General features: G+C 43.5%; 2 protein-coding genes across 8 annotated transcripts; one reads left to right on the forward strand and one right to left on the reverse strand.

Annotated features, from left to right (window-relative positions):
- The first annotated feature begins 8,573 nt into the window (after nt 1–8,573).
- C1H4orf51 (chromosome 1 C4orf51 homolog) lies at nt 8,574–35,805 on the forward strand. 2 transcript variants are annotated; one of them, XM_066360914.1, is made up of 6 exons: nt 8,574–8,902; nt 14,596–14,672; nt 23,566–23,624; nt 24,554–24,611; nt 25,011–25,084; nt 35,499–35,805. In XM_066360914.1, the coding sequence occupies exons 1-6, from the start codon at nt 8,670–8,672 to the stop codon at nt 35,634–35,636; spliced, it is 639 nt and encodes a 212-aa protein (XP_066217011.1). In that variant the 5' UTR covers nt 8,574–8,669; the 3' UTR covers nt 35,637–35,805. The 2 variants fall into 2 exon arrangements, with proteins under 2 accessions (XP_066217011.1, XP_066217012.1); XM_066360915.1 differs by lacking the exon at nt 35,499–35,805 and adding an exon at nt 27,421–27,751.
- Nucleotides 35,806–47,341: 11,536 nt separating this feature from the next.
- ZNF827 (zinc finger protein 827) lies at nt 47,342–214,644 on the reverse strand. Of its 6 annotated transcripts, none has more exons than XM_066386086.1 (15): nt 214,041–214,644; nt 181,574–182,617; nt 171,802–171,974; nt 165,776–166,256; nt 149,643–149,876; nt 129,131–129,370; nt 126,639–126,696; nt 100,449–100,552; nt 61,762–61,899; nt 58,700–58,871; nt 57,458–57,624; nt 52,179–52,370; nt 51,697–51,874; nt 49,658–49,690; nt 48,089–48,216 (listed from the first exon to the last, which is right to left on the reverse strand). In XM_066386086.1, exons 1-14 carry the CDS (start codon nt 214,081–214,083, stop codon nt 49,675–49,677), a joined length of 3,240 nt encoding a protein of 1,079 aa, XP_066242183.1. In that variant the 5' UTR covers nt 214,084–214,644; the 3' UTR covers nt 48,089–48,216; nt 49,658–49,674. The 6 variants fall into 6 exon arrangements, with proteins under 6 accessions (XP_066242169.1, XP_066242161.1, XP_066242152.1 ...); XM_066386082.1 differs by lacking the exon at nt 49,658–49,690 and adding an exon at nt 49,989–50,055 and having other exon boundaries at nt 48,107–48,216; XM_066386072.1 differs by lacking the exon at nt 49,658–49,690 and having other exon boundaries at nt 47,342–48,216; nt 171,802–171,968.
- Between the last annotated feature and the right edge of the window lie 12,927 nt (nt 214,645–227,571).

The following is a 227,571-nucleotide window of genomic DNA, read 5'->3' on the forward strand; positions in this document are numbered from 1 at the left end:
AGGAAGTTTCTGCCCTCACAGAAGACAGCCTGCCCTGGCTCATCTGTGGTGTTAGAAATTGAAATAGTGGTCACCCCTGTGTGTGCGTGCACACACTGTTGTGACTGAAAATGGATAAGAGGGATATATCTGGGTAGTAGACTCATGGATGTACACACATGTAAATATACTTGTGTACCTTGCTATTTGATGTACTGCTTAATCCGCCCCTCTGCCAGGCTGTCAGTGGTTAAGGCTGGATATCCAGTGTAGATCTAGTAAATTCCAAAGACGACAGACCAGCTATTGTCTTTGCTGTAGAGACCTCTAGACTTTTCAGTTCCTGGACTGTTCCATAGAACAGCAATGCCCCGAGATGCTCCTCATCCCACCAAAGGAGTCTGCGGTCAGCTAAATTTAGGAAATGCTGTGCTATCCAGGTGCCTTTGAAAGATTTATAGTGCACAATGAAATATTAAAGGCTCTGAGTCCTACATCAGAGAAACTTAGTCATCCCAACTTGTCTACAACTTAAACCCCAAACTCTTTTTTTCTTTTATTTTTTATTACATTTTAAAATTTATTATGTTAACATGGATTCAAGTGTCCCACTCAATATAACACCCTCACCCCTCAACCACGTGACCTCCATTTCACCCCTTTTGCCCCACTCCCCCTAACTCCTTCCCCCCTTCCCTCTGGGATTTGCTGTCCTGTTATCTGTATCTATGTGTTATGTATCTATAATTTCATTAATCCCTTCACTTTCTCTCTTCCTGTCCCCTCATCCCTCTTTCCTCTGATAGCTGTCCCTCTGCTCCCTATGACCCCGCATCTGCTTCTATTCCATTCCTCAGTTCACCGTGTTCACATTTAAATGCGATCACATATTTGTCTTTCTCTGCCTGGATATTTCACTTAGCATAATAATCTCCAGGTCCATCCATGCTATTGCAAAAGGTAAGATTTCCTTCTTTTTCATGGCCATGTAATATTCCATTGTGTATATGTACTAAACCTTTTTTATCCATTCCATTCATTCACTGATGGACACTTGGGCTTTTTCCAGATCTTGGCTATTGTAAACAATGCTGCCATAAACATGGGGGTGCATATCTTCTTTTGATCAGTGTTTTGGGATCCTTACGATATATTCCTAAAAATGGGATAGCTGGGTCAGAAGGCAGTTCCATTTTTAATTTTTTGAGGAAATGCTATACTGTCTTCCATGGTGGCAACAAAAGTCTGCATCCCACCAGCAGTGCAGAAGGGTTCCCTTTTCTCCACACCCTCGCCAGCACTTATTATGTGTTGTTTTGTTAATGAGTGCCATTCTGACAGTTGTGAGGTGCTATCTCATTGTGGTTTTAATTTGCATTTCCCTGATGATTAGTGATGTTGAACTTTTCATATGCCTTTTGGTCATCTGTATGTCCTCTTTGGAGAAGTGTCTATTCAGGTGCTTTGTCCATTTTTTGATTGGATTGTTTACCTTCCTGGTGTTGAGTTTTAGAAGTTCTTTATAAATTTTTGTTTTTAACCCCATATCAGATGTCTCTGCAAATATGTTCTTCCATTGTGTGGATTGTCTTTTTATTTTGTTAATGGTATCTTTGCTGTGCAAAAGCTAACTTTTAGTTTGATATAGTCTCATTTGTTTATTTTGTCCTCTATTTCACTTGCCTGTGAAGATATATGGGCAAAAATATCGCTATGAGAAATAACAGAGAGTTTACTGCCTATGTTTTCTTCCAAGATTTTTATGATTTCACGACTTACATTTAAGTCTTTTATCCATTTTGAGTTTATTTCTATCAATGGTGTAAGTTGGTGGTCTAGCTTCATTTTTTTGCATGTACCTGTCTAATTTTCCCAACACCATTTATTAAAGAGACTGTCTTTACTCCATTGTATACTCTTGCCTACTTTGTCAAATATCAAATGATCATAAAGGCATGGGTTTATTTCTGGGTTCTCTGTTCTGTTTTATCAATCTGTATGCCTGTTCTTATGCCACTACCAAGCTGGGTTTTTTTTTGTTTGTTTGTTTTTTTGTATTTTTCTGAAGCTGGAAACGGGGAGAATCAGTCAGACAGACTCCCGCATGCGCCCGACCGGGATCCACCTGGCACGCCCACCAGAGGCAGCACTCTGCCCACCAGGGGGCGATGCTCTGCCCCTCAGGGGCGTCGCTCTGCTGCGACCAGAGCCATTCTAGAGCCTGGGGCAGAGGCCAAGGAGCCATCCCCAGCGCCCGGGCCATCTTTGCTCCAATGGAGCCTTGGCTGCGGGAGGGGAAGAGAGAGACAGAGAGGAAGGAGGGGGTGGGGGTGGAGAAGCAAATGGGCGCTTCTCCTGTGTGCCCTGGCCGGGAATCGAACCTGGGTCCCCTGCACGCCAGGCCGACGCTCTACCGCTGAGCCAACCAGCCAGGGCTACCAAGCTATTTTGACTACAATGGCCTTGTAGTATAACTTGATATCAGGAATTGTGATACCTCCCACTTTGTTCTTCATTTTCAAGATTGCCAAGGCTATTCAGATTCTTTTTTAGTTCCATATAAATTATTGGAATATTTGTTCTATTGATAGATCTGTGAAGTATGCCATTGGTATTTTAATAGGAATTGCATAGAATCTATAGATTACTTTGGGTAGTATAGACATTTTAATGATGTTTATTCTTCCTATCCATGAACGTGGTATATGCTTCCACTTGTTTGTATCTTCCTTGATTTCCTTTTGCAATGTCTTATAATTTTCCAAGTACAAGTAAGTCTTTTACCTCCTTGGTTAAATTTACTCCTAGGTACTTTATTTTTTGTTGTTGCAATAGTGAAGGAGATTGTTTTCCTGATTTCTATTTCTGACAGTTTATTGTTGGTGTATAAAATGCAATTAATTTCTGAATATTAATTTTATATCCTGCCACTTTGCCGAATTCATTTATTAGGTCTAGTAGTTTTTTGACTGAGACATTAGGGTTCTATGTACAGTATCATGTCATCAGCAAATAATGACAGTTTTACTTCTTTTCCAATTTGGATGCCTTTTATTTCTTCTTGTTCTCTGATTGCTTTGGCCAGGACTTCCAGAACTGTGTCTGTGTATTAGGTAGCACTGTCTGACTTTGAAATTTGTTGTGGTGTCTTTATGAGGAAGAGAGGTTCAGTGGTACTGACCTCCAGGCCACCTGAATTCCTTGCTCTAGGAATGCTTCTTGAGGGTGGTATTCACCCTCCTGTGTATGTGAGTACTGAATACAGTTGGTCCTTTCGTGGGTGCAGTTATACCTTCAGGCTCGCTGGCTCTAAGGGTCAACCTTAATCATGTGTATTAGACACTGTGCAGTGTCTGTCCTGTTGGGTGTATTTATTCTCCACAGTTTCTGGTGCCTGCTGGACTCCTTCTTTGACATGCTGCTCACGTAGTTAACTGAGTCTAGGGTTGGTGCTGTCTGCCCTCCATTACTGGTTGTTGGTTTTGAGTCTCCTTGGGTTGGCGTCAGCAGTTGTTTGTAACCTGCTGTTATCTACCTGTCTGGAGCTACTGCTTTGTTTGCTATTTGTGTCTACATTTTCTGCACCTGGGTAGTGTGGGAGGGGCCAACCTGTGTATAAGGATCAGCTTCTTCCTGCTTATAGATGACTGTAGTTCTGTAAAAGCCCCAAGCTCTGTAAGATTTGCCTCCACTTTTCAGCTGTTCCACCTCCTCTTGCAGCTGCCTGGTCTTCTGACAGAGTCTCCTGTAGAAAGACTGTAGTGTGGGCTCAGACTGGCCTCACACACCAACCCCTCTACAGGTTGCAAGCTTGGTGGGTTAGGGCAGTTGAGGTTGGGAATACAATGTTACTGGGACCCCCTACTTCAGGGGTCTCTTGGTCAGGAGCTCAGTATGGAGAAAATGGTCCCTACTCCAGAGCCTAATCCCTCAGACACTGCTGGAGACTCCAATTCTATTTCTTCCAGTGAAGTGAGCAGCAGGTTCAGATTGGGTGGGGCCAACAGTCCCCTCTGCAGAAGTTCTCCCAGCTGGTGAGCACCTGGTCTCAGGGAGGAAGACAGAGAGACTCCTCCCCAGAAAGTGGCTAAGCTTCTTGACCAGACCCAACAATAGGCTCATGGGGACCCACATTTTAAATGTCCATGCTCCAAGCTTCTCTCCCATCCCCCTGTGGAACCTAGCCCAGCAGGGTACAATATCCAGGACCTGGGCCAGCTGACTGTGAAGCTTGACCTCGTCCAATGCACACGAGCTGCTGTGCCGGTGCTGATCACAGAAAGCAGGCCTCGCCTCAGCTGGGCCAGGTGTGAGGAGCTCTCCTTTAGGACACGCCACCAGCAAGGGTTTTTAGGTCCTGAACTGTTACTCTCTACAACTGGCTGCTAGATGTACCAGCCCTGGGCCTCCCTGCAGAAACCCGGCGCAGAGCATTGGGAGACACTGCCCATGACTGGCCCTCAGCAACCTTCTTGAAACTATAAGCAATGCGGAGTTTTGGGCTGCCTCTGCTGGGCCCATGTGCACATGGAAATACTCAGCCACACTCCTAGGCTGGCTTTTACCCACTCTGGGCCTGGAGGAAGTTTTGCAAAAGGCCGAGGTTCCCTGAGCTCTGCCTCCTGCAGCCTCTGTCTGCTGGCTGTTTGTTGGGCTCAGCTACTGAAATAAAACCTCTTGGTAGAATCTAGAGCCTGGGGCAATTCAGGAATTAGGAAGGGTGGTGGGTGTGGCTTGGCCTGAGGTGTTGGTCTGTCCAGACTTTTTTCACAGGTGTGGCCCCAGGAGTCTGGTGGGTGTGTCCTCTGAGACCCAGAGGTGTGGTCTGCCCACAGTCTGTACAGTTTCTACTGAGTCTCCCATGAGGCAGAAGCACCAGTCTTGGGAGCATGGGGGGGAAACCTCAGGCCTCATCGCCAGAAAACTGAGTCACTGATGTGCCCCCTGCTTCCTGGCTGACTTCTAGGATGGCCCAGTCTCCGTAGAGTGGGGCAGGAAAGACTCTCGATGTCAGAGCAGTTGCTTTTCCCCAGGCTGATGCCGCTCAGAGGGGACTGCTTCGCTCAAGAAAGATGGCAACTGCACTGTTGGAGAATGACTCAGCACAGGGGTGCCAGTGGCCATCCCCCATGATGTCTCTCCCTGGGTCACCAACTTTATACTCTTCTCCCGAAACCCTAGTCCTCTCAGTTCTCCCTCATCAATGCCTGGGTAAGTGGCTTTGAATGAGATTTTCTGTGTGGCTCCTTTAAGACGGAGTCTGCATCTCCAAGAGCTCCATCTCTTTTTTGTAGACAGAAACCCGGCTCTTTTCACTGCCAAATGCTATGTGAGCCCCTCTTCTAGGTTTGGGACTCTAGGCTGGTGCACTGGCTTGGAGCTGAGCACCTACACCTCTCAGGGCGACCCTCCCCACAGTGAAAGTCCCTCCGGACCCTCGGCTGTCACTCACTCCTAGGAGTGGGGCAGCCCTTTCTGTGTCTCTGCCCTTCCTATCAGTCTCGGTGTGACTTCTTCGGTGATCCTTGGTTATAGATTCCTCTTAGTTTAGTCCAAAGTTGGTTTTTCAAGATGATTGTTCTTAAATTAAGTTGTAATCCAATTTGGTCCTGGGAGGTGGCAGTTAGAACATCTGCCTATTCTGTCGCCATCTTTAATTTAATGATCTGAAACTCTTTTAATTCATTCCTATTAACACTTTATTAGAATAATTGGCTTGTGTTTAGACAGAAGCCCTGTCAAGGCATGCCCCCTCCTCCCAATCAGGTGATATGTATGCCACCTGCTGGTGTTATTGGGTAAGAGGTAACTCAGGAAGCTCCTATTTTCATTAAAGTGTACTCACAGTCCAGAGTTCATTCTCAAGATGCTTAGTGTTTTGTTTTGTTTTTTTCACATTTAACATACAAGGGACCGAACAACATAACCTGCCATAATTCCATTACAAAAGGAAGTAGTGCAGACTCAACCTGGAAGTCAGATCATACAAATTGGCACTGAATACCAGCGTCCAAGACAAGTGAAGCATCTGATAAAATGAGAACAAAGAGTGAACGCAAAGGCCTTTAGAACTGTAGGACTTTATAGATTAAATACTTACGACTATAAATTTAATTAGGCCACTCTACTTATTATCTAGTTTGAAGTCCAACTTACTTTAACAGACTTGTTCAATATTTAATAGATTGATGAACTAAGCTATAATTCTATCTAAACTCAATGTTAGGCATTTTCATTTAAATTGTTAAGTTTTATGATTCTTGATGTTATAGTTGTTAAAAGTAATAAAATTAATTTTGGGAGAAGAAATAAGAATAATATAAAGGCCCAGAAATGTGGTAAGTTATGGTAAAGTACAGTTATACCGTACTTTATTTTTTAAAGAGCTTATTTTATTACATATTTCTATAGACTACCTCATTATATAAGAAGAAAATTTTAAAATATTTTCTACAGTCTGACCAGGTGGTGGCGCAGTGGATAGAGCATTGGCCTGGGACACAAAAGACCCAGGTTCAAAACCCCAAGGTCCCTGGCTTGAGCCCAAGGTCACTGGCTTGAGCAAGGGGTCACTCGGTTTGCTGGAGCATCCAGTCAAGGCACATGTGAGAAAGCAATCAATGAACAACTCAGGTGCCGCAATGAAGAACTGATGCTTCTCAGCTCTCTCCCTTCCTGTCTGTCTGTCCCTCTCTCTGTCTCTCAAAAAAAGAAGAAAAGAAATTTTCTAGAGATACTCTTTCACAATATGTTCTACTTATTTTACTGTCTCAAAACAATATATATCGCTAGCAGAGATTTCTTTAAAACCACCGTTTTTGCCAGAATGGCTAAAGGGTTAAGCACAGAAGTAGTTGCCACTTGGAACTGGGTGGTCAATAAGAGCTGGGTGGTCCGGTGTTTGTTCCCCTGTTTCACTCTTTATCTTCTCGTCATGTCTAGATTTCTCCAAGGGATCTCTGGAGAGATCTCTGCCTTCAACTCCATGAGAAAAAGCAGCCAGGTCTGCAAACGTCTGCCTACTCTTCCAGGTGAAGCTGCTGTGGTCCAAATGTCAAATTTTTAAGGAAAGAAACTCCTCTAATTTTAAATACTGACAATTATTTGCAAATAATGTTATTCTCAAAGAAACACACCCTGCGGTGTGTCTGTTTAGAGTCAGCTCCTGGAGTGGTACTCCCGGTGTTCAAGAGATCAATTGCATCTGAATCACATAACAATACAAACATACTGATTTCTGGGCTTTTTCTCAGACCTATAGTTTGTGAAGGTCGGGCTCAGTCCTCTGCACATTTCCCATGCCCCATCGGCACTGATCCGATCACTGACAGAGTGGGTTTTTTTTTTTTCTTTTTTAATGCTGGTGATGGATCCACTCGCCAACTGGCAGACCCAGGTGAGCCATAACATCGGTGTTTATAAAGAATTCCACAGGTTATGCGGATAAGCACAAGAGTTGAGAACTACAGCTCCCCAAGAGCTGATTAAGAAAGGAGGAATTTACAGCAAAATGGTGGGATCTTGATAACATGATACGAAGTGAAATAAGTAAATCAGAAAAAACCAGGAACTGCATTATTCCATACGTAGGTGGGACATAAAAGTGAAACTAAGAGACATTGATAAGAGTGTGGTGGTTACGGGGAGGGGGGGGGCAGGGAAGGGGGGAAAGGGAGAGGGGGAGGGGGAGGGGCACAAAGAAAACAAGATAGAAGGTGACAGAGGACAATCTGACTTTGGGTGATGGTTATGCAACATAATTAACGACAAGATAACCTGGACTTGTTATCTTTGAATATATGTATCCTGATTTATTGATGTCACCCCATTAAAAAAATAAAATTATTTAAAAAAAAAAAGGAGGAATGTTGAAAGATCTCTTTCTATTTGCCAGGGGATTGTTTGTGAATGTGGAGAAAGATAGGCAAAACATATTAACCAGATTTGGAGTAATTATTAGTGAAGGATGTGGCAAATCATGTGAATGAAAGGTTGAATGCTATGACTTCTCAACCTAAAAAGGGTTCACAGTGACATTTCAGTGACCTTATTTCTTAACTCTAGCTGCTCATTTAGAAACCTCCAGGAGTGAGTTTTTTAAAAATACCAGTGCCTGGGCCCTGCTCTTGACCAATTAGATCAGAATCTTTGGGGGCGGGGCAGAGGTGGGGGTTGGTGACGCCGAGTTGCTGCTGACTTGAACAGCTCCTGGACCAACATCATGTGCAGCCAGCTTAAGCACCATTGCTCTATGTCATAAAACAGTTTGAGTCACCTGCTATTGTTGACATCACAAGCAGTTTGTGTTTGTGGCCAGTTCGTGTTGGAGGCCAGTCTTCACAGGAAATGAATGCTTGGCACTGTTCTGTTATCTCTTGCTTCCTACCCCTTAAACCACCATCATTAGGATTCACTATTTTATTTATAAAAGCGGCTGCCACCTGCTTTCTTGCCATAATTTTTAGCAGTAAGGTTGCTTAGAACAAAGGCCAGAAAGTTATGTCGCTTATAAATTTGCTAGTTAAAATTAGGGGGCATTGAGGGCAGTAGTCTTTGTGGAATTTTGTGATCTGTTTGTTGCTCGGCAACTTTTGAGGAGCCTGGTCAATTACTTCTTGCTCCTAAAAGGAAATTAATTCTTCATTATGCAGAGGGCTTGAGAAGTCACCCGGAGCAGGCCGTCCAGAGCCATGTCATATTTCTTCTACTTGGCTCCACAAATTCTTCTGCCCTTTAGCCCTCTTACTTCTCAGGAGTTCGAGCTGATCAGGCTCAAGGCTGGAGCATCTTGGCAGAACGAAACGAGATGGTCTGATTCTTCTCTAACAACGTACATGGGCAGTTACCGGGAAAAAGACCCGGATGTCTTCCCCCGCAGCCGGTTCTCTCTGGAAGCAGGACAGCACTGGCCTGAGTGTCACCAGTAAGATTTCTTTGTACTTTGCACCTGGATATGTCACTATAAATAGACAGGAATGCCATTAGAGAAAGAGGGTGTTGTAAACCCGGAGAGACTTCCTAGACTTAACTCTGCATATTTTCTTGTGATAAATGTCAGTAGGAAGAAGAGCTAAATGTCAGTTGTCAGCTGAAATTATGATCGTCGTCTATTTGGTGCTGGTCAGATTATAACTGCGTACTCTGAAGAGCAAATAAATAGGAGTATTTGGTTAAACTGTGGGTATTTTGTGTCCTCTGCTCAGCAAAGAGGGGCTCCTGGGCCTTCCATACTGCTTCTTGTTTTGTTTTTCCACTTTGAGCTGAAAAACTCCCCCAGAGCAGGAAGAAAGGCGGCCAAAACCTCCTCTGCTCTCCACTGCGAGATGTCTACCAATGAATGCAGCGTTGAGGGCCCGGTGACATTTTCTGAATGTTCACTGTAAGTCAAGCCCTATGTTAGGCCCACAGAAAAACTAACTTCAGTTTAATATGGTAACTGAAACCACAGAAGTAAGTAATCAGCACAAGGGAGGGAGACGCTGTCCGTGTATGCGGTGGGGGAAGGGGTGTGGTGAGGAAGGTCTCAGGACAGCAGGTGCCCTCAGAGCAGGCTTAGGGGTGGGGGACCCTCCAGGAGGAGGAGGGAGGGGCACAGAGGGACACGGCAGTTACTCAGTCCCCAGTACTATCAGAGAACTGCGGGAAGCGTGCGCAGAGATGTGGGGAAATAGGAGGACTCATGATGAAATACGTCTCTTGGACACAGTGGCACAGAGGCTGCAGTAGAACAATTAGGTAAATGGATGGTGGATGGTGGGGGGGGGGAAGATAAACAAGGGGGAAAGACTAGGGTGAGCCATGTGGTAATGGGTTAGAATTGGACACATCAGGATGACCTCATGGTTAGCCTAGTATGGGTACATATAGAAATATTTATAGATTTGTGTGTGTGTGTATATATATATATATATATATATATATATATATATATATACACACACACACACACACACACACACGTTAGTATGCACACACGCTTTTTCTTGCTCTTTGGAGGAAAGTCCCTATATACAGCCCATATCAGTGTGGACCATGAGCTAAGGGCTTAGGAGCAACACCTTGTAAAAGCAACAACCACCCCCAGGACCCAGGTTTTGGTTTTTAATACCGATCTTCAATACTTCAATAAAGGAGCCAGGGTTTCTTGGAGAAAGGGCAATTTCTTCAAGAGATGGGGTGGAGGGGATATACGAGACAAGCCTGGAGCATCTTGTAGTGTGGGAAAGTATCAAAATGTCAAACAAACAAGACGAGGCAAGGCACGACAAAACTAAAACTACAAAACAATGATGGATCCAATGGAAAGAGCTTCCAATTGCCAAAGCTAGACAAAACTGAGCAACAAATAGAGTAGTACTGGATTATAGACCAAAGTATAAAGTAAATATCCATGAGCTCATATTGTCAAAATGAAACGATTGAATAAATGCATTCATGAGCTAGAAAGGACTCACCTCCCATGCAGAACAATTCTAAATAAGTTAGGTAGTTTGTATTGAAGGAAGAGGGGCATAACTCACTACTCCTTGCATGTGAGTTGTGTGTGTAACTTTCTTCCAATGAATATAGTAAAGGAAGAAAGAATGACTTGTTCCAAGGGGGTCGCCTGACAAACACCACTTCAAGCCAGCTAATCAGGGTTAGTATCATCAGTGATAAGCCACACTGAGAGTCTTTATCCTTGGTATGATGTGTGAGGCTGGCACTTTTCCTCTGTGGTCTTCCTCCTCAGAATGCATTACCCTCATGACAACTCCCAATTCAAGGACAGTCTACAAAATTCCTGAATAGTAATCCTGAACATTACCAAGGTTATTAAAACAAGGGAAGTCTGAGAAATGGTTATTGCTGTGAGGATCCTTGATGAGTAACTATATCCTACACGGGACCCTGGATAACCAGATAAAAGACATTAGGGAAAAACAGGAAAGCTGAATAAAGTATGGATGCTAGTTAATAAAGTGTCAGAATCGGTTCATTAATTATTACAAATACACCAAACAAATGTAAGCTGTTAATAATAGGGATAGCTGGGGGTAGAGTATATGGGAACTCTCTGTACTATCTTCACAATAATTCTGTTACTCTAAAAGTGTTCTCAAGTTACAGCTTTATTTAAAAAGATGGGGGGAGGAGGAGGTGGAGAGAAGAACTACTGTACATGGATGATGAGAAGGTGAGAAGTATTATTAGCATTGAGGAGGGATATTTTATAATGATCGACCAAATAGGAAGATGTAACACTCTTAAATTTATCAACATCTAATAACAACAGTCTCTCTGAGCTTACTAGGTAATACCAAAGGAGATAAAGGGAAAAAAAAATAAGCAAATCCACAATCATAACTGAACATTTTAACACTCCTCTCACAGCAACTGGTAGGACAGGAAATAATCAGGTAGGACACAGCAAATATGCAACATACAATTAAGACACTTCTCCTAATTGACATAATCTAGAGTATTAAACCCACTGACCACGGAATATGCATTCTTTTTGAGAGCATGCGGAACATTTTCAGAAATGTGGCTGGGCCATTAAAAATTATCAGCTTTCAAAGGATTCAAAGCATACAGAATATGACCTCTGTTAAATGTTCCTAAGATAGGAATCAGTAAAAAAAAGAGAACTAGATAATGTCTGAAGACTTAGAAATTAAACAATACATGTCTATATAACCCAATGGGTTGAAGTGAGATCACAGTGAAAGAAAATATTTTGAATAGAAGGATAAATATCACATGTAAAAAAGATGTGAAGGCAGTAGTCAAAAGGTGAAAACAACCCAAATGTCCATCGACACATGAATGAATGAATAAAAGGTGCTATGTACATTCAGTAGAGTATCATTCAACCTTGAAAAGGAATGAAAGTAAATAAGTGAATGAATAAATGAATGAAATGCTGGGAATGCTACAACATAGGTGAACCTTGAAAACATTATGCTCATTGAAAGAAACCAGACACAAGAGATGAATAAATAGTGTATGATTCTATTTGTATGAGGGGCTCAGAATAGGCAGATTCATAGGGACAGAAAGTGGAATAGAAGTTACTTGAGATTGGGGGGAGGTAGGGAATGCGAAGTTATTGTTCAAGAAGCACAGAGTTTCTGTTTGGGATGATGGAAAAGTTCTGGAGATGGGAGGTGGGTAGTAGTGATGTGCAACACTGCGAATGTGCTAATAGCACTACATTGTACATAGAAACATGGCTAAAGTGGCAATTTTGTGTTATGTACATTTTATAATAATAACAACTTTTGAAGGACAGGACTTCTAGAATACTGAGGGAGTGTCTAAATATATCCACTCCTGCATAAAAGCAGAAAAACTGTCAAAATCAACTTTTCAAAACTCTAGATATTAACCAAAGGTGTGCAACAATCTGAATGTTTTCAAGGAAAACTGCAGAACTTTGGTAAGAACGGCAGGGTTTGTGGTCTTGAAATTTGACTACTCTCATCCCTTTGATAGTTCTTGAGAATAATGGTTCCTATACTTGTTGGATTATGAGAAGGGTTTGTTTCGTTGAAAATAAAGATTCTCAAGCCACTCCCCTTAGAAATTCTGAATATAAGGCACTAGTGAATCCATTTGTTTAACAAATGTTCCACATGTTTCTTATGATTAGAAAACAATGGGAAATACCATTTAGCAAGAGCTTGAAAAATCTGTTCTGGCAACATGGCCACCTGATACCAAACTTGAGTTGAATGATTTCAGTTCCAGATGGATTAACTCTAGATGAATTAAAGAGCTAAGTGTGAAAGGCAAAACAACAACTGTTGCATGAAAATATGGAGAATAAGTTGATGATCTTGAGGTTGGCAGAGATTTCTTATATAGAACACACAAAGCACTATCTACAAATAAAATTTAGATAAATTGGACTACCTTAATATTAAATAATTCAGTTTGATGAAATTTTCGTTAAAGGTATGAAAAAGCAAGCCCCAAAAGTCAATTGAGTGACTGACAAAGGGCTCATAGCTACAGAATGTATAAAGAACTCCTATAATTTAGTATGGAAAAGGCAGCCCACTAGAAAAATGGGAGAGATTTTAAAAAATGAAATTTATAAACCAACATAGCCAAGTGACCATTAAACTTATCAAAAGATACTTAACTACATCAGTAATCCAGAAATGCTTAATTAACCACAACTAGCTTACATATAGATAACCCTCCAGAAAGACTAAAATCACAAAGACCATCAATGAGGATGAGGATGTAGAACAATAGGGTCTCTCATATGCAGCTGGTGGGAATGTGCATTAATATAACTCTTTAGAAAAACAATTTGGTCTCATCTCATGTTGATGCTATGGATACCCTCAGACTTAGCAATTCTACTTCTAAGTATATACCCAGCTGAAATGCATTTTCACACATGCACCAAGAGACACATACATGTATTAGCAGCATTTTTCATAATAGCCAGAAAACTGAAAACAAGCCAAACATGGAGTAAATACTATTCAACTAGAGCAGAATGTCTGAATGTGAACTAACTACAATTCTATCCAGTAATGTCGGAAACATAATGCTGAGCATTTTGAGCCAGATGAAATACATATTATATACTTCCATTTACATAAAATGTCATTAAAAAAAGCCCAGCCCAAAACAAATATAGTGTTCAGGTATGTCTGCTTAGTTGATGCAAAATATAAAGAGAAGCCATAGATGTCAGGAAACTGCTGTACCTACTACCGATATCAGACTACCTGCCCCGAACCTATCAAAAAATAATTCCTGGGGTCAGGCTCAGAAATCTGCAGTTTCAACTTAATACCCTCAGGTATTAATACCTCAGGTGATTCGATTGCAGCTCTAGGTGAGGAGAAGAAAGAAGCAGGGTGGGCCACCAGCCCCTGTCTCAAGGATGATGAAGGCTCATGTGTTGGCTGAAGACATGTACAGGAGCATTTGGGGACTCTTGAGGCTGACATTATTGCAGTCCACCCTTACCTCACACCCTCAGCTCCAGGTCCTGGAGTGTGGGGACCATCCTCTGCCCAGTCAGAGGTCCCAGGAAAAATGGCTATGGTGGGTTGCACTCTAGAAATTGATGACTCTGTCTATTTCTGAGAAAATAACCTGCACTCTCCACCAAGCCTGGGTTTGCCTAAAAAGAATGTCAGATCTGGATTCAGGGAAACTGAAATATAGATGTCTTTTGAAGGACAGACACACCTCCATGTGTCCCCAACTTACTCTGCCGCTATTAAGTTCTAAGTTTAACTGGGAAACCAATGTAATTGCTGTAATATTTCCTATCCCATTCATAGCCCTCATTTAGAAAACAGCTCCCGTGAGAAAGACTCATACATCCTCTTAAAACAATTATGAACTTAATGTTGGAGCTTTTCATGTACAAAAGTTAAACATGTTACCCTTTTATAACTAATCAGGGAACAAACAAATTGCTCAAGTCCAAGTTGGGTTGATTTCATGGGAGTGCAGGATTATGGCTGGGAGCGTGGAAGGGGGAAGAGAGGAAGCGAATGTTTATGAAATTAAATGAAATGAGGAGTGAAAAAGCCCTCTAAGTCCATAGGCTGTGACTTAGAAACCCATAAACTTATAACTTATTCTATTTGCTTTCTTCAGGATGTCATTGCCAAACGGCTCTGCTGACAACCCTATGCTCTGCCGGTCTGGTCTCCAAGATACTGCAGGTGTTACCAGTAAGTGCAGCAGGATCCGTCGTGAGCTTATAACCCTTCTGGCAAGCTTGCCCTCATCGTAAGGTCCAGGTTCTTGGTTTAAGTTCATACAATTTCAAAGTTACCTTCTACAGGCAAGGTGTCTTTAGCAAGAAAGCGAACATATGCTACTCAGGGTCTGTCGCTCTTAAAAATGACAAATACTTTCAGGCAAACCTTTTTCCTCCAATTAGTCCCAAAAATGTAACTCAGCCAGAGCTCGGAGCTCTCAGTAGTGTAATCTGAGCTTTCCTGGGTACATCAAAGAACTAAGAAGAAAAACCAGAGCTATAAGCTACAAGCTAGTAAACGATGTTTGCTCATCTATAACCACCCCCTACCTTGTTTTAGTTAAAGTAGGACAATGCTGGCCACTTTCTAGTACCAACTACACGCACTGGGAAGAAATTGAGGACCATCCTGCCCCACACACTCCAGTTCTGAGGAAGAAACAATAGGCTTTTCCCATATAATTTCCACCTCTCAGGGTTAAATCTTTGAAGGTTTAATAAAACTAATGTCATTTCAGATTAGGATTGTTTAGCACTTTTTTATGACACTTCCTGGTAATATTTTTTTTTCTCTTATATTTAAAGGTTTAAGAAGTATACATTTGTTGGGAGAGGGTGGAAGGTGCAAAGAGCTATTCGGCAGCCCTTTGGGCTTTTCTTAAATAATGGAAATAAAGGTTATTAGCAGCTGCCTGGGACAGTCACCATTCTGCTGCTTCCTAATCAAACTGGACTTCATGGGCGTCGTATGTCTGAGATGGGTTTTATGCATTCTTCTATGGTTTGTTGAGACAAAGGACAGAGAGCTAACCCCTTGTACAGTTGTTAAAATCAGGAAAGACTATCTCCCCTTTGCAGTAACGAACATAAAATTGAAACACACTTAGATCATTGGGAGACATGACTGAGCTGGATATAGGCAATTAAACAACCTGGTCACATCATTCAGTGTAAGCTAAGGTGGCAGTGCATCTGATCTGAGCAGCACCAAGTACAGTCTTGTGCCATTTATATTCTATTTGTGCTCTTCAGAAGTCTGATTAACCCGCCAATCACCCCTGGCCGGGGAGCTGAGAGCTGGGTGGTCCCACAGGCAGAAGGGTGGGGGGAGTACTTCAAGAGTGGTGACAGGAGCAGCGAAAGCAATAATTGTCCACTCTCTGACAGGTATGACTTTGGTTTCCTAGCCTCTCTTGTTTTTATGGTGAAGAATTGGTAGGAGAAAATGACAAAGTGGATATATTCATAGTGATGACTTCTCAATAGATTGCGCCCACATCGCTTTTTTCACTCTGCTCAAATGGTCATTTTAATTTAACTGATAGCTACTGTAGGTCCTGTAACATCGTTTTGGTCAATGTCGTTTCCTTATAAGGTTCATGAGCTACTGTAGGAGTTGAACTCTTGTTTTTATGAATCAGCCTGCAGCAAAATTGGTTTCATTATACTGTATGCCATTTCACTGAAAGTCGAAGAACCTATATCCACAGAGTTAAGTGAGGACTTACTGCGCTCACTCCATTAAGAGGTGACAGTGCAGCAAGGCAGAGTTATGTCATTTGGCCAAATGGTAACTTCTCCTTTGTGCCTCTTTTCAATTTCCATGTTTAATCTTTGGATGGTCAACTTTGTAATTATTATGCTAGAAGCTCCTAATGAAGGGAGTTAAAACATGAAGCCATGGTCAAAAATCATCAATACAAGACAACTGTATAAATTTGCTTACCACCAGCAGACCCTGGTCTGTTGATTGTCTCTTTGTAGAACTATAGCCATTCATATAAATATGCAAATCAGATGGGCAGGGCTTAAGTGTGGTTCACATTCATCATAGCAAAAAAGTTCTCAAATTCCTTCTCACAACTGCCTTTCTTTTTCCGAAGCTGGAAACGGGGAGAGACAGTCAGACAGACTCCCGCATGCGCCCCGACCGGGATCCACCCGGCACGCCCACCAGGGGCGACGCTCTGCCCACCAGGGGGCGATGCTCTGCCCATCTGGGGCGTCGCTCTGTTGCGACCAGAGCCACTCTAGCGCCTGGGGCAGAGGCCAAGGAGCCATCCCCAGCGCCCGGGCCATCTTTGCTCCAATGGAGCCTCAGCTGCGGGAGGGGAAGAGAGAGACAGAGAGGAAGAAGAGGGGGAGGGGTGGAGAAGCAGATGGGCACTTTCCTGTGTGCCCTGGCCAGGAATCGAACCCGGGACTTCTGCACGTCAGGCCGACGCTCTACCACTGAGCCAACTGGCCAGGGCCACAACTGCCTTTCAAAGAGTTCATCTGTATTTGCTCTGCCTACATGAAGGTGGTTTTCCTTTGACATTATTACCAATTTCTTTCCAATTGTTTGATTTGGTTGTGGCTTTCCCCTCTGATGGCACCATCATATGCTCATCTCTTATACTCAAAGAAGAACGAAGCGATAGCTGATAAAAATAAATATCAAATGTCCTGTTAGTACAACAAACAGGAATTGACGAACAATTCCACTTTCTGTTTACACTCTGGTAAGACAGGTCCTAGCAAGTTTGCTCGCTTCCGCAGCTTGTCTCCAGCAGAAGCACATTATGAAGAGTGTGGTGGGATGCAGATGTGGCAGCGCTCGGTTAGCCCTCACTGGGCATTCTGTCCTTCCTCTTGTTCTCAGTGCTACACCTGTGCCCTCACCTGCACCCCTCCCAGATGAGCCCAGGCTACCGTTGCAAAAGGAGACACTGACCTCTTTTATTCTCACTGTTCCAGGAGATGGAATAGGTACCAGGGAAGAGGTTTTAAAATAGTATGACCACATGAAAGCCCAGATGTGACAGCATGTGTAAGATCTCTTTGGGAGAGTCCCTAACCACAGGGAACAAATTCCAAGTGTCTGAAGCAGCTACCTGGAACTGTCTTTCATGGAATTCACCATTTTATAAGAATGAGAGTATCTAGGAGAATACTGACAAGAACCAAATAATATTCTAGGAGGGCAACATCAGTATGGTTTGTCGTGTTACTTCAAGAGTTGTTTATGTCCATTTTTAACATCCCTTTTCTTCTATTTTTTATTCCCACTTTTATTTCTCTGTGAAGCCTCCTCCATACCTCGAAAGACTTCTGAAAGCAAAAAGAACTCACCAGACTATCCCATACATTATATCTTCGCACAGGATAATCTTAAAGCATAAACAAGTTGATATCACTTCTGTTTCCTGTTATACTTGCAATGAAATCCTAATTCCTCAGCAAGTCTCCGTTTAGGTCTTACGTGAACACGACCATGCCTATCTTTCCGGTCTCATTTCGTGCCTTTTCTTTCTTTTGTTCACTCTGTTCCAGTTACAACAACTTCTTTTAATAACTTTAAAATGTTAAGTCTGCCGCAGGACCTTTGCACATGTGTTCTCTTTGCTGGAATGCAATTATCCTGGCTCTGCTGATTTTAAATGTCTTCTCTAAAAGAGAGGTTATGCCTGGCCACCATATTTAAAACAAGTTTTTCACACTCTTCCCCCCTTTAGTGTCTATCTTTGTGTCTAGTTTGAATTTATGTATTATTGCACTTATTTACTTGTTTATTATCTCTTTCTCCTTCTGGAACATAAACTTCCCAAGAGCAGGAGCTTGTGTCTATGTTGTTTGGCTTTGTATCTCCAGCACGTGGGACAGGGCTCAACTCAAACCAGAGGCCCTACCATTGCTGCACAATGCTTATTACAGACCTTTCATTGTTGACTGTTTCTTCCTCACAACAGGCTTCCTTACAGAGGCAGTTTCTTCTTAATAATTTGTCTTCCAAAAGAAAATGTATAAAATACTCTCCTGTTAAAAATTAGAGTATAGGTTTTTTTTTTTTTTTTTTTTTTTATGGAAGCAACCTTTCAAAACTTGTATTTGCAATGTAGCAGCACATAAAATCGTAATGCTTTAAAATTTGAAAGGATAAATGGGTAGGGTGTGTTGGCATATTACCATATTTCCCCATGTATAAGACATACATTTTTCCAAAAAATTTGGGGTCTAAAAACTGAGTGTGTCTTACACAGTGATTGTAGATTTTTTTACTTGCATTTCCCGCTTTTTCGCACTTGTTTTTGTGCTCATTGTTGAAGGCTGTGATTTGTTACCAGACACAGATGAGGACAAGGTAATGGATGGGAGTTTTGACTGTGATGAAGAGTTGTATGAATTTTATGATGAATAAAACTTGAGTCCAATAATTTTATGTAATACATTTTTTCAAATTTCAGGCCCCCAAATTAAGGTGCGTCTTATACATGGGAGCATCTTATACATGGTACATGGTTTCAATGCACGCCGCCTCCCTCCCCCACCCAGGTTCTGTGATGGGTGGAAGGAGGTGAAGCCAGGCAACGCCCATGTCCGAAACATACACACGCATAGTGGGAACAGATGATGGCGAGCAAGACTTGGGGTGAGAGGCAGGGAGGAAGGAACAGGAGAGTACTGATGCCTGCTTGCCCAGAGCAGAGACGTACCTTCCAGTTTTTAGCAATGTGGGTGCCTTGTGGCTCCCAAGCGTCCTTAACCTTGCTGCCATGACATCTCAGTGGTGTGTGGCCTCGTGCCGTTTTGGGATCGTCTCCAGAGCTGCTTGCTCCGAAAGGCTGGGGCTCAGGATGAAGGTGGATTAGGGGGGCTCTCCCCATAGCTTTTCTAGTCTGCGTGGGAAGGGGACAGTAGGCGGGCCCTGGGCTGGAATAGTAGAGGGGTACATGGCAGCCAAACCAGGCACCATTCCCCGGCTTTCCTGGAGAGTCTCACAGCTCCCTACTGGGGCTCCTTGGGGCCTTCCCCTCTCCTGGGCACCCTCCGTTCTGCAGTCCAGAAGTGGGGCCACCAGGAAAGACTCTCACCTCCCCTTCAACGACCAGAAGAAACCCGGGAATGAAAGCTCCCCACCCACAAACAGAAACCTATCTCTCTCTCTCTCTCTTTTTTTTTTTAAAGAGACAGGGAAAGTCAGAGAGAGGGATAGATAGGGACAGACAGACAGGAATGGAGAGAGATGAGAAGCATCAATCATCAATTTTTCCTTGTGACACCTTAGTTCAGTGGTAGTCAACCTGGTCCCTACTGCCCACTAGTGGGCGTTCCAGCTTTCATGGTGGGTGGTAGTGGAGCAACCAAAGTATAAATAAAAAGATAGATTTAACTATAGTAAGTTGTTTTATAAAGATTTATTCTGCCAAACTTAGTGAAAATCTGATATAAAGTACTTGGTAAGTAATTATTATTATATGCTTTAACTTGCTGTAACTCTGCTTTATAAATTTTATAAAGAGTAAAGTTACTTCCCTACTTTATAAATCACCATTATTGTGGAACAGGTGGGTGGTTAGAAAATTTTACTACTAACAGATACAAAAGTGGGCGGTAGGTATAAAAAGGTTGACTACCCCTGCCTTAGTTGTTCATTGATTGCTTTCTCATATGTGCCTTGACCGCGGGCCTTTAGCAGACCGAGTAACCCCTTGCTCGAGCCAGCGACCTTGGGCTCAAGCTGGTGAGCTTTGCTCAAACCAGATGAGCCCGCGCTCAAGCTGGTGACCTCAGGGTCTCAAACCTGGGTCCTCCTCATCCCAATCCGACGCTCTATCCACTGCACCACTGCCTGGTCAGGCTAAACCTCTTTTTGTGTGTGACAGCCGAGTTGTGTCTACCCTGAGGTTCCTTACTTTCTGCTCCCACCATGTGTCCTTTCTCTGCCATCTCCCCCCTCCTGCTGCCTGATGGGGACTGAGTTTCCTCTTGCCTCCTGGTCCGGGCCCTTCCAGCCCATTCTGGTGAAGGGACAAGGGACTGCTCGGGCTTTGGCACGCATGTCTTCATTGTCTCTTCCCAGGGCCATGATGGTTTGTCTTCCACTGTTCACAAAGGGAAGCTGCCCTCCCCTCAACCGCTGGGCTCCTCCTCCGCTCTCCCCCTCTGCCTCCCCTCCACTGCCCGGAGTGTGCAGCAAAGAGGGCAAGGTGACTTAGAGCAAGCTGCCCTCACCACGGGGTTCCCACATTCGCCCCTGGAGTGGGCGGTCACAGCAGAGGGAGCTTCAAATGCTGGCTTTCAAGTTTGCTTCCTGGCTAATGTGTGTATGCCTTGCTTTGGAAAGTGCATACATTTCCTTTAAATGACATTAAGAAAAAAAGCCACCAGTAAATCTAGAAAGCCCGGTAAGCAGTTAGCCCGGGACTGAGGTCCCCACCCCATTAAAAATGACAGATAGACTGGGTGAGTGCCAGCACACCCCAGAGAATTCCAGAATGGCTTTCCGACTCAGACATACCAAGCCTCCCTTCCAGGTGTTGGGAGTTTTGTTTTGCAATCTCTATTTCAAATCAGGAAACAGTCTAATAAATGGTTAAATGTGTTTGCCAGAACATATTCAAGTAGAAGGCAACAATTTCCAAATTCCCTGCATAGATTGGACACAAGGGAACATTGGCAGCCAAGCGTGTTATTAAGAAGGTCACAAGATGCCATCTGTTACCGTATGCACTTTACTGTTCAAGCATAACATCCACTAGGAGGTGGCTGCATTTGCTTTTGCCCGTGAACCTAAAAGGCAGCACTGTAGTGGGCACTAGGGTGACTTCAGCGGGCTCAGGTGAACACACCACTGTCTGCCTGCGGGCTGGGCTGGGCTGGGTGGGGCTGGGTGGGGAGATAAAGAGAGGCAAGGCATTGTTTACAGGGCTGTCCTTGGGGGTGGCTCAGAGGTAATCTGTTGCTGCTGGCTGGCTTTCCTAACCTTTTCCTGCCATGTTTCAGTCATCTATAAAATATGATAATAACATTCCTTCTTTACCTATAATTGTGCAAGTAAGGCAGGTGAATGAATACCTTCTTTTATCCCCACCCTAAATAAAATTCTTTTTTGATCCTTAGAAAAGTAGAGGGACTAGTACAATCCCTATTCACGCACTCTCACCTAGATTCATCAGTTGTGAGCTCTTTGCCATGTTGGCTAATGTGTAGTTGTATCTCAGTCTCTCTCTGTAGATACTTGTCTAGATTTCTTTGCTGAACGATTGAGAATAAATTACAGACATCATAACAGTATGTCCTTACATACTTCAGCCTGTGCCTCCGGAGAATAGGAATGTTCTCTTACAGAATGATAATACTATTATCATGCTTAAGAAACTCAATATCGATAGCATAACATTTTTTTAAACCTATTATACAGATCATTAAATGCCTTATTCTTAAAAATCTGTCACCTACCGCAGTGGTTAGTAGCTCTCTCTTTAAGACACTTCCTATTTTTGAGGCAGTTTTAAAAAGTCTGATAAATGCTCTGGGCCTTTATCTTCAGAAAAATATCCATAAAGACACTTCTGCAAGCCAACAATGCACTCATCTGGGATCCCTCCGGGAGTCCGTGGACTCTAGGTTAAGTGTTGTTCATCTTTGATCTAAATTCTCCTCTTTTGTGTACACACAATTTAAGGCTGCGCTACCCAGAAAGGTTAAGAATGGTTTGTCTTTGCTTTCCAATGTTAGGGGTTCAGACATGGGTAGGCAGGAGATCATATTAATCCCCAATCTATGAAAAGGAAACTGAATCTCAAATACAGCTAAGAGTCGTCTGTGACTGGCACCTGGTAGGTGGACTAAATGATTAGAGGACCTAGAAGAATACTTCCACACTTAACCTTCTCTGAGTTTGGAAGAGCTGGTGCTCACCAACCCACACATGCTTTCTTGATAACTTAGTTTTAAAAACCAAATACCTCTAGCATTCCATCAGGGTTGGCATGACATTTAAGGACTGTAAAGCCAGTAGCCACGACCACCATCACAGCCACGTGGCCAATGCAGGTTCGCATTATATTCAGACAGATGGTAATGAAACAATGAAGCCAAGAACTGGTGGGCCATTTGCTTTAATCCTAGCTTGCACCTGGTGGGCAAGTAAAAACACACACTGGGCTCCAAAACCCACTCATTCAGTGCTCACAAAGCTACTGACTTATCCGAGTTTTCTAGAATCAAAGTTTTCTAGCTCACTAGCCTTATTCACCTCTGTTCCCCATCTCCTTCTCCCTGCACAAACTCTGCACAAACCGGCTTCTCCTTTAGCATTCTGCCATTTTGGCTGCCTCTTCTGGCCTCCTCCATGTGGCCTCTCTCTGCTCTTCTCTCTAACGCTAATCTCAGGAACCGAGAGAGAGCAAGCTCCCTGGTCTGCCCCATTTTTTAGTGTAGAAATCAAAACCTTTAATCCAATATACAAATAAGGAAGTCTCTGATACAAAGTCACTTATCTGAGGCATAATGGGATTCCTCATGAGAGTGCACCACCCCACATCATGCAATCAGTCAAGGGTGTGGGGAAAAGCTTAATTTTAAAACTAAGCCTTAGGCTATAATGACCCAGCCTGCTTACAGCCTGTCCCCCACACCCAATACAAACTATAAGCAAGCAAACATATATATCATATTTTAAAAGTTATTTGACCAACAAGGACCCAATACCTAAAGGTAAAGTGTGCTGGTAGTTACTAGCGTTGTTATTCCCATCAACAAAATTTCCCAGTTTGGTTACAGTTTTGGGAGTAGGAAGTGGAAGCAGGGAGGTGGATACATACTAGCAAACTTAAATAACATTAACTGTCCTTAATTGAAAGGTCAGCTGAAACTGCCAAGGTCAAGCAACACCATGGCTCTATTTCATCAACTGTGAACTCGCAAGGGGAAAAAAAAATCATTAGCTAACCATACATCAACATATGTGTTTTGTTAGTCAGATTCTCAAGGAAAATGAGTGATGAGTGTACAATTTGTTGGTTGCCTAATTGGGGGCATAAGAAATTTTATTGTGACACTGGGTTTTAGCCTGGTTTTTCCTCTTTGTTTGCATGCAGGGCAATTCCCTCATATAACCAGTTCCCTTAAAACGTCACTTGATGTCAAGCACAGAGTGGTAAGTCCAACAATTTTCAATGATCATTTACTTGTAGAGAGCTTAAATGATCCCACACCACTGTTCCTAGGGGAAATGTAGGTCCAGGTTGCCTTGAACCTCTGCTCACAACATTTTCATTAACTGATCAACACATAAATTTGCTTTATATGTATTTCTGTTTAAAGACACCTCATTTAATATATAGTTGATTCATTAACATTGAACTGATAGCCCATTGAACAGCACTATAACTCACACCTGAATGAAGATTATCTAACATGTATTTTCTCTGTAAGGCGCGTCACAGTCTTTTTGTGCTGAGAAACGTTGGACAGCACTCAGAAACACAGGGGAGGGGCATTTTAAACAATGAAGCCCCTAAGAAAAAGCATAAAAATGCAGGAAGTAGGGCACTAAATATATCACGAAAAGGACACTTGTTTACATTATGAGAGCCAGAACAAGAAGGGAAAGCATGTCCACTTGTTTGCCCTTGACTGAGAAGGTGCACACCTTCAGGTGACTCAAATTGTTCGCTACTCTGTGCAGATCCTTGAAAGACCTCAAGAGTGCTGGGAGTATCGACCTGGGGTTACAAATAAATTGTAATGTGTAGGCAAACTCACAAATATGAAACCCATGAATAATAAGCATTAACAGTATTCATTTCCTTTGCCCATTTTCCCATTAAGGGTGTTTAGCTTTTCTCATTGATTTGTATGAGATATTTGCATTTTAGAATAGTGCTCTTCTGCCTATCCTATTCTATAAATAATATTCCCAAGTTTGTCTTTCCATTTTACTGTTAGTATCTATTACTGCAGCAGCTTTTGGCAGCAGTATCAAAGTGCCTTTTGAATGGGGAGGACAACCCTAGAAAAGGAATATTGTTAAGTTTTATTGTTGTGAAGTGGTTGCTATTTATTTTTCTCTCCTCTTCTTCACAGGCACACCAAATTCTGTCTGGTGATTTTTCTCCAGCCCCTCCAAACCACGGAAACCCACGTAAGTCCTACCCTAGGCTCTGCCTTTCATTAGTATCTTCATCTGATCTTTTCATCCCTCTCCGAGTCAGAGGCCACCGAAGGTCTTTTGCATTTCTGCCTCCTTGACCTGTCATCACCTTGCGACTTCATTGTCCCTGCCCTAACAGTGGGACTGGAGGAGGCAGAAATACAAGGAGGGAAGACTCCCCCAGAGATGCTTGCCAGCGGCAGCTCTGAGGTAGAGCGACCATGTGAGAGCTGTGGTGGGTGGCAGGGGTGGGGGACAGTGTGTATATGAGGGTTTGGGACTAGTGATTAAAATGGCTTAGGAATGTCAGTCGATTTCATTTGTTCACACTACTGTGGATTCTGTGTGCCACCAGCACTCACACCCTGGCTGGTTGTCTCTTCATGCTAGATGTGAGAACTAGAAAGCCAGCATCTGAGGACCTGGTGAAGTACAGTCGGCGAAGGACAGGCATCCTGAGGCTCGTAAGAACCTTTCCACTTGTCGCCCAACAGAGAGTCCCCAGGGGTGGCGCCAGGGGGTGTGCCTGTCAGCGTGGCTGTCAGAGTGTTGGTGTGTGAATGCTGAGGGTTGGTGGGAAGGTAATTCCTACTTTACAATCAAGGGAGAAATATGGAGGCGTGTCGACTGTTCTGAGAGGCAGTCTTGTTCCCAAAGCACTGTGGACATTGCCTGTTTGGAGTCTTCCAGTTAGTTGTTCTGGAAAGAAGGGGACTGGGATTTCTCTTGTACTGTCTGCATTTTCATCAATGATATCTGTGATTTGCTAGATTTTGCCTCTTGTAAAAAAGTCATTAAGTTCTCAGATGTCTTCCCTTCTGGGGACCCACCCTAGGTGCCTACATCCTGGGTACCCTCTCTTTATGTGGCTTTTCTGACCCCCACACCTACTGTTCCCACTCCCCTGACATGACCCTCCAGAGCTGGTGCTCTGTCTCGCCTGACTGGACTTGCTCAAAACCCAGGATTTTTTAGCAGTGTGTTAAATGAGATTCTCTCTCTGTCTTAGAATTCTGGCAGAGATGCCTTGAGAGCAAATTGAAAGAACATAAATGGGTCTCACCTCATTTAATACAAACATTACAACTACTTTTGTTATCCTTTTGCTTTTCTTTATTAAGATTTATCCAAACTGACTTAAAACAAAAACAACTCAACCTTATCTAAGTAATTATACAGGGTCAAGCAAAAGTAGGTTTACAGTTGTTCATATGGAAAATAATACAATAATTAGTCAATAATACAAAAATAAATCCTGTGGTTTGTGTCCTCACAACTGTAAACCTACTTCTGCCCCACCCTGTATTTGCAGCACCATGGGGTTGGTATGCTAGCTATGTGTATTAGAAAAAATAAAACCTGACCATTAGAATAAAAAATGTTACTCATGTGCCAGCTAACATTATTAGAGGAACCACCAGTTATATATAGATATCATTACAGAAAATGCTAGTCTAGGAGCACCAACTAGCTAATCTGATAAATTTAGTAAATAGAAGAGGGGTTGGACAGCCCACCTTAGCTCCCAGGTTTATTTAGTGGTGGCCTAACAGAAATAGTGCATTTTGCTTGATTTTTCTACTGTAGGGCCTGGTAACTTTCCTATGGAGCACGTGAGGCAGGGGAAGGCCGTGAGGTGGCAGGCTGTGGAGGGAGTTATCTGGGGGCATTGGAAAGCTGAGCCGGGCACTGAAAATTTCAGTGTCCGGGCAGCCAGGGACCTCCCTTCACTGTAGGGTTGGTCTATGCTTCCAGGAAGGGTAGACAAGTTCCTGAAAGTATATTTACTGCTAGCCGGCCTCCTGGGAGTTGCTTGGGAGAATCATTAACTATTATTAAAGAAATAAATCCCTCTTGCTGCATGAAGTTGTGCTAGGGCCAAGCAATCCCACTGCAGCGCCCGCAGCATGTGGGCTTTCTCTTTGTCATGCTTCCCTGACCCCCGCCCCCAAAGTGAATTCTCTGTATCACAGGAGCCTCCTTTAAGTCAACAATTCTTGACAAATTAGTGACATTCCATCCTCCTCTTATTGTTTTTATGGTGTGACAGCAAACTAAAAGTGCATGCACGCACACACACACACGCACTGGCACACACCACAGTTCCTGTGGGGCACTTGCATGGGAAACATTGGTACTGCAGTTTTGACCAAAAAATAAATCACAACTTTTTTATTTACTAGATAAGGCAAAACTCTTAATTTTTAAAAATAGATGCTATGTTTTGGGGGAGGAAAGCAAGCACTGAGATGTAAAATGTACAAATTCTTGTGTCAGCAACAGGTGGGGATTGAATGAAATTTTTATCATTAAGAATATTCTCAACTTAAAAAAACAAGTATTCGCTTGGTGTCTTAATGCCTTTGGTAGCCAGCTTCTAAATATTTATAAATATATTTCTGGGCCTAATCTTCAAGAAGTTCGTGATGTAAAATTGAAAGCTGAGAAATTCATCACACACAGCAATGTCCGGAAGAAAGGAACGGTAGGGAAGACAGGGAAAGGATCTTGTTGCTAAGAGATGGTTAAGGGGCCGTAGAGAAGAAGCGGGGCAGTTCGTTTAGTGACTCCAGGAGTTCTTGCCTCTTTTTCTCTCCTCTTTTCCTCTTATTGATCTGGCTGGCCTTCCTGACAGGGACAGGATAGATGAACTAGGAAGGTTCAAGGAACCGGAAGAAAAAGCAGAAACAACCCCAACTCCTGCTCATGAATGATGCCTGGCAACTTCATTCCCAGTTCTGTGCAAAAGGTAGCCTTTGCAGTCGGGCGAGTGCTGACAAGCAGGCCATTTTTTCTCCAGCCTCGGGGACCACGGTCTTCTGCAAGCAAGGCTGGCTCATCTGAAGACTCAGATGCTTATCAATACTACGTTTACAGCCTGGGAGGACCGTTATAGTTATTTAGCGGAGGAGTCGGAGAGTGCAGCGTGGGGCTACAGCCCAGAGATTGCCCAGTTAATCACTTGGAGGTATGAGAGGGCCTCGGATTACATGGACCTTGGCAACCTGGCTTTCTCGGACCCTTCCCTGGGCTTTAAACACCTTCATCCCTCAATTCCCCCCCCCCTTTATTGGAAGAGGGGACAAACGTTATTGTCACCAACATTAAATTTCTCTTTATAATAAATACTTGGCAGCCCACGACTGCAGATGCCACAGAAATGATGTTGGGGCCCCAAGAGCTGGGATGCAGCATCAAAAAGCCCGTCCCTTCATCTGAGAGCCCGGGGGAAGGAGGGCGGGAAGGGTGAGAACAGTGCGTGTGTGTGCAGAGCAGTGGCCCGGAAGCCCGCAGCTGTGCGTGTCCAGGTAGGTTGTCCTCCGCTCGACGCACCACGGCCAGAAGCAAACCGGATCCGACAGTCTAGTGGGTGAGGGAGACCCGATTCCTGGTGGGAGCTGCAGCCTGGGGTCCGGGAGAGTCATGGCCTTTCACGCCTGCCCGGTTTCTCTCTGGAGGGGCCTGGCATCCCCGAAGCCCAGCCCACGGCCCACCCATCACCGCTCCGCCCCCCCCCCCCTGTCTTCTCCTCCTCCCCTCCGTCCGCCTCCCGCTTCCCTGTTGCTCCTATTCCTCCCTCCACGACCCTCCTCCCCCGCATCCACCACCGCCTGCTCTCTCTCCTCCTTGCTCAACGACCCTTTTCCCCTCCATGCCCCCCCCAGATCCGCCCGCCCCTGCGCAGCGCTGCGGGGAGGGCCCTGGCGCCGAGACCCTGCGGAACCGCCGCTCTCGGGCAGCGTGGGGCCCCAGCAGCTTCGGCTCCAGGAGGGGAGGGGGCCGCGTGTAATCCGAAATTGGCCGCCTCCTGCCCCTTCTTCCTCCCCACGCCCGCTGCCCTCTGCCCCCTGCTCCATTTACTCCGGTTTACCCAGACCGGCTCTCTCCTTTATGATTTGTGTTGAATTCGAAAGGTAATTAAAAGTCTCACCATCAAACCCCTCCCCCCAGAAAAACCCCTCAAAAATTAAAAGCAAAAAAGACCCTACTAGGTGGTTAACTCTTGTTCTTTAGCCAGGTTAGGCAAAATACATTCCTGGCCAGCCATCTGGTCACATTCCCGGGGTCCCTTCGTATGGTTTCCACTGAGTTCGCCAAGCCATGCATTGAGAATGCAGCCTTGGAGCCCCCCAGGAGCCTCAGGACTTGCACCCCGGCCGGCTGGGGTCAGTCGGAGAGTCTCAGGCCTCTGTTTAAGTTCTGAGTCCCGTCCCAAATGGTCCTGGTTTTTCGCTGTAGCTAATATTCTTCACTACTCCAGGAAAGCCAGTTCTCCGTGTTAATGGTTATTATTCATTCGGTCAGGATTTTTTTTTTTTAACTATGCAAGGCATAGTTTATTAGAATTCTGTTTTAATTCTAAAAAAATTATGTTAACAGCTCTACAGGTGATTTTACAGAATAATCTGGCCACAGAAATGCGTTTTGACCAGCAACGTTGGTATGGCTGGGTCTGCGCCTTCGTCCCCGCTCTACCCCATTTCCTCACCGCCCCACAGACAACAGAACAAATGTTAGTTCATGGAACATTATTCCTTTACACTGGGTTGGGGTTTGTGGTCCAAGAAAAAAGGGAACAGGCAGATTCATAGAATCAGAAGGCTGTAACTGGAAAGTTCCTTAAGACTGACCAAAAACGAGTCTGTCTGTTCATTGAGGAGGCTTAGGGAAGGAAGGTCACATGGCTTATGAGTAAAGAACTGAGAACTGTGGCCTAATTTGGGAAGGAGACTAGACATCAGTGATTCATATGCAGCAAAAAGGACTTTGGTCACACTCGATTCAGCTGTAGCACATCCTCTCTCTGTCCTTTACCCTGTGATCCCCCCATCCTGCTCTCCACCTGCCTCTTTGCAGAGTTACAGCCCTTTCTTCCTTCCCCGCACCTCCACTTCACTCCCTTCTCTCGCTTTTTCTTTCCTTCCTATCCCCACCTACTCGAGCCCTGACCGTGAGATTTTATTTGGGTTTTTAAAATGAAACCAGGTGCTGCATAAAACAAAAGCGGAGTAATAACAAGGAAAGACTATCCAACACCTAAGGAATGTGCTGAGTTTTATGACTCAGGCTGTCCTGGCGAAGAACTCGGACTTACATGGAGAGGTGGTTGGCACAGAGCACAGACCATACATGGTAGCCTGGTCTTCCCAGATAGGTTGGTCAGGGCAGCCTGTGACTCATTCTGCAAAACCAGAGACTCTGTTCCTCGTGGAACAAGACTTCCTGGAGGCCAGAGCCAAAGGATCATCAGCGTTCCCGACGGGGCCAGTCCAGCCTGACGTAGCAGGGGCCACCCTGAGGTTTGGAGGGGAAGGGAGCCTGGGCAGAAGGCCATCCCTGGGAAGGAAACAGGCTTGATGGACTTGGGCAAGGGTTTTGGGTACATTTAAGAGATGAATAATATGTAAGCTCCAAAAGGGACACAAAAATTAGTGTGTATTGTGGAAACAATGGCTGGCAAGCCCCAGGTGGCCGGGTTGTTCAGTGCCTTAGAAGAGGGGAGCGTGGCAGTGCTGCTGAGGTCCCCAAGGCGTTTGCTCTCTGCAGGGGTGCATCATGAAGAGTGCAAGAAAAGCAGGCAGGACTCTGGCAGGGTTTCGGGGTGCCATCGCTAATGCAATCAGGAGGGGCAACTAATCGCTGGCGTGGCGGACTGTACACAAACACCCAGAGAGAGCTGGGCACACATCCTCATGTTCTGAGAATTCTTTTCACATGAGCATAGTGATGGGGTAAGGTGTGCATTTCTTTTTCTGTTACTAAGAGACAGGCTGAGAGAGCTGGGGGCACTAAGGAGAAAGTCTCTCCCCACAGAGGAGATGGGAGGGGTCTGCACTGGGGTGACAGGGACCTGTGTGCTCTTCATTACACAGGCCTGGGCTGCCGGAGCTCAGGTCCTGCTACCCCAGGAAGGCTGTCACTTTCTGAATGAGAATGAACCTTGATTGGTATAAATGAGATCTCTAGGCAGCAGCCTTAAGTTTCTCCTTTTCTTCTTTCTTTCTTTTCCTTTCCATGGACTACCTACTGAAAAGCTTGGGGGACTATTCTGTAATTGCAGGAAGAGCTCTGCTTAGCTTTTTCATTAAAGTCTACTTATGGAAAAATAAAATCTTTTAAGGACCATGACTTCATAAATATTTATAGTGCAAACAGGCGTCATTCTGGTTCTGCAGGAGAATGGGCTCATTCAGTTTTATTTATGATGTGACACTCGGGTGAGTGACATCCGTCATCTGGGTTGGCCCTACATGCTGTTCCACTGAAGCATGTTTATGGAGTGATTATGCCTGCAAATAGTTGCTATATTTAGTCTGTCTCCTTCCCTAACTCCCTCTTAGCCCTTTTAACTCCTCAAACCAGCAGCAAAAAGCCAAGCTTATGGTCTAGGGAAGATATGAACCCTAATGACAAGGCACAGGGGCTTGAACGAGTGCTGCAGGAGTGGTTGACGAGTTTGGGGGCAATTAGACCGGGAATAGCATTTAGACTGGTATAGCATTTATACACTGAGGTGGGTTGTTGGGCCTGCGTGGAACAGGTGAGGGCTCTCAGCTGGCCATGAGAGGTTTTGACAGGTGATGGGCACTGCCCTGAGTGATGAATGCACATGGATATTTATGAAACTCTCCTTCCCAGGGAGCTTTCTCTGGACAGGACCTCAGATCTGTCACCACGCAGCCCAGGGCTCTGGGGCAGAGGCTGCTGGGAGCTGTGTTACTGCAGCTGGGTCAAGGTTTCTGGTGTAGCCCACGGCTGTCTCCTCTCAGCCACACCTGGCCCCTGGCTGGGGGACAGCCACTGCCCTCCATCAGCTGTGAGGAGGGAGGGCCACCCCTGGCTTCTAGCATCACAGCTGCACATGCGCTGACCTGGGCACTGCAGGCTGGACCTAGGCCTTCATCAGGGTTCAGTGTTGCCTCTGACCAGCTTGGCCACCTATTGTTTATGGGCCAGGTCTTGGCACAGGGGCATCCTGAAGGGTTGCCAGCATTTTATTTTTAGAGACAGGAAAGAGTTTGCTTTTTGGCAGCTGCTGGTTTTTTTTTTTTTTTTTTTTGACACACATGGAGATGGTGTCAAGAAGTTCAAGCGAGAGATTCCAAGCCCTAAATTCATGGCGAATGACATGGGCAATAGTACCACGAAGCTCTCAACAGAAGCCTTGGTGGAGCCTCGGCACTTTCATTAGCAGGCCTGCGCGGGGGTCCCTCCCGTTGCACACCCCTGCAGCAAGGCCTCCAGTCCACAGACCTCACAGCCTGGACATCTACTGTGTCCCTTTTCAGCAAGTCAGCTGGCCTGAAGTTCTATGGTTCTTACCTCCATTCATCTCCTTCTCCATAATCTAGTCCCACTCGGTAAGCGGAGTGGGAACCATGATTAGTCTGCAAATCAGAAGATCATCATCCCGACCTACCGGCACCATTATCATGATGACCAGAGCAAGGCTCCAGTTCCCATGGCAGGAAGTGCATTTCTACCTGCAGAGAATGCATTTCCAAGTTTTATGAAAATGATTATTTGTTCCCTATATGGTCCCCCTTAAGACATATTTTTGTAGGTCCTGTGATTTTGGCTACTGGCAATTTTACCTGAAAGCATTTTGTAAACTGGAATGATGTTATGCAAAGGTAAAAGGAAATGGGAATAAAAGTAAAGAATTAAATTGTTTCCCTTTCTCCCCAACCTTTTCTAAAATTACTTTTTAATTATAAAAAGAAAACACAAATACTGTCTCCTTTGCCTCTTGATTACATTTTGGATTCATTTTTCCTCTTGCTGGAGTACATCCTGCGGTAGGTTTTTTTTTGTTCTTTCTCCTATCTCTTCCAGAGAGTGCCTGTGGATTATACATTTTTCTGAGGGCTTCTGTGTCTGAGAATTTACTTAGCTCTCTCTCTCTCTCTTGTGTGTTCATTTAGCTTGTTGTAGAACTTGAAGTTTGAATTTAATTTCCCTGAGCATTTCTAAGCTATTGTTTCATGATTTTCTTGCAGCTGCTGTGGTTGATATGACTCTCACTCCTTTGTAGGTAATCTCTCTGCAGCCAGTTGTCCCTCTTAGGACTGTCCTTGTCACCTTGATGTTCTGGAGTTTTATTATGCGATCTCTACGTGTGAGTTTATTTTTAAAGTTTTTCCTGCTTGACACTGATAGGCTCCTGCAGTCTCCAGCCCAGGTCTTTCTTTAGTTCTAGGATGTGGCAAGGAAAAAACATCAGAGAGGTTAAACTGATCTATATAATGAAGTGCTAAGGAGGAGAAAAAGGGGCTGTGTGGCCTGAGTGTTGGGAGGAATTTTAAGAGTTCTAACGAGAGGGAGAAGAGGGAGGGTTGGGGGAATTCTTTGCTGGAAAGGTAAGGAAAATGCCCTCGGAAGATTTTTAAGCTCTTTGAATGTACATCAAGATTGTGCTCCGTCTTTGGTGTTTTGTGGAGAGGCTAAGACTTGAATTAGTGTTAATTACATTTTTTTCTATGGGACTGTTTTTTTCTGTGATTTGATGCTGAGACAAATACAAGACTGCCTGAGGTTAATATGTGTTATAGAAACAATTATAAAAAAATTTTTCTATTGATTTGAGAGAGAGAAGTAGAGAGGAAGGGAGGGAAACAGAGAGAAACGTAATTTGTTCTTTCTCTTGGTTGTTCCACTTAGTTGTGCACTCATTGGTTGCTTGTCATATGTGCCCTGACCAGGGATCAAACCTGTGACTTTGGTGCACCGTGATGATACTCTATCTACTGAGCCACCCGGCCAGGGCAGAAACAATTATTATTTTTAATTATTAAGCAAATATCTTTCTTTCACGCTGTCTGTGTCTCCTCTCTTACCTTCCCTCGCCCTGCCCAAGCCTTTGTTTCTTCTTTTATGTGACTGAGGAAATATAACTGGATGCTCTAAAACCTGCTATTTCTCTTTACCTCTCATTCTCCTTCTCTTACTCATCTTTCATCGACCTACCTAAATCTTCTTTCCTTATGGCTCACAGCGTATAAGAAGTAGACAAATAGTTTGTCCCCTCCCTTCTGTAATTGGTCACCATATGAGCTGTCATGAATAGATTACAGATTAGGACAGAGAAGAAGGCACAGTGACCGCGCTTGCAGCAGGCCAGGATTCAGCTTCTGGAGTGGTGTGGCATATGGCGCTCTGCCAGCCCCTCAGGAGCTCACTGCCGAGACTGAGACATCCGTTCATTGGTTCCGCCCACCCAGTGGAGCGGAGGTGTGGCCCAGAGAAGACGGATTTGGAAGAGCTCAGTCCACAGCAGTGTTTCTGAGCAAGTGGAACCAGGCACTGCAAACAAAAGTGATCTGTGTTGAAACATAATCATTGAATCCATTTTTATTTTATCACATGCACATATTTATTACCTTCTTAAAAGTACATAGAATAATTACTAAACTTTCAAAAGTATGAAGAATGTGGGAGTAGTCACTGAGGGTCCGACTTCTCCTAGGAGGTTTGGATTGCTGCAGTACTGGCTATTTCTTCCAGTTCTAATATACACAATCAAACATTTGATATGGAGAGACGGTAAACAGATGCAGCCCCTATAATCTGAACCACTCTCCTAATTAAACGATAATTATGGCTTGAGTAGCTGCAGCCCCAAAGGCCCTGACAAACACCGAGCTCCTAGTTCATAGTTGCTGCTATTCTCAGTAGAATTTGAGACCTGCCTGACAAGGAGTGTGTTGCATTAATATCATTTTTAATGTGTAGCGTGGCCTTTTTTGGGTGACTCCAGGCATGAGGATTGAGTCTCGGATAGGACCAAGCTGGAAATGAGCTCTCAAGCACCTGAAAGTCTGTCAAGGTCAAGCTCTGCTGACCTCCCCTTGTCTGGACTGAGGAATTTGTTCCAGAGATTCTCTGCATCCACCCATTGGCATTGACACGGGACACAGAGGAGAGAGATTTGTGAAAGGCTCAAATGCAGAACTGATATTCAGCCCACAGAGGCAGGAGATACAAACAAAACTAAGTCCAGGCATCCCCTGGAAATTTAGAGCAGCCAGGTGAGCATGGTCCCCCTGGACCCTCAGGGAAACTGGGCATTTTTTTGTGTGTGTGTGTTTTTCTGAAACTGGAAACGGGGAGAGACAGACAGACTCCCGCATGCGCCCGACTGAGATCCACCCGGCACGCCCACCAGGGGGCGATGCTCTGCTCCTCCGGGGCGTCGCCCTGCCGCGACCAGAGCCACTGCAGCGCCTGGGGCAGAGGCCAAGGAGCCATCCCCAGCGCCCGGGCCATCTTTGTTCCAATGGAGCCTTGGCTGCGGGAGGGGAAGAGAGAGACAGAGAGGAAGGAGGGGGGGGGGTGGAGAAGCAAATGGGCGCTTCTCCTATGTGCCCTGGCCAAGAATCGAACCCGGGTCCCCCGCACGCCAGGCCTACACTCTACCGCTGAACCAACCGGCCAGGGACTGGGCATTTCTTCAGGTCATGTCGGCATCTCTTCTTTTCAGGATTGTGTGGTTTCCTCCACTATGTGTGAGCAGTGTTCTGTGTCTCTAGAGAGGGCCCTGTGCTTCCCAAATTCTGTGTCTATATCCTTGCCTTTCTGCAAATAAAATGTGATGGAGTGTGGTTTTTAAAAGTGCATTTAATATTAAAAAAAAAAAAAAAAGAACCATGCATTTACTTTATAATTTCATGATGCTCTATTTTCCATTTCGGGTTAATCTAGAATTAGTGTGGCTCCTAATTCTTTAGATTTCCTGCATTCTCCTTCCACTTCCCTCCAATTTTTACATTAAACTCTGTCAGTGTGTCTGCACATGCCCCACTGGAATTTACTGCCCAAGGAAAGAAACCATCTTTAAGGGGAGAGATTCTGAAATAGTAACCACCTCTTGTTTTGAAGTTTTCAGCTTTAACAGCATTTGGAAAAGCAGGCCCACCGCTAGAGAAACACGTGAGGAGTACCTCGCAGATGTCATTCCTGCCAAGCACTCCCCTCAAAGCCCTTTCGTTTTCACCTCCTCTGGACTTGCCGCTTTAATGGAAGGGCCCGGCCTGGTGACAAGCACACTCTGCTTCTCCAAGTGTGGTCTGCCCGGCTCTGCCAGATGGCCTCCTTCAGAATAAATGCTTTCAATATGGCAATATTTACATTTGTGTTTCTGGCATGAATTAATCACTTTCTCATGGTATTTAATAATAAAAATAAATAAAACCCAACTGATTATTTCATTTCTCTCTCATAAAACCCAGTACCTTTCTTTCCATTCTGTCTGATGTCATTTTTTCTCCCTGTCGGGTGGCAGCAAGCGGTCAGGACATCTGAGCTGTAGCTCTTTCTTCTGGCTGACTGTGCTGTGCCCCCCAGAGGTTTGAGAGCCATTGGCCTGCACCAAGCTTGGGTTTGCAATCAATGCATCAGAAAGGGACAGTCCGGGTGGTGTGGGACCAGTCCTCCAACATAAACAACCTCTCTTAAGCTTCCCGATTTACCCCTGAGGTTTAATACTCAGAAATTTGGTGGCTGAGGCACTATTGAATCATGTCCGTGCAGCCTGTTTCTCGTGGCTGTCTTTGTCTAAGAAACTGGTCCAGGCAGACAGCAGTAGCAGGCTGGTGCAGAGTCAGCTGGAGGCACTTCAGAGGATGAGGGGCACCAGAAGGAATAGGGGACACTGGTCTGGAGAGTGGCTGGGGGCTGTCATGTCTGCAGCTCTGGCTTCTCCTCTTCGAGAGCGTGTGAAGTGGGAACGGGAAAGGTGGCTTGCCTGAGAGGGGAGGGATGATGTGGCACCTTTTGGCTTATGCTAGATAGATCAGTATGATTGTTTTTTCACACACTACCAAACTTAATACAAGAGTTGACTTTTCTCCTTGTCCCCAGCTCCTCGCCATCAATCCATCCTTTCATCTGTTGGAATTTTGTTTCCACCCCTAACCTGTCTGAAACTGGGATCCTTAAAGATCACCAAGGACCATGAAATTGGTAAAAAGGGTCTAGATGCAACCTCATCCATTCACCTCTCTGTATAGTGTCAGGTCAAGATCTCTGTAACCTTGGCTTCTCCTAACGACACTGTGCCTGTCTACAGCTCCCCTGATTATTGACTGCTTCTCGGTCTCCTGCATGGCCTCCACCCCTTCTCCATTTAAATTGGCATCTGCTAAGGTGCTGCCTGTGGTGCCTTTCTGGTTGTCATTATTGCTATTGTTACCTTGGTGTTATCACCCTCTCTTCTGGCTCCAAATACCATCTTTGTGTCTACGGGTCTGATTGTAAACTTTCTTCTGAGCTCAGGAATGAATTTTCCAGTCTTTTCTATACAAGAGTGTCCTACTCATACAGGAAACTATTACGAGACATCTGGCAAGGATGCCAAGGACCTGCACCAGGGTGTGATGGCTCTACCTTGATTCATAAAATACGTGCAGGTAAAATAAACAGGACTCGGACGGATTAGCTGTCCAAGGAAAGGGAGGAAGAGAAAGGAGAAGGGAAACAGAAGGGGGCAAAGTTGAGGTTTGTAGCTTGGGGAAGTTGGGCCATGGCTGTGCCTTTATTGGGCTAAGGAAAACAAGGTTAAGAGGCAGATCAGAGGAAGACAATGGGTTCAGCTTAGGACATTTTATTTTTAAAGATTTTATTTATTTATTTGAGAGAGGAGAGAGACAAAGAGAGAGAGAGAGAGAGAGAGAGAGAGAGCACGAGAGAGAGAAGGGAGACACAAGGTGGGAGGAGCAGGAAGCATCAACTCCCGTATGTGCCTTGACTGGGTAAGCCCAGGGTTTTGAACCAGCAACCTCAGCTTTCCAGGTCGACGCTTTATCCACTGCACCACCACAGGTCAGGCTAGTTTAGGACATTTTGAACATGCCACATCACTGCCTTTTTTTTTTCCTTCGGAGTTTTCCTCTGTAGTGCTGCTAGAATTCTCTTCCTAAAATGCAGGCCAGTCATGCCATGCTCCTCTACAATTTTTTTTCTGCACTCTTAGGAACTGCAGAGTAGTTTATGTGTTCAATCTCCTTAACAAGGGAGCTGGAGCCCCACACAAGAGGGCTTTGTCTGGTTTCATTATGATTGTCTAGCACAATAGAACCCCTGTCCTGCAATTTCTCACCTTCCCAGCCTTTTCTCAAGCTGTTCTCTCAACCTGGAATGCCCTCTCCACTTTTCCTGCCTGTGAGAAGCCCACTCGTCCTTTCAATTGGCATGCTACCCCACTATGAAGTCTCCTTGCACCTTGTTGGAATTAGTAGCTCTTTATTCAATATTTCCACAGCGATTTCTGTATATTTCTCCTGGTATAATAATGCATTTATTCAAACATGCATTTCTTCTGTTGGTGGATGAACTCCTTAAACTTAGGAAATGTATCTTATCTCCATTTCACATCAGCTGCTAGCACATGACTTACCACACTGCTCATTAAATAATAAATGGAAAGCAGAGGGAGAAATTGGTCAAGGTTAGAGTGGACGGGGAGTCCAGGGAGAGGAAGTGATCGGTAGATAGAGTGCCTTCACCTGCTTCTCGTCGGCTTGGACTTGCTTTAGAACACGGCCAAGTGACATGGAAACTACAGGTTGTGAAGAATAGGTGTAGAGAATAATAATGGGGCAGTGGATTATGGGTAGTGTAAGGGACTCATATTTAAAGACAGGATCCTGAGACATAGAATCATGCATGTGCACAATTTAGCCTTATTCACAGGCAGATAAACCAAATCACAAAGTCCTTCACCAGCAGGAAATTTAATTATCCTGCTCCTTTGCAAAGATACATGGCCTCTTTGTGTAATCAAGGCTCCTGCATATTTAGTTATTGCTGCTGGTATGTTTATTGTCTGACACCGTAAAGACATGGGACCCTGACAGTATTGTGATGACCTATGACTGTGTGCATTTATTTAACTGTAAAAAGGATGGGCAGGGGGATATTGATTAATGAGATTTCTTCGACCCTTAATTATTCTTTTCTCAGGTTACTTCTTTATCAACCTGTATTTATTTTCATCAGTGCAAAGGAAAAATAAAAAATATTATCTTTAAATAGTGTGACTCTCAGAATAATAAAATTCATGGCCTTTCTTCTGGATGTCCTCACCCAGATACATACCTATTATGTTTATATCTGTATTATGCATGTCCTGTGCATGTTCTTTATATGTATGTTTGATGTATCTATGGAACCATCCATCAGTCCATGCATAGCCCAGTCCTCCATTAGTACAATAAAAAGGCTACTAGTTGTGTGTTGGAGAGTAAAAGAAATAGATAACCTATATCTTGATTATTTCAATTTTATTATTTCAAATTTCAATTTTATTTCTCGATTTCCATAGGACAGACACCTCCTTGTTTAGCCCTGTGTTTCTGAGGGACATATATGTACAAAGAAAATGCTAGGCAAATGAAGCCATTTTATTCCTAGCTGAGGTCTGGCTGCCAACCCCTGTGTTGGACTCGCATTCAGGTTGGGACCCATGAGAGCCACCAGGTGTCCTAGAAGAGCTCAATCCCATCAGAGAAATCAAAAGGCAAACCCCAAGAAAGGGAGGACTCTCAAGTGACTTTCACAGAGATGAGAGAGCTTTTGCCTGCTTCTTGTGTACCACCTCTTCCACTCTTTAGCATCATGACCCAGTGCTGCCCTTGCAGGGAAGAAGAGCTTGCGCTAACCCAAAAGGTTCCATGTGTAGCTAACACTGGTGTAGAGGCCCAAGTGATGGCCACAGTCTTGCCCGATGACGACTGTACTGGGAACCGCATTTTGTTCTTCATCTTACAAACTCACCTTCTCAGCCCAGGCTTTGCTGTGACAATGAACACCAGGCGAACGAACAGTGCCTCCCCTCAGCTTCCCCAAGCCATCCTTGCCTTCCACAGCGAAGACGTCTTTGCCACCTCTGCGCCTGCCCGTGGGAAATGACGTGACCCCTCCAAAGGGTGGGCCGGCCTGTGAGAGCAAAGGCGTTAACTTTCTCTCTGGGGCCTCTCTAGCCTCTCCTCTCTTCTGTCCCCGCACCGTGGATTCTGAGATGCACTTACACAGCTCCTTGTGAGGGTGCCCAGCGGGATGCACCCCAGTGGCTCCCAGCCATGACTGGCTTGCTAGTGCACCCTGGGACTGGCTTTCCCTTCTCACTTGCCTCACTCTTTCTTGGTCCCCACTTTTGTTTTTAGAAATTGCTTTCAATAAGAAATCTCAGGGTTCTGCTTATTAGAGGAAACCAGAAAATAAATAGATAGACTGAGACCACAAATGCTGGTCAAATCTATGGCATGGAGAATGTTCTAACAGATATTCTACTTGAATTGGGGCTTCAGGGGAGAGGCCCCTCTCCTCAGGGGAAAGGCCTTAGGGTCTGTTATAATACACTGTGAAAAGTCTGTGGACTATTAAATAGAAATTGCAGTTAAAATAAAATGAAGAGAATGCTGAAGCCAAGTGAGGGCCTCTCCTATCTGGAAGTGTTTAGCATTGGAAAGACAGCATGCTGGGACGGTATGGATGGAGCCCTGCATTCGGGCTGGAGGAGGGAGATGCCATGCTGGGACGGTCAGGATGGAACCCTGCATTCAGGCTGGAGGAGGGAGATGCCGTGCTGGGACGGTATGGATGGAGCCCTGCGTTCGGGCTGGAGGAGGGAGATGCCATGCTGGGACGGTATGGATGGAGCCCTGCGTTCGGGCTGGAGGAGGGAGATGCCATGCTGGGACGGTCTGGATGGAACCCTGCGTTCGGGCTGGAGGAGGGAGATGCCATGCTGGGTGGTCTGGATGGAGCCATGCTGGGACGGTCTGGATGGAGCCCTGCATTCGGGCTGGAGGCGGGCTAGGTACATTTCCCTGCTCCTTGCCCAGCGTGTCCTCTCTCAGCTTCACTCAGCTGCTGATGGGGACTGATCAGTCATTTCTCTGGGTTTCCGTAAACATGTGGGGTCTTTCCATCCGCCATTTAGCTAGGAGCTTTCATGGGCTGAGAGTCTTTTTAAACAAGTGGCAGAATAAGAATATTTAGCATTTTCTTTTATTATATTAAAACTAACATGTCTTTCATTACCTGTTAAAAGAAACTGCTTTTCTCCGGAAAATACTGGAATCGTAGTGGGCAGAGCCCTCAGTACTCAAAATTGCACTAGCGCATTGCCTGGAGGAGGTTGGACCCAGTCAGGCGGTAGGAGAAGGAGGAGCCAGTAAAAGAGGTGGAGGTGGGCGGGGCAAACCCTTGCCCTCCCCACCCGGCTACCCTTAACTCATCTCACCAGATTAACTACCCGCCATTTGGGAAATATGTGTGAACCACCCTCACGATGACTGCAGGCAATCCTAGTGTGATGAGTTAGTGTTTAACCAGAAAAGAAAAATTTTAGACCTCCCAAACTCTGAAGTGGGCAGAAAAATATTTATAGCCTTATTTTTTTTCTTCCTCCGGCCTGTTGTGGCTTGAACACCTCGAGCATCATTCTTGCTATAAGTGCCTTGAAAAGATTCTGCTTTGTGACCACTTTTGCTTCAAAAGGCAGACTTTTGCTTGTTTAGGAAGTCATAGAATCGTAGCACAGCAGGTCATTATTTTTTTATATTTTTTTATTTTTTTTTATTTTTAAAGATTTTTTTTTTAATTTATTCATTATAGGGAGGGGAGAGAGGGGGGGAGGAGCAGGAAGCATCAACTCCCATATGTGCCTTGACCAGGTAAGCCCAGGGTTTTGAACTGGCAACCTCAGTGTTTCCAGGTTGACGCTTTATCCACTGCGCCACCACAGGTCAGGCAACACAGCAGGTCATTAAATAAGACCGTTTCGTTCATTGTTGTGTTTTTTTTGTTTTGTTTTGTTATAATGTTGATGAGATGCTGTGGGAATTTAACTCTTGTTTCAGTTACCCTGTGGTAAAATTGTTTCTGTATGGGTCCCTTTGCTTAATGTTGCAAAACCTACCGACCATGTTAAGCGGGGACTGACTTTATTTTATGTTATCTGTTAAGTCAGTGGTTCTCAACCTGTGGGTCGCGACCCCGGCGGGGGTCAAACGACCAAAACACAGGTTGAGAACCGCTGTGTTAAGTGGATAAGGGTTGTCCAAGCCAGGCTCCAAACTCAGGTGATCTGACTCCATGGCAATGTCTCCTATAGTTGGAAAGACTTGCCTGTAATCCAGACCCACTCACTCAATAGGGTAAGAACCCATCTGCGAAGCTGCTATAAGGGGAAGTAATTTGGAAGTATAAGTTGAGGTAGATTCTCTGCTCTAGGTCTATAATTGTTAATTAATTAATTAAAGCGTCAGTGCTCTATCAGAAAGGAATCCCAGGGAGATAGAGCAGTGGATTTCCTTTTCCCTCTGCAGCTCCTTCCAACAGGAGGCTTTGCAGTCTCCTACTTTACAGATCCAGCCGTCCAGAAAGAATTATGAGTGGGAGGCCTGCTACCCGCTACAGAAGAGGTCTCAGTTGCTAACCTGAGACCATTCAGACCCTGGACAGCTAGAATGAGCCCCCCCAACCCCCACAGTTGCCTCACTTGACTTATCTCAAGGTCTGTTTTATGGGAATTTGCTTTAATTGTTATTTGCAAAATTATCCTCATTTTTGTGAGACTGTTTCGTTTTGAGAGATGTTGGCTGGGGGCTCTGAAATATTTGTGGTTGATGACTCCTGAGAATGGAGTCCCAGTCCCCTTGTTCATCCTATGATTTTGCTCACAGCTTCTAAGGCCATGTTGGGAAGAAATCCAGTTTTCCCTTCCCGGTCCTCTGGAAGCACGGATGAAATGGATGAAATCTCTCAGTTGCTCTCTATCCCTTTCCCCTCCAACCCCCAGCCATTTGCATGCACTGAGCTCCTACTGGTTCTCCTTCCACACAGATTGAAAGTCACTCAAGTTGCTCTGCAACTAATGAGATTGCCTTCCCCTTCCCATTGTTACAAGCTCCCCATGCCCTTTGGCAGGCAAGAGGCCTAACATGATGGTTCCTCCTGGGGCCAGAACTGTGGCTGTTAAATGGCCATGGGCAGTTTTTGGTGGCCCCCAAATGGAGCCAATCAGACACAGACACTTTATAGAAAATGTGGCCTTGAGTCTCAAAATATATACTGCTCACAAAAATTAGGGGATATTTCAAAATGAATATGAAGTGATAAAAAAAGAAACACTTGATTTTTTTTTATTAAACAAGAACATCAGAAAAGCAAATGACAAGTCATAAAAAGTTGTTCAATTATGCAAATGAGATGCAAAACTAACTTTTATTTCATTGGTGAAAATGCACCCTACAAAAGGCTGAAAGTACTGGAGTATCTGCACGTTCCCTGATCCCCTAATTTTTGTGAGCAGTGTAGTTAACAACAACAAGAGGAAAGTTCTAAGGATGATCTTCTTAGATTAAATTCAAACGGGGTCCACAGGACTGGCTTGAGGTGCGCAGGCTCCCCTGCCGTGCTCTCCAGGTAAGCAGGTGGAGGGGTCGGGGGTTGGAGGGGGGGAGAGAAGGGGATGGGAGTGGATGTGGCCTGGCCTGCTCTGTGGTAGGTGGCTCCGATCCCAGCCATTCCTCAGAGCCACCGGAAGCCCATCGCAGCAGAAACAATTAACTAACTGATGAATATTTTCTTTACGTTGCTGGTTGGCTTCTCAACCACAGGGAACATGTGATGTCAAGGTGTGTGGAAGCTAAGGGAAAAAAAGTACGTATGCAAAAAAGCCACTCCAGCTTGTAGTGTGAGTGAAAAGCAAAGGAGTTCGACTTTCTTTAACATTTTCAATAAATACCAGCCACCCCAAAACAGAACTGGAATTTGAATCAAGTGAGAAATTTGATTCAATCACCTCAAAATAACTAATGGATGGAAAAAATGAAGGGGAACATATTGTCTGATTAGTGACTAGTCATTTTCAAAGTGGCATCTCCTAAATTATCTCATTTTATAAAAAGTACGTTTGGTCACTTTGAATGTTAGAGGGAAGCGATTCATAATTTCTTCTCATGAGTAGAGGACTTTGTATTTATAAGCCTGCAAGTTGTAAACCAAGCAAAACATTCTCTTTTGCTGCTTTACTGTTTTGTTTTGTTTTTAAATCAACCATCACTGAATCATGGGAAGGTCTCTAATTATAGAACTTCAAAGCGGATTTTGAAATGTTGTTTTAACTTAATGATATATATATATATATCATTGGCCTGTTTCTTTCTTTGATATTGTCCTTTGAATGAACTATTACTTGCATTTGGATAGATTATTATTTAACTTTAAAAACACTACCATTTCCCCCCTCCTAAAAATCTCATAGTTGCTAAACTTCATTAAGATAAATGGGATTATTCATCTGTCCCCCCCCCCTTTGGCATGATGCTAAGCAGGAGAGGGTAAGGTTGGTGAACATTTTTAGATGTCACTATATAACATCAGGAGGAAGCTAGCCTGCAACTGTACTGAGTGATGGATATGCTCTCAACCTAATGGCTACTAATGACTGACATAATAGCAGTTTGCCTCATAAGCATGGCTGTTCAAAACTTGCATTTTGCCATAGTTATAACTAGCAGTGGATACTTCCTAAACTTATCTAAAATACACTGAAAAGTAAAAAATCAGAACAACACAAGACAAACCGAACCCTGGGACTAACAAGTAGTCAAGGATGGCAACCAAGGAAGAAAAAGAAACAAGAGTATAGCCAACCTTTTTTTTTTAATCAGAGTATATTATACTTCCAAACTGGATACACTAGAAATTGGCAATGCAACATAAGATGCAAAGGAATATACCAGTTACTGTCAAAATGACCCTGTACAGCCTTGTAATGCAAAAAGCTTTATACAATACAAATTTTCAGTAATGTACACAAACCTTGATAGTATGGTCATCTGAACATAATATGAGGGGTTAAAAAAGGATAGAAGGAGGAAAGTGCTGAGAACACTAACTGCATTACTATATGGAAAAATAAGCGAGCCTTCATTGAAGAATGCATAGTGAAAACAATTGAAGTTAGTTGGCAGGTGAATTTCTCAAAGACGTTAGTGTTTTATACGGAAAGGATATCTATGGAATACATCCTTCCCTGAGTATCAAACTGCAAACCAGATTCAGGGGTACATATTATCTCAGTGGAGTCTGAAAATGCTGTAGATTTTTTTCTTTATTAATAACAATAATAATAATATAAAAAGTCAAACAAACTCCAAACACACTTTTTCTCACTCAGAAAACTTTTATAATTTACCAGAAAGATTGATGACTCTTTCCAAAGTGCTAAAAAAGTTGCCCAATTACATTAAGCATAACGAAGTCATTCAAATACAAGTTCAGTGGCAAGCAGTGAAATGCATGGCATTTGAACAGTAAATGTCTCCTTCCAACACCCCTCTCGATCTTGAAAGTTGCAGCCTAGGACCTCATATTGCACAAGGGGCATGCTGTAAAATCTGTAGTCCTTTCAGGTTTGTAACCTGCTAGTGCTTATGTGTGATTCACCTTTGCTGCCAGTCTCTGTGGGGTCACCGTGGACCTCTTTCCTGTCATCACTGAACTTGCAATTTTGAAAGCACATTATTAGCCAAGTGGCACACTCTCCATTATATGGGGATAAAGACATAACTTAAAAAACAAAACAAAAACCAACCCACCCATTAGCCCGGTATTCTTGGAGTGTATTATAATTGTCTGTAGTGTCTTTTATGGAGACATTGACATGGCGAGGTTGATCGGCGTTTCAAACATGGCCAAGAACAGATGTCTGCAGGAGAGTGACCGGAGGAGTAGAAGCTTCCTGCCCTAGTTGGCTCCGCCTCCCTGCCCCTCAGGGACTTCTCCTTAGTGTAAACAGGTTTGCCAGGGCCAGGTGACTGGCAAAGGGAAGTGCGGCCGGCCTGCTAGGTCTGGGGGAAGAAGGGTGGGGGTGTGTATGTGAGGGGAACCCCGGCATGGACAGGCAGTACAGTCTTCTGGCTCTCTGTATGACTGTACCAATTTCAAGGAGCTCTCGGAGAAGCAAACTGACTACAGGAAGAAAATGAGGGATGCTTTCATCTTCCCCTGGTGAAACAGATGAAAAAAATATCCCAACTCTAGGAGAACACCTGATAGAAAACAGCAACGCAGTAGAAGCATTCCTCCTTCACCCAGTTCTTCAATAGATAAATAATAGAGAAACTTTTTATCCCAAACGCCCAAAGCACATGTCTTCCTGTTCTTTCAGCCTGTTTCACCCAGGAAATTCTGTTGTCTTAAAAATGCAAGCCATTTACCTATTCGCCCAAAGATTGTTTTTTCCTTTCCCTCTTTTTAACACCCATTACTTTTTTACAGATTTGCAAAGGGCCGCACAACCAATCACAACTGCTTCTTGCTGCCGTAAAGTGCTGTACATAAGTTGGCATTTTAACCACCACAAAGTAAGAGCTTTAAATAAGTATAAAGTTAGCCTTCTAGCAGGTTATATCTACCAGGCGTTAACAACATGGACTACAGATTTATCAAGAACATGGAGAAGACCGCTCGAGCCAGACGGCCTGCAAACATAGTGGATGCTTCTCAGGGGCATAAACGGAACCAGAGGACTAAACAGCACCTTGTCGTTGGGTGGTTACATGTCAACGAGGTTGTGACAAAATGTTCAAACATACAGTCTACTCATTCCATAGAAAAGGTACATTTTCTTCCTTTCATTTTACTTTTTAAAAACTTTTTTTTTGCAGATGAGAAACAAAAACTAGTGCAAGACCAAAGCACTGTGCAAAACTGCCGTTTCTTTTTTTTTTTCTTTTTCTTTTTTTTTTAGTCTGAGCATTTATACCCAGAATTGATCCAAACCTTTTTTAATCTCCTTGGCTGGATTTATCAACCATAACATTTTTCACTCACACTATTTTCTTTTTCCTGCAAACAAATGGTAACCACTGAATTAATACATCATATATATATATATAATCTGCCCTTAAAAAAATGATGCACTGCGTGTGTCCCACACACGTGTACGTGTGGACACACACACACAACACACCTAAGCTTTGTGATGCTGGCCGCGGTGCTGTGGGTGTTTCCTCCAGAGCAGACTCGGGCTGCCGTGCGCCCTGGGGACCGGAGGAGACCCGCGAAGAGGCCCTCGGCGCGGTGTCCAGGATCTCCAGCAGCACCGCGGGCGTCTTCCGTTCCCTCTTCGTCCACCCAGCACCAGGCCCCACCGCTCTGCAGCGGAAACGGGGGAAGGTGTTGAAGGAGCTCGGGGAGAGACCACAGTGGATGAACCCCCCGGGAGGCCAGGAGACTGTTCATCGCCGTTACAGAAGCCAGGAAAGGGATGTGCAATAGAAAGAAACCTCATGGCACACTGACACGCACGGCTTTCTCTGTCGCATTCCGCAGACGCCCACACACCCCATTCACCCAACAGAAAAACAAAACGCACCAGTAGATAAGCGTACAAGTGCTGATTGCTATTTAAGGACACTCTCTTTAGGGTTAAACAAGACAAAATTCCTTTTCAGATAAAAGTACGGAGCAGGGCTGAGAGTGGGCATGGGCGGCTGGGGGAGGCATGCCTCTGAAGGTAGATGCACGCAGTAGGTCACCTCTCTGAAGATTGGATAAAGCAGCTTTCAGGTCAATGCAATAGGTATACACACAGAGCCAATCCGCTATTCCTTACTAAAGATATACAGTACATGTGGTTCAGACCCCCAGGGGTCTGTAGGTTTTGCAGCAACATACACCTGCTGGGGTTGTGTTTAAGTTTTGTGGGTTTTTTTGTTTTTGTCTCTGTCACTTTGTTTTTGGTACAGAACACGGCTGCCCTCAGACAGTCTCCGCTCTTTCTCTTAGTCCGAGATAGGCGAGGAAGGAGTGTTTGGGTGACGGGATGCTGGGCGGCGCAGTCTGAGGTCGGGGAGGGTGGAATGTGAGATCCAAGTGGTTCTTGGGGTACAACATGGTCAAGGGAATGAGGTGGGCAAAGTCCGAGTTCCGGTACTTGTCAAAGCGCAAAGGGGAGCCGTTGAAGGCCAAAGCTTTGAGTGCCAGGTTGGGCTCGGAGCTGCTGCCGTGGACAGCCGACAAGGCCACGGTCTGCAGAGCCTGGGAGGCGGACATGACCGACAGGGGAGACAGGAGATTGCGGGAGCTCCCGACGACAAGGAGCGGGGCCCCTGGGCCGGCTGGCTTCTTGGGGGCGGGGCACAGGCCCTTCTTGTCCTCCTCGGGACAGTCCCCACTCTGGTGCTTCTTGACGTGGCGGCTGAAGACGAAGGGGTGTGTGGTCTTGAACAGGCACTCTTCGCAGCTGAAGGTCTGGCGTGGGGCGTGCTTCAGCTTCTTGTGCAGGTTGAGATTGTCCTTGCGTTTGCAGCTGTAGCTGCACTGGTCACAGTGGAAGGGCCGCTCCCCGGTGTGGACGCGCACGTGCTCGATGAGCTTATTGGCGGTCTTGGACAGGTAGCCGCACTGGTCGCACTTGTAGTGGTTGCCGAGGCGATGCTCCCGTGTGTGCGTCTCCAGCTCCAGCTGGTTGGCCTTCACCGTCTGGCAGATCCGGCACTTGTACTCCATCTTGTAGTGGGTCTTAAGGTGGCACTCCATGGCGGCGGGGCGGTTGGTGGAATAAATGCAGAATGGGCACCTGGGGGGGGGGGAAGCAATGGGAGGGGAGGGTCAGCCAGGCAGGTTCTGCTGTGGCCCTGCTTCTACCCTCCTCCCCAGCCACCCTGCCAACCCTGAGGCCTGGCTGCCCCTGCCCAGCCCAGCCCCGCTTCCTCTCGGGGGTGAAGGTGACCCTCTTGGGCCCTCTCTGCTGACAGAGCCGTCCCCACTGAGGAGCTCTGTCGAGGTGCAGCTGTGCTCAGCCTGCTCTGGGTCTCCTGGGGGCAGCAGCGAACACCAACCCTCAGGAGGGGGGAGCAGAGAATGGGTGGGAACTACATTAGCTGTGGCTCCCCCCCCTCCCCGCCCAGCCCCTCGGAACCCTCCCCACCCCCCACCAGACACAGCAGAGGTCTAAACCTCACCACGTCCCCTCTAGATGGGAGCAACACAGAGAATCGACGTTTCATGCACCACACCAAGCACACGCAGAAAGGCTAAGAGTTTTAAAGAACAGCTTACAGGGGGAAAGCTACCTCCAGCAAACAGAAAAGTCATAGGGTCAGAATTGTGCTTATGAGAGGTGGTTAGGATGAGAAAGCCTGGGTGTATGTTGTGTGTGTGAGTGAGTGTGTGTGTGTGAGTGAGTGTGCACGTAGATCTGTCTCCTACAGCTGTTTCTCCACCAGGAAAGGAAGGTGAGGACCTGGACAGGGGCCTGGGAGAAGGATGCCCACCCACCAGCCCACCTACTAGTGAGGGACAAGGAGGGAGGGTGACATCTGCTGTCTGGAGGTGTCTGAAGACATTATTCATAATTACATCATGGAAATAATAATCCAAGTGGATCATAAATTCTCAGCGGGCAGGACCATATCGTACATTTCTTCTGCATTTTGTACAGTGCTTGGTAAGTACTCAGCACAAGGTAGGCACTGCGTTATTATTGGACTGGTACGCATAATTGAGGCAGATTCTGGTCCCAGCTCCATCACCGTGGGCTCTAGCTGGATGTGCCCTGGGCCAAAGCCTGGGCCTCTCAGTGGCGGTTTCTCCATCCTAGGCAAGGAGGCTGTGCTCCCTCCCAATCCTCCTGGCTGTCCAGAGGGGCTAGGCGGAGTGGTGAGGGAGGGCATGTCGACAAATTCTGCTCTTTGAGAAGCTGCCAGGCTCAAGTCAGTGGCTGATATGATAGCTGTAGCGTGTTTGCTCTCTTTACAAACAGAATGCAGGTGCAAAAGTGGCTGCCTCAACTCTTCCAGGTGCCTGCAAGGCAGGGCCCAGGAGTGAGTTGTCCTCTGAGGGTTTGGAGAGGTGTTCAGCAGAGCCCAACACAACCCAGTGCACCGTGCTCCGCTCCTCAGCGCCAAGCTCGCCGCCAGCCTCTGACCCTCAGCTCACAGAAGAGTGCACACGAGAGAAATAAAAGCCCAATCCCAGGTCAGGTGCACACACAACCCCTACGCCAAGCTGGGCCTTACCTAGAGGAGTCTGAAACTCACCACTGTCCTGAGCTACGGCAAAAGAAAAATAATAGTATAATCTTATTTGATCTGCATTATGAACAGGATATAGATAGAGTACAAGCAGTTCCATCACAGAAAAGCAAGTTAGACATCGGCAGTCCGTTTGGTATTAAGGACATTTCTGTGACCCACAGCTCAATCTTTCTGTCGCTGCTCAGGGAAAGTGCTACGGGTGTGTCAGGGTCCCGGGATTTATCTTCAGGGAAATTAATTCTCTCAGGCAAATTAATTCTCTTGATACGGCAAAGGGAAAACCAAACAAAACAAAACAAAAAACCAGACTCACTGTATAGCCAGAAGGCATTATCAATTTTTTCAAAGTATTCTTCTACTTGGTCATCCTAGAACATAAACTATCACACAGGGGACCGTTAGCAGCGCACCGGCAGTGGCGAAAGTGTCCGCGGTCACTGGGCACCCTCCCCCACGTTCGCGGAGAAAGGCACCCGCGGGCGGAGCCGCAGGGTTAACTGCTGTGACTGCGCGGCTGGCCAGCAGGGGCAGTGGGCACTCGTCCAACCACAGGAATACGTGGCTTTTTTTTTTTTAAAGAAGAGTGCACAAATATTTAGAAAGGGACAGTGGGAACAAGCCAATCAAAGCCCCGTTTACGAGTTGTCTTGAATTATAACGGCCCCTCCCCCAGCCCCTGGGGCCACCCCTCCGCCTCCCACCTAAGCATCCCCAAGACTGAAACAAAGTGGAATTTCACAGGAGGGGCTGCCCCCCCAACTCCGCTGTTTGAGCAGGTGGTTGAGGAGGCCCTCCCCCCCGGACCAGGCAGAAGCCAGGGGAGAGACACCCCCGTGTGTCCCCAACACTGGACTCCCAGGGTCCTGGGTCTGTCCTTCCAGGCACCCTCAGGAGAGTCATGACACCCCTCTGGCAAGTTCTAAGTTACAAATATCAAAATGTTTTAAAACAAAGACTTTCCCCCCATTTGTATTAAGTAAAATGCAATTTTTAATTCTTTTAAATTACATGATCATTTCAGCTAAACACGAACAATTCTGCCTTGAAACTTGTGTGTCTTTCTGTGTCTAACAGCACATGCTTCTTTCTCTTTCCTAGACCGTGGTGCCTTGTGAACAGGGACCCTGATTTCAGAATCACTGGAAGATTAAATTCCGGCCATGGTAGGATACAACCTCCTGAGGGTACAAACCGGGTTTTATTCCTTCTTCACCCTCTAGCACCTGTTATCAAGCCAGATGTGCAGTGTGTTTGATAATAACTGACAGTCACTGCAGACCAGAGGGCTTCTAGCAAATATTGGTTAATGATGGTGCTAACCAGCTAGGTCTTTGGTGGGGGGTGGGGGACGATCTGTGAATAATGTGACTGCAACGGGCAGCTCTCAGGCTGGGAGATCCAATTCCAGTTCCCCAGAAGGCATAAGGCGTGTCTGCAGGAGCACAGGGGGCACACGGCCCTTGCGTGACAAATGCTGCCTCCTGCCTGTTCAAAGTGGCAAGGTTCCAGTATTTGGGGTGGGTGTGGATAGAGTGGTTGTAATGCTTATATAAAAGGTATATGGCAAATCACTAAAAAAGAACAAAACCAAAAACAAACAACCCCCCCCCCCCAAAAAAAAAAAAAAAAAAAAACAGATGGTGAACTGCAGTGACAGTATAATGATTTACACTTGGGGACACTAACCCAAGTCCATTAATATCAAGTCTGAACAAAACCCGAGCAGTGTAGGATGAGTCTGCCCCTGCGCTGCATGCTGAGATGCTCCCAACGGGCCTTGTTGCTGGCTCGGGATTCCGGGCTATTTGTGTAATGGAATCTCCTGCTGATGTCTGCTGACCCCCTCGGGGACAGGGCTAATTCATATCCAGCTAAAGGCAGCCGAGGTGCCAGCTGAACTCCCCTCATGCCACACTCTCCCTCTCATGACCCCAAAACCCTTCAGGGAGGGGACAGGGTGAGGATGGGGAAAGGGTGTGTAATATCAACACAGTAAAAGGTTCTGTACTTGCTTTCCTTACTTGAGCCCACCGGTGGGGACAGTGTGGCATTTCTTATGTTCCAGTAGCTGTTCGGGGGTCTTCATGAACTTGTGGCACACGTCACACTCAAACATCCGGGTGATGAGGTGGATCTGCAGATGACGCTCAAACATGTTCTTCGTCTTGCAGACAAAGTTGCAAAAAACGCATTCGAACCCTGGAAGGACCGAAGCTGGGTGTACAGGTGCAGGAGGGCAGGAGCAGGGCCGACATCCCCTTTCTTCACACCTCCCCTGAGTTCATACCCTTCCAGACACTGTTCCCTGCATCTCTGTGCTAAAGGAAGTTATAGCTTTGGAGTCAATGTCACACTCCCCAGCCTTCCACCCCATACTGAGTGCAAATGGAGCCAAAAAACAAAATGTTCCTGGGCCTGATATCTGTTCCCGACATCACTCCTGACAAGGAGTCATCCATCCTGAGTGGGGAGGGTTAAGCAGGCCACCCCACATCTTCCTTACCTTTCTCTGGCTTTTCCTCACTGTTCAGTGAGGGTTGGTTCCCGGGCATGACAGAGATGACCAGCAGGTTGTTCCCACCCTTGTTTTTCTGGGAGCTGTCTGAGTCGTCTTTGCTGTTAACTGAGTCACTCAGAGCTGAGAGGGAGGATGATGAGGGGCTATTTGATTCACTTGGGGTCTTCCTATCTTCCCCTGGAAAATACAAAATGCCCAGGTCTGTTACTCAGGAGGCATAAATCCCAGAATAACAGCAGGTGGGGGTTGGGGAGTTGTGTCTCATGGCTACGTCATCATTCCAGCTCCTCCAGTGCACCCACTGGGGTCCCGGGTCCCAGTCACTTATGGTGATGACACTCATGGTACTTGGGGCCAAGAGCAGGCACTCATTCATTTGATGAGTGTTTATGGAGGTCTTACAATAATTAAGATGACAATAATAGCTAAGATATACTGAAAGTGTTACCAAGTTCCAAAAACTGGGTCATGCTTTAAATGTTTTGTCTCATTTTGTTCTCTCAAAAAAAAAACCCTGCTAAGGCACAACTATTATCACCCCCATTTTACAGAAGAGGGAAATGAAGCACAATGAGGTTAGTTAATTGGCCTGACTCTAGCATCATGTTCTTCATCAGTGCAATGGATTCTCCCTCAGTGCCAGGAGTAAACAGTCAATAGACCATTAAAGTCTAGTGACAGTAGACTTTTGCTTTCATTCAAGATAGTGCATCAGAGATGCAACTGACCATCGCTACTGAAACAAGTAAAAAAACCAGACAAAACATATCAAATAATAGTTTTTACAATACTGAACTTCAGGCAATAAAGAAGAATCATCCGAGAGACAAGAAAGGAAAGAGGAGGGCCCTATGACTGCCCTGCATTCTACTTTGTGAGACTTTCCAGGCTGTAGTGTAGGGAGGGGATATGAAGGTGGAGCCCAACAGACCTGCTGATTTGAGGAGATAGAGCTGAGGGAGGGTCTGGGTGATCAACCTGGCTGGACCTTGCAGGACAGAGCACTAGAGAGGAAGAACTAAGAGACCTGTAGAGGGTCTCTTGTGAGAATTTAGCAGTTTATGGAGCAGAGCATGTGCTGGAGGGAGAAAAAGCCTCCTGAAAGGCTTAGAGAACAGTGCCTGTTTGTGAGGGAAAAACCTAATAATCCCCAGGACAGTGGGTAGAAAATTGAGGATGATTTTTTAGTAGTGGATAATAATTAGCCCTAGATGGAGCACTGCTCCAAACCTTCCAGACAAGTCATGAAAGCAAGACCCAAGAGGATCAAAGTTTTCAAGTAATTAACTGGTCAAGAATATTTTTAAGAATATAAAATATCAAGCACCCAATGAGGTCAAGTCACAATGTCTGGCACGCAAATAAAGATCCTCAGGCATGCAAAGAAACAAGAAAACACAACTCAACTGGGGAGAATATCAACCAATGAAAACTGACCCAGTTGTTAGAATTTGCAGACCAGGATATAAGGACAGTAATATAACTATATTCTATATGTTCAGAAAGTTACGTAGAGAGGTGAAAGATATGGAAAAAAACCCAAATCTAATTTCTAGAGATGAAAATGACAATGTCTAAGATGAAAAATACACTGGATGGGAATCACTAGCAATTTAGACACAGCAGAAGAAAAGATTAGTGAACTTGAAGATAACAGCAATAGAAATGACCTGAAATGAAACACAGGAAAGAATCACAAAAATGAAAAGAGCTTCAGTGAACTGTGGGATGCCTTTAGGCAGCTTAATATAAGTTTAATTGGAGTCCCAGATGGGGTGGGGTTGGCAGAAAAAAAATTTGAAAAGGCCAAAATCCTTCCAAATTTGAGGAACACTATATGCCCATAGATCCAAGAAGCACAGTGAGCCTCAAGCATAAGAGAGATGAAGAAAAAGTCCTAAAAGCAGCCAGACAAAAAAGGACACATTATGTGCAGAGGAACAAAAATAAGGATGATAATTGATTTCTCACTGGAAACAATGTGAGTAGTGGACAACATCTTTAAAGTACCGGAACAACTTTGAAAATGTATTTCAAAGACAAAGGCAGCAAAAACAAAACAAAACAAAAAACCTGATGTAAAAATGCTGAAAGAACTTGTTGCCAGCTGACCCGAATTATGAGAAATGTTAAAAGGAATTCTTCAGGTAGAAGGAAAATGACACCAAATGTAAAAACAGATCATAAAAGAATGAAGAACACAGGCACTGGCAACTACATTATTATTTAAATCTCTTTAAATGGTAATAAAACTAATTTTGTTAAAATAAAAAGCAGTAGTAATGTAAGGCTTATAACACATACTTAAGGGAATTCTGTATATGACAATAATAACATAAAGGCTAGTGGGGGAGAAATGGAAGCGTGTTATTGTGGGGTCTTCTACTACATAGGAAGTGGTAGGGTACATACACTGTGATAAATTAAAAATGTATTTTCTAAAACCCAAATAACTGTAAAGTTATATATTACTCATGGTTCAGGAGACTCAATATTGTTAAGAGTCACTTCTCCCCAAACCAATTCAATGCAACCCCATAGTGTGTGATGTTAAGGTAGAAAATACAGGGAGTCTATGCTTCAGATCCAACAAGTGGACTGACTATCCTACTCAACTTAAATATCTCTTTAAAATTAAATCTCAAGTTAAAATATTTTGCTGGTTGATTTTTTCCCCCCCTACAGATAAAATTCTCAGAAGTGGGATTATTGGGTCACAAAGCATTCTATTTTAAAGTTTCTTCTATATATTGCTCAAATAGTTTCCCTAAGTTCTGCCACTCTGCAGGGCCACAGGCACAAGAGTATCAGCAGCATCTGGCCACAGTAGGTAACACCATAACATGTGCTCCTAACTCAACAGGTTAATGTAAAGCCACTCTTGAGCTTTGCTTTGACTGCTTAGTGAGGCTGAACATTCTTCCTTATGTTGTTAGCTTTGATTTCTGTTACTGTGAATTGACTGTTGATGTTCTCTGCAAATTCTAAACTGTTCCTTACCAGTTTACATGAATTCTCTCTATAAATATATTGGCTTTTTGTCATTTTTTTACAAACACATTTTCAGAATATGGTGGTTTTTCTTTCCTTCTTTCCTTCCTTCCTTCCTTCCTTCCTTCCTTCCTTCCTTCCTTCCTTCCTTCCTTCCTTCCTTCCTTCCTTCCATCCATCCATCCCTTCTTCCTTTCTTTTGCACAAAAAGAAATTTTTATGTGTCTAAACTCTTGATCCTTTCCCTTGGTGATTTCTTGTTACCCCTTAAGGTTTTACAAATCCTTGTACCTGTGTAGGATGAATATTCTCTTCTGTTTCCTTCAAGCCCTTGTAGGCCAGATGTGTAAACAGGGACAGTGTTAGTTGTTTTGATTTCAGTGTGAGATAAGGTACCAATGGCTGTCTTTTGCAAACGGCTAGTCAGATTCTCAGTGCCATTGCTGCAACATTTAAAAACTGCAGCGGAATGTGCATCCAGGAAGTCACTAGCACCAGAGGGGACATTCTCCCCTTGCTGATGTTCTCTGCAGGGACAAGGAGCTGGGGAGTGGGAGAAAAAGAGAGTAGGGAGGGGTCACTGCAGAAACACATTTGCAAGCATGCCTCGGGGAAGAGTAGCCAGAAAGGGAGCATTAGAGTCTGTGAAGACCAAATGAAAATTTTCTGTGTCGATCGAAGCCCCTCCTGTAGATCACAACTTCATTTCGGTCACGAGACGGCACTGCAGGTCTCCTAGGTCCCAGAGTAAAAGGCGCGTTCACTCCTGTGACAAGTAAGTCAATGTAGAGAAGCAGACTCACAAAATCAGAGATTCTAAGTCCAACCTTTATGTGTTCTGTGGTTTTCTAGAAGTGGGGTGGTGGTGCAGGGGGGCTGTGAAGTGGGTGGGGAGGGAGCACTTGGCTCGATTTAGACATACTTTGGAGTAGAGGAGGTTAAAAGGACAGGAGTATAGCAGAAAAGGGAGGAGAGAGCAAAAGAACATCTGAAAAGCCAGTGGGAACTGGAGAGAGGTGGGCCTCTTCCTCCATTAGTTACTTGAGGAGCGCTGAACTTAATTTGTCTTCAAAGAGGGCTTCCCAGCTCACCTGCTGCCCACAGCGCTAATGTGGTTATGGTCAGACACTGACTGTAAAAGTGTCACCTTCTCACTCAGCAGAACGACTCTCTGTAGACCTCCAAGTAGGAGCTGCTCAACTTACTGACAAAAACAAGTTTTTATTGCTGTTGGCACCATGGAACTAAAGCGGCCAGCAGAGCACAGAGCGAGCCTCCTCGGCCGAGCACATGGTCAGCACACATGTCAGGGAGACTTCCCTGCTCGCAGCCTCCGCGTGCCGGTGACGTGAGGGGCTGGCCCAGACCCCGGGGTTGCCATCAGTAGCACGAGCTCATGATCTGTAAGCACTGCCAATGCGGGGCGCTCCTCCTCGCTCTCACGTAATGACCTCGCACCCGTGTCATTTGTAACTATCACTTGTGAGAGGATAATTGCATGGCAAAGTCAAAATGCTAACATCATTAAATGGAAGAAGTTAACCAGCATGGCGGGGGTCCGGAATGAAAGGCACGGCTGGCAGAGACCTGGCTGGGGCCCGGGGGAGGGGGGGGGATGGGCTGTGTCAGGAGAACCTGGTTTCATTGGCCTGGACCTGACCTGCCTCGTGTCACTATGGACGGTGTCCCGGGCTGCAGCTGCACAGTGAGGGACAGAGCCTGCTGGGTAAGGGTGCAGGGCCCTGGCCCAGCAGAACCAGAGGTCCAACCTTTGCCAAGGTTTGTGGGGGGCTGCCAGAGCATCAGCGCTAGAGAGAAGGCTCTGGAATGACAACACTTCTGGCCTGAGTCCCTGGAGCCACAGCCCACTGTTGACCTCTATTGAGCCTCGGTCCTCAGCCTGTAAGCTATGATAACAATGGCTCTGACCTCCGAGGGTCATTCTGAGGCTTACACGGGGTCCAGCGTGCACAGGTGCAGGCCTGGGAAATCGGGAGAGCATGCTGGCTGTCACTATGATGGTGACGATGACAAGCAAACAGCTCAGCACCTCTCAACTGTCCCGACTTGTAAGTGTCTCACATCAGCCAGTGCACAGGGTGTACCTGGCCACGGCGCTGCGGCCACAGGGCAGTATGGTTCTGCCACCCTGGGGGAGCCCTTCCTTCTGAAGGAGGAAATGTCACTGTCACAGGGTGGGGAAGATGCTTCCACCGAGTGGGCAGGCAGGCTGGTGTGGCGGGGGATGGAGAAGGACCGACGGGAATGGTCACCTGTGTGCTTGGTGCCGATGTGAGCCTTTATGTCTGCTTCCTCCATGGTGACGAAGTCGCAGGCGGTACAGCAGATAGAGAACATCCACTGCTCCTTGTCCACGTGGAGCGACATGTGGCTGACAAACTGGACATTGAGCTCGGTCTCAAACCCACATACGTGACAGCTATACGAGAGGATGAAGGAGAAGAGGGGAGAGGAGTGATATTCTAAATGCAGGCTACCCACAGACACCCAGTACACTCAGAACACGGGGCTTTCACATACATTTCCCTCCCAGCGGAAAGGTGTTGCATAAGGAAATTCTTCTGCTCTCTGGGGTGCCTGTGAACTGGTCACTGTGCTGCACAGTTTAAGAGCCAGTGTAGTGGAACAATCCCATACATGCTATGATGATGCTAAATTATCGTGGAGGTAATTAAAAATTACAGGTGCCAGATGCTGCACATCTCCTAATGGATTCCTTCGGGCAAAGAGCTGCAGCATTGACCAGACGTGAGCGGGGCTGGGACACGGAGCTTCTTGGGGCGTCCCCACGCCTGTGAGCCTCCCGCCCGCTGCCACACACCTCCGTGTGGGAATGGAAGCACACACAGGCTGTCAGACGGATGGCGATCCTGTCTGTGACAATTCCCAAGAGAAGCCACCAATCGCTGCAGCCATTTCGTGCAAAAGCAAGTCTCTACCAATCCCTGGGGCTTCTCTCACGGGCAAGATGTGGTAGAAAGTCTGAGACTTGGGGTTTCATGGCAACCACATCAAATGCTGATTTATGGTTGGATCTGGGAGAAAACCATAAAATTCCAGGGACTGAAGGATGATACACTCAGGGAATATGTGCTATGCCTCTATGGCTATCTCCTCACGGTTCTCAGAGTAATTTTTCCAAGTCCTTTTCTCCTTAGGACAATTCTCAGGAAGCAGCAAGGTGCTTCGTTTCAAAGGTGGAGCCTGCCAGCTGCTCAGACCTAAGAGCCAATAGTCCCCGAAGCCCTGCCACTTTCTGGAGCCCCAATCCTGAGAGCCACTTCCGAGACCGGTTCCCTTTCAGTTAATTCCACCAAGACTTGCCAGCCAGGGAAAGCCACTGCAACGGCAGGGGACCATCTAAGCAAAGCAACGATTAAAACGAAGGTCAGTGTGTTGATGTTGACTGAGCAGAGGCGCCTGGTCACGTCTGCCTGGCAGACGGGCAGGGCGTGTTGGGAAGGCTGGGTGACCGGGTGCCAGCCGCAGCTCACCTGTAATAATAAGGGTGCTTCTTCCCGTCACTGCCTTCAGAGGTGACGGCGCTGACAATGTCCTCAGTGTCCGTACTCACCAGCTTCACCGAGTGGACGGTCAGGTGCTGGTTCAGGTTCGCACGGCACTTAGCAGCATAGGGGCACAAGTGGCATTTGTATTTTCTTTCTTCTGGGGGAGAAGGAACAGAAAAAACAAACAAACCCCAACTTATCTCCAAAACGAAATGCCAACACCTTGCATGAGACTGCTCAAAGGTATCAAGGAAAGGGGGTTTCAAGTCTCATTTCAAGTGGAAAAAAAAAAGAACACCCTGGAATTGTAAATCTCTAAGAAGTCTTCACACATCGGGTCACTCCTGTATGAATATGTCCAAAGATTCAAGGATGTCCCAGGGCAACTGAACCATTCTGTTTTTCCTGGACACCTGTAGGCTAAGATGGGCTAAAAGCATATTATGATTTGTGTGTGTGTGTGTGTGTGTACACACGCCTTCCCATGTGTCAGGTGTGGGTAGGTGCTAAGCTGGGAAGGGGGTGTGTGAAACTCAGGACTGGTGTATAAATGAAACCCCATCATTCTCCTTAAGCTCCAGGCCTGGGTCAGCCAGGAAACTGAAAACAAACAAACAAACAAAAAAGAACAACTAATGAAATTAAAGGATAAAAAGAATGACTTGTGTGAAATAATTGGAAATTTCTATTTTACATCAATAAGAAAAATTTTTCAATTAATTTCTTAATGGAAACTCTCTCCTAAAACTGACAGTGTTTTAGGACTGTTTCCAGAGTGGCCATCTGAATTCATTTGGTTAATCAAGCAAATTGAAGTAAAAGGAGCAGGCTCTGCTTTCACTGTGCAGAAAAAGGAAACAAGGACAAGACGGCTTCAGTTCCGTTTTCTATCCTTAGCGTCCTTACTTTGTAATACTGAGCTGGCCTTCAAAAAATACCTGTCGTACCCACTTCGCAGGAAAGAACACAGAAACGTTTTTTCTACAACAAAGTGTAAGGCGTCATTACTATTATAGATGGTCCCCAACATCGGAGTGGCTGGTGGCCTGGGGCCCAGCGGAGCTAGGGGGAGGGGCCCAATGGTGCTGCTTAAATAGAGCCCTTTCTTTAGAATTTTTGCATTTGTATTAATAAGCAAGGTTGTTAATTTTGGTATTAAGGTGAACTGCTGAATTTTCTCTCTTTTTCTGTCCTTTGGAAAGGTTTAATAACACTGGAATTTCCTAGTCCTAGAAGGTCACAGAGAAGCCATCAAAACCTGATGCCTCCCTCTATCAATTATAGTATCTCCTTCACCATCTTCCCAAATTTCCATAATTTTTCACCCTCCCCTCTTGGGTCAATTTTTAAAAATTTGCTTCTATGTCACCTATGTTTTTAGTCTTTATTTCTTTTTGCCATAGATTTGCCCTTATTCTCCAAAAATTATTTAATAGCATCTGCATTAATGATTAGGCTTCCTTTTTCATTCTTAACTTTGAATATTTTTGCTTCCTATTTTTTTCTTAGTTGAGGCTAAGGAAATTTATCTATTTTATGGTCTTTTACTAATTTTTTAAGATGAATGCTAAGTTCTTTTATTTTTGTATTTCTTCTTTACTAATTAAAACACAAGTCTATGAATTTTCCACTGAAAATTCTTTCCTTGGAAAAGAGCTGTAGCTGTTTGTCACAGGTCTAGGTATGAAATGTTCCCCTTTTCATGCCTTCCAGAGGGCTATCATTTGCATTTTGATGTTCTTCCTCTTCTTTGATCTGATTAGGTAGGATATTGTATTGACCTTTGGTTGTTTTGAATTTCATTTAAGTACATATGTGCAGAGCATGTGACCTGTAAGAAACTCTACTTTTTTGAACACATTGAAGTTTTCTCTGTGGCTAAGTACAAGACTAAATTTTGTCTAGTGGTTTCATATTTAAGATGAAAATACTAAAAATATCTATAAAAGAGAACATAATTCTTGTCATATGAATACTGCCATCCTTCCTTCTTTTTGGTTTCCTGTGAGGTGCAGCACCTCTCTTTATTATCCTTATCATTTCTTTTGCATTTCCGACCAGTAAGATATGTTTGAACTTTTTAAAAAGTCTGATATTCCGTGTAAAAATGGAAAACTTTATTTCATTATTTCCATTGTGCTTTATGTTTATGACTGAGTTTACCATACTTCTTTTTGTCGTCACTTATTTTTGCTACATAGACTAAGTTAATATTTACTCCTCCTTCACTCCTTCACGTGGTGGCTTGCCCTTTCCTAATACACAGAATTGGCTGTATTTCTCTACTATTATATGTAAATGAGACAGGAACTGTTCTTCCACTGCAGTGCTCTGTGTCATGACTACTCCCACCTACAATGAATGGGCCCAGTAAGATGGGGTGCAGCCCCATCCCCTACGCCAACAAGAGCAATAAATTCCTTAGAGTTGAGGAGTTTTACCGGGATATGCTTAAATGTGCATCTTTTCTCATCAATCCTGCTTGAATTCTATGCATCCTTTCAATACAAATAAACAAGCCTTCCTGGGGCCTTCTTCAAACACACTCGCTAGAATGGCTTGGGAAGGCCAGGATGAAAGCATTCACACCACTTCCTGTTATAGTTCTCTTAGAGCAGTGTAGTCAACCTGGTCCCTACCGCCACTAGTGGGTGTTCCAGCTTTCATGGTGGGCGGTAGCAGAGCAACCAAAGTATAAATAAAAAGATAGATTTAACTATAGTAAGTTGCTTTATAAAGATTTATTCTGCCAAACTTAGCGAAAATCCGACATAAAGTACTTGGTAAGTAATTATTGTTATAAGCTTTAACTTGCTATAACTCTGCTTTATAAATTATATAAAGTAAAGTTACTTCCCTACTTTATAAATCACCATTACTGTGGAACCGGTAGGCGGTTAGAAAATTTTACCGCTAACAAAGATACAAAAGTGGGCGGTCGGTATAAAAAGGTTGACTATCCCTGTCTTAGAGAAACTGAGCTTCTTGCTCATAGAGATGCTGGAGGCCCAGACTGGAGAAGGCACAGCAGCGAGGCCTCGACTCACCTGTGTGCAGCGAGAGATGTCGGGACAACGTCTGCTGTCGGCCAAATACTTTCCCACACACGTCACAGGGGAAAAGCTGGTCATTGAATTTCCAGGACGGCAATCCATTGCCTGCCTCTAGCACTAGTTTTTCTGTTTCTAGGTCAAAAGAACAAAGCATCATGAGGAATAAACAAGGCAATATGCACAAATTTCAGTTTAGTCCACATTCAGGATTGAAGCCGCGACTTCCTTCTAAAGAATGCGGCTGATCACTACGATAAGGCCCAGTAACCTCTGCTCTTCATGCTCATTTGCTGTCTCTAAGAAGACTATTCTTGAGAGTCGTGGTGGCAAATGAATTCCAATCGCCCTCAAGTCCCCAGTGTTTTCTCGCTTTCATCAGTAAAGGTCAGCCAACTCAACTCTTTAGTCTAGTAGGTTGGTAGCATCGTTGAGCACTGTGTCCACCATACAATCAGTACTCAGTGGAAAACTGTTGAATGAGTGAATGGTTGAGTTGCATGTTAAAATTCCAGAAATGTAGACTTTTGCCCAAGACAGTAAATCAAGAATGCTGAGTCTTAGATTCTGATGTGAAAACAAATGGGTCAATCCCTTGTAAGGAAATACACTTTCACTGCCTTTCATGATCAAAAGTTTTGCCCTGTGTTCAGAGGGGTTGTGCAGAATCTTTAATGAGGAATTTATGGTACAGCGACTCAGTGAGGACAACTGTAAGCTGCTTGCTATGATCTGAATATTTGTGCCCTTGCTCCACCTTCACTTGTTGAAATCCTAATTCCCAAGGTGATGGTAACAGGAGGTGGGGCTTTTGGGAGGTGCTTAGGTCATGAGGGTGGAGCCCCCATGAATGGGATTAGTGCCCTTACAAAAGAAGCCCCACAGTCTCCTCATCCCTTCCATGTATGAGGACACAGTGAAGTCTGCGACCCAGAAGGGGGCCTGCACATGCCCACACTGGCACCCCGATCTTAGACGTCCAGCCTTCAGCCTCCTGTGACAAATTCATTTACGTTGTTTATAAGCCACCCAGTTGGTGGTATTTTGTTACAGCAATGTGAACAGGCTAAAACACGCTTCCACTTAAAACTCCCTAATGCAAGAGTGCACAACCTGAATTTCCCCAAAGGTCTCATTCGTTATATTCGGGAAAACAGTGAGTGCCACAAGTTATCTGTACAGAATTCCCAGCTGTGAATGAAATAAACGGATGTTAATACATTCTCTGTCATCTTAAACATTTTTAATTTCTCATCGTCATCCATAGGCTACCCTTTAATTTTATCAACTTTATTTCTTCTCACTGAACTTTAGTGGGTTATACAAACATCTCTTTTATAGTAATATATGGAGATAAGTGACAGAGAAAGACCAAAAAGAGGGAGGGATGCTTCCATGAGGACAACAGACTGGGCCATGAAGAGGCCTTCAGGCCTGCTTTGAAGAAGACAAATGACTTACTGGGTTAACAAATGACTTGCTGAAGTCCTTTACTTCAGCAAATGACTGTACTTCTTAAAGCACAGTACTGCTTTATAGAGCTGGATACCATGTAGTGATAATTACATGGATATGGTGGAAACTTTTCAGAAGCTCTAAGTAGATGAAAAATTCTCAGACCACCGGTCAGAGATAACATGGGAACAAAGAACTTTATTTCATACAGCTTGGTTAAAACTACTTCCCAGATACTGGCTCTCACCTGCATTTGGGTGTGTTAGCTGGGTAGATTTTCATTTGAATGCAGATTTTCCAGAGAGTATAATCTAAGGCAGGTGTCCCCAAACTATAGCCTGGCCCACAGGCCACATGCGGCCCCCTGAGGCCATTTATCCAGCCCCCACCGCACTTCTGGAAGGGGCACCTCTTTCATTGGTGGTCAGTGAGAGGAGCACTGTATGTGGCGGCCCTCAATGGTCTGAGGGACAGTGAACTGGCCCCCTGTGTAAAAAGTTTGGGGACCCCTGATCTAAGGAAAGGAGAAATAAAACCGGGTGTGTGTTTGTAAAGGGATGGTGGTGGAGGGTGTGATAAGATGATGGTGAAACTGCAATAATGTTTGCTGGGAGGCACCTGCTGGCAATGCCAGCAACGATCAGGCACATTTATCGATTTATCTGTGTTTGTTAAAACATGGCTCTTTGGGCCTCAGAGACAAGAGCTAGCCTTCTTGTTAAAGTTGGAATGTGTGACCACAAACTTCTAAAGGGGAAGGGGGAATAGGAAGGTGGAAAGAGAGGCCATTGACCCGCTGAGGACAAGAACCACTCTGAGCTGAACGTCCTTGAGTCTAAACAGTGGGCATTTCAGCTGCGTTGTGATGAGAGGGGAGTTTAGAAGTTCCTTTCAAGTGTGTAATCAAAACAGTGCTTCAAAGCAGGATGATAGTAATAATTACAAGGAGAGGTCAAGAGGGTACAGGGTCTTCCAATACATTCACGACAAGAATGAATTAATTGAGTCACATACTAAACAAGGAGGTGCAATTAAAAATAAAGAAGTCTCTTAATTCTTTCAAGTATTAGTCATACACTTGAAAGTCGAAGCATCATGAGAAAAGTCTAATCCCCTCCACTGGCCTTAAAAAAACGACTAAAATGATGGAGACAGTGCTTCAGTGAAGCAGGAAGAACAGCCGGCAGTGGCGGAGGGGCCGCTGGGGCCAGCACGAGGCTGTCCTCGCCTGGCCAGCCACCTCCCGGCGCCGGGACCCCACGCCTTGTCTGGCAATCAGCTCCTCTGCCCCCTTGCTGTCTGCATTTACTACGGCCGGCCGCCTGTTTGCAGTTCGCATGCACCAAGGCAACTACAGGCCATTCAGAGCCTCATCCAGGAACGTGAACTTGCCATCCCAGCTGGACGGGGCGGTGGAGGCTCAATGGACAGAGCAGGTCCTGAGTAATGCGGCACCCTTCCATGTGTCCTGGGGATGGCATCACCCAAATGCCATGGGCGAAACCTCAGTAACTGTTTTGATTCCTCCCATTCAGACTTTCAACACACCCAATCATTCACCAGGAGCCACTGACCTTACCTCGGAATCCATTTTTGATTCCTTCCCTTCTCTCTCTGTGCTTTCAACACTTCCAGTCAGCTGCCCAGCGCTGCCTACCTAATTCTCGCGTGAGAACTGACCATGCCGGAACCCCAGCAAGGACGCGCTTTTCAGTGTCTATGGCCTGCCTTTCTGAAGCAGTTCTGGCCCACACGGTCCCTGCGAGCTGCCGGCTGGGACCGCAGGTCCTCTCGGTGGCATTCCGGGAAAGAAGGGCACGTTTTGTTCCCAGATCTTGCTGATCAGAAGTTTTCAAAAATATCTTCAAATATTTAAACTGTGGACCTATTGATGAAGAAATACTTATAAAAGCTGAGACGTAGGCTGTTCTTATCTCTATGCATGAGCAACATGGATAGTGGCCCCACATTAAGGAGACTGCAGCGGAGGCAGTGGCGAGTGTCCCGTGGGGTGTGGATTTTAAAGTTCGGTTCCTGGACACAGGCACTGTGCTCACTCCCCACCAGGGTGCAGGGGATGAACTGGCGGGCTACCACTGGGGTCACGTGCTCTAGAGGTGTAATCAAAAGATACCACCTTTCAATTTGTGTGTGTGAGCACAACAAGGTGGAAGCCAAACGGGACATACGATCATGTAAAGTTTTCCAATTCTTTGGCTTTCAATACATTTGAGAAACCAAGAAAAGAAATAAAAAAGAGCCTCATCCCCCGGATTTTTGCAAAATCCTCCCAAACAGCCTCTCTCTGCCATGGGCCTCTCTCCATTCCAGCAGCCCCTTCTCAGAGGTTCTAGAATGATCCTTCTGAGGCACAGATCTGATGAAGTCTTGCCCTGTATTCCAATGGTCCCCCAAGGCCCGACCCCTTTATGCGGCTTCTGAGGCCCTGCGCCACCTGGCTGCAGCCACACCAGCCTCCCACTCCCCATGTCACCTCCCATCGGCAATGGCTCAGCAGAGTGGGCTACTCACCCTTTTGGGGAACAATCTGGTCCCTGGTAAGCCATCAATGTTTTTGAGTCAACTGTGCCTCCACCAGCAGCTAGTTCCCAGCCCAGCACTTCTGCACAGCGATGTCTGGCTCAGTTTCAAGCCCTATCTCAGATTTCGTTGCCTTGGTAGAAGCCTTCCCGATTCCCCGGGCAAGAACGAGCCGTTTCCCCTTCTGTGTCCCAAAGCACTTTTATGAATACTTCTACCACAACTTGCACCACTCTACCTATTATATTACTTGTTTACATAGCATACATCATATATACATCTTTTTAATATAAAGCTCCCATCAGAGTCCGACGTGCCGCAGTGTTCAGTAAATACGCTTCTGGCTTCCCTTCCATTAGAATGTGAGTCGTCAGGGAAAGGGCTTCTGCATTATTTATTTGTGTATCCTCAGCATGAGCACGGTGCCTGATACATAGTAGGTGCGTAGTATCTAGTTGTTAAATAAATGAATGATTGAATGAAAGGGTCCAAGTGAGGCAGGGAATAAACATTATTCTTATTCTATAGTGGGAAAGACTGAGGCCTGGAAATAGCATTAGTTAAGGTTTATGGCCAATTCAGGGTGAAAAATAAGGCTATTTGCCTCCTGAATAGGTGTTTTACCTCAACATAAGAACTGTGATTTAATGATTTTATTAGAGGAAATGTTTACAGTCATGAGCCTTACCCCCCAAAGGTTCCATATCATTACTTCTTCCTATAACAACAAGCCACAAGATTATTCTCTTCAACACAAACTCTCAGACAAATTATTGGTTAACTCAACAATTATTCTCAACTTTCCTCCTTTTCTGCTCATTCCCACTATAGAGGCAAGATTTCCTTTTTTTATGGTGGAATAATATTCCACTGTGAGAATGTATACACACACACATTTATATACATGTATATATATATGTATATATGTATATAGGTATATATATGTATATGTGTGTATGTGTGTGTGTGTGTATATATATGTGTGTGTGTGTATGTGTGTGTGTGTGTGTGTGTGTGTGTGTGTGTGTATATATATATATATATATATATATATATACCGTATTTTTCACTCCATAATACACACCTGACCATAAAACACACCTAGAGTTTCAAGGAGGAAAATAAGAAAAAAAAATTCTGAACCAAATGGTGTGTTAAAATATTTAATAAAATGCCATATTTTTTGCTTCATAAGATGCACAGGTATTTCCCCCTCCACTTTTGGGGGAAAAGAAGTGCATCTTATGGAGCGAAAAATATGGTATATGTATAAATAAACAATTTCCTTATCCATCCATTGGTGGACACTTAGGTTGCATCCACGTCTTGACTATTGTAAATAATTCTGCAATGAACATGAGTGTGCATATACTGGTGTCTTTCTGAGTTAGTATTTTTGTTTTCTTTGGATAAATACCTCGATAATCATATAGTAGTTCCATTTTTAGTGTTTTGAAAAAGCTCCACACTGTTTTCTGTAGTGGCTGCACCAATTTCTATAACAATCAAAGTGCACAAGGGTTCCATTTTCTCTACATCATCTCCAACACTGCTTACTTCCTGTCTTATACGTGGTAGCCATTCTAACAGAGGTGAGGTGGTATCTCATCTGGTCTTGATTTGCATTTTTCTGATGATTAGTGACATTGAGCATCTTTTCATATGTCTGTGGGCCATTTGTGTGTCTTCTCTGGAAAAATGTCTATTTAGATTTTGTGTCCATTTTGTAATTGGATTGTTTGATATTTTTTTGCTCTTGATGTGTTAGTTATTTAGATATTTAGGATATAAGCCCTTTACCAGAAATACATTTTGCAAATATTTTCTCTCATTCAATAAGTTGGGTTTTCATTTCATTGTGTTCCTTGCTGTGCATTCCTCATTTCTTTGACAACACAATACCTTTCTAAAGCCAATACCAGTGTGAGCAAAAGTAGGCTTACAGTTGTGAGTACAAGAAACAGTTTATTCTTGTATTACTTTTTATTAATGATTGTATTATTTTCCATTTAAACAACTGTAAACTACTTTTTCCCACCCATGAATATTATTTTATAAGAGTCTCGGAGGATTTTGTCTCCTATAAGCTCATTTTATTTCTCTTTATACTCTTATACTGGCTCCTGGGATATACATAAATTCCTGGCTACTCGGAACTATCTGAACAGGTGGTTTTCCGTCTAGTTTTCCACCTATGGTCTTTGCCTTGAATGTCATCAAGGGATTTTCCTCTTCCTTAATCGGACCTTTGTTTTAAATGAAGTAAACGTGTTCACAGGAGCAAGCCCTTTTATCCCCACTGTACAGCTGGAGAAGCAGAAAGAATGTATGGAGAGTCGCCATCCTAGCAGTCCCAAACAAAGGCTCTCAGCAATTCCCGTTCATAGTGAACCCAGGGCCCCTCGTGTGTAATGATGAGGGTTAATAACCAAGAGACAGTATTCTAAACCCTGCCCGCTATCACATGGTGATCCAAGGGGACAACTCTCATTTTATGCACAGGCCCTGGGAAGATGAAACCCATCAGGCATTTCTCCAAAATTTTCCATAAAATAAGCCCATCTTATTTCATGGAATTTGAGAGGGAGCTTGACAGACTCGACAGAACATTAGATCAAGTTTTCTCGGAATCCAACTCCTTCATTTCCTTGAGGATGAAACCAAGGATTAAGATTCCAGGACTCTCCTGTCCCAGGGCACCCCACAACGTGTACAGGGTCAAGTAATGGCATCAGGATTTGTAAACCTGCCCTGCCCCAAACCTTAGTTCAGGGAGGAACCTCCGGGACCATCTTGTTCAATGTTCCTCTCTGTATAAAGGAAACTGAGGCCCAGAGAACTTAAGGAAGTGCCCCAGTGACCTGGCTGGTGACTCTGGGAGAGCAGAGGCTAGAGCCACGGTCTCGCGGAAGCCCCTCCAAGCTCTACGGCGTCAACATCAAAGTCTCCAGCCAACAAGGAGGGGTTTTCCCACTCCTCCTGTCCTTTGGCTCTGACTCTAATATTCTCGGTTATAAGTGGACATGTGCAGATAGATTTAGCAACAACTCACAGACACTGGGGTTTCGTTCTGTCTCTCTTCTCGAAAGTGTCAGCCTAGACTATTTCCAGCCACGGAGCAGTGAGAAACCGCACTATGGCAAAAATCAAACGAGAGAACGAACAAGGGGAAGATCACACGAGAGAATCCGGAAAGTCAATCCCCTCAGAGGTTAACTAGTTATTACTGAAGTTACCTTGGCCCTTCCATTGACATTTGGGGAGCTTTTTTGGGTAATAAAACAAACAGACCAAGAAAAACAAACAAACCCAACAACCAATCCCACACCCAAACCAAAACAAACCAAACCAAACCGAAGACAAAAGGGGCAAAAGAAAGGACTCCAGTTTGCCCCGCTTCAGTTTTAACCTCACTTAGCCCCCTGAGGGGTGTAGCATTTGGCTCTGCTGCTGCGTTTTGTGCTGCAAGGAGAGCCCTGTACCTCCTGCCAAAACAATCCTCTCAAAGAACCATCTCTCAACCTGACTTTGGCAAGAGAAACACGGAGAGAGAAGGCTTTATTTGGTTAAAACCGTAAGCAGAAGATGGGCCAAAAGGTGACCTCAGTGCACGAATAACTGTCCAGATTGATTAAATCTGCATTGGCTGCTCATTGAGGAAGAGGTTTGGGGGCCGCTTGGGTTTTCCATTGTGACAGATGGTATTTTGATCATTTCTCTCTTTCATCGTTGAGCCTGGAGAGCTTCAAGGCATATCACAACTGAAATTCTGAGATTCTCTGTGTTTAGAGTCCACGCCCTGCCTAGGTTAAAACCCGTCAGGCCAGTTCTTGGCAGAGCATGGGATTTTCTGGTTAGACCCTGTCCTACTGGTTCTGTCTTTTGGTATCACGGGCTTTGTAGGGCCTCTGCGTGAAACAAGCTGCCACCTTCTGAGCACCACTTGTGAATTAAGGTGTCAGCTGTGGTTAGGGGGCTTTGAGAGCTAATATCTTTGCTCTGGGTGTTTGCACTTCCCTATATGCTTAATTTTTTTTTTTCATTTTTAAGGGTCACCAACTTAGGGTAATTTGGCGGGTCCTAGCAGATCTATTATTAGGTTCATTATGACCACCTCTCTGCAGCTCTCGATGTAACCAGATCTCCATGAAAGACCATTTCAAATGCTCTTCCAAAGGACGGGCTTTTCTGCCGGTCAAGATGCCAATACAAAGAACAGCTGAGATAGCAGAACTTAGCAATAGTTTTTGTCAATCTGTGCCCAATTAAAAACACTGGGTGGAGATTCCTGGACATAAAAGAGTTCACTGCCTTGATCTTCTTTGGGCTCATTTCAAACTTTAATGCTTAACAAACTTAGCAAAGTCCATGCACAGGTCCTGGGAAGATGAAACCCATCAAGCATTTCTCCAAGAACTTCCATAAAATAAGCCCATCTGGTAGAGTTTGGGACAAACACAATTGAACTTTACTTGACATACCATTAGATTCAGTAGAGGACTCAGATTTCTTGGAATCCAACTCCTTCATCTGCATGAGGATGAAACAAATCTATCTGCTACAATCTTAATTTGTTCTAAAGACTATACTTTCAGGGATCATTTCTATAGTTTGTTAATTTGTTCTAGTCTCCATTTCCTTATACGGGGGGTCCTCCAGTTATGACAGTCTCAACATATGACGTTTTGAGTTTATGACGCTCGCTCCCATAAATACTTTAAAAAAATGAGTGTTTCCGCTTACACCTTTATTGTCATACTTATGAACTATGTGGGTGACCTAGTTTGGTTGTGCAAGGCAGAAGAATACGCAGTAACGTGGCCTATGAGTGAGGGAGGTGGCGTCCCCCAGTATGCTTACCTGTGCCATTTTGGACTGTTAAGAGTACAAGTGTTCTTTTTGTGTTAGGCTAGGGTGTGTTTTGACTTACTCCAAAATTTGGGTTACATCACTGTCGTAGGAACAGAACTGTGTCATAACCCGAGGACTGCCTGTATTCACCAACCCTAAAGAAGAAGCCTATATGATCACATAAATTTAAAGTGGGCTTTACCAGGGCAACCCAAATGCTTCTGCCAGGATCTGGATGGAGAGAGAATGGTGGACCTCATTTCTGTTGCCCAATTCCTCTCCTCTCCTGGTGGGTGGCTTCATATCTACAACCCGAGCACCAGTTATGTACACCTCAGTTACAAAGCTGCTTTCCCCTACTCCGGAACCACCGCCGTAATGATTGTTCTTTCAACTTTTCCCAGGGAAGAAAAAGAACAGGCATTCGAATGTGGAGCTATCCTGCGGCTGCACTGAATGATGGGAAATATTGAAATACACAAGAGTTTTCTTCTACAAATTGTGATAAAGCATGGGCACATGTGAGAATACCTCAAGGGAAAATATTATCATCATTTGGGCAAGTAGGAAAATTACCTCTTTCTCCCTTGTTTATTACCGAACGAGATGCTCAGCTCATTTATTTATGGAATAAACGAGGAAATGAATGAACTTAAAAGAAAACAGCAAATCTTCGTTACTAGAGAATTTAACCTTTCTCAGGTGACTCTAAAATGTAGAAATTCAGACTAAAATACTAAAAATTTAATGTCCATTTACTCCTGAAATTATATGTGCTATGCATCACACCTATGGAGTATTTTAAAACCTAATGTTTCTTTTAAAATTCAAGTTATAGTCATTGCCAAATATTATTCAAGTAAGCCCCTAGAGCATCTGCCATTTTCCTCACTAAGATTGGAACCCACTGGTATTCTCGCCCTCTTTTCTTATGGACAAGTCTTGATCATATCATCTGTTCCTTTAAAGATTTTTAAATTTCCTTAAAGCCCTTATCAGCTCCTGGACACTGCAGTATTCTTGTGTGACTACATCTAGTTTCAAATTTTCAGTCTTCTCTCTGCTCTTAATCTATTGAATTCTGCACTAACAGAAACTTTAACTCTTCTATTGTGTCTTTCACTTGACCTTGGGCTTTAGCACATTATAAACTTTGTTAGCTGATGGCAGATTTAACATTTTAAGGCAACACTAACCACAGATATATTCTTCCTTGACCCAGGAATACTATCTATTTGATTAAGCAGAGTTATATGTTTTTATATGGTGGGGATTTCTCTTTATTGGTTTATTTATTTAATTATTTTTCCCCTGGCAGGGATCACAGACAATGGTTCGGGAAATACCTTGTTAGAGGAGGGAAGGGATTGTTATTATTTTCTTGTGAACGTGTGTCAGAATGATGGGCAGCATTGATCATTTGTTACCAATAATAATAAGTAACATAGCTGGCAAATATTTTATTCTTTTTTAAGACTTTATTTATTGATTTTAGAGAGAAGAGATGGGGGGAGGGGAGGAGCAGAGCGGGAAGCATCAACTCATAGTAGTTGCTTCTCCGATGTTCCTTGACCAGGTGTGGGGCAGCTGTGTTAGGCTTGCTTGCGGGGTTATCGGCTGCAGGCACTTTGCCTGATCAGTCAGTGCGTGAGGATGTGGCAGAGGCACGTAGCCTGTGTAAGGCTATGTATGGATGCTTGCACTTGAGAGAGAGAGAGATGAGGGATGGGGGATTGCGGATGCGCGAAGTGCCTCCCCCCCACCCCCCCACCCCCGCCTGCCACTGTGAAGGGCCACTTTGCTGTTTCTTTGCCTGACAGGCGGCTTCCCCTGCCTGTGTGCCTGTCCGCCGTTGGGAGACTTGATTAAATGGAATGGCCCAATGCTTTCCGGCTCCGCAGTTTTCCTGCGGTCTCCCAAACCCAGTGTGGACCGGCCTGGCCATGACCGCGGCCACCAGCATTACATCAGACAAGCCAGGATTTTGGACCAGTGACCTCAGCGTTCCAGGTTGACGCTTTATCCACTGCGCCACCACAGGTCAGGCCATTTTATTCTTAAAAAAATAAAACGGGCCTGACCAGGCGGTGGCGCAGTGGATAGAGTGTCGGACTGGGATGCAGAGGACCCAGGTTTGAGACCCTGAGGTCGCCAGCTTGAGCGCGGGCTCATCTGGCTTGAGCAAAGCTCACCAGCTTGGACCCGAGGTCTCTGGCTAGAGCAAGGGGTTACTCAGTCTGCTGTAGCCCCATGGTGAAGGCACATATGAGAAAGCAATCAATGAACAACTAAGGTGTCGCAACAAAAAACTAATGATTGATGCTTCTCATCTCTCTCCATTCCTGTCTGTCTGTCTGTATCTATCCCTCTGACTCTCTCTCTCTCTGTTAAAAAAAAGAATTAAAATGGGTTATCTGCATAATATCACTGTCAATAATTCAAATATCCACGCACTATTTTTAAGTGAGGAAGCTGTAGATTTAGATGTGGCTGAAAGAGGAATTACAAATATGACTAGGTAAGATTTACTTAATACTTCTTTGGTTCTAGGGACTGTGTGAAGGCTAAGCCTTTTATTTCTATTACTTCATTCAGTCCTCACAGCAACATGCTAAGGTTGGTCTCATTTTATCCACATTTTGTTGATGAGGGAAGTCAGAGTGAGGAAGGGCTTTCCCTGGCCTCACGCAGCAGGTAGGAGTCAGAGTGGATCGGAACCCAGGACGCACAGCAAGGAGGAGCACACACTCCATGCTTTCTCTTGCACGGCACTCAACTCTGAGTTGTGTCCATGGCTGTCACTTCTTTGTGAAGCACCTTTAATTTCTGTGCCAAATTAGGAAGAGGCTGATAGCTGTTGGCTTTGGAATTTTTATAGGTTGATGACCGTGATTTGGACTGAATCCTAAGGATGCCAAGGTTATGTGTTTTTCTGTTTCCTACGTGGCAAATGCCACTGTATTTTATGGCCTCAGATAAAAACACAGGATAAGACAAAAGTACCATAGGTTTATAATTGTGAATACGTGAAACATAGTTTATTCTTGTGTTATTATTTATTAATTGCTGTATTCTTTTCCATATAAATAACTGTAAACCTACTTTTGTCTCACCCTGTACAACCTTATCAGCTGCCTTGAACAAAAACGTCTTTGTTGAAAAACAAAATGCAGTTAACAGCGTGGAAGGTTTAATGTAAATTTAATAATACTCTAAACACATATCCTATCAACAACAAGCCTGAAAGATTGAACTTGTATATAAAAGGGCATTACTGTTATCAAAAGAACTAAATGAAAACCCTAAACCACTTCTATTTAATCATTTAAGGATTGAAAGAGTCAGAAATAGATTTTTCAGCTCACAAATCAAAAATGTAAATATCTAACAGTTGAAAGATATGTTAAGAAAAATAATAAATACTCAGTGATACAATTTCAAAATAGTTGAGCAAAAAGAGAAGAAATCAAAAGAGAAAAAGAAAAAACACATCTTCCTTTCATTTCAAATTGAAAAAGAAATCCAATAAATTAAATACAAAAATATCAATGCAATATTTTGGATACAAATCAAACTAGAAAAATCAAATAATAGTGCCTCCATACTTCATAGTGGAAATGCAGGGTATTCTAGTTATCTATGTCCTGCATTACTGTAGGTTATGTGTATTTATTTTTCTCATACATTCTGATTTGATCACCTTTGCAAGCACCTCTTCTTATCCTCTTTCTTTATACAGACCTTAAATATAACAGGCACTAAAACTATGTTGATTTGATCAAAATTCCACTCACTATAGGCAAAGGAGAGAAAACATGCAGTGATGATGTATGCTATATGTAAGTTAATGCAAACCACATGCAAATAGACAAGGTCTATTCATTTTAGCCTTGTCCCTGTTGTATGACTTCCTAGCCCATAACTTTGATCATGGAGGTGCAGCATTCTTTGGAGACACTTCATCTCAGCAGAATCTGTGACTCACCTTCGGTGAACCAGGGACAAGGCACATTATGGCTTCTAATCTACAGAGAACCTGAGGTGTGGGTCAGCTGAGTGCTTGCCCAAAGTCCTACAGTCAAACTCAGGCTGGGAGTGAACCAGTCTTTGCTCAGGGCCCCTTTCACCTCATCCCTTTCCCCCATCTGTGCCCCCCTCATACTGAAATTCAGGTTCATTATCACACTACATACCAAAGGCTTTGCATAACTAATCAGTCCTCGAACTGCGCGGTATTAACGCGTACGATAGTGAAGAACAGATGTCACCATGAGAATCGTATTTTCTGCTATTTCCAAATTTTGGCATGTGGACGTTTGTAACCTTAATGTTGCATGAACAAAGATCCTTGCAATTTAATATTAATATGGGAACTCACAAACGCGCCTCGATTTGGAATGCTGCCACATTCTGATTTCAACAGCGTGTGGCTGGCTGCCTTTCCAGTGTGTAAATCTGCCTCAAGGTCCTGTTGCTGTCTTCCGAGCTGGAAATGCGGTCACATCCTACTCCTTACAGGAGACACTGTCAGGTGAAACACCGAGGCATCTACACTTCCCATGTAAAAAAGCAGACACACACCCAACAACAGGAAAGACCAATGGGAAGCTCTTTAGTTGTCAAGACCCAACTCACACTTATTTCTATCGTTGAGGAAACCAGTAACATCCCCAGTAGGACAGAGCCTTGAATAACACCAGATACCAAATACTGGTCTGGCAGGTAGCCATGGGTAAGAAGTGAGTTTCTAAAGGCAGGGCTTCCAAATGGACTGGCACACCCATTTCTTCTTCCCAAGTGAAGGTTTAACCAAAATGGCCAAGTATGCTTCCTAGCTGCGGTCTACTAACCACGTATGCCCGCCAGTGGATGTCAGAGGCACTGCCAGCTGCTGATGGGCAGGGTCTGTGTCTTCTCTCACTGCTTTATTTGTATGGACATTACCACATGACTTAGGCACCATGAAAATGACAGGTGTGCCCTTTTAACCCAACCGTTCTTTGCTGTGGCAATGGGGAGGAGCTAAGTCATGATTTGATTAGGTTCAGGTATGTGGGGCAAGGGTAACAGCTGAAAGGAGGGAAGTGGAAACAGCTGTTATTTTTCTGAAATCCTTCGCCATACCTGCTCAGGCAAAGCAGGGTGTCATAGGCCAGCAGCGCCTCAACTGGAGCTTCCAATTCCTTTCACTTTAATTTGAAGCCAGTCAGCTAATACATCATATAAAAATATGTAAAAAAAATCTGTGTGGATTCTGTGCACCCACATTTGGCCCAAGCAGTTAAACGACCAAGGAGATAAATGGCTTACTGATTGCAGTAATGAGCGAGCTCTACTGTGACTCCTCTGAACCACTGCATTGGGTCTCCGTGTCCACGCTGTCAAAAGGATGCCAACGGCCTCTGTATCATTCTAAATTGTAAAGGATGTAACCATTTGATTTCACAGGGTAGATAAACTTGCCATTTGCAACCGTGGAGGGAAGAGACTCTTACTTCATTTCCCCATTTCCGTTATCATCTTGAAAGAAAGTTCTTTCTTCTGTCAAGTGGAGAGCTGATTAAGAATAAATGTTCCCACAATATTGATACATGCAGATATCCTTTCACTTGTCTGCACAGGATATCTCTGGAAGGATGCCCATGAACTTGGTAACACTGGTTGAGTGGAGGTGGGGGGCATAAGGGTGGCAAGAGCAGGGAGCAGTGAACCGGCGGTGGGAGAAGGCTGGGATGCACACTGGTTTCATCACCGGCAAATCAAGTTTCTAACAAACTGAAAATTTGGTATCATTTCTCCATTTACCTTCTTAACACCCTGTGCAGGAAATACAGCAATAGCACCAACAGTAAATTTCACTGAGAGCGAGGCATTTTGTAAAATACCTGGCATAAATTGTATCATTTGCTCCTCCTAACTATCTCCATGGTAGATGCTGGCTCCTTTTCATAGATACTGAAGCGAACCACCCACACTGACCAGAGGTGCACATCCTGGGTGTGTGTCTGTGGGGTTGTCCCAAGGGTTGTGAGAAGTCAGAGACAAGGTCAAAAGCACTGTTATATTTTATTAAAGAAATTTGGTCTCTTAGAGACAGGGGTCCCCAGGGGTCACACAATTCTGGGACTCTATTTGCAATAATTATTCATCAATGGAATCCTAGTTTAGTATTCCAAAACAAAAGTTAGAGGTCTTGAAGAGTCTCCCACAAACGAATCATATCACACTGTCAAGAGTGTGAGTTTCATGTCAGATTATGAGCTTCTCTGTGTTGCATAAGAGATGCTATAGAACAAAGTACAGATCTTGCTCTTATTTTAGAAAGCTTCACTCTGACCTTGACAGATGCTCTCTCTACTGCTCTTATGTAATAATAGCCAGAGGATTATCTTCCTATCAAGTTACAACTGTTCACCTGGTTATTCACATGCGTGGGATGCTTCATTCAAGTTAGCCAAAGAGAGTTTGTGAAGTTCTTGAACTTCAGAGATTATTCATGCCCTTCCCCCCATGTTGCCTTCCATGAAAAGGACTTTGCCCCCTTTTCTCTAGGGCTTGTTCATCAATGTTTGGCTACCAGTCCCCATTCTTATCTGCTCCTTCTTTGGCTTTCTGTTTCCTGTATTTACTTTTTTTTTTTTTTAAAGCAGAATCCTTCTTTTTCTGTTTGGAGGAACTAACACTCAAATGCTTGATTCCTCAAGTCCTGAATAATTTTAAAGCATTATATTGTTGAGTTTTGAGAGACTGAAACTTCTTTGGTAGAAATAGTAATTTATTCCGGAAATTCTCAGTCTTGTTGTTAAACCCATAAGCCCTCTAAGTGCTTAAAATTTTAGCCAGCCTAGTACATGTTTTGACATGGGCCAGTCTAGATAATTTCCATTTCCATGTGATTGTGTGAAATTGTTTTCCACATCATCTTCTGTTGATAAAATAAGGATTACTATAATGGATCAGCATCATTCTCCCTCACGGAATTTAAGATTAAGTGGATGTTATCATTATCCTATTAGATTTGATGTTGTGAGGACCAAAGGTAATTTGAGAAGAAAATCAAGGCCAAGCTTTGTCTCCTGTAGCATGGCTGCCCCCCACGATCTCAATCGTTCCTGCAGAGTATGTATAGTCTATAGAAAATTCTGCTTCCCTTTCAACAATATACATAGTTTGCATTTCAGTCACTTCATATAGAGGAAAACTACTGGACCTGCTTTCAAAATTTACACTAGCAAGAGCATGAAACGACCCGACAATTCACGTGTATTTTAGTGGCCAAAATTTTCTCTAATACACATACTCACATGCACATGCTCATGTCTGCAGCTGTAAAGATGTTCTAACCTTACTTTTCCTAGTTTGCTTATTAGAGCTGATGAGGCAGAATGTCGGGGCCATTTGCAGATCTGAGTGGCGGCATTTTCACTGTGAGCTCTTAAATTATCTTGAGTTTAATGAACTTAGTTGGATCAACCTGGGGATCTCTGACATCAGCTGAGAAATCAACAAATGTGACAAAGCAGGGGGAGTCAGCTGTCTACCCTGAATTTCTAGCTTGTCCCCCAGTGTGGCTTGGGTCTGAGATGCTGTCAGTCCACTGATTCATGAGTTGGCTCTACTTCACATCAACCCCAAGTTAGGACTGCATATCCTAATTGTAAACTCTCCTGCAAATCAAATTCCATGTTCTGATACTTTATTGGCAGGGGCTACACCACAAAATTTGATCAATACAACAAAATATTTGAGATTTTAAAACCAAATAAAATCAACAGACATTTTTTTTCATAATTAATGAAGGTCAGATTAGCGGACATGAAGTTGGTCAGCCAGGTGCAGGACTCCCCACGATAGTAACACTGTTGAGAGCCCTCAGGAGTGCTCACGATGTGAGGCAGTGTCCTGAGAATTACTTCACTAACCTTCCTTACAACCCTAGGAGGAAGGTACTATTATCGCCAGCAATTTATATAGGAGAAAATCTGGCACAGATTCTCTTCCACAGAGTGGAAGAGAACATGGCTAAAATCAACTCAGCAGGCAGGTGGCAGAACTAAGATTTAAACCCTGGTGGTTTAGATCCTGAGCACCCAAGCTAGTGCTGCTGCTCATGAGACTCAGGATTAATGTAACAGTGAGATAACAGGCCACTGTAGAAACCATCACAGCCTGTGACCTCTATCCTGACCAAAGGCCATCTGGAATTATTAAGCAGTCCTTGTGTTCCTTGACCTTGTATTAACCTAAGACAAAATATCCAAGGCAGAGACTGCTAGCTGTCCTCCAACATTCACGCTTCTCCACTTCCTTTAATAAAGGATTCCCTGAGGTTTAGCTGGACACATGGCTGCCCAGCAAAACACTTTGTCAGTCTTCCTAACAGCTAGGTGAGGCCATGTGACTAAGCTCTAACCACAGGTGAGCAGAAGGGATGTACTCAAGCTCTAGGCTATGCCCTTAAAGGAGGGCTATGCCCTCGACTGCCTTCTTGCCTTCCTGCTATTTAGGATATGGATGTGATGGTGGGAGTTGAAGCAGCCATTTTGGGCCAGAAAGTAAAACCGTATGCCAAGATGGGCAGAACAACAAGATAGAAGGAACCTGGGTACCCTGGAGTCACCACTCTGGGTACTATACATGAGAGAAGTAAACTCCTACCTCACTTAAGTCACTGTTATTTTGGCTTTTTTTTTTTTTTTTTTACAGCCATCCAGCTATAGAAACTATATTTTAACTAATACGTGTAATATTTTTTCTCATTTAAAGTATGGTCAGTTAGTTCATAGGGAGTAGAGTTCCCCCCTATAATGCATAGTTTCCGCTTCCTGAGATTTTAATAATTCATGAGCAAGATTCTGTTGTATTTGTCACATGCTTGTCAGGCCATTGTTAGAACGAAACAGTGTCACAATTGCCCAGTTGTTTATTATGAATCTAGTACTAGTGTTAACAGACCTATTAAACAACCAAGCTGGAACTTAAAAACTTGAAAAATTTCCAGAAGTACATGCTTATACACAGTTGAAGCAATTTAATTTATATGTCAGGTCCTAAGGTAGGTTTCTTAGTGTCAGAACTACTGACATTGTGGACCAGATCATTCTTCATTCTTCAGTGCAGGGCCTGTCATGTAAAATGTTTTCCCCCCATTGATTTGAGGGGGGGGGGGCGGCAGGGAGATAATTAGAGACAGAGAGAGAGAGAGAGAGAGAGAGAGAGAGAGAGAGAGAAAGGAGGGAAGGGAAAGAGAAGCATCATCTTGTTGTTCCTCTTAGTTGTGCACTCATTGATTGCTTCTCTTATGTGCCCTGACTGGGGGTTGAACCTGCAACCTCTAGCATGCCCAGTGGATGCTTTATCTGCTGAGCCACCCGGCCAGGCATTATCAGCTGTTTAAGAGCATCTCTGGCTTCTGCCTACTAGATGCCAGTAGTACCTGTACTCCAGTCATGATGACTGACAAGATCACCAGATGTGCTAAATGTCCCCTGGGGGGCAAACTACCCCCAGTTGAGAACCATTAATTTCAGATCCTCGTTTGCAGAGTTTTGAGAAAGTGGAGGCTGTGCTATTTAAATTCTAACAGGACACAGACAGGTAGGTCTTTAATACACTTTTGATGATAGCGGTGCCCTGGTGATGATCCGGGGCAAGGAGCATGAGCCGATTCTTATTTTTTAAATTAAGGAGTTCATTGAACTTTCAATAAGAAAATTCACAGGGTAGTAAAAAAGTCATAGGCATGATTCCAAGCACATTTAACTATCAGTCCAACTTCCTGTACCCGAGGTTCAGATGAAAATAATTGCTTATGTAAAGTTAAAAAAAAAATTCCTCCGTGTAGGAATAGGATTCTTTTATAGAAACTCTAATGAGAGAGGAAAATTTGACCCTTTCAGAGTTGAGAGGATCTTTCAGTTCCTTCTGCCTTTTTATATTGCTAGCACCATATTTTCAGACAGTTAAATATTATAGATAATACAAACAGGCATTTTCAAACAGGTAAGATTTTTTTAGCTCCCCCTGTCAAGTTGTACCTCGACATCCCCCCCATAATACTTAGCATTAGATCTAGTTTGATGACGAAGACTTTCCTAGGTTCCACGAGATCTGCCCACTCAAAGCACAAAATATCTTCAAAATGTCTTTCCTGTTATTAAGTGTGGAAAGATGTGTACTGGAAAAAAGAATATGCCAAGCCCGTCACGTGTCCTGAGATGGGAATGGGGCGAGGTGAGGAACAAACTGTCACCTTGCATTTCTTCCCAATCTCTGTACTTCATGGGGAGGTCCCCGGCACCTTTGACATTATTAATGATTGTCGGGGTGTGGGAAGCCAATCAATTTGATCTTCACTTTCATCAACATAGCAGCAGTAATGCCCCAAGGGTGGGACGGAAATTATATTGTGTTTTAATTGAGAGAATTCTCTCTTTGCTGATCTCTGGAGTGGGTAGAATCCAAGACATAGCTTCTTTTCCCGTTCAATACATATGCTTTTAAAAGTGTAGCTAATTGCTGCAATCCATCACTGCCAGCCACCAAAAAACTCCATTATTTCAATCTGTACATTTTACCATTCAGAGGGAAGTGAGGGTGGGAGGGGGACAGCAGGAAGCATGATCAGCTATTCATAGGAAGAAATGATTTTTTTAAAATGGTAATTAAAAGCAACTGACTGGGTAGAAGTGGTCACTTAACCCTTGTCTAACACAATGAATATGAATAAAGGCTGGACATTGTCATAGTTACTTATATCCACGGACGCGCAGAGCTGAAGACGAGTTTCAGATACTAAAGGACCCTAAGAGTATAATTAATGGCTAAATGCAGATTTTAGAAAATTTCTTCCCATTTAATTTCACTTTGCCATTGCTTCAAGATTTTGAGAAGCACTTCAGAGATAATATCCTTCAGTGAGATTCACTCAAATGTGGAAACATCATTACTTTCTCTTTTCCACTGAGATACAAAGCCGAATATTACCAGCCCACACTGGGAAAGGGCTTGTTCCCATTGTTTTGTTTGGATCTAGTACTGTGGGCACAGTGCCAAAGGTCTGGTTTGGGAATGATCCGATTGTCTCAATAAGGGTGTAAATTTGGATCTGTAGAGTGTTTGGCACAAACCAGCTTGTTGAGTCAAAACCAAAGCAGCTGGCACCAACGTGGTAGTTTGTTATTTGCCAAAAGGTAACTCAGAGGTGGGGCATGATTCTAGGCATCCTTATTCCTTAGCCCAGTGATGTTCACATTTCTGGTTGCAACCTGCCAGCACATCATGAAATAAATTTAGTGGGTTTCAACCAGTGTTTAGGAAAAAAAAAAAGACAAAATAAAAAAGGATAGATTAGAAAATATCCCATATGGTACATATGTAAAGATTGTTTCATTTACCTCTGTCTCTATGTATTATCAACCTATATATATTTTACATTGTCGTTTAGCGCACACACATACATATATACATACGTACATAAATACATAAAATTTACTGTTTTTGCCAAAAAAAATCTGAAACCCACTAACTCAGTACATCATCCCAACTTCTTAAAGCATCTTAAGAGTCCAAGTCTATTAGAACCAATGCATAAAACAGCCACAAATACCCTTTTCCTAGTACAGATTTTAAATTCCTTCCTTTAGAAATCTCTTTAGTCTCACCAAATGCAGCAATTTGAACAAAATGTGCCCAAGCTTGTTACCATTTTCAAGAAAACCATTCCTTTGATAGCAAATAGTGTATCAGGATTACTCCTAGTTCTTCAATTGCACAAATACAGGCAGTCATATTGGAATCCGGTTATTTGCAAAAGGATTGAGAATGTGTCTTGGGTAGAATTTAAGAGGAGTTAATGTCATCATCCTGAGAACGTCAAGCACACAGTCTGACCCGTGAGACGTCTTTTCTGCCTTCAGTCTGAGCAGAGTGACGTTTTTCTAGCTGATCAAAGGATTCCTTGTGAATCAGTTTATATGACTCCCCAAGACTCTAAGAACATTATAGAGTCAGCAGTATCATTTAGCCTGAGCCCATAATAATTTCCCAAAGGTCTAACTGCAGGTTTATACCAGTTCACGAATAAAATAAAAATGACATCAATGCCTTCAGTGTGCTAAGCACCCAGGAACACCCTAGGTGGGTTATTTATGCACAAAAAGAATCCAGTTTCTCAAAATGGATGCAGTTATCCTTAATTCACTTTTCTTTGTTATAACTTGTTCTAATATATGGTGTGCTACCTTGAAGACAAGCCACTACTACTAGGGAACAATTAATTAGCCAACTAAACACTTTGTTTAAACTATAACATGCCTTAAGTGGAAATTTCTATTTAAAATAGCTAAGTCCTTTTTAGAGATTGTGACCAGTTTGCTCTCACATGTCAAAAGGAAATGAACACACACACACACCACACACACACACGTGAAAACGGACATAAATGGACCACTTGTAAAGGTTTCTCTAGCTCAGCCCTTACCCCAGTGAATTTTGGATCCTGCATTGCCCTGGGGGAAACTGTAATTCAGTCTCTCTCTCTGGCTTGGTATTAAGCAGTCAGCCTCACGGCTTGCCAACAAGGAATGGACTGCTTATTTTATCACTAAAACGTATTATCTCACTCCTATCTCAGCAAACTGCCTCTGAACAGCTTGGTACGGCAACAAGTCTAGACTAGATAATCAACTACTCTCTTCGGTGGCTATAATCCACATGAAACAAAAATTTAGCCAATGTATTTATATAATGTAAGTCTTGAAAAGTCTATGAAGAATCTACATTTCTTCAGATATTATGGATAACAAGGTCTTTTTATAAATTTATTTCAACCTCTGAGGATTATTGGAGATAGACGGGAAGTGATATATATTGCCAAAAAGTGGTGTACCTTTCATTGATGTTGGTCATCTTACTTAGTAACTAGGTAGTGTTTTTAAGTATGGGAGGCAAAGAAATCCCTTACTATTTCCATGAATGGGGCAAAGGTGAACCCTCCACTCTAAAAGATTCATAATATGTACTAGCAAATAGAAACTTTTTGATCATCAGTATTGTGTGTATGAAAGAAATATTTAGGAATTCTGCTGTAAGTAACCAGATGTTACCGTGCTACACAACATAATCTGGTAGAACATTTGTAAAATGTCATCATTAGAGGTTTTAGGATTGTCAGTCACCTCTTCAAAAGCAGTGCTGGCTAAACATACATATATAATAGCCTATGAGGTTGCTTTGTAAGCACCCCTTAGAGTAATCTGCAGTTTTATTGGTGAATCCATAGCTCCTTGTAAATAATGCTGGCTCACTCCTTGTGTAAGCTGAACTCACTTTTTTATGAAGATACTCTTATTTTGCAGTGGGTCCTAAATAATGGATTTGTCTTGTTATTTTTAAAATTCTGATTTGAAGTTCTGTAACTTTCTGGACCTTTTTTTGTTAATGAAATAAGCTTTGGAGACTTTTTTCCATATTCAGTTAAATATCTAGGTAGTCGTTTTTAACTGATTAAGAACCCCCCACACTTTCAATTAAATATAATAAAATAAAAATATAACCCTTCCTTTTATAACTTAATAGTAAGAAAAATGAAATGAGATAAACATTGGACAACAGTCACCATCAATAATTAATTATTAAAGGGAGATGCACTGATTCCATCCACTATAAAATAATACCCAGCAAATTAAACTAGCTTTCTTCGCTTCTCTTATCTTTATGCAGGGCCTTTCTGGTTCCATTAAGCCTTGCAGGGAACTTTACTAGGGCTTTAAAGATTAAGCAAGAAAGAGTCAGATTCACTTTTTAAAATGGAAGTAAGATCATGTCATTTCTCTACTCAAAACATTCCGATGGGTTCTGTCATATTTGCAACGTACTTGCAACAACAGCCTGGTGCCTGATACTCGCTTGAGGCCCTATAAGCTGTTCTCCGTCTCTCCCCTCCAACCACCTCTCTTCGCCCGTAGTCACTTCCTTGAGAAGCCAAGCTCATCCTCATCCCAGGGCCTGGCAGTACTGCTCCTTTGCCCAGAACACTCTACCCTATACATCATGACATGACTTGCTTCATACTTGCTCCAGGTATCTGCTTGAACTGTACCTTCTCAGAAAGAACTTTCGTCCCAACTCTTTCCTTACCTTGTTTAGCTTTTTTCCAATGTGTGTGTGTGTGTGTGTGTGTGTGTGTGTGTGTGTGTAAGTAAAATTACATATTATAGCTAAATATGTTATATATATTTTATAATGTTATGAGGTTACATATAGTATATGCATGCTGTATAATTCTTTGTTGGTTGTCTGCCTCTCTCCTGAGGTGTAAACCCCATTGAGACAGGGGCTTTGCTTTGTTCTCTGCTGTTCCCAGGACCTAAACAGTAACGGGCACATAGTAGTTGCTCAATAAGTGTTCGTTCAGTGAGAGAACAAACTTTCTTTTCACCCCAGTGGTATCTACACCTCACAATAGCTTTCACACTGTTCATCAAATACTTAACGATATTCAGATCCTTTTATACTGCAGTTTCATCTTGCAGCATCGCAATATCTCGGTGTCCTTTGACACAGATGGAAAGGGCTGAAGACAATCTGAGGGGAAAGTCAAGGAACCTGTCTATAGCCGCTGAGATCATTTTTCTAACTGGCCTCTTCCTTTAGGAAACTGAACAGTTGCAAATGAAATGTGAACACTCATTATATTTTTTGGTAAAACTATTGAAAATATCCTCTACCAGCATTAATTGTTTTATTAATTATACCAAAGTAAATGACACTTATGAAACCAGTAGTACAATGCCACGGTACAGTGGACTGCTCCATTAAACATTGTTTTCAACAACCATGTTAAAATAAGACAGTGTGAAGTTCCTTTCTAACAGCTGGTGCCTAACATAAATTAGTTTACTAATCTCCCTTGTAAGGTTAACATAAGTAACCATCCTCAAACTTCTTTCTTCCTCAAGTGAGCTTAGGAGCTTCCCAAGTTGAAATACATATTTAAATAACTGGTCGTATCTTTCTTATGAAGATTTCACAGCTCCGTGCTAATAACTTACAGGATATGTAACTGAAATTTTTTGAAACAATTCTGCCAATATTTGAGGTTTAAGAACCTTGGACAAAGGTCTATTTTGTGTGTGACTACAGTAATTATTATAGTATAACTAGAAACATCACAAGTCTTATCTTTGTTCCTTAATACCTTATGCCTTCTGATAAATTTGATTTTTTTTTCTGTATAATAGTGTCCCATGCTCTATAGAAAACTAGAAGAACATAGAAAAGTGGGGGGAAGAACCCAAAACCACAGCCGCTTCCTCACCATCACCCAAAGACAACTGCCTTGAGCATTTTGGTGAACTTTCATTTTATTCCTTTTTTGTGTCCAAATGCTTTTTTAAAAAAATTAATTACTATGAAAGGCTTGCAATTCAAGGCAAGTCTTAGTATGACACCAGTAATGATATTTTTAAAATACCACATTTTCGAGTGATAAAAGTAACAGTTGGGAGATAGACCAGAGTGCTTTAAAAATTAACATTTTTCATAAAAATGAAAAACAATTTGGCCAAAAATAGTGTCAAAAAATAACTTTCACATACCGAAAGCATGCCTACATGTTAAAAGCATTTACAAGCATACACATTTTCTTTATCCTGAGTAAAATTTTCCTTTGCATTTCTTTTGGCAAGTACCTAACGATACATACAAAATTAGTGAGCAAAAAATAAAAAAGAATTTGTATGAGTCATCTCACTTTTAAGACAAAATAGTTACCTAACATCCGTATAGCCAAGTATGATAATTCGTGCCTCCATATTTTTGCAAAGACTGACAGCCAGAATTTGGACCTAATCTTTTTTTTGTAAGTCATTCTACTTCTGTTGGACTCCCAAATTACTGTGTTCCCTCTAATGTAGCTGATTTCCCCGATAACCTCACCACTGCCTTTCCTGGGATCCACCCCATCATGAACCTTTCAACTGAACATCCTTGAATTTAATTCCATTCAGGTAAGAAAGAGAAGCAGCTGATCTGAGCAACTCATTCCTGGGTACTGTTCCTACCATGGGGAACTAGATTTTGCGATGGATGAGTCATGCATTTTGACTAATGGGAAAAAGGTACCTAAATGTACATGTAACCGCGGATGGACAAATCGTGATGATTGTAGGTGCCCATAAATGCAAGCCAGTATTTAAATAAAACAGTTCCCTTTAATCTGAAGTACTGTGATATCTTAAAATGGATTTCACTTCCTTAACACCCCTTACAAGTTGTTTTAGCCTCCAACATTTTCATCTCTTCCAGCTGAAAATATCTCCATTCACTTTTGTTGCTTTTAGGATACTATTTTTTCCTGGGGTCACATTTAAACTGTGGTTCTGTTGAAGCTAATCTCCTTGTGCAAAGCGCCATGCACAGGCTCACGATAGAAACTTCCAGAGAGATCTGGTGTCAGGCATTCAGTACCGGAATATACGAGACAGTTTCTCCTTTGTTCAAAACAAGAGGAGCTCACTGATAATTTTCTGATAATAAAAATAATATAGGCTTACCTTTAAAAAATGAGAGTCCTCAAAAATATAAGCAAAACATCACTCAATATCCCAATTAGACTGTGATAACAGTTAACATCTATCTAGCCTTCCTGATTTTCCTCTTGAAAGCACACGTTTTTATAAATCATGGGATCCTAGCATTCATGCAGATTTGTAACCTGCTTTATAGTCTCATGAACCATATGAAAAACTCACTCAACTATGGCATCTAGCTGGAGGAGCTCACTGAAGGGAGACGGCTGAGAATCACCGCTTTACGTATATTTTTAGTAGTTCATAAAAGTTAGAGATTATTTATTAAGCTCCAAGTTATCATACGTGTAAATGACAGACTCTTAAAAAGGGATCTGAACACAGAGATATGCTACTTTACTTTTTTTTTAACTTTTAAACATAAAAGTAGTGTAAATTGATGTTAAAAAAATTTACTATCTCTCTCCTGCCCAACCTGGTACTTTTTACACCTCAGTGTTTATCTGTTGAGAAATTACCTTTGCATATGCAAGCCTGTCTAATGGGCACATACAATTGACCTCCTTCTTTAAAAAAAATTTTTTTAACATGAATGAGGTCATGTTACATATGTTGTCTGCAGTCAGCTTTCTGTTTATGTGTTTTTAAATCTAATAATATATCTGGAACCTCTTCTCAAAGAAATTCTTTTCAAATAAATTTTAAAAATGAACTTTCTTAATCACTGAGGAATTTTCCTTCGAATGTCTCATGGTTCACTTCGCCAGCTCACTACCTAGTTTGCTTTCAGATATCTTTTTTTTTTTTTTTTAACCACAAAACACATCCTTGTCCATATACCTTCATCCTTGTCCATAAACTTTCATGTGACTTGTTCAAGTCTATTTGTATTAAATTCCTGGAACAGGACATCAGGGTCGAAGTTCACAAAACAATAGGGAGGGAGCGTTGTATTTCTCTGTCACTTTCCTATCCATTGAAGAGAGTGTTAACTGTAAGCCTTGACTCAGGTAAGCCCCACACTGGCTCACAGGAGAAAAAGGGAAGGAAAAGACTGGGATAAGATAGAATGCAAAAACACTGGAGAGGACATACAGTCCTCCACTGAGGGCGGCAATGGCCGCGTGGAGGCACCCCCAGCCCTGGCAGGACCTGCCTCGCCCACTTCTTTTTGAGAGAAGGAGATGTAGAGCCATTTCTCTCTCTGGATACAAGAAACAATTGAGGAAGGAGCAGAAGACGTGTGGGATTTGTTTCCCACACAAGAGGGAAAGGCCACGAACAATTTTTAAACAATATGAAAGAAAAAGAAATGTTTCCATTTCATGGGCTGCCCCAATTTCACAGACAGTTGGATCTGAATTCAAATGTGCCTCACACAGAGTTTTCCATTAGTACTTAGGAGAGACTCCTCTGGGGACTTTTGCCATATTTGGTTCAAAATATAACACTGCCCCTCAATGAAATTCATTTACGAGAGAAGCTCATTTGATAAAGTGATTGGTTCACAGATGGGGAAAAAATTCTATTTGAAATAATTCCAAGCTTTTAAATATGAGACGAATGAGAGAGTTTTGTGTGTGGGAAGTTTATTATTACATGTGAAAATCAGGATTCGGTTTTCACATTGATGCAAGTGCTGGACTTTCACATCAGACCATCACAGCAGGGGTCGGGAAACTTTTGGCTGAGAGAGCCATGAACGCCGCATATTTTAAAATGTAATTCCGTGAGAGCCATACAACGACCCGTGGACATTAGGCATTATCCAATAAAAATTTGGTGTTGTCCCAGAGGACAGCTGTGATTGGCTCCAGCCACCCACAACCATGAACATGAGCAGTAGGACATAAATGGATTGTAATACATGGGAATGTTTTATATTTTTAACGTTGATTATTATTTTATATTAAAGATTTGTCTGCGAGCCAGATGCAGCCATCAAGAGAGCCACATTTGGCTTGCGAACCATAGGTTCCCGACCCCTAATCTACAGGTTTCTCATACCTCCCCACTGTCTGCCCTCTGAAATGCTGCCTGCGGGGGTTGGCAGGTCTGAATTTATGGTGAAACAGAAACAAACACACCAGCCCCAAGATCTTCCTCCTGTCAAGTTAAACCATCTAATTCTAAAAGGAGAGTTACGGCCTGGGGTGTGTGTGTGTGTATGTATATGGTGAGACCCGCTATATTTGGAAAGGGCTTTATTACACGCCTTATTTTTTATAAATGAGTCTATTTTTATCTGCAGTTAAAAACAAACATGTTTTTACTATGTCTTCTAATCAGTCTTCTCAGATGTCTCTAAAACATTTAGCAATGGATCCACAAACCATATTGTTTTTCAACAATATACCTTCACCCCAGATTTGCTGAGCAACCACAGGAGGCACTTAGCTGCTGGGCAACACCACGTCCAACAAGTCAGCTTATGCCCAGCGAGGAGCTCGCAGATGAACGAGGAGGCTGATGAGTAAATAGGAAATTCTAAATATCCCAGGACATAATGGAAGGGGGCACTTCATTCAGTTCAGGAGAAGCAAGGAATAGTTTACAAAGAAAGCGGAGGCTGGGGGGGGGCGGGGAGGAAGCTGATAGGGAGAAAGTACCTGTGCGAGAGGTCAAAGTTCACACTATCCTGAGGGCAGTGGGAAGCGACCAGCACTGAGCAGCCTGATAAGATCTGCCTTCTAGAAAGATTAGTCTGGCTGCAGGAAGGAGAGAAAGGGGGAGGGGCTGGAGACAGAGAGACCAGCGGAGGCCACCGCTCCAATCTAAAGGATAAGGATGGAGGCGTGAACAGTTCCTGGCAGTTGGGGTAGGAAGAAGAGGGTACAGAGGGGAAGTCGAGGAGGAAGCATCACTGTAGGGAGGACGTGGGACCTGAATGGAAGTGGAGGGTGAAGAAGAGGGAATAATGAAAGATGATGCAGCAAATACTGTCATCTGCCCGATCCCCTCATCCTGCTGTGGCTACTTCAGGGCCTGCCTCCTGCTGCCGGAGGCCTGCTGTGCCTGCGGGGGGCGGGGGGGTTTGGCTGTTCCGGGGAGCAGTTGTCCCCCATGACTGATGGCCTAGACATCTCGGCTCTCACATTCCCAGGTTCCCCAGGAAGCTCCTCCTCGGGTGTCCACTGGAGGTGACCTGTTGGACGGCATGTACCCTTCCTTCACTGGCTGCCCTTTCCCTGGCTCACTTCCCCTTCCTGCTCCAGTACTTCCCGGTCTCACTTCCTAGAGGCACTACCTGCACTTAAATCCTTGTCTCAGGAGCTGCTTTTTTGGGGGGAGGGGGGGGCTGTTCCAACCTTGTGCCTTGGGGGACGTTGGGGAGGATGCTAAGCTCTACTCTAGGCAAAGACAGGTTCGAGAGGAGGGAGTAAGGAGTTACTTTTGAAGGGAAGGTATGGGGCAGTGGTGCCTTGACCAGGCAAGCCCAGGGTTTTGAACCAGTGACCTCAGCATTCCAGGTTGACGCTTTATCCACTGCGCCATCACAGGTCAGGCTACATCTTTCTCTTCTGGATGACAGGCTAAGAACAGAGATGGTAAGTGCTCTAAAGGAAACATCCGTGTGAGAAATAACAGCTGGAAAGGCAGCCCCTGACTGTCATGCCGTTAACTACATCAAGAAAGGGCTGTGGTGTGACGTGGGCGTGCCTGTGGGAATGCATATGGGAATACAGGATGGATTTGTTTGCATGTAAATAGATGGTCTAGTTTGCAAGTGGAATGGCTTTTTTCCCTCCCCCCTGGATCCCAGAGGGCACTGGCTGCCCTGAAAACGAATATACACAAAGGAGAAATTGCAGGCAACGAAAATAAGTATTTTTGATAGCAAAGGATGGGAGGAACACATTGCACATCAGAAGAGAAGGCCCTGCAGGCTGAAGAAGCTTGCCCCAAACTGATGCCAGGGTCCCTACATGGCAATTTTCAAATAACATCCATTGTCCATTATACATACCCCTCCTGAACTTGGACCCCTCCCGAACTTGGTCTTTACAGCACTATTCACCCTCAAGGCATCCATCTCAACAGTCCTCCAAAAGCAACAACACAGCTATGGCACTACAAATATGCATTACAGCAATGCAAGAGATTTTATGCGAGCACCTACATCCTTGCTCTGGTCCCAGGAAGACTCTGGGCCAGGGCAGAAGTGACCACAGCCTCAAGGGGGACCATTGAGGCCTGAGAAACCAAGCCCTCACGCTGGATTTTTAAAAGGCCTTTTGAACATTACCATCTCCTGCAGAGGACGAACATGAACGTGTTGCTGATTATCTTCAGGACCAAGTGCCACCTGGGTGGAGGTAAAGGGCGTGGCCAAACCACCACGTATTTCTCTCCTGTCTTCACAGTTTTCTATAGAGAGCTCAGGTGATGCATCTAAGCTAGATATAAAATTTTCCTTTGGAAAGGTTACTACCCTTAAAAAAGTGTTCTTGCATTTCAGTGCACGAACCCCACAGCTGTTGGTCTGCAGAGACCTGGTGAGTTCTGTTTTGAGAAGGACAACACTGGACTATGTAAGGCCAGTGGATAATGAGGAAAGTCACGTGGGTAGCCCAGACCCAGGAATTTTGGCCGGGACCGTCCACAACCAAGCATGCCAAAAGAAACTTCCCAAGAGCCCTTTGGAAAAGAGCGACCCTCTGTCAGCCAGTGAGATTTCACCACATCATATTAGCTCGCCCACCCTAGAGGACCCCTTTAAATATCTCTCACATGGTCACACCTTGTGACTTCCCTGACCTCCATCTTTTCTCAGGTCCAGGGAACCTTGTTGGGCGGGAAGCACTCTGTATTCAATAAAGCCTTTTATTATTCCACACTTCATGGCTCCCCTTCCTTCCTTCTTTCTCGGCGGGGAAAAATACCTTACAGACACCAAGCAGACCCTCCTTAATGCAAGACCCTTCTCTACAAGGAGTTATTGGCATCAACACTGCTCCCCCGAGTTCCCGTACACTCAGACCAAGACTGGAGTGGGCTGCTTCTGAGCACATTTTTAGCCTCAAATAACATTATCTGGATCAGGACACTCCGCAGCAATGAAGACGTCTCCACGTAGCAAACCAGTAGACAGAGCAGAGCTCACTGACTGCAGGTACATCTAAGATAAGCCAGAAGGAGGGCAGGCTCGTGTCTCCATCTGCAGCTCAAGAGGAATCAGATGGCTCAACCTACACGTTATTTGGTTCCGTGCTACCAACGGAAACGTTCCTGCAGATGGGAAGTTGTAGAAATGAAAACACTGTGGTCATCCTCATCATCACTGTCATGGTCTCTGATGTGAACACGCACTGGTTATCCAGAGCCTGGTGGTGGCCACTGGGCCTCCAGACCCACTGATTTGTGAATAAGCCAGCGAGCCCTAATGAATGCAGAGATCCTGTAAGTGCACAGCTTGAGGAATTTTCACACGATCAGAGACACATGTGATTGGCAGCCAGATAAACAGCCTGACCAGGCGGTGGTGCAGTGGATAGAGCGTAGGACTGGGATGCCAAGGACCCAGGTTCGAGACCCCAAGGTCGCCAATTTGGGCACAGGCTCATCTGGTTTGAGCAAAAGCTCACCAGCTTGGACCCGAGGTTGCTGGCTCAAGCAAGGGTTACTTGGTCTGCTGAAGGCCCACAGTCAAGGCACATATGAGAAAGCAATCAATGAACAACTAAGGAATCACAACAGAAAACTGATGATTGATGTTTCTCATCTCTCTCCGTTCCTGTCTGTCCCTATCTATCCCTCTGATTCTCTCTCTGTCTCTGTAAAAAAAAAAAAGAAAAAAAAGGAAAAGAAACAGAACATCCTCCCTCAGTCACTCCCTTCCTCCCCTTAGCGGGGGTGGAAGAATTTCAGGGGGAAGCCCCTAGACCAGACTCTGACTTCCCCCTGTGCCAGTGTCTAGTTTTGGTTGCACAAGAAAATACAGGGACCTGGGCTGAGGTAACAGTTGTGTTACCAACTGCAGAGCCCAGAGCCGTTGAGAAAGACGGGATGTGGAGGAAGCCTGGCGACCTTCTATTCTCTTTCTACGGGAAATGAACCAGAATGAGACCTGGGTTCTCCTGGTTCCCAGTCACAAGCTTTTCCTTCTGTACCACTAACATCAGTGCTCCATGTTTTATTTAACCAGGTTTTTAGACACTTTCATGAAGCTATTTCTACAGCCCGAATGATCCATCCAAGATTACTGCAAAGAAATATCAACAGTTTATTTAACTTTCATAACTGAAAGGAAATTCCAAGTGGCTGATGAACAGATAAAAGCCGTAAAGGAAGAGAGAGAAGATAGAAATGGAAGAGATCCAAATTAGAATGATATTAATAAACAGGGCATTCTTATCTTGTAACATCTTTGAAATGTCTTATTTGAGGGTCTCCTTTTTATTCCCGTCTAAAAGAAGGTGTTCCCCTATGTTCCCAATTCCTATGTATGGATGTGAAAGTTGGACAGTAAAGTAGGCTGATAGGGAAAAAAAAGGAATCATTTAAAACACGGTGTTGGAGGAGAGCTCTGTGAGATACTCTGAAACGCCAGAAACAGGACCAAGTGGGTCCCACAGCAAATTAAGCCTGAAATTGCGCTGGAGGCAAAAACGACAAAACTGAAGCTGTCCTACTCCAGACACATCATGAGAAGGCAGGGTTCTTTGGAAAAGACCGAATGCTGGAAAAACAGAAGGCAGCAAAAAAAGAGGAAGGCCACCTACGAGATGGATTGACTCCATAAAAGAAGCCGTAGGCATGGGTCTATAGGAGCTGAGCTGGACTGTTAAGAACACAACATTGTGGACATCACTCATCACAGGGTCGCCAGGAGTCAGAGACGACTCAGTGGCATGTAGCACACACACTGAAGAAGGCACTCCGTCAGCAATACTTCACATGCCAAGTGTGGGTATGTGTGGGCAAACACTGGGCGACGTGCTCACCAGCGGAGACACACCATCGGACGGAGTGGGCCCTGACAAGGAAGGAGAAGCTGTGCCCTGCAGGTCAGGGTTTGAATTCCTGGGCAGTCACTCGCCAACGGTGAGACTTAGAACGCATTATTAAATCTCTCTCCGAGAAAGGTACAAACTTCTGCTTCTGAGATAAGGAAGTCTTGGGGATGTAACGTACAGCAGGGTGAATACAGTTCACAATATGTTCGAAAGTTGCTAAGAGAGTAGATCTTAAAAGTTCTCATCACAAGAAAAAAAACTATGTTAGTGATTAATGTTAACTAAACTTATTGGGGTAATTATTCTGCCAATAGGCATCAAATTGTATTATATACCTTGAACTAACACAATGTTACATGTCAATTGTACATCAATAGAACTAGAAAATAGTTATTAAATCTTCCTGAACCTCTATTTAGCTGTCTGCAAATTGAGCATAATTTCTATGCCTCAATGCGTTGTTCTCAGAATTAAATGAAATGACAGGCCCTGTACCTGACAGTTAGAAGGTCCTTACTAACTGATAGCTTCCTTCTCTGTACAGAATGGATTCGTGTAATCAAAATGGAGCTTAAGCTACAAAATGATACACACCAACAATCCCTGATGTTCTATTGTGATGTTCTATTGTTTGTCCATGGCTTAGTCTGAGTTTAAAAACAATCTGGCATGTTTGAAAAAGGACTGAAGAAAACACTGTCCTGTAAGCCAGGACAGCTTTGTATGTCTTTTTTCTTTTCTTTTCTAAGTGAGAGGGAGAAAGGCAGGGTGGAGAGGAGCAGGAAGCATCAACCTGTAGTTGCTTCTCATATGTGCCCTGACGGAGCAAGCCCAGGGTTTTGAACCGGCGACCTCAGCATAACAGTTCAATGCTTTATCCACTGCACCACCCACCACAGGTCAGGCTGCCTGCCTCTCTCTTGAGGTATGAGTTGGGAAGTCTTAACATAAAGATATGCACGTACATCTTTTAAGCCACTGTCTGAAAGAGGTGGTTCATATCTGGCTAGTAGCACAGCAGACTGGGTTAGCTGAGGGCGGTACTTCAATGCAAAGAATCCTTTATTTAGATTTCAGAAAAGTATACGACATGGTACAACTTGTATTAGATTGATGAGCCGAAGAGAGAGAGAGAGAGAGAGGAAAACGAATCAAGAATTGGCCTGGGGACAGGGCAGACCATTCCAAACTAGCCTTTTTATTCAACATCAGATCCCGACTGGCAGAGCAGGTCCTAAAAAGGAACAAAATTTGCCCTGTGTTCTTTGCTTCTTGTTTGTATATTATAAACAACAACAAAAAGAGGCTCTAAAAAAATGATGTCAGCAAATAATGGGCTGAGGATTTACAAATATAGCTGCGGATCTGCTGCACGTCGTCTGACTCTGAGCCCCATCTGAAACAACACAGAGGCGTTGGATACTCTGAACACTGTGAGAGAATTCCACAGAGACCCACACTTTCCTTCACACCCGCTCCCGTTGTGTTTTTGTTTTTCTTTTTTCTTTTTTGGCTTAATACAGAGCAAACAGACTGTGGCTTTAAAAATCATAACAAAACAGAACGGATGCTCCGCATTGTTTAAAAGCCCTGCCAAGACAGAAATCCTTCTCTTCTAACAGCTACAGGTGCGACGGGACGGGGCTGCTCTCCACACGGAGCACCTCCCACCCCTTGTGCCCGACAGACCTGACCTCAGAAGCTTTCTTCTAGTAAAATAAGTCTTTTAAACAGACAGAGACGGCGATGAACTAGACAGAGAATGTGAAGTTATACACGGTCTGTAACTCGATCGTCCCGTCATCAGAAAAGTTCTTTTCTTTCTTTTGTAAAATCACCACCAGCAACCCCTTCCCCCCGCCCCCCGCCCCACCACCCAGGGCACATGCAGCCATCTAGTCAAAGCTTTAAGGGTGTTTTGTCCCCACATCCCTCTGGCAGAAGGTGACAGCAGCTTTCATTTCATTATTTTGTGAAGTATTCCTGGCGTCACCTCCATCTAAGACTTAGAATCAGGGCGAAGAAAGATGTGAGGTCTGGGCTCTGGAGCCTCCACTCTGTGGTTCTCGGGAAAGTCAGTCTAGAAATAGTGGCACCAGCAGACACCAGGCCACCGCGAGGCTGTGTGTGTGGTTTCTCTGGGATGGTGGCAGCTGTGTCTCAGAGACCATCTGCCGATGGCAAATGCCTCGTTAGCTGTGCTATTCTCGATTTCTTCCCAGCCCACGGTCCTACCCAGCTCCCCCCACATAGCTGTCCCCACGCCGCCGCCTCATTCTCCCCGGCCTGGCCCACAGTCACGACACACTGGCCTTACATGGGCTGTCACGTGGGATGCCGCCCCTGCTCCATGGTCTCATTCCAAAGGTGTTTGGAAGAGCATTCTGTGCCATGGATACACAGGAAATACACATGTACCAATATATATTGTTGAATTAATGCTATGGGTTTTTAGCATTTGCAAGAGATTGCTTAGATCAGAATCAGGCATATTAAATCTCATTAATTACACTCTCTACTAATTGGGAATCTCAGGTCATTGTCTAGGTCAGGGGTCCCCAAACTACGGCCTGCGGGCCGCATGCGGCCCCCTGAGGCCATTTATCCAGCCCCCACCGCACTTCCAGAAGGGGCACCTCTTTCATTGGTGGTCAGTGAGAGGAGCATAGTTCCCATTGAAATACTGGTCAGTTTGTTGATTTAAATTTACTTGTTCTTTATTTTAAATATTGTATTTGTTCCTGTTTTGTTTTTTTACTTTAAAATAAGATATGTGCAATGTGCACAGGGATTTGTTCATATTTTTTTTATAGTCTGGCCCTCCAACAGTCTGAGGGACAGTGAACTGGCCCCCTGTGTAAAAAGTTTGGGGACCCCTGGTCTAGGTTGACATTTATCTCTGCATTATCTGTGATAAAAAGTTTGTAAGGTAAAGGTCCTGGCTGGTTTGCTTAGTGGATAGAGCATTGGCCTGGCATGTGGACATCCCAAGTTCGATCCCTTGTCAGGGCACACAGGAGAAGTGACCATTTGTTTTTCTCTCCCTCCCTCTTCCTCTTCTCTCTCTTCCCCTCTCATAGCCAGTGCCTCGATTGGTCTGAGTATCAGCCTCAGGCCCTGAGGATAGCTCAGTTGGTTCAAGCATTGGCCCCAGGCGGGGGTTGCTGGGTGGATCCTGGTCAGGGTGCATGCAGAGTCTGTCTCTCTCTCTCTACTCCTCTCACTTAAAAAAGTTTGCAAGATAAAAAAAGACTAGAAATAATATTTTAATGGTAATGTTGAAACTAGCCAACAGAAGACTGCTAAGAACTCTGAGGCTTTTGTTGATATATTAACCACAAATTATTTTCTGCTGAGTCACTCACGCCGGCTGTCTCCTTCCTGGCTTCCCCACTTCTGCACAGCCACTGTCATTCCTTAATTCAACCTGCTTGTGGCAAAGCGAACCTGCCACCCAGACCAGTCAGCGCCCTTGCCGGCCTCACCCACCCCTCCCCCCTCCTCTTCTCTCTAACCCACGCCTTCATTATTAATGCTGCCCCAGCACCAGAGCGTCCCCACCAAACTGTTTTTCTGTCACATCTTCGCCAGTGATTCAGCAATCTGCTGTCCACTTGGTCTTCCAACATTGTTTTATATGAATTCATGACTTGTACTGCAGAACCTTCAGATCCTCAACTATAGCTTCAAGTTTCCTTGTTCCCAGCATAGCATTTAAGCCGAGTACTGGAGCAAATGTAGGCCCACAACATCCGAGACCCCAGGGGCCTGACGGATTCTAAGATTCATAACTCTTTTCTGATTTCAAGATGATAATATGGTGCACGGGGTGTGTTTTACACCACGCTTCCATGGGCCTTTTATCATCAAGGACACTGATATTTCTGCAACAAAACAAACTGATTTCACCCTTGGTACTATACTGTAAATAGCCTCCCATTAGTTTGTATCACCAAGTAACTTATTTTAAAAAACACCTGTGTTTGACGGTACCTTGGGTTTCCGAATTGTGGGTCAGGGATGGAGAGCTTTGGGAGGTGTGTCACAGCCCATCACCACCGTCCAGACGGAGGAAATATTTACTTGAGAAGTCTCTGTACTTCAATATTTTGTTATTTCAGATCTGTCATCTCCATAATTAGCTCAAAGTATTGAGGCTTTCCTTACAAAACATGTCTTCAGACAACAAGGACTTCATGTTCACAAGGTTGCCCTGATCATTTTTAATTTTTCTAATTTTAACTCCACTCATAAGGCACTGCCACCTCTCTTTATTTTTTTAAAGACCCCCATTCAGTTGTGAATTTTAGCAAAATATAAACCGTCATTTTGCTTATCCTCTGCCAAAAGAAAGGCTCTCTGAAGTACAGAGATGGGTTATCCCTCAGAATGGCGGGTTTATATTTCTAAATTCCCTGTCATGCTGACCCACCCCAAAATAAGTTAGCTTTATAAGTGTGAGTTTATTTAATTCGTAATATAAGTCTACCAAGCAAGTCATAGAAACACCGCCTGTATACTATTAAACATATACTGATACTGCTCTTTGAGGTCAAGCTGTAACTTGACCAATAAACCCTTCTGAAAATATAGCCAAGCCAGCAATGCAGGGCTTGTACATTCATCACGGGATGCTGGCTGCGTGGGTCACAGCATTCAGACTTGCAATTCCTGGGCCGTTATTTTGACATTAGAAAGTCACAATCCATCAACTTAACAGCAGGGTGATAATTTGGGGACCAGGGAGATGGCTATTCATAATGACACTGGGAAGCAAAGGGTAGTTCAAATAGCTCCTGCTTGAGACTGAAGACATCAACTAAGCAGATTCTCTCTGCACCCCTAGAAGCAGGTGTTAGGTCAGGGGTCTCCAAACTTTTTACACAGGGGGCCAGTTCACTGTCCCTCAGACCATTGGAGGGCCGGACTATAAAAAAAACTATGAACAAATCCCTATGCACACAGCACATATCTTATTTTAAAGTAAAAAAACAAAACGGGAACAAATACAATATTTAAAATAAAGAACAAGTACATTTAAATCAACAAACTGACCAGTATTTCAATGGGAATTATGCTCCTCTCACTGACCACCAATGAAAGAGGTGCCCCTTCCGGAAGTGCAGCGGGGGCTGGATAAATGGCCTCAGGGGGCCGCATACGGCCCACGGGCCATAGTTTGGGGACCCCTGTGTTAGGTAATGTGTTGTGTGTACAGGTGTTATTTATGGTGACTGAGCTGAAAAGTCTCGCAAAGCTAAAAAGTATGCAGGTCCCTGGACTCTCTGGAGATGAGGAGAAAGGGATCTGTTGTCACGAGAGAGAAGGGTAACAGAAGAGTTGCCTTTTCCCAACTGTGTTGCAAGCCCCTTCCAATGACTTGTGATACCCAAGCCAACATTTCATAAGATGCTGCTTGGCTCTTTCTGAATTACACAATACTCTGAGCTCCCGCTGTCTGTGACACCGGGCTCCACGGGTGTGTGGAGGACGCTTGGACTTTATTTTTGCAGGGGGTCCCAGTCAACAACCCTGCTGTGAGACCCTCCTGCACATGCACGGGATCCTGGTCTCCCACCGTTCTCCTGAACAAATGAAGGGGCGTGGAGGCCACCGAGAGCTTCTGGAATTCTCCCCGTGGCTGGGACCGAAGGCAAGCGCAGCAGGAAGTGTCCTGGCTGCTGGACTGGTGTTGGGGTGTTGGGGTGGGGTGGGAGGTGGTGAGTAAGGAGCATGGACTGCAGAGCAGGGGTTCTCAAATGTCCTCATTTCATAATAACTCTGAGAACACACGCGCGAGCTGTTGATAAGGGGAACACATCTTTCTTTTTATTCTGGAAAGGAAAAAGGAAGTGTAGATAAGAAATTATGCACTGATGTTCAGATGGGCAAAAAGGAACAGATACCCTAAGAGTGAAATCTGGGTGACAAGATTATCTTAAGGAGCTGTGTTGCCTCCATAGAAACCGAAGCGGTCTTTGTGGTGGTCCACACCCCACTGGGGTCCTGACCTGTCCTGCCTTGGCCACTGCCCGCCCCTGCCTTCCTGGCCGCCTCTCTGAAATACGGACAATGTGCAAAGCAAATGACTTTCACTATATGAATGAAACGTCAGCGGGTAAACAACAATAGGCTCCTAATGTAGATGAAGAGCTTTCTTATGGACTGCATTTTCTTTTAATAAAACTTTGTAGCTGCTTAAATTAAGTTTCCCCCTCTTTTTAAAAACCTAGCTTCTTCATCTGAATAACATCAACGCAATCCCAGAAAGTATCTGAAAATTCACATGTTTCAAAAAGCAATTTTTAAGCAATCAATAGTAGAAGCAAAGCCAACAATGTGTCCATACCTGGAGTTGATATTCTTCCGTGAAGCACAGAGTCACTGGGCAGCAGGTCTTTTGAATTGGAGGAGAATGGTGATTGTCTAAATGTATCTTCTGAAAAGAAAGGACTGGGGGCAGGGGAGGAGGAGTGAAATTTAGTAAATTAAACTTATTTAAGGTACCCAGAGCATCTGGCCCCCAAATACACGGACACACACATACACACCATACACACATGCTGGATAAGGTTTATTTATTTATTTATTAGTGGTGCCCAGAGACTATAAGAAGATTGTGCTTAAAATGGAGAAAGAGAAAATATATTACACCAGACAAGTGCCACCTGCACATTCTGCTACTGGTCTTGTATGTAAGGTGAATATATGAAATACTGTCTTTGAAAGATGATTAGACCCACAGTCAGGACAGCAGAGCAGTAACTTTTACTCTTGCATTTGACATTCTGCATACTTGTGGTGCCCGAACGAAGACCAACCACCTGGGTCAGAATCAGAAAGGCCTGTTCTTCCCAGGGTGGTGATAGATTTGCTCTGGCTCCCCCGCATTCTGTCACCTGATCTTTTGGGGACCAACAGCACACCTTAGAAAGGCAATTGGCTGGAGTTAGGGGCCATTCCACTGAAGGAGACCCCTTGCTGGTCCCCCACATGCTGAGACTGCACCCTAGAACTGTCTCGGTTCCGAAGGAGTTAAAGTCAGCTTATGGGGCTGCCAGACCCTACTGGGAGCACCTTCATGTTCCACGAAACTGAGGCTCCGACTTGAGTGACTCTAAGTATACCTAGTGTGGCGACTAGAACTAGGACCAGGGACACCGTAAACCCCACCAGGTTCTCCATGGATGCCACAGCCACAGTGCACGCAAAGGCTTCGGGTGCTTTTAATCAGGCAGTTTTAACCCAATCAGTATCACCCATTTTCCGTGCCTCTAAAGCAGACTGTAAGGAAGTACTGTGCTCGCACTTGAGAATGCTGTAGTATCCAGCACCGTCCAACCTGCACACCTGGAGGGCCCTACTTACAACAGGAAACATTTAATCAAGGGAACTGGGTACATGGGGTGGACATGTCATAGGGGCCAGGAAGGCAGCCCAGAGAAGGGAAAAGCAGAAGGCCACCACCACAAGACTGGAAGGACAAAGGGATGTAAAAGATGTCCAGGGGCTGGGGCCACCTGGCAGGACCCCAGCCACAGAGATGCAGCTGCCGCAGGAGAGGGAGGGAGGAATACCTTCCCTTAGGCCCCACCCCCATCCCCTATCAGGGCCTCTGATTGGCTGAACCTTTCCAGAAGCCAGAACAAACACAGCCTGCAGGGTCAGGCCCCCTGCAACCCCTCCCTTCCCAAGATGGGGGTAGGGGGAATAAAAAAAGATCTGAGCACACCCAAGCCTAGGACTCCCATGATGGGTGCTGCTTTCTAGACATGCTGCAAGGCTATGATTACTCTGATTAAATATTATAAAGGAAACAGTATGATGAAATGAAGGACATGTATTTTTAAAAAGCAAAACATACATTAATAAATAATATAGCTCTTTATATGATGGTTAGGCTAGATTTAATGCAATGTTGTGTCACATGCTTTTCAGTTATATCTTAAACATAAAATGATTTAAATAGGCTTAAAAATAAACTGGCTCTAGGCTAGTCGGTAATGCAGAGTAGGGAGACATGCCATTTTGTGTCAAACATCTCATAACCTGCAAATGTGACCAAATGCTGGAAAGGATAAGGCAGTGTCGTGTGTGTCTAAAAGCATGAGCAAGAGCAGGCAGTTCTGGGTTCGAGTTCCAGCTCCACTGCACTGCATATGGCTGTATGACCTCGCACAAAGATTTAACTTCTCAAAGCCTCATTTCTTGTCTGCAAAATGATGTGATAACAGTATCCGCAGCTCAGAGGAGCTGTGAGGACCGAATCAGAGACTCCAGGGAATATGCTTTTCATAGTGCCTGGCAAGCAGTAGGTGCTCGATATATGTGAGTTTATTATGTGGCATAAGGTCTTATTTATAAAGAGATAGACTAGGCTAACAGAGCAACCGTCTCAAACACGTTCTGCCAGGCTCCGAGCCGGGGAGTTCACCCAGGCCCAGAGGTGGGGAGTGCGGTGAGCTACACAGAGTTTGGACACCAAGGGATCTGAGGCTGAGTTCCATCCTGGCCACTTCAGAGTTAGGTGACCTTTGTCAAATAACATCCTTTCTAGCCCCAGTTTCACCACTGGAAAGGGGTTTAAAAACCCCAACTGTATAAGGAGCTATCAGGGTGACATAGGATATTTCACATTAAGGTGCTTGGTACATTGTACATGCACTGTGAAAACAAGAACTAACATACATATTGCTTACTAAGTATCTGGCACTGCTGGAAGCCGCTGTGTGCTTACTAACTTCACTTAATCCTCACAAGGACCCCCATGCGGTGTAGCTACCATTATTTTTATCTGGATTTTGTGTGGATGGAGAGACTCAGGCACAAAGAAGTTACGTGACTGCCACGCACGAGCCGAGCCAGGGTTTGAATCCAGGCAGGTTGGCATGCCGGAATGCACTCTGACCCTCTAAGCTACACGGCCTCCGTGTGGTCTCCGAGCATGAGCATCTGGGCAACTCGCAGAGAACACAGAATCACAAATCCTTCTTGGAATGGACAGAACAAAGGGAAGGGTTGGAGCAAGGAGGAACGAGGGAGGATGAGAGTAGACATTTCGGCATGCAGGATCCTGGGTCACTGAAGGAAGTCTTTTCTTCTCTCTTTTCTCTTTTCTCTTTTTTCTCTTTTCCCTTTCCCCTTTCCTTTCCTTTCCTTTCCTTTTCAAAGTGAGAGGCAGGGAGGCAGAGAGATAGACTCCCGCATGCACCCTGACTGTGATCCACCTGGCATGCCTACCAGGGGGCGATGCTCTGCCCATCTGGGGCCTCTACTCTGTTGCTAAGAACAGAGCTATTTCAGCACTTGAGGTAAGGCTATGCAGCCATCCTCAGCATCTGGGGCCAACTTGCTTGAACCATTTGAGCCATGGCTGTGGGAGAGAGAGAGAGAGAGAGAGAGAGAGAGAGAAGGAGAAGGGGGAGGGGTGGAGAAGCAGATGATCGCTTCTCCTGTGTGCCCTGACGGGAATCAAATCTAGGGCATCCACATGCCAGGCTGATGCTCTACTGCTGAGCCAACTGGTCAGGGCATGGAAGACTTTTTCAATTGAGAAACTGAGCAAGTGGAGATAAGTTTAGTCTTTACTTCCACTTTCCTAACATCCTCCACTTTCCTAATACTTCCACAGGGGATGGGGCAATTTGCAATCCCAGCCCTTCTCCACCACCTGTGCCCACTGCTCCCGAGGGAAAGCTCATCGCTGCTATTGAGCCCAAATGGAAGGAAAGGGTAGCGAGGCCATTAGGTGTGGGTAAAGCTCTATCTCAGCACAGATATGAAGCTTGTGGTGGACTATGGCCACCTCAGCTGACATTCGTATTTCAGGAAGAGGAGAAAACGGGGAACCCAGACTTGGAGCATGCCCTGTAGGGTGTGTGCTTGCAATATATAGGTCATCTCTAACTCTCTGATCAGGTTCTGAGGACAGATGACTGCACTTGCAACTTGGTGCCAAGCAATGTAACTTCTAGTGTTGGGGTGGTACTCCTCAAGCTCCTGTTCTTATCCTGTGCAGAAGGTCAGCCGCTCTCAGCAGCTGTCAGCCTGTTGATGGACAGAGCCAGTACCCCGTTCAGGCTGCAGTGACTGCAGGGGTGGGAGAGGGTGGTGGAGAGGGAAGGTCCAGGAGGTGCCGACACAGGATGAATGGTGTCTGCATCTTCCCAGGGAGAAAAACAACACACGAAAAAGGGACTTCGTGAGGTCATCGACCCTGACGCATGTTGGTACTGTCCTTCAACTGGTGACAGTGACCAGTTTTTCCAGAGAAGGAGGCAGTGTGTGAATGTGGCAGTTCTCACTTCCTGACTCTCCAGCTACCTGAACTGTGGTCATTCTACTATGAAAAAAGTTTCTCCTTCAGCAACTGTGCTAGGGAAGTGGCAAAAGGCAAAAACGGTTAAAAATGTTATTTCTGATCAATCCTTTTGGTTAAAAAGTTTGTAGAGGAGCAGGTTGAAACTAACAGTTCATGGAAGAGGGGACTGTCACTTAGGGAACAAAGTCACCATCTGCCACAACATATTCCCTTTGGCTCTGCACAACAACAGGTACCGGGAAGACCTGGCTAACTCGTATAAATAGTCAATAAACATTCAGAAGTAGCCTCTAGAAGCCACTGGTGTAGACTTAGTTCTGCCCAACACCCCTAACTTTTCCTGCCTTTTATTTCTTAAAGAAGACATAACTTTTACCTATTCGACTTTCTTTTCTAGGTAAAAAATAAGATGGAAATTAAATGTGTATTTTTTTTATCTTTCTCCTGTGGAAAGTCTAAAGGTTAAAATATGAAGGGGGCACTGCCGTCACTGTCCCTGGACAATTCCGGTCATGAGATGGGCCGGCTGTAGGGTTAACAACATGGAGTTCCAAGAAGAAGAGTTACAATAAATAACACAGCCATCAGCAAAAGAAGATGGCTTTAAATAGTGACACATTTTATTAAGTGCTGACTGTCGCACAACTATCTCCACCTTTAACATCCGAGGGTGAACAGGGCAGTGGGGCGTGTGCAGGGCAGAAGGTCACCTCCCCACCCATGGCCACCATAGATACCAACACATTACGGGCAGGCTCCATTTGATGACAATAGCAAAACAACAAAAAGGAAGAGAAGAAGGTGGATCTACTGGGTAAGAGAAAGTTAAGGAAAAAAAGAAACTTTGTTTAGTTATGACACAGTAATTTTCAAGGAACAGCGAAGAAGAAATAATTCTTTTCCTTCTAAAAGACAATGGTAATAACTCTTAGGGCTGAATTTGGGGGTGGCAAATTGAAAAGAAAGATTACCCCTACGGGGGGAAAAAGAGTTTGCTCTCTAATGAGTTTTTACTCAGAACACAAAAGGATCTACGTATTCGAGAATGGAATGAAATTCTATTAAATGGAAGAGTTTCCGGCACATCACCCTGAAGTGATATTCTGACTTCGATCTACACACAGACACATTGTCTTTAATGAATTAAAAAAAGGGGGTGTTTTCAAGCGAAAGTACTTGAGTCTCCATTCAGCATCCAGCTTTTTATTTTTCCCCCAAGAGCTGGGTAAAATATGTCTAAAAGAATCTGGGCTAATTATTATATTGCTCTGTTTTATTTTAAGGAAATTTTAAGACTCACTGATCTGACTGAGATATTTCTGAGAAGTGAGGTACTGAGAAAGGAGAGCCAGAGGCGCCCCCACTCTGGCTGGAACAGTTCAGCGGGAACCCATGTTCCCTCCGGTTAACTGCTCCCTGGCAGACCACAGCCTCGGGGCCACCTCCACACATGGTTCTTTATCCCTCCCATTAATGGGGCTTTTCTCAATCATTATTTAGCACCAGCTAATAATCTAGGTCTCTGAAATACTGGTTTTCTGTACTGATGTATCATGTTATGTTTTGAAATCTGAAATCCTATATATTTATCTAAAACCACTGCACTGGTATTTTTAAAACCCTGACCTCTGAATCCCTCAGACCTTGAGACAGACCCAGGCGTGACATACCGCAGAACATTCTGCAGTGAACAGGAAACCCTGGTCTAGAACAATCATCTGTGCCTCCAGGAACCCCAAGCAGAGACGAAAGTCAGAGAATACGTCTCACTCTAGTTCAAAGACTTTCTGGATGTGTGGAAGATGACTGTGACAGGTGAAAATGGATACAGGTAACTTCTATTTGGAATCTGAATGCACACATACAGTATATATAATGAAATTAAAGGAAATGACAACAAACCAGAAATGTTTTCTTTGAACAAAATCCAGACCTCACTAACAATGACAGAATATAGCCCTTGCCAAAAACCAAAATGAATTTTTTTTTCTTTAAAAGCTTTTCCAACATATCTATGAAAAAAGGTGAGATTATCCAAAGATAAAGAATAGGGGAGATTTTGTATTAGTTATCACTACCTTGTCAGCATTCCCTCGAGTACTTAAGGTCAAAAGAAACTTTCTGAGAAGAGGGAATAGCTTCCATGAAAACAAGCTCACAAATCAACAAAAACATCACCGCTCTTTTTGTTTGTTTGTTTAGAGCAGTGCTGGTCAACCTGGTCCCTACCGCCCACTAGTGGGCGTTCCAGCTTCCATTGTGGGCGATAGTGGAGCAACCAAAGTATAAATAAAAAGATAGATTTAACTATATTAAGTTGTTTTATAAAGATTTATTCTGCCACCTGACTAGGCTGTGGCGCAGTGGATAGAGCGTCAGACTGGGATGCCGAGGACCCAGGTTTGAGACCCCGAGGTCGCCAGCTTGAGCACGGGCTCATCTGGTTTGAGCAAAGCTCACCAGCTTGGACCCAAGGTCGCTGGCTCGAGTAAGGGGTTATTCAGTCTGCTGAAGGCCTGTGGTCAAGGCACATATGAGAAAGCAATCAACTAAGGTGTCTCAATGAAAAACTGATGATTGATGCTTCTTCTCTCTCTCCGTTCCTGTCTGTCTGTCCCTATCTATCCCTTTCTCTGACTCTCTCTCTGTCCCTGTAAAAAAAAAAAAAAAGACTTATTCTGCCAAACTTAGTGAAAATCTGACATAAAGTACATGGTAAGTAATTATTATTATATGCTTTAACTTGATGTAACTCTGTTTTATAAATTTTATAAAGTAAAGTTACTTCCCTACTTTATAAATCACCATTACTGTGGAACCGGTGGTCAGTTTGAAAATTTTACTACTGGAAGTGACGTCACGGAAATGGCGCCGTGAGCAGCACGTCCGACAGACCTCCCCAAAATCTCAACAAATTTGTCAACTAGAAGCAGAAAAATTTATCCTCGGAGCATCCACACTGAAAGCAGAGGGACTGTTGCCCAGGAGGGAATACGCCTGGGGTGAGTAAACCCACACGTGCAGCTGCCCCCGCCGCGTCCCGGGGAGTGCCGGCAACCACCGGCGTGCTCTGAAAAGCCCGGCGCGCGCGCGCGCCCCGAGCCGCATCCCAGCGCCCCGAGCCGCGTCCCAGCGCCCCGAGCCACGTCCCAGGGAGTGCCGGCAACCACCGGCGTGCTCTGAGCTCTGAGGAGCCACAGGCGCGCCCCATCCACGTCCCAGGGAGTGCCGGCAACCACCGGCGTGCTCTGTGCTCTGAGAAGCCGCGCGCCCGCGCCCCGCGTCCCGGGGAGTGCCCGCAACCACCGGCGTGCTCTGAGAAACCGCGTGCGCGCCCCGACCCACGTCCCAGGGAGTGCCAGCAACCAACGGCGTGCTCAGAGAAGCCGCGCGCCCGCGCGCCCCGGGGAGTGCCAGCAACCACCGGCGTGCTCGGAGAAGCCGCGTGCTCGCGCCCCGAGCCGCATCCCGGGGAGTGCCGGCCACCACCGGCGTGCTCTGGGAAGCCGCGCGCCCGCGCGCCCCGGGGAGTGCCAGCAACCACCGGCGTGCTCGGAGAAGCCGCGTGCTCGCGCCCCAAGCCGCATCCCGGGGAGTGCAGGCCACCACCGGCGTGCTCTGGGAAGCCGCGCGCCCGCTCCCCGAGCCCCGTCCCGTCCCGGGGAGTAGCGGCCACCACCGGCGTGCTCTGAGAAGCCGCGTGCGCGAGCCCCGCGTCCCCGGGAGTGCCGGCCACCACTGGCGTGTTCTGAGAAGCCGTGCACGCGCGCGCCCCGTGACGCAGTCCAGGAGGGGCGCCAAACCTGTCTTTCCTAGTCAGGAGATTCTCTCCGTGGACGGGGCACCTCACCCAGCCATTCGAGCTAACAATCAAGCGTTGGGATAGGGGCGCGCAGGCAGCCTGAAATACTCTCTGGAGCACAGCTGCGGATCCAATCACTGAAATTAGCTAAACCCACAAAATCTACGCACCCACAGGGCTCTAATTGATAAGATCTCTCCCAGTTCAGCGATCCAAGACAAGAGGCATAATATTTTTCACTGCCTTTCGCTAAAGGGGCGGGGGCAACTTCTGATTGACAGAGCCTCTATATTCAGGGATATACCTAACAAGAGGGACTTGGCAGATATTAAGATCTATATAGCAAGCAGCGAATAGTGCATCTTCTTCTACAAACGCCAACAAGCCTTGACTACCAGTGAGACTAAAGCCAATTATATGACATTGCCATAGAATCCCATCAACTGCAAATCCCTACCTAAGCGTGACACAGGGGCAGAACCTGGGGTACAGAGTAACCGACCAGGAAGAGGGAGAGAAAAGAAAAAGGAAGAAGTTAACCTCTCAAAATCAAGAAAAATCCACAGACTTTATAACTTGTTCCACTAATTCTTTGTTGTTGTGTTTCTCTCTTCTTTCTTATTGTCTTTATTTGTATTTCCTCCACCTCGGTCCATTTATTCTCTGCCCATCTTATGCTACCCTTTTCTTGAACTACACTACCCATAAGTGTTACATTTTATTTCTTTTCTTCATCCTTACTCTCCCTTAGGGTTACACTCCAAAACCCTTAACTCTCACTCTCTCCCCTTTTGTTTTCTTTTTGTTTTTTCTCCCTTTCCTTTTTTTCTTCCTTTGTTTCTCTCTTTTTCTTATTTTTTCCTTTCTATTCGTTCCTTCTTTTCTCCTTTTACTTTTCCTCTCATTTAATCCTCAATTACGAACAAATTATTTAATTTGGGACTAAAGTTTTTTTTGTTTTTGTTGTTTGTTCTTTTTTTTTTTTTTTTTTTTTTTCTGCTTTTGTTCTTGGTTTTCCTTTATTTGTTTGTTTTTGTGGCATTTTGGGTACTTTTTACATTGCTTTTTAACTCACTAGCATTCCTCCCAACCCAAAGTCTCCATTGTATTTAGTCTTCACTCCACTTAATACAACAAATTTTTACTTATTTTTATTTTTTTTCTTCTTTAAATATTATTTTTTCTCTCCTTTTTTCTGTTTCCCTCTTATCCCTCTCATTATATCTTTTAGTCGACCATCACTTACAAGCAAATCATTTGATGCTTGTCTAAGATATCCTCCTTTTTTTTTGCATTTAGTAGGTCCCTACTCCCTTTTTTGCACCTTGAACTCTTCACCCCAAATCAGGCCCTCCATTATAGGCAATTTTTGTTCCATTTAGCATAATATAATTCACAGGTCATCACGATATTTACCTAAAGAGGTGAGAGGAGGGAAGGAGAAGAAAGAAAAAAGGGGGAAATAATACATCATTACTTTTTGTGTGTGTGGAGTGTTTTTTGTTTTTTTGTTTTTTATTTTTTTATTATTATTTTTTTTCTTTTTTTTCCCTTTTTATTCTTTATTAATTTTAATTAAGAATATCAACAAGACCACCTTCAGATGCCAATAAGAAAAAGGAAATCGAATATTATGGATACAAAAGATAGAGAGGTAACACAAATAGATGTGGAAAAATCTATGGAGAAAAGATTTAGCTTACTGGAAGCCTTGGAGCCAAATGACAGAGAATTTAAAATAGAAATCTTAAAAATACTCAGAGATATACAAGAAAACACAGAAAGGCAATTTAGGGAAATCAGAAAACAACTCAGCGATCACAAAGAATATATTACCAAGGAAATTGAAACTATAAAAACAAATCAAACAGAAATGAAAAACTCAATTCACGAACTGAAAAACGAGATAACAAGCTTAGCTAATAGAACAGCCCAGATAGAAGATAGGATTAGTGAAATAGAAGACAAGCAACTTGAGGCACAACAGAGAGAAGAAGAAAGAGACTCAAAAATAATAAAAAACGAGAAAACCCTACAGGAATTGTCTGACTCCATCAGAAAGAATAACATAAGAATAATAGGTATATCAGAGGGAGAAGAGAGAGAAAATGGAATGGAGAATATACTTAAACAAATAATAGATGAGAACTTCCCAAGCCTGTGGAAAGAACTAAAGCCTCAAATTCAAGAAGCAAACAGAACACCGAGTTTTCTTAACCCCAACAAACCCACTCCAAGGCACATCATAATGAAGATGACACAAACCAATGACAAAGAAAAAATTCTCAAGGCAGCCAGGGAAAAGAAGAATACAACATATAAAGGAAGACCTATTAGATTATCATCAGACTTCTCAGCAGAAACTCTACAAGCTAGAAGAGAGTGGACCCCAATATTCAAAGCCCTGAAAGAGAGGAACTTTCAGCCAAGAATACTATACCCATCAAAGCTATCCTTCAAGTACGAAGGAGATATAAAAACATTCACAAATACAGAAAAGATGAGAGAATTTATCAGCAGAAAGCCCCCACTCCAGGAAATACTAAAGGGGGTTTTCCAACCAGATTCAAAGAACAAAAGAAAACAGAACCCCAAGTAACAGCTCCACCAAGAAAACAATAAAACCAAACTTAAACTGTGACAACAAAAGAAAAAAAAGGGGAGAAAGGATGAAGATTAACAGTAGCAAAGGACGATGAAGCGCAGAAATACTCATAAGAAAGGGTACTACAATGAATATGGTAGGTACCCTTTTCATTACTTAATGGTAACCACCCTTGAAAAAACCACCACAAAAACACTTGACTTAAAAAAGGTAGCAACAGAGGAAAGAAGTATGGAATACAAACAAACAAAAACAAATGATAGAAAAACAAAAGAGAAGAATCAAACAAGATACAAAACTAACAGAAAGCAATTTATAAAATGGCAATAGGGAACCCACAAGTGTCAATAATTACACTAAATGTAAATGGATTAAACTTACCAATAAAAAGACACAGAGTAGCAGAATGGATTAAAAAAGAAAATCCAACTGTATGCTGCCTACAAGAAACTCATCTAAGCAACAAGGATAAAAACAAATTCAAAGTGAAAGGCTGGAAAACAATACTCCAAGCAAACAACACCCAAAAAAAAGCAGGTGTAGCAATACTCATATCTGATAATGCTGACTACAAGACAGAAAAAGTACTCAGAGACAAAAATGGTCATTTCATAATGATTAAGGGGACACTGAATCAAGAAGACATAACAATCCTTAATATATATGCACCAAACCAAGGAGCACCAAAATATATAAGACAACTACTTATTGACCTTAAAACAAAAACTGACAAAAATACAATCATACTTGGAGACCTCAATACACCGCTGACGGCTCTAGATCGGTCATCCAAACAGAGAATCAATAAAGATATAGTGGCCTTAAACGAAATATTACAACACCTGGATATGATAGACATCTACAGGACACTTCATCCCAAAGCGACAGAGTATACATTTTTCTCTAGTGTACATGGAACATTCTCAAGAATTGACCATATGTTGGGCCATAAAGACAATATCAGCAAATTTAGAAAAATTGAAATTGTACCAAGCATATTCTCTGATCATAAAGCCTTGAAACTAGAATTCAACTGTAAAAAAGAGGGGGAAAAACCCACAAAATTATGGAAACTAAACAACATACTTCTAAAAAATGAATGGGTCAAAGAAGAAATAAGTGCAGAGATCAAAAGATATATACAGACAAATGAAAATGAAAATACGACATATCAGAATCTCTGGGATGCAGCAAAAGCAGTAATAAGAGGAAAGTTCATATCACTTCAGGCCTATATGAACAAACAAGAGAGAGCCGAAGTAAGCCACTTAACTTCACACCTTAAGGAACTAGAAAAAGAAGAACAAAGACAACCCAAAACCAGCCGAAGAAAGGAGATAATAAAAATCAGAGCAGAAATAAATGAAATAGAGAACAGAAAAACTATAGAAAAAATCAATAAAACAAGGAGCTGGTTCTTTGAAAAGATCAACAAAATTGACAAACCCTTGGCAAGACTCACTAAGGAAAAAAGACGCAGGACTCAAATAAATAAAATCCAAAATAAAAGAGGAGAAATCACCACAGACATCATAGATATACAAAGAATTATTGTAGAATACTATGAAAAACTATATGCCACCAAATACAACAATCTAGAAGAAATGGATAAATTCCTAGAACAATACAACCTTCCTAAACTGAGTCATGAAGAAGCAGAAAGCCTAAACAGACCAATCAGCAGGGAGGAAATAGAAAAAACTATTAAAAACCTCCCCAAAAATAAAAGTCCAGGCCCAGACGGTTATACTAGTGAATTCTATCAAACATTCAAAGAAGACTTGGTTCCTATTCTACTCAAAGTCTTCCAAAAAATTGAAGAAGAAGCAATACTTCCAAACACATTTTATGAGGCCAACATAACCCTCATACCAAAACCAGGCAAGGATGGCACAAAGAAAGAAAACTACAGACCAATATCTCTAATGAATACAGATGCTAAAATACTAAACAAAATACTGGCAAATCGAATACAACAACATATAAAAAAAATAATACATCATGATCAAGTGGGATTCATCCCAGAATCTCAAGGATGGTTCAACATACGTAAAACGGTTAACGTAATACACCATATCAACAAAACAAAGAACAAAAACCACATGATCTTATCAATAGACGCAGAAAAGGCTTTCGATAAAATACAACACAATTTTATGTTTAAGACTCTCAACAAAATGGGTATAGAAGGAAAATATCTCAACATGATAAAGGCCATATATGATAAACCATCAGCCAACATCATATTAAATGGCGTAAAACTGAGGACTTTCCACCTTAAATCAGGAACAAGACAGGGTTGTCCACTCTCTCCACTCTTATTTAACGTGGTGCTAGAAGTTCTGGCCAGAGCAATCAGACAAGACAAAGAAATAAAAGGCATCCACATCGGAAAAGAAGAAGTAAAGGTATCACTTTTTGCTGATGATATGATCCTATACATCGAAAACCCAAAGGACTCCACAAAAAGATTACTCGAAACAATAAACCAATACAGTAAGGTCGCAGGATACAAAATCAACATACAAAAGTCCATAGCCTTTCTATATGCCAACAATGAAATATTAGAAAACGAACTCAAAAAAATAATCCCCTTCACGATTGCAACAAAAAAAATAAAATACCTAGGAATAAACATAACAAAGAATGTAAAGGACCTATATAATGAAAACTACAAGGCATTGCTAAGAGAAATAGAAAAAGACACAATGAGATGGAAAAATATTCCTTGTTCTTGGATAGGAAGAATAAATATAATTAAAATGGCCATATTACCCAAAGTAATATATAAATTTAATGCAATTCCCATCAAAATTCCTATGACATTTTTTAAAGAAATGGAACAAAAAATCATAAGATTTATATGGAACTATAAAAAACCCCGAATAGCTAAAGCAATCCTAAGGAAAAAGAATGAAGCTGGGGGCATTACAATACCTGACTTTAAACTATATTATAGAGCCACAATAATCAAAACTGTATGGTATTGGCAGAAAAATAGACACTCAGACCAATGGAACAGAATAGAAAGCCCAGAAATAAAACCACATATATATGGTCAAATAATCTTTGATAAGGGGGCCAACAACACAAAATGGAGAAAAGAAAGCCTCTTCAACAAATGGTGTTGGGAAAACTGGAAAGCCACATGCAAAAGAATGAAACTCGACTACAGCCTGTCCCCGTGTACTAAAATTAATTCAAAATGGATCAAAGACCTAAATATAAGATCTGAAACAATAAAGTACATAGAAGAAGACATAGGTACTCAACTCATGGACCTGGGTTTTAAAGAACATTTTATGAACTTGACTCCAATGGCAAGAGAAGTGAAGGCAAAGATAAATGAATGGGACTACATCAGAATAAAAAGTTTTTGCTCAGCAAGAGAAACTGATATCAAAATAAACAGAAAGCCAACTAAATGGGAACTGATATTTTCAAACAATAGCTCAGATAAGGGCCTAATATCCAAAATTTACAAAGAACTCATAAAACTCAACAACAAACAAACAAACAATCCAATAAAAAAATGGGAAGAAGACATGAACAGACACTTCTCCCAGGAAGAAATACAAATGGCCAACAGATATATGAAAAGATGCTCAGCTTCATTAGTTATTAGAGAAATGCAAATCAAAACTACAATGAGATACCACCTCACCCCTGTTAGATTAGCTATTATCAACAAGACGGACAATAGCAAATGTTGGAGAGGCTGTGGAGAAAAAGGAACCCTCATACACTGTTGGTGGGACTGTAAAGTAGTACAACCATTATGGAGGAAAGTATGGTGGTTCCTCAAAAAACTGCAAATAGAACTACCTTATGACCCAGCAATCCCTCTACTGGGTATATACCCCAAAACCTCAGAATCATTGATACGTAAAGACACATGTAGCCCCATGTTCATTGCAGCACTGTTCACAGTGGCCAAGACATGGAAACAACCAAAAAGCCCTTCAATAGAAGACTGGATAAAGAAGATGTGGCACATATACACTATGGAATACTACTCAGCCATAAGAAATGATGACATCAGATCATTTACAGCAAAATGGTGGGATCTTGATAACATTATACGGAGTGAAATAAGTAAATCAGAAAAAAACAAGAACTACATGATTCCATACATTGGTGGAACATAAAAACGAGACTAAGAGACATGGACAAGAGAGTGGTGGTTACCAGGGGTGGGGGGAGGGAGGACGCAGGAGGGAGGGAGGGAGAGTTAGGGGGAGGGGGAGGGGCACAGAGAAAACTAGACAGAGGATGACGGAGGACAATCTGACTCTGGGTGAGGGGTATGCAACATAATTTAATGACAAAATAACCTAGACATGTTTTCTTTGAATATATGTACCCTGAATTATTAATGTCATCCCATTAACATCAATAAAAATTTATTAAAAAAAAAAAAAAAAAAAAAAAAAAAAAAAAAAAAAAAAAAAAAAAGAAAATTTTACTACTAACACAGATACAAAAGTGGGCAGTAGGTATAAAATGGTTGACTACCCCTGGTTTAGATACTCATTTTTTAGAAAAACCAAATAAGATGATTTTCATTTTCACCTTAAATTCACTTTTAGGCAGTACTTGTTTTTTCTCAAACATTACTGTCTTTGATTCCTTTCTTTGCAAATAATTTATAATAGAATTATAAATGCTTAATATTTTAAAATATGATTACATGTCTATATGTTGTAACATATTTATAAATGACTACATTTGAAATATATTAAAAATGCTTAGTTCCATAGAGTTTTTAAAAAGAATTTCAAATACTTAAAAAAACACCAGTGAGGTCATTTTGTTCTGGGAATATATATGGTCCCCTTAACTTCCACCTTGGGCTCCTGATTTCATTTTGGATGAGAGATTGTGTAGCTTTGTTTCTTCTGAAACAGGCGCAGACACGAACATTTTAGGGAGAAAAGTCAGTGCCCATTTTCCTATGGACATTTGTAGAGTCAGTTAAAAAGTTAATTTATAAATGGGCCCTGGCCAGTTGGCTCAGCAGTAGAGTGTCAGCCCAGTGTGTGGAAGTCCCAAGTTCAATTCCTGGTCAGGACATACAGGAGAAGCACCCGTCTGCTTTTCCATCCCTCCCCCTCTCCTTCCTCTTTCTCTCTTCCCCTCCTGCAGCTGAGGCTCCATTGGAGCAGGGTTGGCCCCAGGCGATGAGGATGGCTCCATGGCCTCCACCTCAGGCACTAGAATGGCTTTGGCCACAACAGAGCAACAGCCCAGATGGGTAGAGCTTTAACCCCTGCATGCTGGGTGGATCCCGGTCAGGTGCATGTAGGAGTCTGATTACCTCCCCACTTCTAACTTCGGAAGATACAAAAAAAAATAAAAAATAAATAAAAAGTTAATTTGTAAATGAAAGAAAAGTGTTAACATTGCTTGTGAACACTGTCCTTCCTTTTTTAATACCACAGAAATGAGGACCCCTATTCCTGAATGACGTTATTTATTTATTTACTTATTTTTTTTCCCCCTGTATTTTTCTGAAGCCGGAAACGGGGAGAGACAGTCAGACAGACTCCCGCATGCGCCCGACCGGGATCTACCCGGCACGCCCACCAGGGGGCGACGCTCTGCCCACCAGGGGGCGATACTCTGCCCCTCCAGGGGGTCGCTCTTTTGCGACCAGAGCCACTCTAGCGCCTGGGGCAGAGGCCGAGGAGCCATCCCCAGTGCCCGGGCCATCTTTGCTCCAATGGAGCCTCGGCTGTGGGAGGGGAAGAGAGACAGAGAGGAAGGAGAGGGGGGGGGGGTGGAGAAGCAGATGGGCGCTTCTCCTGTGTGCCCTGGCCGGGAATCAAACCCGGGACTTCTGCATGCCAGGCCGACGCTCTACCATTGAGCCAACCGGCCAGGGCCTTACTTACTTATTTTAATAAAAGGACCCAGGATGCACGTCAGCGGCCATGGGGGTGGAAAAGAGCGGTCAAGGTTAAAAATGACTGGGGGGGAAGAGGGCAAGGGGGTCTGCGACCTGAAGATGACCCTGACCATCCAAAACAGTACATTCCTTATTCAAGCTTAAAAAGGATACAACAGAGAAGACATCCTGTGACCCCAGTGGGCCAGGCCTGGGAGCCTGGTCATCTATCAAGTGGGGTGCACGCATTTTAAAAGAAAGAAAGACCATAGGGAAAAACTTTAAATTAATGGTTCTACATTGGCAAACTTTGGCACTTGAGGCATTTATCTGCACACGGAGGCTGGCACTGCAGATTCAGTGGGTTCTAAATGGAGCTTGTGGGCAGATGGAGAACCAAGGTCACTGCATCATTCTATTGCCCCGACAGGCACCCAGATAGACTTTAATTTGTGAGGTGACAAGAAAGGTATGTATGTTTCTTTCTCCTCTTAGTCCATTGGCATGGCTGGGCACTTGGCTGGTGCCAATCGATACAACCTTCTCAGCAATTAAAAAGCCAATCAAATATGTTGTTAATTTTGTAAGGCATGCCATGGTATTGTATGTTTTAGAGACAGATATCAAAGAATCTGGCGTGAACATTATGATGTCTGGGATGTACTTTAAAATATAGGGGAAAAAAAATTGGTGGAGTAAGCCTGGAAAGTGTTTGTTTAATCTGGGTGGTGGGGACATGTGGATTTATTACATTATTTCTTCTACTTTTGTTTTGATATTTTACATCATTAAACAAGATCATTAGCAACAATCAAACAAAGTTCAATCCATACAAACCACCAAGTAAAATAATAAGTGACAGTAAAAGAAAATATACAAGAGAACAAAACCAATGACTTCCCCTGAAGAAAACGCTTGATAACATGAGGAGCTATTAAATATAAAGGTTTTAACTATAAGGTCTATTTCTTATCCCCTCCCAAAGGGTTAAAAAAAATTTTAATGATAAAGCAGAGACCTGTGAATTATTTATTCTCTCTCTCTCTCTCATTAGCTTATGGTAGGTTCAACCTTTCTGAAAGTCAGAAAATTCACAACAAAAGTCTGAAAACTGTGAATGCTCTTTTGAGTCAATGTATTCCAGGACCGTTTATATTAGCAACAACTTGGGAAAACAAAACCAAACCCCCATAGCCAATAACAAGAGACTAATTAAACATATTATGACACATGCAAACACTGAATCCTATGCAAATATGAAAAGAATAATACTGAGTTATGTTTATTGACATGGAAAGAAGTTCTTAATATATTGCTAGGTAAAAAGAGAAGATTACAAAACTGTATATCCAGTGGTATCTCATTTTTATAGGAAAATACATGTATAGAAACAGAAAAAAGTTCAGCCAGGATAGACACCACCAACTTAGCAGTGGTTATCTGGATAGAAGACTGATCATTAGTGATTATTTTTTCTTCTTAATGTTCTCTGGGAAATAAAAGTTATTTTTAAAACTTAAAAAAAGGTTGCCAAAATTAATGTAATGTTGAATGTCAGCTGTCATTAAAAAAAAAAAAAAAGAATAAGCTGCTCTGGCCGGTTGGCTCAGTGGTAGAATGTCAGCCCAGCGTGTGGACGTCCCGGATTCAATTCTTGGTCAGGGCACACAGGAGAAGCGACCATCTGCTTCTCTACCCACTCCCCCTTACCTCCTCCAGCAGCCATGGCTCAACTGGTTTAAGCAAAGTTGGCCCTGGGCACTGAGGATGGTTCCATGGCCTCTCCTCAGGTGCTAAAATAGCTCGATTGCTGAGCAACAGAGCAGTGACCCAGACAGGCAGAACGTCACCTGGTAGGGGGCTTGCTGGTTGTCTGGGTGCATGCAGGAGTCTGTCTCTGCTTCCCTGCCTCTCACTTAAAATATTAAAAAAGAATAAGCTTTATGGTTTAGGATCATTTATCTTTATTTTAAAAGAGACTCTCAAGGGAATGCTGAGGTCACTGGTTCAAAACCCCGAGCTTGCCTGGTCAAGGCACAGATGAGAAACAACGAGTTGATGCTCCCCCACCACACATACACCTTTCTCTCTTGCCTCTCTCTAAAAATCAATAAATAAATCTTTTTTTAAAAAGTAGCATTACAGCTGTTCATATGGAACATAATACAAAATTAATAAATAATAATACAAATAATAATACAACAATAAACTGTTTCGTGTACTCCTAACTGTAAAGCTACTTTAAAAGGAAAAAAAAAACAAACCCTCAGCCTTTTAAAAGTAATCCAGGGGGATGACATAATTGAAGGCAGTTGTAAAAGACACAGGCAGGGATAACCTCATGTAATTTATGATCCTACCAGGATCAGTCCATTTCAGTAGCAGATGGCCAGAAGCTGTCGAAGAAAGAGGCTGTTTCAAATATCAGAACAATAGAGCATCTCAGGCAGAAAAAAATATTGGTGATTTTCTTTTTTTTTTAAATTTTCTTCCCTGAAAAGTACAAATGGCTTCTATTGAGGGTTGTCTTAGAGGCAGGCCAACCCGTACAACCTCACACCAAGTTTTCAAGGAACAATTCCCGTTGCTGCGGCTGGAGCATTCATCCACTGTGCAGCCAGGAACCTTCTCAGGACAGGGAGCACAATGCCGGGCCTTGTGGAGGGCCCTGTGGCCAGGGGCCGGCCCAGAGGCCCGAGCCAACCGCAGGCCACGGAAGTGAACCCGCACGTCTGGGTCCACAAAATGTCAGCCAGTGCAGGGACCTGGATCTCCCGCAGGAATCTGACTTTCTGTAGAAACAAGGACAGTGGGCTCTTGGCTGAGGGGAGCGGAGAACAGACAACTCAGTCTCCTCTGCAAGGACGCACGACTTGGTCCTGTGGGAGCTGGAGGGGACGCAGGTGAAACGCGGGTGCCCCCAGGTTTGGGCCATCATCCAGGAGGGCTCCCCCCCACACTCCCCACTCCGGTCAGCCCTTGCATATTTGTTATCTTCCTAGCGGCTACCATGGGACAAAGCCCAGAGAAGAAGAACCAGAGTGAAGCCGGCAGCTAAGCCACACAGACCTTTCAGTCCTGTCCCCTCTGCATCACCTGTCAAAGGTGACCAGGAGAAAATCTAGGTTCTGGGTGTCCACTTACAGAGACCCAGAGATTCACGCTCTGATCCTGGCTGTTCTGAGTGACACAGTCAGGATGGGACGCTGCTGCAAGCCTGGAGAAATGAAGGCAAGAGAGCCCATGGAAACTGAGACAAGCAAGAGCACAGCTCGCTGCCGACCTCGAAGGGATGTCAATGAGCCTCTTCGCAGTCACACAACACTAAACAGTTCTGGCAGCTGCTGTTTCAACACAGCAGTTCAACACAGGTGTCACAAATGGGAGCACGAAATGGCAGAGGGGGTACCTATAGACAAGGGAGGCTAAAGACAGATAAAAGTGCTGAGAAAGGTTTGGTGGAATAAGGAAAAAGAACCCTCAAATGGCAGCAATGCACCAAGTAGTCTCACCCTATTCCCCCTTTTTAAAAAAATTTTATTTATTTTTTATTTTATTTTTTTGTATTTTTCCAAAGTGAGAAGCAGGGAGGCAGTCAGACTCCTACATGCGCCTGACCAGGATCTACCCGGCATGCCCACCAGGGGGCGATGCTCTGCCCATCTGGGGCGTCGCTCTGTTGGGCCAGAGCCATTCTAGCACCTGAGGCAGAAGCCATGGAGCCATCCTCAGTGCCCGGGCCAACTTTGCTCCAATGGAGCCTCGGCTGCGGGAGGGGAAGAGAGAGACAGAGAGGAAGGAGAGGGGGAGGGGTGGAGAAGCAGATGGGCGCTTCTCCTGTGTGCCCTGGCTGGGAATCGAACCTGGGACTTCCACAGACAGGGCTGATGCTCTACTGCTGAGCCCATTGTTGAGGGCCCCTATTTTTTTTAAATGATCCATTGTTTTCCAAGATCAGTTTTAATTTCTTTAAAAAATGAAAACTCCAAGAAAAATGGAAAAGGATGGATTGTCAATGAAAAGACTGTCAAGTCGCTTGTGCCTGTCAGGGCACCTGTGGATGGTGAGGTAGGCTGTGCTCTGCACTCAGGTTCCATGTTCGGGGGTGGGGGCACACTTAACATCACAGACACCAAAGCTTTACATATTTATTGTGACTAGTATTCCAGTAGATGGCAGTGTCTTGGGGAAGGGAGCTTTTTAAAAATTTGCAATGGCCCCCAACAGCTGCGACTTCCTTAAAAAACACCGCATGTCTTAACGAAAGGGACGCCATGAAATAAGCAATCATTTCCATGTTTTAGAAATAGAATTCTCAGCCCATTTGAACTTAAAGTCATATAATTTAGAGGGTTAAGAGAATATATGGAGAGGGACTCACAAACCACTGATTTCATTTGCTTTCCTCCCTCTTTTCTTACTTGCCTCTATCTAATCCAGACTTCTTTGTATGTCATCTTTTACTTTTTAAGGTAATGGGAGCATTGTTCTCTTATGCCTTTCAAAAAATGAACAGGGAAGATTGCACAAATTGAGGCAGCACATTATCCTTTTACAAATTTGTGCAATTTCTGTTACTGAATCATAAATATTTAAGGGCATGCATCCAAACCGTCACGTGGGAAAAAGTCTATTTTGAACACTTCCAAGTACATATGTCTTTCAGTAAACACTAAGTGTCATTATCTATATAAATCATAGAAAAACAGCCCTCCTTTCAAATTTTGAGAATTGGGCAAATTAAATGTTGGTCGGCACAGCATGATACAAATCTACCTTTCTCTGACTTTCATCACTTCTGCTTTTTGTCTCATGATGGAGAAAAGAACAATTCAGGTAAACACTTCCTTGCTTTTGGAATAAAGCAAGCCAGGTGTGAGAAGTTTTTCTTATAGGCCTGCAATTTTATATCCCCATGGACACTGAATTATTAATGGGGAGAAGAGAACAAATAACCAAGAGAGGGTTCTTGGCAGCCATTGTTTGAAGATCATGGTGTTACACAACATTGAGCATGTCCAATTCACCTGCCAGGAGCTATCTGATTCTTACTCTAGGGTTCCATTTTCCTATTTTGATCTTATCCAGCATCTGGCTGGGTGATGGTCCATGGCAGAAGATGGAGATCTTCTTTTTGTTCCATTAAACTCTGGGATCTGGTTGAGATATCATGCCTCATATGTTTTCATCTACAAACAATCATAGTAGCTGGTTCCCTGTTCCCTGTAGGACCTAGGCGTGTGCGGGTGAAGAAGGAAATAGAAAAATCAGGCTTTTTATTAGTCTCTGAGGTGTTTAGTCCTTCTGTTCTCATGGGCCAGGCTGCACAGTCTCCTCATCTCATTTGTCAGGTAGAATGGCATTAAGAACACACTGTCCACTATCTCAAAGGAGACACACAGGCTCCTTTACACTTGGATTGGATTTTCTGGACTCTAAGGTGAAACTGGCAAAGGAATGGCTGTTTTAGCCTTTACAGTGAAGTCTCAACTAAAGGACTGATTCAATGGAGGTACCCAAGCAGGCACAGAAGATGGGAGGGGCGGGGTCCAGGCGCTGGGGAGCGGGACCACACGAGCCAATCACTGCGGCTGCTCAGGAGAAGATTTCTGCCTGGCTACACGGCGCACTTTGCCGATGGTTTTTCTCCTTTACTTTTGGGATGATGATCCCAATTTAAGCAGCTGAGCCTAAATTTTTAGAATAATAAAAAAAGAAAAGCATTCTCATACCAATTACTAACACGTCTAGGATTTACTTCAAAATAATCCAAGGGGAGGGAAAAGGAATAAAAGGAGAGGATGAAGGGAATAATATGGGTCACGAATTGATAACTGTTCAAACTGAATGATGGGCAAGTTCTCTATTTCTGAAATTTTCCATTGTAAGATTTAGAAAAAAAAAAAATGAGTCAGAGAACCAATGATCCAGAAACCTGCTAGTGATTAGTTTCAACCTTTAGCTTCACCTAAGCCTCTTTTTAAAACACTGCTAACAAGGAATGCTGTCTAACATCATTTTCTCTCTCCAGATCTCCCTACATTATAACAGAGATATTAAAAAACAGCCGTAAGTGCCCATGAACAGCTGTGACCAGGCAGGGTTTGACGAGGAGGGGGAGGTACAATCACCAGCCCATGGTGGGTGGCAAGTTCGCCGTACCCACGTCCACTGGCTTCCTGATCTCTCGGTTCCTGGGCAGGGGAACCGGCACCCCCGTGTCGCACTGGTAAGCACAGACTGAAATGCCAGGCTACAGAGTGTTTCATCCTGGGGTGCTACACTCTTCCCCGGTCCTTGCGGTTGGAGTGAGAGTCCAGATCAATGATGATAAACAACGGTGGGGGAAGTGGTGGGCGTACAAAGGACAGAGCGTCAGTTCCTCTCTCGAGCAGGGCACCGTCATGTCTCTCTCCTCCTGCCCCTGGATGTCAGACCCCGCGAGCAGGGGATCTCGCCAAATGGAGGAGCTCACTGGCATTTGGAAGACCTTGATCTGAATCACTTCCCTGAGGCCTGCGTCTCTGGGCTGCCTGTCCCCGTGAACCGTCACAGTTAAATTAGGCTCTTGGTTACATGTACCTAGCAACGCGCAAACATGGATGATTCCGAATTTGATTCCAATCATGAGCCATTGTTCTGGACAGTCGGCTGCTTCTAGGAAATCAAACATGAGAAATCTGACGAACTAACCAAACATCTCACTAAGTACTTATAAATCTGGAGATATGGAAATTTAGAGATGATATAAATCTTTTTGAAAAGTGTCCCTAATCATACCTGTAAGAAAAACCCAGAAGCTGACCTTGTGTATAGAAAAGAAACCGGGACTCAGAGAAGAAGGGAGAGAGTTGGCATTCTTTCCTCATCCCTGCTATCAGTGAACTCAGGTTAAAGAGGATTTCTTGGCACGAAGCAGCCTGATTCTCTTTCACCTGAAGTAATGAGGTGAGAAGGTAAAACAGAGATCTATTTGAGGAAAGGCTAATTGAGCAAGTTGCCTACTCCAAGGAAAACTACAAACACACGGAGGATGTTGTAGAAGAACAACAATAAACCAAGAGCTCTGTGCTGCTGATTGCCGAACACTAGCTCATGGGGACTAGCTCATGTTGTATGGGACTCATAGGAAGTGCCTCTTCCTTCACTTTGGGCAAAATGTCAAATTTCTTCTTGCTCCCAGCAAGAGGAGAATTTAAGGACTGCTTCATTTTTGCCAAATGGCTAACAAAAAATGTTTCTCTTTGATCCTATAATCCTGCCCGAGCTCCAGCCAAAGCAATTTGGGCTATGAGGCACATTTCAGTTGTTTGGGACTAGTTCAAATCCCCTCTTACCTTTTTCTAGAGGACACCGGAAAAGCATACAATGACATGGTTTTGCCGCACCCCTTTCTGTTTTATCAGTATTATCATGTGATCTTAAAGAGCCAGCAGAGACCCTTCCAGGAGACGCTGGGTCCTGCCTGGAGCCCGCAGCACGCCCACCCGAGATGCTGGGAGTTCTGGCTGCTCAGGGAGGGTGAGAACCGCCCTCACCTGGGAGGCTGCACGCCCGTGCTGAAGTTAGTGAGTACTACAGGGGTGCAAAGAGCCATGCCCTCGCCTCGAGGCAGGATTCTTCCACTGTGCAGTTCCTGTCCCAGGACTCTCTGCAGGAGAGCTGAAGCTTGAATCCGGGTAAAACCGCCTGCTCGCTTAGTAACTACGCCTCCCTTCTCCGACCCCATCACTTCCCCACAAGTTCCTCTGAGAATACTCAAAAAAGGCCCTCCACAGGAACCCCCACCTCGGGCTCTGCTGCTAGGGAACCTAGCCTGTGACATGTCGAGAAGCCTATGGAAGCCATTTAAAATGAGCATTTGTTATTTTTATCCTGCCACCTTCCAAGGTCTACCAATGTGGCCAACTTCATGTGTTTAACCCACAGACACAAGCACATAACACCAAACAGCCTTCAGAGTACAGGTAGAAGGTAGGCTGGAATCCACAGTCGCCTGTATCGCCTATCTGAGCATCCCATGTAACATGAAATTCTTTCCATCTGCCTGACTCCCAAAGCAATGCACAGACCTGATCGCACCTATCGCCTGCGTACCTATCCAAGGAGATAAGGCTGACACCACTGTTCTGTTCTATTGGAGGGAGGTCCCTTTCCCTAACACTGTCTCAACTATCTGAGAGGCAAGCGGGCTCTGTTTTAATTACTGCCTGATATGTGATATTCTTCAATTCCAATTTGTAGAATAAAAAGAAACCACAATTCAGGTAAGGTTTGACCAAGCACTGTCCACATGCCTGATGATACTCTGAGGTCAATTCCAACCATATCAAAGAGAAAAACGTCGTTTGTCTTTTGTAGCAAGAATTAAAAACACAATGTTCCCATCAGGGAGCACCTATGTTTGCCCAGGAAAGCAAAGTCCCCTGACTTAAAGCCCCGGAAGGGGAGGTAGCCACTCCCAGAGCAGCTCTTCCACAGCGGCAGGGTCCGCGCTGGCCGGCGCTCGCCTCCAGCAGTGCAGCGTCAGCTGACCAGCAGCAGGGCTAGTCCCTTCCTTTCAGCCGGCAGAGGGATGGGCAGCCTACCCGGCTGGCCTCCTCCAGCTGCCTCTAGCCAAGGGGAAGTCTCCTTACCCACCGTTGTTAGAGGCATTGGCTCTCATGCAATTTTTTTTTTTTTTTTTTTTTTTTTTTTTGCATTTTTCTGAAGCTGGAAACAGGGAGAGACCGTCAGACAGACTCCCGCATGCGCCCGACCGGGATCCACCCGGCACGCGCACCAGCGGGCGACGCTCTGCCCACCAGGGGGCGATGCTCTGCCCATCCTGGGTGTCGCCATGTTGCGACCAGAGCCACTCTAGCGCCTGGGGCAGAGGCCACAGAGCCATCCCCAGCGCCCGGGCCATCTTTGCTCCAATGGAGCCTTGGCTGCGGGAGGGGAAGAGAGAGACAGAGAGGAAGGCGCGGCGGAGGGGTGGAGAAGCAAATGGGCGCTTCTCCTGTGTGCCCTGGCCGGGAATCGAACCCGGGTCCTCCGCACGCTAGGCTGACGCTCTACCGCTGAGCCAACCAGCCAGGGCTCTCATGCAATTTTTTCAAGCACTATCTTCCTTCTGCTTTTTATGTGTCTGCCCTCCCATGAATGCCATGCAATAAAACGCTGGCGTTTCCTCCGTGATGCATTATCAGCCCGCAGCCGGGGCTGGCACCCTGGTCTCTGCCTGAGTGGGGCGGTCCACAGACACAGACCCAGCGCTGGTCACAACTGTCCCACCCACTACACTCCCAGGTCCAGAAACGTCTTCGAAGAGTATAAGAATATCTATTTCACAAAATTACTGTCAGGAGTAAAACACAAGAGCACATGGAAACTCCCCAGCAAAGTGACATCACTGACTGCATTTCCCCATGGATAAGAAGCAACTTAATTTTGGGGCTCGATATTTGAAAAAGAAATGTATTACACAAAGTTACTGAACTCAAGTTTTATTCATCATAAAATTCATACAGTTTCTCATCACTGTCAAAACTCCCATCCATTAGCTTGTCCTCATCTGTGTCTGACGACAAATCACTGTCTTCAACAATGAGCGCAAAAAAAAGCGCAAAAAAAGTGGGAAATGCAAGTTAAAAAAAATCTACAACCACTGTATGAGACGCACCCAGTTTTTAGACCCCAAATTTTTCAGGAAAAAGTGCGTCTTATACATGGGGAAATATGATAAATGTTTAATAAATACTAATGATCCCCCATCTTGGTTATATTTCTGCCAACCAAAGTTCTCACACAAAGCGGTGGTCGAGCGTGTGGCTCCTTTGAACCCAGTGGGAGAAAACAGTTTTGGAAACCATGTTCATCAGGTGCGGTGGCCAGATGCCCACCCAAGGGGCGTGCTAAGAGAACCCCCTATAAAGTGCCTACCTGGTGGTCGTCCGGATGGTGTTTTCTTTTGTGTGATTGTGCTCTTTGCTCACTTTTTCTGTTAAGGAGAAAGAACAAAACACGCCTCAGGTCATTCACAACTCAGCTGTGTTTCTTTAAGGGTTCTGCAGAAACAGCCCCAACATTTCTCTTTATGTCCTGTTGTTTCCTTTTTGCTTTCTTTTATAACCCTCCATACCTTCCCTGTCTTATTGGTAAAGAGCATCATCAGGAGCATGGACACAGCAGCCACAATTTCACCCACCAAAGGAAAACGGTTACCAACAAATTTCAAGCGTGTTGTGTGGTTTTAATCAGGCCCAAGTAAGTTAAAGTACATACAAACATGCATGCACGCATGCAAAAGATAGTCGTTTCCACTAGATCTTTCCCTAGCTGCAAATTTCTGCTTTCCTCTGATTCAGCATGAAAACTGCCGTTGTTGCAACTGTTCCGCTTCTGACTTTGATGACAACCTTTAAGCATTCTGTATTGTCAGGCCCCTTTGTGAAAACGGGATATAAAAACAGCCCTAACACCTCTGGGTGCTGCCGTCATCTAGTGCCTATTCTGATAAATGTCACAAAGGACAAAAAAAAAAATATCATTAGACAAGAGGAGGTAAACCTTCCCTTACTCTGTCTGGAGGTCTGTATCTACCAGCTGTCAGAAATTATTTAATTAGCTTTCAAGAACACAAAAGTTGAACTCTGGCCTCCCCAACGCAGTTCAAATGTGAGGATTCTGCCCTGACTGTCACAACTCTCAATGGCTTCTTTTAAGTATCCAGAGAAAACCTGGCCAACTCTACAAGGGTTTCAGGTTTCAACGGCAGGGCAAGTAAAAAAAAAAAACACCAAAAAAAAAACTCCCCCCAAAAAACAAAAACCACCCAACTTCTAATCTTATGGATTTTTGGAAAAATTTCAACAGAGATTTACAACATCTATCCCCTACTCGTAACAAGAGTCTGAGGCTGCTGCATGCCAGTTTGTGTGGACAATTCCTTTCTGTCCACTCACCAGTGACAATGAGGGCGAATTTAGATTCCCAGGCAGTATTCTTTTAGAAAGCAGGAAATCGGGGCTAAGTGACTTGCCTGAGGTCACCCAGGCAGTTGTGACAGCGCCAGGACAGAACTCTCAGACACAAAGTTTTTTGCTGATAGCAGACTGTGATAATGTACTCTCAGAGACGGGAACTCTGAAAAGAAGCCCACTGGCCTCACTTTCAAGAATTTTAACTACTAAATCATTTTCAAAGTTATACTGTCCTTAGATATGTTTTTAGCCTGAAAAAAAAAAAAAGCACCTTGCAAGTTTTGGAGCTTTTTGGAGCTTGCAAAGTTCTATGTGTCCTATTAAGGTGACAGAATTAACTGTCTCCACTGTGGAAGAGCTCTGCACAAATACATCCTTGTTTGATAAACTTGAGGGCTCCATTTTCAGCTCCAACTGTATGTTCACAGGTACAGGGTGTGTCACTGGGCCCACGAGAGGGTAGACTGTCACAATGGCACACAGATTCTAGCTTCTTTTGTCTTTCCAAGTATTTTTCTTAACGGGGAAAACAAGTGACTCCTTAAATAAGGAGGCATCTAACGGGTGCTTTCAATTTGTTATCCATAAGAAAAAAGTTTACCCAACATTAGTAACAAACTTGACTGATGCCTGAACTTCAATATGTGGACCATGTATTGACTGTGGACAAGGGAGGTGGATCTCTACGTACATCTCAGTCTTGTTCGTGTATGTACCACCAGTCTCAACCAGGTCAAGAGAATCTGGTAAGACCCAAAGTATGCAGAAAGTATGTTCAAAGAATATAACAAAGGGAAAAATTCGATACGAGAACCCTCGACGATTCTATGGAGACACTTAGCTCCACTGGTTCTTACTGCACTTTTGAATTCCAAGTATTTGAAGTAGACACAGCAGGTGTACAGACACTGCTCTGCTGGACGAGAACCAGGCAGAATCCTCCCTCTTTATCCTTTGCTTTTTCCTTTCCTTGATTTTTTTTTCTTTTTTCTTTTTTTGGCGAGATATAGTAAAATCACATTAATTCATACCACCCTAATTTGGAATGCATGGTAGGTAAATCAGTCACTGTTGGAGTAAACTAAGTTGTTTTATTTTGGGGGTTTTTTTTTTTTTTGCACTTCAGAAAAAGTAAAAAAGGTTGTTAATTAGATCAGCTGCCTAAAGAAAATTGGAGGTGAGATGTGTAGCCTAGTCAACAGGGATCATTTGCCCAGAATTGAATAGAGTTCTAATTTCAAATGTTTTTTAACTATTTATTAAAGAAAGTTTGGCAGTTCAACTTGGCAACATTTTATTAACTGAGTTTGAGTTGCAGTAGGCATGTTCAAATAACAAAATTGATTTCTGTCTACAAAAAAATCCTATCACGTGGGTGTTTCTTTACTTTGTTTGAGTGGCTTTCCTTCCAATTATTCCCAATGATTGACATTTTCCTGCATGCAGACATACCCGACAGTTGAAACAGCAGCTCAGAAGCCATCTTCACAGAGATGTCCTGACTGAAGAGGTTTCTCTCTGGGGGCACCCTGCCCTCTGGCAACTTCTGTAGGGGTTCGGTTTTCTCTCGCCCGATTAAAGTGCTATAGCCAACATTCCGGCTGGGTGATATCGAGACATGTGAGTCCTGGATGTCAACCTCCATGGGTTCCTCTTTAATCTGCACCATCTGGATTTCCTTGTAGCTTTCCGCTGCAGCAGGTGCATGGAGAGAAACAGAAACGCCAGAGTTTCTCAATGCTGAAGCGAAGTGGGGTGCTAACCCCAGGCTATGAGGGTGGCGTCAAGGAGCAATTTAGGCATAGTTGAGCCACTTAGGCATGGTTTAACCCTTCCAGAAGAACTGGGAAACTGAAGCCTAGAAAACTAAGGGACTTGCTCAAGGCCACACACAAATGGCAGCAGAACCAGGCCAAGGTCTCCAGAGCTAGAACCCAGGGCTCCTGACCAGAGGCTCCTGGCCGCTCCCACGTACTCCTTCCTCTCTGCCATGCTGCTTCCAGAACTTACAAAGAAGACCATATAGATTTGTTTTTGTTTTATAACTTAATTTTGATGAATCAAATTAGAGCTAGCAAATGAACGTAACGATTTTGTCCCACTATTTTTAAAGCTGTAATCATTGTCCCCCTTTCTCTTGTAAGGCCCCTAAACTAATAAAGGACAAACGAAGTTGATTCAACTGAAACATTTAGGCCTTGCTGGGAGCCAGTAATCCTCAAGACCACCTAGGAAGTTAATTGCAGCCCAAGGATTAACACTTAGAAAAGCAGCAATCTTACAGATTATAATAACGATTCAATTTACCGGCTATGCTTTCTTTAGGTGTGACTGTTAGATGTTTGATCTCTAGTCTGAAACACATAATTACTTCGCAAGGCTGGAGTGTCTTTCTTTATGTCCATGTTGTTCCTTAAAGCTAATGGCAGAACATCTTTGAAACAAGGTGAGGCAATTAGCCCAGCCATTAATTTGGGTCACTTTAAAATAAGGTCCGACTTTCAAATCAATAAGCATTTATTAGTAGCTACTGTATACTCAGCATTCCAGAAAACAAAAAACAAAAAGGACACAGATAGATATTGATAGGTAGGTAGGTAGGTAGGTAGGTAGATAGATGATAGATAGACAAAGTAAAACTGCATGGTGACTTTTCAAAAGATATATCTATGTCCTAACACCAGGAACCTGTGCCTGAAACCTGATTTTGAAAAAAGGTAATTGCAGAATTGATCATGTTAAAGATCTCTGATGAGATCGTCTTGAATTATGCAGTAGGCCCTAAATCCAATGACAAGTGCCCTTATAATAGACAGAAGAGAACAAGACATAGACACCATGGAAAAAGCCATGTGCAGACAGCACAGTGCTATAGAGATTGAATGTTTGTGTCCCACCCAAATTAATATGTTGAAACCTAGTCCCCAAGGTGATGGTATTTAAAGGTGGAGCCTTTGAGAGGTGTTTGGGTCATAAGGGTGAAGCCATGACGAATGGGATTAGTGCCTTTACGAAGAAGACCCCCGAGAGCTCCCCTGCCACTTCTGCCATGTGAAGATGCAGTAAAAAGATGCCTTTCTAAGAACCGAGGTAGAGGGTCCTCACAGACTCCAAATCTTAGGACTCTTTGATCTTGGACTTCCCAGCCTCCAAAATGATAAAATTCTGTTGTTTATAAGCCTTTCGGTCCATGGTGTCCTAGGACAGCAGCGCAGTCACATGAAGACAGAGACTAAAAGTCCTACAGCCACTAGGGAATGATTTCCTGGAGTCACCGGAAACGGCCAGTGGGAAGGAAACATTCCCCCTAGAGCTATCGTATGTCAGACTTCTGGCCCCTTCAGCTAGCAAGGTTGTGGTAATTGGTGATAGATGGATGGGCGGTCGGACAGACAGATAGGCAGGCAGACAGACAGACAGACAGATAGATAAAACTATAAAAAAAATATAAAGCCGATGCTCATCTGTGGGATAGTCAGATGTGAAAGGGGACATCTCATCGCTGTAAACTGGGTGGTCAGAGAAAAAATTCCTTGCTAAGTATGAGAGAGGTGGAAGTCAAGCACACATATAGTTTATTGATTTGCAATAAAGAAGATAGAGGAGCATTTTTAATTAAGTGATTAAAATTAATATGGTGCTATCAATAAACGCTTATATAAGAAGTGTGCTATTTTTTTTTTTCCTCTTGACATATTACACATGCTTCTCAGGGAGAAAGTCAGGAAGAAAGACTTGTTTTTTTTTGTCAGCAACTCAACTGCAGGCAACTGTTACACTGAATTTAGATCCCCTCCCCCTTCCCCTCTGCCAAGCTGTTGTATCTGTATATCTGTGAAGCCTAGTTCATTGATTCATCATGCTAAGAAAGAGTAAAAAAGAATACAAAGCTTTGCAAATTACAAGTGTAGTTTCCTTGCCTTTACTTCTGGCCCATCTACTTCTTTCATGAGCACTGACCACACCCCCTACCCTCTTAGGGATTTGGTGACCTGGCAGCCGTCCAGACCTCCCCCTGGACCCCTCATTGGTGGCAGTCACCACACATGTTTCCCTCTTTCTGTTCCCTCAAAGTACGTTTATTTGGAAAATAAACAGTGTGGTCAGTGTCACAGGTACATAATGAAGTCTCTGAACCCTGCAAGGCATTCCCAAGCCCGAAGACAAACACAAAGGAATACTAGAAAGAGATTCATTTAGTTGAAAATAATTGCTCCTCTACCATATGCGTCCTCAGGGTGGACACCTGAACTATGTGGAAGTTTCAAGTGGAGAAGGACATACATTAAAATTATTTTCATAAATTTGGTCATGTGACTTCCCCTCATTACAAAACAGAACTGAAAAAAAAACCCAACTTAACCACATATAGAGCAAAGCTAGTAAGAAGCTCCCTTAGCCATCTCCACCACGGCTCCCTGTACATCCTTCCCCAGCTTTGCCCGGGGACTAAAAACCGCCTGGCTATTTGCATCACTGAATTCCACCAAATTGTTTTTAAAAGCTACTTGGGATAACTTCAAGTACAATTTCCACGAAGTGCTTTCTGCCCTTGACCTTTCAAAAATGCACAGGACACTGACCACTGATTATGATGAGCATTCTTAATCTACCTGATGGACTCCAGACTCAAGGAGAAGAGTTTTCAAACGGACATCTCGATGGACAAGTGAGATACAGTACGCCAAACAGTGTTATAGTCCTTGCTCTTCTAGGCATCACTGCCGAGTGTTTTCTTGTCTCTTTTTTTAAAATCAGGGTTTCTCAACCTCAGAGCTGTTGACATTTGGGGCCAAATACTTCTTCGTTGTGGGAGGCTGTGCGGTGCATTATAGGATGTTTAGCAACAATTCTAGTCTCTACCTCCAAGGTACCACTGCCACCATCCCCCTGGTTGGGATAACCACAAATAACTCCAGACACTGCCAACATTCTCTCGGGAGCAAAATCGCCCCAACTGAAAACCACTGCCGTAAAGTTTTTACTACACTCCTGTTTTCAACCCTGTCCTCCCAAATTTAATCAGCACCCACAGCTTTAAAGAAGGAAAAAGCTCCTGTAAAGTTGTACCTTATTATTATTATTTAAAAAAAAATTTTTATATGTGAAAACAACATTTATTTGGGTGACACTGTTTAATAAAACTATATAAGTTTTAGGAGTGCAGTTCTACAATCCATCATCTGCATATTGTGTTGTGTGTTCACCACCCCAAGTCCAGTCTCCTTCTGTCACCCGTTAACTCCACTTTATTTTCTCCTACCTCCCAGCCCTTCATTCTCCAAAGTTGGGTCTTAACCCTTGGAGTAGTGAGCTTTTGGAGTGAGTTTTATGTCAAAAACTGAAATTAGTTCCAGTTCCAGTTTTATTAACTTAAAATCACGTTTGTTTGATAACCAATTTATGGAAACAAGAAGAATATACATTTGCCTTTTTTTAATGTTGCCTTACACATTTTTACAATAAAATTTTTTTTTTGTATTTTTCCGAAGCTGGAAACGGGGATAGACAGTCAGACAGACTCCCGCATGCGCCCGACCGGGATCCACCCGGCACGCCCACCAGGGGGCGACGCTCTGCCCACCAGGGGGCGATGCTCTGCCCCTCCCGGGCATCGCTCTGTTGCGACCAGAGCCACTCTAGCGCCTGGGGCAGAGGCCAAGGAGCCATCCCCAGCGCCCGGGCCATCCTTGCTCCAATGGAGCCTCGCTGCAGGAGGGGAAGAGAGAGACAGAGAGGAAGGAGAGGGGGAGGGGTGGAGAAGCAGATGGGCGCTTCTCCTGTGTGCCCTGGCCAGGAATCGAACCCGGGACTTCTGCACGCCAGGCCGACGCTCTACCACTGAGCCAACCGGCCAGGGCCCAATAAAAATTTTTGTACGATTGTACTCTGGATGGTCAGGAGGCACGTGAACGTTTGTACTACTCAAAGGGTTAAACTCCCTCATGTTTTCATCACTATCTCAGCCTGGCAGGGGACAGGCTGATGTGGGCCCAGGGTTTCTGTTACAGACACCCTTGGTCCCCAGTGGCATCCCAACATGACAATGGTTGAGTGAATCATTTTACCAACTTCACTTTGCCTCCCACAACCACTCGGACAGAGATGTACACATTGGGATTTTATTCTTTCCCATCACCTCTCCCCTCCACGCACGCTATAAATCCTTTTAGAATCTCCTCCAAACATAAGAGGAAAAATATTAATTTTTACTGCAAGTGGCCTAAATTGTTATTCCAAGAAAGAAATTGGCACGCGGGAAAAGATGAGAGACCGTGTTAACAGCCAGCTATGCCTGGGAGGTGGGCTGCAGGTGACTGTGTACAGCAATGCTTATTTGTATTTTGTGATTTTTCTATGAAAAATATGCATGGTTTGTCATTTACCTAATTAAAAAAAAACAATTACATATGGCCATAAAAAAAGATGGTATGTCCTCTTCAGATGCGTTTAGAACACTGTGTGCTGTGGCATTAGCATTGGATGAGTTGGTCTGTGAATCAGATAAGCCCTACTCACACCTGCTTGGCAATGTGGCGGGGGTGGGGCGCAATGGGAAAGAGGTAATTCTGTCTTTCCTCCCTTCATAACCATAATACATACAAGCATCAAGTGGCATTATTTCATCCATCAGTCATTTGGTCATTCTATAATCTTTTTGAAATGTCTTGCTACGCGCCTCAGTACTGTGATAGATGATGTGTGGGACACGGAGGTAAATAAGGCACAGTTCTTGCCCTCAAGCAGTTTAAATCTAAATAAATGATCAGACAAGTACAAACAGCCCTCTAATGCCAAGAAGTGATATTAAAATCCAGTGTGGGAAGGGGAGTCACGGAAGACAGTGAACCAAAGCACAGAGGCGGAACTGTACTCCTCCTGGGTGTTCAGGGAATACCGCCCATCTGGTTTAGCTGGAGGGCCAATACTGAGAGGTAGAACTGGCAACTTGAATAAGCAGGACTCACAAGGTGTAAACACAAAATCAGCTCTATTTTTTGACTTCCATTGTCTCTCTGAACCTGCCTGGTAGGAAGAGTTCCTTCCCTCTCCCGGGGAAACACAGGCAGGGAACTACCTGATTATTCTAAGATGATACAAAGCCTTGAAACCCCTTTAAGCAGCAAAACAATCTTGATTCAGAATCTAGAAGGCCCAATCCCATGAGTTAATTCACAGTTCAACCCTCCTTTGAAGACAGGTCCTTCCCACTGCTCTCTGGAAGAGTCTTACTGGTTACCGCTTGCAGGGGGAGGGGAGAGTGTGGTGGGCTCCTTCTCCCTTCCCGCTGCATCCTAGCTTCCTACCCACAAACCAGCTGCCTTTTCAGACCCCAGAGAAGAGCTAGAGAAGGAGAGAGAGGGAGCAGAAGAAGTGAGGAAATGAGAAGGTCTCTTACTTTGCTCTCCTGTTCTAGAACGGAGTTACCGACTCTCTACTGGACATATTAGTCATCTGTTCCTGGGGGAAAAGAGGAAACTCTCTGCAAGAAAGACAACAGCACAGTGGATTTTATTCTAGTTCTCCTAATACACAAGACCCTCTAATAGCGTCTTCCAGACCCCTCTTCTTGGAACAGTGCCATGAGAGATTAAGTCTCTGGCATGGATAAAATGCATGGTCTCTGGACTACAAGATAACAAGCACAGGGGGGACGAATGCTAAATGGTGTAAGGTAGGGAACGGAATGTTTTTCCTCCCTCAATTAAAAAAAAAATAAAAAGAACAGTATTTTTCAATAGGAGAGCCCAACAATGACCTTCAGTTCACACACACACACACACACACACACACACACACACACACATCACCCAGAACTGCACAGGAGTAAGTAACTAAGCAAACCATGAGACCAAGTCAATGTTTAAGACAAGCAAAGATCTGCACAAAATTAAATAATACATTAAATAATCAGTCCATTAATTAATTAAATCATCTTCCCAGGTGCTAAAACCAGTCTTCACATTAACCTAAAAATCAGGAGAATTTTGTTTAAAATGATAAGGCTAGTTTTTTGGTATGCCTCTCCCCTTTTTATACACACACACACACACACACACACACACACACACACAACCACATTTTTGATTCCTGAAACAATTTAAAAGATATTTTTTCAGAACTGACCTTTTGATTTGGATCACCAAAACCATAAAGTAACTAGCATCGGCTCTCTCTATCAGTATGCTATCTGGCAACTTAAAGAGAATGAACAAACATCTGAAGAATTAGCTAGCCACACTAGAATTCACAATTAGAGAGAAATAAGCAAGGGTTCATCTTAGAATCAAGTTTTTTAAAGCACACAATAAACAGCTTCAGGTGTTTCACTTCACTAATTATTCTGAATTTGCAAAGAACAAATATGCCCATATAAAAATGGAACTTGAACTTTGACGGCAATAAAGAGTTAGTGAGATCTGGAAGTTCTTTTTCAGGGGTCCAAGAGACATACTATTTTCCATCAGAGCCAACTACTGGATGTTTTATTCCTCTGTCAATTTTTAAGTCAATCTTTGCATCCCCTATACCAGCAGGCAATCTAACAGGTCCTTGGCTGAGATGACTGGGCACTGGTAAATGTCTTCAGACTGGCACAACACTGGGCCGAAGGTTGTAGCACAGGTTTTGGACTTGATGCTGGGTAAGATACTGCCCAAGGTTAAGCTACATGGGAGGTTCCCGTGACAGAAAGGAAGGTGTGTCTCTGAGTGGTCACGTGGAAAATAATCACGAGTCAGACTATGTCCATTACATTTCACTGTTGTTCGCTGCCCCTCCCCTCCCCCTTCACTTTTGTCCTAACGACAATCAAGAGCACCAGGGGCCCTGGAAGGTCAGCTTCTGCAACTTGCAAGGGTGTGGACAGCTCAGTCATTAGCTGTTGAACTCTGAGAGTACCAGCGTTAATGCAAAACCTCTCCCAATCATCTTGTTTTCTTTTCATTTGATGATTTCACTGAAAATTAGCTAAAGAGATGCATTTAAACTGTATGTCTGCCATTTGGTATCATTCCAAATGATCTCATTGTTTAAAAATTAACCTATTTTTTATCTAATGTCCAGAATATACTTTTCTTCTCTCATATAAAAAAAAAAGAAAATAGGGTCAATTAAAGTATCTGATCTAACCTTAAAGCTATTTAACATCATTATCCTTTGCCATTTAATAAATCTAAACCCTGTTCACCCTCATTTGTTGTGATTAATAGGCCTTTCTTATGTCTTTCCATGAACCTGAATGCTGGGGATAGGTGGATGTGCATGTGTTGGTTTTAAACAGAATTCCTGAAAGATTCAATAGAATTCCTGCTGACAAAAAAATTACCAAAAAGCAAGGCCCATCTCTGTCAAGTGATTTATGCACAAAGGAGAGGGGAGAAGGATAGAAGGGGTCCTTAATGACCAAAGAGAAGAAGGAACAGCAAAGAATTTTATTTTAATTACTGAGAGCTTTACAAAACTTTTAAAAGTAGTTTCTACTCCCAGATGGTAAAAGGGCTTTTGTATATGCAGACAAATTTAAAATGCTTTTCTTAGATGGTGCTAAATATTACTGAATCCTGCCACAAGGGTCTGTATCTCTGTTGAGAATCCCTGCCTACATCTCTCCCATTGGTCAACGTTTCTAGCAGGCAGGGAATGGCTGGCAAGCATGGCACAGAGAACGGAACATCGTAGAACAGCAGACACTAGAACCCAGCCACTAACAAGAGTGAGAAGTGGGCACCAACAGACGGGATGGGATGTGACTGTCAGCTCCAGGCAGCAGAAGGCGCTGTCTTGTTCACCTTGGCATTGCTAGTGTTCAAAATGGGGCTTGGAAAACAACAGCAGCTCAATAAACATTTGTCGAATGAATGAATAGGTGGGGGGAAGAAAAGGATGACCATAGGAAATCAGTGGAGAAACAGAATGAGCAGTAGAGAAAAGCTCAAGTATAGGGTTCATTTAAACCCCAACAAATCTTTACATACTTTGGCCAAAAGCAAGCCCCTTATAGCCAATGATAAATGAGCATTTTGCCTTTGATTGGGCCCCATCTTTAGTACCATCCCTGTGGGAATCCTTGGACTGAGGGTGGGACCATTGGATGGTGGAAAATGATCTCTCTCTGGGCTTTTAATTTTATCCTGTGGTTCTTGGAGACACGTACTACACGAACACCCTCACAAAATATTCTGGCTGGGTTTCAACCTTCTTTTCCAAATGTATTTTTCTACATCAAAGCTACTTACAAGTAGTATAAGTGACTCATTGGAATGTCCTTTCCTCTCTCTGTTCCTGTGTCCTTTCTGGAGCAGGTGGTGAAAAGCAAGAAAACAGAGGAAGAGGTCACTGCTCAGTGAGAACCAGGCCTTAATGCCTGAACCCTTGCTGCTGCACACAGGATGGACCCGTAAGGCTTTGGGCGTCCCCAAGGAAGCAGAGCCAGAGGCAGGTAGGAAAAGCTTTCCAATGCGAACCATGTTTTGGGAGAACATATTTTCAATATTATTCGGATGTGGGATAAACAAGGTGCTAAAGGTTTTATTTAGCGCAAGTAATTAAAAGGGGATCACCATCAGTCTTGATTAAACTATTCTCCTAGTCCCAGTTTTCTTCTCCGTTCCCTACAGCTCTTTCAAGAACGGGCAGAAGAAAAGTAAGTATTATCTACATGTTACCCAATATGTTGGGTAAATAAGCACTAACAAATTCCAAGCGAAGGCTCCTACCAACATTCAAAGGCACAGAGCGAGGGGTGGTGATTCTACTCTCAGAATAAGTCCCCGAGTCACTGCAGTCTCACTGTTAATCCTCACGCATCCTTCAGCTCTGCTGAGGGTCTCTCTCCCCATTGACCACAGGGGCTCTTAAATAATAAAATCACACCTGACAACATGCATGCGGACCACAGGAAGCCTCCAGTAAGCCGGTCCCTGTGAATATCCCGTTTCCAAAACAGAGTTTCAGGGAGTGAGAATAGGGAAGTGTGTGTGTGTATGTTTAGGAATTTATGGGGATAAGGATGGTGGTAGCAGGAAGGAAGCAAACCGGTCTGCAATTTACTCTTTAAGCAAAAGACTCACTACATGATTTTGGACCTATGTTTAATGTGGTGGGTCACACGTTTATTCTGTCACCTCCCCCATTTCTCCCGCTGTGGTCTTAAATGATACAAGCATATGGGAAACCAGGAAACGTTTTGAACCCAGCTGCTATCCCATATTTAGAAATTAAGAAGTAAATCCACGCCCAGCACACACTCAGGATGGTTTAAATATGAAGGAAAGATATATATGGGTATAGGGTTTAGACTAGAAGAATTGTTAGGAGGGAAGACTAAGGTCCCTTCAGAAAGAATACCATAGGTCCTGACACTTTGATACAGAGGAAATATCACTTTTCAATCCTTTGTCCTCCTATAAGGATAACTGAAGCCATAAGGGAGACATGGTTCCAGTCTTGGGCTAATATGGAGGCTGCACTGCTCAATGAGAATGAACGGTACCATCATTCTCAGGTGCTTGCATGTGCTGAGTGGGACATGGCCACAGGAAACAGGTGACCTGGCAGTGGGAAGAGGAGTCCCTCTTCCAGAAGTAGGTCTGCAATACCAGCCTGCACCCAGATGGGCACAGAATCTGTGGCACTTAATTATACATGCAAATGTTCCCCTTCTTTGACATGAGTAAGTGGGAGGGTGAAAGGTCACAGAAAAACCACTATGGAATGAAAATGTAGTAGATCTCTTGCTGAAAAAATTAATGGTTGTGCTCCTCCTCACAAGACCACAACTGGGGTAACATTATAGGCAAAAAGCCAGAGTGAGAACCATAAAAGGCTAGAGTGGTATACATGACCTGAATGCATGGATAAGGTCCCCAGCTTCTACCTGACACGGAAATTTATCCTCCAGGTAGAAATGGGACAGGATGTCTGGCCAGCTCCTCAGAGTTCTGCACCCACATTGCACTTGGATCCCTCAGGAAATAAAGATTCTTCTTAGAGTCGTCACCATCAAATACACTGCTCACAAAAATTAGGGGATCAGGGAATGTACAGATACTCCAGTACTTTCAGTCTTTTGTATAGTGCACTTTCACTAATGAAATAAAAGTTGGTTTTGCATCTCAATTGCATAATCGAACAACTTTCTTTGATTTGTCCTTTGCTTTTCTGATGTTCTTGTTTAATAAAAAAAATCAAGTGCTTCATTTTTTTTTTATTGCTTCATATTCATTTTGAAATATCCCCTAATTTTTATGAGCAGTACAGTACTTATGAATGGCCTGTCTGTACCACTGTCTGTGTTGTAGATAAGGTAATACCTGTCGTCACGTGTACCTGAAAACAGAAAGCCACACAGACATACAGAAGGGGGCACACCACCCCCACCTGCAGACACATTTCCTAAGTGTCATTCTTCTTCTGCTTAGTATTGTAAAGGAGGATCTGGAACCCTGTCCCCCACACCCTAGCCCAACCTGCACCCCTGACCCCTACAGCCCTACCCTCAACCTTACAGCTGTGCTCAAACCCTTTCCTCCCTCAGGCCAGCCGAACAGAAAAGGAATCTCTTCCAAAGGTGGAGCATACCAAATTCCCTTCAGAGTCCTTGCCTGGTTTCTGGGAACACAAACCAATACAAATTGTCCTGGCTATATTAATGTATGCAGCTATGCAACAAGGAGATGATAGTAAAACAAGAGCCCTTCGGAGCCCCGCCCATCTGAGTCCCAGGCCTCACTGTGGGAGGTGGAGGAAGGAGGGGCAAGAAAGCCAGAGGGGGCCGGAGGCCTCTGAGGAGACAGAGGTCAGGACCTGGGTCCCGGGGGTGTGCCCCAGAGGAGCTCTCACATGAAGGGGGAGCAGTAATAGCCATTCAGGTGTGTGGGGTCTGGCTCTGCACGCTGTGCATGAAGCTACAGAACAAACAGGGCTCCCTATCAAAGAGGGAGGGTAACAGCAGTTACGGAGGGAGAAGAGGGCCTGCTAGAAGAAGCAAGTCCCCTCCTCTTGCTTGGAGAAAAACGGCCTGTCAGAGCCGCAAGCAGAGCTTTCCAACTCCGTCCTGCCGAAAACAGTCAGGTAAATAAAACCGCTGTAAGTCCTCGGAGCTTAGCAAGGTCGAGACCTTGAAGAAAAGAATTCTCTGGGTATATAAATGTCACATTTTTATCTCATTAAAGTGATCGATTCCTTGTTTGTATAAGATATAATCTTCAGACTCCAAACATTGTCCATTTTCACTCAGTTTTCAAGTGCTAAAAAAAAAAAAAGTCTACCTTACTTAGACTTCAAGTCGCTTAGGATAGATATGACGTGAGGAAAGTCATCTGTCCAACTAGTTGTAAGCCCATTGCTGATCACATTCATTATAACTCATCTAAAAAAAACTGACGTACAAATATTCTTTGCTATCAGCTCAAGCACAGAGTGCAACAGCAAAGATGTATGTCAAAGAGGTCAACTCTGGAGTTAGTCATCCAAAAAATTAGGTTTCATAGTTTTCAGATATGAAAAGTAAATACTGGCTAATATAAATAAAAACAGGCTTTCATTTTACTATTAAACAAGCCTTCATTTTAACCTAATATTTGGAATTATGGAAAATATAATGATTCCATAATTATCACAAGCAGCAACAGAAAGATTAAACTGGACTCTTTCAAAATTTAAAAGAATTTTTTTTTTTTTTTTTTTTTTGTGCTGCAAATAATACCCCCAAGCAACTGAAAAGATGATCAGCAGAATGGGAAAAACTAGCAAGTCATATACTGATAAAGGACTGATATCCAGAGTACATAAGAAATTTTTACAGTGCAAGAGTAAAAAAGACAACTCAATTAAAAAGTGGGAAAAGGATTTGAATAGACATTTCTCCAAAGAAGACATACAAATGATCAATAAGCACATGCAAATATGCTCAAATCATTAATGGGTCGAATACAAATCTAAACCACAGTGAAATACCAGTTCGTAGCCAGTCAGATGGCCATAATGAAAAAGACAGGCAAGAACATGTTTTGGCAAGGATGTTAAAGAAACTGGAACTCTTACTTACACATTGCTGGTGGGGGTATAAAATGGTGCTGCTACTTTGGGAAACAGCTTGGCAATGCCTCAGAATGTTAAACATAGAGTTACCATTTGACCCAGCAATTCCACTCTTAGCTATCTACCCAAGAAAAATGAGACATATGCCCACAAAAACTACTTGACAAATGTTCACAGTAGCAAAAGTTGGGCAACAACCCAAATCTTGCTCATCAACAAATGAACAGATGAACCAAATGTCATATATCCATTTAATACCAGGTACAAAATTAATATTATATTATTGTTGTAGCCATTGTAGTACCAGCCAATGGAATATTATTCAGCCATATAAAAGAATCAAGTATTCATACATGTTACAACACAAATGAACCTTGGAAACCTCATGTTAAGTGAAAGAATCCAGTTATAGAAGACCACATATTGTATGATTTAATTTATACAAAATGCGAAGAACAGGCAAATGAATTGAGATAGAGAGTAGATTACTGGTTGCCTAGGCTGAGGGGAGGGGAGGGGATAAGAAATGACTGCTAGCCTGACCAGGCGGTGGCGCAGTGGATAAAGCGTCGGACTGGGATGCGGAGGACCCAGGTTCGAAACCCTGAGGTCATTGGTTTGAGCACGGGCTCATCTGGTTTGAACAAGACTCACCAGCTTGAGCCCAAGGTTGCTAGCTTAAGCAAGGGGTCACTTGGTCTGCTCTAGCCCCCCCTCACCCCCCTCTGGTCAAGGCACATATGAGAAAGCAATCAATGAACAACTAAGGTGCTGCAACAAAGAATTGATGCTGTTTCCCTTCCTGCCTGTCTGTCCCTATCTGTCCCTCCTGTCCCTCTATCTGTCTCTCTCTGTCTCTGTCCCTGCCCCCCAAAAAAAGAAAAGAAAAGAGAAGAAATGACTGCTAATATGTATGGAGTTTCTCCCTGGGAGGATGAAAATCTTCTGCAATGGGATGTGGGATGTGGTGATGGATGCCCAACTCTAAATATACTAAAAACCATTGAATTGTACACTTAGAACTGGGCACCTGAAAACTATATAATTATGTTAAAGTGTATCAGCTCAATAAATGCCATTAAAAATAAATAAATAAATAAAACCCAGAATGATTAAAAAATGGATAAATTTTGTGTTATTAATTATATCTCAACAAAGACTATTTTTTAAATGAGAAGGTACTTAAAAATCAGTCTTTGAAGTCCCCTCTAAAACATAGCAATCTAAAATACATAAATTCTTAGAAAAATAGACTAGTGGGTTCAATCAGTTTCTCCAGGTGCCCAAAAGACATTGAAGTAAGAAAAGATAGTTTTTGATTTCAGATGGATTAGGCTATACCACTATGACAGTCTTCAGCTCTCAACTTCTTCAGTACCATGTACTTGACAATGCAATAAACAGACAATACTAATAAAATAATAAACCATAAATTTTTCTATGGATACTTCTACATCAGTCTTTAACTCTTTTGCATATCTGTGCTAACATGTCTGTCCCCTGTTCACGTTAGGGGTGAGCTTTGCTCTCAGCGGTATGTAAGCGAGGATCACAAGGAACTAGATATGACTAGGCCTCCCGTGTTCTTTTCACTTAATCAAATAACGTAAGTTTGAAGGAGGGAAATGAGAGATGACATTGACATAAAACTGAAACAACTATTTTCCATCCTCGTAGATGATTACTGAAGTCCTGCTGCTTATAACGTTTGACGGATTACAATTTTCCAAAGGAGACATTCTAAATGAAACAATAATTTTTTGCCCTGAGAAATTATTTAGCTAAAAGCTCTCATTTATCTCGAGGAATTCTTTAGAACAGAAGTGTCCCCAACATGGTCTTTGATCTGTTGGGGGTTGGGGAGAAGCTTTTTCTCCTAAAAGAAGGCCAACATTGCCCAGGAATAATCATAAAATTCAATGGCAAAGAACACTGCATACCTTGGTATTATCTGAGGCTCGTCGTCAACACTCTCTTAATTTATTCAGTCCATGCGCCCTTCTCAAAAAGGTCCCAGATACCATTATTTCATAATAAATGAAAAAGACTCTCCACTCAAGAGAGAGGGTTCTTTTTAAAGAGTACAAGGTACATTCAATGGAGCTCTATTCTGTCAGCCTTGTCCGAAGGCATCCTTTTCAGATGGACAAAACTCATTTCTCCAGTTAACCATTTCCTCAGCTCAGTGCTTCTCAAAACTCAGCTGTCAGAATCCCTGGCTATGCTTGTAAAAACCACAGGGGCTCAAGAATTTGCATTTCTAACACTACCCTTTCCTCCTCCAACCTAGGCTGATTCTGCATGGGTGGTGGGGGTGGGGTGGGAGTTGGTGGACCTCTCTGGGAGAAAGCCCTGTCCCAGCACATGCTGACTTGCCAGATCAAGACCTGGCCAGGCACGTCTTCTCTGAGTCTACTAGAAAGGGAACCTCACCGAAATACGAAAACATGTTTACATTTAGTTATTGAAACACTGGCCATGACCATCACCTGCTCCTCAACTTGTGTGGTTTATGCATCTTCCTGGTCTCCCACCCCTCTCAGTCTTGCCCGCCCAAGATGTGTTTCTGGGCATTCTTCTCCTCCTGTCCATCCTACCCGATGGTGCCCAAGTCTGCTCAATGTGTCCTTATCCCTAGACTCAGCACTATCCCCGGGTGAACCCCAACCGAGTGAGGCAATCAGCTGGAATTTGAAATCGCGACTGAGAAATGTCCGTCTAGACCAGGGGTACTCAACCTTTTTATACCTACCTCCCACTTTTGTATCTCTGTTAGTAGTAAAATTTTCTAACCGCCCACTGATTCCACAGCAATGGTGATTTATAAAATAGGGAAGTAACTTTACTTTATAAAATTTATAAAGCAGAGTGACAGCAAGTTAAAGCATATAATAATAATTACTTACCAAGTACATTATGTCGAATTTTCGCTAAGTTTGGCAGAATAAATGTTTATAAAACAACTTACTATAGTTAAATCTATCTTTTTATTTATACTTTGGTTGCTCCACTACCACCCACCATGAAAGCTGGAATGCCCACTAGTGAGTAGGGACCAGGTTGACTACCACTGGTCTAGTTGCTCTTTTGAACTCAGAAGCTGTTGGCAGTCCCCATCTTCCACCAGGTGGTTGGGTCACAGAGAAAGTCTATCCAGTGCCCAGAAAGAACAGCGCCTCCTGGATACCACACAGTGGTCCTCCAGTCCTTGGCTTCAGAGGAGGACCGAGTCCCAGCCCTGGGGTTCACTCCATAAGTAACCCCAACTGCCATCTCCTATTAAAGTCCCTTTCTTATCTAAACTGGCTGAAGAGGACTTATTATTTACAACCTAGAGGGCCCTAATTAAAACTGTTAATAAATCAATTTCCAGGTACTCTTCCTCTCTGCTTCAGTTCACTCACTAATTGACCCTCACCTGAAAACTCCATCCGACCCAGGCTTACCTGCTTCTCAAGCCCTCCCGGCAGAAGCCCTGGCTTACTCAGCCAATTCCCTGAACCCTCGCTACATCACTGCTTTTCAAATCCAGGGCCCGCCTCGACTCCTCCACAGGAGGTGATTATAACTTATATTTCTCTCCAAGACCAGGCTTAGATAAATGAATATAAATCAGAAATGAATATAAATCCATTTGGTGCCCTTTTTTGAGCACAGAAATAAGAAAACCAATAGGTTTCAAATTGAGGTCTGCATATGAACTTTTATTTACCATGTTGGATCATTTTAATGTTAATTTTCCAATAATGTTTCCGAGTTGACTCCAGCTCTCCAGCTACTTATTTTTGTGGAATTCATATTTTTAAATCATTGTTATCTGCTACTTCTAGGTACAACCATGTGCATGGTTCATTTTATAATATATATGTGTCCCCCTGTAAGCACGTGGCTCCCTAAGGGAGAAGAGAGCACTTCTTTCCCTCTTTGAGTCTAGCTACTTTTCTTAACTCACAGCAGAGACAAAGCAGATACAATTTTGTGTCACTTTCAGCATTAAGTCATATCTGTGTCTGTTGCACAAATTTGCAAGGTCACTAGGTATGGCAAAACCAGAGTTTTAACGGTGACTTGATTCTCTTTGCCTGTTGAATGTCCTGTGTCCTCTGTATCGAACGTCAGCATTTTGGCTTCCTTAAATCACGACTTCTGGGAATTATCTTTGGCAACTACACGCTCAGCCGAAAAGTCTGATTATTTTGGCTGCCTCGTGTCACATAACAACAGGTAGTCACAGGCATCCAGTGGTTTCCTCACTGTGGGTTGCTTTCTTTATGATCATCAATTTATGTGGGCCAGCTGTCAGGCTCTTGACTTCCCAATTAACAACTGAAATAGAACTTGAGCCCCAGGAAGGAAGAAAAACTCAGATTTCCCCAAACACGCAGTTAACAAAAAATTTAGTCTAGCCTCTACCGCATCTCTGTTTTTCCTATCAAATGGAAGTGTCAGTTCAGAAAACAATATACCTACAGAGGTTCCTCTGCATAGGAAAGTTTCATATGATACCTGACTGGGCCATATGCCCAGCACCCATTAAGGAGTTATCATAAATTAAAACTAGAAATGAAGCAGCTAAAATTATTGACTAGTTTCCTCTTATTAATTCAATGAAAAGACCGAAAGGCCCTAAACTGCTACAGATCACAGCTTCTATTCTCCAGGAAATAAATGACAAGAGGAAAAAAATCCTTTCACTTGACATCTGAGCTATTCCTGGGGTTCAAACTGAAAAGAAGGAAAAAGTGTATGATCGTGCATGGGATGCCCTTTTCTCGCCTGCCTGGCGCTTCTCGGCTTGGCGGGTTTTGCCCAGTGTAACAGAAGGCCTGCAGTTAGCCTTCGGGTCTCCTGGGAGGTGCACCCAGAGCAGCCTGGAACAGCCTGCATAGATGCTTTGGGAACTGAGTTACCACCCGTGTCTATAGAGGGACAGGGAATAGCATGCGTCCTGAAGATGCATGGATGTCTTTCAGGGTATGAATACTGAAACTGCTAAATGCTAGTCAAATAAATTTGTAAATATGATGTATATGTTTGCTCGCTTATAGTTTGCATTAGATGTGGGAGACAGGCTGTAAACAGGCAAGGTCCTCATAGTCTGAGGCTTAGTTTTAAGACTAAGCCTTTCCCACCCTTTTAATACTAAGATCTTTTCAACATCCTTCTAATACCCTTCACTGTTGCATGATGTGGGGTGGTGCACTCTTATGAGGAATCCCATTTATGCCTCAGACAAGTGGCTTTGTATCAGAGACTTCCTTATTTGTAAATTGGCTTAAAGGCTTTAATTTTTACACTATAAAATAAGGCAGACTGGGGGCTCTCAGGCTCAGATCCTGTCATCAGCATTGCAGAGGAGAGGCAGCCAAGATGGTGGAGTGCTGAAGGAGAAGCCAGTTTGTGCAGAGAGAAGGAGATGGAAAACAGAGGTGAATAAGGCTGGTGGGACCTTTGATTCTACTCAGATGAGTCAGTGGCTTTGGGAGCCCTGAATGGAAAGGGAAGTGTTTTCCCACTGTGTATATTTCTCACCCACCAGGAGTGAGCTACGATTAAAGCTAAGGGCCCACCAGTTCTTGGCTCCGTTGTTTCATTACCGTCTGTCCGAATCAAATGCAAACCTGAACGGTCCAGGAGGCTGTGATGGCAGCTGCGAATACTGGCTTTACACTAAAGTTACAACTTGAAGAAAGACAGAGAAGCTAATTGTTTCCTAACACCTTCCTTCTGAGAGCACAGATCTATTGTGCTTAGAAACATGAACGTCTGCTGGAAACCTAATAAAAGGGTGAGTCCTCTTTTTCTTGCAGCTTAGGAATGATGACATTTGTCTCTTTAAGTCACATGCCTATATTTAGGACCAACGTGGATATTTCTTTGCACTTTGCTTGATCACATTCACTCTACAGACTGTAGAAGCACAGAAGTCCCTTGCACTGGACTCCTGACCAGACACAAGCATCTGGAAGGTAGGAACTGGGATGCATTTTTTTTTTTTTAACTAAGTCTCTTGCTGGGAAATGTTTTCAGGGTAAAAAAGTAGTTATCTTAGTCTCCAAAAACATTTTCACTTCCACACCCCAAAGCAGGGCAGATGTCCTTTGGAAATGCAACCATGTCACCCATTTAACTGTTGTTTAACCCCACAGCATGTGGACTCAATAAAACTCAACATCAACATTTAGAAAAACCATTGCTGTCCACAAATGTCATCAAATGTGCATGGCTCCCTGGCCACATTCTATTTGAGGAACCTCATTATCTAGGAAATGATTTCCTACTTCATTGTCTCAAATCTCATCATCCAAAAGGATTAAGATAAAATGTTTTCCTGAAAGAGAACATCATTCTTACAATCTCATTTTTGCATACTATTTTTCGGTGCCACCAGCTTTCTCTGCTCACAATCCTGGCTGAACAGCAGACTCTGAAATGGAAACATTATGCTCTAGAATCTTACCATCCGGAGGGGACAAAAGTCACGGTGAGAAGAGTTAAAGTCCCTGTAGTGTGAAAGCCTATGACATGGGAAAGACTCAGGGAACTGTGTGGCCTCTCTGCATTGACCGAAAAAACAACAGACAGATTACATCACCAAGACCTTTTGACACCGAAGGGAGGGTTCAATTATGTGAAAATATGTTGGTTTAAATATCATTTTTTAAAACTTTCAGCTTTCACCAATCAGCATACTTCTTGCTAGACCTCCTATGGATAGGAGAAGCTGCACTACCAACTGCAAAGTATAGAAAAACGAGGCTACGATCAGATGCAATAATTAAATTATGCTTTATCTATAACAAATTATGTTCTCGTGAAGTTCCAGTGCCTTTTTTGTTTGTTTGTTTGTTTGTTTGTTTTAATTAACACCAAAGGAAAGAATTCTTAACCCCACCAAATGGCGAATACAGAAATTTCAACTGTTCTGATATAATGATTCTTAAGTAAATCACCATTAGTTTCTTACCCCCCAATCTACAGGTCAACCAGAAATAAGTCAGATTCGCTTATGAAGTTACACAGGGAGGGAACTCCCTACTGCACATCTTGTTTTCATCCTCCAACTACAGCAAGTTACAAACTGCAAACAGCTTTTGATTCATATTGGCATTTCGACTATAGTTTCTAAAAATTGTCTTTAAGCAGTAGTGAACTAAGGACAGGCTGTGACTTGGAAAGTCTTACTATTGAAATATTGTTTCTTTACATGTTCTGAAAGTCATGCCTTTGAATTTAAAACACACTAAATGTTTACCTGTTCTGGAGGGAGGGGCAGGTAGGAGCCTGGGTACATACGTTTGAAGTTATGACCCGTTTTGCCAACATTTGATAGGCTGGGATTACATTTAGATACTAATAATAATAATAAAAAAAGTCATTCATTTTAAGGGCTGAGATTAATTACTGTAATATCCTATTATAAAATTTTCTATTCCTAAAATCTCATTGCTGCTCTATGAGTAATTACTTCAAGTGCCATCTCAATTGCTTATTAGGTTAAGAAAAATATTTTTAATGGCTCTTAAAGAATATAAAGCATAAATACACAAAAAAACTACAAGGTGCCCTATTAGGAAAAAATAGATATCCTGATCAATTAGCAGAAGTGCTTTGAATGTCATTAGAACCCATTTAAAATTATGACACACAGCAGCTTAGAAAGCAGCAGTCTTCCAACACTTTGCAGTCACATCCAGAAAAAGAAGGTTGTATTTAACAGGGCAGATATACTGCTAACTTCTGAAAACAAACTCATACACACAACACAGGAACTTAAGCCAAGTAATCCAATCATTCCTGAATTCCACACAATAATGTGACATTGCTGCCATTAGGCTAATTATGACCCATGCAGGAAGCAACCCAGTTGGCTTGCAAGTGAAATGATCAGAATGTGAACATTTCGGAATAAATCAAGTACCTGAGAGTTTCATGAGAAGTTCAGACGCTGCTTTGACGGACATATCCTGCCTTAGCACGCTCCCTTTCCCTTCCTGGTGCTTAAGCGTGTCCTCAGAGATGCTTGGGGCTGACACCTCAGATTCCGGGCTGAACACATAGCTAGGGCGAGGCAAGGAGGCACCCAGGCCCTCCTCTTCCTTAGGTTCCTCTTTCACTTTAAAGTTCAGGTTCATGGGCTCCTTCTGATTTGCAGCTGTCAAAAGAAGAAAGGAATTATACATACATACAGATATAAAAGGCCACTCCCTTCTTAGCTGCCCCCAACTTAATGAAATATGGATGCACATTGTGCGAACAGCAGGGGGGACCACAGCCTAATGAACATCGGCTGAGCCCTGGGCACAACAAGACAGTTCGCCCCACGAGCTTGTGGGCTTCTGAACCTTCGCACCTACCCTATTTTGAAAATGTTGCCGCTACAAGCATTTGGGCATTTCTCTTTGGTTTCCCTCCACGTCGTCTTTCCTGTTTACGTGGCTGCCTGCCTGACCTATTTGCACCCTCCCTGCCGAATCAGGTTATAGAATAATGCCTTCAGGCAGTTATTCTGCCATAAAATATTGAATATAAACATGAGTCAGAGGTAATATCCGAAGCAAAAACCTGCGGTGGGGTGTAAGGTGAGGATGGAGAATTTGCCAGAAAGAAAAGCTCAGACTAGAGATGTATCACGTCTGTTTTATGATAAACCAACACCATGTATCCACAAACAGTGTGACATGCACTTGGCACTGTTTTTAGGGGTCCACGTCTGTAGCCTAAGTTATCTCCGAGTTCACAATGGGCATTCTTTTTTTTTTGAAAGAAAACTTATTTTGGAATCGTTTCAGATGGATAGAGAAGTTGGAAAGATAGTTTGAAGAGCCCCCATATCTCCTTGGCCCGGTATTCCCAGCGTTAACACCATAACTAACCATGATGCATTTTTCAGAACTAAGACATTCACATTACCATGATCTAAACTCCAGATTTCATTCAGATTTCACCAGTTTTTCCCACTGAAGTTCTATTCCCATTTTTAGCACGGCTGGTTGGTGTGGAGTGTGTGGTCAGGGCAGAGCTAACTGGACGATTATGGGATGGATTCTGCGGCTTGGCTACGACACACTACTAAGCTACATATTCCCCAGGAAAGACCCAGAAGGAAGACAAGCATCCTCTCCTACCACTTGTGACTTTCACAGACATCTTGCTCCCCTTTAAAAGGCTATGTTGTAGGAACTTTTAGGTTGGTTATGCTGGGTGTGTTTGTCTTTCGAGAAAAGAGCTGATCCTAATACAGAGTTCTTAGTAACGCTTATTAGAATGAGCCTTAAGCCCATTCCTGCTTAATAAATAAAAGAAAATAAATCCCCAAAGCAAACAACTGTTACCCCTTGCCCACCCCCTGTCCCCAGCCAAAACACAGACACAGAGTCCTTTCTTTCTACATCTTGTCACCCTAAGAATGTATATTCTGCAATCACAAGCACATATAAACCAGAAACCCGGTCTCTATGAACTTGGAAACTGGAGCCCAGAGGGCCAGCATGACATTTGGAAGTTCTGGTACCAGAAGGAAGACCTAGGACTAGAACATACTCCATGGGCTGCCCATCCTATGTTCCTTACCAACCTCCATCACACCAGCCCTCCACCTCTGGTCCTTGTGTTATAACAACACTAGTGTAACTTGACCTTCAAGTCTTTGCTAAAATACCACCTTCTCAATTAAGTCTACCCTGTTCAAAATTGCAACTCCCTCTCCAGTACTCTCAATTGCTGTTACCCTACTTTAATTTTCTTTTTTTCCAAAATATTTATCATCTGATAATATACTGTTATAGCTTGAATTGTGCCCCTTGTCCACAAATTCATAAGTTAAAGCCTTACACCCCACTGTGACTCTATTTGGAGATAGGGAGGTAATTAAGGTTAAATGAAGACATCAGGGTAGGACCTTGATCCAATATAACTGGTGTCTTTATAAGGGAGACAGGTGTGAGGACAAAGTGAGAAGGTGGCCATCCTCAAACCAAAGAGAGAGAGGCCTCAGGAGAAACTAAACCTGCCAACACCTTGATCTTGGACCTTTAGCCTCCAGAACTGTAAACAATACATTTCTGTTGTTTTAGCCATTTAGTCAGTGGTATTGTGTTATGGCAGCCCAAACAGACTAATCACATAATATATAATATTTTTTATTATGTTAACCATTTATGTTCTGTTCATGAAAGCAATGATCTTGCTGATGAATCTCAAGTGCCTAGAACAGGACCCAGCACATAGTAGGTGCTCAATATCTATATTTGTTGATTGAATAACATATGTTGGTCACAAATTAATGACATCAGATGGCGTTCCACTATTACCTGTGGTAAACAAAAACTAAGAGTCTCAGAATATTCCACCAAAGGCAAGCAGAAGTACTTTTTCTGGATCTGATCATTAGACTGGAGATAAGACCTTAGAGATCAAGTTAAGGGCTTTGCTGCCTACACCACAGAGCTTACTGAGGTGTCTTTGAGTAAGCACTTGGACTCTATCTAGCATTAGGCTTTGCTGCCTACACCACAGAGCTTACTGAGGTGTCTTTGAGTAAGCACTTGGACTCTATCTAGCATTACTAGAGGAGGAGTCCAGACATCAAGAAAAGTGCCTAAAATCTTTCAATGTCATCAGCATCTGAACCAAAGGAAACACAGGTGGGCTCTAGCAATCTGCAGCAAGTATGTATTTGTAACCTCTGTCAGGAAGGTGGCGCCTAAGAACTTGAGAAGATTTTGTTTATTTAGTACATTTCTCTTCTTTTCAACCACTTCCTGGGGTGGGGAGGTGTGCTAACCACCTCCTACAGTTTCTCTTGCCCTGAGTCTTTCTTCCAGAACCCTTCATAAAATCCTTTCCCTAGAGCATCCTCGTTAGTCACGACAAAGTAATTAAATGGTGTAATGGTCTATCAAATCTGTGACTTTGATTCTTCGGGAAGGAATAATATAAAGTGAATGGTTAAGTAATATATATATTTTTAAATGCTTCAATGTTGTATCTTTTATTTGAAAACTTTTTAAAATTCTAAGGTGAGGCTAGGAAAAAGAGAAGAAAATGACTGAGGCCCTAGAAGTCAATCCCAACTTCTAGAAAGGGCAATCAACTATGCCAATGCTCTCTGGAGAGACAGGTAGCTTCTGGGAGTGTTAGTCAGAACACACGCTACTGAAGACTTAAGGGAAAGAGAGGATAATTAGGGTGGTTAGTACAGCCCAGATTGAACAGAACTTCAAGAACACACTTTTAAAAACAACAGGCAACCTGGCTGTTGCTGGGCTATACAGTGGAAAGGCTCTTTCCACCTGGTTTTCCTTCCGACAATGCCAAGCACAGCATAAAACAACTAGTAACTACTGCCGTGCTGGGGAAATGTAAATAAAGCTAATGACATGTCAAAAAAGCTTTTGGGAGGCGCTCCATTTGCTCAAGTTTTAATGTCCCGAACATTTGGGCCTAATAAAAAGATGTAAAAATAGGAATATGAAGGTTATTCTGTTTTCTTTCAATTACCAGAAATATTTATGTTGAGAATAGTATATAAAGCCTAGATTTAAAAATTAATGTGGCTGAATAATTGTCTTTTTAAAAATTATTATCCTCAGTTAAAAACCACCACCACCACCACCAACATCCCATTCTCTTTCTATGGAGAAAGGTGAAATTAAAGATATTTTCTTTGGGGGGCACATGGGGCAGGGGACTGCTAAGAGAAAAGCAATTCTGTTAGACTCACTGCAGTCTTGGCTTCATTCTCACTAGCAAAAAGAGTTGTGGATACACAGACCTGAGTTTGTAAAGGACTGTCACAGCACCTGCCTTGACTTCTCTGTGTGTATCTTTTTTTCTTAAACATTTTATTTATTGATTTTTTAGAGAGAGAGAGAGAGAGAGAGAGAAGGAGGGGAGGAGCAGGAAGCATCAACTCATAGTAGTAGTTGCTTCTCATATGTGCCTTGACTGGGGAAGCCAGGGTTTTGAACCATCAACCTCAGTGTTGTTTCAGGTCTACACTTTACCCACTGTGCCACCACAGGTCAGGCTGTGTGTGTATCTTAAAGCTTTCAGCCACTCCACTTTTTTTTTTTTTTTAAAGAAGATAGCTCAATATTTTAATTTTTTCATTTTATTTTTGTAATGTCCTGTTATTTTAGGGTTTATTATTTTGAGGAACTTATCAGAATCCATCAGTAACTCAACGCAAGAGAAAAATGCAGAAGAAAATAAGCTCTTAGGACCCAATCAGTTATCTCATATCTTTTTTTCATGTTGAAATTAAACAGCTTTCCATTTTCCTCTCTCTTCAGCTACTGCACTTCTAACGCAGTGAGGCGGCCCCCTCCTCAGGCGGCCCCCTCCCATTGTTTCAAACAGGCCAGGATCCGAGCCGCTCTGATTACAAACGATGCCTATCTCAAGTTCGCACATTCCGTGGAGTTGGGCTGCTATTTAGAAGAAACAAATTAGCTTTTCGAGGATTTAGAGAGGATTCACGATAAAGGCTAATATGGGAAAGGAGTGGGAAGCCACTGGGATAAAACAACTCCAAGTTGCTAATTCTAACAGGCAGGCATGACTAAATTGTAAAAAAAAACAAACCCTCTTTAAAGTAAGGTGTCATCAGTTCTCATGGAGATTTCGCCTATGAACCCCCGTTCATAGGCGAAAATTCTATATAACTTTCTTAAAGGCCATAATCTGTTTTAATAATGCATACAGCTAACATTTGAATAGTTACTCAGGAATTAATCCATCAACCACATAAGATAGAGATCATCATTGTCTTCATTTTAGAGGCGAGGAAATGAAGATCCCAAGAGGTTAACGAGCTGACACCACTCCCCCCTAAAAAAAACCTCAGAGGCGCTGGACTCCGGGGCTCCTGGCTGAAAATACACCCAAGCTCTCTCCTTTCTCACCAACACAGCCCAAGGTGCTTTAGGAGAGATGCTAACCTAAGCAGTTAGACTGTGGACCTTAGACAGTAGGTGACATGGAGTGAACTAAGCATTGTTCACAAGAGAGCGAAGGGTGAGGGGCATTTTCCGGGGGGAAGGAATTTTGCGAAGATTTGACTCAAGAGGGTGGAAGAGGAGATACAAGCTGCAACCCGACAGCTTCCAGTCTGTCGGTTCCCTCTGGTGAAGGAAAATGACATTTTTGCTGCATTTAATGAGACAGAGCTTTCTTTTGGTTCAGAGTCGAGCAATTTTGCAAATGCTGAGCTGTTACATGAACAAGCTGGATCAATGAGAATTTTATTTACAACCTCACCTTAAAGCAGAGCCAAAGACTCTCGGACCTGGAAGGGACCACAGGCCAGTGGTTTCCACATGGTGTTCCAAGGAACTCTAGGATAGGCTTCAGGGCTTCAGGTGTGCCAAATGTTTGCTTCAATTCTAGGTTTCTAAGAGTAGTTTACAATTAGCTTAAAATTTAAATTTAAAATGTGAACCTCAGTGCTTTATATAAGACGTCAACTGGAGGCCATTAATATGTTAACTTGTGTTGATAAATTAATTCAGTTTTATGTATTACTTGCAATGCAGTTCTTCCTGTTATCAGGAATGTGTTTGAGTTCTAGTAATCTATCATTGATGAAGATGTGGTTGGTTATGCACTGATCTTTCAAAAAATTCACACCTGTGCATGTGCGTCCGTGTAAAACTGGACACTTAGGGCGCACCTAGAGCCTATTCGCAGGCCTTATACCGGCTTTCTCAGCCTGGGCACCATTGACCTTGGCTAGATAATTTGCTGTGAGACACTGTCCTGCCCACTGTAGGGTGTTGATTTTAGCAGCATTCCTGGCCCACGAGATGTCAACTGCACTTCCCAGTGTGACAACAAAAAATGTCTCCAGACATTGTCAACTGTTCCCTGGTTGAGAACAACCACTGTCTTACATTAAATGCCAGGACAGGTTCAAGTACATCTGCTTTGGTAAAGCTTCTGATCGTGGCTGACAGACGTATGTAGATACAGAGATATATCTGGATCTACCATGTACAGGGCACTTACTCCAGGCCATGGAATACACTGTTTACCTGACCCACACAACAATCATACTACCATCTCTGTTTTGCAGATTAGGGATCTGAGACTAGAGAGTAAATACAGTTCCAAAAATAGTTAATTGAGTAATAACCAAGCAGTTAATACAGAACGATAGATGGCTTTCGTGCGTACTGAAAGTCTCAGATGCTTCTTGTCTGCCCTGGATTATGATAAGGAACGAGGGCAGTGGATCAATGCTGTCACATATGACGCAAAAGCTTTTTATTACTATATTCTTCTTTCAAGTATCTGACTACATTTAAGTGAAGAGACCCTAAGGTTACAAGGTGGATTGTTTAAAATCTGCCCTCATTGGCCACAACATTTGCCCTATGCCAATGGTGTTTCTTGAAACTGCAATGAGCGAAATAAATTTAGAAATAAATGGGGTGCTTTATTATTGCCCTAAGACCCCACCTGATCATAACGCTAATTTCACTTTGTGTGCTTATCAAATGGCAACTCTTCTCTTAATTGCTTAATTTTTAAAGTAAATAAATGTGATAAATGTGAATTTTAAAAAGCAAAGTTATATTTAAAAATATATGTTCTACATGTTTTATATGTTCAGTATGCACTTAAAGTTTTGTTTGGAAAAAAATGGGTTTACTGTTTAAAATGCAAACCAACAAAAATGAAAATCATTGCTGTTTTCCACTCATTTATTTTATAATGAGAAAATGCAGGTTCACAGAATGACCTGGCCTTTTTAAAATCACATAGCTTGTTAACAGTAGGACCAAAATCAGCATTTACCTCTCTCCAGATTACAAACCAATTCTGTTCCCTTGTAAGTAGAGGGAGGCCTGTATGACCACGCTGGGACCTGGGACTTTTTTTGATAATTTGATGCATTTTAAGTGAGGGAAAAACCAAAAACAAAAACAAATAAACTGCCTTCTAAAATCAAATGAAAGGCAAGATTTAATTAAATAATAATAACTGTGGAGTATTACTTTTAAATGGTAAACACATTATATCTAAATCGAACATTTAAAACATTAGCTAAAATATTTTTAAATCTTGCCCTCCAATAAGGTAAACTACTTAATTTGCCTTAAGTGGTTGCGTGATTAGTGTGTAGTGAAGTTTCACCTGTCTCAAATTTCTCATTAATCCCCACCTGAGCCACTTGGCCACACCTCAGGGCCCCTGTCTCAGACCAAGACCACCTGGCCCTCAACGGCAGCAAAGGCAGTTACAGACCTAGAGACAAAGGGAAAACAAAACAGCCCCTGGAGCAGGGTCAAGGGCAAGAACAATGAGCGGGGCCTCAAGGACAGAGTAAATGGAGAAGGTTTTTCTCTGTGAGCTAAACCACTAACACCAACACCTCCTGAGCAAAAGGAGCTATTTGCAGTCATCTACTTAACAGACAGGATATCTCCCTCATCAACAGCAGGAAGGACAAGTCCTGGAAAACCAATCAAGCCAAGAGTCAATGTGAAAGAAAGCTGTATTTTAAATTCATACTGTTCAATCCAAAGAATGAAATGAATGAACAGCAATAAAATGACTGGAGGCTAGAAGAAAAAAAGAGAGAAAAAAGGAAGTTTAAAGATTGGATTAATATATTTCCAACACTTTTCAGGGAAGTTGGGGGCCACCTGCCCCAAATGATATATCTCTTGATAGCCTACACTTGTCATTTTAAATTACCCTGCTGGCATTCTGGTTTATATGTCAGTTTTTTAAATGGTTTTTGTTGTTGTGGGGTCACCTTAAGAAGAATCTGAAGAACTCTGGGCTGAGGGAGACTATCAAATGTTGGTAATGATTTCCTTCCCCGAAGACCCACCCCTTTGCAACATGACTTTGCAGCTCCTCCCATAAAGAGGTGGAGTCAGTTTTCCCACTCTTTGAATCCGGGCTGGAGCTGTGTCTAGCTTTGATCAATAGACAGTGATGAAAGTGACCTTGGCTAGTTCTGAGCTGAACCTCTGGAAATCTCGTGCACTTTTGCCCTCTCCTTGAAACCCTGCCCAGGGGCCACGTGAACGAGCCTAGGTTAGCCCTTTGAAGGAGAAGAGTTCCTCGGGAGCAGAGAGAAGCCATCCTAGCTGAGGCCATCTGAGACCAGCCAGCCGCCAGCCAACCAAGCAGTGAACTGCAAACCGATGTCCAGGAGAGACCAGAAGCAGCTCCCTGTTGAGCCATGGCCAGATCACCACTCCACAAAATCATCAACTCAGAAAATGGTTACTGTTTTGAGCTAATGAACGAGGGAACAGTTTGTTACTGCATGATGTGACAGTTCCTAGACCTGGCCCTACCAGCTGAGGTCCCGGAACATAGGACAGGAGACAACACCAAGGCGCTCACTCCCCTGGGGGCTCCCTTGACACGGCCCATTTACTTTCCACAGAGCACCACTCTATTCCACCTTCTTTCTTACAGTATTAGGATGTGGCTGTGAATTTGCAAATCTTTTTTAAATGAAGTGATATCACAACCTCTAAAAACCTAACTTCCAGAATATGACTAGTGGAATGTTTTCCTTATAATCCACCATGGAATACATTGCGGATGGTACAAAGATAAAGATGTAAAAAAAAAATTATTCTCCTCCCACCCGGCAACTCGAGACAGTTGAAGAAGCAAGACTAACACACAGCAATAGAATGAGCCAACCATAATACAGGCACCAACCTGCGTGATAAAAGAGTCTAAATATCACTGGAACTCACGATGGGGGGGGGGGGGGGAGGACGGGTGAGCACAGAAGACCAGAATAACAGGAGAAGGGTTCACTGAAGAAGTGGGAACTATTCTTGGAAGGTCGGCTAGCAATTGCAAAGGGCCAGGCAGTAGGAAAGGGTATCATAGGAATGGGCCCAGCGTTGCCAGAAATTCTCTACCAAGATATAGAACCACTCTGTGTCAGAGATGCATTAAAGTGTTATTTTAACTTTAGTAATGTTATTAGTTATTTTTTAGAAAAGTTCCCCCTCCCATTTTATCTAATAAGAGGAAGATACATGGAACGCCACAGCTCAAATGACGGGATTCTGGAAATAACATGAGTAAAGGCAGAGACATGGAAATCAGAGGGGCATGGCTATGAGCTGGTGAAGACCCTAAATGTTTTTCTCGAGAAAAGTGGGGATAGGGTTACTCAGTAGAAAGGAGCAGGTAGGGACATAACCTGATGCAAGAATCATTAGAAGAAGGGTCCTTCAGAATGCCTTGGAAGGCCCGGGGGGAGGGGTAGGAACAGCTGGAGTGGAGAAGGCCTGTGTGGGGAGCCAGAGGGGCAAGCTGTCAGGGTGCGAGGTGACAGCCAAGAAGGGCTGCATGTGAAGCGATGGATTGTAGATCTATTTTGAAGACACAAAAAGTTTAACCAGATTAGCGACCGAATTAACATGTAGAAATCATGCCATGGTTTGAAGCCAAGGCAAATAAACAGTGAAGCAGACGGAGGTCAGAAGACAGTTTGCTCAACTGAGAAAAAGAATTAGGTAATAGCTAATTAAGTAGTCATGAGCCAAGTCTTTGCAATTAGGCAGAGCTGGATCTTTGCTTGGTCCCTTGTAGCTGAAGCCTTTAAGCCTCAACTTCCTCATCTACAAAATAGGTTTAATATTATTGACCCTGTAGGGCTGTTGGGAGGGTTGAATGAAAAATCACACAACGTTGTTGGCACAGTGCCTGGTTCACTATTTACACAACTGATTATTAATAATGCTTATAATAATAATAATAGTAGTAGAATTATTAACAACAGTAGTGAGGAGAAGAAATTGTACTTATCAGGGAAGGGAGAACATAAACTGAATTCAATTTTGCAGAAACATAGACTTCGATAAGTTTTCCCAGGGGTCTATCAGGACAAAAAATTATTCTGTGGGCAATGCTAGAACAAGGAGTACTCTGTCCTGCACAGTGAGGAAAGAAAGATCTGAATTCCAGCCCTGGCCAAGTAGCTCAGTGGGTTAGAGCATTGTCCCTATACACCAAGATTGCAGGTTTGATCCCCGATAAGGGCACATACAAGAATCAACCAGTGAATATGCATAAATAGGTGGAATGACAAGTCCATGTTTGTCTCTCTCTCTCTTTCAAATCAGTATAAATTAAAAAAAAGAAAGTCTAGCCTGACCTGTGGTGGTGCAGTGTTTAAAGCATTGACCTAGAAGGCTGAGGTCGCCAGTTCAAAATCCCGGGCTTGCCCGGTCAAGGCACATACAAGAAACAACTACTATGAGTTAATGCTTCCTGTTCCTCCCCACCCTTTCTCTCTCACTCTCTCTTCTCTTTCCTCTCTCTAAAATTAATAAAATATAAAAAACAAACAAACAAACAAAAACACCTAGATTCCAGTCATGATCCTTTTACAGGACTTACACCAAATCCTGTTTCCTCATATACATAGTTGTTACTAGACAACGTATTTGGAAACACACTAGAAAGCTCTACAGAAATATTTATTGGCCTTATCGTTACTACTCTATTCCCATTAAATAATCCCTGAAAAGCCTAAAAATATCAATACAACTTGCAATGACTTAAACATAGAGCACTCAAAGAATGGCTAATATGACAACAGAGGGCCGAGAAGGGAGCCAGGTTCCGGTTTCTCTACTTCCGGACTTTGTGATTTAAGGGAGAGGCAGCCTGGGGGAGGGGACGTCGGAGCCAGGCCCCCTGGGTCAGAATCCCAGCTCTGCCACATACTAGCTGTGTAAACTGGGGCAAGTCTTTTAACCTCTCTGCTTCTTAGTTTTCATCTGTAAAATGGGAATACTATCTTGCTCTCGGGTTGTTATGAAGTTCCAATGAGTTAGTGGAACAGAGTAAACATCATATAAATGATTGTTAAGAAAAAAAAGAACAAAACAAAACAATGAGTAAATGTCACAAAATCCTCACTGATGCTTGGGGACCCATCCAAGTTCCACTTTCTTGGAACGTCACCTGCTTTTGCTGTGACTCAGATCGGCCCTGGTTTCTTTGGAAAACAGGGAAGTGTCACACTCTCTCGCTCACAGGACTCATCTCCAGGTTCAGTAATAAAATCCAGGATTTCAAAAGGGCACCCAGGCTGCCTGCATGCCTCCACGGGCAGCCTCTGACACCAGGAATTTCAGTCACGTGGTCTGTGAGTGCCCACCATGAGAAAAGCGAGGCAGGGTTTAAAAGAAGGCCCAAACTGAAGACATGAAGGACGGTTGTCAAAAATAAGCCCACTGGGCAAAGAGTGTAGGCGTGGGGAAGGGGAGAGTCCCCCCTTGAGCCCCCCCCCACCCTGGTCACTGGCACTGACGTCATAGGGTATGGATGGCCCAAGGATGGCACTTCCATGAAAGAAGGCTCATTTATTAAGATGTTTTCTGGAAAACCAATCAAGAGGCTCCTGGCAACAAGGATGACCCGCTTTATTGAGCATCTCCTGTTCCTCCTTCTCCAGCGACACAAACAAATGGATCACAGGCAGGGGCACAACCATTCACGGACTAACCATATTGTAACTACAGGTGCATGAAGCTGAACAGAACAGACGGAAGTGGCAGAACAAAGGCCTAAAGAACGCAGATCCAATCACCAGGCCCCCTTCGTGTATGTCGTTTTATGGCCGTGCTCCTAATCAAACTCAGTTCCGCTTGGCCCCCCTGTAAGTCACTGCCTTAAAGAGTCCATCTCTCCTGGTTACAATTAGTTCAGCCAATTAATTTTATGAAATTAATAGAATGTGGGAAACTGTAAAAAAAAAATTTCTTTTTTGCCCATTTCCAAATTAAAAATAGTTGAAATGGATCTTTTATTTTTAAAAAGCAGAGACAAAAAGCTATCCCGGCCAACAACCGAGGTGCCAAGTTTCTGTCAACTCCTCGGTTATAATTTGGAGAGCTAAAATTAAATTAGAGATCTTGAAAAGTGTAGTTTTCAGAAAGAGACATGATGTAAGGCTCTAGCCGGCAACTGTAAATCAGGCTTCAAAGTAATGATACTCCCGGCTCCTTGAGGTTCTAGGTGAGTCTTGAGGCTTTCTAGCTCTGGCTAGGAAACAGTAACATTTCTTCTAATTCTCCTGTCATGAGGCCCCACAAGGAAACTCGGGGGTTTAATGACCATGCCTCTCATTCATGCCAACCTTGACCTATGGTGAATACCTCAGACCCACCTCACGCCGCCCATCCCCTTTCATGGTCTGGGACCAGAGAGCTGTCTGGAAAATAGCTGTACCAGGAACCAAGCTTATACTCCACATCAATGGTCCTCAGTCTCGGCTGCATGTTGGAATCATTTGAGGATTTTAAAAAGTATCAATGACTAAGCTCTATCCTAGACCAATTAAATAATCATTTCTTGGAGTGGGCTGGACCCTGAGGTTAAAAAAAAGAAAAAACACTCGAAAGTGAGAACTGCTGCTGGATCCTGGGTCGTGGAGAGGAGGCACAAGGCAGTGGGGACCGCAGTGCTCTGAGGGTAGGTGGACGCCTGTCCCCTGCACGTCCTGGCTCATGTGACCATTGGACCCTTTGCCCTGACATGCAATGACCCACATATGTCTTCTGGCTCCCAAGAAAGATCTATACAAACATGTCAGGCTGCAGCCTTCCAAAACATGCTGTCTAGGCCAAAAACCCCGAGCAAAGTTTACAAAATCATTCCCTCTTCGCCCAGAAAGCCAGCAGCAGGGGCTGCCCCATTCTCTTCCCTGAATCAGTTATGGTGCTGAGTCTGGAGAGCTTCTGTTCCAGGGAGCAACATTCATTCTGGAAAACCAAGGAATGTTAAGTGTGGGCTCAGGCTGAGAAGACTGATTTGATGATTTGGAGAAGGGGGTTTGATTTCACAATCACTTACGCTAGGAAACGTCAAAAATCAGGCTGGGGATGGGAGGAGGATTTAGGGTTCATTTAAAACAACATTCGACCCATGATTTTTAATCCCCCCGGGTTCGCTAAAGTCATCTGCGTGCTCCGTTTTAGTTGAAGGAGCAAGAAAGACTCCCCTTAATAACCAAGAAAGAAACGAGTGTTTCCCATCTCTCTTTTGGAAACAAGTAGGTATGCACACGCTTGATTTGTCACTGGGCTCCAGTTCTGCGGACAGTGACATGGCTGGCACTGAGACTCACTAACTCTGTGCCCACAAACAGCTGCACCCTACAGTCCCAGCAGGTGCATACACAGAGCCCAGCTAAAATCCGTCGCAAGGACAATGGTGCTGTTATGATGGCGAGGGACAAGGCCCGACGTTAACCATGACTGCACTGCATTTGGTGAGGAAAAGAGCTGCGAACTCAGCTGCCGTTTTCTCTGGGGGTTTAGCCCTTTGGTCCCGGGATCATATCCACAGACACAGCTAGGCACAGGTCTGCAGAGACAGCAGCTATCAATTATAGGGCTCGATCTGTCAAAGAGTTAGTGGAATTAAAAAAAAAAAATCCCTCCAGAAAATGTATTCTCCGTCTTTTAACAAATCTTCTCCTCCCGTGGGCTGCACTGCCACAGTCACCAAGTTTATATTTACATCCAAATATGCGCACACACAAAAAATTACCAATGCATCTCACTCCCTGGTGACTTTGTAACAGGTTGCTAGGTAACCGTGCACACAAGTCAGGTTTCAGGACCTCTAGTAAGCCACCATAAAATAGCTGCATGGGCCTTTCGCATAAATAGCGTGCATTTGTTATCTGTTTTCTTCTGCCAATTGGTCAGTCAGTAAATACTGCAACTGCCAAACCGTCAACAGGTTCCCGTCAATAGTGAGCTGAGAAAACGGATCACAATGTCAGGTTTTGCTGCATCGTTATTTTTTTCTTTTTTTTTTTTTTAACCCCAGCCTCCTATCCGGCTTCTCTGCTGTGAAGCTCCTGTTTGCAACTTTGGTTTTCAGCAGCCACAGGCCCGGTGTTAGGCAGCCTGAGTTGGGCCTGGAGTTAGTTGCAGCTGGAAGTGGGGCCTCCGGGGCTCAGCCCAGCAGGAGTGGTGTGTCACTCACCAAGTGCTTTATCCCACCCTTCTTTAGTCCTTCCTTGCCTTCCTGCAGGTCTGAAAACCTTCTGGGGTGGTGGACGAAAGGGAATAACCCCTTCCTAAGAGTTACCCAGCCCCACTTAGCTGGTCCCTGTCCGTGAGTACGGAGATGTCCGTCTTGCTTTCTAAGCTTTGCCAAGTGAGGATGCCCCCTGCATTCCCTTGCTTGCGCCGGAAGAGCCCAGAAATGGAGCTGCTTGTGCTCCACTATTGGCGGGAGAGCCCAGTGAGGAAGAACCGAAGGTGTTCTGGATGTGAAAATTAAAGTGTCAGCGGCAAAAGGGACACTAGAAGCCTGCCCTTTCCCTTCATTTTCAAAAATGTTTCAATATAAAGCCCAAAGTGTCTAAAAGCTCAGTTTCCCCTAGATGAGCTGGAACAGGAGGAAGAAGGTGGTGTGGGGAGGGGCGGGGGGACAGAGAGCCCCTTGTCCATCTGTGCCACAGTCAGATACACTTTAATTCCTGGGACAGGGTTGTTCCCAGGGGAGGACTGCCTCACATGCACAGCAGGTCTAGAGGCCTCCCTGGGACCCTCTCTGCTCCCTCCTCCACTGCAGCTCATTTCTGCCACTGTTGCATTTCCGTCCCCTTCCTTCTCTCATTCCTTCCCTCTAGTGTGCAGCACTCCCGAGGGGCAGAGATCTGGGGTGACGGGGACATTCCCAAAGACCCGACTGCGTGTCGCTGAGCACAGGGTCTTCAGAGTGAAGCGGAACCTCTAATTCACCTGGCAATGACATTTAGTGAAATGCAACTCACAGTCCATTTAAAGGAAGGCGGTGACCAATTATTCTCCATTTAAAGGGTATTGTCAATCTCCAAAGAGCTGAAATGGCATTTGGAAATCATCGTGGGGACTGCTGGCCTCACTGCAAGACAGAACCAATTCTCAGACGACCTTTCCCCACCCGCCACGTTGTCTTTAAAATTTTAAATCGTACTTTTAAAAAAATGAAATCAGCAGCAGCAGAATCCCAGGACACGGTTCATCATTGCAAAAAGGGAGTTGGGAAAAACAGCCTCCCTCAATGTCTCTACGCACCCCGTTCAACTCCACCACTCAATCAAAGCCATTGGAAAAAAGATAAAACCTAAAAGAAACATCCCAAGTAAATTGATGATGAAAGTGATATCAGTTGATAAGATTCTTTTTTTTTCCAAACCATACTCCCTATTCTTTCTAAGTGGCATTGTGGCAGTTGGAAAAGAATTTTTCTCAAAAATTCTACTTCCACTTTACATGTGGTGCCTAGAGCAGTCAGATTTGTAGAGACAGAAGTTGGAAGCGTGGTTACCAGGAGTTGGGGGGAGGGAGGAACGCAGAGTTATTGTTTAATGGAAAGATGAAAAAGTACTGGAGACGGACGGCAGTGACGGTTATACAACGTGAATGTCCGTCAGGTCAAAGAACTGGACACTTAAAACCAGTTCATTTCATGTTGGGTATATTTTACCATAATAAAAAATTTCCCACCAGAAAAAAAAAATTCAGGATCATCTTTTATCATTTGATCCAATTTTAAAAGTCTCTAATTCCTAGTCGTCGTCTCTGAATATTCTTCAAAAAGAAAAAAAAACCACCATTGCAGTTAAAAACGAACGAGGAACTTGAATAGTGCAAAATGAGATGTCTCACACAAGCATCTGAAAGAACGTAACGCAGAGGCGAGTTACGCAGAGGCCATGGTCACACACAGAACTGCCACCAGTCTGGCTCAGCACAGACTTTCCCCCACAACATGAACTCTGAACGGAGAAAAAAACCACACGGACATCAGCAATCTCTGCTGTTGCTAGACCCAAACCGCAGCCTACTTCCAAAGGACTGGGGGGGGGGGGGGGGGCGGAGAGTCAAGGAGAAAATTGATAAAGGTGCCAACTATTAGAATTTAAAGGGACCTTGGAAATCATCTACTCCTACCGGTTCGTTTTACAGATGAGAACACTGGTAGAGAAAGAGAGAGAGAGAGAGAGAGGAGAGAGAGAGAAAGAGAGAGAATACAACCCTATTCAAGTACCTGACAGCTTCATGAGAAAATCAGACGCCATCTTAACAGAGATGTCCTGGCTGAACAATGCTGACGCACTGTTGGCCACATACTCGGAGGGGTCTTTCAGCTTTGTGTGGTTGGCCAGCCTGTCGGCAGCATTCAGGGGAAAGGAGGCTGGCAGGCCGTTATCTTCCTTGGGTTCCTCCTTCACCGGCAAAGGTGAGACGCCAGCCCCACCCTGGCTAGTCCTTTCTGGAGTGTTGGCCGTCATCATGGTCCCCACTAGCTCTGTCCCTCCTCCTTCCCTTTGCTGCCCCGGGCAGGCACTGTCACTGAGGTGGGGAGACTCCTTGACATCTGGGTCTGGGATCTCCTCCTTCACCTTGGCTTCGGTCCTCAGGAAGTGCTGGTGGCAGCGCATGTGGAGCTTCAGGCTGAAGTGGCGCGAGGAGGTGAAAGGGCACAGCTGGCACTGGAAGGTCTCTCCACGGTCCTGGTGCTGATGGACCTGACGAGGAAGCAACAACAGTCAGCTGGCTACCGGGCGTTCATGGGAAATGCCTCGCTGTGTCACCACCCTAGTCATCAACAGTCTCCTCACAGGACGCAGGGCTGGCCTGGGAAATCACATAACCCAAGGGGGCATCTCATTCCTGCGCTCTCAGGGACGAGGTCTCCCCGGAACGGAAAGCGGGGCCACATAGGTGAGGAGTCTGCCAGGGGAGCCACGTGCACGGCCTGGGTGCTGCCGGCCGGCTGGCCATTGGAGGCCTCTGCAGTGGAACCCCCTTCGTAGTCTAGTCATCTGACCTCAGCTGACATCTTCAGAGAAAACAGAATAAACCCAGCAGAACATAAATTACCTAATTACCAGCTGGGGGGAAGTTGTCAAAACAGGTCACCTGTCAGGTCATTCCTCTCATAATAGTAACACTTTGTTGTGTTCCCAATGACTGTCGTCCAGAGAGTTAGTGATGTTCTGCACACAGGATTTCAATTTTCAGAATGCTTCTCTAGGTAATTAAGAAGGTGGAAAAGAATGTCTCCAGGGTGTTCCCATTTCAGAGACAGGGAAACTGAGACCCCGAATGAAGAGCTTGAGCAAAATTACATGTGAAGAAAGAGCTGGGAGGGGGCACGGTCTGACCCCCACCGAGGGTTCTCAGTGAGCTCAAACCAGCGCTTCCCAACATAGTAATATCATGCTCAGATCCCCACGTCTGCAATGAAAGGACGCGGACTTTGAAACCCAGTTCTGTCCTGCAGGCACAGACCTGTAAAAATGGTGAGGACCTTTTTTTTTTTCCCTTCCTGTCACTACCAAATTTAGTGCTTGAAAAAGTGAGGAACTCATCGCGCTGGCCCGAGCCGGGCTTCAGGCTGGCGGGTGCTCACGAGCCTGCTAACTGCCCCTTCGTCTCTGCCAATGCACTTCAGTGGTGACCGCTGCGCCGGCTACTTCAGGACTGGCTCTCCCTCGCGTCAGAACTGCCAATTGTGGAGATTTGGGCCAAACGATTTGGCCGTTGTGTGATCTGGACAAACAAGCTAGTGACTGGAATTCCAAAACAAAACAAAACTTGAGACCTCATCGGTCAGGGGTGACCTGAGTGGGATTTGAACCCGGGTCTCACAAAGGTTAAAGGCCTGTTTGTTAATTCACTGCACCACCTGGCCCCTCTGCGTAGGCTTTCCTTTCCAAGGGAGCAAGTTTTACTACAGCTGTTTATGCATTCTGAATGCAGTCCAAAAGTATTATTCACCAGCCAAAACATACTTTTAAATAATGTTAAGTGACCAACAAAAGCAAAGAAATTAAACGTTAATGGTGAGATCCTGTCGCTACAGCACCCCACTGTGGCTTTTTGAAAAAAACAACAGATGAGAGTCTGGTTCCCCCAAAGCATGAGCTTCTCCACAGAAAGCACGATCTAAAAACTTAACTTCAGTGGCAGCAAAGCCTTGCTCCTTATAGCCTTCCTCTGCCAGGTCTGGAGGGACTGGGAGCTGGGACGCCACACTGTCACTGGCGGTAAGCACAGGGATTTCGCTCTGGAGTGGACGGGTTCATTGGCTTTCCCTCAGAATTGGGAAGACTTCCTTACCACTCTCCCCCCAATTCACACAGAAGCAGGCACCTGGGGTGGGGGGGGGGCGCTATGATGCCAGCCCCAGGTGACCCTGATAGGTGCTGCCCAAAGCCTGCCTGGGAACCAGGTGGTAGAGGTCACAAGGCAGGGAGCTTCTCTCCGCCCCGGGGAGAATGCAGTGGGGCACATTCCATTTCAGAAGTGTCCTTACACCTGCTGACCCAGGGGACGGGAGGGGAGGGGAGGGGAGGGGAGGGGAGGAGAGGACCCCAGAACAGAAGCTTCTAGCGCAGCCTCTGGAAGCAGGAATGGCAGAGGGGGCGAGCCCGGTTCTGAAGCCCACAGAAGCCCTCAATGGAGAAGGGTCTGCATGCACGGACTTTCTTTCTGTGGCTGCTTTCCCACCAGGTCCTGACCTTGCTATAAACTTAAGTGACCATTTCAGGGAAAAACAGTAGATGCGGTGTTGACTTTCGCACTTACAGTTTTACGTGAGCCACACCTTCCCCAAGGGGCTATGGACCGCGTTTGGCCTTGGAGAGAAGTCTAATTAGCTCCATATTCCAGTTGCAACGTCTTCTCTTTTCTCCTGACAGAAAAGCACTTTCTGCTACAACTGTTATTCTCCTTAGCTTAACACTGACTTCAAAATCCCTCTCGCTCGGCTCATGCGAGAACATGCTTGTCTGAAGCATGGCATTCTTTCCGGGCCTCACAGGCATGTACTCACTGGACGGTCACTGCACCAACGGCAAACCGCCCACCCCAGGGGAGGGAAGTGAAGGCACTGCTGTGACGTCACTGGGTCCTTCTCGTGCAGTTAGACATAATGTGAGGAAACCTTGGGAAACACCGACTCCACCGCCTACCCATCGGGGGCCTGGCCAGGCAGGGCGAGGTGTATGCAGGAGCCCATGCCCTCGATGACAGGCCCTAGAGGAGTAGAGCTCCGTGCCCTGAATCTGGTTCACTTTCTTGCCATGACTTTGCCCTTGTTCTTTATCTTAGCAGTCCTCCTCACCTTTTCTGTTCAATGTTAAGTTATGAATTTCCTATTTGATTCCTGTGCTCATCCAGGAAAGTTGTAAAAGACTGAATGGAAAGCTAAGATGACCCTGAGGAAGCTGGAGGCATTCACAGCTCCTTCCGCAGCTGCTCATAAAAACCTTTGCTCAGTGTACTAAGGAGGGAAGACAGGCTTAAGAAAACACACAATGCCTAGCACCCAGTAGGTACACTGTTAATACTCTATTTGCTGAACAAATAAAGTAGAATCCCATTTTTTCTGAAATAAATCTATGTAACTGATATGGAAAGGGAGACATGACAAGGACCCTCAGGGTTATTTCTGTGGGATGAGAGTAAGGGTCCATTTTATATCCCTGTTGTTTATCAATGTTTTGAAATTCTCAGCACGAAAGATGTCTCACAGAAAGAGAAAGGTAATACGATTTATTTCAGAGGAAGGTCTTAGACCATGTCACTAGTTTACTTCTAAATGTAAATGTTAATAAATACTCAGATGGTTTTCAGGTAACAACTTCTATATTAGCTACGCTAACCTAGTGTTTCTCCACGCTGGGCTCTGGGTTAAGTGGTGTATGCCCATTATCTCATTTAGCTCTTACAGTATTTTCGTGAGATAGATTGACTATCATCTCCATGACCAGAAACGAAAGTTTGGAGAGGTTGCATGACTTGCCCAAAGTCTCCATGCTCCCAAAAGCCGCAGGACTGAGATTCCAACTGAGGTTTTTCTGACCACCCAGTTTGAGATCTTAATCTATAGGCTCTGCTACCCCTACTTCTCGGCAGAAGTCATTTTAGAAAAATCTATCCATCTTTGTGATCTCTGGTGAAGGCAGCCAACAACTATGCCTAAAACCAGAGCCATTTTATTTCCACGTGGACTGAATTTGCAAAATTTAGCAAAATTCCAGGATGTCTAATGAAAACAAAGCGATGTATCCTTTGATGAAGGAACTTTAAAAAGGCCCATAAGTGAGGTGTAGAGCAGAGAAAAGAAACAGTACACCCATTTGATAAAATTAAACTTGTATGAGCCCTTCTCACACTTCCCTTATCAAAAGCTCAATTGGGGCTCAACAGGTTAGGACACAATGAGTTTGAATAAAGTAGTAATTTCACACAACTGCTTTATCATACTGGTTATTGATTTGTTCTGAAAGCGTTCTAAGACCTCATGACCCGCGAAACCCTCGCGGCTCTCATCAGTAACACTGTCATGGCCAATGGTCTGTCTCATCAAGGCACCCAACTCATCTCTCTGTAGTTTCAGGGTCAGTAGTTCCTGCTCTTGAAAACCCAGCTTTCTTTTTTTTTTTCCCCACACAGGTTTATAAATAGGTTGTTTTAAGTGACCCTGCGCTGAAACCAAGCTTACAAGGTGTCAGGCGAGATGCAAGTTTTCTGCTCACTGAAGCTTTAAATTTGCCAGACCTGATTTCTGAACACAGCTTCGCATCAGACACAGTAATAAAAACATATTTTAGTTTTAAAGGCAATTTTTTTTGAAGTCTCATCCTGCTAATGAAATCCACTCTGCAGGTGCAAAATATGAGATTTTTACTTTGAGAAGAAGTGACAGAGGAGGAAGAGGGTTAAAGTAAAAACTAAGGCTCACTAAAATTCAACCAACCAGAACTGCTGGTTAAATGGATTCTGAAGATGAAGGGCATGTTACTCCCAAGAGAAAAAGGCAAATGATAGAAAACAAATTACATCATGGATTTAATTTTTTAAATCTTCTAAGCTATTTTTTAAAGTCAATAGAGGTTCTCTCTGATCACACATTTTTAGGCTACAATTCTGAACAGTGATTACTGATGTGTTCAGAAGAATTTAGACAAGATTTAGAGAAAAGTAAATATCTTAATTGTGTACATACAATAGACTTCCTATGGCAGGAAAGTAAAAGCTTTATAAACAATGTCAACTGCCAAATCATATTAAAAATCGCAATAAAAATGATTGTTGTTATCACTAGGGTGTTAGATGATAGCTATGGTAATTCCATAACTATTAAAGAACGCTTCTGGGTCAGATACTTTACTGAACGAATATTAACTCAATAAATGCCAATGACAGCTCTTCTCAACATTATTGTTCCCATTTAACAAATGAGAAAATTAAGTCTAAAGGCTCATTTGCTTAAGGCCACTTAGCCAGTAAGTTGCACAATAAGATTTAAATGTGGGTCTATCAAATTCAAAAGTGTGTGCTCTTGTGATCTCATGAGTTTCCTCCTTGAATTTTGGACAAAGCCTTTAGTATTAATTGAGTTTGCTAAAAAAATTTCTAGACAACTGCGTTTCCCCCAACTGTGACACACAGAGTCTACTCAATGTTCTCATGTGTTTACTGCAGGAGCAAGCCCAACAGTTTTCAACAGGACATTGTTTTCAATGTTTTACCTGCTGGGTAAGTGTGAACCTGGGAATTATGACAGCTTGAACACTGACAGCCTCAGGGAGGACTCAGTCTTATCAAGAATGATCCCAAAGCCACCACAGGGCTAACATTGAAGCCCAGGTGTCTTTCTGGGTGTCCCTTTGTGTTAATAAGCAGAAAAGGGTAGTCCTTCTAGGAGGGGGTGCAGGTCCAAACACCCTCTATCTAGGGCACGGGTCCAGCAGCCCTTCTTGTACTCTTTCTACCCCTCCACCCCCCACCCCCCCATTGCCACGCAAGGCCAGGTTGAGCTGCTGCTCCCCAAAGAGGGCTGGCTCTACACTACATACTGTTATCTGGATACTGAAGCTTCTCTCTGTCTTTAAGTTCTTGGTGGTAAATCGGAAAGGAAGACCTTTACAAGGGGACTCTTTCCAAGGTGCTTCATTTTGGTTGTGTTCGCCTTGCGACCTGGAGCGCTGTCACGCACCCAAAGCCCCCTCTCTTGCTGGGCTGTGCCCGCACTGTCAGGCCCATTAGCGGCTGGCTTACCTTCATATGGGATTTGAGATTGTCCTTGCGAGCACACCGGAATGGACAGAGCGGGCACTGATGACTTTTTAAACCTGTGTGGATCACCATGTGCCGCTTCCAGTAACTCTTCCTTTTTATAACCAAACCGCATATTGGACACTGGAAAGGCTTCCCACCTTCCTCTTCTGAGGCTTGGAAGAAGGAGAAAAAGAGGAAAAGTAAGGACAACGGAAAGGTACCCGCACCCAGCACTAACTCGCATGCGTTGTTAGATGGAGGTTACACTAAAATGATTTTTTTTTCTTGGCAATCCCAAGACTTCCTCCACGAGGGAGCTGTATTATTGCTTTTCTTCAGGTAGAAACTCACGTTCATCTCATGACTTCCATCTGGGTTCCATTTTCCAAATTCTATTAGCCCTGCCTTGTGATAGTCTTTACTTCCGAAGGCCATGCCACACTGAGGGAGATCACCTGGCCTGTCCTTGCTCAGCCCAGAGAAGGACCTCAAATCAGGGGCTTTGTTTCCTGAAGAAAACTGCCAGACTGTCCATGTATGAATTCTCGAACTTGGAAAAATGGCAGGAAATGAAGACAAATCAAACGGGATGGAGACGAAGGCACCACATCACAATGGACACCTCACAGCAGTCACAAACCTCGCTCACTGAGCTCTGATGGGGATGAATTTCAGGATCCCCACTGCTGACTGATTTAGTTATGGCTTGAGCTGAGGCTGCTGCCAATTTAGCCACCGGGGAGGGGGGTGTTAGAGTCAGGGTTTTCCACCCTCTCGTCTCTGTCCCTCTGGCTGCCACTAACGAGATGCGTGGCCTTCCCCTGCACGGTGAAGGGGCCCCACTGACCACTTTGAAAAGCTGCCAACCAGGCAGTCACACGTGTTGCCGTTTTTCAGGAAAGTAAAAAAACACCTAGTTCCTCCAAGGAAAGCTAAGCCCCCCTCTCCTGCATCATCTCTACAAGGAGGGGTCTCTGCTGTGACCCTGAACTGTTACCTGTCTGGTCTATCACATGATACAGGTCAGTGCCACATGACACTTGGCAATTTGGGAAGAGAGCCAATCAAAACAAGTAGAGTTCAGGTCTCAGACTTTCCTTTCTTAATCAAGAGGGATCAGAAATATTTGCAAACTATAAAATCAATTGTAATATACTATACTCATAAAACAAACCTTATGAAGGTTTACTTTAAAAATGAGAGATGTCTATAGATGCTAATACAGAAACATGCCCGAGATATTAAAGAGTTCATGGATAAAGCAAGACATGAAACTATGTCTAGGGTGTTTCTGTTTTCGTTTTCTAGAAAACGGGAATCAATTACTGCTGAAACCATCAGGTGAAAGGTTGACAGGGAACTTTATAGAGGATGGATCAAGCTGACAACACGTAAAACCACTGATTAATCTTAACATCACGAAAGAGGGAACAGACATTGTGCACCTTCTGCTAAGCCATCTATGAAACAGTCTCACAAAAAATTTAATCAGGCCTCTACCAAGCAGTTGACTGGAAATACAGGTGACTAAATAAAACAACAACAGTGTGACACATAAGAGGAGATCCAAATCAGCCAAACTCAGAATGCAGGAAAATCTTTAGAACAGATGACCCAGTTTCTTCAACAAGGAAATGACATTTTAAAAAGGGCAGGGGTTATGGATGAAAAAAACACACTTAAGGCGCCTGCAAAAAACATGCAAGGTGTGAAGTTTATTTTGATCCTGTTTATAAAATCATAATATAACACTTTTGAGATAAATTAAGGAAATACTGATTATAACCTGTGTTTTCCATGATACCATGTGATAATTGTTGATCCTGTTAGATATGATAATAGTTATTGTGGTTATTTTTTCAAGTCCTTATCTGTGGAAAATACTTATGGAAATATTTACAAGCAAATGGATGTGATGATGTCTGTGATTTGCTTTAAAATACTTGAGCAAAAAAAGAGGGGGGTAAGCAGAATGGGGTAAACTAATGAAACAAAAAAAGATATCTTTTTTTTTTAAGCGAGAGGGGGCGGGGACAGACAGGGACAGACAAGATGGGAGATAAGAAGCATCAACTCATAGTTGTAGCACTTTAGTTGTTTATTGATTGATTTCTCATATGTGCATTGACCGAGGGGGCTTCAGCCAAGCCAGTGGCCCCTTGCTCAAGCCAGCAACTTTGGGCTCAAGCCAGCAACCTTCGAGTCATGTCTATGATCCCACACTCAAGCCGGTGACCCCGCGCTCAAGCTGGTGAGCCTGAGCTCAAGCCAGCAACCTCAGGGGTTTCAAACCTGGGTCCTCAGCATCCCAGGCCAACACTCTATCCACTGCACCACTGCCTGGTCAGGCTAGATATCTTTTTATTTGTAGGAAAATTGTCTGGAAGCATACGCAAGAAGCCATTAAGCAGTTAACTGAGAAAGAGTGTGGATTAAGACAAAGGTCAGGGAGGGAAACTTCCGTTTTCATTTTATATCCCTCTGCACTACTTGACTTTTTTTAATGCATGTGTTACTTTTATCATTTTGAAGGGAAATATTACCAAGTATGGACTTTAAAATAATTGTAATTGTTTGTTGAGTCAACTGAGTCTCTAGAGGCAAAGAACCACTTATAATAGAGAGAACCAGAAGGGTTCTGGAACAAAGTTAGGGCATTTCAAAAATGTTGTTTTACTGATACAGGTATAAGTAATATCGGTTAGCTTAAACCAAGTCACTTGAAAAAGAATTTGCTATATAAAACTTTAGCCTTCACGCCTGAAAATTCTACTTGTGACTTGCTCCATCAGGAGGATTTCCTCTTCGGGCTGGGGGGTGGGGTGTGAATGGAGAGTTTCCTTCTGCTCTAGGAGAGGCACCCTCTTTGAGACCTCTGAGCATACTTTTTTTATTAACTCACTAGAGCTTCCCTGCTGTCTGTTTCTGCTGATGGCCTCTGCAGACCTGGAGTCCCGGCCCTAATTGGGCCTCTCATTTTCTGTCCCTCACTGCCATTTCTTTCACTCAGGTATCTTGATCACAAAGACCCTATGTTAAACGACTGATTGGAGAGAAAGGACTGAATCGGGACTCCAGGTGAGATTATTTTCACAAGCCAGAGCAGAGGGAGAAAACGATACCAATGCCTATCTGGGGTTATAAGAGAACACCAAAATTGTAAGAGGCACACAAATAGGCTGCCACCAATCCACATCTCTGGGAAGGATTTCCCACTGGATAAACTAAACTGACTAATTTTACAGAATTCTCTGGAAGAGGAGAGAAAAACTGAGATGTCTTCCACTGACCTGGGATGTCATGGCATGTCACCGGAAGGCAATAATAAGACATGCACTGACAAAAAGGGACATTGCCGGTTCCCCTAGACACCTTGCTCTGCCTAATGTGACCACCCCCAGCCCCCACTCTTATCACCAATGCTGCAAATGTAGTCCGAGTACACTACGTAAATCCTGCCTATTAATATTTCATATAAATCCATCTTATTTTGGAGCTTCGCTTCCTTAGTTTTAATTAATGCCAAAACAAAAAATGAATCGTACAAATTGGGATGTCCGTGGATTGACTGGGGAAAAAAATTAGAACACTCACAGTGAAAAAAACTAACCACAAGTTATGTGGTCCCACAGCTACACGATGACAACCGCTTTAAATTTTTAACTGATCGTGGCAGGAAAAAAAGAAAACAGTCTGAGTGGGTAGAGTAACCGGAATACAATGGTCCATTTTCCGAGTTGGGCAGTCATCTCCCCTGGTAACATCTGCATTTTTATTTATTCAAGAAAAAAGATTTCACAGTTCAGTAGGGTGCTTTCCAGTGCGTATGATGTGAACAGCCTTAGAGAAGGGAGGAAGCAAACTATTTTCAAGGAATGGACAGCTGTAAGTTTCACTCAAATTTAGAGCCTAAGGAAATATGACCACTTCCTCAGAATAATACACACATTCCTGAGACAGCAGGATTGAAACATTCGTGATCCTACCTAGTTTCCGACTGTCTGATAAACAATTTCACCCAAATATATCACGAGCTAATTGTTATCACAGCAAACAAAACTAAATCCCATCAGATGCTAATCGACCCAGTGGGCTGGAGAACTGCTCATTTGTTACTTTGGAGAAAACATGGTCTCTTTATAGGCAATGATGTTACTGGAATAAAAGCGATAATAAATGTGTGTGAAATACCCGTCACGCAGTAAATGGAAGCTATTGGTAGCAGCTGTAATAGTAATAGTAGTGACAATAAACTCTGGTCATGCCCTCCAAAGCAGAAAACTCTCCATTAGAGCAGATGTAAATTTAAACAACGGGCATCACATAATAAATAGATAGCGTGGGTCTTGGCCCGACATGGCAGTTTGTCACTGAACCGAGAGGAAATAAAAGAGCAAGAGACCATTGTATTGCTCAGGTAGGGTCTGGCACAGCCAAAACAGAATGCTGATGCTGATGGCCAAGGTCAGCTCATCAGGAAAAGACAAAGATGGAGAAGACAGACAGGGAGAAGAAGAGATGGAGGGAGGAACTGGCTGGGGCAAGGCTCTAAGTCCTCACCTTGATGTGTCCAGCACCCGAAACAGTACTGGGACAACATACAATTCAGTAACTGTGTGTTATAGACTGTAACAAGATTAAGTGGGAAAGGCTGGGTCAAGAGAGTATGGAAACGTAAAATGAGCACAGCACTGGACATGGAAGTAAAAGACACAGGAAGCTGCCAGGAAGTCTCAGTGGAAGTAGGACTAGCCCAAGAGTACATGCCTTTCACATGGGAGCCAATACACCTCTTGAATGAACGAGGGATGGGTCTCTGTGTACTTATACTTCACCTAGTTCCCAGATGAACCTGAAGCAGCTTATATGAAAAATGCATCCAGTGTGACCACATCATCATTAACAAAGTACAATGATATATGTTTAAACTATTTACAATAAACCAGATATGCCTGAGACAGAGATGATCTTATAAGAGATTTGATCATGAATTGTAAGAAAGAACCTAATTAATTTAAAGAACATTTTTTTAAATTATGGGGTTTTGGGTTTTTTTTGAGTTGATAAGAGTTAAAAACAAACAGAAAGAAACATCAAGAAATTGTTCAGCAGGAAGAAATCTTGACAATAATTCCCAACCAGCTCAGTGTAGAGATGAAGAAACCAAACTGACTGTGATGCTTCAAGTCCCTCTGCTAGCAGCAGGGTGAGGACTAGGGCTAGCCTCTTCACTTCCATTTGGTGCTCTACCTTGTCGTCTATCTATAAATAAATGCACAGACCACCACCACCAAAACTTCACTGGGATTAAAAAAAATCATATTAACTTACTTGCTTTTAACTCAAGGAGGGTTTTTTAAAAATATGAATGTAATCATTTTGTAAGCTTTGCAATCAAACTTTCTCTGGGTAAATCCTATGCAACAGTTTGCAGAAAATTGAGATTAATTTGTAAGTGGGTAATTTTTGTATACAGACCTTACACACACATAGAAGGAGTTCAAGATGCCAGGTGACCCAGGGTGTGTATAACGCATGCATCACCACCATCTCCACTGCAGGCCTGCCAACTCACTAATGCATGCTGTGTAAGGGGGCCCATCCTCCTTCCTAACAACAATATACATAGACTTAAAGTTTTAAAATTTTTATTTATTGATTTCACTGAGAAAGGGAGGAAGGGGGAGAGAGAAAGAGAGAGAGAAAGAAAGACAGAGAAAGGAAAGGAGAGAGAGAAAGAGAGAGAGAGGAACATCGAGCTGTTCCTATATGTGCCTTGATCAGGAATCAAACCAGCAACCTCTGCACTTTGGAACAATGCTTCAACCAACCAAGCTATCTGGCCAGGACTGGACTTGATATCTTTTACTAGAATTTCTTGGGCATGTCTCTTGAATGCTATTTTAGGGAAACAAAAAACTATGTTAGTCATGGACATCATTGGGCTCATCTGTTGTTATTGACAGTGATGCTGTCAATACCTATTTTAATAACTGGTAAGTAGTCCATAAAACTAAGAAGTCTGATATCTAGAGACTGTCTAAATTTGAGTCACATCCCTGGAGAAATATAATTGAGATCAGCGACAGACAGTTCTGAATCTTGACAAAAAAGTAAATTTTCTAAGGAAGTTCCTGTATGCAACCCTTTCCAGATTACGGCTACAATAACCACGGACCTAAATGGAGTGTTGGGGGAGGTTCCCTCACTTTCTGGAGTATCTATGCTTTTGCAAATGTGTTAATAACATCACGTAAATATGACAGAAAACAGCAGCCACACAATCCTATCTTTTGACCTAGGAAACAGTCTTAGCCCTCAGAAGTATGAGACCCAAGCATGCTTAAATTTTAGTCAGGAAAATAAGATGTTTTGGAGATCTTCTCTCTGGGACACTTCTTGTTATTTAACTAAGCCTGGCATCCTGAGAATCCTGTTGGCCTTCCACAGAAAACTCTTTAAAATGAAAAGCGTTTACTTTCTTTTTTGAGTTGCAAGAGAACAGTAGCTTCAAAAAGAAGTGAGTCAATGTGTGACATTTATCTTTATAGCAAACGGACATAACCTTCCTTCTATCGTGTCCCTTTTTAGAGGAGCAGCGTAGCATGTGCCAGGGCACGGGGTCACATGAAAGAAACCTCCTCCTCAAGTGTCACATCACATCTCTCTTGCAGGGCAAAAGGTTACTGAGTAGTGGACTCTTTAAGGAATTAAATACACCATGACCTGGCAACAACTGAATCTTATTTTTTTAAAAAAAAGAAATAAGGCCAGACCTATAAGACACTTTTTTTTTTTTCCATGGTTTGAACTTCCCTTGACCTGAAGAAGGTCAAATAAATGCTTGAGTCTAAATTACTCAATACATTGGCTTTTCTAGCACATACCTCTTTGTAACTCTAGAATCAACTTGATATGCCCTTTTTGCAACATTTTGAGAAATAGCTTGAAAATGGAAGCCCTGCTTAAAGCCAGGATGATTAGTTTATTTTTGTGGATTTTTTTTTTGTCATTATTTGTTTACTGAAATTAATAAGCAATGAAATCAGAATTCTTTTATCTGCCATGAGAAACCAGCATAGCTATCTATTTAGAATTAAACTAAGATTTCTTTCTAAGGTAAAGGGGGGAAAAAATAAAACTATGAAATGTTTTGAAACATGAATGACAGCTCACATCACATCCTCACAAATGTTTTTTAAGTAAAGCCAAGCGTCATCCGAACCCAGCCCCAAGGTTGCCCTGTAACCAATAGTAGAATGTGTAAAGGGGAGGGGAGGGACAGATGGAGAAGACACATCTTCCTTTCTACCCCTCGGATTCAAAAATCAGTGATCCTAGTAACACCAATCACATCATCTCTCCATGACATAAAGGTAAACAACAAAATTAGATATTCTATCACCTCCTTCTTGGCCCCTAATCTAGGAAGATGCTGAGAAGTAATGGCATTTGCTCCAATTAAAAAGTGCTCAGAGACACCCCCTCTGCTATTTCTAATCCATGCAATAGGAAACATGACATGAATTTAGGATGCATCCATCTGGATGCACAGAACATTTTTCGAGTGACCATTTCAAGAGCCCTCGTGTTTTCCTCTGCAGTGATCTTTCCTTCTGTCTGAGTTTTATACAAAAATGAATGGTTTTTTTTTTTTTTTTCAATTCAATTACTCCATCAGTGGAGCTGCTTCACTAAGTCTTGGACAGTGAGCAGAGGCATGAAACAGGAGGCACGGGTACCAATCAATAGTAGAGCCCCAATCAGAGAATCTCCTTTCTCTTCTTTTTTAATTTGAACATTTTAAACACTCATTGATGAAAATATTAAGTGTTTCAGCAATAGAATAAATTCAGTCAAGAGAAAAGAAAAAAAATGAGTTCTTATAGATTTCTATATTAAATCCTGCTGAGAAGCTCATTTAGATGTTGGCATGAACCCCATGCATTTAAACCAAAACGGAACACATCTCCCTCGGGTGTACATCCTGCAACAAAACAAGCAAAAAGTCTCCCCTACGCTGGAAGCTCCTGACTTCTTTCTCATCTTTATGTGCATCTAGTCATTTGAAAAAAGCTATACTTCACAACTATTGCTTGTTACACCTGAGACACTTTACAATGACAAAGCCACTAGTTTTTTAGGAGAGTTATATTATATTAGTTATCTTTTTCCAATTCTTCAGTCAACTGAAGCTTATTACCACTTTTATATAAGCTTTTCCTAGTAACCACTGTCCAGGTAAATTTACAGTGTAAGCACCATTAATACATTTATTCGATAACCAGATGCAGAGAGTGTTTATAAAATTACATTTTTCATGGAGCCATGCCTCTCTTTCTGCTTCTACCCTAAATATAATTTCCATATATCAAGAGTGACTTATTCCATGGCAAGATCACCCAGTTCCCTCTGCTTTTTTCTTGTTTCTAAAGTTTAGCCATTTTTTTTCTTTATTTCACCAGATGGCAGGTGAGAAGTGAGGACACCTGAAACTCAGAACTGATAAACATTTTGGGATTTTATTGACACTTTGGAAACTCTGGCGTGAATGACTCTAGATCGCTTAGAGTCATAAAAGTTCCAGAGACCCATTCTTCTAGTTATATTGTGCTGTTTACATAAGTTTTAAAGCAATTATAATTAGTGCATCTAGCTCACTCAGCCATTTAAATGGAAATTTGTCATAAATGCGTCAAACTGATGCTAGCTGTGATCGTTCAGTCAATTATTTGCTGTTCTAAACACTCTTCATTGATAATCAAAGCAGCTAGACACACACGGGCAGTGTTTACACTGATGAGGACACACAGCCTACTTCCTGTCCTAGTCTGGCAGGATATCCTCGGGAGACATCTGAAACTCCATACCTCCCTTTCCAGGACTATATATTTATCATGCGCACAATTCAAAAACAAGCCAGTCCAAGAGATGATGTTTCCACTGTGAGAGCTCAAGTGACTAAATTTCTCCCTCAGATGAACAGCTCGCGCTAGATGACAGCAACTTCTCCTTTGGAAAGGCTGTCCCCACAAGAAAAACTGATGATTCAAAATTTCCACATGTGCATTCCTTCAGAATCTGATTGGGTTGGGATAACATAAAGCCCTCGCAGGAAGTACTTTGATTCTGTCGGAATTGACAATAGTCTTCAGAGTACTTGCATGGCAAGAAATTACAGAAGAACAGGGTAAGTGGAAAAGGCTTAAATTACACACACACACACACACACACACACACACACGGTAATAAAAACACGAACATAAAAAGTATATCGTGTGATAAATTAGGGCAGAGTAGTTACTGATTGTACAAAAGTCCATTTGTGATGGAGGCAGCAGGAAGGGCGGGCTCTCCCTTGTCCAATGTTTCAAAAGCAGTTTTTCCCCCTCTGTGTTCAGGGATGCCATGCACTTCATGACTAAGAGGCTTTGATCTTCCCCCATTAAACATATCTTGTATGGACATAGCCTGAACCTGGTAATGAAAAAAAAAACCTTTCTATGAAAGGGAGGAGAGTACTGTGTATCTCTAAGATTATTCATTACCTTTCAAAAGGGAAGCGAGCAGTGAAGTCTTTGTGTCACGCATACATGAAAGACCACTATGCTGCTTATTTAAAGTACTTTGTTGTGCTCCTGCTTTTTTCATTCCTGCCACAGATCAGATGGGGGACCCGACCGCATCAGGCAAAAATGAAATAAGAAGACTTAGCAATGTATGGGGGAAAAAAAAAGACTCATACGGGGACAGAAATAGAAAGACGTCCTACCTGAATTGGAGGGTTTAGACACTCTCCCCTTCGAAACCGGGAGTAACAATAATTCCAAGGATTGTGGCGGCGGTGGTGGCGGTGGCGGCGGGGGTGGTGGGGTCACCTTTTCTTGCTTCTTCTCTGAAGGCGGTGGCGGTAGGGGATCCTCAGGCACCAGTGATGACTTCTCAGCCAGAAGACTCCCAGCAGCCCTTGCGGCCACCTCCTTCAGAAGGGCGGCCGAGGAGGTCATGGAAGCCAGGGACAGGAAAGGGCTGGCCGGAGGGGGATGTTCCTGACCAGGAGTCAAGCTTCTCTCACTGACTTTCTTGGACAAAGCTGCCAAGGTGGAACTGGCAGACTGGGAGCTGAAAGGGGAGGAAAAGGACTCAAATCGCATGGTCTCCTCCGTCCTGGTGAGAGATTTGTCCTGCAGAACAGCGTTGGCTGCAGCTTTCAGTTTTAGGATGGCTGAGTCAGGGGAGAGGCTGCAGGTGGTGGTTGAGTTTGGCAACCACTTACCTTGATTCCATATAAAACGGTTACTTGGAGTGTATTGGTCATTCTGTTCCTGCTTCTCAGCCAACTTCCTGGCAAGAACACTGAGCTGTTGGGCATGGTGGGAGGGTGGGGAGAAAGAGAGGTTGGAGCCAACGTTGACTGGGGACTCCACCCTGCCGTTGGCTGTGGCCGTGGCGTCGAGTTTGAGGGACCCGGCCTCCAGCAGCCGCCTCAGGTTGCTGCTCAAAGGTTTCGTGGACACCGGGGAGTCGTCTTCACACAGAGAGGACATGCCAGGGGAGAGGTGATCTTGACACTGCAGTGAGTCTCGCAGGATGTCACCGTCAAGTGCCACCAGCTCCAACGTGTGACTGCTGGGAGTGGCACTTCCCAGGGAGGTGTCAGGGGAAGTGGACTGCTCCTGGATTCGGTCCTCCAGAGACAACTTGTAGTTCTCCTGGACTTCGCCATAGGATGCTTCTGACGGGGTCTCGGAGGAGTTTCCATACCAATGTTCTCCTTCACTGAGTTCGCCTTCCGCCTCTTCCTGCCTACTAACATCTGGGGGAATTAAGAAGACCAAGTTTACTCCCCGAGCAACAGACAAGTCTGAAGACATTCAAACAGCGTTGGCGACATGCTTCCTCTTCCCTGCCACCCAAGAACCACATGCAAGACAGCAACGACCTAACGAGAATGTCAGGTGCTGAGTCAAACAGTCTGGGCATCAGCCTGAAAAGGTAAAATGCTAAACAGGCAAAAGATAAGAACACACCCACTTACGACATGTATTAACCTTTCTAATAATTCTTCCAGATAGTTGAAAAGGAGGAAAGAGAAAAATGGATCTGGTAAAGAAGTCACTGCTATTTTCAGTGATGGGGGATGTGGATGGAAAGAAGCTTGTACCCTTGCAAAAAAAAAAAAAAAATAGCATGATATCTTTAGTTTGAGTCAGAATTAGAGAGGCAGCTGGCAGAGTGGGAACCGTTGACTGGGAGACACAAGACAGTGCAAAGCTGCTTCCCCACTCTCTAACTTCATGACCTCAGGCAAGTCACGTAGCTGGGCTGATAGAAGATTCCATTAATTGCTTTAAAAATGTTGAGCAAATAATGTAAACACCTGTTAGATATTACAACAACTTCACCCAGTCCTTATGGAGCTTGAATCATAATAAATATGTGACCATGTTTTGAAAGCTGTCACATACTATATAAAAATCAGATCTCATTAGCAAACACTATTCACATTGCTGATATCTTCAAGTGACAAGACCTGTCACATCACGCATGCTACTCGGTTGAGCGTCCTTGGTTCCAATCACCGACATGTCGGCCACCTTATACCAGGCAGAGATTGGTAATTCATTCCCTCACTCCACTAAGAGTCCCCTTTCATTATTTTCCATCCATTAATTTATCCATCCACCACTCCCACTCTCAATACCCATCCACCTCCCACCCCGAACTCCAGTCAGTTGGGACTGCTTGCCATTTGAGGAGTACTGGCGCATTCTGTCATTTTTCTGTGTTTGCTCAAAATATTCCTTCTGTCTGGAATGTCTTCCCCCAGAAAACCTGAATGTCCAATTCTGTTCATCTTTCAACACTCAGCTCAATGGGTTCATCCTCGTGATTCTCCTCAGAACTGCCGGTCAAACTTAATCTCTTCTTCTCCTTCATTCACTCACTTATCCCACATACAGTTATCGACTTCCTGCTGCATGCTAGGCATTGTCCTAGATTGTTCTAGACTGAACAACACTGAACAAAACACAGACCTTGCCTTCTTAGAGCTTACATTTCAGTGGAGGAAGTCAGCTGTTAAACAAAATCAGTAAGTTAGGAAATCATAGAGTAAGCCAGAGGGTGATGAGTGCTTTGGAAAAAGATACAGAGCAGGACAAGGAAGATGGTGGGTAACGGGCAGAGGAGAGCTGCAATTTTAAATAGGGTGGCCAGGGTGAGGCTTCACTGAGGTGGTGGCCCTGGAGCAAAGGCTGGAGAGAAGTGAGGAGGTGTTCATGCAGGATCTCTGGGAGAAAGTCCCAAACAGAGGGCGTCACTGTAAAGTCTCTCATGTCAGAACATGCTTGGCATGTCCGTGGAACAGCAAGGGAGACAGTGTGGGTAGAGAGGAGTGAGTGAGGATCAGAGTAGTAGGTGGGGAAGTCAGAGAGAGAGAGAGAGAGATAGAGAATTTTGAAGGAGGCTGTGTCCATCAGTGGGACACTGTAAACTATGCACAGGTTTTTGGCATCTAGTGAATTTGGAGAGTTTGGGGCAGGGGAGTCAAATAATGTGACTTGCATTTTCAAAGGATTGCCCTGGCTGCTGTGTGGAAAAGAGAATTCAAGTACAAGGATTACAAGGGAGGGAGCAGGGAGACCAGCTCAAGGTGGGTGCAGGTGGTGAGTAGCAACCAGATTCTGTGCAGATTTTGAATGCAGGGCCAACATTCCTGAGCTTTGTTTATATTGATTTTATATCATATTGTTCTAAATTATCTGTCTGCCATTGCTTTATTTCCTGAAAGGTAAGTGGTGGAGTTCCTTGAAGGCAGGGATTTTATTATCCACATATCCCACACTGTGCCCAATACAATGCTTGGTCCCTAGCAGAGTTCAGTGCATAGTTAGGGATTGAGCCAAAATTGCCCACTGTGCCAAGTTCCATACTAGAACAACTGTCTTTTCTAAATAGAAATAGCCAGAACTAGTAATGAATGAACTACAAGCTAATACATTGATCTTCCCGTGCTATTTGGAGAAGAAATGTCACAAATGACAAATTCTCTTTCACTGAAGTTTTACAACTCCTTCCTGAGAGTCTTTATTAAGTTATCAAGAACATGTAAAATATCAAATGGAATTTGCTGGGGGAAAAAGCAGATAAAATTGAATTTTCCCTTTTAAAACAGTCTGGTTCCCTGCGATCTGCCGCATTTCCTTCTTCCCACTTAATTTCAACATTTTTCATCTTTTCTGAAATCGCTGAGACCCTGCACTATTCATCTCCCCAGTAGCTTCTCCCGGAGATGCTTCTTACCGAACACCAAGCAGTCAACAACAATTTCAACAACAGGGCTAATTTTATGTTCCTCTGGCAAACCACCTTTTTAATTTCAGATTAAACATTGTACCCTTCAGGAGACGACGATTTTAATATCACTACAGCAGGAATCAGCTATCTCCTCGAAGAATCTCTTCTTTGATTTTTATTGGTATTAAGTGCACTAACATAGGAAAACAGATGATTCAAAAGTAAATACTGTTAGATTATACTGTTGTCAAACTAGAGGCACTCTCGATAGGCGAGACTGGTCTAGAAGCTTGCTGGAAGGGTCAATGAACAAGGTAGATACAAAATCAAGGTTTCAAGAACCACAAAAAATTACAAACACGTGTCCAGTGCTGTCATTTTACTGAGACTGTTAAGTATTATAAAAGTTACCCGGTTGGATCAAAGATACACAGTTATACAGTGCGAATGACCAAAACAAGAACCCAAATCTTTCGACACTTGGCTCAGTATTCTCTGCAAAGCTCAGTGCACAGTCTACCAGATGACCTCTGAATGGCGACTTCTAGTGAATTCTGTCTGAGCAGCGGCCCTCCACTGCCACTCACCCATCCCCCACCCTCTTGAAACAGAAATCAGCAAGAGGATTCTCTTAGAGAAGGACAGTATTCACTCTTTATCTTGAGATAAACCATTAAGAGGTAAATACCCATTATTCCTATACCCTAATCTCTCTATTCCTCCATTGCCTCTTCCTTGTTGCAGTCAAATAGTGATTCAAATGTGGAGAGAATTCATGACGTCTACTGGCAAAACTCCAAAGTCAAAGCTTAATTTCGGACCCCCCCACATACACACCCTCACTGAGCAAGAAGACCCCCATGTGCTGAAGTAGGTAAGTGTGTCAAAAACTAAAGAGGATGTCAACTTAGAATCCAATCCTATCCGGCAGTGACAGGGGGAGCCGAACATTCTTGAATGATACAAACAGCTAATATCTACCTTAAAAGCAACCTTCCTAACCTTGCCAAAACGCAAGCCCTGTACAAGCACACGCGGCATTTCTCTAACAGACCGGTGTTCTCTAAAATACCTGGATAGTTCTCAACCACCCCTCCTTCCATTCTTTGCAAACACGAACCCAGTCTCTTCCCGACTGCAAGAAAACTCTGATACATAAGGAATGTTTTTAAACTCATCATAGGCTTATTAATCGCTTTTCCAAAGATGCTGCTGCTGAAATTGAGGTTATTCAAGTAATAAACCACCCAATAATTGTCATGCATGGCCTAGAAAGAGCCAAGGCCAGAAACCTGAGGAGAAACAGATCTGAAATTATTCTGGGGTCAAGCGAAAGGTGGGGGAAGCTTTCCGAGAAATGAACGCATGAGATGCGGGGACGTGCAGGGGTCAGAGAGAATCCGCAGAGACCGCAGCCAACGCGCCTGCCTGCGGTTCACAAGGATGCTCAGCGAAGCTGTTCTCCAGCAAATGTTCATTTCGCCCCCTGCCGGGCTGCTCTCTGTTTTCACACTCAGCTTCATCAAGGACATGTTCTGGAAGGCCACCCGGGTCCAGCGGCTGGCAGCTCTGCTCAGGCGGGGTCTGCAGGACCCCCAATCCGTTGGACACTACATCGTGAGAAAAAGGTTCTCTCTTCTGGGACCTCAACACAAAGCATTCGTGCAATAGAAAAGATGAAGCTCTTGGCCGCCCCAAACTTTAGAATAAGCAAGGCTTGACTTTTGAGTCTCCTTCACAGTCTGAGGAAGCCCCAGGGCAGCAGGACAGCCCCCTTTCCCTGGCACCAGCGTGGAATGACGGCACCGAATCACAGCACTGACAACGCTTTCTGTGCGCGTCCACCCGCCCGGATCGCAAGGCTTTCCTCACGGTGGCTCCCGGGGAAGCCTCTCGGCAGCCAATGTAAATAACTTCCTTCTAAATACATTATTTTTAACCTCCGGGATAGGAAGCGATTTTCGTGGCTAATTTTGCAACAAACCTATGTGTCTCAGCCAGGTTCACACTCGTTCCCGTCAATTCTACACAACAGTCTGTTTTTGGGGTGTGTGTGTGTGTGTTTTCACTTTTGAATCAGAAACTCAAAGAATTAAGAATAGACATGGTGCAACTACAGAATGAAAAATGCTGAATAAATTTCGTTTCCATGTGGTGACACTTTCTCCTTTGGGGGAAACAAAACACAATTCCACTACCTAACACATTTATTTATAATTCAGTTCACAAGTAGAAACTCAGTAACTCGATATCCACAACTCTTGCTGCATTTTTTTTTCAACTCACTTCCTTTTCGGTATGAGAGTTTGTAATCAGATGCATTTAATTGGCCCAATATTCATCTAAGACCCTCGTTCAGAAAGATTGGAGAGGAGAAAAAAATAGAAGAGAGAAACAGCTATTAATGTTCCTACCTTTTGGCTGAGGTTAAAGCACGTGGAGATAAAAGGCTAAAACCCCCACTTTTATACCTACCCACCAACCATTCCCACCAGCTGGTCCACATGAATATAACCAGCAGGTTTGGAAGAGAAAGGGCTCAACCTCCCAGGGCTCATATGCAGGGAGTTGACTCATGGTCAATTCTCTAGCAGTCAACACCCTCTTCTTGTGACCACAGGTGTGTTTATCTGGTACCTACCAACTCACCTTCGGAATCATTTTCATCTAAAAACCTTCCAAGATTTCCCTTTCCACTGAATACAGATCTACAGCTTAATACCCATACCTATCTTTTTCATACCTGTCTTTTAAGGCTGTGCAGCTCCATCGATATTGTCAGTCATACCTGTAATACACCCCTCAAATCCCACAACTGAATTTTCCATGCGCTTACATACAGTATTAACTGGCTTGTAAAGTCTCAGGGAGCTATACATAAAAGTTATTAGCAAAACCAATGCTAATAATTGATTTACTTCAACAGACATTCACTGAGCATTTATTACATTCCAGGAACTGTCCTCTGCAACAAGGAGACTCAGAGGTGCAACGGCCTCTGGCCCAACAGTTCATAATCCACCAGTGTGCAAGGCTTGCACAAGCATAGAAAGCACAAAGAAACAGAGCAAGGGCTGCGTGTGTGTAAAAGGGGGAGCGATCAATTCCAGAGGTGCAGGTGGCTCTGGAAACAGACCTCGAAGGATGAAGATGTTAACAGATGACATTGCAAATTCATGTAGATGTGAGCTTGCTCCTCTGCAAACTATCAGACAGGAAATTGCCCAATCATGGAAAAAGCTAACAGCCAGGTGATAACTGTTGGATACACTGATGTAATGAAAAATTGTTTATATTCCTAATTCTTCACATTTTAAAAAGACACCATCTATTGATTTGTCAAGGGGAAGGTTTGATCAATCATTTTACCATACTGACTAGTTGTGAAACCATTAGCTTATAAAGGCCAGAGGCAGGATAAGGAGTTAAGTCATTTGTGCATGCCTGCTCTATGCCCTGCCCCTAGCAGGGGTATTAAGCCTCCTGTGGTTGTAATGACTACCAGGATGTCAGGAAGCCATAGCTAATGTTCTCAGTCCCTGCACCAAACACTGAGAGGAGCACAAAGGAGCCACTAGCAGCAGAGAAGATGTCAAAGCACTCTCAGGGTGCTCTCTCATTTGCCTCTAGTCTCTTCTCTCAGGTTAGTCTCATCCTCTCAGGCTACTTTCCCCAGGAGGCTGAAAACCTGGCTACACAGGTTCTGAGTTTTCCCTCTCAATGACTTACCCCTAGAGAAAGGTCCTTCCCCTCTGATTGGCCTGTGAGAGGTCATGTTCCGCTCACCGGTCCTATCACTGAAGCCAGAGGGTGGGTTCTACAATTGGCTCAATGTGGGTCACAGAAGAAAGGAGGAGGAAAGAGACACCAGGAAGACAAAAGCAGTGACCTCTATAATGGTTAATAAAGGTCAAGTATGCTGCACGTCAGGCTGTTCTGAACCAATTTTATAATTTTAAGCATAAAACATATCCTCATTTAGGTTGGTTTTACCTGTCAATTTTTAAATTGCCCCTCTGTAGCTTGAAAGTCTTGGCACCCCCCCACACACCAGTTCTGCCTGACCCTTAGAGACCTCTCAGGGGTTCAGGGTTCCAAGTCCAAAGTCTCAGTGAAACGCATGGGCCGATAATCAGCTCCGTGGGACAGAGCCTCAGAGATCAGTTATTGAAACATTGATGCCCAGGGCACCCAACAGTGTTCAGCGTGGCCAGGAAGAAAATTTAAGATCTGCTAGTTATTTAAAACTGCCAGGGTGGAGAAGACAACCAGATTCCTGTCACCAGTCCAGCTGGGGGAAAGGTACTGTGAGGGCATGGGGAAAAGGCAGGGAGACTGGGGAGGGCGCGAGTCTGCAGGCTGAGAGCAGGGCGGCTTCTTAGGTCAGGGTGAGCTTTTTGCACATGGCAATGTTTTCAAATTATTGTTTTAAATGTCCATGAGTAAAAAAGAGGGAACAAAAAAATGAACACATAATTTCTGATCTCCAACATGAGTTTCAAACAGTATCTAAGCCAGCTTTAGTATTCTCACATAGAGTTACGTATTAGATCCTCCAGTGACCGAGGAACTACCCCAGCTACTCCATCAAACTGCCCATCTCTACATCAAGGGCAACTTTTCCATCCTTACAACTGCTTAGGCCAATGCCCCGTCAGCCAGCCTTGACTCTTCTCTTTCTATTATCCCCCTACATCTAATTCATTTGCAGATCTGGTCAATTCTACCTTCAATACACATTCCAAATCTTGTCTCTTTTCGCCATTTCTACCACTATTACCCTGGTATACTGCACTGCCCTCCTCGCCTGGACTGTGGTGGTAGCCTTCCAACTGGCCTCCTTATTCATGATTCTCAGCTAGCGGCCAAAGTAAGCTTTTAAAAATATTATGTCAGATTCCACTACTCTCATCAATGGTTTCCATACTTCTCGGAATAAAACCCAACACTCTTACCTTGATCTCAAGGCCCTATATAATCTGTATCCCTCTGACCTCATCTTCTAAATGAAGCAGGTTCCTGCCTTGCGACCTTTGCATTTGCTGTTTCCTTTGCCTGAAATCTTTCTTTTATTCCCTAAATAGCCACATGGTTGACTCCCTTACTTCCTCAGGTCTCCCCTCAAATATCATTGTTTATTAAAATAAAGGCTCCATGAGAGAGAGAGAGAGAGAGAGAGAGAGAGAGAGAGAAAGATCTTTGTACCATTTGTCACTGTAACCCTAGTACTTAGAATGGTGCCAAACACTAAGCAGGTGCTCAATTATTATGTCAAATGTATGAATAAGACAGAAGAATGGGCTTAATCATCAGAAAGGTAGCACTTAGTCAATACTGGCAATGAGAACGATTTTCAAAGTATGAATGATAATTCTATTTTTTTCATGTAAGTCAAACGTGGAAGAGGAAAACATTGTTGCAAACTCTTTCACCAAAGTCTCCTTAGTGGCCAAAGAGTGAACTGCACTTTAGGGGAAGATGGGACTAAAGCGGAAGTCCCCTCCAGGAAGCTCCAAATTTCTTATGAGCTTTAGCTTTACATTTCAAGTTACTCCTGCACTCTATACTATACTTGTCTTTACTTAACAATAAGGGGGTATTTCTCACAAACCATCCGGGAAAACTGATTCTCCAGGGCGATACCCCGTGTTTCTCTGGATACCCACCTGCTTTGGAGAAGCATGTACCTATTTGGAGAAGCAAGAATACATGAAAAGGACTTAGCACAGAATCAAAGCTCAAAGAAGGGTAGCTATCATTGTTACTACTATTACTAACAGAAGACAGAGAGTACCAGTCCTGTTACCTGGACTTCAGGGAGAAAAGTTAAAACACGGAGGGTCACCTCCCAGGACTGTATAACAGATAGGCAGTATATCAAGAACTATTGTGCTCTGTGTTGAATTTGAGTTTTTCTTATATGAATAACTTTACAGGTAAAAGAGCCTTGGAGATTTAGTCCATATGGCTCGTCTCTAGGCAGAGGCTGAAGGGGCGCCAGCGATTGGTCCAAGGTCCCAGAGCTGGTTTACAGACACAGACAGGACTTGAGCTCGAAGTCCCAATCCAAAGACCAGTACTTCTGCTACTAAATCCGGATGTAGTCATCATTAAGCAAATGAATGAATGAATTCCAGAGCAAGGCTGGAACATAACAGGCTCTCAGTAAACCTTTGTCGAATGACTGAAAATAGACCTGCTCCTACAGTAAACGAATGTTCATGCACGTCCTCAGTCAAAGAGTTAACAAAGAACTCACTACTCAAAGGGTTAATATGCATCGACCAAAGTGGATCCTCACAACAATGTTAGGTGGTAGACCGTACTCTCCTCATTTCACAGACCAGGAAATCCAAAAGATTAATGGCTTGCCTAACATAAACATTTACTGAGTAACAAAGTGAGGGTCAAACCCAAATCCTCAGAAAATCTAAGAGAACGTGAGTAGCAAAACAAAAAAAAAGTAATTTTTCAAACAACCAAATAGTACCAAAGTACCTTCACGCAGTCAATATTTTAAAATTTCATTTTGATGATATTTAAAAATGCAGACACACTCAAACATGATGTGTTAAACGTGATTATCACGTATGTATGAAATACACAGGTGTGTCTCAGAGGCTATGGGGACGTTTTGGCAGCTTGCCCCTATATTCCAAGCTACTGTATTTTAAGCTACGATTCCCACTTACTTTAATAGTCCTTTTGAATTCTTTTTCTCTGTTATGCCCTACACAGAGCCCCTTCCTTCTAAATGTGTGGCTTTCTGTATGCCATCCCTGAGATAACAGTCTCCCAGCTTATTAAAACTGTGTGCAAACTAAGGATGAAAACCTGGTGTCATGAGTTGAATTGCACTCCCCCCACCAAAAAAAAGATGTTGAAGTCCAAACCCTGCTAACCTGTGAATGTGACCTTGCTTGGAAATAGGGTCTTAGCAGAGGATCAAGTTAAGATGAGGTTCTTAGAGGTGAACTTGACTCCAGTATGACTTGTGCCTCATAAAGAGGAAATCTGGTCAGAGACAGACGCATGAGGACATTGTGATGTGAAGATGGGAGGTACGCTGCTACAGCCAAGGAACTACCAGTAGCAGGAACACTTCCCTAGTGTCTGCAGAGGGAGCATGGCCCTGCTGGCACGTTGATCTTGGACTTCTGGCATCTAGAACAGGGAGACAACCACCTGTTCTATGAGCCCCCAGTCTGGAGTACCTTGTTATAGCAGCCTCAGAAAACAAATGCATTTAAGTTCTGAATCAAGGCCCGAGACTTCTTTCTGGGTTTGTTCACCTCTGGATTCTAAACTGTAGCCGAAGCTCTGAGACAATAGTTTCTGCATGAGTTGGGTATTATTGTACAAAACTGGCTCAAGGTGAGGTCCTCTGCGGCTGGAAGGAGCAAATAGGTTATTTTTGCCGATCTCTAAACTTTAGCCAAATTTCTTTCAAATAAAAGATTCTGAGAAAGAGATTAAATGAGAGAAGTATCCTATTACTAGAGTTACTTAAAAATGTCCATACAGCCTGACCTGTGGTGGCACAGTGGAAAAAATGTTAACCTACAACACTGAGGTTCCTGGTTCGAAACCTCTGGCTTTCCCGGTGAAGGCACATATGGGAGTTGATGATTCCTGCTTCTCCCTCCTTCTCTCTCTGTCCCTCTCTCTCCCCCCTTTCAAAATGCATAAATGAAAGTAAGTTTTTAAGATGTCCAAACAAAAAATATATATATATACATATATGTGCACTCATCATCACATCTGTTGTAGCAAATTAATAAGAGAGACAGTTCAAAGCATAGCACCAATCCACTGGCCAGAAGGCCAATTCAGAGACCAAACAGCACGGTTAATCCACGGATTGATCACTTGCTCCTTCACCCTTTTGTGTACCTCCATGTTGCAAAAAGCGTATATAATCTGTCCCCTCCAGCAATCAGAAGTAAATTTACCATGGCAACCATGGCATTATCAGAAAAATTGTCTGCAAAGGCTGATAAATCGGTCAATTATCTGCTTCCCTGACTTTTATTTCCTCTTGTATAAATGTTTTCATCCCACTATTACCAATACCTGTTATAAGATGAGCGATAAATTACCAAGCTACTGAAGTCACCAGGAAATACTTAATAGATCAAAAAAGAACTTAACTAAAAAAATAAATAAATAAAAGGCCCTAATAACATAATAATGCTTTCTGTAGTCTAAGAAAAGCACTCTATAGAGAGAGATAAATGGTTACTTATTGAAATCTGAGTTTATGCATAAAATGAGACATTCCTTCCTGGGCACATTTACCAAGCACTGACATCATGCACCTTGTAGTGAGACACTTCATGGGCATCATCATTCTGCCTGCCAAAGGAAAATTTCACACAGTGAGTCCTTTATTTAGTAAAAATATGTGGATACTCAGAAAGAAAAGTGCCATGGAGGAAGAAGAGATTTATCAAGGAAAGAAGAAGAAATTGCCTTCTATTAGTGATGAAATACATATAAAGCAAAAGTGGCGGAGGCAGCAGCTCCCAACCGCCCACATTGTGAATCTTTTTGGGTTATGTACAAGAATCTGTGACACCGAAGGACACCGATTACTAGGACAACCCTAATTCAGAGTTAACTTCAAACACCGATTTAGGCCAACAATTTTAACCTTTACTCTGACCAGGCTTCATGCCAGGGGCTGCCACCAAGTGGTCGAATGTATTCCTAGTGGTTGTCACTCTAAGGGCCAGGATACACTGAAATCTAGCTCTGTTTTCTAGTGGACTGTCATCAAGAGCAACGCTCCAGAGGAGGAACCATTCTACTTCCCAACAAAGCTCATAGTTTCGTTGTTTCTGGAAATGCATGAGCAGTAAGGGTGAGAGGAGAGAATTCGCTCTATTGCTGCTTTGGATACAGGTCCAACCTTAACGTAAATGCCAAAAAAAGAAAAGAAAAATCCCTCTGCCATCGCATATGTATGGCCCCAAAGTGACCACAGCCACTTCCTGGGAGTGATTTCTTACATTATTCATACATCCCTTCCTCTTTTTCTTAACCTTGGGGGGGGGGGGGGTGTCTATAAACGCCCTGATTCTGTATTTGAATAAGCACACCACTTCCTTTGCATCTTACAGAACTGTCAACTAGCTTATCCTCCACAAAAAACTTGTGCTGGGAAAGGAGAATGATGATGTATTGGGCTATTTAAAGAAGATCGTTTGAAAGATACAAGTTTGAAAAGCTTTTTGATACAAATACGCTCAATTTATCAGGCTTCGTTGTAAACCTACGTGTTTTGAAGTTCCTTGGAGAAAGCCAAATTCTTTTGGAACTTCCATGGTACTAGCAGCAGAAGTGAACCTTGGAAAGCAGGGCCGGCAGCCTTTTTCTATGACCGGCCAGACAGTAAATATTTTAGGCTTTGTGGGGCACATAGCGTCTCTGTCCCATATTCTTTGTTCTTTTGTTGTTTGGTTTTTTGTTTCTTTTTTTTCCCTAAGCAACCTTTGCAAAATGTAAAAATCATTCCTAGCTCAAGGGGCTACACAAAAAGGTCAGAGTTTGTGGACCCCTCTTCTAAGGAATGGGCACTTTTCCTTTGTAATAAAAGCAGAATGCTACTTTAAAACAGTATTGAAACTTCTGATACAGGGCAGGAAGTTTCATCACCCCCTTCTTAATCCAGCAATTTGTATGAGTCACTAAGCAACTGTGTGGCTGTTTCTTCACCTATACAATGAAGGGTTAGAGCAGAACAGTGACTTATAAACCATACCTCAAGGAGCCCTAGAGCTCCGGGGAAAGGCGTGGCTCATAGATCCATCCCTACCTCCCACCTTAGCACACACCTCACCTACACAGCAGGTTTGATCTTGTCTACATATTGGAGCTCTCCATAAAGGCAGGGCTTTTATTTTAGATTTAACTTTGAAAAACACTGCATTAGATGATTGCAGATATATCCTCCTGGTGCTAATCCTCTATGAATCCAGTATTGGATTATTGATCCCTTTTGCAATCACTTTATTGCCAAGTGTCAGGGAAATAGGAGATGATTTAAAGCTATATATTGAAATATTTAAAGGAGGAGAAACAAAAGTAAGAGAGATGTTTTTCTAAGAGGCCATTTAGATGTGTGGAAATCTACCAGGTACCTCTATCAGAGGGTTCCCAAGCCCCACCCCTGCTAATGACAGACAGTTCATTCTTACATCTCTCTGGTTAGAACCTTCGGGAAAGCAATGGAAGCAGCCCTAAACTGAGACTCACAGATCCAGGTTCTAGTCTGAATTTGGAACTTACCAACTATGTAACTCCTGATGTTTATTTAACAAAAACCGGAGAGCCTGCTAAATATTAACCCACAGACTGGGTGTTGGGAATACAGTGATGAATGAGACAGATGTTCCCCTATTACCCGGAACCCTCATCCATAAAGTAGCGTCAGGTCATAACACCTGCCCTTTCTCCCATCCACAGGTGGCCCTGCAGTGATGGCGAAACATTTATAATCTCCAAAGCACAGACCACATAAACTAGAAGACCACAGATTCTTCTCCTTTTAAGTACATTAACTATTATATATGCAACTTCAAAAACTTACCAACTTGATAAAATAAGACCACAAGCTTTGGCACCAGACACTCGCACCCGAACCCTCCCGATAGACCCACCTGACATCTCCATGCCCATTCTCTCATTTATCGAATAAGATTCTGATACCTGCAATTTCACAGGGCAGTTGTGAAGGCAAGATCAGAATTATGTAAGCAAAGCACCTCCCACAGAGTTAGCACTCAGTAGATAGATTCCCTCTTCCTCCCGCCCAGGCACCTAGAAATCTCAGATGAAAGAATACTTTAAGTAGTAAGGCTTACCTCAAAATTGTTGTTATTGCTACCTAGCTCTATATCATAATCACCTCAACCAAAGAGGACAGGAAACTTCTAGTTGTTATGACCATGGAATCCAGATGTGGAATATGCCCAGTCATCAGGAAAATCTTACGGTCTTGGCACAGCTTGAGGACAGAGAAAGAGCAACAGCCAATGGCCGAGGGGGAGACTCTACAGTCTGGAATGTGCCACAGACTTCCAACCACAAGAGTTCTCCCCTGCATTTAGACTGTGGTATCCCCCTGTGGTGGAGGCCACGGCCTCTTCTCTTCTCAGCAAGTCTTGTTCAGAGGCATATGACTTTCTCCCGTCATCTCTTGGCCTCATCCAAACAAATGTCTGTGGCACTGCTCATCACCCCTCCCCAACCCTCCCCAACCCTCCCCAACCCTCCCTGGTTGTACAAGTTAGGCAAACCACTTTCTCATTTCTGACAGAGGCAGTCAGCGGGAGATGCTCTCCAAAGTTTTTTCTACCCCTGAACTCTTTGATTCTGTGACCTATTTTTAACTTCATTCATTCATTCATTCATTCAACAGTGTTTATCTGGAATACCCCATGTCTTTGATTCTGTGACCCATTCTTAATTTCATTCATTCATTTTTTTCAACGATGTTTACAGAACAGCTTCCGTCTCTTTGATTTCGTGATCTGTTCTTAACTTCTCCTTTCATTAATAAACAAGATTTACTGACCACCTATTATACACCAGGTACTGTTATGTGCAAGAAAGTACAAAAGTAAATATGACATAGTCTACACCCTTAAGAAGTTTATAGTCACTAAGGACACAGATGAATGAGGAACTATAATGTGGCATGGGAGGTGTTATGAGCAACCCATGGGAATCGGGGGAGGAGATGGCTAAAGTTGCCCAGGAAGTGGGATAATGGTAGGTGAGGAAGGGAAGTGGGAAGGCTTCTAGCAGAACTGAGTGTTGAAGAATAAGTAGAAGGTTATCAGGCAAATCAGATGGGCTAACTACATCCCAGAAACAGGGAAAAGAATATGTGGAAGGAAAGAGATATAGGCATGGTGGTTTGCAAAACAGATAATTCCATATGAATGAAATAAGGAATGTGTAGGAGGGTGGAAGATGGGATCAGATGATGGAGTATCTTCTATGCTTTACTAAGAATAGCAAACTTTATCCTTTTAGGGAATGCTTAAAAGATCCTAACTAAGGATTATCTGGATTACATGAGTGTTTTACAAAGTCTACTGTGAAGACTGGATTACAGAGGCTGGGTGGAGGGAAGGAAGGGGTGATACTGAGGCAAAAGTTAAAAAATATCTCAATTCTTTTTTATTTGAATTTTTAAAAATTTATTGGGGTGACACTGGTTAACATAATTATACAGGTTTCGAGTGCTCGGTTTCACAACACATCTCAGTGCACCATATTGTGTAGGAGGTGTCAAGTCTTCATCCATCACCATTTATCACCCGTCTACCCTCCTCCCCTCCCCCAGCTGCAATCTCCACACTGTTGTCTGTGTCCATGAGGTGTTTTTCTTTGTTTTGTTTTTTGTCCTTTTTTGCGGTATCCCTCCACCGCCCTCACCCAACCACCCCAACCAACAGCTGTCAACCTGCTCTCAATTCTTACGGGCGAAAATAAGAGCATAAACTGAAGCGGTGTTAGGGGGTAGGCACAGTGAATTCTAGAGATATTCTAGAAGTATTAAAAAACAAATTTGGTGATCAGTTTGATGTGGGAGAAAGGGAAGAGGATGACACCCAGGACTATACCCAGGTTTCTGTCTTGGTTGAATGGGTTAACGGTTACTGAGAAAAGCAGGAAACTGAGAAAGAACACAGAGGACCAAGGATACTCTTGGTTCCCCAGGCCTGAAAACTGTAAACATCTCTTACATGCAACTATGCACTTCCCAAATTAAATCATGCTAGACCAGGGGTACCCACTGGGGCGCCCCCTCTCTAACAAGAATACTAGGAGAAACATGGTGCATCTTCATAGACCAACAATGTTATGCCCGAATTTGTGGAGAAGAAAAGTAATTTGACTGGTGAGTTTATTTTAAAACATTACTTGTGTTTTAAAACAGACAGATATAGAATAAAATGCATATTTTTGTACTAATTTACAGACAGAAAAGGGGACTTCAAAGAGTCTTCAAAGAAACCTCACAGAAGCTGAGAATCCTGATGAGGTTAAGGGTTTCCTGTCTGCAGAGTTTTCTCTGCCTTTTGGGTTCTTTGGTGGAGAGAGTCACAAAGTGCTGCATTATATCATTATCAAGTAAAACTGAAGAAACACAGACATACAGACTTGGTATTTCCAATCCTATGCAGACACGGTGGAGTGGTGTTGGTTCTCAAAGTGTGGTCTGTGGACCCCTAGGGTCTGCAGGAAGTCTCAAGATCAAAACATATTAACAGTAAGATGTTTTTTGCCCTTTTCACTCTGTTGACATTTGCACTGAAGATGCAAAAGCAGCGGTGGGGAAAATGCTGACACCTCAGCTCAAATCAAGGTGGGTGCACCAAATCGTACCAGCAGTCATTGTGTTCTTCACCACCACCTACACACACAAACACACACACACGACAGACAGAATAACCTGGCCAGTTTCACCTAACAATGGCTTTGAGGAAGCAGCAGTAAGAATTATGAATTTTATTAAAGACTGACCCTTGACCAAACATCTTTTCAATATTATGTGATGTAAGGAAATGTATACACAAAGCACTTCTCCCATTACTGAAGTATGAGGGTTGTCTCAAGTCAAAGCACATGTGCACTGGAGTTGGGAGCTGACCAAGCCCCTTTGTTCACGAAACGTTACTTTTAATTGAAAGAATAACTGATAAACAATGGCCATTCAAATTTGGGTATTTGGCAGACTATTCCTTGGAAGTAAATGAAGGCTGAAACCTTACTTAAGGAAAAACTGACAATATTTGCAGCCAATGACAGAATTCAAGCCTTCAAACATGAATTAAATTTTGGGAAACCCATATCCTGCACTGTGACCTTGACAGCTTCCCCATACAGACTTTTCAAACAAGATCGGTGTTGACGTTAATAAATTATTTTACATTGTATAATGAAATCTGTTAACATTTGGTAGATCTACACAATTCAGTGAACCAATATATTTCAAATGACCAGTGTTTGATGTTACATGCATGATGATCCATGCAAAGTCAAGATAGAGCTGTAGGGTTTAATGGAACAGAATATAGAAAGTTACTGAAATGGTTTCATATTTCACATTACAACTAACCTATATGAAGCTACCTCTTTTCTGAGTCTTGGTACAGCAGCATAGTATCAAAGAATATCCATAATTATCGGGAAAAGCTATTACGTATCTGTGTGAAGCCTATTTTATTCATATATCTTCTCCAAAACAAGTTGCAATTGATCGAATACAGCTGCAGAGATGAGACTCTAGTGGTCTTCTATTAAGCCAGACATGAAAGAAATACGCAAAAATACAAAATAATGCCACTCTTCTCACTAAATGTTTTTTGAAAAAGGTTTTTTTTAAAACAAAGTATGCTATTTATAGTTAACATACAATAGTTTATAGTAATTATTTGAACAATAAAATATTTAATTTCTTAGTTATAATCTTTAATATGATATAGATAGATACGTATGATGCATACACACAAAAGCACTTTGAAGTCCTCAGTAACTTCTGGGAGGTCCTAAGACCAAGATGTTTAAGGATGAGTGTTAGAGAAATTTACCCTCAGGCCACAGTGATATGTATCTCCTTAGTCACAGCAGCACTGATCTTTTTTTTTTTTTTAAATAACAGTTTTATTGGGTTTTGTTTGTTTGTTTGTTTTTACAGAGACAGAGAGAGAGTCAGAGAGAGGGATAGATAGGGACAGACAGACAGGAACGGAGAAAGATGAGAAGCATCAATCATCAGTTTTTTGTTGCAACAACACCTTAGTTGTTTATTGATTGCTTTCTCATATGTGCCTTGACCGCGGGCCCTCAGCAGACCAAGTAACCCCTTGCTCGAGCCAGCCACCTTGGGTCCAAGCTGGTGAGCTTTGCTCAAACCAGATGAGCCTGCACTCAAGCTGGCGACCTCGGGGTCTCAAACCTGGGTCCTTCGAATCCCAGTTTGACGCTCTATCCACTGCACCACCGCCCGGTCAGGAAGCAGCACTGTTCTTAACAGCAAAAAGTGGAAACAAAGGACACATCCAGTGTGGCGCAGATCTACAGCACACTCCTGGAGAGCAGGGAAAACGAATGTACCGAAGCTACGTGCACCAACATGGTAACCCGCACATAGATAACAGTCGAGTGAAAAGCCAAGGTGCAGAATGCATGCTGTATGCCACCTATTTTTTATAAATTTCAAGGACAAGCAAAACTAAATATGATAAAGCTATTGAGTAAAAGCAAGGGAAACAATAAACAGGAAATGTAAGAAAATGGCAACAGGTTGCAGAAGAGGTCAGGAGGAGTTCGTGTTGGAATTTGTTAGACTGGGCGGTACAGTTTACAGATGTTCGTTTTAACATTACGCTTCATTATATATTTATAACTGTTAGACATATTATTATTATTATTTGTAAATAGCACATACTGTACAACCTTCAAAAGGAGGTGCTGCATCAGAACTCTCCTTGCTAAAGAAAACCAAAGGGGCGGGGAAGGAGCAAAATGAGTGCAACGCAAGGCCTGCCCTGGCGGAGGGTCTGCAGCACCGGGCCCAGAGAAGAGCATTGCTGGAGGTCTCCTCCATGAACACCGTCAGAGGCTGCACCCACTGTCCTCCATCCGGTTTGGGTTTCTAACCGCCCTCCCTAGTTAAAAATGCCATTTTGCCCTGCATCCTCTATCTCCATTTTTATCACAATGAAAGAAACTTTTCACAGTTGATTTTGTGTTTTATCCAAACCACTAAATTCAACAATCATGATCTCGTATCACCTGGGCCAGCTCCTACCTCCTACCCTTACATCACTGGTAAGACTTTTCTGGTTTCATGAAGTTTCTTCTCCTACAGTCTCCTGCATACTTTTGGTGTATTCCAACCTCTTCTGACTAATGCCATTCTTCTGTTTGGAATGTTCTCCCTCCCTTCTCAAGATCTACACCCACTACTTCCTTGGGGATGCTTTAAGTATCACTCCTCTCTAAGAGTCTTATACCCATCACTCTTACTCCGAGTTACCTCGAAAATTTACACATCTAATTCCTACTATATTGTCTCACACTTGTTAGCATATTGGGTTGTATTTATCCTGTGTTTGTTGTGTGTCAACACTTGAAAGAACAGTCACCAGAGACAGCATTCTAGCTATACAACTTCTGTGAGCCAGGTAAATGTTCAAAACTTTTTCTTAATGAATAGTACCAAGTAAAGCTACAACTCTCAGAGGATCAAGACCTCACTTCTTTAACGTGACACCATGTGTTGATGTCACACCCTTATTCTCAAATGGCTTTCACAGTTCATTTTATTGAACTATGTTTTCTCCTGCTGTAGGAACAGATTTCCCATTTTATAATAAAAAACAAAACAAAAAAAGCAACATTTGCTTTATAGAATTCTCTGTCATAATATTAAACGACTTTGGAATTCAAACATTTCTCCTTCCCATCCCATCCCTCATTACTTGAAGTTCTTAGAAAATCACACTTGGTGGGCAACTGAACCAGCTTCTTAGCAAACACAAGATCTTCTGTTTCGTTTGGGGGCAGTTTTATTAATTCAACAGGCCCTTGACTTAAGAAATCAAAGTTACCTTTCCTGTAACTTCTACTGTATTAGTCCTAGTCTCTGTTTTCTGTTCAGCTTTCATAAAAATCTATGAGAATGCTTTTCAAGCCAAATTTTAATCATTTGTTTCCATCTCTTTTTCTACCCACCTGTTTCTGAGCTCCTTGAGAAGAGGGACTATGCTCTGTTTAGCTCTACAGCTTCCTAGTGCCTGGCACAGAAACATTCAGTTACTGATGCGTGAATGAATCAATGAATCAATGAATGAATCACTGAATCAGTCAAGTACCAGTTATCAGGCACAGCTGAGAATTTAGGATGAATGACAATTCAGAGTAAGTTTACTCCCTTTTTAACTTGATAGAACTTCATATATATGAACATAGTTACCACGCATGGGTTTTTTTCCCCCCACTCTTACTCAAATGAAGCACTCTCAATTGCCTTAGAAATTAATTCCTCATATGATGATCTCAAGAACTCACAACATTCTAGTTGCCTCCCTTCTGGTAAGTACTTTATCAATTTCCCCCTTTAAATCAGGACACCCAATTTGGAATTCACTATTACACATGTGATCATTTAGTCAGTTTACAAGACCAATGTCACCATGCTTGTTCTGAAGTCAGCAATTGATTAAATCAACTTAGCCAACTCTGCTAAAAGGCACGCACTCTTCAAATGAAAGCTGAATTTTAAATGTTGCTTGACAATGGATAGTGGTTATCTCTGTTGTATTACCCATTTTATTTTAAACATTCCTACACAGCTTTTATTATTTATGCTACCTAACCAGTTACTACTTTTGTCATTAGAAGCTGATATAGATTTTTTTTTAAATAAATTAATAAACAGAATTAGCCTGACCAGGCAGTGGCACAGTGGATAGAACATCGGACTGGGATGCAGAGGACCCAAGTTCAAAACCCCGAGGTCGCCAGCTTGAGCACGGGCTCATTTGGTTTGAGCAAGGATCACTAGCTTGAGCTCAAGGTCCCTGGCTCGAGCAATGGGTCACTTAGTGTGCTGTGGTCCCCAGGTCAAGGTACATATGAGAAAGCAATCAGTAAACAACTAAGATACCGCAATGAAGAACTGATGCTTCTCATCTCTCTCCCTTCCTGTCTGTCCCAATCTGTCCCTCTCTCTGTCTCTGTCATAAGAAAAAAACAACGCCAGAATTAATATCTATGATTTCTATGGTTTCAGCTTTATGGAGTATACTTAACTCATATTTTAAATACTTATAATTTATTTCTTTTTTTAAAATTGAGAGCAGGAGAGGCAGAGAGACAGACTCTCACATGGCCCCCACTGGCTCTGCCCATCTGGGGCGTTACTCTGTTGTTCTCCAAATGAGCTACTTTTAGTGCCTGAGGCAGAGGCCAGGAAGCCATTCTCAGCACCTGCAATCAACTCACTTGAATCAATCTAGCCATGGCTGCAGGAAGTGGAGAGAGAGAGGCAGAGGGAGAGAAACAGAGGGGGTGGGTGGAGAAGCATATGGGTGCTTCTCCTGTGTGCCCCGACCGAGAATGGAACCCGGGACATCCACATGCCAGGCCAGTGCTCTAATACTGAGCCATCTGGCCAGGGCCTACTTGAATTTATTTCTTTTCTTTTGTATATATTTCCTCACCTATCAACAAATATTTGAGTAGCCACTGGAATGTATACAGCACTTCTAACTATGGTCATGTAGTCTAGCCAACCCAAACCTTACTTCTAGATTATGAAATTTCTCTCCTCCTATAAATGTCAGAAAGCAGCTCCCTACAAGTTGATATTCCTCTTTCTTAAGGTCAGATTAAAACCCATAAAGTCACTATTTGAGGTCTGCTTTTCCCTCGAAGGGAGAACTCATAACGCACATTTCAGTAATATTTCCTAAGGCATAGGGTGTCCCATACTTTGTTTCCTCTCAAATACAACTGTGTTTCATGACCAAGAGACGACTGTTGGGTTAACAAGTAGAGCCAAACAAACACAGATTAGAAAACAACTCATAATTCTAGGCCATTACACAAAGGCGGTGCTCTCCATATGGAGCACATAATTCAGACCCCAGACAGCACCATTGCCTTCTATTACCCTCTGCTTAGTCTAAAGTCAAAATCAGTCTTTGAGAAAGAAATATTCTTGGTGACACAAACTTTCATGAATCACGGAGCACTGTGCTCCATCAGTACCTAAGGGGTCCCCCTGAGGTAGAAAGTCTCCTAAAGGAGGTGCAGATGCTGAAGGCATGTCCTTCAGGCTGTGGGACCCCACGAAGATTTCACAGACATCAGAGATGTAATGGGCCTCAAGGGACCAGCAGATGGTCCAGCCAGACCTTGACAGTGCTGACACTGGTGACTGCGTGCCACTTTCTTTCTCTCCGTGCCTCAGTTTTCAGTTCTCTCCAATTGATTGGAGGAGCCCTTCCCTGGCTGCCTCACAGAAAAATTTTTAGTGAAAATGCTTTGTGAACAATCAAACATAATATAAACACAAATCGTGGTTAATAGACTATTATTCATTTTACAAGATGGTCCTACATAAGCACAGAGAGGTTAAGTGACTTGCCCAAGATCACAAAGCTAATGAAGCTAACCCCGGTGTTCGTGGGTGAGGAGGACAGGCAAGACCAGAGGCTGTGTCTCGTGCCTGGTGCGGGCCCTTCCCTGAGCCTCTGGTTTACAGCCTGGAGGGCCTGACATCAATTTCTCCGGCCCGTGGGGTATTTTTAGGATTTTTAGAGTCTAACAAATTACTATCAATAAGCTTCCCATTTTGGCTGAAATGGCATCAGCCCATTGTGGGTGGTCTGGGAGTCCTCAACCCGGACTATCCATTAGAATCACCCAAGGAGCTTTTTAAAGAACGCTTATATCCAGGATCCACTCTGAGCCAATTAAATTTAAATCTTTGGGGGTGTCTGTATTTTTATTTATTTTTCTATGATTTGTTTCATATTGTATTGCCTCCAATGCTTCAAACTATAGGAAATCTTTGGTAAAAATAGAGATAATTTTCACAATAAGTTCACATAAAGCATTGCACAACAAAGTGTTAGCATTTTTTAAATCTCCCAAGTGATTCTAATATGCAGTCAGGGTTGAGAACCTCTGGGTTGGCTGATGGTGATCAGAAAACTGACAGGAAGCAACAGTTATCTGTGATTAATGACACAGTGCCACTAAAGCAATCTTAGTGAGATCCTTAGTTGAAATGGGTTCACACCATTTATTGTGCGTGTACTAGGTGCCAGACACAAGTTTAAATATAAATATCTGTCAAGATGAACTCAATTTCCACACAAGTTACAATGTTTCCCCATTTTACAGATGAGAAAAAGGCCAACAACTGCAGTAATTGACAAAGGTGGCCGCTAAAATGAGGCACAACCGGGCTGTAACTCACGCACCTTAATCCCCTCTATTGCTTCCTGATACTGCCTCAGAATGTGCTTTACAACGCCTTCGCCTCCTCAGCGGCAGATTAAAAGGCCACAGAATACTGGGGAATGTAGAACAGCTTCTACTCCAAATACCCGCAGAGGCCGGAAGACAGACGAGGGAGGCGGGCAGGTGTCCGCGCAGACGGCTGCGTGGCGGCGGGGCGGTAGGAACTGTGACAGACTGGGGAGCACATGCCTGGGAAAGGGAGACAGCCGCCACCGACGACAGCAGATTGCTGCCATGTGGGGAGGTGGGCCCAGTGCTGCTGGCTCTTCCAAGTTTTCAAAAGAAGCTAAAATTTTTTATTTTTATGTGAAACTGCCCATTTCCAAATGTCTCAAGTTTTTCAACATACTGTGTGGGGCAAAATACATCAATAGGCTAGTAGCTTGTGACCACTGACTGCTATCTCTCTCTCTCTCTCTCTGTCTCTCTCTCTCTCTCTCTCACACACACACACACACACACACACCTCAATCCTTCATTTACAATTTATTTACTGTATTCTCTTGGACTGGTTTTCTGCAATTAAAAATCTATCTTTTTTTCTCTTTCATGCAAAATTTCAACTCTTATCTATATAACATATGGAAAAACCACTATAAATTTCCCGTGGGTAATTTTAATCAGTGGACTGACTTGAATAAATGAATAAACATTTATTAAATGTGTATTCTCTCATTTGAATCTCGCTATAAGTCTGTGAGCATGGATTTACTATCCTCACTTTCCAGGAAAACCCTGTCATAAATCAGACGATTATTATACAATTTAGGTACAATTTGGGACAAATCACGAACACAGAGGAACACCTTTCCATAATAAAAGTCTAACGTACTACTGCTGGCCTATGAAACAAGTTTTAGTCAAGCCCCATTATAATAGCCTTATAAAAGAATTTTCCCATATCATGTTATTCCTCATCATTTGAATTAAATATATGGAAAATTAAAAGACAGAAATCACTAAAATGTTCTGTGTCAGAAATGCCTATAGTCTAATCACAATCTAAGCGAATGGAAACTGACTTCATACACTTAATAACAGCTAATTCTTGCTAAGCCCTTTTTTGTTTGTTTTGTTATGGAGTTTTTTTGTTTGTTCGTTTTGTTTGAGCTCTTTCATTATAGCAGGCACTACTAATTGGGCATGGTTTGTGTGTGTGTGTGTGTGTGTGTGTGTGTAATATTGGTATTAATATATGTATTTAATTAATTCTTACACTCCCCCTCTGGTACAGGAACTATTATGACTATTGAAAGATGAGGAGAGCGGAGGACAGGGAAGTTAAACAATTTGTCCAAGGTCGCACTGCTAGTCAGTGGGACCCGCAGAGCCTGGCTCTGGAGTCTGCCCGCACCACCACTATACCACGAACTTAAAAAAATTGTGTGCGTCTCAGATTTTACTGAAGTCAGACCATCAATAGTAGACATAGTGAATAGAGGGCCAAGTCACACAATACTTCCCCTCTCTTGTTGCAAAACAACTAAGGCTTCTTAAACTGCACCACCAGACCACCTCGGACACTAGCACTGCATAACTGGAGGAGAATCTACTCCCTCCACAAAGATAGTCGCTTGTTTCCAAAACTCAGGTAAGCGACGTGCCGCTGATCACGGACAAGTCCATCTGAGATCACAGCTCTCTCTCCCCCTTGTCTTTATTCCTTCACACCACCCATCTAATGGGTTCTAACCACTCTTCTGAACCGTGTAGAAATTACCAGGAAGAGAGACAGGCTTTTTTGTAGGGTCAGCTTTTTCAGGCCCAAGCCTCAGAGAAGGTACATGTATTTTCCTCCTTGCTGGCCGATAACACTTGGCTGAATTGGATCTTTCTTAAAAAACAGAAGCAGAGTGCCTAAGCCTTAGTCAGATAAGAACTCTAGAAACAGAACTTCAGTGGCGGAGCTTGTTTTTTCATACGAAGGGGGTGGATGGCTGGGCACAATATCCTTTTTAGGCACACAGAGTCTGCTGCATTTAACATAATCCTGGGTCAGTCTGTGAAAGGCAGAGTTACTAAAGGCCACATGTTGCTCTCACACTGTGGGTGTGTATCACTGTACATTTCATCAAATTAGCTACAGTGCAGCCTCTGTGTGTGTGTGTGTGTGTGTGTGTGTGTGTACACGCAAGGAAGCTGACTTTTATAAAATAAATAGCAATACGCACCCATGCAGCCTAAGATTAGTATCCAGCCAGGGTCTGATTTTAATTTATGAAACCACCTTGTAACTACAGCAATTCTATCCCAAGGTAGGTCCTTGGGGAATGATAAGAGTCATCTGCGAGGCCCCAGCTTCAGCACCTAGTCAGACGCTATTCTCTAATATCATAAAAATGTAATTTCCAGACAGAGGATGGAAATACAAAACTGGCTCCTAAACAGAAGGGGGAAGGCAGCTAGAAACCTCAGCCTAAAAAGTGAGGTCTGTGCTTTGCACATTAGTTTCTTATGAAACTTGACAAAAGACACGACAGCAACCACGAACCATAAAGTATTTGTACACTTGGCCCTTGATAGTGTGAGTTACTGAACTATACTTAGCAAAGGAGGAAATAGGAAAGAAGACATCAGAACAGGACCCAGCCCCTTCATTTCCAATCTATTATCTCTAAAACATGAATCGAGAGTAGCCTAACTGAGCCAGGAGAGTCATGAAATCTCATGAGAAAAGAAGCCCCCATATATCTTTACCATACCTAAGCCTGATCTGGATTTCTTTCTAAGAGAAAACTCAATCTATTCTTTCATCACAAAGCCCATGGTCTTGTAAAATCTTATGCTAGAAAGCCTCTAACGCCCCCAAAAGTCCTATTTTGTAAGTCACACTCTCATTATCTTGTTCTGCAATCAGTCTGATTAAATTATAGAAAATGACTAATCCATCGCTCAGAATGGAGAGAGCAGCTCCAGCCTGTTGTCTGTTTTCCTGTCCCCCTCTCCTAATGCACCAGTGCACAGATTTTAAAAGAACGGAGGAGGGACGAGGCAACTTCAGCAGGAAGGGCTGAGAGATGTGCTGAATTACCCTGCCCTCGGGAATTCGCTGCCCTGTCCTAAGCATTCGCGGATGCATTACTACTGCCCAGTCACAAAAGCCAAGGGGACACCATGGCCTCTTGGGCTCCACCATCATTTCTTTCACACCTTGTCATCTATGAGACCACAGACACCACTTTGCATATAAATGACCACAGTCAGGTGACACTGGATAAATTTTTCTCTTTGGTGAAGCCAAACTCATTCAGACAAGATCCGAACCCAAACTACTGGAATTAGTAAACAAAGTAGTTTAGCAACGCAGCCGGACACCCTACATTTCTAATCCAATCATTCCTATGAGACCATCTGGACATTAATAAGACTCCTTGTATTTTAAACCAACTTTTGACCCCAGAAGAAGCTTGGCCTGGTGAGTCCACCAACACAACACGATCCCTTGGGTGTTTGCACGGCCTTTGTCCATCTACTTTTATAAGCCTCGAAAGACAGAGATTTTCCACACCTCTCTTGGAACTCTCCTAACAGAGGCCATTCAAAGACTCTAAAACTCCAAATGCACAGCGCGCTCTAACCCTGGCCGAAAGCTGTCCAGTTTCTATTTCTCCAGCATGATTTATTAACACTTTGTGCAGGAGGCTTGTCAACGCACAGCAGCCGTGTCATCCCTAGGGTGAGATGGCAGCATGTAGATAAATTAAAAATCAATTTTTTTATTAGAACTATTTTGAAGCATTAGAAGAAATGTGATTTTGAGCTATCTTTCTTATTTTAACAGGAAAGCTCAGTGGACCCTACTTACTGTATTAGGAATATATGGATTTCTTTTTAGGAGAACAAATAGCCATTATTGCCCAGTATCAACCTAGCTGCTACGAGGTACCTCGGAATCATTAGCTCTGGCTGACAGGAGCAGTGAAATATTTTATCACTTCAGACTCAAAAATTTTCCCTGTGGCTCCTGTTGTAGTCAGGAGGTAAGGCCTCGACACCGAAAGAATAAGGATTAAGGAGAGAAAAGAGTCAAGTTTTCTACCTCTCTCTTTCAGCAGACAGGTAAAGACACCTAAAAATATAAAAATAAGTGATCTGGTTGCTCACCAGTCATTCTGCTTCCCAATTTTACTAGAAAGCAAGAGAGAAGTTTTTTAAGTTTTGTTAAGAAAGAGCACAATAACCTGTTCTGGTCTTGACCCACAACTGAGTAAACAGTAACAGTACTAGATTAACAAAACAACTGTTTTATTAACTTCTATTCTGTGCACCCCCTGGAGACCAGGCATCAGGCTGATTTCCAATGATGAATATAATAGGATCTAAACTAATGAGGAAAACTTAGAAGTGCGGATGGCACGATTGGAAAACGGATTTATAGACGCAATAAACACAGGAGAAAGCCCTCCCTAACCCTTTCCCCCTTCAGTTTGTGGTCCCCAATGTAATAACATTGGTCAAGCACTGAGCCCCAGACCTGGCCAACAGTCACAGACAGTATCCGTTTCCCTCTCTTCCTCTTTCTTAGGCTGACATTTTTAAGCTATGCTGTTTGGGATTCTGCAACAGCTAAGCTCATGGTATAGCTCCAAGGATCTCTAGGATCGTTCTGGACACGGTATTGGACCTTGTTAATGGAAAGAACTTTTGTAAAAAGAGCCATCAAGAGCAGCAGAGTCATAGTTAAATCCTACAATAATGATTGCTCTAGGCCAAGAAATACAGGCTTTTTAAAGCCACTTCTAAAAAATAATTTAGGTTTAACAATACTTCTTAGGGGTCACCTCCAAAAGCTGGTATAGAACATCTTTTTTATTTGTAGCTGGTAGGATCACCATTCAAGTCTACAAGACACACCATTTTTTTTCTATGTATGCACAAGGCACATAGACCACACACACACACACACACACACACACACACACACACACACTTCAGACACCCTGGAGGAAATGACTGTGTTGAATTTTAAATCAGAAATCTAACGCTTAGGTTAGTAGTGTCAGGTTAAAGGCTCGCCCATCCCCAAAGCTAATTCAGTTCTGAACAGTCCCATGGGTGTCTAGTTGAACAGAAGGAGCTAGGAAACCTTAGCAGGCTGAAGCCCAGCCTGGGGAATTGCTGGGACTCTGTGCCAGGGGCCGAGGCTCACCCCAGACTTGGTATCAGATAATACCAAGCGCTAGTCTGGATTTCCAGGAGTAATCTACTCGAGGGTGGAACTTCCAGGTTCCCTGGTGTCTGTGCTGTAGAGTGGGAGGACAGTGGCCTTTGTTACAGGCACACTGCCAGGCTGGTGTGGATTTAGTAACAGAGAAATAGATTCAACACAGAGAAAGAGCCTACCAGTAGCAATTGTTTTATAAGAGTTGCAGGGACAAGGCAGGGGACCCAGGAAAAAGTGGAAAGCATCCCCGGTTTTCTATAGATGCAGTTCTCACAAGTTTCCTTTTTTTGTATTCTAACCTGAGCTTCTCAAATGTGTGTTTATAGGTTCTCTGGATTCTTAAAACGTTCTGTCAACAGTGGCTGTTAACCACTTTTGTATTTCCTCAGAGGGGCTCTTGGGTTTCAAAAGCAATTCTCCCCACCCTCCAAACTTCAGCCACCCGCCAAATTACCCACATCCCTCCTTTTAGGGTCAAATTTTCAATCTTCCTCTAGATAACTTCTCAAAATCTTGGGATGACTTCTATCAGGGCAACTTTAATCCCCAGACTAACTGAATTTTAACTTTACTACAAAACAATTCTCCAGGGAAAGAAAAATCCTTCCACACATAAACAAACAAACAATAAAGAATTTAGCATTGAAACTGGGTCTGAAAACTACAGTTAATTTCTACATTAAATACTATAACACTAATTTTACCAAAGTGAGTATTTGATACACCTCCACACACTGCAAATTTTCTTCAAGACTCCCTCAGCACTTAGCAAGCCTTGGGTTATCGTATGAATTGCAAAGTACACCATTTGCCCAGAAATTGCTTAGTCCCAATGCAAATTGCTTATAAAACATGTGTAAACCATGCCTCGAACAGGCTGCACGCATCCACAAAAATCCACTCAACGCAAAGGTAAGTGGAAAAGCTTCTCAAATTAGGCTCCCCTTTAAAAACTGGAGGGACATTTACAGTGTTTCCAAAGGCAATTGCTTCTTACTTTAGTAAAAGTGGCTTTATGTGACTAGCAGAGAGAGTTGATTTTTTTTAAGTGAGTGCCTAACAGTATTCAATTAGAGAACAGGGTGGGAGAGCCCACTCTCATAATCTAACTTAATCACCAGGTCCACCAAGCACACGAACTAAAATGGAGCCTGAATTTCCTCTCAGACGGAAAGGGTAGTCGCAGGAGGTCAGGGTCAAGGTCACCAGCAGGGCAGGCTGCAGCTGCCCGACAGCGCTGCACACAACGGAGAGAAGGCGGTCCATCTCCGTCACAGCCGAAACTGATAAATCCTTTCTCCTCTCCTACCCTCCCTTTAACCCCGCCAACATTTTTTGTTGTTGTTGTTAAGCAGGGGAAGACGAGAAGAAAGGAAAAATGACCAAATAACCTCACCGCCCTGGTTTTTCGCACACAAGCTCATCAGCTCCCAAAGTTGCCATCTAAGGGCAAGTTCGCAGAGAACACTGAAGCCTATTTTGTCCGAGCAGGGCAAGCCTCCCCCCGACCCCGCCGGGAGTCCTGCCTCCTCTCCCTCCCCGCACACACCCCCGAAAAGAGCTGGGAACTGTGGTCGGCCGGCCATGTGCACGCACACTCTGCCACCAACTGCTGCGAGTTTTCTGTGAATCGCAGCGCGGAGCCTCCCAACTCGCCCTCCCCGACTCCGCCGCCTTCTCTTTCCTCGCACAAAATTTCCCTTACACACGCAGCCGCCTGCGAGTGATTTTATGTGCATATATATTACATATGTGATATTATCCTCAGAACCTCTAGCGGGCAGGCGAAGAAAGGACTGCACAGGGGCATTTTTTTTTTTTTTTTAAAGGAAGGGGAAAAAAGCACAACCCAAGCTCTGTGCGTCGACTCCTGCGTACCGGGAAGGGAAAAGAAAGAGGAATGTTTGCGGAGAGGGCTGCCTGCGAATGCCCTTGCTCGTCACTTTCGCTGCGGCCCGGGTGACACGGAGCCGCGGGGGCGCCCAGCCCGAGCCTCACGCGCCCCCTGCCCGTCCCCCGGGCAGGCACCGCCACGGATATTTCGCGAGGGGGAGATCGATCGCGCTGCCTGTCTGCAGCGGAAACGCACACGCTCACACACAACCCGAGCCTGAGACACCATAACCTTAACCCTTCCCCCACCCTCCGTGAACTTCAGGTGACCGACCACGTCGGCCTGACACCCGGGCGGGCGGGCGCTCCGGCTCCGCTCCCGCCCCCAGCCCGGGTTTTGCAGGATCGGTCTCCGAGCAGCGCCAAACAGCCGGGAGAGGGGAGCGGTGTGGGGAGAGAGAAGAGAAATTGACCCTCCGTCTCCCCCGACCCCTCCCTCCGGCGCCTCGGGCGTCCCCTCCTCTCCGTCACCCCGCCCTACGCCTGCTCCCCTGCCCCCTCCTCCCTGCATTCAAGGAGCCGGGCGGCCCCGGGGGATATTTTTAGTCTCTTCTTTCTCCTTCACTTTTAGCTTTAGCAGCATCTCAGAACACTCTAAGCGGAGAAAGATGGGGTGGGGGGCGGCGGCTGAAGAGAGAGTGGGGGAAAAGTTAGGAGGCTCGCAAAGAAAAGCCGGAGGGAGGGCGGAGAGGGACCGGGGGTGCGGGTGGAGGAGGGGAAGGGGACCGGGCCATGCCGGCGGGTGTGAGTCTCCAGTTGGTGTGTGTGGCTGCAGCCGGGGAGGGCTGTGATGCACTTTAGTCCTGGACTCTGCTCAGCTCGCCAGGAAGGGGGGTCTGAGCGCCCGAGTCCCGCCCGGCTCCGTCTGCTCCGACTGACCCCACATTTTATTGCGGCCAGGAGCCCTGCTCCTCCCCTCCCCTCCGCTCTGCAGGGACCTCGCGCGCCGCGAGCTGCCCTGCCTCCTGCCTCCGCCTCGGCGCAGCTCCCGCACCCCACATCCGCCCGCCGCTACCCGGCCTCGCCCCCCGCCCGGCCGCCCCGCGCCCCGGCGCCGTGGGACCCGCCGCCCCGCGGCGCGTGTGCACCGTGTGTTTGTGTGCGGTGCCCCCACACCCTCTGCAGCCGCTCCCGCCTCGCCCGCCCCCGACTCCCCTCCTCCGCCGCCGCCTCCTCCTCCACCTCCGCCTCCTGCTCCTGCCCCAGCCGCTGGGGCCGCTGCCGCGGGCGGCTCAGGGCCGACCAACCCCGGCGCAACCTTTAGCCGGAGACGGACCTCTCCCTAGATCCAGTACCCGGCGGGTGGCCGCTCGCCCTCGCCCCGACACCCCCCAAACGCCATGTCACGGCTCCCGGCCATCCGCGCGCCCCGACCCCCGCACCCTCAGGCACTGGGATCCATAAGGATTTTTTTTTAGATTCCAACCTCTCCCACCTCCTTCCCAACCCCCGATTAAAAAAAACAAAAAACCGGCATCCACACTACTCCCCCTCCTCCCTCCTTTTGCCCCCTCCCCCCAGCAACCCGGAGTGAGGAGGGGGAGGGGGAAAGAAAGGGGGGAAACGCTCGATCTTAAGGGAAAAAAGAGGGGGGCTGAGAGAAAGAAAGAAAAAGAGAGAGAGAATAGAAAGGGCACGGGGCTGATCATCACCAACATGGCTGCCTCAGCATAGACCTAAACGAGGAGTAACCCGGGCTGTGTCTTTGTCAGTTTCACCTCTGTAACCCTAAACTAATGCAGAAAACAACGGAGGAGGCTGCGGAGGGGAAAGAGGAGAGGGAGGGCGAGAAAATGGCACGAGAGGAGGTGGAGAAGGGATGACTTACGTGAGGGAAGGCGCTTGGGCTGCTCCTGCTTCCTCCTGGGCATTTTCCCCCTTTTCTCACATTCTCCTCCTTGGTTAATGTGAGATCAAATAAACCCCCGTGGGGGCAGAGAGGCAGACACTGGCAGGAGCGGGGAGGTAGCTGGGGGGCGGGCGGGCGGGCGGGCAGGGGGAAACCCCTTCTCTCCGGTGTGTACAATGGGTTGAAGCTTGTTTCCTGGAGCCAGAAGAGGGGTTTTCTTCTTTTCTTTCCTTTCTTTTTTTTTCCCCTTTTTAAAAAAAATTTTTTGGTCGTGCACCTGGCTTGTCCCCCGAGCGTAATATTCTTCAATGGAAACGGATCTAATAGGTGTGAGTGTGTGTGTGTCCTATGCTCGCGTGTGTGATGGGAGGTATAAATAAATGAGCGCCGGTGCGGCGGTGTCTATGGCCGCGCTCTGTGTTCCGAGCCCCTAACACTAATGTCGGGATCAAAGGGCAGCGGCGGCGGCAGCACAGCTCACAGCTCGCTCTCTTGCTCTCTCTCTCTCTCTCTTGCTCGCTCGCTCGCTCTCTCTCCTCTCTTGCTCTCTCTCTCTCTCTCTGTCACACACTCACACACACACACACACGGAGGCACAGACTGAGGGAAAGAGCGAGAGCTACACACACACACACACACACACACACACACACACACACACACACACACACAGAGCAAAGAGGAAGGTGCCCTAAGGCTCCCAGGGCGGACTGAGCCAGGGATTTGCAGCCGCTCAGCTTGGAAAGAATGGGGGGCGCGTGCGGGGGTGGGATGGAGATCTTCTCATTTATCCCGCTATTCGTCTGGTCGGGGGGGAAGGGGAGTTTGTCCCACTCTTGAAACAACGATTACTTCATTCTTTTTACTAATTTTTTTTTCAAAAGGAAATAAATTTGCCTCTTAACTTTCTTTTGTTTATTAAACTTCAGTTTCTTCTGTATGAAATTCTTCAGGATGTTGTCCCTCAAGGAAGGACTTCTTACCCTATCACCTTAAGCGTGTGGAGGTCACAATCTCCCACACCAACTCTTTCAAAGACATTCCAATAAAAATAATTATTTTTTTAAAAAAATTTAAAAGATAACATATGGTGAAATCTATAAGTAGGTTGATGAACTAAGTGCCCAGTTTTGGAGTGTCCAAGTGGAGATAAAACTGAAAAATGCTGCCTTAATGAAAACTACTGCTTCTTGACAAAGGGGGAAAAATAAGATTAGGTCACCCCTGATGGTTGATTTAACTGCTACATGATACTCCTACAGTGCACACAGCAATCTTGACTTCTGAAATGTACTTTTTTATTTTTCCCTGTTATAATTCAGGTATATGAACCTTATGCTGAAGCAATTCCAGTTTGCATTATGAGCCTAATACAGCAGTTTTCATTAACTGATACATACTTTCATTACTTTACAAATCACACATCTTTCTTCAAAGAGAGACATAAAGGGGAAAAATAGAAAAGGACGGGTCTCACCAAGCACAAAAGGTACTTGGTGAAAGAGGACTGTTCTCTTTGTGACTTGGAGTCATTTGGATAAAAGTTCACTCAGAGGTTGTTAATTATTTAAACTCCAAAACCTGCTACTATAATTGAAGTAAAAATGGTTTGAAGAAGAGTTGTTTCATAAAACTCTCTTTGTAAGAGGAAACTTTGAACTTAAGCAGAATACATTATATGTCATGAGTCAGATGGAGCTAAGAAATAAAAAAGGTGCATTATTTAAGTACATTTTCCCTTTTCAGCTTTTTTTTAAAACTCTGACTCATCATCTTATTATGTTAAATATTTTCTTACCAATTTTAAAATAGACTTTTTCATCAAAGAAGGTGGAGGCATGGTGAAGATACAAAACATTAAAATAACACTTAGAAGCTTACATGGCTACCAATGCCTCTGAGATTCTGACTTAATTCTCACAACTCAAGTGGTGTTAATGACAGCCATGGGGGTTAAATCCCTATATACTCCTTCAAAAATAACAGCAAGGCTTTTATATCGCACACTTTCATTGGAGAAGCTTAGAGTGTTGTATCTCCCAGAAGATGTTTTTCATTGATAATCAAGTCTCAGGATGACATCCTCTGTGCCAACTCCCTTGAAAGATCTAGCTGCCCAATGACAAGTAATGCCATCTGAAGCAGATTTTGAAACACCTACTCGAATTCAATCTAAAGGCAAACCAGAGAGCAGTCAAGTTTAAAATGGAGCATCATCCTTAAACCAAACCTTCCTTTAAATCAGGGGTCTCAAACTCGCGGCCCGCAGACTAATCCATGAAGTTCAAAATATTTTGGATAAAATTAAGTAAGCTTAGGGGCCTACTTGTATTTTTCATTTCTCTAGCATCTTAGCTAGATATTAGCTTAGTTAACAGCAGTTGTGATGCGAACTACAGGTTTCTGGTCGTTTTGTGACACTGAGTAAACTGCATGTACGATTGTGCTTGTTGTACTGATTTTTTTTTGTTTTCAACTGTAGTGAGAAAAGTGTTGCGTAACAGTTGCCTTTTGTAGACCTACTGCGGCCCGCCGAAGGGCTGTGATCTTGCTCTGCGGCCCACATGCTGAGTTGAGTTTGAGACCCCTGCTTTAAATGTTGGTTTAAGTAAACTGGGTAGTTAAGTTTCCCCATGTTACAACTTGGAAATTGTAACTATGTTTCAACTCAGCTCAAACTTAGTTTTGCCATGACTTTCACTATTGTCACTAGGGTTGGACTTGAAATTAACATAAGAATGATAAAACTGAGCCCACCCCATTCCAACAAGACCCATTACCCCCCCCCGAGTATGTAGAATCTTTAAACCTAACACAGGGGTAAGCAGAATGGTCACACTTCGCCACTCTCCCTTGGAACCTTTGGCTGGGATATGAAGGACTATTACTCTGCTTAGACACACCACCACCTTTTCCTGAATTGCTATGACTCTTTACAATGCTTAGTACACTGTAATTGAAAACACACTTTGGGCCTTTCCTCAAAGTAGAGTGCATTTCCTGCAACCTCTTTAAAAGCATGCAAGGCAAAGGCTGTCAACTTTTAATTATATAGGTGCTCTATCAATAGCCAAAAGCATTATTCAATTGAGTTTATTCATACTTCTACCTCTTTCCAAAACTCATCCGAAATAGTACACAACAATGGAAAATGAAAATAAGGACAGGACAATTTCTGTTTCAATCTCAGCTTGGTATCTCTCCACTACAAAGCACATTTCAAGGGCACTGAACACTTCGCCCTCAATTGCTGTATGTTCAGGGAACACAAACTAATTTTAATGTTAGACCAACCTAAACTATTAGGAAGATAAATAGCTGATGGTTGCTACAATGGATTTCAAAATTGAATGAATAAATAATTTGGGGAACGTGTACCTTTTGGATGCACGTACCCATGAACCATTAAGCTCAGATTATTGTTGGCTGTAATCATCACATTGAAGTATTCTATTTGATTCACCCCCACCACCCAAGCTTTTAAAAGAAAATTTTATCTTAATAGTTATAGTACTTTTCACCCCCATCTTCATCACCTCTCAAATGTGAGACTAAAATAGATTTTCTCAAAATCATATATTCCAAGATGTTTCATAAATGCTCACTCACACAGGAGTAAATTCCATCCTAGCTCAAGTAATGCTAAAGGTAGGAAAACAGTGGGAGCACTCCCCCAGAATGACATGTGGTCTGCAGAGGGTCCTTCAGGTCAAAACTATTTTCATAATAGCACTAAGATGTTATTTGGCCTTTTATCTGTGTCGACATTTACACTGATGCTGCAAAAGCAGTGGGAATAAAATGCTGTACCTAAGCTCTAATCGAGGCAGTGGCACCAAAATATGTTAGTAGTCATTCTCTTCTTCACCACCATGCTGAGAGAGAGAGAGAGAGAGAGAGAGAGAGAGAGAGAGAGAGGCGGGCTTATTTAAGAATGTCTTTGAGGGAGCATTAAAATTATTAATTTTATTAAACCTTGACTCTTGAGTACAAGACTTTGAAAAATTCTTTGTAACAAAATGGCAGGTACATATAAAGTATTCCTGCTGCATACTGAAGTTCATCAGTTATCTCAAGGAAAATAATTTGTGAGCTTGTTTGATATAGCTGCTTCTTTTCATGGAGTATTATTTTTACTTGTAAGGATGACTGACAGACAAGCTGTGGTTCCTCAGATTTGGGTGTTTCTCAAAAAAAAAATGAATGAATGAAGTGAATCTGTAACTTCCAGAAGAAGTTGGTATTTAATTTTTTTTTTTTTTGGTAATGATAATATTTGCAGTGACAAATGAAAACTAGAATGCTAGATAACTGGCATTCATTACTGTGAGCTTAACAGCTTCCTAAAACTGAAAGACTTCTCTGATGAGATTCATGGTGATATAAATGAATGTGACTTTCTGATACACTATTTGGGAAGAACTGCATAACTCAGAGCACCAATCTTTTCCAAATGACCGATGTATGATGTTACAAAATTATGCAGCAGTAAAAGATCTATTCCAAGTACAAGGCAAACTAATGGATTTTAATGTAAGAGTGTTAAAAGTTCATGGCTATAGTTTCAGATTCTACTTGTCAGTAACTTTCAAGAAACTCCCACTCATCAAGTTTTAGAGTTTTGGTGTGGTGTCAAAGAAGGGTATCCACAATTATTTGACAAGGCTTTAAAATATTCCTCTCTCCTTCCAACTACATATCTGTTTTGGCTTGATTTTCTTCATGTATATCTTTAACCAAAGCAACGTATCATAACAAATCGCATATAAAAGCAGATATGAGGATCTATCTGTCTCCTAGTAACCCAAACATTATAGAGATTTACAGAAATGTAAAACAATGTTACTCTTCTCAGTAAACCTTTTATTTTTAAAAAATATATTTTTCATAAGAATGTGTTAATGTGTATTGTGTTTATTACTGTTATTTATATATGAGATAATAAACAAATATTTTTTAATTCCACAGTTTTAACATGGAATATAAGACATATCAAGATATAATCCATGTAAATAAAAGTTCTTTGGGGCCCTCAATAACTTTTAAGAATATAAAGGCATCCTGATTTAAAAGGTTTGAGAACCACTAGAAATTAACTGAGTTGCAGTTAAAGAGAAAAAAGAACATCTGTGGGTGTTTTACTAGAGGTCTTGAAATTCAACTGTACATATGATTACACTCCTTGTAAAATAAAGCCCAGTTTGCTCAGGAGCTGAGACTTGGTTTTGTTTGCCCCAAGTTTGGCTTCTCTGATGAGAGCCTTTATGAGACACAGAGAGGATATATTAGTCAGGGTTCTCCAGAGAGAATATATTCTCCAAAACCAATATATTGAATATGTTTTATTAATTAATCATAGGAATTGGTTCATGAGGTTATGGAGGTTAAGAATTCCCATGATCTGCCATCTGCAAGATAGAGAAGGAAGGCAGAGACGTCATCCAATCCAAGTCCGAAGGCCTGAGAACAGGGGGTGCCAACTATGTGAGACCTGGTCTATGCACGAACGCCCGAGGACTGGAAGCTCCAGTGCCCAAGGGCAGGAGCAGAAGAATATCTCAGCTCAATCAGGGAGAGTGAATTTGCCCTTCCTCCACCTCTTTTGTCCTAGTCAGACCTTCAATAGATTGGATGATGCCTACCCTCATGGTGAAGGTGATCTGTACTCTGTCTATGGATTCAAATGCTAACCTCTTCTAGAAACACCCTCACAGACACACCCAAAAATAAGACTTAACCAGCTATCTAGATATCCCTTAACACAGTCCAGTTGACACATAAAACAAACCATCGCAGAGGAGAAGTAGCTGTTCATCATGTCAGGCTGGTACAAGCTGTCCAGCCACACAGAGAGGACGGTTACTCCATGCAGAAGGTCCAATCCGCCTCCACTTTCACTGCAAAGTGAAACCAGTGAGGCTCTCTCTCTTTCCCAGGGCCTGAGCTACTGCCCCAAGAGTTAAGAAAGGGAAACTCTTACTCCCAAAGCCCTCCAAGTCTGACATTTAAAATAATGAGTGCCTGTCCCAAGGCAGAGATATGGGTCTGGGGTCTCTTCTGGTCTGGACCTCATGTGTTGTAAATCACAGCATCTGGTGACAATGACCAGCCATCATTTACAGAGGGGGAGGCTTTTGCTATAATCTGTACTTGTGTTCTTAGGAGGCAAGGGGCTGGCTGGGATCAACAGGTTTTTTCACAATTTGGATAAATCATGTGTTCAGAAGTAGTGGCTATGCAAGCACATGACCCAACAGAGAACGTGGCAGGAAACACTTCTGCCATTTGGGGTGTCTTTCATCCATATTCATGCGCTTGGGTTCTTTCCCTTAAACATCTTCCCACTAGGTTTTCAACTCAGCACCATCTCAGAGTACAAGTTGTATTTAGATTATGTAAATTCCCGATCTCTGTGGCCCATGTTCCCCTCATCTGGTCCTTCCTGTCAGCGCTAATGATTGCATCACTCAGTCTTTCCTTATTTATTCCAAACTCAAACTCCAACTGAGACTAACTCCTGTCTCCCAAGCCTCATCTGCTGGGATTCTTAGCATCTCTATCAATTCAGCTTCCCTGGGCCTTTTCTTTTATCTGCATGGGTGAAAACTCCCTGAGCAGTTGATATCCACTTCATGCATTTTTCCAACTGATTTGTCTGGTCGCTTAATGTACTTCTTTGCTGCCTGACACCGTCACCCTCTGACCTGCCTCAAATCATACTGCTGTCTCCTCAGGAGGCCCCTTGTGCATTGTGGCTTCTCTCACAACCCCTCTCTCGAGCTGCAAACAGCTGATTTTGTTTCTTTACCATGTCTACCTTTCCTTATGTCAAATCTCTTCCTCTCCCCCTTCACCCACTTTGGGGCACCCATCGGGACATCTTGGCAAGGTTTTTTGCTCAACTCACAAGTCAAGCAACTTCTTCCAGAGACTGTAGAATTGTGTGGCGTAATTTAATAATAACAAAGAACAAGAGTATCACACACCAAGAGTCATGATTTTTGTTGATCAGCAAATAAAATGAGAGTGAAAGACAATCAAAAACCTTCCTGTGGGTTTTCCTTATACTCTTCCCTCCGTGTGTTCTAGCTCTGCCATTTGTAGTCACGCCACTCTGCCTCCATTCACTTTTGCCAAATCTGATGCACTTAGATATCTCATGAGAGGTCAAACTAAGTTACTTTGAGTTCTAACTGTATCTTTTTGGTTGTTGAAGGGCTGTGCTTTTTTATTGGATTATAAGTGCTTTCATATAAAACAGCCAATTAAAATGACATGAGAGTTAACTATTCTATGTTCTCTCTCTTCCATCATTTAATTTCATACTTTAATATTTGTAATAAGAAGGAAAATAGAGCTTCAAATGAGAATCATAGAACTTTATGACCAGAAGGTGACTCACAGATCACTTAGTTTAGCCCCAGTATTTCGCCAGTGGGGAATGGAAGGGACTGAAATAGTGATTCTAGCTGAGCTCTGATGAGTGAATTTGCTAGTCCAGAAAATTAGAGCTCAAATATAGGATGTTACAAAGACATAATTGTGCATCCTAATGAATTTAAGCAAACAAAATTTTGCAAACCAGAACTTAGAAGAATTTGATATAACAACATACAAAATTAAGGAATTAAGTGATTTTAAATATGGTACATAGAAAAATTCAGCATATATTTTTATATTATTTTACTAGCTTCTAGAAAGTTCTCTTAAATGGGAAGAAAGGGCAGCTATGGGCTAGAGAAAAACCTTAAAAAATATTTTAAAATCACAAACCATAGAGATAAACTGTATGTTGACAATATAGTACTATTGATTAAACATTGGAAACCCTTAAAAAAATAAGGGAGACAAGGCATTGCATCTTCTGAGCAGAAACACTGCAGACATTTTGAAATAAAATATTTATACCTTTATGCAAAGAGTGCTTCTGAAGCCCAACTTCAGCTCTGTTCTAGTGTTAGCCAGTGGCCAATTGGATACTTATCCTTGGCCAATTGTCTTCCAGAAGTCTTTCAGTGGTCTTCGTCGTTTCCTTGGAAGAATGTCAGCCTACCAGTGGAAACCGACTACCTTTTAGAACAAGCCATGAGTCACCCAGCACAACAGGTCGACAGGGTCATGTCACATTGGAAGGACGCGCACTTGTAAGGCAGCAGCTTCTGAGCTTCACCCTTCTCTGCGTTGCATTCAGGAGTCCCTGTGGGGAAAATGGAACTTCCTGAAATGTTCAGGACAAAAATAATAATAATAACAATACCCATTTATTGTTCAAAACAACAGGAAGGAACAAAATGGCTCTACTACAATACATATAATTGTCTTCTCAGGAGACACTGCTTGGTGAATGGAGGAACAAGTCAGCGTGGAGTCACACTCCCAACAGAGGGGCCGCACCCTGGACACAGTGCTGTGTGAGGACCTCACAGACCAAGGCTCCTGTGGCACCTGTCTTTCCATGGAGCACAGAAGACTGGCTGCGTATACTTCCTACTAAAGATGTCCTGCAAAACAGACAACCAGTATCGCAGGAATGACAATTTCTAAAGGTCATGCCTCTAGAAATTTGCACCCAGGAGGTTCAAGTTCTATTTGTGCCAGGTTGTTTGTTGTTTTAGAGAAAGGTTAGGTGGCTGACTGCTTTTTTTACATAATCCAGCCCCCTGGAGAGTTTGCTGTTTGGTAAGGTGACCATGGAAAGCTTAGTTGTGACTTTTGCATAATATAGGTGTTTTTGTTCAGCGCTATTTCTGTCTGGGTGTCAACATTGTTCCATATGGGGAGGGGAGAGAACAGACTCTCTCAGCCAGGGTTAATTCATTTTCATATCAACTCTGAACCATTTCTTCCTTTACTTTATGGTTGGGGAAACCAAGGCATGACCCAGGCAAGAAATGGCTTAAGGCGGTGTAATTAGAGCACTTTCACTTGGGGCGATAGACATGTTAATTCTATGACGAGTATTCTCTTTCAGCCCTGGTGATCTACCTGAACCGATGAGGCACAGGCCTGAGGAACAGATGGGCCATGTGTCATGCCCCTAGAGGCCAAGAGACTCCGGTTTTGTCTCCTAGGGAAGGAGTAAGCCCAGATGGCCCCGAACTCTCACCAGGAAATGTGGCTTCCAATTCCCTCAGAGACAAAGATGAGCTCCCACATAGATATCAATTGTTACATAGTTAAGGAGAGCCAAGTAATCTCTAAAAGTACCCAGAGCACAGACAAGCAGGACTGGAGGCTGAATCCCCTGGGCTCTGTTCAAGTTGCACTGTGCTGGTGCCTCCGCCTTGCCTTCCCCGTTCTCCTCCCTCCTCTGTGCCCCAGGAACTGACCTCCAGTGACCGCATCACCCAAGCTCCCTGGCTGGGTTGACATACAGATGGGTTCAGCCAACAGGAACTACTGTGGGAGGGAAGAGAGTGGGAGGGAGGGGCAGAGATATTTCTTCTTTCCTTCCTCCGGCTTGGATACCTTGTGTCTGGCTGTAACTCTGTCTCTCCATGGCTACAGCTTCTAAGCACAGTCAGACTTCTTGGACTCAGGACACACAACTTTATCTCCTTGTTATTTCAGCCCTGGAGATGGTAATGGCCTTCCAGCCTTGTGAATTTCTGGGTGCCTCGACAGTCCCCAAACCTCTATCAGTAACCTAGTCCCTTCGTTAGAGGCTCTGCACTTGAATCTTCTGAGGTGAATTCTGTTCACTGCCTGAACCTAGACTGACCCAAGCTCTTTTCATTCATTCACCAAATATTTAATGAGTACTGTTCTGCGCCAGACACTGCACACGCCACTGGGAATGCCATGGTGAGCAAACAGAGATCTTATCCCTGACCCTGCAGCATTTGCAGAACAACAGGGCTTATTTTAGTTAACCCTTCTTTGTTACTTCCCATAAAACTGAGATTTTTTTTTTTTACATTTTTAAAGTACAGAAATTCTCCAGGCCGGCCAAGAACACTGAGACCAGGGAATGAGGCTACGTTAGAAGTAATAATAGGCCCCAACCCAATACTAGACACATAATTAGTAGATACTATGGACTGAATTGTGTCTGCCCAAATCTCACACGTTGAAGCCCTACTCCCCAATGTGATGGCATTTAGAGATGGGGTCTTGGAAAAGTAATTGGGTTTACATGAGGTCATAAGGGTGGGGCCTTCATGATGGGACACACATGCACACACACACACATACACAGAAACACAGAAACCTAGATGGTACAACCTACTATACACCTAGGCTATAAAACATCCCACTGTCAAATATGCAATATGCAGTCTCTAGTTGACTGAAATGTTATGCAATGCATGACTGTCTGTATACCTATATATATCTGAAGAAAGACCATGTGAGGACAGAGTGAGACACAGCCATCTGCAAGCCAGGAAGAGAACTCTCCCCAGAACACGACCACGCTGGCATCCTGATCTCAGACTTCTGGCCTCCAAAACTGTGAGAAATAAATGTCTGTTGCTTAAACCACCCAGTCTATGGCATTTTATTGTGGTAGATCCAGTGAACTAATATAGTATGATTAAAGAAAAAAAAAGATCAAGAAGAATCAGTTGCTTAAAGGAAAGTCTTGGTCCCCCTGGATGTAGGAATGTCTCAATTCTATGCTCTGAACAAATTTGGGGTGACTTAAGCAAAACTGTCACTTGGGCAGTGTTTTTCTCCAGAACCTATTTCTTCCGTCTCCTCTGTCCTTTCTCCTGTCCCCACTCGCAGTATGTTTGGTGCCTGATTGCAACATCAGCAGCACCTGGACACAGCCACTTAGCTGCCCACCAGACTCCCCTTTCCTGAGAGATGCGGCCCACAGTCCTTCATTCAAAATAGAACTGCTCCTTCCCCACTCATTTCCCATGAGGGCCTCATGCTTTTATTCCCTCAGAATGCTAGCCAATTCCTTTCCTTTCCTCTTTTTTATTGTCCACATTATTGAAAGATATTGCTATCATTTTTTTTAAATTTAAAAATCTAAAAGCAGTAAGTACCTTAGCTGCTCCAGACCACTGTTTTCACAGTGTGGGGAACTCGGTCCCATCTTCTGCAAGAGGGATAGATAGAAAGTAGCCAGAAAGTACAAGGTATCAAAGAACAGACGGGGCCGACTTTCTGGAATGCTCCTTCTATGCAAATATTTGGTGAAAGTTAAGTCATTTAACTTCCAATTAATTTAAAACACATACTTTTATGGAGGTAGGTTTAGATGTATACCATGTACCTTGGGTTTTCTCCTTGGAAGATGGGGGTAATGATAGCATTATTGTTACCCAGGGGATTGACTCAGGAGTTAAATAAGTCTTGTGTGTGGGGAGCCCCAAACACAATAACTGTTCCCGATGGCACGGACTGTGCCCTCTGGTCCAAACTCTGTGTGAATTTTAAGTCAAAATGCAAGGTCTCAGAGAAATTTTGCCCGGAAACCTTCTCCAGCTCCATCCCTAGATTCCCAGAGGAGGAGTTTTCATTTTCTTTGGCTAGTAGTGGACAAGTTTGAATACATTACCTCTGTTTCCTGGATTTCCCATACTTTACCCCAGAGCAGTGATTTTAATAGCGGGAATTTCAGGCATTGCAGCATTCATTCAGTTATAAATTTCACTTATAAAACATTTATTGAGGTTTTCATGATTTGATTTGTTTTAAACCAACCTAGTCTCTCTCTTCCACCCTTATTGTTGTGCCTGAAACAAAATAAATGACCCAGTATTATTTGGCATTCAACTGACATAAATCATAACCCACATTGGATTACTTTCAAGTCTACATTACAGTCCTACAGAAAAGTATAGTGCTGAATGAGGACTACTCTGTCCCTTTTAACACATCTCTGGGTCTAAAACAGATACGCAAGCAAAAAAAATTTTTTTTTAAGTGAAAAGGAAGATGGGGAGGTAGAGGGCAGAGGTGAGAGAAGTGGTGATGGAGGGACTTGACGTGGGGTGGTGTCCACGCGGCGCATTGTGCGTGTGATGTGTTATGGAGTTGTTCACCTGAAACCTGCATGCTTTTATTAATCCATGTTATCCCGATAAATTCAATAAGAATTTTTTTTAAAACATGAAAAACATTTATTTTATAAACCTTATAAACTTTTCTCAAAGTTCAGAGGAAGATTTTTATACCCTCCCCCCAAAAAACACAAAACAGAACAAAAAATAAATAAAACCCAAACTAAACAAAGCCCACTTTTACAAATTTTCATAATGTTTAACCAAATCTTAGTTTGGAATCTTTACCCTTGAAAGGACTAACGTCACAAGACAAGCTAGTTGTCTCAGTAGGCTGTGAATGAATGAATGCTGTTGATTATACAGTTTTAAGTACCTGTGTCACTCTGTTAGTTATTAGTTACTATGGCTAAGGACTGCATTCAACACACCGTAAAGTGTACTCAGTGCATAATAACGTTGCCTGTATAATAATGACCGGTATCTTATATCAACTATGCTTTGGGTATGCAGTGTGAAAAAAAAGAGCACGGTCACTGTTGGCATGGAATAAATATTTTAATGACAAGTCATGATCGTTTTTGTAAAAGGCTCTGCTGATAGCACTTTAGACTTTACTTATTACTTTTTTTTAATAAAACAAAATAACTGAGTATATGAACATTGGAAAAATGATGACCGTGATAATATCTCTTGTTTCAGATGCTTTAGTCAAAGAACTTGCATTTGATTGAAAGCCCTTTAAGTACATAAATCACCTAAATTCACCATTCACTTATAACTGAGTAGCTTGTCTAAATGGACAACAGGGGTTAGGGCCAGACAGTGAGTGCCCCTCCTGTTTCTCTACTCTGGGGTCTGTGGACCCTTTGTTGCGTGCCTTCCCATCTTTCAAGAGAAGCTGGAAACCTAAAATTTTTTTGAGAAATCTCCAAGTAGTGGGACATGTATACCAAATGAAATACATCTGTCAGTCACCAGTTTGCAATCTCCCATACACACACACACACACACACACACACGCACGCACGCACACACACACACACATTGGACCAAAAAATAAATCAGGTCCTCAAATACCATTGTGTGTCGCAGATTCATAGACTCTCAATTTTGGAAGTGGGTTATCACTTTAGTCTAGCTTTCTACTTGATCGACCCTAGTAATGAGGCAGCCTCTAACTGGACAGAACTTACTGAGAGGTAGTTCTTTTTTAGAGTCAGTCAAACTCTACCACTTATTTCCATACCCATTAGGATGGCTGTTATCAAACAAACAAAAAATAACAAATGTTGGTGAGGATGGAGAAATTGGAACCTTTGTGCATTTGTTGATGTGAATGTAAAACAGTGCTGCCAACAGGAAAATAGTGAGTGTAAAGTAGTGTTGTCACTGCGGAAAACAATATGGCAATTTCTTGAATAATTAAATATAGAATTAGCATATGACCCTGCAATCCCAATTCTGGATACATACCCCAAACCACTATAAGCAGTGACTATGAACACCCGTGTTCATAACAGCGTTATTCACTACGGCCAAAAGGTGGAAGC

Source organism: Saccopteryx leptura, chromosome 1, assembly GCF_036850995.1.
Source record: "Saccopteryx leptura isolate mSacLep1 chromosome 1, mSacLep1_pri_phased_curated, whole genome shotgun sequence".
NCBI lineage: Eukaryota > Metazoa > Chordata > Mammalia > Chiroptera > Emballonuridae > Saccopteryx > Saccopteryx leptura.

Excerpts from the sequence above, each read along its gene's own strand:
- ZNF827 (XM_066386055.1), bottom strand. The coding sequence starts at position 214,083 with ATGCCCAGGAGGAAGCAGGAGCAGCCCAAGCGCCTTCCCTCAC. Across the intron at positions 149,877-165,775 it reads TTTTCTCATGAAGCTGTCAG|CTGCAAATCAGAAGGAGCCC; the intron begins GTACTTGAATAG and ends TTCTTTTGACAG. Across the intron at positions 48,217-51,696 it reads GTCCCCACCGGTGGGCTCAA|GTGCCCATTCTGCATTTATT; the intron begins GTAAGGAAAGCA and ends CCCCCCCCCCAG.
- C1H4orf51 (XM_066360914.1), top strand. The coding sequence starts at position 8,670 with ATGTCATATTTCTTCTACTTGGCTCCACAAATTCTTCTGCCCTTTAGC. Across the intron at positions 8,903-14,595 it reads CACTGGCCTGAGTGTCACCA|GATGTCATTGCCAAACGGCT; the intron begins GTAAGATTTCTT and ends TGCTTTCTTCAG. Across the intron at positions 23,625-24,553 it reads TTGATGTCAAGCACAGAGTG|GCACACCAAATTCTGTCTGG; the intron begins GTAAGTCCAACA and ends TCTTCTTCACAG.